The following is a 228,245-nucleotide window of genomic DNA, read 5'->3' on the forward strand; positions in this document are numbered from 1 at the left end:
TATTTCAGCTGCCATCATCCATTCTGCCGTGGTTTGAGATGAAACGTCCGAGCTGTCATCTGCTCATTGAGGTTTCATTTTTGTATTTGTTGTTTTTCCCACCTGTTCCCATTTTCTCAATGTGTATATTGATAATAATTTTACAGTGAAGGATGTTATTTCCAAAAGCATCACTCTGCATCACTGTAACGTTTTGTGGTTATGTTGCTGATTGAAAGTGGCATCCAAAATTACTTAGGCCTGGCTGAGGTCATTATGTATGCCGCCATCATTTAGGGGCATGGCTGCACAGTGAAATCTAACTCGCACAGAAAGTATTATTTTTGTTTCGGCATGGGATAATTAGTAAATCCTGCAACAAAACCCAGTTCTGCGATTTCAACGTGAGAGGGCTCGAAATGCCAGTGCATTTTATTCTGTTCAATTAAAAAATGTTAAAGAGTTTAGTTTTATACAAGTGTTAAGTAAATGACAGCATGAAACAACTATTCTAGCTGAACAGGAAGTCAGTGTACGGATCATTTCATGCTAGTGCAGTGAGAATGTCAAAGAAAACATAACTTTTATGAAGATTTAAAGACTTATGCTTTAAAACAAGACACTGAAAATACATTTTGATAACTTGTTTAAAAATTTTGCCTATGCAAAATGCAAAATGTATTTTTTTTTACCGTTTTAAGGCCTTCATGAGTACAATAAGGTGAATTTGAAAACCAGATGTGTGCATATTTCATATGGAAATCATTAACGCAAGTGATAAAAGTTCACACTTTATGTACTTTTATTGTTGAATAAAAGGCTAGTTGATACATAACAGGCCTGTGAGCTTTTTTAAATTAACATTAGGTTAAAATTTGTATGAATACAACAAAATTTATGTTTTAATATTTTATATATATTTGTATATAATTACATTTTAGGTTCTGTAAGTGTTTTAAAAAAAATCCTTTCAGTTCACTTTAATGACTTGTGGTTTGACAAATGGGGTTTTAAATGTGTAAATACTCTAGTCTCTACTCCTCAAATTTGTCCAATTCTTACAAAAAATTGGTTTAGATGATCTTCAGACCGAGCCACAGAGAAATGTCTAAATTTTGATATTTATCTTTGTTCAGAAGTTATGGTGTAGCGAACTCAATGTTGACCATAAATTGTTTCAGAGGCTGTATTTCGGGCAAACTTTGATCAACTGAAATGAAACTTCGTACACTTCATCAGCACCATGATCTGAGGGTCCATGCCAAAGTTGGGAACAGTGCCACCTACAGGTTATGAGATACCAGAAATTGACTTTTTTGCTAATAACTTTTCAAAAGCTAGTCAGAAAATCATGATTGTTGGATTCCTTGGGCCATTCTGAATCCAAGGATACCAATTTTGCCAGGATCAGATGAACTGCCTGTCTGCCATTTTGAAATTTGTCATAAATTGCAATATCTTTTGAACAATTTGAAAGGAAAAATTGGTAGGGATCATTGACATCATGTACTGAAGGTAATTAAGAAGTTTGAAGACAGCGCCACCTAGTGTTCCGGAGAACACTAGGTGCCACTAAAAATGCTTATAACATCTGATATGTCTAATTTTTAATTTTCCAACATTTTGTTTTTCCGCCAAGTAAAACTTCTTTTTTTTTTCACTACTCTTCCTACAAATTATGTCACATTTTGTTCAAAATCTAATCAGATTATTTTTGGACTGAGCCTCATAGAAATTACTGAACAGATTTTTGATATTTCCTACAGCTCCCGAGAAATACCTCTCCAAAGTTGACCATGACTGTGTTTGTTGACTTATGCTAGTTAGCTTAGTGTTGTAATTTGTTAACATGCTAATCATTTGCCATTCTGTGTAATGTGAGTCTTGAGCAATCAGACTAACTGTATAATATGTTAGGATGATATCATAGCTCAGCATGCTAATTTGGTCAAGATGCTAATAATGCTTTTATGTGATCATTCTTAAACTGATTTCTTTCCTCTGCAGCATCATGAGTGTGCACTGATTGAGAGGTGCACTCTGCTGAGCTGCAGACCCCGAACCATCCAGGGGTGTGTTTCCCAAAAGCATAGTTACTAACCTGTTAGCAGCTTAGTTGGTTGGCAATGGGAAATTGTATTGTAACCAACAAAGTTGCTAACTTAGTTAACAACTATGCTTTTGGGAAATGCACGCCTGGTCGTGGGTTTGAATCCAATGTGGCACATAACATGCTGAACTTATATACAAAATCTTAAGAGTGTTCTGTGCTTTTGAGATGCACATTGTGGAGCTTATGTTTGCTGTGATGTGCTTTGATGAGTTGGCCCCAAATTGCTGCTTGCAGCTATATTTAATGAATTGTATTTGTAATAAATCTGTAGTAATTAACAATATACTTTTTGAAATGGTTTAGTATGTCACACCAAGGTCAACTAAATAAAAGTAGAGATCCCAAATTATATTTTTGTGTGGCAGTAGATTAGATGTTTTAAAAATACAGCTTTTTAAATGACTTAAAGTGAGCTGAGGCAATAATCAAATCATTTAATTTTACATAGTGCAGAAAGTCTAGTAAGGGTGACCATACTGTACGTGCACTTTTTCCAGGACATGTCCTGGCCAGGATTTCTATATTGCCTAAAATATCCAGGTTTTGGCTTTGTTTTCCTGTTTTCATACTTGCTGAAGGTAATGATCGAAAAGTAGTTTGACCAATAGCATGCAGGCATTGTACATAATCGACCAATTGTGGCGTGTGAGAAGGCAGGATCTACAGAGAATGGTCAAAGCGTTGCAAATACGCATACATATTAGGTGTGTTCGACTTGAAGCGAGGCTGCGCATTACTGAACAGTGTATGACATCAAAGTACTCTGATGCCATACAACGCTTGGTCTGCGCAGCTCAAACGAAGCGAAAACATGGATATTTTTGGCAATATAGAAATCCTGCAACCTGTCCTCCAACCAATACGCTCGTATAGGTCGTTTGTCCAATTCCCTGAAATACGACCCATCAGAGCGTATACTACAATTGTGCCCCTATCGGCAAAAGGTCGTTTTCATATTAATGTTTTGTACTCTTTTATTTGCCCTCTGGTTTGTATTTCGTGTAGTTCAGTTGGTAGATTATTGCGTTATACCTTGATATGTAATCATGCTATCATGGGTTCGATCCCAGGGAATGGATGTGCACGAAAATGTATATGCTCAATAAATCATAATTTAGCATGATTTCTGTGAGGGTTAGGTTTAGGGGTGGGGTTAGGTGTGGTCATTCGAACGAATAAGCCACCTAGTAAAATATGTAGGAAATAATGTGAGATCGGTGTAAAAAGCCCACGCATTTCATTTAAATAAACGTGCGTTTTGATTGGTAATGACGTTATACGTCATTTTATGACGACAGACGCAACGCGATACTGTCATTATTTTTACGCCCGCTAGAGGGCGCTTAACTTTAAAACGTAAATATAGGTCGTAATAAGGTGCTTGCACAAACGACCTATATGGTCGTTTTTTGTTGGAGGACAGGCTCAAATCCTGGCCATGACGTGCATTAAGTGTACATTTGTTCTCTCAAATTTAATGTTCTGTCTCCCTAATTGGTCAGTTGATTCATACACTGAAATAAACCCCTCATTGATACTTATTGAAGAAAAACACAGCTCTGATTATATAAGGCAATATATTACAAGATATTGCCCACCGCTAGTAAGCGTATGTTAGTAGTTTGTAGTGTAGTGCCTTTTCCAAAAGTTGACTCTCGTGAAACATCTAACTTGGCAAGATCAGTTTTCAAAGTAGCTTTCCAACACTCAAATACTGATGCCATTGAGAATAAACTGTGGTTAAAAGAAATGACTTTTACACCTAATTGAATTTGGACAAACAATCTTAATTATTTTAGACTAACTGTTTATCACAATTTGTGTACAGGTGGTTTTCAGGAGACATATTGGGATCCGCTGTCTCCTCTGTCATTTCTGTCTCACCCGGCTTTACCGTGCTCAAGTAGAGAAGACAGGAGTGCTTGTTCTCTGCTAGTGTTGCGTTAAACTTTTCATGCGCTGCTTCTGTTGCTTGAGAGAACTTATAAGCTCTCAGGGATTCGCAGAGACCAAAGGTGATTCAAACTAGTTAAAATAACATCGCCAACCTTAATAAGGACTTTTTGTGCTAATATTTTAACTCAGGCGGGAAAAAAGGCTCAGTCAGAGTGATGATATGTTTTGGTCTCTGTTCAATAATTTATCATTTTTCATTGCACATTTAAATTTTCCATCTCCAAACGGCACGGATCCCTGCTGGCGATCAGATGGTCATTTATGGCATTGCTAATTTGATTTAAAAATATTTTAGCACACTCTGAAAATAAAAAGCGGGTGCAAATTGACACTAATTTATGGGGAACATTTTATGGTAACACACACATACATATATTCAGTAAGTCTGATCCACTGCACTGTAAAACAGATAAAATCACAAACCTATTGGATATATATCAAACTAAATTTTAACATGCGGATGGAATTTTCTGTGTTTTGTTAGTTTCAAACTACAAGGTTTGTTTTTCCACCTAATAAAAACCAAATCGTTTAAATCACGAGTCCTGTTCCGATTCTGCTTGAATTAATGCAGCAATCATATGGAAGCAATCCCAGTAAGACAACAAACAGGAGTTAAATGAGGACCATCTTCTCTCTCAAGACCTCTCATTTGTTTGTATTGCTTATTAACTGAAACGCCTCATTTATCAATGTCAGCGTTTGCACAAAATGATAGCTGTCCTCATGTAAATGAGTTAATCTGACGAATGGTTCAGAATTAAGTGGCTGCGTTCTCATGAAATGTGCACTCTGTCGGTGGACTGACCCCTGTAAACCACCCACAACCAGGGTTTTTTTTTTCTCTGCATTTGAGGTGGAAAACTGTCTGAGAATGATGTGAAAGGGACAGATTTGGCACAGGACGGGCCCCGTTCCACACTGTGTAATGCAGCACAGAGTGGAGGTGGTTAGAACGGACTCTTAAGTGAAAGCCATTGGTTTGTGTTGCTATGTAGTTTAATTATTGTCGGCCAGGACCATCTTTGTGCTAAACGTATTAACAGAACAGCACTGAGAGAGCCAAACCATGGCTCTCCACAGAAGAGTTCAGAGTCAGTGATGTAATGAGATGACCTGACTGTTAAGATAAAGCCCAAAGTATGCAGTCATTAAATCATGCTGGATAAGTCAGTGAAGTGCCCAAACAAACTTCCCAATAGCTTCATATGAAAGACGGGGGATGTTCTGTGTGTCCATGAACTAATGTCAGTTGACTTTCATAATATATTTCTTTTGAGTTCCACAGATAAAAAGAAAGTCATTCATATGATTTTTATTATTGCGTGAATTAAAGTAATGACACTGCTAACATTGCAGTTATTCAGCATAACTGTATGTCAGCCTTTATCAACATAATAATAATAATAATAATAATAAAATAAAATAAATGTTGTGAGCTACTTTTTCCTTCTGCTTTTCCTGGAGTGTATCATCATAGAATGTTACTTGTATTTGAAAACATGCTTTTAAAACATCCCCTCTCATTAGGAAATCTCATAAATTTTAAAATGTTTGCTCATTTTAATTAACTTGTATAGTAATTATAAAAAATAATTTAATAAAACATAATATTTAGTTACATAATGTTGCCCACCCCCCAATTTAAATAGGAAGCAGGAAGTCTGATTTATTTATTTGAGTATTTTGTTCAGATGCTTAATTTTGTTACTGTATCAAGAATTAATCACTCATTTGTTCAATGTACTGCAGGATTTTTTTTAGGTTTAACATAAATATTATGATATCCTGCTTCTAAAAAAATATTTTTTTACATTTATTAATATTAATTGTACTACCAACCCCAATTGAAATATGAAGCATTAGTAAATCGGTTTCATTTTAACAAATTGCTAGTTCAGATGTTTAACTTCAATGAGTCAGTTAAAAATAATGATGCACTAATCTGTTGTAGCATTTTATTAAAATAATTTTTCAAACTATCATATTTAGTGTTGATATTGTGTTCTGCCGCCCACCTAGAATTGAAATACTGTTAATGTACTTTTACTTTACTTCTCATTAGTAGGTTTCCAATTCATTTTTCAAAGTTGTCAAAGACTGTTAATTAATAAATTGTATATTACAAAACATTGTTTCTTAGTCTAATTGTAAATCAACAGGAAAAACCGGGATCAGAGTTAAGTTACTTGGAGGCAATTTTAAAATTTTAACATGATATTTTTGAAGTGGGAACACCATTTAATGCTACATAATTCATTGGATAACAAGAATTTGCCAAAAAAGTTTGATGGATACTTAATTGTAATGATTCCAGGATCATGAACTTGAAACTCCTGCTTTTGATTTTGTACTGCATAAATGTAAATGTATGTTAACATTTTATTGAATATTTAGATTTTTTCTCATAATAAGAAATGCATGCCAGATATGAATGCTGTTATGTAGCTTATGTTGATATCTGTTTAGGCTGACAACCATCTGAAAAACACACCAAAATTGACCTCCTCATTTTTTTCTTTTTTTTTTCTTATTGTGAACAATAGCATGATTGTGGTCTCCTCCTCTGTTACAGAAAGTTAAGACTTTTTCTCCCTGTATTTGTTATTCCCACTAAAGCTAGCGAGCTGCATAAATGGCCTCAGACTCTGCGAACCGGCCCTACAGGGCCAGGAAAAACCAAACGGAGCCAGACAAATAAAAAGAAAAGAGCTCAGACGCCGCCGCTCGGCTCTGAATCTGGTTCCTGTCAGGGTACATCAAGGGAACACCCGGAACGCAATCTCCAAACTGCTGCCTCCCTGTAACCATACGTGTCTCGCTGACAAGACGACTGAACCATCGCCAGCTCTCCAAAGAGGATGGTTGCTTTTTTTTCTTCCACCCCTTTATTTATTCCTTTTCACCCTCCCTCTTTTCTTGGAACTGACTCACGTGGATGAAGATCAATTCGGGATGATCTGATAATTATGCTGTCAGTTCCAATTGATATGTGATGAAGTGAGAAATCGGACAGAGGGTAAATACTAATATGATTTCAAGCTTTCTGTACATGCGGGGGTCCCATATTCATGAGTGAAACTAAGAGCTAGCTATTACTTATTTAAGACCCTTTTCATAAGCTGATAAATCAGCATTTAACAGATGACATCTGATAGAACATCACATTTCTGTCTTTGATTTCTTAGCCATTTTCTATTCAGTGAATGACACATCATTAATAACTTTAAATTGCAGTTGTAGACTTATAATCTGAGATCCTGATATGTGATTTAGACAGCTAACCCATAATATGATTATTGGTTCAATCCAAGGAGGTCTGTGTTAGCTGGAAAGAGCTATCTGTTAGCGTTCCCATTCATCTCAATAGCAGTTCCTCTGCTGGTGCAGAACCTCCTAGAGTATGTGATTAGAAATCAGCAATCTGCTGCCAGCTTGTTTGAGCCATAAATAAGGTAATTGAGGTAAAACATTTGTATTTGATTTTTAATTTAGGCAAGTGGCAATTAAATCGATTGAAAAATATTACTATAACGGTAATAAGTGTCAAGAAATTGAAAATATGCAACACTTTTGTAGATAAACATGACATTTATATGAACTGCAAATATTTATTTTGACAAATTTTAGTTTTTAACATATTGTGACTTGTAACAAAGCTTTAAAATATAGAATGAAGATTTTATTTGTATTAAATTTATATAGAGAGAAAGAGTATGTGATTAGAAATCTGTGTTGTGCTGCAAGGTTGTTTGAGACATAAAAGAGTAATAGAGAATAAAAAACAGTAATTTAATTGAAGAAAGTAGAAATAAAATTAATTTAAATTGATTTGACAATTCACTTATTGCGGTCATATGAATTGCAATTCATCTTAATTTTGACCAACTTGAAATAAAACCAGAATTAGATTAGGGGAATGGCCAATCCGATCTCACAGCAATTCGTACATATTTTACGAGGTGACTAATTCGTAAAACCTCACTTGTACAAATTCATACGATTTGTTGCTAAATCATACGTATTTTACGAGTTGCACAATTCGTGTGATTCGTTTGTATGAATGACCTACACCTAACCCCATCCTAAACCTACCCGTAACTGGGTTCTAGACAAATCGTACAAAATCTTGCGAGTGAGGTCGTGCGAATTAGCCACCTTGTAAAATGCATATGAATTGATCGTGAGATAGTGTTGATAAGACAGGTAATGGCAACAGCGTGTTTAGCTTGGTCCATAAAAAATTTAGTTTTGTGAGAAGTATTAAAATTTGGGGCTTTTTGGGCAAAACATCAACACTATACACATTTAGCTAACGCTTTTATCCAAAGCGACTTACAATTGCTATATATGTCAGAGGTCACACACCTCTGGAGCAACTAGGGGTTAAGTGTCTTGCTCAGGGACACATTGGTGTCTCACAGTGGATTTGAACCTGGGTCTCTCACACCAGAGGCATGTGTCTTATCCACTGCGCCAACACCACCCCAACCTGAAAGCTGAATATGTCGATGTAATTTTACAATTTTTTCCTTTCTCTTTGGAGTGTTTCAAGCTCTTGGTGCATAAAGAAGATCTGTAAAGACTAAAGTCTCAAATCCAAAGAGATAATCTTTATCAAAGTTAAGACTCTGCCAGGCCCCCCTAAAATGGCAAATTCAAACAAGCCTCCACATGTCTACAGTACATCACTATGTGGAAACATTTGCATAATGCCATCCAAATGTTCACGCAAAGAAAGAAGTCGTGGTTTCAGTAACCGCAGTTAGTGTTGAAGCAGCCAAATTAAATCCAAATACACATAAAAGTTCATTTGTTTGAATTTATATGCTTAATTTAAGTTTTCCCAACTCAAACCTATCAAATATTTTGATCGTCAAAGTTTAAAGTGTAATATGATGAAACATTTGTTATTTATATCGTGCTTGCAGAAATGGTTATTTCACAAATATGCAGCTACTTGCAAAATTCTGGAGCCAATAAGAGTAACTGGACCATGCTAACTGTTCCAGATAGAGATCTCACATGCTGTTTATTTTTGTGTAAGCTCCTAATTTGCAGCTGCATATTTAAATTAGATTCTAAGACTGGTTGTGACTGGTTAGTGAATAAGAACAATTTTTGTTCTGAAACTTTGTTCATAAAACTGGCACAACTGTAAAGTGAACTTACTCCTTAGCCTCAGGGTTTAGAGACTGTCCTTGCAATTAATGTACTTTATGTTCTCTTGGAAGAATCTGCTAGTATGACAGTAACAAAACAAAAGCTGTGCTAGAACATGCTGTTCAGTCTGTTGCAGCTCTAGAAAAACAGGCAGAGTGGATTTACACAGTAGCCAGTGTGAGAGCACTGGTGTTGGACTGATCTATTGCCTGTGTACTGGCTGGATTTGTTTAACCCTGAATGTCAGCCGGTGCTGTCTGGATCATGTGTGCAGGTAATACGTACCAGATGACTTGAGTAGCAGCCCGGGCAGACTGAATACAAAGCGAGTGTGGAGAGTAGTTTCTTTCTTTCTTTTCTTTTTTATAAACCTGACAGAAGATCAAATCTCTATTCAGTGATCCTGAAGTAAACAGAAGATGTGAATTGCTGGGAGTTTTTAAAGAAGAAGAATTGTAAGAATTATAAAACAACTGATCATGTTTACAGTATAATAACTGGCTAGTTACACTAAGTGTCATTTTGGCATGTAACAAGGTAATCCCATCATATTTGTAAAAACGCTTTTGAAAATAATGTTAACACCACTGTATATAAATATAATCAAACAGCTCTAGGATATATACTGGCCTCAATAAAATATGCTTCTTTTCACTGCTAATATTAGCCAATTTATTGTGACCACTGTATATTAGAATAGCATAGACATATTGGATATCATCAATGTACCAAATTAAAAAAACATTAAACTTCACTGGCATATTTTTGTGCTCTCGCTCAGAAAGGGTGATTATACACTTGGATGGGTGAATAAATGTTTACCCACTAAACTGAGAGTAGGTGGGGTGTGCCAACGCACCTTGGTCATCTGTGTATGCCAGCCAGCGTCTCAGCAGACCAACCACAGTCTGGACGGATGAACGACCTGCTGTTAACAGGATGTGCTAAAGAGGATCGCACTTTCCATTTTGCATATTCATCCTGAATACAAATAAAATAAATCTCCAAATCAAAACATTCAGTGGGCATCTTTGGCAGCCTAGACGACCACCCAGACTTCCACAGGCTTGGGGTTTGAAACCCTCACAAACACGCAAACATATAACAAACAAGGCTAGCATAGATCGTCATGACGCTTTGAGCTAATGAAATGAAATAGAAATAGTAATGAGAGAAGTTTGTCTTGAATGGTCCCTGTTTTTGGTCGCCTCTCTGAAACTGCCCTCTGAAGTGTGGTGCTCTAATACTGGAAATTGATGCCGAAATCAAAATAACCCTACATTTAAAAAATCAGGTCAGTTTACTGTTTAGCTAATATCTGCATTCAATGGCATGCATTTTCTTAGTCTGAGAGTTTCTTGAGATTACTCCAAATGATACTCTTATTGCTTTACTCCTCCCATGTGAATTGCATTTCAATATTACGTCAATATATTTGCAGCCAACAAAAAATAATTAAACTCAGTAAAACGCCTATTGTTATTAGTTTGAAGAGATAGAATACAGCTCTTCCTAGCAGTCTATACAGCGCACCATCTCCTGTGAGTCAAATAAAACTCTGCGCCATCCTTTCCACTCAGTAAAACCATTTAAGTTTACAGGCAAATGTAGCATAAGAAAGAATGAAAAAAACAAATGGAAAATCTAAGAGGCAAAAAAAGTCACAGTCGAAAAGAGCAAAGTCTGCAGAGGCATTTTACAAGCCAACTACTTGTAATCAAAAAGACTCTTAGTGGTGTATGTTTTACGTGAACATTTAAATGGATTAATCATGTGCAAAGGCACGAGGGACCGCTCTCCATCACCCGCTGTAATTCACAGAGCCGGCCCCCCAAGAAGGAGGAGAAAAAGAAAACGCAAACTAGGCCCATGAGTTTGATAAAGATCTTAGATGATGAAAACTGACTTAAAACGATCACATACGAGAGAGAGAGAGTCTGACAAGCTTTTGCACCTGGCTCCAAAACAGCAGCTAAACAACCTTCTTTTCCTTTTTTTCCTGTTGTGACGTCTTTTTTCATACACGCTTTGGCCTCTAAATGGACAGGACAGCTGCTACAACTGCTCTCGACTACATTTGGTCAAACCACCATGACTCAATCAACAGAACTGCTATTTTTGCTGATCACCAAACTCTGCATAGTAATTTGACATGCACACCTCAGCGAACACAAAGGCCATGCACCATCTGTAAAAGCGCTACCAGTTTGCTTGATTTCATTTACGCTGTCATTTTTGTCTCGTAATGTAATTTGATAGAGACACTGCCTTCTCTGGTCCTTAAACGCGTATCAAGGGAATTTATTTTCCTGTAAAAACTATTTCCTCATTGTGTTGGTTCTAATGACTAAAAGACTTGTTAGAAGCACTTCCATAAAGCAAATTCGACTTCAGCATAATGAGCTGAATTTGTTTCCTCTGAGTTGCTCTGCTAAAACAGCAAAGTGTCATAATTAGTTTTTCTTATTATTTGTCATGTTGGTAAAGCTACTTTATATGGCAGGATACTTATACAATCTGTACATTATGGCTTAGTACATTATGGCTTAGTTTTTCATGTAGCTTTTCCTCTTCAAAGCTGTTTTATTGATTATATTAACATGATGCATTCACAAGTTCCTACGTATGATTTCGGAAATCCTAATTACAATTTATAATGCTCAAGTGATTTTTATCTGAAAAGAATTGACGTGTTAATACAATTTAGTTTTTTCATTTTCACTTACTGACAAGACAGGAAGCTTTTAAATGCTAACATCATAATGAAGATCAATAGATGTTAATATTACTTCTACTGCTTCTATGGATATTATCAAAATCTCACTTGAAATTGTGGCTTTATGGTGGTGTTAAAATACAATCAAACTCATAAATCTTTGTAAATCATAAATCAAACTCATAAATCAGTTTGCTGCTTATAAATAGTAAGTTAGGTTGTTGTTAAGTTTAGGTATGGGGTAGGATTATGGGATCTAAAATATGGTCATGCAGAATAAGGCATTAATATGTGTTTTATAAGTACTAATGAACAGCTACAATATGCATGTCAGTTAATAATGAAAATTGGTACCTATAGTGTTACAAATTATTTAATTTAAATTCTTGAAAAATGTCGTAATTCACACTATACTTTTGTAATGTTTCTTGTAGTCCTTAACATTAGCTTTCACATTAGCTGAGATATATTTTCGATTCATTTAAGATACTTTTTTTTTTGTTACAGTATCTTGTGATTATAGCTAATGTAGTGCATTTCACACTGGGTCTCAGATCTTCAATAGCAACACTAGTAATTGCAGTGTTAGTTCACATTAATCAAAATGTCAGCTGCAGAGAACCAAAGGCTTTGTTTTGAGAAGGGCCTCCACCTAGTTTCACCAGAGTGCATCTATTAAGGGGTTAAATAAACACTATTTGCTAATAAGGTTTTATTTCAGCTTGAGTGGAAGGAAACGCAGTTAATGAGTGTTTGCAATGCAGGTATGGAAGCAATCTCTTGAAAAAACGCAAACATTGTGGACTATCCGCAGTGTTTGTGTATGTGTGTGACTGTGAAAAAGATATAGAGGGAGAGTCGATCACTGAAAAGCTACTGCAGATGCTGCTGTGTACACTGTCAGGTTGAGGGCTGGGGATGATTGCCACATCTGGAGTGAATTTATCTTATAATTCGCCATATTACGGTTGCAGTCTCCATATAAGTAGCATGACCACGTTTACAGTCCAGTCAGTAAGCCTGCAAATGCCCTCTGCCCTGCGCTAATTTATACTTGTACTGGATGGAGAGCACAGAATTTATTATAGTCTCTACAGTACTTAGGTGCATTACACAGAAACATGCCATATTTCACCCTGAATAAAAATAAATCTTATTCTACATAAAAGAAAAGTGAGGTCCATTTCCTTCGAAGTTTTCATTATCGTATAGTGATGTTTTACGTTTGAGTGTTTATATATAAACACTATATATAGCCCCTCAGCTGTATATATACACTGTAAAAAGTTTAACTATTATTTACTCAATTTTATTGGTGAAACATTTTTACACTCAAAAAAAATTGAGTAAATTTTAAAGCTGTGAAATCAATGAAATATACTTCATGAATTGAGTAAATGCAAGTAAAAAAATTAAGTAAATCTGAGTAACTGCATCTGGTACATTAACAAATAAAATTGAGTAGAAATAATTGAACATTTAAACATTTAAAAACAATATTTATGAGTAATATTAACTGTTTTTATTAATGAGTAATATTAACTTTTTATTTTCTCTAAACCTTTGTAAAATAGTACTCCACACAACTACCAGTATACATGACATTGGCCTTTATTGTCAATGAGTACAGCAATACAGCACATTTTACACTGTATACAATATTGCCTACATTTAAACTCATTTAACAAACATTTTATAAGTAAAAATTTAATATTTAAAAATTCAGGTAGCCTAATTCAAGTGTAATCAAATCAACCCAATATCCACCGGATCAGCGCTGGTCCTCGTGCCGGAGACGGACTCGCCTCTGCGGGTGAACTTTGAACTTCATACCGCCGTCCTGCGTTTCACTCACAGCCGATAGATACTGCGAGTGACTGACATAACCTGCCAATAAACAAACAGTGACAGTTCTGAGGACATTTTATCATCCAAATGATAATAATTATATTTATTATCATTAGGAATGAAGTCATGTGTTTATGCAAAGCGTTTCAATCATGCAAAAAGACAGGCGCGACTCTCGTTTAGGTGTCGAATTACGCCTCTGTATGTTGTTTTGCATTAAATATGATTTAAAGCACAGTAAAGATTTTATAGATAAAATAAAACATACACAAACCTGAATTTCACAGAGGAAATGCACCAAATCTGCGACGCTGAGAAGAGAGCTGTTGTCTGGAGACTGGAGAGTTCAAACTGCCCACGCTCACTGACTCGTCGTCACGTCAGAGGGTGGGGGAGGGGTGCATTGTTTTAATTGAGTAAACTTACTCAAATTTTAAGAGTGTGTTAAATATATTAATAATATTGATTTGAATTAAGTAATATTTTTGTTTCTTGAAACAGATCAGTTTAATTCAACATTCTCAAATATTTTGATAGAAATTTCACAAATATATTAAGTATAGATACAGTCGGCATCTAGTCATAGCTGGGGGCGTGGCAAGGGCGGAGTCGCCGTGGGGGAAAACACAGCGAACATCGTGTGTATCTGAATGACAAAAATGCACAGATTGAGCACTCATTCCCAGAGACACGTAGAACAATTGTAGTCTCTTTTAACTTTAAATTTCATATACACTAGTCCATATCGATATTTGATTCATTTTACAGCCCTAATATAGATGTATTCATTCAAAAATAGCCAAATTCCGTGACGTTCTGCTTTATACAGCAAGTTCTATTTTTGACTGCATTCCGCGATTCAATCGTTTCACAAACACAGACGGGGTGAATTTATGAATGAAAGTGTAAAAGTTCTGACACAAGACTAAATTGTTACGTGTCCACACGCTTTTTTAAGTGGGTTTATTTTCGACACTAGGCTAACGTTACATAGTTTAGCTTCAGGTAGAATGATAAGGCTAATTATATATACATGCCACTTTCTGAAACAACCTTACACAGTTTTGATAGCGTTAATAATGAACACGATGTTAATATAGCCTGCCTGTGATGAATGCCGACTGCACACACACACATGCTTAGTCTTGGGATTCCACAACTTCCCTTGATCATCCTCACAACTTATTGCTTGTAGCCATTTTGTCATCCTTTCCGGTTCTGTATGTTTATTAGGAAGGATGTAGAACTTCAATTCATAATTTGTTAGTTTATTGGAGGTACAGAAAACGACACAGCAACTCTTCGGCGTGATTGTCCCGTGTATTTCAATTGGCGCCAAGGCAATGTTTTCCCCCACGGGCTAAATTCACATCACGTGACGGGGCGTTCCCGGGGGCGTTCCCAGACCAACCGTCTGTATCTATATTATAAAGAAATAATTGGTTAGTCAAATACTAAATAATTTTATTGAAAACAACTTAAATATATCTGTAAATTTTAGATAAAATGAACTGTTGGATTTTTACTCAATTATTTTGGTATGTTTAACTCAAACAATCAAGCACACGATATTCAGAGATTTTATTAAGTTAATAAAGTTAAAAATTTCTGTAATATTTACTAAGCCACAGAATTATTTTTTTACAGTGTATACATATATATATACAATTCCCTTTATTCTCAATATGGAAGCTTGTTTTTCCGACATGGGATTAAAATTAATAAATAAATAAATGTAAATATAAAAAAACTTTTTCAGACTTTTTTCTCACAATACAAGATAAAAAAAGTCAGAATTAAGTCAGAAAAATATTTTAACTTGAAATTGCCAATTTATTGCCAATTTAAAACTCGCAATTCTGAGAAAAAGTCTAAATCGTGAGATGTAAAATCAAAAATTAGCAATTACCCCTTTTATTTTTTATTCTGTGGCAGAAAAAAAACTGAAATGTGAGATTTAAACTCAGAATAACAAGAAAAATAGTCACAATTACCTCTTTAAATGTTTTTTATCTTGTGGCAAAAACAAGCTTACATATAATTTTAATTACTATATTACTATATATTACTTTATTAACTAATATAGTTTTTTTATTTAAATCGGCATCAATTAAAATAGCAGTACAACAAATGTTGTATAAATGTGTTTACTATTAATATATATTTGTACATTAAAACAATAATGAGATATAAAATAATAATGAGAGTGACATTTTTTCTCATTCAAGTGGTTAGAATTTGAGGGGACAGTTGTCACAGAAAAAATAATCTCACAATGTGAGGGGAAAAAAAATCTTAATAGTCCTAAAATAAGATTTATTTTTTGTTTTTTATTTTTGGATGAAATATGACCTGGACCCTCTATTGACACAAAAATTTAGATTAGACCAAGTCAGCTGGCAGATACTTTTGTCCAGTGTATACATGTAACAGTATCAGTAAGACCTTCATGTCCGTCTTTAATGATGGAATATTTCCTGAAACTGATTGAAATCAAAAACTTTGTATAACTTAATTGTTTTTGATACACATCCTTTTATCACATAGTGTGGTTACAGAGAGAAAAATGGATGATATCCAGGCCCTAACAGATTTGAAAGACTAGCATTCAGCTCTACATATCCAGCACTGTTTGTGCGTTTGTTTATGAGGCATTTTACCTAATTATTAATTTAGCTATGAATACAAGTGTATCACCCTCAGCTATATTTGACACATTTTAAAAGCATCATTCCTTTCTGCAGATTTTCCTTTTATAAAATGCAACCATTCCTCCAGATTCTGTCTGGGCCTGCTGATCTCCAAGTCTGGTTATACTGTTAACCAAAGACTGCTATCATCTGATCCATTTCATCCTCATAACAAACAAAAAAGAGGCCCGTCTAAGCCTGGAGTTCTTTGATGAGATGCTGTTGTGTCTGGATGATGAGGTAATAATGAGGGTCTTATGATGTTGATATATTAACACAAGCTCATTCCTGCACATGGCGGATTGATTCTACCAATATTGAAGCCGGATAGTGTTGTGTGTTCCCTGTGGAAAGGTGGTGGGGCCGATCTTCACTGTAGATTATGTGTTATACTCTCCTCCACTGTAACTGCAAAGCATATAAATGAAGTTTGCAGTCTATTATTATTATTATTATTATTATTATTTACTATGTCAACCAAACATGCTGCTAATGACCCCTTTTTTCATCTTCCAGCGTGTTGTTTGTATTAAAATGTAATATCAGGTGATGTTCTGATGCATCGACTCAGGAATGTTGACAAAGCCCATGGGCTAATTTGACAGACTAATTTACCACAGCAAAAACACATACTCAGACGAAAAAGGTTGGAAGAGCTTCATTCAGTGGATCAGGCAAAAGTCTCGGCATGCCCAGATGTGATTCTGTGAGAGGCAAGGAAAAACAGTTACCTTGCAAAAAAAAAAAAAAAAAAAAAAGTTTGTGATTTTAATTGATTGATAAAAAATATAGCTTGCACTAAAGGAGGATTAAAAACATCACACATTAACTTCATTCAGAGGTGGATAAAGTGCAAGCTTGTATTTTTCATTAGTCATTACGTTCTAAGCCCTTGAAATGCATTTGGCACTGATAATGTTCATATTTTTTTCATTTTTAAGGGAAAGAAAATTTTTTTTTATTGAAAATACAGAGAAAGTAACTGTTACTTAAATTAAAAACCTTTTAACTGGTTAAATTTTACTGCCATGTGTGCAGACAAATTACAGGAAAATACATATATTATGTATTAATTAATTAATACATTTTTTGATGGACTGTGCACTTTATATACATATCAGTAATTAGTATTTATTAGTAACTGGTCATGAAAAAGGCTAAAATTTATAATTTATAATGCGACCTATGTTGCCATCTGTTTTATTATGGTTAATCATCTTATTTTTGGTACATACTGTATCAGACTTTAGAAATTTGTTTGGTTTGGCAAGATTTATTTAATTTAGTTTGGTAGCATTAATTAAATTAAGGTTATGAACTATATAATGTCACGGTTGGTAAACCGTGATCTCTGGGTTTTGCTCTTTGTGGGTGAAGTCTGTGTGTTACGCGTCAGCACTGATTAGTTTCTGGGCGTCTCCGTTAATTGTCATCAGCAACAGCTGTCACTCATTACTCATCCCTATATATTGGCTTGTCTAGCGTCTTGTGTTCGTGAGAGCGTTGTTTCATGTTTGTAACCTATGCCTTGCTTTCTTGTGTGTTTCTGCGTCGTGTCTGCCCAGAACCCCGTCCACTCTACGCAACCCACCAACAAGCAACACCACTTACTTCGGCTCGCTTCCCCGCAGTTCCTGTGTCACCCTCTCCTGCTGCCAACTCACCTCCGCCTTCCGGATTCGTCACTCATCATCACCACCATCTTGGACTGTGCATTCCTCCCAGCGTTGTTTGTGTCTCAAGTACTGTCTGTATCATTGTCTTCATTAAGTATCATTAATCTCGCACTTGCTTCCTGCCACTCATTCACCCAGTCGTTACATATAAAAGGCACAAAATGTATTTCTTTATTAATTAATTTGTTTATTTTGCATGAATAGATCTAAGCTGGGGCCCGTTCTTCGTACGTCGCTAACTCAGTTAGCTGGATTTGAATGTTGACGATTTGGCGTGATCTTGGATCATTTGGTTCTTCGAAGCTCATCCCGGAGCTGCTGTCATAGCAACAGGTCCGTAAGCTTAAACCTGCTCGGGAGCAGGCTTATTTCAGGTAAACAGGATTAGATCGCTTCTTTTCAACCAGAACTGATACTCAAAATATGTCTGCTACCACCGCTACTTTATTACAAGAGTATCGTACTGATCCAGGGACAATAATTTAAAATAATCATTTTAAAAATTATTTAAAAATAATATAAAAATGCTGTGTAGTCCATAAAGGCCTATTATAGACACAGCCAGTTTTACTCACTGAATTATTTATTTGTCATAAAATTATTACTTCATAATTGTATTAGAGTCTTACACACATGCTATACAGATAATAGAGTCGTGCATTATTTTGAGTGATGACTGCTATTATAAGAGTGGCTTGATGGAGCGCAGGAGATGCAGATAACATGATATTGACCCATAAGAAACTTTCATTAATGCTGTCACGTAACAAATCTGTCCAAATATAAAATGAAATTAATAGATAATTTCTACATTGAAATAAAAATGTAAAGACTGTACAACTATTATAAATTGTGAATATAAATAATTGGGAATCATGAAAAAAATTCTAATAAAATAAAAACGTGCATCTATTCTGTTTCGTGTATCTATTATAAAATTTATGTAGTTTTGTTTGCTTGGCTGTTTCCTTATAAAAGTCCAGAAATTTGTCAAGTTTTTCGTCAGGTGTCGTTTTAAATTATATGACGTCATTACATTGCCGTCTTGCCACCAGCCAATCGCTGCACTGCTGATCATGGTTTCGAGTATCGATACATATCCCCTTTTAAGCCAACACATGAACGCGCAATTATCTCAGATAACTCAATCCAGCGATACTAATCATACACAACAGGTGTGTTCGAAGAACCCAATTAGCCGGATCATGATTAGCACGATGATATCATCTTTGATGTGTCATTTGATCTCGGATGTAATAAGTGACGTACGAAGAACGGGCCCCTGGTCTCATGGAAGTTAGACCACTGACACGGATGTGACTTGTGAAATGACTTAATTGTTCAGTTTAATTAGTTACATATAAAAGTGTTTCCAGACACATGGACATGGATTTGATTGTGAAAAAAAAAAGTTTTCCAGTGTTCCTTAAATAGAAAAATAGTCATTTAAAACACTGGTTGGCCAACCAGCTAGCAGGTGATGAATTGTTTCCTGACAAGCTGAAGATGCAGAAAACCACATTTAAAGACATTCATATAGGGTTTAATTAGAGACCTTCAAAATAAAGGCAAAAAAAACAAGATGTCATTAAAAGGCGGTTTCTTAGTGCGCAACATTTAACAACCATTCTTAAAAAGACAAAAGAAATTGAATGTGAATATAGGCACAAATCAGCCAGGATGTGAACCAGCCACCAAAGCACTTTAAAGTCTTTTTCTTGCTTTGCATGTTTTGTCGCCTGCATCTGACTAACTTTACTGTAAAAGTGCATTTGTTCTGTTTCTATTTCTCTCCATTGTAAACATAACACATGCAGCAAACTTGTTAAAGCCTTTTAACTTGCTCTAAATAAGAGAAAAAAGGAAGAGTTAATTGGGAATGTTTTTTGACCTATAAATACATGTCAAGATCTCCAAGACGTTCTTTACGGTGCACAAAATAAAATATGCATTGAGGAAAACAATTCCCATTTCTCAGGGAATAAAAAAGGACACAAGAAATATTAAATACAACTAGTTGAATCTATTCTAAGCTAAATTTGAAACTTGTGGAGGAATTCAAATTAAGAGTTATGAAATAAGGCAGACAGCCGGAAAGGCATGCAAGTTTTTCAGACATACATTTGTTATCCTTATGAGTAGGTTTTTTTTTTTTTTTTGGTTAGCTTCTTGGTTAAGGAAATACCCACACACAGGTGAGGAAATTAACCATGCACGCCACCCACACACTGCCCAGCAGTTGGATCCATGCATTGGTGTGTTATGGCAGCAGTATGGTCATGTTTATCCTCCGTGTCTGGCCTTTTCCAGTGACCTTTCCCTCTCCACTCAAAATGCTCTTAATCAAACACTAAACCATTTTACAGAGTCAAGCATTATGAGATTTGTCTTTCAGGATGCAGGAGAGACACAATATGAGCCAATTAGGATAAACAGAAGTGGTGACCGTGCAGAAACACAGAAATGGAAAACCATAGAAATGGTCTGACTCGCTTCTCTTCACTGTGAAGTGAAGCAATTCAGTAGAAATGAGCATCAAAATATACATTGCCGCCTTTAAAACCAATACTAGCCTGTTTTAGGGCTACATAACTCAGCTCATCCAGGGTGTGTGTGGAACAACTGAACATGCTGTAAATCTGAGTATGTGTTTCACAACTCCAAACACTGTCAGCAAAACCTGGATTCAGTTTACATTTATTTCCATATGAGTGAGAATGTTCTTGGAAATAATAGTTGTTCACTGGTTCTTTACAGCATCAGGACAGAACTTTATTGTTATCAACAATATTTTTTGCTCTTTTTAAGCTCCTCTTTGATTTAAGTTAGGCTCTAATGTACTTTTGATATAAAAAAGGTTTTTCAGAGCATCTTACTGGTTTCTGGGTTCTGTAAAGCACCATAACATTTTTTTTTTAAAATAACTATAGAATTAAACATTTATGTGGAACTTTAATAGGCTGTAAAACATTTTTTAATCTAATTGGAAGCTTTTTTTTGTGGAAGATGTAAAATTATGTTTTCTTCATGCACAGTCCAATTCACATTAGAGCAGTAGTCCTACACCTTTCGTCCTGCCGCCACTGTCTACAGAAACATTCAAGGCCTGACACTCTTATTTTCTGTGCAGTAAAGAAAATAATTAATAAATAAGAAAAAAATATCTGAAAATAAATTTAGGATTAAATGACCACAAATTTATACAGAGCTCTAAAGGGACATGTGGTGTATGTGGTGGGAGGAAAAAATATTTTAAAATCTTAGTAAAACTTTTTCGTTCTTTCGCAAAGATAATTGTGTTTGCTCGCAAAACTTTTGCATCCCCTAGGCAAACATTTCCTTTTAATTACAGCTTGCAGTGGTTCATACAGCTCTGTACAGTATGTTCACACTGGAGTGGTTCATAGAGTTTTAAGACAGTGTTATAAAAGGCTGAATATGGTATACAGTTTATTAATAAAATAAACTACATACAGGAAAGCAGATAAGCACAGAATATGAACAGAAAGTGCTAAATTGCATGTTAAGCGTTTTCTCCCATTGAAGCCGTTATAATTTCCATGACTTTCCAGGTCTAGAAATCACAGATGTTGTTTTTTTGTTGGTTTGTAGGTTTGTTTTTAAAGGATACCTCATACATCCAGATTTAAAAAGAAGAAGAAAAACAAAGTTGTGGAGTTTAATAAAAATTTGAAATATATAATTATTATTATTATTTTTTTGGCTCGTTCTTGGAGGTTTACTGAGGAGCCCTAATGGCCCTGGACCACTGGTTGAGAACCACTGCACTGACTAAATGTTTAAATGGACTATAGAAGTCATTTTTAACATTCTGACACAGTTTGAACTTTGCAGTAAGGCAATCTTAGATTTTGCATAGAACCCAAAAATAAAAATTCTGTCATTATCTACTCCGCTGCATGTCAAACAATAAGATATTTTCAAAACAAAAATTACAGAACGTTTAAAGAAAATAAAGAACATTTGGAATGACACAAGAAAGAGTAAATGATGACAGAATTTTCATTTTAGGGTGAACTATCCTTTTATGATGAGTAAATCAACATTTTGTTGCATGTCTATAAAGCTGAATATACAGAGGATCTCCATATGTTATGGTCTCTGGCCGTTCACACATCAAGTTGGGCGTTCGACATTGAGTACATATGGTGTTCTGAGACTGTTTCTTTTGATGCTGCACATACACAAATCCTCCCACTCTGGTTTATACAGTAGATCAATCTGTGAACGTTGGATGTGTCATGCCGCACTGCTCAGCAACAGAGATGTTTTGGACGTATTTGTTTGCTGAGGGATTTTATCAATAGATGCAGTTGTTCGTTTCAAATGCACACTATAATTTTAATCAAGGCATCAAGATCAATGTTGTATCTGGACCATAGTGGTCTGGAGGGCCGAGATGCCAGTGAAAAACACTTGTAAGCTATAATTTGTGTTCGTAAAGCATATTAATCATAGGCCAAGTCTGCTGTTGTGCCTTCAATACATGATTCTGCAGAAAGACTTTGTATCAATAAATGGTGTTGTTTGGCAGATTTTTGTAGTCGTTAGTGAGTGGTAAGCCTCACAGAGTTCTGGAGACGTTGCCAGTGTTTTGTCTATGGAGGAAAGCCCCGTAATTCATAAGTTTTGTGAATTTCTCCATTTGTTAGTCTGTGCGGCTTTTGATCTGGCACAACTATGCACAAACAGGCTCTGACTACAATCATTCGTTTGTCTTGCAGTGAAACACAAGAAGCCGAGAACAGCACAGAAAATGCAAAGGCCTGTTTATAGTCTGTACTGTATTTATGAGAGCAAGCTGATGACATTGATTTGATTTAAAAGGCAGACCACCTAAAGAATTATGGCTATTTTAAAAACAGGCTAACAAACAGATTATTATTTTATTTCATTATTTTATTGTATGTTTTGTATTTTTAGAAGCACCGTATATTGCATTATTATTGTGCGAATATTGTTTGAATGTCAATTGCACATGTGCCATGTGCTACATGGATTTAATGTCATATTTTAATTGTATTAGTGTATATTTTATACATATCTTACATTTGAATACGTTTATATATATATAAGGTTATATTATATTATATATTTTTTTTATTTTATTTAGATACTGTATTTGTTTTGTGACCTTATGAAATATATATATATATTATAAAGATTTTTTTATAATATAATGTCTTTTTTATATTTTATTCTTATATTTATATTTTATTCTTTTTATTCTTATATTTTATTCTTTTTTATATTTTATTCTTATATTTTTATTATTTACTTTTATTTCATTCTTCCATAGCTATATTTATGTATATTTTCTTCTGTGTTGTTTTCTTTAATAATTGCACTGTCCATGGAGCGGACCTGACTCACGTTTCACTGCTGGTTATATATGCTCTATATAATTGTGTATGTGACGAATAAAAATCTTGAATCTTAAAAAAAAATATATATATATATATATATTAGGGGTGTAACGATACGCGTATTCGTATTGAACCGTTCGGTACGAGGCTTTCGGTCTGGTACGCGGTACGCATTATGTACCGAACGGTTCGTTGGACTAATTAATTACATTTGGAAAATAAAAAAAGTGAGTGAAATATAATGTTATGCGTTCAACAAGGTAGCCCAATAACCCAAACGATGTAACGGGCAACGCCCCTGACACCCTCGAAGAAAAAAAAACACCAACTTATATGTTTATGTTAGGCTACTCAGTCAGGCACTCACTCACTCAGTACGCGCTGAAGGCTCGTTGCAAAATGGCTAATGTGTTTAACAGACCAGAAATAGAAGATCCTCCAATAACCAACAGGTCTGGTGTTTGGGTGCACTTTGGATTCCCTGTAAGCAATAATACTGATGGCAAGAGAGTGGTGGATAAAAAAACAACGGTATGTCGCATCTGCGACATGACAATAGGGTACACCAGCGGGAATACTTGAAACATGTCAACTCATTTACGCCGACATTACCCTATAGTGTGTCAGTATCTGGGACAAGACAAAAAAAAAGAGAAACATACACGCAACAAACTATCCCCGCAGCATTTAGACAGACATTTCCAACGGATTCAAACAGGGCAAAAGACATCACCGTGGCGATTGGTACATTTACGTTATAGCCGCGGATATGAGACCTTTTACTCTGTAGTGGAAAACGTAGGTTTTAAGAACATGCTTAAAGTAATTGAGCACCGTTACAATATTCCTTCACGAGCCATTTCAGCCAGACCGTAATTCCTGCTTTGTTCCAAAAAACATAATACCAAATAGAGAACCAATTGAGTAAAAACACACTCGATATAAAGAGTTATAGAGTTCCATATAAAAAGTTACATCTTTGTATTTGTTCATAACTACTACAACAATATAACATTTTCTTTTTTTTTATAAGGAGCTATTTTTGTTTTATACAGTATGCTGCTGAGAAAACCCCATAGAAGATGGGTAAAGAATAGCTCCATCATTGTTCAATGTAAAAAAAAAAAAAACATACTTTGTTAGTTTTAATAAATAAAACATTTTTAAAAAATGTATCTGCCAATTTTTTCTTTTTGCTGTATCTAAAACTTACAGAACCGTACCGTACCGTACCGTGACACCAGTGTATCGTATCGAACCGAACCGTGAATTTTGTGAAACGTTACACCCCTAATATATATATATATATATATATATATATATATATATATAGCTCACCTAAGTAATTAAGCTAATTTATCTATTTTTACATTGCTTTTGATTATACTGACCTGGAATATATATATATAAATTAATTTGACATTTGTTTTAAGACCCGTTCATCCATTGATAATACATGCGATGACAGCAGCATCGGACATTTTGTTGAGTAGAAAATCACTTATTGCTCTGCTATGGTTATTGTAAAGTGTTCCTTTGCCATCATAATCAGACAAAAGCTTGCTGTCTCCAGGGATCTCTATCCAGTGCGCTCTGTAATTATTGTCTGGATTGCATGCAGTCTAAACTGTACCAACAGGAAAAAAATTGCATGTGAATCATCTGAAGTAGAGTATTGTATGCCTGCCCTATATTACTTACAAATCACTGGCTGCCTGCTGCATTGCTGTTCTACATCTTCTGGTAATTTATCGGTTCAAACGTCAGCTATCTATTGAAAACATATGCCTCATATTAAAGTCTTCCCCTCCACTTCAAATAAATCAAGCATGCTTGACACTCAAGTTTATTGAAGCCATATTCCTCAGAGCCAAGCAGAGATGGCTGCCTCTTAAACATTTACATATTTGGGATGACATAGTTTTTAGAAATACAAAATTATACACATTTAAATTAGTTCCATGAAGCCAGATAGATTCGGTTGCAATTAAAGTGACACTGATCAGGAGTGCAGCCACAGTACAAACAAGATGCCGAATTGTTGGCTGATGCCGTATTTCCAATGACTTGACAGAAACGAGCACAACAAACAAAGCGGAACTGCCAGACAGGACCCACAGTCTCTCCGCAATGACATTGGCTCTTTGAACCGCTGTGCTCTCACTTCGCATTATTATTAATGGACTAATATGATTATGGGGCTTTCAGCGTATGAACGCTTCACCTCATTAAAAAGCTTCCTGTGCAAATGTCTATGGTCCAAATCAAAGCATGTCATCACCTTATCTTCATTTGTTATTTTCACCCTTTTCCAGATTCAGACAGTTTCGAAGGCATGAATTCAGTAAGTTACATTCACTGCAGGCATTTTGGTATTGCTGCTTTTATTTTCATTTGTTGTTGGTTTTATAATGTTCAACCTGAGAGTTGATTTCTGTGAGTGTTTGGTTAAAGTTTACTTAAAACTTATTTTTTTAAATGTAAGATACAAGTCAATCATAAAGCTTAGCTTGTAAATAAGGCCCAGGATCCCAACTAACCAACACTAATCACCATAATGATGACTTCACATGAAAAAAAAACCAGTATTATTAGTATTTTTTTAATACATTTCTTAAATAGTATTAGTATTTTTTTTTATTTAGTATATTTTATTTTATTTTATTTTGTTTAAGTTTGTAGTGTAGTTTTATTTTATTTCATGTTCCTATTTAATTTTAATTCATTTATTTTATATTATATTTTAATGTATTCTGGGAGAAAATGCCAAAGCATTGCCACCACAACATGCTGTATTTTATTAATTTTCTCCTATAATTCTTTAGTTTGGAATATATATATATAAATACACAGTTTGATATGATTGATATAAGCTAACAGCCTGACAATACTTATCTAGGCTAGTATTTGTGACGATGGAGGCCTTTTGAAGTTTCTCCTGTTTGGTGCCTTTCCATTAAATATTTTAAAGGGTGTCAGTTAACGTTGAAATACCATAGATATGCTCTGTCCAGATAAATAAACACAGATAGCTCCTAGTGGTGGATGTGAACGGGTTATTTTGTTCGCTTCACCAGCCGGCTCCAGTTATATAGAAATACTGCTTATTTTGCTATGTTTCAGAGTATCAAACTCATGCCTGTTAATATTAAAAACAGACATCAGTGCTGCACGGTATGCTGTTTTTCTTTGGCACAGCCTGCGAATGTGGAGAAAAAAAGAGCAAAAGATGTATTTAAAATTCCTTTAGAAAATGTAAACGGCTTGATTTATATTTTACACTGGACTTGTTGAAGTTCAAGAGGCCTTGGATATGATCTGCAGATATAAGTAGTTGAAAACCCAACTCTTGAGTAAAGCCCACCCAAAAATAGAATAGTACATTCCAAACAAATATAACAGTGGCAATACACCATCACACAACCACAGTAAATGGTCAAATTATTGTGCGTCCATTCTAAGGCATGCCTAAAAATGCCCACTGTGTCCACACTCTCTACCGCAAGCATCAGATAGCACTTAAAAAAATCCCTCTTCCTAATGTATGACTAAACATGCATTGCCAGTTCCAGCAGGACAGCGCGTACCATATGAGTTTACGCTGTCACAACGCAGCAGAGCTGCCATCCCTTCAATAACAGGATATGGTCACGGTTTGCAATGCATAAAGTGCATATAAATGGCATTTTAATGTTTTTCTGCCCACTTCCAACGGCATTTTGGAATTTGAACTTCGTTTACTGTTTAGCCAAGCATGGTATGTCAGTCCATTCAGCAGAACTGAAATGTGATTAAAAAAGGACGAGGTTCTTATTTCAAGCGACAAGAAAACTCAATTAATACCACCATTAGATTACTTCCAAGCAAGAGGAAAAAGACCGACCTCATTAGGTCATGGTTTAATGCTGTTAATCGTCTGCTCTATAGCAGCGGCCTTGATCTGCATACTTCTGGTGAGGTTCTTGGGAGTGTCCAACCCACAGCAAAACCAGAAATATATCTGCACCACAGTCGGTCTTCAAACCACCCACTTAAAACTTCCTCTAAGGACAAAGAGAACCCAAACGACATTCACACACCAAGCAGAAATGCACATGCATTTTGTGCTAGTGTTTTGATTTCACTGTAAAAAAAAAAAAAAAAAAAAAAAAAGATAATTAAAAATATTGTTTAGATTTAATTAAAATAAAACTGTTATTCAGTGTTTTGCCAATTGAATTGAGGAACTGATTAAACAAAAAAATTATAATAATAAAGAAGGAAAGAAGGCTACCTTTATGTTTTAAGAGAATTAGCTTAATTTTGCAGTTTTATTTTAGAGGTGATTGTTAGTTCTCAGCATGCTTTGTTTTTAGTGAAGGGAAACTTCTATTAATGTTTAATGTTCAGTTATGTTTGGCATTTGAAAGATTTTCTGTTACATTAAATTTTCCATTCCACAGTGCAATCATTACCATTGTGCAGAAGAGTAGAGCTTATGGTTATGGATACTACTCTAAGCCATTAAGCCTTAAACAACATGCAGTAGCTTTGCTAGTGCTAGTGCAGTATTTTCCAGTATTTATAAAGTATTTTCTTACTTGAGCTGCCTGGCTGTAAACAGTCTTTTAAAAAAAACAAAAATAAATCACAGATTTTTAAGAATCAACTTAAAATAAATTAGCACATTTGACTGATTATATTAAATTCATTATGTCATAGATTAATTAATTTAGGAGATTTCACATGATTCCATAAAAAAAAAAAAATCAAGCCTGGAAAAACCACTCAAAAATATGATGTGTAATATTGTTACCATAATTTTGGTAAATTATAAATAGTAAGTAAATAGCTCTTTCCATTTTTTACAGTGTTATTTTTGTTTGTCTTTTATTTAGCATTGGATAATTATCTCACAATTATTATTATTATTTAAACTGGGGCAATAATGATTGTGGGAGTTATTTTTAACTGTTATTCTTTATTTTCTGAGTTATTTTTCTTTCTTTCTTTCTTTTCTTCTGCTGTCCAGTATTGGGTAGTGTCTGCTTTTGTATAATAAAAAAAACTAAATGTAAAATATTTAATATATGTGTAAGCTTTAGTGTTCTTCATGGATAAATGAATGGATAAAATCATTTTTCAGGGAATATTCCTTTTCACTCAAGAAAGTTAAATGTTGGTGAATGCTGTTTTATGTTGTTTTTGAAACCTAATTTAAACAACTTTCAAAGTCTTTTAACCTGGTTTACGCTTTTGGCATCGAGAGGGCACTGCCTTTACAGCTGCCAGTGTGGCCAACACTCACAAAACAAACAAGAACTCCAGACTTGTTACCATTACCCCTGATCTGGCTGACATAGTAGAATCTTTTATATTAGTTACAGTATTGAATTTCTGTTCAAACTCATTTGTAAACATAAATGTATACAACTGTTCAAAAGTTTAGCATCTGAAGATTAAAAACTTTTTTTTTTTTGCAAGAATTCACCAAGCATATTTTATACATTTATTAATATTGTGAAATATTATAACGTATTTTGTATTAGGAATATTGTGAAATGTTACAATTTAAAATCACTATTCTTTATTTTAATATGCAATGTGTTCCTGTGATGCAAAGCTGAATTTTCAGCATCATTCCTCCAGTCTTCAGTGTCACATGATCCTTCAGAAATCATTCTAATATGTTGATTTGCTGCTTAAGAAACATTTCTTATTATTATCAATGATGAAAACAGTTGTGCTGCTTAATGTTTCTGTGGAAACATTTTTCAGTTTTCTTTGATGAATAGGAAGTTTGAAATTTTTTTTAAAAACCTTTACTGTCACTTTTGATCAATTTAATGTACAGTTTCCTTGCTGAATAAAAGTAATTTCTTAAAAAATATATATATATATATATATATATATATGAACAGAATTCTAAAGGCAACAATCATGAAAGGAAATTATTACTCTTAAAAAATGGTGTAGAAACAATTTTAACTTAATTGTGAAAATTTCACAGTTAATTTAAGTGGCAAGAAATAGCATGTGACACTGAATTGAACATGACATTTTGAAGTAGAAAGACTGAAATAGTATTTTCTTGTCAAACATACTCAATCTCTAACATCAAAATATTTTTTTTTACACTGTAAGAATTAGGTCTTGCAATCAGAAAATGTGCAGATCAGTTACACACACAAAAAAAATCTGTATTTCTTCCTTGTCTCCACAAAAGTGTTAGTTTGTGGAGGATGCAGCAGATATACAACATTCTGGTGTATGTTTTTTAAGACTGCCATCTCTTTAAAAAATGCCAAAAGTCCTCTCAACTCTGCCGCACAAATGGTACATAACTTATATGAAAATAACTTTTTGTATAATTCTCTTGAATCACAAAACAAGTCTTACAGCATGCTTTTTGCAACTAGATCTGCACTCCATAAGCAAAATAATTCTCTTCATGTTAAATTTGTGGATGGTACACCTCTAAAGAATGTTGAGGAGTTTAAATATCTAGGCCTTTGGCTCGACTCCCGACTTGCCTTTAGAACTCATATAGATTCTATTGTAAAAAACATAAATTGTAGTTTAAGAATATTATATCGCTCAATTAATTGTTTTACAAAACAGATTAGATTAAAAATGATTACTCAACTGTTATTGCCCATAATTGATTATGCGGATGTTGTTTATCAGAACACAGCTGATATCAATCTTAAACCTTTGAATGTGATTTATAATAGTATCTGCAGATTTGTTTTGAGGTGCCCATTTAGAACACATCACTGCCAAATGTATCAGTCATTAGATCTTCTTTCACTAAATTCTAGACGGCAGTTTCACTGGTTGCAGTTTGTTTATAAATGCATTTTTTCTAACTATCCATCTTATCTGAAACAATATTTGATTCCATATCAAACATCTAATAGCCTAAGAGACACGGACCATCTTTTCTTTTCTGTACCAAAGATATCCAAGGAAAGTGGGAGGAGAGCATTTAAATTTAAAGCCCCTTCTGATTGGAATGCTTTACCTAGGTCTTTTAGATCAATTTCCTCCTCCTACCAGTTTAATATGTCTCTTCTTAATCATTTGCATACCAGTTGCAACTGTTTTTCTTATGTTTGACATGAATATATTTGTCTATATGAATGACTCCAATTGTTTGTCTAATTTCTAATGGTTGAATTGGAGACGAAATGGGTGGTTTTGATGTCTTTTGTCTTTATTTTGTTAGTATGTAGGTTATGTATGTATGTGAAGTATGTTTTGTTTTTGTTTTGTTTTTTGAGGTCCCCTCGAAAACGAGATGTTACAGCTCAAGGAGTTTTCCTCTTCACAATAAATTTACAAATTTGACATCTCTTTCTCTAGCAGAAGTAGAACTCTACTGAGCATGTGTACAGGACTTGTCATCAGCCCAGCTAAGTAGACAGTAGATTTATTTCAAAGACTTGATTAACTGCTCAGGAAAACTGTTACTAAATGTTGAAATGATCATTTTCGAGACTCTGAAGTGAAGAATTGGGCTGTAGAGCATTATCGTCACTTTATTTCATAATACAAGCGTGTTCCATTCAGCGATTCTTTATTAGGCTCACGCCAACATTAATTACACTGTCTGTATTTAACTTGAGTAATATATTTTTAGTCTGTGCCCTTAAAAACACATCTATACATCAAAAAATTTGTCAGCTGGTGTGACGATCTTTAAAATACGGTCTGAAGCCATGTAGAAGGAGGACCAGGAGTCACTCCCTGCGTCGCTTGCTCCTAATTATTCAGATTTGCCAATGACTTTGTGGGTTTTCTGAGATACCAGCGTCTTTCGTCAGCTCTCAGTTCCCTTCTGACTACAGAATTCAAAACATATGTGAGGTGAAGCTGTAGACAGGGTGACACTGACTGAGGAGCAATTGAGCTGAGAATAGGTACCTATTCTATTCTATTCTATTTTAAAACACACACACGCACAAAAACATTAAGCTACGTGTACTGCGCTAGACTAACTGAGACTTGTCATGGCACTTGTATACTGTTGTTGTTCTGTCGTTGGTCTGATTGCTTCTATTGTTCTCATTTGTAAGTCGCTTTGACTAAAAGTGTCTGCTAAATGGTTAAATGTTAATTGTAAATGTCTCAGGGTCAGACAGTATAATGCCAAGCTTAGTCAGATTGCCTGTCAATCGAACTCATGGCAAAGGGTCAATTGGTGTTCATACTCAAAGGCCTCTGTAAGTATTTGTAGGATGATTACTGGAATAATCTAGTGTTTTTTTTGTTTTTGTTTTTTTTTTACCTTCAAGTAGAATTTGTCCCAGTGAGATTTTAATGTTTTGTTGTTGTTGTTGTTTAAATATCAGAACAGTCAGCTGTTTCTATCAGAAATCCATGTTTCTGATACTGACATGGATGTTTAAAGCATTGGTTAGGAAACACTAGTTAAGTTCTGCTAGACCATTATTATCTCATTACTGGTTAGATACCGGTCAAAAGTCTTGGGTGCAATTTTTCTAATATTTTTGAAAGATGTCTCTTGATTACCAAGATTGCATTTATTTGAACACAAAAACAGTGAACGTGAAAGTCGTGACATTTGCCAAGTATGGTAACCCATACTCAGAATTTGTGCTCTGCATTTAACCCATCCAAGTGCACACACACAGCAGTGAGAAGTGAACACACCATGAACAGTGGGCAGCTATATATCCAGCACCTGAGGACCAACTGGAGGTGCCTTGCTCAAGGGCACTTCAGCCGTGGGTATTGAGGGTGGAAGAAAGGGCTGTTTATTTCACTCTCCCCCACCTACAACACCAAGCCTCAAACCGGCAACCTTCGGGTAACTAGTCCAAGTCTTTAACTATTAGGCCACAGCAGTAAACATATTATTACAATCTGTTTTCTATTTTGAATATATATTGAAATGTAATTCATTTCTGTGATGCAAATGTGAATTTTCAGCATCATTACTCCAGTTTTCAGAGTCACATAATCTTTCAGAACTCATTCTAATAAGCTGATTTGCTGCTCAAAGACTATTTCTTCATATTATTATTAATTATGAAGAGAGTTGTGATGCTTGATGTGTTTGTGGAAACTGATAAATTTTTTCAGGATTCTTTTATGAATAGAAAGTTCGAAACAACGTTTATTTGAAATGAAAAAAAAAAAACTTTTTAACAGTATAAATGTTTTACTGTTTCTTTTGAGTAATTTATATATATATATATATATATTTTTTTTTTTTATTTTTTTTTATTTTTTATGTACTCAATGATTATTTTCACACAAACAAACAAGAGCCGATGAGATATAGAAGAATATATATATATATATATATATATATATATATATGTTAATTTTACTGACCTCAGACTTCACCTTGGCAGAATTATATAAGAGTTATAACAAACAAGAGGTGATGAGAGATAGAAGTACAGTTTGTTACATATCTGAAATTTGTTTGTATATCTGGGTGTTGATTTTTACACATTCTTTTGACAAAAGATGCATTTTAAATGTTCAGTCAGTTTGATTCTCTGTTATCTATTGTACAGCATAATAAATGGACTGTACTTCCATCACATACTTCATGCATGTCAAATGAATTGCACTGTCTTTCCTGACTAAAGTGTAGTCTGCTCTGCTTGTTTGTTTGTATGAAGGATATCAGGTTGTGTAAGCCTTTTGAGTTGAGTAACTGGACAGCAACTAGAGGAAAGACAGCTTCATATATATCGATCAGAGAAGGAAACAAGCTTCCTCCTTCCAGTTCCCTTTCAATCTCTCCATCTCTCTAATTCAGTCTTAGTGACCACATTACCCAGAGTGTTTACTGATCAATTCAAGATTTGAATTACCACAAAACCAACAAATCTGTAGATTCCCATTAATGTTATCAGTACCACTCAAGTTTGCAGTGAGAATCTCATTTGCTTGATTAGATTTGACAATGAGCTAGCTGCGCTAGTCCATTAGCACTGCGTAAACAAAACAAGTGCTTCATAGTGTGAGTGCAGCTCTTTTCCAGAAAAATAAGACTGAGTAACAAAATACTTTTTGTAGTCTTTATTTGGTTATGTGGATATGGGGGGGGGGGATTTTGAAACTTTGGTCACTTGGGGTTGAATTTATGCAGGTTTTTTTTGTTTGTTTGTTTTTTTATGATATGAAGGTCACATTAAGTCTATAGATTTTAATTATTTGCATAGATTTTATTGTTTTTACACCTTACAAAAATATTAATATTCATCATAAAACTAATTATAATGTTAAAAAAACTATGAGTTATAAAACTATTTAGAAACCATTACCATGTTTATTATATGAAACTATATATTTGATAAGATTTTATATTGTATGAAATCATTCATTTTTAACATGCATTTTATCCCATAATTGTGGCCTTATTTCCCCTACAACCCAAAATCTGACCTATAATAAAAACTTTTATTACATTTTTCCAAAATATTATTATTATTTTTTATAATGTTTTGTCAAATTATGAAAATAGTTACATACATACAGATACATACAGCTTTAGCTATTACATTAGACTTGGCAAGAGAAATCAAGTAGACATTTTATTCCATAAATGTTTAATATGTAATTTCCACCAGAATGCTAGTAAACAATGCACATAATTTGAGATGTGGTGAAAATACTTCAAATAAAAATGACTTGGCATTATATGCGTATAGAGACATTGTTGACTAATTTAACTAGTGCAAATTACACAAATTGCAAATATCGATATATTTCATTTACATTATATAAAAATAGCAGTATTTTCTTTGCAATAAGTTAGATGCTATTTAAACTACTTAGTGCAAGTGACAGATATTTGCACCTCATTATTGTGGTACATAATAAAAACAAAATGCAATAATAGACTAGAGTCTAAATGATCATTTTTATTAAAATTATTAAATGAATGTCACTTTATTGGGCAACATTTTTTTATACAAAAAGCCCTCCCTACAACTCACCCTAACCCTAAATGAAGCGCTTTATTTGACACTTTTCAATTATTTCCTTAATTTTATTGAAAACAAATGTCTTTCCGATCTGATATGTGATGTGAAAAGGGAAAAGTTCGGCAAAAGGCGGATTCGAACTTGGGTCGATTGTGTCAAAAAGTCACTGTCACTCATTTTACCACCTGCACCACTGGAACTGTTGTTTAGGTGGTGTCTTTTGTAATACTGACTAATCTAACCACACATTTGTGAGCTCAAGAAACACCCAAATAATTCCAGTGTTAAACAGATTACGTTAACAAATAAGGTTTACAAATCCACAATCCAATAAAGTGTATAAAGTATTTATAGAAGAACAGTAGAAGTGTTACTGCTCCCTTACCTTTACTACAAACATTACTGTTGAGGATGACCAAATTACTGAGACATATAATACAATCATGGGAGGAAATTAGTCTTCTCCACACTACTGAAAGAGAAATTAAAGCAAAAAGGAAAACCTGAAGTAATACATTTTCATGCAAACAGATTATTTTAAAAGTCAAATGGTCCTCATTATGACCACCCAAGAACTAGGTGTAATTTCGTCTTATTACAGGCCTTACTGAAGATTTTCACAGAAGCATATTCTGCCTTATTGACCACACATGTAAGAGTAATCGTAAAACAGAGAAAATATTAAAAGGAATAAAATAACACATTTCCTTGGAAGGTTAGCAATAATGGAAGTTCTTTTCAAATGAACACTGCATCTGGAGTCTGCAGGCCTCCAAGGTTTGCCCTCACACTTCCAAAGTAAACAATTCGAGAATATCAGATCCATACTCAAATCTTTCCCATCAAAGAAAGAAAGACATTACACAAACTGTAGTGAGAGAAGAAAAGGTGCTCAGGTTCAGGAGCGCTGTCATAGTATTTTGTTTGTCAGGTCCAGTTGAGCTGTATCGTAAATATGAAGTGAAGAGGTTGTGATAACGTTTATTCTATGTGCGTAATAAACATATGTCTATACTTTGAGGTTGTAGTCTATAACAAAACATTTATTATACCTTAAAAATCAATAACAAATATCATAAAAATGAATGAGGATGGTTACTTCCCAGTTGGTTACTACATTTACTTCCAACATTTCTCACATGTATTGGCCACATTATTTATACTTATTTATTATTTATATATATATATATATATATATATATATATATATATATATATATATATATATATATATATATATATATATATATATTTTTTTTTTTTTATTTTTTTTTAGATAAAAATGTCTGCCAAGTACATAAATGTGTGTGTGTGTGTGTGTGTGTGTGTATATATATATATATATATATATATATATATATATATATATATATTGTTTTATGGTTTTTACATTTTCTAATTTGTAGACTGTACCTGTTTGAAACCAAAATACAATGTTGTAAAATGGTGTGAAGACCATTGAAGAGCTTGAAACTATGAGATATGTGAAGAAAACGAAGAAAAATCTAAACAAATATCAAATTTTTTACATAATAGCATAAATGTAAATGTATTATTTTAATTTTACAGTGTGGTTTGCAGACAACTTTTTAAAACATTGTGCAGTGACGGGACCAAAATGCAATGTTGTGAAAGCATTTTGTGCTTGCTGAGTAACGTCTGTCTAAATTTAGAAAATGTCCTTCAGCCATTGTTTCCCTACAAGTGAAGCCTAGTAATGCTAACATCAAATGTGTAAATTATGCATGAAACTGTGAACTCGAGAAAAGCTGGGTTTTATTACAGGAACTATATTATTTTGTGAGACATGAGCTGGTCAGATTCAACATCTTGCTTGAGGCAAAGGCAGAAGTTAACCAAACCAAGAAATTCCCCTAAGCTTATTTTTAGTGGAGATTTGCATGCCTAAATAAAAACACAGGCTTTTCTTTTTTTTCCTCTTCATGCTTTTCTAAATGTCAAGATGAGGAAAAATACTTTTATTTGTAGTCCAAATTAAGTCCAGGTTGAACGACGACATTTGAGGGAAAGGAGAAAACTTCCAAGGTGTTTAAACTGTCTTGCATATGGTCATTTGCACAGGGTCAGTTATTTGAGGAATAGTCAGCAAACAGTCGAGTAAATATATATGTTGGATCCAACCTTTAAGCTTTCACTTCTGACCCAAATGAGCATCTTATTAAATCAGTGACAGGTTCATAACAAAATAGCCCAAATGCTTAATCCATTTTCTTAAAATTACACATCAATATAATGCACCATACTGACATCCAAACTAATTACGGTGTTAATTAATTTCAGTACTGAAATCCCAAATTCAGTCATCTGCGATTATCATCAGGTTTTACTCCACAGGCTGCATTCCTTTTACCCACAATCCAACACTAGCTGAAGGTGTGTCCGTGTTGCTGTTGAATCATGATGTCTCAGGGCGATAAAACCATCCGTTACTATCTGAACTCTGAGGATTGAACAGACCACCAGAATGGAGGATTGTTGGCACCGAGGCAGACTCTTTGGTGAGCCCATCTTTGCCTGGTTCCATCTCAATATAGCAGCAGAGTAAATATTTGAGTAATACTTACTGAAGGTACAGCCCTGGGTTCGGGCCAAAATCACCACTAAGGGCAAAATGACTGAATAGGGAGCATTCAGTATAGCCACCGATCATCACAAAATCCAGCATGTCTGTGTCCCTGGAGTAAACCGAAATAAAATGACACTGCTTTTGGACCTGAAGGTAACAAACTAATCAGGCAAAGGCCGTCGGCTATTCTTTGAAGAATGGGTAGAAAGGTGAAGATGTGTGGTGTTCCTCTCATGCTAGATCTATAGCATGAATGCTTTCATTTCACAAATAGGTGAATAAATATTATTTAAAACTCTTGATGAAAAGTGGGAAAATGTATCCATCCTTATTTTGTACAGCGGAACTATTTTCTGTGACTTCTGATTCATTAGCCACTGAAGGTAAATAACTAGAAGAAAAAACAATGTGCAGTAAATGGTAGTGTTTCTGATTATCATAATAAATTAAATTAAGAATAATTTGCAATATCAAGCAGCATGGCTGTTTTTACACAGCTAAAATAACTGGAAGTCAATGACTCTGGATAATCTTTCACACATTCAAGTTACAAATGGCTGTGTTAAGAATAAGGTGGATACATTTTCCCACTTTTCATCAAGAGTTTTAAATAAGTGCTATGCTGTTTTTGGTCTTATATGTGCATAACCCATTATTGAAATATTTGTGCAAGGGTGGTTCAGCAGACTATTTACTCTTGTACACAAGAATGTTGAATAAGCATGTTTTGACCCAGACCACTTTAAACTATTCATCTCATCAACATGTTTCATGACAGATGTGCCAAAACTCCAACCTCTAATCACAATGTCTGCTATTTTTAGTTGCAGAATGTTCATAGCTTTGCAGATCTGGCATGCATTACAACGCAGTGCATTTCTATTATAACTAGAATTTTTATACATTTATATATCAATGATTTTGTACTTGATTTGAGACTATGCTTTATTTACTTTTTATTTTACTTTTTAAATTATTTGAATAATCCCTGTTGTCAGAATTAAAAAAAAATGTCTTGATTTCAGTTCAGGATTTAGAATTTAAATGCGCCAAGAGTAAAAGCAGTTAAATATATGCAACCAAACACAAAGATCAACAAAACATTATTCAGAAATGTGACTAGACCCAGCAACTCTGACTCACTTATGGTAGAACTCCAACTCTAAACTTTAAAGTTGAGGATGGGGAGCTTCTGTCACATTGTGGGACTCATTGTTTTACTGCAATCATAAATGCAATCCTCATGTGAAGAGACCAGAGCTCTGTTATCTAGTTTCAACCAAAATACTCTTTGAGCACACAGAGATGTTTTTGTTCACATTATTGTTCACTGCATAGTGTAGATCACAGTGACATATGGCTGGTTTCTCTGTCAAAGTGAGCACTTTCAATAAAATGATCTATTTTTTTATCTTAAATATCTTAAAATCTAAAAAAAAAAAAACATGACAGATACGCATTGTCTGGCAACTTAGAGATAGGTTGCTGTTGACTGTATAGGCAAAAAAAAAAAAAGTTCATAATATGGAAATACACAATATAATGAATTGAAAAAGTCAATAGAAGTATCTTAAATTTTTAATTTAGAGGGTTTTTAGGCAATATATGTAGTTAATTCTGATTAATTAGTTTAATGAATCCTCATATACCACCATTTAAAAGTTTGAGTTCAATAGATTTTATTTTATTTTTTTTATTTTTTATTTTTTATAACCTAAAACCTTTATTCTGGAAGTACACATTAAATTGATAGTCAAATCAATTAGTCAAATCAATCAAATAATCAATAATCAAAAGTGACAGTAAAGACATTTATGTTACTATATATATATATATATATATATATATATATATATATATATATATATATATATATATATATATATATAAGATATCCGCACAACTGTTTTCAACATTAATAATAAGAAATGTTTCTTATGCAACAAATCATCATGTTAGAATGATTTCTGAAGGATCATGTGACACTGAAGACTGAAGAATTATGATACTGAAAATTCAACTTTGATTTACAGGAATAAATTACATTTTAATATATTAAAATAAAACTTTAAAAACAATAAAAATAACAATAAAAAAGTTATTTGAAATTGTAATAATATTTCATGATATTACTGTTTTTAATATATTTTTGATCAAATAAATGCGGCCTTTCTGAGCATATGTTACAAAAATCTTATCCAGTCCAAATGGCAGTGTATGTAAATTTAAAGAAAATGATGTTTCTTTACTTGACAACTGCAGAACAACCTGTTGTGTGTAAATTCTACTACAACAAATCATTTTAAATTGTTTGAAAAAATAATTATTAATTTCAAACCGGTTTGCCCAAGCTTTCTGTGTTGTCTGTTTAAGCCTCTTCGTATTTATTAATACATAATTATCAGAGAGCTCTGTAGAAGTCTGTGTACCTTCAGTGGACATGTAAGCTATTCATAAATCACGAAGAAGGAAAATCAATAAATGTATATGTACATAAAGAGCTCAAAATGCCCTCCAACAATTTTTGACCTGTGAAGGAAGTTCCCCAGAGACTCTGGCATTTTGAACTGCTGTGTAGGTAGACTCATGTTTATCCTGGATGGGATTCATGATTAAAATGGCAGAGAGTAAGAAATTGTCTAAGTTTGCAGTGGTTAGGCCACCGAACTAAAATACCTTCTTTAGCAAAATAATGTTGTTTCGCTGTTTCTTGACTTTTTTTCTTTCTTTCTTTTTTTTTTTTGTTACTCTTTTGTTCAACAATTTTGATTTACTTTCAGCTACAGGAGTTATTTTTAATGCATGTTGTACTTGTAAGGGTGCCATTCGATATTAAACATCCCCTCTGCCCACCCAAACCCCCCATTCAACACTGAGGGCGATTTTTATTTTCCTTCCAAGCTTCAACTCCAAAAACAGTTGAGCAGACACCACAAGAAATGCCCTCTAGGTCACTTAAAGATGTAAACTCACCATTGGACGGCAAAAGAAAAATATCTATTTCATTCAAATTATACCTTACAGACCATACCAAACAATCCACATCAAATATAAACATCCTTTTGGAAATATTACTTCACATATTGAGTTTCTTTCTTTTTGGATGTGCCATGGTCTTTATAGAGCAGAGCTATTCGTTTAGTTTCATTTGAGTTTGAGTTTGGGGGCCAAGGCAGTGGTGGGCCTATAAAATAAGAAATTAAATTTAAATGTATATTCAGCAGTAAAATGAACTAATATTACCAACACTAATATCTATAAAAGTTTAATATTAGTGCTGTCTGTCAGTCGATAAAAAAAAAAACAAATTAATTGCACATTTTTCTGTAATCGTGATTAATTGCATATTTATATATTGTCATAATTTCACACTGAACCTCCAAATCAATGTAGAAACAACATAAAGGTGATATATTTTAAATATGGCTTTACTAAGTAGCCTGTTATTAACAAAGGTCAGTATTTTTGATATCAATACTGATACCGATGTCTCTATTAAAAATATTTTAACCTTAATTTTAGCAATTAATTATTGCCATTCAGTAGTATAGTTTAGTAATTGAAAGATGTAATTTTTTTTATAATTTAATAGGCTCTGAAAAAATATAAAAACTTTTAATTTAAGTGAACTTAAAACAATTTTCAAATAAACTGTTAATTGCATATGCATAAACTATATAGATTAACCTTTTATTCAAGCTACAATAGTCCAGAGATTTCTCTTTTTCTTTTGTTTCTTGTCTTTTGACACACTTCATCAGATTTCACTTGAAAAGCAGCGCTGCCTCTTTAAAACCTGACGCACATGATGTGGATCTGACACACATCCAATCTTCTCTCAACTCTTTCTGGTCATTTAGGACTTTCTAACTCATTTAAAAAAAAAGTGAAAAAAGTGACGTGATATAAAGCCAAGTATGTTGACCCATACTCAGAATTTGTGCTCTGCATTTAACCCATCCAAAGTGCACACACACAGAGCAGTGAACACACACACTGTGAGCACACACCCGGAGCAGTGGGCAGCCATTTATGCTGCGGCGCCCGGGGAGCAGTTGGGGGTTCGGTGCCTTGCTCAAGGGCACCTCAGTCGTGGTATTGAAGGAGGAGAGAGTGCTGTACATTCCCTCCCCCCACCTACAATTCCTGCCAGCCAAAGACTCGAACCCACAACCTTTGGATTACAAGTCCAAATCTCTAACCATTAGGCCACGGTTTCCCCAAAAATACTGTGACTTTGTTTGTGAGGTCATTTTGACATTTGTGTGTTTTAGTACGTTGAAGCACGACTGGCGTGCTGTCTGAAGCAGCTCAGCGCATGTGTACAGCAGAACGTTCAGCCTTTCATACTATAATTCTTTTGATAATCATCTTCGTCCAGTGTCTGCACTATTTCTTGTCAGAATTTATGACCGATAACACTGGCTTTAAACTAGAGTTGTGGATATCTCATTACCCCCTCACACAAGGCCTTGTCAACACTGAAGTCATTTGATGTTGCGGTATCCAGAATACTTTTGTTGTTGTGTCTCTTCCTTCTCTTTTTCAGCTGTGAAACCATGCCCGGTACCAGTTTTGCCACCTTGTGGACAAATTAATTAGTGCAAAAAAAAACAATTCAAGGGCTGTGACCCTACTTGTACAATGAATTCCAATGAATTTGCCACCTCGTAAAATACATATGAAAAAATGGATAAATTGCCGTGAGATCAGGTTGGGCAACATGCGCATACTCTTGAAGATGATTGGCCAGCCACCAACTGAATGGTCCTGTTCTGAAGGCTAAACAGTATATCATGAGTCCCTCTCTTCTGTAATATGGTGGATCGTCTTAATATAGTACATCCCCACCTTCAACGATGCTCAATATTTGTATTTGTAGCTCCTGCCAACAGGAACTGCTTGCAAGTGGTGTTTGTTTCCTATAAAAGCATGTTAATTCAGAGGCGGCCACAGTGTAAACTAGCCTGGCGTTTTACAGATGTAGCCTGTTAAACTAAATCACTGTACCTGCCTGTTCGTTTCATGTGGCTACGGGCAGGATATCGAGCCAAGTCTTAACGTGTGTCTGTATATATATGATCTGTTATTGCAAATGTATTTTTAACATTTTGAAAACATTCTGCCTTCCAAATTGGTCTTTCATTATGTGGTGTTCATTTGCAGATTTTAAATATTATGTTTAAAATTAACTACCTTGGAAACAGTTTTATTATTATTATTATTATTAGTAAAATCACTAATTAAATAGTGGTATTCACACAAATTAGTTATTTTATTAAATAAGATTCAGTATATTTTCACTTTTGAATGGTACGTGTATGTCTGAAATGTATTTTTTCATGACTATTTAATGACATCAAGTGACAATAATAAGGGTGGTTGTATTACCATCAAGTAGCACATTGTCATATTTAGATAAGAGACAATGCTAATATTTAAGTAAGTGTAATGCATTTGTGATGTGGGTGTGAAGAGAGAGAAAAAATATTTACACAAGAATTGGTAATGAGCTTTGAGCCGCTGGGTGTGCCTTGATATTGTTTAATGTCTTTCATAATTAACATAGCAAAAAAAAAAAAAAAACTTAAATTAAAAGTGTTATTCAAATTGTAGAATGTGTTTCACTTTCTGAAGCATTTAAATATTCAGTTGAAAGTCCTTTAAGGTATATTGTGGTGCTATAGATGTTTTCCCCCAACAAGTCCATGTGTCACATAATTTTGTGCAAGCAATACAATAGCATTGTTTATAAGCTTAGCTTACCTGTTTATCATGTAACTGTGAAACTGTACCGGTACATAGCTAAGCTTCAAGCTACTGATGATTTAATATATTTAAACTGCAGTTAATAGTTTTTTTAGGTAGTTTGCTACACTGCAAGGGAATAACAGTTTACTCTGAAGGCGTTTAAAAGGGCAAAAACGTTTTGAATGAATACTGCATTAAACTTGAACCAGAAATTACCTTATTATTTTATTTCAATATGCAATGCTGCACGGGGTCTGTGAATAATTATTTATTTTTTTTAAACTGCTTCACTGAGCACCAGGTCACTCGTCTCTAAAGTTGCATGCACAGAACAACATGACGTATAAATCAACAATGTCTCGTTTTGTCACATATCACCACTACTTGATGGGAATTTTTTTTTTTTTTAAGGAATGTTTAGATATTTTTAATGGAAAACATAAAAAAAAAGGTCTGAAGTCTTAAGTCTGAAGGAGAAAATAATTTTTTGCAATCAGGTTGACTTTGCACTGAAATTAAATATCTGATACATTCCATACATTCCAGACTTTTTATACATTCTAACGACATCGTTCTTGATCTGTTTAAACAAATACCTACAAGCAGGATCACAGAGCCACCCAGAGACACTGCCAGGCATACATCTGCGTGCCGTGTGAAACCGGTGAGTCACAGAGCGTGATAGTGGTTTGTCACATGCTCTTCTTCACACACCCGGCTGTCAGGTACCAAATAATGCATTGTCTCTTACAGGAATCCCTCATTTCGAGAACAGAAAGGGTGACTTCACACACGCACACTCATACTAAGATAGATGCACAGTGCCAGGCATATGTTATGTGCCTATGAGTAAGAAACTGAAAGAAGAGATGCACACCTCCACATTATAAGCAGCTATCCTCACATCACCTTAGGGTCAGTGGGGACAGGCTGCAGCATGTCAACCGACTAAGAAGGATGGAGAGGTAGAAAAAGAGCAGGAGGGAAAGAAGTGTGAACACATGCAGAGAGGGAGACGCTCTCATGACTCACAAGTGGTGAGCAGCAGCATCACACCCACCCCTTCCCTCTTCGGTGCCAGTAAGAGCCGGCGAACCACGCGTCTCCAGAAGAAGGAAAACAGAGGACGGCAGCGGAGGAAAAAAGTTGGCCCACACCACTGCAGTGATGTCACAAGCATGTGACCCTGCTTCTCCAGTGACAGTGTTCTGAGGGACAGAAAAAAGATTTTTTAAAGGCTTGTGCCTCTTTGGGTTTGTGTGAAGGCTCTGCTCACCTCCCGAGCAACCACAGAACCACAGAAAAGTTCAGTTTAGGATTTTTGCACTGCGGCACGTAAATGGTTAACTGTCGCCGGTCAACTTCAGGTTTGAGGACCGCACCAACCAGTAAGTACGCTATCCTCTGCAGCTTGCTTGGCGCTGTGTTGTCCAAAAAGGCGATAGATTTTTTTATTTTTTCCTAAACCAGAACTGGTCATTACTTGTGGTCATGAAAATAGTTGATGCAAAAACGCATTTTTTGTGGATGTTTTTGTGGTTTTTTCCTTTTTTGCATCTTCCCCTGGCACACCACGCACTCTCAAACTAAGAGGCATCAAGGGTCACCGAAAACCACAGAGAAACAAAATTTGGGCGACCATGGCATCCAACAGCCTCTTTAGTTCTGTGACCCCATGTCAGCAGAACTTCTTCTGGGGTAAGTGGTTTTCACCCTGGTTTTGACCATGCTGTAGAGTGTATTATAAGGATTTGTGTTTTGAGAGGCAACAATCATGTGTTGATGTTTACAAATATTCTGCTAGGCCAGCCTTCGGAAAGCCTGGCTGCATGCAGGAACCCATGTAGGAAAGATCGGGTGCTGGAGTGTCATTTTCAGCATAATGCATGTCTTTTGGGATGTGCATCATAAAGGCAAGGGTGTGAAATCTAATATAAAAGAAACTAAGTGAATGTTTGACTGTTAGGTTAGTGGGTGTGTGTACAAGCTGAAAGCACAGAAGCGTTAGAGTTGAGAAAGGCACCTTAAAGTCTTAAAAAGTTGAGAAATATACTGAAAAAAATTTATTTGATTAAAAATATAGTGAACATCTTAACTAGGCATCTTTCTAAGTCTGCTTGCCTGAATTTATATATATATATATATGTGTGTATATATATATATATATGTGTGTATATATATGAAAATGTATTATTATTATTATTGCTGTGCCATTGAGGGCTCCAGAATTATATTTATTTTTAAATCATGCTCACTTTGCAGAAAATCATATTCTCTTTATAATTTATTATGTTTGTTGACACCATGCAGAGAAAAAAAATACTATATTATGTACTATATATATACTGTATAACAGTATATAAGACTGTCTGAAATTTAAAAAAACTAACTAACTAACCGGCAAGCACAAATCTATATTGTGCATAAAGAAATATGACTTTCTCATGTCATGGAGGGAAAGTAAGAGAACCCATTCATTCTGATGTATGGCTTTTGCAGAATCCTCCAAGAGAAATGTTGTAAAGCTGTTTTCAGGTCTGAAGGTCTGCTTTGCAAACACAGCTGTGCGAGGTCTGTTCCCTCAGCACTCGTGCTGTTCTCTGCCGAGAGCCACTTGCAGCAATCAGTGCCTTCTATTAGCATGTTAACCTCTGATCCTCGGCATGCTCCCAGGGGTAAGACTAGACTAGGATGAGAACAGGATGGGGACAGCTTAGCACTTGCTGATGGGGAGCATTTCTTAAAAAGCCCACCTGATACCCTACCTTTGTTCAATTTCTGTGTGGTTTTATTACAAGAGGTACTGCAGATGCTAGGTTTAAATTCTCAGTGATATGCAATATTTTAAAATATTTTGATTTAAAGCAACATTTTAGATTTGGTGGATAATTGCATTCTAATACCAGATCTGTTTAACCCTCATGGTCTGTTTGTGATATTAGAGACAACCAGTCCAGTCTAATAGCTCAAAATTACTTCAACTTGCATGCTTTATATGTCATTCATGAAAGAAATTACTACTGTGCGGGTTCTTAAACACTCCAGATATAAAACATGAGTACTGTAATAGTTATTTTATAGTATATTTCTTCAGTGTTTTTAAGTTTTGTTGACTTAATTTTGTGACTTTGTGATTCAGATTTAAACCTCTTTTTAGTATTATCTGGTTTATAGATTTTGTTCAGATCAGAAGAACATATCAGAAAAATATGGTGATGAAAATAAAAGGCTATTTTTTGAAGTTACTAATATTATTTTAAACATACAGCACTGAGGTCTCTGTAAAGTTTAAAGTGTGTGTGACACATGTTGATCAGTTTAACTTAATGCATTTTACATATTTGCAAATGTATTTAATAAACACATTTATATATTTGAACTCATTTAAAATTATATCGTTTTAAAATTTTCACATTAGTGGGAGCTGATATATATCACGACCGATGAAGAAGGAGACAGCAGAAAAGAATCCAGACCCAAACAGACACATTATATTTCATTCAGGCTCCACTATTGAGAGATTTGGATTTAATTAAGTAGAAAATATTCTCTGTAACGCTGCCTAATGGCAGATGGGTGTGGAGTAATTGTCTACATGTGTGGCATGAGACAAACTCTCTAGGTTTCTCAAGGGCATATTTTGTTGCTAATTATCAAAACCGAGCCGTACGTACAGTATTGACTATTATCCCATGGTAGCTATTATCATTTAGCAATAATATAAGAGAGAATTATAAAAAAATAAAATAATAATAAACTAAGAGTGAGGAAAGAAACGAAGTCTGTTTAGTGACTCTAAGGACTCAAAGTCCATAAGCATTCCAGAGAATCCAAGAATTCCAAATAATTTGTGAGTAACATCAGACAAAGTATTAAAAGGCAGCTTCTGTTGCCTGTGTCGTCTGCTCAGATCCCACAACCCGCCATCATTCCTGAGACATCTTAAAAGCAAACCAGACTTACTTTTTCCAAAACAGTGCCAGAGCAGAGAAGCCCTCTCATCAATAGGTAATTGAAGCGAGGGGAAAATCTCTGACCCTGAGCTGCAGCTTCTGTGAAGGAGAGGACCAACTAAAAAATATCATCAAAGCCATATTCATTTAGTGCTATTTAATTGTAGCTGGCAAGCAAACATGTAATTTCGACAGCAATTTTAGATATTCAATGGTCCTTGGGGTGTATTCATTCGCTAATATATCTATCTATCTATCTATCTATCTATCTATCTATCTATCTATCTATCTATCTATCTATCTATCTATCTATCTATCGTGTAAATGAAAATTTGAGTTCTCTTTTTAAAAATGTTGAGTTTTTGCTGTAACTCGGTTTCAATTAAAAGAATGTTAACGTGAAAGTTCATCCCAAATTGTAAATGTCATCATATACTCTGTCGTTCCAAATCTGTATGATGTTCTTTCTTCTGTGGAACATAAAAGAGGATATTTACAAATATTTGTATCCATACAATCACGTCAATGGGGTCCAGTGTTGTGTGGACACCAGCGTCATTCATGTAACATGTTTTCTTTTGTGTTACAAGTTTGAAAAGACTTGAGGTTGAGTAAATGATGACAGAGTTGTGACCAAAATATTATCATATCGAATGCTTGATCATAGTGTAAGATAAATGGTGTCTATGAAAACATCAGATACAAATGTAACATTCATTTTCATTTCAGAAGTCCCCAACATGATTTAAAATCATGGATATTATGATATGCGCTATATAAATAAATGTGTGTAGCACTTTAATTATATGACTTTATTTTACAGCACCACTGAAATTGATGTGAGCTGAAATTATATGTGATGACTGTACGTGTCCAAAACCTAAGATTAACATGAGAGGTAAATAAATAATGAATTAGCTAGATAAATAATAAATAATGTCTGTTAAATTTTGATTAACATGGGTGGGATATATTATTGTGTGCCACACCAGTCTTTGATCCTCCAGATGAAACTGGTAGGAACTGATGAATGCGAAAAGAAAGAAGTAATTTGATTAATGCACTTAGTCATACAGCTGAAGAGCATGAAACTGATCTCTTTTGTCATGGTGGCAGCATATGCACAGACTGAGTGCCGGAAATGACAAAGGCTGGACATATAGCGTCATGATGCAACAGGTACCATCTCTTAATTTGGTTCAATTACCATCCCACACAGCCCCTTAAGGGCAGAGGTGTTAAATGGATCAATTGCACACCTGAAGAGCAGTTTGTTGGCACTGTGACACCAGCCCTGGCTGTGGACGCCCACACAAGCCTAATGCTGTAATCTGAGTGGCTCAGTGACACGAACAGGAAGAAGTAAAAAGGCAGGGATCACCTTGCGCCTCAGAACTGGAGCAGTAGTATGTCACAAGAGACAAACGGCCAGATCAGACACCACCCATCTGCTTCGGTGGAGGCCTTTGTGTCTTCTTCATCGCCCTCGTCTTGTTTCCTCCCACACATTTTAAACGCGATAGCTCAATCACACTCGGCACAAAAGGCCCTAATGTGTTGTAAAACCCCCCTCGAATCACTGACATGCCACCTGTGCTGTGTCCTGCACTGGACACAAAGGTTTCTGGGAGGCGTTTCAGCCTACAGTGCCCCACACACACTTTCACAAAGGCCGGAATGAAATATGCATGCAGCACAAAGGCCAGAGAGAGAGACGAAAAGCGCACACCTTGGCACTGCGTTTGGTAATTGCCTTTGATGTCACACTAATAGTGTCCTGGGAAATCCATGCAAGGGGCTGGATATTCTTTTTAGCTCTTAATTCAATTTACTCAACACGTATTCAGGCAGGCTACAGAGAGAAAGCCCTTTAAAGTTTTCAAAACAGGTCTTTGAACTTTAGTCAAACAGGACAGGTCTTTTACACTTCAATGTGTCCTCCTGAGTTTGATTTTAGATGCTCTTTAATGTTCTTTGAATAGTAAGGGTAAATATGCACGGGAAGCAAATACTAGGCACTTCAAAGTGGTAACATATAATTACAGCACATTAGTTGATTTGCTGGTGGCATGTCTCTGTGTTGTTTTGATGTGTATGTGGGAAATGGAATGTCTGTTCTTTTAGGCGAGAGAATGGCAAAAACACAGATTTAACAAAAAACTTGAGGATTTAAAGCATATTGCGATTTTTTTTTTTTTCTTCACATCTGCTCTGTTCCAAAGTAGTGAGCTAATTCACTGCCAACTACTGGCTACTCAGAGGGCATCCTAACTATCAAACTTCACAAGTGGCTTATTTGTAATGTTCTATGATAGAAACTTGGCATCAGTTAGATTTTTTTATATGTTTTCAAAAGAAGTCTCTTGTTCTCACCAAGACTGCATTTATTTGATCGAAAATATAATAAAACTGTATTACTGTGAAATATTACCGTTTAAAATAACTGTTTTCTATTTGAATATATCCTGTTTGTATCCTGTGATACAAAGCTGAATTTTCAGCATCATTAATTCAGTCTTCAGTGTCACATGATCCTTCAGAAATCATTCTAATATGCTGATTTGATGCACAAGAAATATTTCTTATTAATATCAATATAAAGTTTTTTTGCTGTTTAATATTTTTCTTGAAATTTATTTTATGGGATTGATCTCACATATCACCAAATGAAAAATCATAATATTGCAAAAACTATTTGTGAACAGAGAAGTGAATTTTTTTTTGTTTTTTGTTTTTTTGGTAAAATGTTTCCTTCATCATTTGTCTTTAAGAGTTTTTTTTTTCAAGATTTTTATGCAGTATCCTGAAATTTGCATAAAAATATGTGGATGGAAACCCAGCTATTGTTTCAAACTCTTAGTGACAACAGAAACACTCTGTGAGAAAATGCACTTCAAAGAATGAATGACAGCATTTACATGACAGCAGTATTTTTAGGCCAGTCTTTTTATTCTTAATGTCTTTTTTTTTTCTTTAGAAGAAAGGCACTATTGTCTGGAAAGATTATACTTGACATACATGAATGTGCTTTCTTTAGTCATATTTTGGTCTCTCATTCTTCATTCAACAAACTTCAAATTAATCACAACTTAAAAAGCAACAAACTGTGGGAACAGTGTATTTAAAGTGGTAATTGTTGTAAGTACAAAATACAAAATAAATTAAAATGATGACTGCCGAAGAGTGTGAAGACATAATCTCTGGCATCATGTTGCTTTGCAATTTCAAAAGCTTCTTTTAATCAAAAATTAACTGAGAAATAAGCATCTGGAAGACCCTCTGTGGATACAAAGGAGCTCGTTGTCATCCAAATTCAAATAGTCCTTAAAACAATCCCACATATATGTGAACTCACTCCAGCCACATGTTCATACCAACCTACAGTTGACCACCGGTATACACACTCAGCCCAAGCGTGGCGCTGCCCATGACCTTGCCCTTCAGGGACAGTGGAATTTATCTCTCTGGTAAACAGCAACCAAATTGCCACTGGTACACTCCTCAGGGCTTCAGAATTACAGTACGGTTAACCCAAGTCTAACAGAGCCAGCTTTTTACTGCTATTTGCCTTCGGCATGACCCTGTGGTGATGTGTCGTCATGCTAAGTGCTAAGTGTATGCATTTATTTTTGTGTTTGGGTCTACATGCTATGAAATCTCGTTTCTGCTGTAGAATAAAAAAAATCTAACAAAACGTCAACTGTGAATTTTCATCTCACAAATCATACCTTTTTCAGAATTGTTAGATTTAAACTCTAAATATATAATCTCTAAATTGTAAGATATGAATTGCATGAAAAAGTGTTATGAGATAAAGTTGTATTTGCTGTAAACTCTCAATTTGCATATTTATAACAACCAGCTTGCAAGTTTATAACTTGCAAATTCAACATATTAACTCGTAGTTCTGAGAAGAAAAATAGAAGAAAGTATTTTGAAATAGAAGAAAGTCTTTTTCTTTTTTAGCAGAAACAAAAAAAAAAAAACACATAATTGTGACATGTAAACTGAGATTTCTAAGAAGAATGGTATCACAATAATTGTGAGATGCTAGACCAACCGCTAGACAAAAATGTAAAATTCTGACTTTATATGTATACATAAATAAATAAAAAATAACAAAATAAACCGAATAGGAATATGTCATGTCATTGCATGTCATGTGCATTTAGTGTTTTATTTCCGCTGTTGTCTCCAGACCAATCAGAACAGACCTGCACATGTTGGGTTGAGAAGCACTGATTTATAGTTCCTTGAGGGTTAAGTTCATAGGAGGCAACTGTTTTTAAAGTACAAAACGTTTTCACAGTTTTCTGTTTTGTTGTGTGATTTATTTCCATTTGATTGGTGAAATTGGTGTTTTATTAAGATCAAACAGTCTGGCCCTGGGGCCATTTACACAATAACATATATAATTAGTGTAATTGGATGGCCTCCAGGGCTTTTTACCAGCAAAGGAACTTATGTTGATTTAATTAGACTTAAATGTGCTGCACATTTAGATCAAGATCTTGATGTCTAGTGGAGATCTTCACGAGGGTAATATTATTTTTCTAGTCACGGCATCTTTAGTTTTAGTAGAAAACACTATGTCAGTCACTCAACTTAAAAAAGAAAATCATATTTAATTCAATGTAATACTTGCAGCAGTTTATGAGTGAATTTTTTTTAACACATTACATTTATTTTTATCCTTTCATATTAATAATGTTAATAAAATATCATAATGTGTGGAGAATATTGCGTTTCAAAAAGTCACAATTGCTGTAAGGCTTAGTACATTTTTTATAATTTAGACATTTTATTGTTGTTTGACCCTCTTTTTAGGAGTTAAATAAACTGAGCAATGCAGTGAATTTGAGACATCTGAGCTCCCTGCAGTTAGATGCCAAAGAGTTATTTTGTTCAATTCTGAAAATGTCCAGATTGTACTGGTGTGTCGCAGGCAAACCACAGGCGTATCTCTCCTAAAGTGCTGCGATTACAAATAATATAAATTCTCCCAATGGGATTCGGGAAGTCAGTCAAATGTTCTGAGTTTGGTTCAATAGCCTAAATTAGATATCAGTTGGATTTCAAAATGTGGCACACATTTTGGCTGCTGTGGAAAAATTGCTTTTGCGTTTACTGAAGTTTCAGTGTAGCTGCACAAAAAAGAGCTGCGAAAGTCATTAATCATTTCAATCTATTGGAACACATTCACTTGTATATCATCTTCAGGGGTGCCTCAAGAATATCTATTATTATAGAACATTTATCTTGCTATGGATTTAAAAAGAGATGTCTGCATGTTGAGAACCGATTATTTTTTAGGCCATTTAAACACATTCAATCAACTTCCAGTGCTGTAACAGGGTGAGAGAGTTCAAAGAGGTTGAATATAATCTTTGCAGGCTGGAGTTGGTTAAACCCTAAAGTCATTGTGGCAGTATCATTACCCTATTGCAGTAGCATTTTCTCTCAATTACCTCCCTGCTATCACATTTAGCCTGTTGCAGTAACCTTCACGAGAGTCGGAGACTGAGAAGACTAAACTTTTTTTTTCTTAGGTTTTTGGGTTGTGTTACCGTTTTCCCTTAAGCACCGGGAACGACCAACTATAGTTGAAATGTCTTGAAAGAATAGAAAGCTGGACAGGTTTGCTCCCCCATGAGAATGACAAAATTCCAAGCAAACAATGGCAGCCTTATTTTTATGCAAAATAAATATCAGAATAGTAGCCAAGCAAATCACCTGGTCCCACAGATTTTGACATGCTGGAATAATTCATTTTATCCACTGCTGTGCACATATAGCCAGGTTATATCTTACCGCTTTCCTAAGGTTTACATTCAAGAGAAAGCAACTCTTGGCAGCTCCTTTTTTCTTTCATCCAGACTTTTTCTATTTTAAACACCTGAGCATGAACCCTCCTGTATCCAAACAGTGAAATAAAGCCGGAGCTGTACAGCAGCGAGGTGATGGGATAGTTCCCTTGCGAGTTGCTTTCTGGATACCTGCCTGTTTAGGTTGTCCTCCAGTTACTCAATCCATCAGTAGTTCGTATTATACAGCCAATAAATCATCTTCAATCTACTGCGGGACGAGGTGAAATCCCCCCACATAAATCTGCCATTAGTTTTACCTTGCACACTAACTGACTGTGGATACATGAGAACGGCATAATAACTGTTAATATTTTTCAACTAACCAGGCCGTTTCAGAGAGGAAGTATAGAACCGTGCAATCCACAGCGGAAGGGAAAAGTGTGAGGTGGAATTCTCAAGGTTAATCTGGTCCAAAATAAGCTTGCTCTTGTACAGAAGTGATACCCGACCCTCGTCCAGGAGTGCTTGGTGTGAGGGTCTGCTTTAGACTGATCCCTTGATTATTCCTCAGACTCTGCTGAATAAATCACCAATCCACACTCGCTCAGTTACACCGCAGATGTCAGTTGGATATGCAAACCCTAACCTATGCATCTCAATAGAAGTAAATGTTTTATTTTAGGTTTTGTGAGGTTTCGGCTGATAAAACAACAGAAACAGTGCCCAAAAAGACAGTATTTTACCACTTAAGCAATAATACTTTGAATTGGATAAAAAAAAGTAAATATTGAGTAACTTGCATTAAACAAAATGTACTTTTTTTTTTAAAATCCCTGCTGAATTAACCGTTGTGCCTCCACTTGTTTTCCACTATGTAACTGGCAGAAAGAGTCACCACAAATACACACCGCTGGCATATCTTAAATTCTTTTGTAATATTAATCTTAAAAAAAATGTATTTTGTGATTATTGAATGTATAAATGATTGTAGTTTCGTTCTTATGTAATGTAAAAATCCAATCCAATCCAAAGAGAATGGTTTTCATTGAAACTCATAGAAAATGGTTACCTCATTATGCAAAAACGTAAATGCAGCAAGTAAAAATAGACACAAACTCAATATTTCATTATTATATCTTTAATATTTATAAACAATGTATTTCTACCTGTTGACAAATTCCAGTTATAGGCTTCATTGGAATATCAGTGTGAAACGTTTCTCAACACACACAATTCACATGGGGGAACTGGACCGATACAAAACTAGTCACACACTTACACAGTTCTTGAAGTCAGGGAAGATGATAAATCTCCAAACCGTCACATTAGCAATTGCCCTCTGTCTCCTATACTTGACTTCAATGTTAAGAGTATTTTAATGGGAGCCTTTGTCGCATATTAACAGCAATTATATTCCCCCTTTCCCCTTCACAAGCCGCAAAAGTTCCTTTTCTGTTCCTATTTTTATGTGCAAGTGATCTCAATTAAGGACCTCCATGAAGGCTAGAGGCGGCAGACAGTCATGCCAATGAGAGCAAAAGGGAAATTGTCTTTGTAGCCTGCCGCTACCACCACCCCCCCCCAAAACCAGCCCCCACTTCTCCATCACCACCACCACCACAGGCCGCCCACTCCACTTTCCATAACGAACACAGTGCACTTTCAAAAAACCATCATGTTCCTGAAATTTGCAACCATAACACGGGCCCAGTTTGCTGTCTGGCAACCCAAAGTCCTGAAGGTCTTGTCTGCAGTGCTGATGTCACTAACCAGTCAATGACAAAATGGCAATTATGGGCTCAGATTAAATCTGGGGGTTAAAAGGATATTGAGAAGGTCTTCCTGGTGAGGTAAGGCTATGAATTTTGCATATGAATCATCACCATCCCGCTAGTGCACATATGTTCTCCTGAAGCGTGCCAAGGATGGAAAGTAACTATTTAAGATTGGAAGCCTCCATAGCCCCATCAAATTGCTCCCCACATAAAGCCATAATTAAGTGTCTCAAAAAATGCACCACTGTGAAATGGAGCCCTGATCCAGGGACTTAAGTGGCTGTACTTTTCCTCTCAACCGTCGAAAGAATGCGGGATGAGAAAGAAGCAGAGAAAAAACTCATGTAGCACGTTACATAATCCCAGGGCTGTATGAATCTGAATTGGAGTCATTTGGATGTCATTAAAACTCTCGAGCTCAGTGTCTCTTCATGTTTACATTACCAGTCAACAATGGTTTCTTTGTCCCGTGTCATCACTTATAAATCACCATGGTGGTGGGGGGGGGTGTAGTTGCTGGATAATTTTTTTATTTTTGCATGACTACTTGTCTGGTTGTGTTGAAACAGTCCTTTTCCAATTCACTGGCAGTTTTTGATTAGCTACCCGCGCTGGATTACGCTGTCAACCCCGTTAAGAGCTCGGCATATCATGCCATCAGCAGATAAGGGTTCGGTTGCATTCGGTTTATCACATCATCAGCGTTTGAGCTGGTTCGAATCCAACATGAGTGTCTGGTGACAAACCGCTCAGAACAGTGAGTGGTAATCCCGGGTTCTTGCTCGGTGGATGGCTTCTAACCCCTCATCTTTGTAGCACATCATAGCCAGCTGTGTGGGCTCCTCTGGGCTCATTAGGAGATCAAACAAGATGCCCGAAAAGTAGTGGGCAGAGCTCTCAAGGCACAGTGAGCCACTCGGATCACGTGTGTTTGCTGCTCCACGCTGATATTACTGGCAGATGGCGGCCATACTGTACTGACAAAGTGGATTCAGATGTGACAAATGCTCTTTGATATCTAGTTGTGTATATGATTTAACACGCCTCTGTGTTTGGACATGTCGACAGTTGCTTTATTTCTCTTATTAAGTTTTATTTGCATCATCGATAGCCACAAATTTCGCGTGCATCTGATTGACAGCATGCATCTGTGAGGAATTAACATAAATCATCTCTTTTTTGCATTAGGTATATTTTATTGTCCAAACACATCAGTGATTGAGCAAAAATCTGGAAAAACTGTTGGAATAGCACACATGGTGTTTTTAATACCATTGTAACTCGGATTTATCTTTTTATGAATTGTAAATTGATCTTTAATAACCTCCAATCTTAAACACATTTTCAGTGCTCGGGGCAAATGGAGATTGAGTGTAATTCAGTCGCAACTTGTATAACTCAAACTATTTTTCACAATGTGCCAGATGCATGTCAGTGCTTCCTGAAGCTGTTTCTATCCCTCCCACGTACAAGATACTCCAAAAGTACCCATGAGACCACCGCCACCCCCACTCATGCCACCCTGCAAGACTTTCATACAATATATGTGAGTGGTACTAAGCTACTTTACCGTTTTCCAGCTCAAGTTGCTTTTGTAAAATTTTGATTGACTGTTGTCACTGATTAAACAAGTTTGATTTCTCTTGCATGCTTCTGCCAAGAAAAATGAGATGCTTTCTTTGTGTGCTATTTGGTTTATTGGCTGTGTCTGTGTTCCCATCAAAGTTATGGACCTATTATTCTGCTATTGTTTTTAAATGTGTGAAACATATTGCAACACTTATGACTTGGGTCAATTACTATCCGTGAGCCTGTTGACTCGGAGGGAGAGATTGCCATCTACAGTATCACTGAGAGATGGAAAGTTAGCATTATTATTTGACACGTGCTTAAGTTGCACTGCCAGAATATTGAAGGCTGTGTATGGATACATTGTTCATGGACTCATAAGAAACTTTGCTCAATAGGTGTTAAAGTGGCAGCCTGTTTAGTCTGTGCTTCATGAGGTAGAGGTGTGTGTAGCAAATGTATATTGTGATTTTGAATATATACTGACATTATGGCTCATTCAAATTATCACAGCACTCTATGAGTCTCCCATTCTCAGAGATATGAGCAGTTTTTAGTTAAACACTGAAGTTTCTATGAAAGCCTTTCTTTTTGGATAGGAGGGTATTTTAAATGTTAAACATCTAATAATTATAGTATTTGTTGGACACAACAAATACTTTATTATTGTTATTATTATTAAGGGTTAGGTATTATTGGTATTATTGTATTTTTATTATTATTTTTGCTATTATATGAATTGTTTCACTGTTCAATTATTGTTGAAAAATCTTGTATTATTAATGGTGCAATTTTACCCCTTATATTTTGACAACATATAACCAGCTCTTGGGGCATGTTGTTACAAAAGGGCAACATGTTTTTCTTGGGCTATAATAGTGGAAATGTTCAATAGCTTTATTTTCTGTTTTGTAATCAAAACGTTAAGGTAAGTGCCTGTACAGAAATTGATTAAAAAAATATTTACTAAATTAAAACTATATAAATAAATATTATTTAGTACTTTCCGAATCCAAAATATAATCTGCATTTTAAAAAAAATCAAAAAATTGTTTTTCTTCTTTGGCCAGTATATGAAAACACACACACAATGTGTGAAGTTCATGTTGTAATCACCATGTATGATTTAATTTCTTCGCATGCCATTTCTCCATTGTCATTGTGCATAGAAAAAGGTCCCTAATTTAATACTGTCCTTTCTGTGACTGATTTTAAGCAAACCATTTTTTCTTAATGCAGTAATTTAATCTATTTAGAACCACAAGAGGCAATTTATCCTGTTTTCATTCAGTTATTATAAGTGATAACAGCCGTGCAGTTTTAAACTTTCACAGGGAAAGTGACTGAAGATATAAATGCTCACTGATCTGTAGCTGCAGAAAGACTTTATTTTCAATTGTATGATGTGATCAGGACATAACGTGTTCGAGTAGCATCAGTGTAATAATTGCATGATGCTGGAACTATATGAACCACAAAAAAGAGAAATCCCTGTCTTCAAAGACCAACCACATTGGAAGCAACAAACATTATTCATCGCCTCCTGAGATCTTTGCATCCTTTAAAGCCTAATTTGATCCTGCATGCGCTCTCCAGGGAGCGCGATTACGCAAAACTTCACTGATCCTACACACCAAAGAAAAAATATCAGCTAATATTTATTATTATCGATGCTAATGTAACTGTTATTGTTTATAACTGTTATTGTTTATATACAACGAAATCCGACCGACTGTAAGTCTTTATCCGGACTGGAAACGATTGCGTGCCAGTGAGCTCTAGTTACGTTGGAAACACCTATGTCTTCTGAATAATTTTAAACGGTTTGTCTAATCTGTTATGAAAAGATCTATAAAGTCTTAAAATCCTTTCTGAGAGCTGACCAAACCGTGCGAATTCTCCTTGTGGCTGTGAATTAAGCGCCTTTTAATACAGGAAACGTAGTTAATGACGACTGCGCGCAAAGCGCCAATTGAAGTCTGCTTGAGTGTGTGTAACCCGCAGCACTTCCCAAACTCATCAGACTGCAGCGCTGAGCGCGCGGAGAGGGACTGACGCCGCTCAGTTTACACAAACGGAGGACATACGTTCGGCTTTGGCTAATTTCGACTGTTGTGATGCGCATTCCCGTAGATCCCAGCGCCGGCCGGAGGTTCAGTCCGCCGGTGTCGGTGAAGATGAATGATGTGAACCCGAGCGCAGGACAGCAGCAGCAGCAGGACAGCGCGGTGGTGCCAAGACTCCGCGCGCAAGAGAACCGCTCCATGGCCGAGATCATCGCCGACCACCCCGCAGAACTGGTGCGGACCGACAGTCCGAACTTTCTCTGCTCGGTTTTGCCTTCTCATTGGAGGTGTAATAAAACGCTACCTGTTGCGTTTAAGGTAAGAGCTTGTTTTTCAATCGGCTTTAAATTTAGTCTTTATGAATGCAGTCATTTATTAAAGTAATGTGTAAGTGGAAATTGTTTTGGACGATTGTTGTGTGTTAGTTTTTATGTCAACATAACTTTATCAAGTGAAAAATATGAAGCTTGTGGAGGTCAAACTTGTATGCCGTTTTAGCACACTGTTGACTGCAGCAATGACAAATACGAATAGAATTACAGTATTCTAATATTCTAAACATATTTAAACAGCATTAATGATAATATATAGCCTAACCTGGCAAAATATGAAAAGTGTTGCTTAAATTTTGTGAAGTGTGGTATATGCTAGGGATTGAGATTGTATATTTAGATTGTAATTATTATTATTTATAGTAACATTTCTATCAGCTTCAATTTACAAAAAGTACCTCTTATAATTTTATGAATTTCAGTCAGTTCTGATGTGTTTGTCTTGTACAATTTTTCCATTTGTCACGGATAGTTAGTGTGTCAGTGGACTGAATCGTGCCATTGTACTATTTATACTCTATTTATAAGAGTGTGTGAACAGCTTGTGTATTCGTAATAGCACTAGACTTAACTGGAAAAGGTTTAACTTAATAAGACAGAATGAAATTGCTCTGGCATTATTCATTGTTTGATGTGTAATTCTGGCCTAGGGCAGAATCTTTGCTCTTGGCTTGTGTTTTTGGTCAGGCCTGTGCAGGTGTGGGTAGCTGTTAGGGTAATTTGCCAGATAAGTAGCTAGATTAGTAATGATGAAATAGAGTTGCAAAATGATATGCAAATATATTGCCTTGGGTGCAATTTGTATGTGACTAATATATCAACTGTAGTAATAAATCTGTACCCTAATTTTTTTAAATGTTTAATAGCTATAATGATAGATAGACACACACACAGCATAGGCATACAAGAAAAATCTAAATATAGATTTATTAAATAAATGAATTCATAATTTTCTAGGCCCTCTCACCAGAACCTTTTTTGATCCCTTCAACCGTCACTTTTGCATTAAAAATAATGTATCTGTTATATTTTTGTTTTAAATAATGATACTATATACTATTATTAGTTGTAATATTAATATATAATATTAATTAATATCGTTAATAATTATAATTGCTCATTTTCTTTCCAAAGTCTGCATAAATATGCATTTATATGCAATTATGTGCATGAAATATTGCTATTAAATAACTTACAGGAACTGTCTGAAGTAGCTGCTGATCCGAATGTCTTGCATATGCACACATGCACAGTGTAAAACCTTGCATTATTGTTCTCTCCACAGGTGGTGGCCCTGGGAGAGGTTCCTGATGGGACGGTGGTCACAGTAATGGCCGGAAATGATGAGAATTATTCAGCTGAGCTCAGGAATGCTTCAGGTGTTATGAAGAACCAGGTGGCCCGATTCAACGATTTGCGCTTTGTGGGCCGAAGCGGAAGAGGTCAGTCCACCTTTTGAGAAATATTTAGATAGATTCTGATTGTTGAACCTTTTAAATTCTTTATCATGCAGGTTACATTGGGAAATGTATTCATGTGCAGGAAATCAAAAATGAGCTTAACTTTCAGTCATTGCATGTTCCCACGTGATTGTCAAAACCAGTTAAAAAGTTTGGCCACACCTTTTTAATTGTTGATGCTTTCATTTTAGAATACTAGCAGCTATCAAACCATTGAAATAACCAAAAATGGAAGTATGGAAAAAAATGTATGTTAAACAAATCATCCTGGGATGCTTTTTAACCAATATTGAAGGAGTTCCCATGGATGCTAGGCACTAGTTGATGCTTTTCTATCATTATCTATCTATTCAAAAAAATATGCATATATTAAAATGCAGAATTAGGCTACTAGCATACAGGTGATATGTAGGAACAATTCATATTTACCTACAACATTATCTTATAATATTTTAGCATGAAAGTATTTTAAAATCATATAAAACAATTTCAAGCAAGCCCGAACGTTTAACTGCTAGTGCAACTAACGATACACTTCATAACAGTTTATGTGTATTTACACAGGCTTACCCTATTACAGATTATATTATCACACCATGCGTCTTTCTATTAAGCTTAATCGTTTTGTGTTTATCTACACTTGCACAATGTCATGTGGAGAAATTCTCCAGGGAGATTTGGTAACAGAGGCACGCGGTCACACAGGGACACATGACATTCTTAGAATAATTGTAGTCAGTCTGTGTGCTGAGCTATCAGTTACGAGCCAACACCATTGTGAAACCACATCACCACATTGCCGGTAAGAATGCGCTCATTAAATTACAGGACTGTGTGCGTTCTGTGCTAAGGTTTCTCATACCATCGAAGGTAACTTATCTGTCTGCATAAGAGTCTTTTGCGTGTTATATAATTTTTTGCTTATATAATGCTTTTAGAATCAGTGCACAAAATTGTAAAAGTAATGATGCTTCCCGAACCCTCTCCTTGTCTGCAATTGGTCAGTCAAACAGATGGCCACACCTCCAAACTCACAACTATGGTTGAGCCAAATTGAGAGACACAGGCTGCATTCAAAAATGTGTACTGTACTTCCTTACTGTATATATATATATATATATATATATATATATATGCGAACCAGGGGCATTCATGAGTAGGAACCATTGGAGCGTCATGTTAATCCCTTGTTCCCCTGTTTTAAACCAACAGAGAGCACAAATTGTCTGGAAACAGTGTTTAGGGAAGTGAGCTGTCTAGATTGTAGCAGTGCACAATTTCCCAGCAGCCCACTGATCTCTGTTCTGAGAACATTAAAATAAAACAAAACACTAGCTCAAAAAGTATTCTGAAATCAATATAGCTAATATTAAAATCTTTAAATGTCCCCTGAATTACAAGCATGCTCAGTCTTGCTTTGACAGTGAGTAAAGCCCTTAAATGTATCTGTGTTTGCACAGGGAAGAGCTTCACCCTGACGATTACAGTATTCACAAACCCACCGCAAGTGGCCACTTACCACAGAGCCATAAAGGTCACGGTGGATGGACCGCGGGAGCCCAGGAGTGAGTACACCTTACATTACTGCTGTGACTAACCACATCCATGAGGCCTGTCATCACGTTCACCTCTCTGTTGGGCCGCAATCGTACCTCATTAAAGGCTTGCGGTCATTCGGTGCATGCGCTGATTTATTTATTTTTTGATTTCTGCCTCAATCTAAAGTCATGAAATCATTGCCCGAAGTAATTCTCTCTAGGTAGGCAGACTGATGACTTTCATTTTGCTTTGAACAGAGTTGAGGTTTCGGGATTGCTGTTACTGTATAGAAGTAAAAGTAGGCTAAATCAATAATTTTCAGTGACTATGCTGAATTCTAATCATGTATATATATATCAATAAAATATAATTTCTGAGTGAAATGGGATATTCAGTGAAATATGGAAAGTTGTGAACTGACGAGAGGAGAAAAACTTCATGTAATGTACAGAGGTTCTCAATCCCAGTCTTCGCGCCCCCCATCTCTGCGTATTTTGCATGTCTCTCTTTGTTAACACACCTGATTCAGATAATCAGCTCGTTAAAAGTGAGCTTCGTGCATGAACAGTGTTCCCATTGACATGGTCCCTACACAGTGTTCATTGCTCCCTACTCCCTGAGAAGGGGAAATCTGTTGAGGTTTACTTCACTTCGGAACATTCAATCGCAGTTGAACCATTTGCTGAATGATTCCTATTCAAACACTGGAGTCATTGGACCGAATCATTCAGACAACTCACTTCCTCACTGAACCGTCAGTCTGACTCGCTCACTGAAATGCAGGTTAAAATTTCCTATGTAAAATGAGTCAAGAGCCATTAAAATGTGATGCGAGCTTTATAAGGCAATAATAAAAGTTATCAATTTGTAAGGTTTGTGAAACCGTAATCAATCTATTCTGACTTTGTTCAAGTGACATCTGTTATGTAGTTAGAGATACATAAACACACCAGTGGTTTGTTATAAACAGATTTTTTAATTCTTTATGAATCAAAACAGACCATATTTTATTAAAACTTTTTATATTCTTATTAATATTTAAATTAGATATGTAATTAATATGTCAGTTATTATTATTACTATTAGTAGTAGTAGTAGTAGTAGTAGTACCAGTATTAGTATTTAAATTGTAAAAAAAAAATAGATTTTTAAAACGTTTTTATATTAAGTATTTAATTATTATTTATTTTATTATTATTGTGTGCACTGGAAGAGTTCATTTTGACTTCAAGTTGACTATAGAGAATTGACACATTTCCAGGATGTTTCTGGAAGCCAGCTGGTCTGTCAGTGTTATCTTAACAAGCTGTCTGTCTGAGAGCTAGGTTAGAGGTTCTACCACAGTAACATTGTGCTTGCATCAGCTTGTTTTAATGGGACTTATAAAAGAGCAAAAAAAAATCTACTACATCTTGCAGTGCCAACTGGTCTGGCAAGCAGCTGTTTTACTTTATTATGAAAAAATATATACTTTAATCTTGGCGTAGAAATGAAGCCTATCACATCCCTAACAACATTTCTGCCTCTCTTTTTCTCTCTGGATTTCAGACTATTCTCAATGAACACATATGGTACTAGTATTTAGAGGCACTTAGACACAACGGCTGTATATGGTCTTGATTCTTCATTGTATTACAATGGCCTCTAGCAACTACAGGCCTTGTCTTTGATGTTGAAGACTTCCTCTATTCCTGCCTTATCTATAAGTGAAGTTTTGAAAGGCTTGCAGGTGTTATTGTGCGTATGAACAGATGAAAGGCTCAGAGTACCGAGGTCTTTTGTGGGGGGCTTTTTTTTACTGCTGATTTGATATTGTAAAGCTCCTGTCTCGGCTCTGTCTGAAATATTCTTCTACTTTTACAATATCCTGTCAGATCGCAATTAAGAACACCACGTCCATGATACACCAAAAGAGAGTGCATTGCATTGTGGGATTCAGTATATGGTTGCATACTGAAATTGCATACTAATATACATACTGTTGTTACTATTGTTGAAGTATATATGTACACTATTACTACTATAGTTAATATTTAGATTTTTTCTATTTATTATTTCTAGTTATTTTGTTGTTGTTGTTTGTAATTTATATTATGTTACGTATGTCTATATATTTCCTATTAATTTGTACTTTATTTAATGTAGAACTTGAATTGATGCCTTGGCAGCTAGTGTAAATAAAATACGTTTTAATTTTAGTTTTATTTAGCCATGTACTGTGCATAATATGCCCATTTTCTTTATGCACGCCAGAGAATAACCGCATTAATACCTACTATATTTACCATAATGCAAAGGCACTAAACTTAACCTTCCCTTTCTAGCCACAATTGTTAAAATAACAACATGCAACATGATGAGGTCATATGACCAGCATGGTAACATCACATGAGAACTATGTTGCTGTGACATCTTGTACTATCTTGTACACCAAATATAGTAGGTACTATGACTGTATGGACACAATTCAAATGTCAACGTCTTGAGGCAACAACAGGATCTTTGCAGGTGTTTGGAAACTTAAAACTTAAAAAGAGCCTCAAAGCATGGCTTCATTTAAGCAGGGACAAGGAAGAAATAAATGAAACCAGAAATAAATGAACAGAGTCCTGGTTAAACATCACCTGCACGCTGAGCACGTGCACACGTCCATGTGTTCACTGACACTGACCGTTACGGGACTAATTACACATGCCCTCTTAATAATTTCACATTTTTTCACCCTGATTTTATCGAAGAACGCCTCATTTATAATTCTGCCTCATTAAACCTCAGATTGGTGTTAATGAGCAGGTAATTAAGGAAGAGGCCCGTCTCGCATGTTCAGACAATGCCTACAGTGTGCTGTCAGCCAAACACCTGATGGAACATGTTTATATATTTTGACAATCATAGAAATAACTGTAACATGTTTTTGGACATAAAATTATTAGTATTTCAGTCAAAATATCCTCATTAGGTCCAGTAGGGGTGCCTGTAATGTTCACTTGGGTCGTGTTTTTCTTTGTCCACAACACACAGGCCTCATTCTGAGGGTGACATCCAGTACAGGAAGTGTATTAATGTGTTTGTGTATCTAATAGATTTTGATGGGTGCCATATGAACTGTGAATCAATAGGGCCAGGAAAGAGTTAGACAACGGGAGCGTTGAGTATTTGACTGTGACAGACGTCTCTCAGTGAGTTTCTTCTTGATTGGCTCACACGTGAGGTGTTCTGGTAGCCAGAACTGCACGCCTGTCTGCCGCTTTAAATTGTTGTGCTCATTATAGCAGGATTGATTCTGATTGGTTGTCAATGTTTTCAGCGTTCATCAGCTGAAAAAAAATGTTCTGAAAGTGATTCCAAACGATGTCATTTCTCTGTGTCTTTATTGTTATAGCTGTGAGGTGGACTTGGCTATTCTTTAATATTAAGGACGATTTTTAGAACTATATCTTTATCGTTATTTTTATAATTGTCGTCCTTGGTGTGAACAGACCTTAACAGTGCAACCCTGCTCTCTTAACATTTGAATTGAGTTATGGAGAGTTTTTTTGTTATTTTAAAGGTTATTGCTAGAAAGCCGTAGCTACTTGTTGCCAAATGGCTGCTATTCTGTAAGCTGACAAACATCTGAATGAAGTTAACAATACTGTATAACACATAGCCTACACAAAGTACTGTACTGTTTCTAAGATGCAAGGTGGATGTTTCAACCTATTCTTTTATTAATTTACTAGACACCTTTGTCTTTAATTTCTTCTCTTTTTTCCATTAAGGTAAAGTAAAGGTAAGATTTTTATATTTTTGAAAAAAGTCTCGAAAATACAATAAAAAAGTAATACTGTGAGATATTATAACAATTTAAAATAAATGTTATTTTAATTAAAAAATGTAGTCCTGTGATGGCAAAGCTAAATTTTTAGCAGCCATTATACATTTAACAGTTTTTCTTATTATCAGTGTTTTCAAGATTAGAAAAGATGCATAGAAAATTATTTAAAAAAAATCTTATAGACTAAACTGTTAAATGGTAATATACCGTTTAACAGTGTAGGGTAAGTACAATTTTTTTGAAGAACTATTTATACTATATTTGAATAACTATATATATATATATATATATATATATATATATATATATATATATACATAAATTCATATATGTTTATATTTTATTTTATCCACAATAAAAAATATAGGCAAATGGTAATTTGGTGTTTTAAAGAAACAATATATAACACAAATATATAAACTCATAAACAATGTAAATTCAAAAATTTCAGGAGCATGTCTTCCTCATACAGATGACCTAAAAAAGGGTCTCAGATGTTATGTGACTTAAAAACAGCATTTTATTGGTTACTTTGAACTGTTCCTTATTAATTTCAACAGTGCACTGTCAGTGGTATAGAAAGTGAAATAAATTGCCTGTTGCTAAATAATATGCATGACATGTTGCTAGTACCAGTTTTTTTTTTTTGAGAAAATCAAAACAATATACTAACAAAAGATGTCTGCTTGTGGTTTGCTGCAGCCTTCATGTGTTTGTCTAAGTCTTTGTATACACACTAACTCCTAAGAGCACTCATTAAGCGTCATTTGATCTAATAGCCGGGGTGGGGTTGGTTAAACTAACATACCTACACGGGGGGCCCTGTGTAATTTTGGATTTAGTGTTAGACTGTCACTCTGCGTAGCACCTTTCGGAAGCGCTCTATGCATCTTTGCCTCTCCGCAGCTCAATCACAGCAGTCAAATTGCACGACTGTTAGAAGTCACAGAGACCACAAGTAAATCTGCTTAAAATCTCTTTCCAAGCGGATTTGCTTGAAGCTAAAATCACAAAATTCTGACACGAGTCTCATTGTTTTGACAATCTCGCACATCAACAAGTTGAAAGGGGATAATAATTTAGCCTTAGCAATAACAGCAGCTGATATTACGGTAAAAAAAAAGCAGCTTTGGTGCGTTGTGCGACACTACTTTTAAAACAGACCAGACAGGACTGAGGCAATGCTGAAGCTCACAATGAATGAAGTAAAAAAGAAGTGGGTTTTGCTTAGCAGAGGTGTCACTTTAGGCCGAGTTAAGTTTACAATGGGAACTGCTCACATAAAACCAACCAAAACAAGAGAGTAGAACGAGAGAAAACTAGAACCGCAGACTCGATCCATTCAGGCTGCGTGTGAAGGTGCCAACAGCCGGGGTCACAGGCTCCGGCTGTGTGTGTTTGCGTCTGGTTTGGACAGTCGCTGCGTACATCGGTGCTGCATCGTTAGAAGTCGAGAAATACAGATGGCGCCCGGTTTCGAGTAACCCTGCTTTCATATCTGCATGGAGGTGATGAAGAAGTGTGCCTGCGGTTTGAAAAGGGCCGAGGGCCTTTTGCGTTGGTGTGTGTGTGTCTTTGTACCCCTTCTCTGCTTGGCTTGCCTCCTAAATTTTGAAATGTAAAGACCACACAGACACCTGGCATTACTCCACAACAGCCTGGCTTTTTCCTCCCACTTTCCTTTTTCTCCTCCCCACCTCTCTTTCTCTGACTTTCTTTTCCAGTTTATTCCGTTCTTCCGCTGACTTTCTCAGAAACCCTGGTGATGACGGCCAGTAATGAATTTCCATAATTTCCGGGCTGCTGTATGTGCATTGACTATTCGATGGGAAAGATCTGTAAGATGTCTCTAAACTATTCCCTGACGGATGTTAGAATGACATTCAGTAGATGTTTTTGTGACATTTACAGTGGCCTCACCCACAGGTAGTCATGTCATATACAGTACCAATGTTTGTTTGAGGTGAAACAGTACCACTGACCGAGACGGATAAGAAAGATATTTTGGGTTATTTTAGCCTTCTCTCAAATACTTATTCTCTTAAAATATTACAGTTGACATGAAAACACTTGTTAATGAGAGAAAAGCAATTCAACAGCAAAGGGTTTATAATGAAAATCTGTTCTAAAATACAAAATTAGATTCAAAGCTTTGATTACTTTATTCCTATGATACTGCTTTTTATTTAATTTATTTTTATTTGTTTTAATCATATACCGTTCAAAGATTTGGAATAATTAAGATTTCTTTATGTTTTTGAAAAGTATTTTATGTTTACCAAGGCTGCATTCATTTGACCAAAAACACAGTAAAGATAATAATATTGTGAAATGTTATAACAGGTAAAAATAACGGTTTTCTATTTTAATATATTTCAAATGATTTCTAAAGGATCATGTGACACTGAATATGGCTGCTGAAAATAAATTACAAAAATATATTTTAAAATGTATTAAAATAGAAAACAGTTGTTTGAAATTACAAATTCTAAATGCAAACTAATTAAATTAATTTATTAAATTAAATATAATTATATATATTATTTTAATAAATTAAGAATAAATTATATTTATATTAAATAATACATTTATATAACCTAAATAAAAAGTGTATATATGTGTGTGTGTGTGTGTGTGTGTGTGTGTGTGTGTGTGTGTGTGTGTATGTATATATATATATATATATATATATGTATATATATATATATATATATATATATATATATATATATATACAGTCATGGCCAAAAATATCAGCACCCTTAGTAAATATGATCAAGGAAGGCTGTGTAAAATTCATCTGCATTTAAATAATACATTTATATAACCTAAATAAAAAGTGTATATGTGTGCGTGTGCGTGTGCGTGTGCGTGTGCGTGTGCGTGTGCGTGTGCGTGTGCGTGTGTGTATGTATATATATATATATATATATATATATATATATATATATATATATATATAGTCATGGCCAAAAATATCAGCACCCTTAGTAAATATGATCAAGGAAGGCTGTGTAAAATTCATCTGCATATAAATAAATATATATATATATATATATATATAATTTTGGGGCTAAGGAAATTGCATATAAAATAAAGCCAAAGTTGAACTGACATTGACGATGACTTCAATTCATCAGTTCCTGTGTCTATTGCTCATTACCATCAGAATTTGTTATCGGATCATTAGTGTTTGTATAGATTTACTTGCGCAAACAGCTTCTCATGCTGTTCATCTAATGTTCCAAGAAACCTCAGATCATATATTTCACACTCAAATTTTCCCCCCCATTGTTCGTGGATCAGTTGGTGTGATCATATACCGACTAACCTGTCAAAAAAGGAAGCTTGAAAACAGTCATTTCTCCATTATAATTCTCTTGCTCTGTGATTCTCGACCTGAGATAAGATCTGTGTCAGCTAGAGACTGGGCCACATCCCACAGGGCTATTTAAACATCTGGAATGAATGTGTTAGCCCTTCCACTCCGTGATTGGACATGGAAGTGCTAGCTATCGAAAATTGCACTCCACTGGCTGGGGGATGACAGGAATTTTTGGGACTTTCCCTCCAGCAGTGATATCATCTGGTTTCCTGGCTCTCTTAAATACCTTTCCTCATACAGATGATGTCCCTGTGCTCATTCCTTTACTGTATGTCACTAAGATATTTTAGGACCCTTAAAGTCATGAAGCCTGCATTTCAGCAGGGGTAAGTTCTCAATTAAAAAAAAAAATACAAAAAAAAAGGACATTTTTTGCATGGACATCTGTGGTTAACTTAAGGTAAAACAACAATAAAATCACAAAATGAACAAAATCATTTACTATCTGTATATCTGTCTGTCTGTCTCTGTCTGATTGCCGTAGCTTTCCAATGCGCATAATTAGTTATGTCTCAAACATGTTTGTGTTTAATTTTTTAATTTGTTTTATTTTAGCCTTTTTCTGTTAGTGTTTTTCCCAGTTTTGACTGACAAATAGAGAGTAGACAGGAATCGTGGAGAAGAAGTGGAAGAAACAAAAGCAAGTAATGTTGCCAATCAGACACAAAACCACTGACCACAACTCCAGCCAACACTTTTTTTTTTCTTTTCTCAGAAGCATAAAACAAGATATATGTATATATCATTATTGTCACAGCTTTTCACATGCATGTGTGGGAGAGACCATTATTTAGTTTTTAGCTATATTTCATCAGAGGTTCTTCAGAGGTCCAGTGACAGCTGCCCTGAGGCAACCTGTCGAGCTCAACAGAACAGCACAAAGGTGCTTGTGATCTTTCTAACACTAGTTCCTGGTTTTGTATTTTATCCACACCGTTGGGATTAAACCTTAAAACCTTAGCAGCCCAGATTGTTAACCACTTGGCTGCCCCCTCCCACAAGAGATACTTTGTGGGTGAGTAAATATAACCGGATACATTATCCAAACCAAGGTGGCTACATATTCCTCACAGACAGAATCAAAAACAGGCCACTTCACATTCCAGAACTCTTGCTGAAAATTCCCATTGTTTTGCAAATGTATCTCTGGTGTTCCTATTACCTGTATGTGGTCTTATTGTAACTTCTGCTCAAGCACATGTTTGTCTGTTTGATTTCCCCAACAGGATTTATGTTAGTATCGCTGTATGGATTCAGTTTGTCACAAAAAAATATAGTTTGGCTTTTTATTTGGCTTTGTGTGAAAAGGTATAGTTTTCTCAAGTGCTGCACTTCTTGGGAGGTTGAGTTATGCTGGTTTTTAGCTTTTACATATGTGTCAAATTGCCTGCAAGTTCAGAGGCGGAGTGCACTGCAACAATGTCCCAAAATTACACTCAGAATGTTTTTTCCATTAGCTGTAATGTTTTCGTTGTGATGAAATACTTTATTATTTAAATTTCTCAAGCTTCTACAAAAGACATGCATGATATTAAGGATGAAGTGGAAATAATGAATGAATGTTTTTAAACACCTTTTCTGACATGGGTTGGTAAAATACACTACAATATATATATATATATATATATATATATATATATATATATATATATATATATATATATACAACCCGAATTCCGGAAAAGTTGGGACGTTTTTTAAATTTTAATAAAATGAAAACTAAAGGAATTTCAAATCACATGAGCCAATATTTTATTCACAATAGAACATAGATAACATAGCAAATGTTTAAACTGAGAAATTTTACACTTTTATCCACTTAATTAGCTCATTTAAAATTTAATGCCTGCTACAGGTCTCAAAAAAGTTGGCACGGGGGCAACAAATGGCTAAAAAAGCAAGCAGTTTTGAAAAGATTCAGCTTGGAGAACATCTAGTGATTAATTAAGTTAATTGATATCAGGTCTGTAACATGATTAGCTATAAAAGCTTTGTCTTAGAGAAGCAGAGTCTCTCAGAAGTAAAGATGGGCAGAGGCTCTCCAATCTGTGAAAGACTGCGTAAAAAAATTGTGGAAAACTTTAAAAACAATGTTCCTCAACGTCAAATTGCAAAGGCTTTGCAAATCTCATCATCTACAGTGCATAACATCATCAAAAGATTCAGAGAAACTGGAGAAATCTCTGTGCGTAAGGGACAAGGCCGGAGACCTTTATTGGATGCCCGTGGTCTTCGGGCTCTCAGACGACACTGCATCACTCATCGGCATGATTGTGTCAATGACATTACTAAATGGGCCCAGAAATACTTTCAGAAACCACTGTCGGTAAACACAATCCGCCGTGCCATCAGCAGATGCCAACTAAAGCTCTATCATGCAAAAAGGAAGCCATATGTGAACATGGTCCAGAAGCGCCGTCGTGTCCTGTGGGCCAAGGCTCATTTAAAATGGACTATTTCAAAGTGGAATAGTGTTTTATGGTCAGACGAGTCCAAATTTGACATTCTTGTTGGAAATCACCGACGCCGTGTCCTCCGGGCTAAAGAGGAGGGAGACCTTCCAGCATGTTATCAGCGTTCAGTTCAAAAGCCAGCATCTCTGATGGTATGGGGGTGCATAAGTGCATACGGTATGGGCAGCTTGCATGTTTTGGAAGGCTCTGTGAATGCTGAAAGGTATATAAAGGTTTTAGAGCAACATATGCTTCCCTCCAAACAACGTCTATTTCAGGGAAGGCCTTGTTTATTTCAGCAGGACAATGCAAAACCACATACTGCAGCTATAACAACAGCATGGCTTCGTCGTAGAAGAGTCCGGGTGCTAACCTAACCTGCCTGCAGTCCAGATCTTTCACCTATAGAGAACATTTGGCGCATCATTAAACGAAAAATACGTCAAAGACGACCACGAACTCTTCAGCAGCTGGAAATCTATATAAGGCAAGAATGGGACCAAATTCCAACAGCAAAACTCCAGCAACTCATAGCCTCAATGCCCAGACGTCTTCAAACTGTTTTGAAAAGAAAAGGAGATGCTACACCATGGTAAACATGCCCCGTCCCAACTATTTTGAGACCTGTAGCAGAAATCAAAATAGAAATGAGCTCATTTTGTGCATAAAATTGTAAACTTTCTCAGTTTAAACATTTGCTATGTTATCTATGTTCTATTGTGAATAAAATGTTGGCTCATGTGATTTTGAAAGTCTTTTAGTTTTCATTTTATTAAAATTTAAAAAACGTCCCAACTTTTCCGGAATTCGGGTTGTATATAGTATTTTTGTCTTGTTTTCCAGCACAAATATCTAAATATTCTTACATTTATAAATATGTACTTGAAAACCAAAGTGACTTGTTGACCAAAAAAAAAAAAATGTAGATGAGTCTGTTTTTCATCAGAACAGATCTGGAGACATTTATCATTATATCACTTGCTCACCAGTGGTATCAGTGACAGTTAACCTCAGATTTTTATTTGTTATTTTTTTTGGAGGGGGCAGGGGGTGCTGAGATGAAAGATTGCTCCTCTAAATACTGTCTATCAGCATCTATGAATTAATTATAGCTGTCTTTACATATTAAGAAAATTAAAAATGACACTTCACCCTTCATACAGTAGTTTATATTCTAGACATTCTAAAGTACTTTAGCGATATGATTATGAAACTTTTCTGAGTGTTTGCAGCTTCTCTTTGTTCTTCTGGCCGGTTAGTCAAAATATAGAGGTAACTTGTTCTGTCGGGGCCAACTGGAGCACTGCCAACTCCAGCAGGAGTTTTTCTCTTTCTCCTGTTTGATATTTACTTTACGGCCTTCTCCAAAAAAACTGCTGCAGTCTGAGGGAACCACTGGGTCGTTTTAATGTGGAAAAGGGCCTAGTTGTGTATTGGGCCGCATGCGCTGCTGTCTTATCCGTCTCTATATTGCAGAGAATAGACTTGAGGCTTTGGACTCTTAAACGCTCTTCTTCTAGCATTCCAGAAAGTTGCTGGCCAGTGTCATCAAGCATTGTGCTCAGAGGAGGCATATGCAGTCTTGTATTATATGAGTTTCATCTTGTTTGGGAAGGTTGAGTGTGTTATTATATGCCAAGCATAGCACTTCATTCTCAAAGCCAAATCCCCGCCCTGATGGGACAGATTAATAGATATTTTAAGGATATGGAATATGGAATATTTGAAACTCTTTTAAAATGAAATTAGATTTAGTTTAGAGTCACGGTAGATTGTGGCTTGAAAGATTTAAATGCCTTGGGCCATAATGAAAACTCTTATAAAGAGGGGAAATGGAACACCTGTCTCATAGTCAAACCTATGACATACAATACATACACATCATAGACTGGCTAACATTTTCATGCTAGGAGATACATTCTATTTCAAGACCCAATAAAAATGTTTAGAGTAAATTATATGGGGCGGAATTATATTATTATATTAAAATATTATATATATATATATATATCTTTATATATATATATATATATATATCTTTATATATATGCGTGTGTGTGTGTGTGTGTTTGTGTGTGTGTGTATGTTTGTGGTAAGGATGCTAGATGGTATGTAATTGCTTACTGTATAGTGAATTAGAAAACAAATTAGATTTCATTGCATTTCTATTACTTGATAAACTGTTGATTAATAATAATATCTGAACGTCACATCATTCTTTTTAATAACTGAAAAATTTGGACATTTAATGCTTACATAATTACATTAAAATCATTATCGTGAATACATTTAGAGTGCAAATGCATTTATTAATTTCTCAAATGACCTCAGTCCAGTATTTGCTGAGTTTGTGAGTCTTTTTGAATGATTCAAAAGAACTGGCTCATAAGAATCATTTGTTCGTGAATCAGACTGCATGTTGGTTGTATTTATTTGCAGCCCGTGAGAAGCAGAAGTTCAAGTCACATTGCTCTGATAAGTGACATATTTATGGTGTGTCATGTTGGAAAAATGTAAATATAAATTATGCCCAACAACAAACTTGTACATTCTTTAATTTTAGATTATAATTTTTTTATTAAAGGCAATATGTTGTTTGCAGGACACAGGCCGAAGCTGGATGACTCGCCGAAGGCCGGACTCTTCTCTGACCGCCTCAGTGAACTGGAGCGTATCCGGCAGACCACCATGCGGGTTACCATGCCAACACAAACGCCACGGCCCTCGCTTAGCAACCCCAACTCCTTCACACCTCAGGGGCAGACGCAGATAACAGGTATGAGATTTCTAATCTATTCTATTCTATTCTGAGAGGTGCATCCTTATGATACTTAAAGTCGCTGCTAACCTGTCAGAATTATTGTTTCTTTTAGTCAAGTCCTCACTTACAGTGATTATATTTACTCATCCTCCCAAGCAGTTCAGCATATCTGGTGTCTGTCACTGTTACAGTAATGTCTGTTCGTCTAAGCACAAAGTAGTTTATCTAAGCTGAAATCGCACACTGCAACATGATGGACAAGTGGAAACCGAGTGCGGAAAGCCTAAGGCAGTACGTTGTGTCACTGTGAGAGAACAGGATATCACCTGTCCTTAATTACTGCTCTGAGAGCGCATGTCCTGTACTCGGGGTCCTGTTACTGTACCGGGTTCAAGCCAAGTGACTGAATCTGAGAATAAATGCACCGTATTTTGTTGACTCTGGCGATTATTTGCCTGCTTTTAAATTGATACTTGGCATGACAGAAAGCTTGAATTATAAGGAATGGAATATGTTATATTAGACAAACATTTGAGAATGCCTTCACTTAAATGCTTTGCCCAAGGGATCACTTTGTATTTTCTAACCACACAAAGGCTCTAGATGAGACAGGTAAATATAAATAGAACAGTTTAATTGTCCGTTTTAATTAAATTAATGACAAGATATACTGATTAATTAACACATATTAAAGTGTATATACTGTGTGTGTGTGTGTGTGTGTGTGTGTGTGTGTGTGTGGGGGCATGTTTTTGTGACATATCAGGACACAACTCTGTATAATGACATGGGTATGACACAGGTATTACAAGGAGAGGGTGACTTAGGACATAACCCATGTCCCTATTTTTCAAAACGCTCATAAACCATACAGAATGAGTTTTTTTTTTTTTCTGTTTCCTGTGAGGGTTTAGTTGTATGGTTGATGTAGGGCGATAGAATATACAGTTTGTAAAGTATAAAAACCATTACGCCTATGGGATGTTCCCACTTTTCACAAAAACAAACATGCGTTTATGTGTGTGTGTGTGTGTGTGTGTGTGTATATATATATATATATATATATATATATATATATATGTGTGTGTATATATTTATACCCAGCGAGCAAGAAGTAGTCTAGTAGACGTCTAAAAGACGTCATTCTTAGACATCCAGAAAACGTCCTCACAGGAGCCAGAATGAAAGTTTTTTTGACGTCTTTTCTGGATATTGTATAGACGTCAATTAAAGACGTGATAATGACGTCATTTTTAGATATCCACTAGACGTCTTTTCTGGACATTGTATAGACGTCAATTAAAGACGTGCTAACGACGTCATTCTTAGACATCCATAAGACGTCCTCACAGGAGCCAGAATGAAAGGTTTTTTGACGTCTTTTCTGGACGTTGTTTAGACGTAAATTAAAGACGTTGTACAGACGTAGTTGTTAGACATCCAGAAGACGTCCTTACATGAGCCAGAATGAAAGTTTTTTTGACGTCTTTTCTGGACGTTGTTTAGACGTAAATTAAAGACGTTCTATGGACGTAGTTGTTAGACATCCAGAAGACGTCCTCACAAGAGCCAGAAAGATAGTTTTTTTGATGTCTTTTTAGGACATTATTTAGATGTCAAAAACGTGCTAAATATGTAATCTTTAGACAGCCAGAATAAAAGCTGTATTAGATGCGTTTTCTGTAGAAATGTCAAAGATGACTGTTAAAGACTCGTATTAACATGGAAATCCTATCTGGACATATTTGCAAGGATCAAAATTCAAAAAAATGTTTGCTTCAAACAGTGGCATTGAGTGAGTTAGTTCTCACTGAGAAAAACCCAGTTACTCATTGTTAATGGTTGTCGTGTCATGAAACTGCAGACAGACCATAGACCTAAATTATTTGAAAGAATATGGATTAAATTGAATATTCAATTGAATAATTGTTTAGTTTATATACTAGTCTTGCATTTTTGTATCTTATCAATATAATTGTAATAAACTGCTTACCATTTTCCTGTAAACCAAACTGATCACTCCAAGAAATCATCTAAATTTCAAAATATATTTTTATTACTAATATTTAGTAAAACTTAAAACCAGAACAGCAGTATAAATTAAAACAATAACACACTAATACTTAAAACGAGAACAGAAAGTATAAATTAACACAATAACATAATAAAACTTAAAAGTCAGAACAGTAAAGTAATAAATAAAAGTGCTATAAAATTTTGTACTATTAGCACAGTGTATTTATTTATTTATAAGCACCACCCCGACTCTCCCAGGGGCATGTTTAAGGTGGTCCGATGCAGCCGACTTTATCTGGGCCTCTGTGGCAGCTGCATCCCATTTCATGACAGCATCTACAATCAAAGCAAAGAAATCCTGTGTAAAATAAATCAATTCAAACGCCACTGTTGTGGTTTAGCTTGCAGCAGAGATACATATTATGCTTAGATGAAAATTTGAGTAACAAATCAATTAAATGAAATAGATAACAAATTAAGTAAAATTACATCAAGCCTGATATTAAGCATTCCACACAAATTTTTTTAAAATTACCATAATATAAATTCTTACCTTTTATTGCTGAAAACAATTTCTTGTCTTCGAGACCAATTTTCTCTTTTTTGCCCTTCCCCTTCAAATTAAATAGTGTCATTAGGTGGTTGGTGAAGAGCCTAATCCAATCCAAGACAAAAATAATATGCAATTATTCCACCACACGCAGAATTGTCTTCAAATTAAAAAACAAAAAAAAACAGTGATTTTGATAGAGCATTGGCATTATACACAGCCACACTATTTTTACCTTCATCAAATCGCCTGAAAAGACACTATACAATATAACCATACAGATCTCTACATACATTAGACCTCTTAGCTGAGAAGCACATAGGGATTCATAAATTAGCCAGTGTCAGCCTTAGGCTGGCTACACAAATTGGCTACGTCGCATGAGCCTGGCGTTTCTGTTGTGTGGCGGCTGCGTTGCATTTTCTATGTCTTTGCACACCAGAAACATGTCTGACGCTGCGCTGCTAGCCTTGTCTGTACACACGCATGTTTCCAATTGATTTACTGCAGTAGCACACTTCATGTTAAACATAAAAATATACTGATTTGATTTGAAGACAACTTTGGAAGTACTGACTTTTATTCAAGTATTTAATAAAAGTATTGCATTTTTATGTCAAAACCTAGACACTTTCAAACAACATGTAATCGCGTGAAAAATAAGCGTTGGTTCTATTTCTAGTATGCATGCGTTTTCGGTGCGGCATTCTGGGATTGGAGCCAGGCAAAGCCACGGTGCCACTGCAAATTAGCCTTAGGAAGAAATTTCTTTTGGTGTAACATACATGTTCAAAAGTTGTTTTAGTCGTACAACAGAAAACTCAGATTGGACAGATAGTCTAGCTAGCTGTATGGATTTACCCTGCAGAGATCTGAGGAGCAATTTACATAAATCGACAGAGCTTAAATTTATTTTAAAGGGGCATTCCACCCATTTGAACATTGTTTTTTATTTAAAGTGGGTCATATATGTAGTCGAAATGTAAAATAAATTTTTAATTTGGTGCCTTCGTGATCGAGGAAAGACAAAAAATAACTTCAGGACGCATTTGTATGAAAGACAACAACTCCCACAATGCACCACATTGCACAGCTCCGCAAGCCACTCCCACTAATCCAGAAAGCGCATATCTGCCTATAAGAGAAATCACTCTTCCGTCTACAAGGCTAGCTACCACCAGAGCTTGAAATTAGGGGAGAAATCCGTTATTTACCTCTTACACTTCCTCCTACAATGACGCAAAATGACGATTTTTGCGTCATTTTTAGGAGGAAGTGTAAGAGGTAAATAACGGATTTCTCCCGTTTCAGGGGAAAAAGAAAGAGTGTTGCACGACCATTCAATAGTATGACTGGGTTTCTAACAATGCAAAGCTTAATGCAAATGGGTGGAGTGTCCCTTTAAAGAAAGATAACAGACATCTGGCCGAAAAGAGTGAAATCTGGTGGAATTTCCTCTCATGCCCTCTTTTGTCCGTGAGCCCCTGTCTGTCTCTCCTTCTCCCTCTCTTAATCCTCCTGTTATTGTTGTTGGAAACCAGAAATAATGCTTTTTTATTCAACGTAGGGAATAAAACAGGGAAGTAAACCACTGCATTTTATTTTAATGACCATCCGTTTAAATAAAAGTGCATATGTCATCTCTAAGGTGGATTTGACTTACAAATTTAGCCATTTTCATAAAATATATGATATACAGTTTATCTTTTAGCACCATTTAGCCAAAAAACACCAAGATATAAAACTATCCATATTGCCAAGCCCTAGTGCACAGTCCTGCTCTTTACTTAAACCAACAACTAAACCAAACTACCAAATGAAAACAGATTGGGGATCTGTGTCTGTTAAGTTAATATGTAAATAAATACCTGTCCATCACTTTGTGCGTGCAGTCCTTCACATCTTTCCCACCCACTCTTGCCAGCTGACAAACCTATAATTAAAAAAACACATGAAAATATATTAATGGTAAAAAATTGAGAACAGGGTCCAGTTGTTTGCTGCCCTAAAAAACATCACATGTAAACCATACAAAAATCATATGTATAATCATGAAATAATTGAAAGATTTTAACTCAAATATAAAAAAAATCCCAAAACATTTTATCAGCAGGTAAATACAAAAAGCTGAAAGAATTTGCTGGATCGATATTGAAATGTATCAATATATAAGATCTCTGCTGTATTACTCTGTTGCATATATTTTCTGGCATAAAATGCGACTCAGGGTGTGTCTCCTTACAACAAAATTAGCACGCATAATCTTTCGGAAGCATATCACCCTGACTGACTTGCAGCTTGGCAAAACAAAAACTTCCAACATTTTAATTAAAAGAAATACACTACAGTTTATACAAATTTTATTATAATAAGCAAAACTTCAGTTACCTAAGACATCACCTACCACTGCAGATGTGTTCTGTACTGAAGTGAAAAGTGGAAATAAGACCTGTTTTCCGGTTAGAACGTTCGGTGTTCCGCATAGCCCCCTATTGGCATTAGTCAAGTCCTAATTAGTCAAGTTAGTGCTGGGCGGTTTGACCAAAAATTTATATCACGTTTTTTTTTTATTTTTTTTTTTATGATGACGGTTTTCCGGTTTATGACGTTTTTTTATTTTATTTTCATGCATAGTCAGGTCTTCAATGCATTTTCTACTCATTGAGAGAGGAATTACTGCAGTAAATTGATTTAGGATGGTCTATTTTACTGTCATTAGTGAATATTGTAGAATATTTCCACACTAGTAAAACAGGTTTGCATGGCCCCAGAAAATTATGCTGTTGCTTACAAATAAGAGCCAGTCATGCTTCTAATGAAGTGAGGAATCAGAATGCAAAGACAATTGTAGTCAAAATTCAGAACTTTAACTTTTCAAATTTCACTTCTTTTTTATTTTTTATAAAAAACCAATACAAAAAAATAGAACAACTTGCAATACAGGTACATTACACAGTATTCAAGTAAATCTAAAAAGGAAATATAAAACAAGTGACTTAGTGAAGTTACAATTTGCATTAATATTACATACACTATCACACATACAATCTCGCTCTTTTAATAAGTGTTTATGTTGAGAGGAATGGATTCCGAATGGCTACTGTTCTCTGTCATTTTACATTGTTTCTGTGTTTAGCGTGAAAGCTCACGTGATTGCCACCAACTCGGGATAAAATTTGTGCAGGACAGTCGTGCCGTGTACCGGCTGCATTGATGCGAATGTGTGCAATATCTCACGACCTCCCAAGTGTCCGAACTTGCAGCGTGTACATCCGTAACACCAGAACACTGCCGTTTGTTTACCCTCACCACTGCTTGCAATCGCTGAAGTGCAACATTTTAAAGGGTCCGTCTGAAACAGTGTCGTGTGGCGCAGTGCAACGTTCCGACTTCCGAACGTTGTGTACTTGAATACATCAGTTTGGCGGTTTATTAAAAATTAACATCGTAACGAAAATATACAGCGGCTTTCGGTATGAACTGGTTTACCGCCCAGCACTAAGTCAAGTCAAGTCAGGTTTATTTATATAGCGCTTTTCACAATACGTATTGCCCCAAAGCAGCTTCACAGTACCAAATTAAAGGTAATAATGTAACAAGGTTTATTTCTAGTGGAAAAACACAATGTGATAATGTCTATGTTTATTAAGGATAATCAATAGGATTGTAAGCTCATTAGAGGTTGAAAACTTCTTACCAAGGTTTCAAATTTGTTTTTATCCAGAAGAGAAGCCTCCTCCCTCTCGAACTCTTCCAAGGTGTTAATCTTTCTGATCTCAATGCTAGATTTAGGCATGCTCCTCTGGAGTTTTTTGACCTCATCAGTGAGAGTCACCAGCTTTGTCAGCACTATTTTTTGGAATTCTGGCAATAATGAGAAATTAAGAAAAATAATAATAATTACTCACTATAATCATGGTTCTCTGGTAACAGCAAGGCATTTCAGTAAAAGTGTGCTCTCTAGCAATCCTAGAAAAATGAATAACTATTCAATTTGTTACATAACACTATTTAACAGGTAAACTTTAACCCTGTATTTGACAAATCAGTTGTATTAAATAACAATTTTATTAAGAGATGGTTCTAGACTAAATGTCATAAATGCCAAAGCAATAAGATGAAAACCTGAAGTCTGATTCACCAGTTACAAAGAGAATGTAATGTTAATACATAAGTAATTAGTCTGGGTGTTACATGAAAATATTCTTGTACTTACTCGCTTCTGACAGGGGGAATGTGGTTGGCACATCCCTATTATAACTGGACTTTTCATGTGAAAGACCTAAGCAGGAAAGAAAAAAGTGTGTGAAGCGATCAATATATTTAGAACACTTGTACAATGTGCCTCATTAAGTGATACAACCAATGACATTCACCATCTATGGACCTACTTTCCACAGCCTGGGACCTGGGTACACCTGAGAATCCCAAACCACCAACATTAGTTATTCAGTATGAATAGTATTATTCATGCTAATTTGATATTCAATAAGACAAGCCAAATGTAACTGGCAATACTCACGACTGCTTGAATTGTCCCGGCCCACAGACCTGGATGAACCTGTGCAACCCAAATGTAGCCATTATCAATAGTGCAAATTACCCATGCTAATTTAATATTCAATAAAACACAACTGTGCCTGGCTATACTTACAACTAATTGAACTGTCCCGGCCCACAGACCTGGACCTGGATCTGGACGAATCTGTGGAACCCAAAACTGAAACATCATTTTGTCATGACCAATTAGTAACCTGCATGCTGATTTGAAAATTTAAAAATGAAAAGTTTAACTCACCACTAGTTGACCTGTCGAAGTCCAAAGACCTGGGTGTGCCTAAGCAATGCAGAGCAGAAACATCAGTGATTCATTATCATTAGTCCTAGTGACCAGCCTGCAATATTCAGCAATGAAAGGCTATACTCACGACTAGTTGACCTGTCACGGCCCACAGACCTGGGTGAACCTAAGCAATGCAGAACAGAAACATCAGTCAGTCATGATCAACATTGTTAGTTACCTGCATGCTGCTTCGATAATTTAAAAATGAAAAGTTATACTCACGACTAGTTGACCTGTCACGGCCTGTAGACCTGGCTGTACCTAAGCAATGCAGAGCAGAAACAAACATTAGTGATTCTTTATCAACAGTCCAAGTGACCAGCCTGCAATATTCAGCAATGAAAGGCTATACTCACGACTAGTTGTCCTGTCACGGCCCGCAGACCTGGCTGTACCTAAGCAATGCAGAACAGAAACATCAGTCAGTCATGATCAACATTGTTAGTAACCTGCATGCTGATTTGAAAATTTAAAAATGAAAAGTTTAACTCACCACTAGTTGACCTGTCGCAGTCCAAAGACCTGGGTGTGCCTAAGCAATGCAGAGCAGAAACATCAGTGATTCATTATCATTAGTCCTAGTGACCAGCCTGCAATATTCAGCAATGAAAGGCTATACTCACGACTAGTTGTCCTGTCACGGCCCACAGACCTGGGTGAACCTAAGCAATGCAGAACAGAAACATCAGTCAGTCAATATCAAGTGTTAGTAACCTGCATGCTGATTCGATAATTTAAAAATGAAAAGTTATACTCACGACTAGTTGACCTGTCACGGCCTGTAGACCTGGCTGTACCTAAGCAATGCAGAGCAGAAACAAACATCAGTGATTCTTTATCAACAGTCCAAGTGACCAGCCTGCAATATTCAGCAATGAAAGGCTATACTCACGACTAGTTGTCCTGTCACGGCCCACAGACCTGGGTGAACCTAAGCAATGCAGAACAGAAACATCAGTCAGTCATGATCAACATTATTAGTAACCTGCATGCTGATTTGAAAATTTAAAAATGAAAAGTTTAACTCACCACTAGTTGACCTGTCGCAGTCCAAAGACCTGGGTGTGCCTAAGCAATGCAGAGCAGAAACATCAGTGATTCATTATCATTAGTCCTAGTGACCAGCCTGCAATATTCAGCAATGAAAGGCTATACTCACGACTAGTTGTCCTGTCACGGCCCACAGACCTGGGTGAACCTAAGCAATGCAGAACAGAAACATCAGTCAGTCATGATCAACATTGTTAGTTACCTGCATGCTGCTTCGATAATTTAAAAATGAAAAGTTATACTCACGACTAGTTGACCTGTCACGGCCTGTAGACCTGGCTGTACCTAAGCAATGCAGAGCAGAAACAAACATTAGTGATTCTTTATCAACAGTCCAAGTGACCAGCCTGCAATATTCAGCAATGAAAGGCTATACTCACGACTAGTTGTCCTGTCACGGCCCGCAGACCTGGCTGTACCTAAGCAATGCAGAACAGAAACATCAGTCAGTCATGATCAACATTGTTAGTAACCTGCATGCTGATTTGAAAATTTAAAAATGAAAAGTTTAACTCACCACTAGTTGACCTGTCGCAGTCCAAAGACCTGGGTGTGCCTAAGCAATGCAGAGCAGAAACATCAGTGATTCATTATCATTAGTCCTAGTGACCAGCCTGCAATATTCAGCAATGAAAGGCTATACTCACGACTAGTTGTCCTGTCACGGCCCACAGACCTGGGTGAACCTAAGCAATGCAGAACAGAAACATCAGTCAGTCATGATCAACATTGTTAGTTACCTGCATGCTGCTTCGATAATTTAAAAATGAAAAGTTATACTCACGACTAGTTGACCTGTCACGGCCTGTAGACCTGGCTGTACCTAAGCAATGCAGAGCAGAAACAAACATTAGTGATTCTTTATCAACAGTCCAAGTGACCAGCCTGCAATATTCAGCAATGAAAGGCTATACTCACGACTAGTTGTCCTGTCACGGCCCGCAGACCTGGCTGTACCTAAGCAATGCAGAACAGAAACATCAGTCAGTCATGATCAACATTGTTAGTAACCTGCATGCTGATTTGAAAATTTAAAAATGAAAAGTTTAACTCACCACTAGTTGACCTGTCGCAGTCCAAAGACCTGGGTGTGCCTAAGCAATGCAGAGCAGAAACATCAGTGATTCATTATCATTAGTCCTAGTGACCAGCCTGCAATATTCAGCAATGAAAGGCTATACTCACGACTAGTTGACCTGTCACGGCCCACAGACCTGGGTGAACCTAAGCAATGCAGAACAGAAACATCAGTCAGTCAATATCAAGTGTTAGTAACCTGCATGCTGATTCGATAATTTAAAAATGAAAAGTTATACTCACGACTAGTTGACCTGTCACGGCCTGTAGACCTGGCTGTACCTAAGCAATGCAGAGCAGAAACAAACATCAGTGATTCTTTATCAACAGTCCAAGTGACCAGCCTGCAATATTCAGCAATGAAAGGCTATACTCACGACTAGTTGTCCTGTCACGGCCCACAGACCTGGGTGAACCTAAGCAATGCAGAACAGAAACATCAGTCAGTCATGATCAACATTATTAGTAACCTGCATGCTGATTTGAAAATTTAAAAATGAAAAGTTTAACTCACCACTAGTTGACCTGTCGCAGTCCAAAGACCTGGGTGTGCCTAAGCAATGCAGAGCATTGTCATTGTTCTCTGTATTGACAGCACTCCAAATGTACAAAAAAATGAGCTCAATGTTAGAATTGACCGGAGTTCTCCTTTAACTTAGTTGACATGTAGCTGCTAGTTGAAAAGTTACTAGTTAGTAGACTGTCTAAAGTGGACTATCATAATAAAGTGTAACCAAAAAAACTTTATGATATTTTGAAAAACACTCACTATTGGTATTACCCTATTATAACAATGTTATACTTACAAAGTCCTTGATGGGACGTCGACTCAAGTGCAACACCGTCAAACAGCGACACGAGGAGCCTTCCTTGGCAACTAAGCTAGCTTAAGTAGCTAGCACGTCCTTTTAGAGGGAAAAAAACATTTGAATTACTTAGCTGAACCAACTTGGACTAACGAAAAAAACTTTATGATATCATTTCTGGAATCACTCACTATTAGTATAACCAATATTTTAACATACTTACAAAGTCCTTGATGGGGACGTAGACTCAAGTGCAACACTGTGAGACAGCGACACGAGGAGCTAGCTTAAGTAGCTAGCGCGTCCATTTATAGGGAAAACAAATTGAATTACTTAACGTTAGCTGAACCGGGACTAACGAAAAAAAACTTTGATAACATTTCGAAAAACACTCACTATTAGTATTACCATATTATAACATAATGTTACTTACAAATTCCTTGATGGGGACGTCGACTCAAGTGCAACACAGTGAGACAGCGACACGGAGACTAACGTTAAGCGATCTTAAACGTTCGTCCATTTAGAGGGGAAAAAAAACACTTGAATTACTTAGCTGAACCAACTGGGACTAACGAAATAAAAACATTATGATAACATTTCGGGAATCGCTCATTATTAGTATTATCAATAGTATAACATACTTACAAAGTTCTTGATGGGGACGTCAAGTGTAACACGATACAGCTAAAAGCCTTGGTGCAGAATGCGGCGGAGCATGCTGCGCGGACTGCAGTCACATATATCCGTCCGCCACAGAACTGATAAACTTGTATTCCGAGCATGTTTGATCATTATATAAATCATGTTATAAAAGTAAAAAAAAAAAATCAAAGTAATTGACACAGTTTGTATTTTTTATTATCACTATAAAGGTAGAACTATTTTTCACATGGGATCTAGGGAATCTTCTTGAAACCGGAAGGTGTACCCAATAAAACCGCCTTTTCCACCACACTTTTAAGAACAAAAACGAAAGGAAAAAAAAAAACACTCTTATCCGAAAAACATCTATGCTTATCACTTTTAAAAATATATAATTTTACTAATTAGCATACACGTCATAAAAAAACACCAAAACAATAAACTATAAAATAAATTGACATTTGTAGGAGTATGGGTGAAATTTATTTTATATTTGGGCTTGCCCATGTTGCTGAAGGGGTCAAGGTGGTCAGAACAGCGCTCTTTTGGAACCCCAGGCCTTTAAAAATAACTTAAGGCCAAATATGTGGAAATTTACCCATCACCCTCAAACAAAGACAATGACAAATGGAAAAAATACAATAAATAAATAACTTTTTCTAGAATAAATAATTTAAAAACTTTAGAATAATAGTCGGACTGGAAGTATTTGTGTCAACGTCTACCATTCCCACTTCCCAAAAATCATGTGGTTATAACTCACATTATCAGTTATTGTTTGGTTTATTCCTCGCCTTGAATTTGAGGGACCAGATCTGTCAATTTGTGCCAACCTGCCTGTATCCTATAGGCCTACCTCTCAGAGATGATCAGATCATAAAAAATCATTAGTCATCCTGCCACTGCTTTCCCCATTGTGACTGACCTGCCTAAGTTTAAAAGAGCAAGGTGACCAAAATAATAAAATTATGTAGAGGGTTGAATGCAATACAATTGTGATATTGACAAGGAACTAGCGTCAACTATGGCGTCGCTCCTACAGTGTTGTGACCGTTTCGGAGTGATATATGATAAGTCTGATTTTGAAGATCTAATTTCAAAATGTTACTGCATATTGTAGTGTTTTTTTGCAAATTCAGTGACTACTCCACACAGCTGATCAACACAGGACCAGTTGACCATGTTCTTGGCCTCCGTCACCTTGACACGAATTAGGGTTACTCATTTTTGGAGGTGCACACCAAAGGAGAAGCTTGTTTATTTTGGAACTGTCTTTCACGTGGATATTTTGGTGGTACATTTTGTAAATTTTTATAAAATATTATGTGAATCCTAACTTTGAATTTAAATGTTTTCATGAATGTAAAAAGAAAATTGATAATTTTTAAATCTGAAAAAATTCTGTTAGCTAAATGTATTCACAAATGTAAATTTTATGCAGCCCTTTTTTTAAAGATTTAAACATGAAATGAAAATATATTTTGAGTATTGAGTTCTATAAGAAAAACTTAAAAGCCATACAGGCTGCGCAGTGTTTAAGGACCTTAATCTGGAATGAAAGACTTTAGGAAATTGGACTGAGGGACTCTGGAAATGTTATAACAATGATGATGGTTGTTTTTTTTAACAGCCTTTTGATTATAGTGGGCAGGCCACAGTGGCCGGCCTTTAACATATTTTCAATCATTAAATCTGGATGTTTACGAATGTTTAGATTGTGGCAAAATTGGACATCTTTATTCACATAATTTGTCGAATAATTCTGGATGTCAACGTACAGATTATAACCATATGAACGTATTTCCTCAACTAGTTCTGGCTGTCAGTGGAAGTTTAGATTATGGCCAGATTGAACATCTTTATTCACATTTATGGACCGTTTCTGGATTTTGTTGTAGTTTCAGTCTTTCAATCAATCTTTCAGGCAAAATGACTTCAGAGATCTTTGATGCCAGAAACAATTAGACTTTATTTGAACAAACAAAGCCGAGCGCCTCCTGCAGAAAGGACACTCCAGTTCTGTGGGGTTTCACAGATAATATACCCACATCCCTTCCAAATATGGTCACCTCCTTTAGATTATTTTTGGGTGAGACTTTGTACCAGGTGTCTTTACTGAAATAACATTCTCAGGCCTTGGTTTTCAGGCCTTTGCTACCAAAGTCAACCAAAGTCATACACACAAAGGGAATAAATAATAGTGTACAAATGTAGGCCTATAAGTAAATTGCTTATTTTCTAAATAATGAATTCTTCAACATTGTCAACGGACGTCCAGATTATAGCCTATGAACGTCTGTTCAGTGGACGTTTAGATTATGGCCAGATTGGACATCTTTATTTGCGTCATTTATGGACTGTTTCTGGATGTCAACGGACGTCCAGATTATAGTCAGTATGAACGTCTTTTCTGAACTAGTTCTGGCTGTCTGTGGACGTTTAGATTATGGCCGGATTGAACATCTTTATTTGCGTCATTTATGGACTGTTTCTGGATGTCAACGGACGTCCAGATTATAGTCAGAATGAACGTCTTTTCTGAACTAGTTCTGGCTGTCAGTGGACGTTTAGATTATGGCCGGATTGGACATCTTTATTTGCGTCATTTATGGACTGTTTCTGGATGTCAACGGACGTCCAGATTATAGTCAGTATGAACGTCTTTTCTGAACTAGTTCTGGCTGTCTGTGGACGTTTAGATTATGGCCGGATTGGACATCTTTATTTGCGTCATTTATGGACTGTTTCTGGATGTCAACGGACGTCCAGATTATAGTCAGAATGAACGTCTTTTCTGAACTAGTTCTGGCTGTCAGTGGACGTTTAGATTATGGCCGGATTGGACATCTTTATTCATGTCATTTATGGACTGTTTCTGGATGTCAACGGACGTCCAGATTATAGTCAGTATGAACGTCTTTTCTGAACTACTTCTGGCTGTCAGTGGACGTTTAAATTATGGCCAGATTGGACATAAATTCACAGTGTCATGAATCGACTAATTCTGGCTGTCAATGGACGTTCAAATCATGGCCTGGACGGACGGACGTGATATCAACCTGTTTTGTACGTCCACAGACGTCGCTTGCTCAGTGGGTATATATATATATATACACACACACACACACACACACACACACACACACACACACACTGAAACCTATAAATAAATAAATAACATGTTGATTCTATTGCATTTTTGTCCAAACAATGGAAGTTAATGAGAACCGAAACTTGTTTAGTTGACAACATTCTTGAAATTTCAAATTTTGTGTTCCACAGAAGAAAGAAAATCTTACAGGTTTGAACCAATATGTAAGTAAATGATGACAGGCGTTTCATTTTTGGGTGGACTATCCGTGTAACTCATTTTCTTTGACCTTCTCTCTGTACCTTTAGATCCACGCCAGGCTCAATCTTCCCCACCTTGGTCATATGACCAGACGTACCCATCCTACCTGAGTCCCATGGCCTCCCCGTCCGTGCACTCCACCACCCCGCTCTCTTCCAGCCGGGCCACAGGGCTGCCGTCCATCAGCGATGTGCCCAGACGCCTCCCAGGTAACCTCCAGCCTCAGCCCTACAGCAGGTGCGCCCCCTACCCCTCGCGTCTGACACTGCAGTGGGCAGCAGGGTGGGCACGTGTTTTATGGTGATTTGCACATTTAGAAGGATGGGGATTTGTGTGAATGATGCAACTGTGTTTATACAGCTTTTGAAAGATATTTGAAAACTAAAGTGAATTTACAAGTTTAAATGTTTTAGGAGATTAAAGCCTTTTTTTTAATTAAACCTTAAATCTCTTTTTTGTTTTAAATGTCTCCTAAATTTACCACATTTAAACAGAAAAATGGCACTGAATTTGTATGTGCCACGACGGGGAAGTCGTGGCCTAATGGTTACAGAGTCGGACTCCCAATCAAAAGGTTGTGAGTTCAAGCCTCGGGCCGGCAGGAATTGTGGGTGGGGGGAGTGCATGTACAGTTCTCTCTCCACCTTCAATACCACGACTTAGGTGCCCTTGAGCAAGGCACTGAACCCCCAACTGTTCCCCGGGCGCCGCAGCATAAATGGCTGCCCACTGCTCCGGGTGTGTGTTCACAGTGTGTGTGTTATCACTGCTCTGTGTGTGTGTGCACTTTGGATGGGTTAAAAGCAGAGCACGAATTCTGAGTATGGGTCACCATACTTGGCCGAATGTCACGTCACTTCACTTCACTTCACTTAAAAGAATCACAATAACTTAAGGCAAGGCAAGTTTATTTATATAGCACATTTCGTACACAATGGTAATTCAAAGTGCTTTACATAAAAGAAAGTAAAATAATAATGAAGAAAAATAATAACAAGAATAAAACAAGCAATTTTAAAACTTTTAAAATTATTTAAAAATTTACTTATTTAAAATGAATTTAAAACAGTTAGAAAATGATTTTACATAAAATAAAATAAAAAAACAGTGAAAATATAGTGCAATCAGTTCGGACACTGCACAGTGCTCATTCAATAAATGCACTGCTAAACAGATGAGTTTTAAGTCTAGATTTAAATGTGACTAGTGTTTTAGCACATCTGATCTCTTCTGGAAGCTGATTCCAACTGCGGGCGGCATAGTAACTAAAGGTGGACTCCCCTTGTTTTGTGTGAACCCTTGGTATTTCTAACTGACTCGATCCTAGTGATCTGAGTGGTCTGTTAGGCTTATATTCAAATAATTCAAATAACTTAATTTAAATAATCCTGGTGCAGCAATATTTCATGTATGTGCCACCAAGCAGAACTCCAAAAATAATAACTGTTTTCAGACAGGTTTCCGGGAAAATTCCATTAATTTTACAGCAAAAAATATACACTTTGACTAACTTTTTTTTAACTGCTGCTCTGCTATAACAGAAGACCTGAAAGAGAAAACTAACAATAAATGTTAACAGATTATGCAAATTTCTACTATAGCAGCAAACACTTGCATTCAGTGTTATTTTTTTTTATATATATATTTATATGCTATTATGGTTTTAACATTTAATTGTTTTTTAATTAGCTTTGAAATGTGCACAAAAGTGTTGTAAATTTTGTGAATTTACTCTTAAATGTGTTAGATGACAGTTTAATCAGATTCATGAAAATCAGTAACGATGAAGAAAAAGTGTGGGGCTTCATTTTGGGAGGGCTATTTTCTGAAATTATAATTTTTCTGTAATGTTCTGTCAGTCATATTAAACAAATCATAGCATTACATTTCAGTGTCATAATTCGTTATAAACACAATCTCAGATTTGCTTGATTTTTATTAGCTAATGGTGCTGTAGATATGTAAATGGAGACGGTTTTTAAAATTGGACTGCTCCATGAGCGTATTTTTAAAACTTGTGGGGAAAGAAAAAATGGTTTCCTTTGCTCCTCTTTCCATGGCTTTGATCCTGCGTGGTATATAGTTAATAACAGACCAAGACATAATAACAGGCCGGTGGCTGGCAAATAAAGCCTCTTTATAGCGTTACGCTTCCCAGAGAACCTTTGGGGAATGGAAGGCCACTTGGTGTCCGACTTGCACCCCATAAGCTAATTTGTCCTTGTGTGCCCTGCAACACACCCAGAAACGTACCCTTTAAAGAATAAATGTAGACAGACGAGTTTCCATTTCCAAACACCTGTTTGACTCAGTGCCAGGTGAGTGTGTTCATGCCATACTACACCCTTATTCATTCCTGAGAACCTGGAGAGCCTTAAAGTGATTAAACAAGAATCTCCCTCGCCTGAGCGCTGGCTGCCAGCTTCTAGACGCCTGCCACCCGCCTGTCGTTTTTAATTAATTTAGGCATATCATCCTTTCATTTGATCTCGGCACATGAGATTTTGTTGATAATAGGTTTGATGTGAGATAAGGACATGGCTCTTTGATGTGTCCTGCAACTTAACTGTAAGAGGAACAGTACAAATATGCATTATTGTTGTCCATTGCAGATATAAAAACTTTTCAGGACAATTCATCTTTGCACTATGTACAGTGTTTTGTGTTGCAATGGTGGTGATATACTTCCGAACTCAAGGGGGCAATAGTTATGTTTTTGCTTGGGTTGTTATTCTTTAGATCTTTGGCTACAATTTTATAAGTGAAGAATGTAATATATGTATATATATATATTACATTGTTTACTTTTAAAATTGTAGCTTTTATTTATTTATTTAGCCACCAAGCAGAATTTCAGATTTCTGAAAAACTGCCGTTTATCTTAATGGAAATCTGTCTACCAATGTCTTATTGTTTCCACATATTAAATTGGGATGCATGAATTTTAGCATAAAAAAAATACTATGCCCTTCACCTTTAACAGACCTCTTTTTTTTCAAACTGCTGCCCTGCCATGACAGTAGTAGAACTGAAAGAGACAACTATCTGTAAAAATCTAACAGATAATGCTAAATTCTCTATAGTAGCACTTATAACACATTTGTGTTATTTTAGTACTATTTATATGCTGACATAGGTTTTTTTTCATATTTTGAATTAGCTTTTATTTTTATATTTTCATTATTTTATATTTTCATTATTTATTAGGTTTTTCTATATTTCTAAATAGTTTTCATTTGTTTTCATTTTATGAACTTATTATAAGTTAGTTGTCAAGGCAGAATTTATGATTTTCATATATTTCAAGGTTTTTTTTAGATTAAGCAACACTGGTTGCAATATGACTTATAGGTCTGATTCATTTCTAAAAAAAAAAAATAATTTGTGAAATGGAGCTTGAAATGTATGTTTTTAAATAGTAGTCAGATTTAGAAAGTTAGAGGCTTATCTTTAGCACTGTAGCAAACAAAGAGTAAAAACTACTGCACTGTTGTATGGTGACATTATTCCTCATGTAGATATGGCTTAAACTTGTAAATAACCTATAATTGTTCAGTTCAGATGAGAAAAATTGTTCTTACCATATAAATTAAAAGTTCTACAGGCATAGCATCTGTTCTCAAGACCAGCACCATCTCATTTATGGATTTTAGTTGACTAGCAGAGAATATTTTTGCTTTTATCATTTGGCCTATTATTCAGAGCACAGGCTCTCTTTAATACCCTAGGGCGAGAAAACCATTATCGGCAGCCGCTTGAACCAAAGATTTTGAATATAAAAGAAAAAGGGGATGGGCATTGAGGTGAAAAGGAGACATGACTAGCCTTAGTGACAAGCCATGCCTCTGCAAATCGCCCACGTTTAACCATGCCACCCAGTTGGCCCACAGGCGCAGACATGGTGACAAGAAAGACGCCGTGTGATTTATGAAAACCATACTGCTCCAGGGAGCCAAGGCTGTTTCTTTTTGTTCCTTCCTTGGCACTAGCACTAGCTAAAGACCATTAGCGGTTTCTGATTTTTGGAGGGAAATAAAGAATATGTTAAGGACAGAAGGGCAGAAGGACTGTTTTTGCCTGGGTTTATAATGCTGAAGATACCAGGAGCCCACAACAGTGCAGACGTCTGTCTCTCTTGCTGTGATGCTGCCTCGCACCCCTCTAAACGTTTCCAAATGTGTGACCGATTATGCATCCTAGTTGTGTTTTATGTGCGGCAGCCAATGCAGATGCACACACACACACACACACACACACTTCACAGGCATATACATACCCCAGAGACAAATGAACTGAGACATATAACCGCACACATGAATACACATACACATGAACTTGTCTGTGACAAAGAGAAATAACCACAATGAAGTGAAGCCAGCTAATCGATTAACTGTTCTCCTCTGCATGTCTCTAATTAAAAGTTAATGGTTGTTTTTTAATAGCTACATTCTGTCATTTAAATTTGGTTTCTAGATTAACCTTTTTTTTAGTTAAACTAGTTTAAAATGCACAGGATTATTATATTTTATGTATTTTGTAATATATTTTAAAAGATATTAATAAATGTATTCAGCAAGGATGCATTAAATAATTAACATTTATGTTACAAAATATTTGTGTTTCAAGTAAGTGTTATTTTTAACTTTTAATTTATCATAGAATCCTGAAAAAAGGTATCGTGGTTGCCACACAAATTATAAAACATCTGTTTTTCACATTTAACAATGTATTGAAAAAAACTTTCTTAAGCAGAAAATCAGCAAAAAAAAAAAATAATTCACATAAAATAACCTTAAAAGGTTAATATGATTTTTTTGTTTCTTCAAAACTGGTCAAAACTCTTAAAAGTCAGTTACAAAAAGGTAGATTGGTCTAACTTAAATCTAAAAACTAAGACTGATTACCCCTTGGATAATTAGTAGCTGGTCAAACTAGTTTTAACATAGTGGCTGCTTATGCAACTGGCTCTTGGTTAAACAGGGTTGTAGTTAAATCAAGTGGGAAAAAATGCAATATAACTCAACTGTGTTGTCATGATTGTTCATCACTGTAATTTCTGTCTTCAGTGGTATTTAAATCCTTCCATACTTCTATAAAAAGTAACCTCAACATTTGTTTCTGTAGGTTCGACAGATCTGAGTCCTTTTCCTGGCCAGTTTGAGCGTCAGTTCCCTGCTTTCTCCTCACTTACCGAGAGCCGGTTTTCCAGTCCCAGAATGCACTACCCGACCACCTTCACGTACACGCCCACCCCGGTCACCACCGGAATGTCCCTCGGCAGCGCTCACTACCACACCTACCTTCCTCCGCCGTACCCCGGCTCCACCCAGAACCAAAGCGGACCCTTCCAGAGCAGCAGCACACCTTATCTCTACTACGGTGCCTCTTCAGGCTCCTACCAGTTCTCTATGGTTCCGGGAGGAGACCGATCACCCACCCGGATGATGCCACCTTGTACTAGCGCGTCCACAGGAACCAGCCTGGTCAACCCAAACCTCCCGGTCCAGGCTGATGGAAGTGGGGGGGTGGAGGGAGACGGTAGTCACAGCAACTCCCCCACTCTGCTTCATCCTGCTGGTAGAATGGACGAAGGCGTGTGGAGGCCATATTGATCATTGATCAGTTATGTGAGCATAGAACCTCCAAACTAACGGCATGGTTTTAAAGCACAAACCTTACTAGGATGTTCATCCTGTCTCGCTGAGCTACTTTCCCTCATTAACATGAGTATTTATGAGCCTGTTAAAAGGGAAGTATTTTTTACATTGGACTTTGTTGTTGTTGTTGTACATTATTCTGGACCTTTTAACCTCTGGGAATCATAGGCGGGATTATTTGGAACTGAAGGAACAGAGATGGATGGAGTATTTTATTAGCATTGTTATTAGCATGTTATTATTTACTTGTCTTGGCATGTTTTTAATATATCGTTTAAAGCACTGAAGAACACCTGTATGACTGTTTGTGATCAAATATCTCTTTTTGTGCTTTTTTTTTTTTTTTAAGTTAAGCATTTAAGTTATACGTATTTGATAAAAGGATTTAAAGTAACTTATAAAAGCCATAGAGTCATTAATGTATTTGGAACTTGAGTCATAGAGGGAATATTTTTGTAAAGCATCTATGTTCAAGTTAATGCAACTAATTTACGATAATTTAAATTTCTGTGCCTTAATTGATCACACAGAGCTGTATGTTAAAGTCTCTGTGTCTAAGTACACTACATTTGTATGCAGTTAATATTGATTGATACTAAATGCTTTTTCACTATTTTAAAGCTTTAAACCAAAGAAACAGCCACGGATGCTCAAAAGTGTTTGCCAATGTGCTAGATCAAGCTTTCTTTGATGTGCATGTGCTGGGATAATTTATTATGTTGCTTAATCAAATGTGGCTGGGAAAGGTTTCCAGTGGGGGAATATTGAAGGTTCTGGATGTGTCGTACACGGATATTCTTTTCCGCATAACTGGAGCAATACAGTACATATCCTCCAAAAAGTGGTAATAAACTCAGTTATGGCACTATAATACCAGTTGCAACCATGCAGCTATAAATTATTTTAGTTTTCAACATATGAAATTGTTTTCAATATTTCAACTCCGTTTTCAGATTTCAATGTTTATAATAATAATAATAATACATGGTTTTTGAGCAGCAAATTAGCATATTATAATTATTTTTAAATAATAATAGTTTTCAGTTTTGCATCACAGGAATAAATTACACTTTAAAATAATATTCAAATTTAATTGAAATAATATTTCACAGCATTATTGTTTTTACTCTATTTTGAGCAAATAAATGTTCATAAAACAGAGACTTCTTACAAAAACATAAAAGAAAATCATGCCCAAACTTTTGACCAATTGTGTGGCTACATTTTATTCCACTGATATGGTCAGTTTTGCTAATGAAAATCTTCATTACCAGCACAGAAATGTGCAAATTAGCTTCATCATTTCAGAAAACTAGTTTTCCCCTTGTTCACCAGTCATCAACAGACTGATTTACCCAACTACAGTTGTCTAACAGACTTATACTCATCAAGTGCCTTACCGCTGGAACTATACAGACCTCACCAAACAACTGAGAGCTTTTCTCAAAGCAGTGCTCATTATTTGGCTTGTAAAGCCCATATTTAAGCAATTAAATTACAATAAACCAAAGCTCTTAGCATGAGTTGGATGTGTTTCTGACCTTCTTTAACTTAACAATTTTCCAGTATTGCATCTCTGGTAGGACTAGTCATGGTTCATTTTGCTTGAATTCATCACAGGATCCGGGTCTGCATTCCCAGTTATCCCATCCTGACAGCCTCCCGGCTTCAAATCAGGGCATCTTACTTATTAGTTGAAATAGCTGTGAGTGTACGAAATGTTTACAACATTCAGAGACCATGTTGTATATTAAAGGAGGTAAATACACCACCCTAGTTTTGTTAAATTATCTAATTTTTTCTTTTGTAAATTAGTATTTATCTGACAGGTTAACTGAGGGCAATTTGTAGCAAATTTGTCCCTGGTTCTTGCATTCTTTGTTTCCTTTGCACATCTGTGTTTAAATGATCTCGCCTTTCTTCCCTGTGAAGCCTGTTCTCTTTTATCAACGGATAGAAAAAGCGGTTAAGGCAAATTATCATGACAACAGTGAAAGAAATTGGCTTTTTGGATTGTTGTATGTTGTTATAATAGTTTTCTTTGTAAGAGAAAATTAAAATAATTTTTTGCAATGGTCTCGTCCGTCTCGAAAGTAGTGTTCTATCATAATTTCCTGGCATTACTTTGTTCCTCTTTAAATATATCATCTCCATCATTAAACTTTCTCCTCTGTCTCTTTTTCCCTGTTTGACGTTGATTAAAAGTCACACTGGGGCTTTAGGGAAGACTAATGGCCAGAAGTCCATGCGTTGGGTTGTTCCATTTACATACAGTTTCATTGCCTTATCAATGAACCTTGAAGGTACCTGGCTGGAGATGAAAGCTGGGAAGCAGCTCAGGGATTGCGCACTACTGTCGAACGCACTGACTTGGACTGAAGTCTGGATCAACATTTGCTTTGGATGGTCCTGGAAGTGCACTGCTGGCCTCAGTGCTGCGTTTGTCTCTCTGGTTCTGATGTCTGTTAAATTGGAACTGTTATTACACATTACTTGTAGACATAACGGGCATAATCAGAGAGTGATCCATTTCCATTCAAACCAGGAGAGTTCCTGGGATTTCCATGAATATGAACTGAGTGGGAAAAGCAAGTTTCATGTTCACACTTTAGTTGTTCCGATCTAGCAATTAATGAGCCAGGGACAACAAGGTCCTTAAAGGAGTAGTTCACCAAAACTGAAAAATAGCAGAAAATATACTCAGCCTCTGGCCATCCAAGATGTAGATGAATTTGTTTCTTAGTTTGGAGAAATTGAGCATTGCATCACTTGCTCACTGATGGATCCTCTGCAGTGAATGGGTGCCATCATAATGAGAGTCCAAACAGCTGATAAAAACATCACAATAATCCACAAGACTCCAATCCATCAATTATTATATTGTAAAGTTAAAAATGGGAAATTTGTAATAAATAAATACATTATTAAGACTTCAACTTCAAAACATTGCTTCTGGCAGAACACCCCTCTATCGATAAAATTGCTTTCTTTTTCCAGTGAAAAAGTAGTCTGATCTGAATCAGGAAATAAATTATGCACAGATCAAGCACTATTTACAAGCATTAGTACTGATTTGTTTCTTTACAAACACAGCTTTTCACTACACATTTATCAATGGACTGGAGTGATGTGGATTACTTGTGGATTATTGTGATATTTTTACTGCAGAGGATCCATTGGCGAGCAAGTGATGTAATGCTAAATTTAAAAAAAATCTGTTCTGATGAAGAAACAAACTCATCTACAGAATGGCCTGAGGGTTATTCAATTCTCAGCACATTTTCATTTTTGGGTAAACTATTCTTTTAATCTGGCTTGATAACAAAGAAATTGTTCAGAATGTTTCTTAGTTTTAAATGTATCAAAAATCTGTTCTGTATATTTCCAGATTTAAATTAGATTTTAAATCCAATGTTTTTACTGTGCTCTCTGACTTTTGGACCCCACTGTACACTATTAAATACAGTGAAATCTGAAGTAATACTGGGTGTGTTGAATATTTGATAGGGTGCTGTATCTGGTACCATATTGTTCTTGGTCAAGAAAAGCTCCCCCGTATTTTCCCTTTAACATCAATCTTTCATTTACTGTCTTACCAAGTGAGAAACCAGGAGAGAGACCCACCCACAAAGCAGTCAGCACCTCTGTGTCAAACAACCCAAGACAAACTTCACTCTGTCTGCAAACAGTCTGCGTTAGGGCACTAAAGAAAAGGCTAAATCTAAACAGCTTTTAAACAAGGCTATATACTGTACCTGAAAAACAAATATACCTGAAAAGCAAAGTTGTACATCTTAATTTAGGTTGTTAATAAAAAAATCAAATGAAATATTAATTCAAAGGAATAGTCCACCAAAAATGAAGATTTGATCATTTACACAACCTTATGTTGTTCCAAAATGAAATAAAAATCAACAATTATACAGTGACTTCAATTTCAGCTGATAGTGAGCATAGAACAACTTTAATCTATTATCAAACAACTTCTACCCATCAATAAAGCAACTTTAAAGAAGACAATAGTGTCGATATTCAAATCAAGTTTTGAATATCATGTTGATTCAGTTTCATTCAATAACTGTCAATGATGTTAAAGCTCTTCAAAATTAACACGACCTCAAAAGAAGCTTTACCGAATACAATAGTGTGATCCAGTTTAATTCATTTATAATCAAGTAGTGTCAGTAGACCCGGAAGAGAAGACGATGCTGAATAAAGTCATAGTTTTTGCTATATTTGGATCAAAATTTATTTTCGATGCTTCAGAATATTCTAACTAATCCTCTGATGTCACATGGACTACTTTGATGATGTTTTTCTTACCTTTCTGGACATGGACAGTATACCGTACACACAGCTTCAATGGAGGGACTGAGAGCTCTCGGACTAAATCTAAAATATCTTAAACTGTGTTCCAAAGATAAACGGAGGTCTTACGGGTTTGGAACGACATGAGGGTGAGTTATTAATGACATAATTTAGATTTTTGGGTGAATTATCCCTTTAATTTTGTCTTTTGGAGAGAGCTCAATATGACCTCTGTGCGATTCTTGAAAATACTAATTTATTTTAAAATAAAAAGAGAGTGTCCAAATCCAATAAGATCCAAATAAGAATCATGATCATTGCATAAAAAAGATCAAATTTATATATTTATTGACCACAACATTTATAAAGTTGTCCCCAGGCTGTTCCAAAGTCAAAGTGGTGCTATGTGACCCATTTCAGGCAAAACACTCCTGGTGAATATGGTAAAATAAACAAATAAATGCATTTGTGTTTTCTGAAATGTTTAAAAATGCTAATAAATATGCACTAATCTGCATAAATTTCAAGAATAGAAATCTAAATATTGGATAAGGCAGGTTCAAAATTCTTGTTTCACAGAGGTTTGACTCTAGTAGGTCGAACCCTTAGTCTATTGTGATATACAGTAGGATAAAACAAATACTCTATCCATCTTCAGATCAGGCTGCAAAGCAACAAAGTTATTATTTGAAGTGTGTGTGTGTGTGTGTGTGTGTGTGTGTGTGTGTGTGTGTGTGTGTGTGTGTGTGTGTGTGTGTGTGTGTGTGTGTGTGCGCGTGCGTGCGTGCGTGCGTGCGTGTGTTTATTCTTTTATATATCCACTGGAAATGATAAAAAAACAGACTCCTTTGTAAAAACCTGAAGAATATAGATAAAACTGAAAAGTTTAGTAAGAGCTACTGAAGAATTTCTGGCTCAGTGTATGAAAAAATAACTCATTTCGAGAAAATGGCCTGTGAAGATATGTATTATATTAGAAATCTACAAATAAAAAATTGATAAAGTGCAATAAAATAAACACTTGCAAGTTTTCTTTACACTAATCTGAAACAACACACAATATAAAGCCCAAAATTGACCAGTGCATAAAAAAACAACAGGTTTGCCTGTACTGTCTTGTTAAGAAACTTCGGAGCAGTTTTGGTCAAATTACACTCAAACACATTAAATGATAATCAAGGTAGTTGTGGACCAAACAGCTCTGATATCAGTACCATGGACAGCTACCAGATGAACAATAGATCTCATTGTTAAATCTATAGGTTAGTGCCAGGAGACTCGAGTTATCTTCCATCTAACCTGTCAAAAGCAGCTCAATATAAGTGAGCATCTCAGCAAAGATCGGCTTGCATATGATGGACAGAGTTCAGCAGCATGCCAAATATTCATGCAAAACAGCCTTTTTCCATAGGATTGAGCCAAACAATAAAATGTGAAATATTTGGATAGAAACTCCATCTTGAGCCTCAGACAGTCACAGAGGAGTAAAGAAATGTTTCTCATCAAAGGAACTGCCCTATAAACCTTTTGAGGTGACTGAGTGTTAATTGAGAACTAATGAACTGGTAATGCAAACCAGTCAAATCATGTTTCCAGAGAGCTCCCATGATGAGTAACATATAGTCCTGGTGACATTATACCTATTATTTCTGATCACTTATTTTGGAAAATGATGGCGCAATCCTGCCCAATGTTGCAAGCCAGACCGTTTTATCGATGCCCAGGTCTGGTACTCATTTAGCCCTGTCTCCAAATATCCCAATGCATGTTATTATATTAATGACAGATTTTATGGTTTATGACTGGAAAGTCAAACTTTCTCGATTTCCTGTGGAGCTTGCAATGATTTATATGGCTGAATGATAAAATGAGTTTTCTTGACAGCCGAGGACTTGCGAGAGCTTCTGTGGGTAAAGCCGGGCTCAGGAACAGCAGATTGTGCTCTTATGTGGAGAGATATATCGTATGATGGAGCACCGAGAAGGAGCTCAGCTGTCCCGGTTTCGTACAGAGGCACCAAGTCATGTCTTAAATGAATTAGGGTCCTCTCAGGCGAAACTGTCTCCACATGCAGCCACATCCTGCCACTACAGGAAGAGCAACATTTCCATACTTAAATGAAAAACTGAAATGACAATCTGTTTTTGCTGAGGCTGTAATCACCCTTTCTGCTCACCATATGATTCCATGTTAAAAGCTAATGAAGAAAATCTCTTTTACAGGTCTGGCTTTGATCAATCGCTTTTGAGGAAAATAATAATATAGCGGGCACAATTATTCAAAATGAAATATAGCTGAGTAATAAATGTCTCATCTTAAAACACACACACATACAAAAACTGCATTCTCTACACTGACAAATAAGGTCATTCAGTGTTTTTTTATCAGTTTGATAAAGTAATAAATAAAGATTCTATTGTCCTCATTTGTAAGTCACTTTGATGTGTGTGTGTGTGTGTGTGTGTGTGTGTGTGTGTGTGTGTGTGTGTGTGTGTGTGTGTGTGTGTGTGTGTGTGTGTGCGTGTTTGTTTTTTGTTTGCTCTTACAAAAAAATTAATAGCAAAACAGTAGCTATTTAATGATTGTTTTTAAATATACTTACTATGACAATCTTACTATAACAAATAATATAAGTGAAAAACATAAAATGTCATATACAATCTTTTGTTTTTGCTTTTACAAAAACAAAATGACATGGTAGAAGTTGGCATTAACTATTCAGTGACTTCTTTTTTTACATATATGTACATAAGGAATACAAATGACACCAAAAGAATCTGATTTCCCTGTGTTTGTGGATCTGGATCAGATCTGTATGACATGGTTCATACTAAACCCTACTGCTCCACTTTGATGTCCAGTTCGTCTGCCAGACTGGAGCTCTGCAGAGCCAGAAATCCCTCTGGTTAGGTCTTCATGCTTCTACTGAAGCCACAGGCGTGTGCCTGTCAGATTAACAATCTCCATCAAATCCCACTGCATGTCAGTCACATGGCAACTTCATTACGATTGTGAGGAAAAACCTGATATTTTGCTTCTCCAAGAAAAACTCTGATTTATGTTTCTTCCACTTTGCTCTAATAAAATTGATATAATGCATTTGTGTCAGAATTCTGGAGACCAGTTCATTCTGCTAGACCACAAATCAACAGTAAACTTTCATGTGATCCTAAAAACTAAATATTACTGAAATCCGGAGAGGAACTGCAAACATGCAACCAAAATGAGGCTAAATAGGGTGACTTGCAAGAGTCGTAGAAGTTCAGCAATAATATACGGGTTTGTATACTCAATAAATCTGACGATATCCTTTTCTTTCTTTTTTTTCTATTTTTTTACTGTTCTGAGCTTTATAACTGACTGTTGTTTATATGGTCAAGTCACTAAGACACTAACAGACACTAATTCAAACACTGATTCATTCTCAGCTGTCACTGATTGTGGTAATTTGATACTTTGTTCATCTAGTTCACAGTCCAACATTTCTTTGGACACAGTTATGTACAATTTAAGATATGTGTCTGGCTGTGCCACAGATACATTGTTCAAAATGTGATTAGAATATCATGTTGCTGTAATAGCCTACCTCCATCTGCTGGATATGTTCTGAAACTGCAGATAATGTGTTCTTTTTTTTAATTAAACCGCATAAACACCTTACATTACACCAAATACACAACATAATGTTATTTTTAGCAACGTAATTTGACCCTTTTGAATAAATAATCACAAAAATGTTCCAGCGTCCATTTGTCAATTATTATTATTATTATTTATTTTTTATTTTTATTTTTTTTTACTGTCAGCTGTAATAGCAAAAGAAGGGGGGTTAACTGCAGTTAGGAAAATTCAGGTTTTTAAGTAAAATTCATAATGTTAAGAAAATAGAAGTGTTGAAAGCAGAAATGTGTATATAAAATAAAATTAAAATTTGTTAAAAATAGCCAATTTGCGAATTTAATTAAATTTAACTTCAATGGTACTTTTGCATTTAGCTGAAATAAAAATGTGTAAATAATTTATATTTTACGTTGGATTTAAATTGGTTTAATTCTTAGCAAACTTTAAAAATAAATTACCTCAGTGCTCTCAAATCTCAAAGATGCGCAATTAGGATCACGTGATTATGACGTACACCTCTAAAGGCAGAGCCGTTGCCTGTGGTGGGTTTCTTTTACTGTCTTTGGGTTTCAGTCATGTGACTTTTTTGTTGCGGCCGCCATCTTTAGGACCTGGCTTAGCCTCTCCTCAGTAATTGGAAACCAAAATAACACTTCACCAACAACAGAAAACAATAATATTTAAAAACAAAATACTTTAGGATTAGATCCTTATAACAAAATCTCAGGAAGCCCCGCCTTCTGAATGTAAGAGCCAATCGCTTATCGGTCAAGTCAGCGCGTCACTGCAGCTACCCTTATAAGCATTCATTTATTACACAGTTGTTGTCAGATTTCTACAGAGCCCCGCACATGGCATGCAGGAAAAAATAGTAGGCTAAATCGTGTGCATTCTCTCTGTGTACTAAAACGTGCACACGATTACTATTGCGTTCCCTCGATTTACTATTTTGTTCATTCTATTTATAAATTGTGTGCACGATTTACTAATTCATTCCCTCGATTTGCTAAATGGTTCTCACAAATAAGCAAATTGAGGGAACACAATAGTAAATCGAGGGAACACAATAGTAATCGTGTGCACGTTTTAGTACATTGAGGGAACGAATTAGTAAATCTTTTTTTTTTCTTTCATGTCATGTGCAGGGCTCCGTAGATTTCATTGGTTATTTCTAATATTAAATTTAATCGTAAACTTAGTGAACATGCAAATCCCCATAAACTGATGCAAGTGGTTCTTGACTCGAGAACGAGTCAATCTTTTGTTCGTTATCTGGCTCGGCTCGGTGTTCATCTTCAGTTCTCTCTTCACAGCAGTTCAGTCAGTGTACTGTTTGAGTACATGAATTACTCCGGGATATTGGTTTGTTTTAACTCAGAGGGAGTGTCAGCCACATTAAAAAAGTTAACAGCTTAAGACATTTGTGGATTAATGCTTATTGGAGACGCGAACCGTTTCAAACGATTCAGTTCGATTTGGTGAACTGGTTCAAGAAGAACCGGTTAAATCGAGTGATTTGTTCACGAACCAGACATCACTAAACTGCAGTGTTGTGAACGCACTTAGAACAGACCCGGAAGAGAAGACAATGCTGATTAAAGTCATAGTTTTTAGTATTTTTGGACCAAAATGTATTTTCGATGCTTCAACAAATTCTAACTGACCCTCTGATGTCACATGGACTACTTTGATGATGTTTTTCTTACCTTTCTGGACATGGACAGTATACCGTACACACAGCTTCAATGGAGGGACTGAGAGCTCTCGGACTAAATCTAAAATATCTTAAAATGTGTTCCGAAGATGAACGGAGGTCTTACGGGTTTGGAACGACATGAGGGTGAGTTATTAATGACATAATTTTCATTTTTGGGTGAACTTACACTTGTCGCATTGTATATTATCAGAAACGCTGAATGTGGATGCAGAGATCGAAGGCAGAAAATGTTAGAATTACAAACCAGTGAGGCACATGACCTATAGCATATTTTCTTACTTGTGTGGAAAAATATAGCAGGCTCCATTTATTTTTTTGCACTGTTATTTCTGGACGGCTTCTACTTCTGGTAAATAGTCCCATTCCCTATTGTAAATCTGACGGGCACAGGTCTTCAGAGACTTTTGAGGCTTTTTTAAGGAAAAATAGAGACAGGCTAGGATGAATTTTTCCCCATAATGAAAGAATGGAACCAAAAGTAGAGCTTTGATCCATGTCCTGAAAGCTCATGTTTAAATCTGTTAGCAGACATCACTCATTTTTGCCTATGGATGAAACGACCAGATCAAAGTTTGTTTCTTTGCGTTTAATGAACAATGAAACCCAGTTTAGATGTCTGTGACATACCATCTGATAATATAATATAATAGCCTTTCCACCTCGTTAAGAAAACATATATATAACTTTTAAATATATACATGGATATTTCTTCAGTAATTTAGACATCTAGACACAGACAGACAGATAGTCATATAGATCTAGAGCAATGAAATTCATAAATTTTCTGAGTGGCTTAAGTGTCCAAATACAATCTAGAACTGTAACTGCAGTTAGCACTCATCTTTCAATTACAATAAATATAAATTTCCTTACAAACGGCTCCACATAACTGTTACAATTAGCAAAAAAATATGTGCGCAGGGAAAAATAAATAACGCAAGTCAAACTGTGAAAATATTATTTTATTCATAAAGCTTTACTTGGAATAGGCCTCTCTGGCGCCACATTCTCATTTCATATCAAACGCTTGTCCAAACCACACAAGAGCAGGAGCTCCACAAGGAGCTATCATGGGCCCAATGATATTCCAGCAGTGCTAAGTGGAGAGGAGGAGACATGGATGAACGCCCGATCAGATTTCCTTATTCCCCATTTCGGTGGACCGCCGTGTGTTTTGAATCTCCTTTCCATCTCAGCTTGTTAATTTCCCATGAACAGGGTTGTGAATAAATATTTAAGTGTGATATACCCAGGGCTGATTGATGTTAAACACTTTCAGATAAGCCCAAACAAAATTTTAAAACAAAATTATATGAGTTGTGAGGAATAACAGAGGAAAGTCTGAACAACTTGTCCTTTACAAGGAAATTACATGATGAGGCAATGAGGAATTTTCTATAAACCTTTTTGGTAAACTCTGCTAGTGGCTTTAAAAGAGCAGGATAGTTATGTAGTAATCATTAACAGCATTAATAAGCTGTATTTGCCACACTGCATTTCTTTTAATGAAGGCAAATATTAAATTATCACCTCATTAAATCATTGCACCTAAAAAAAAATAAAAAATAAATTAATCAAATAAAATAGCATGAAACGTACAAATCCATAAATGATATATGATTGGTTTTGAAGCTGCCCAGGATGTACCTTTTTGCTTTAAGTTTATCCTACTGTTCACATCAGATTTTTTCATCTGTTATACACAAATAATAATGAAAACATAATGGAAAGCAATATTGACAGACATTGTTAAACCATGGGAGACGTGTGTGAATAATTCTTACAGATTTGAAATACCTGAACAAGCTCTTTTTTCAGCTCATATTTGACTAATAGAAAACAATCATAGAGGTTATGTTATGCACCAGTTCTTGAGTACTGGGACAAAATAGCTTAAACAAACAAAAATAAAAGTTAAAAGTTTATGCTACTTTTCTGAAGTTTGGGGTTTGTCAGTTTTTTTTTTTTTTTTACATATTGTATAAAAGAAATCTCAATATTACTGTTTTTACTGTATTTTTGATTAAAAACTTTGGTCAGCATGAGACTTATTTAAAAAAAAACATTAACACATTTACCAGCCTCACAATTTAAATTAATTTGAAATTTTTGTAACGCATGGTTCAAAATATAATTTGAATTACATATTTATTTTTCAGATTTTTTTTTTTTAAGTTAAATATATATTTAAATCTTTGATTTGATGAAGAATTAGCCTAAGTTTCAGGCTGAGGGAAGGTGGTTTCAGAGGTTGTGAATGATAATGTCTTACTGCATGAACAGTATAATTTAATTTTAATCGTGAAAAAAAAAATGATAATGTGTTCTAGTAAATGTTCTAGTGACACAAATCTTTAATTCACTCTTATGCAGTGAATTATTAAGTTGTGTGACATTTTATTCCATGTCTCAAGAAACGGTGCATAAGATGATAAATAGTATAAAACAGGAATAACTATAGAAAACAGTAATCTCTGTGAAATCTCTTTAAATAGAGATACAATAATAAAGTCGCTTGGGACAGTGTTTATATGAGCAACAGATGAGTGAGGATTGGCTAAAGTTTAGGATTCACATTTGAGTCACGGTACTTGCAGACAGACAAATTTGGTGTTTCATAACAGAGCACCAGTCTTTAGTGAATTTATGATTGATTATCAGGACCCAGGATGAATGAAACTACTATCTTGTAGTTTGAGATCAACAGCTTTAAATTACATGCATAATCTCTTCCCCAAGAAAAGATCTACCCAAAGTCTTTTTTTTTTTTGTCAAATTAGTTTACTTAGTTAGCCTCTTAGCCACATCCTTATATGCTAATTCGATCTCATTGTCGGCGGCACAGGTGTTGGTGAACTCTTCTTGCTCATAAGCATTGTTCAGGTAACGCCACACGCCTGTCAAATCGTTGGGAATGTCATAGTTCCTATATTTCTTGCCAACAACCTGCAAAAAAAAAGCGCATAAAAAATGTATTAATGAAAATAACTACAATTAAAAACAAATGTAGCCCTTGTAGTTTAACCTCTATTTTGCACTGCTGTATCTGTACTGAGGGGACTCAAATCTGCATTGCATTACAACTCATGTCTGCTCATGTTTGCTTAATACTAGACCACTGCTCTTTAAACTTTTAAAACATATACACTAGCGTTCAAATGTTTAATGTCAGTAAGATATCTTTTTGAAAAGAAATGATTGCTTTTATTTAGAAAGGATCCAATAAACAATCAAAAGTGACAGTAAAGACATTTATGTTACAAAATACTCCTATTTCAAATAATAGGGTATCACAAATATTAAGCATCAACTGTTTTCAACATTTATAACAAAAAGAAAATTGAACAGCAGTAAGCATATGTAAATGAATTCTGAAGGATCATGTGACAATAAAGACTGGAGTAATGATGCTGAAAATTCAGCTTTGCATCAGGAATAAATTGCATTTTAACATATATTCATATAGAAAACTTTTATTTGATTTGTCATAATATTTCACAATAATACTATATTAAATAAATGCAGCTTTGGTGAGCATAATAGTCTTCTTTTGAACACATTTAAAAATCTTACAAAACTATAATTACAGCCAAGCTTTCTATGCCATACCAAAACTGTCATTGAGATCAATTGGTGTGCATGTTATTATTTAAAGGATATTGATTGTTGTAAACATATATACTGTGACACAAGAAACATTTCAGACTTGTCTGACAATAAAGTGCTATTTCATCATCTTCATCTAACGGATATCTCTGACCAGGTATTACAGGCCTCCTTGGTTACCCCCCAAACACTGCAGGTCGATTCTAGAGACAAGTCCCCCTTAGCACTTCAACTGACCTTCACTATGTGGAGCTTTGGCAGCAGGTTGCAGTCTGCCAGAGTCAGCTCATTCCCGTCCAGGAACTTGCGGTTGGAGGCCTTCTCCTCCTCCATGCTGTCGGCATCTACCTCATCAGGCAAGGGACTGTTCAGGTAATCGTCCAGCTTCTTGAGGGCCTTTGTTAAACCCTTCTGAAGAGCTAACAAAACATCACACATTTCTTAATAATCAGTGTTTATTACTGTGCACAGTATTTTATGGTGAATGCCAAAACATTTTGAAACATTTATAATATGCATGTTGGTGACCATATGGTCAATATTATTATATATATATGTTTTTTTAAATAATTGTGTTAATCTGATTAGGTTGCCATTAGACAGTTGTTGTTGTTTTTCTCATCAATGTTATAATATTAATTTAATAAAATATATTTAAAAAATACACTTTAGTTTGGGTAAAAAAATAATACTGTGAAACATTATTACAATTTAAAATAACTATTCTATTTTAATATCTTTTCAAATGTAATCTATTGATTTCTTCTTATCAGTGTTGAAAACTTGTGTGAATGTTTTGTGGAAAAAATATATAATTTTTTTAGAATATATATATATTTTATTATTATTATTATTATTATTATTAAATCCCCGCCAAGCAGCACAACTGTTTTTTTGTTTTTGTTTGTTTTTTTCAGGAATCTGATGAATGGAAAGTTCAAAAGAATAGCACATATTTGAAATTTAAATCTTTTTGTAATATTATAAATGTCTTTACTGTCACTTTTAATCAACTGAATGCATCTTGCTGAATAACAGCATTATTTTCAGTAAAAAAAAAACATTTAAACTTTTATTTTTAAATATGAAATATTCCTATGTGTGTATTTATTACTATTATTTAAAAAAAAAACATTTTCTTTGTCTGTTCCAGGTTCCATGTGTACATTATTTAAAATTTGACAAAACTGCAAATAAATATCAGTCATCATAGTGTCACAGTGTCTGGGTTGTGTTCCCTGGGTTTCCACTAGGTGTCCTCCTTTCTCACGGTGTCTGTCTCCTTATCACTTCCTGTTCCCTTATTTGGTCACCTTCCTCCTGTTGAGTAATTGATTGTTCCCCACCTGTCTCCTGCTCCCTCATTATCCTTCTGTGTATTTATACCCGGTCTGTCTAAGTCTGTATTACGGAGTCCTTGTTTAATGTTGAGGTTATTCATGTCCGTCATCTTGCCTTGCCTTGCCTCGCCTTGCCTTGCCTTGCCTCGCCTTGCCTTGCCTTGCCTTGCCTCGCCTTGCCTTGCCTTGCCTTGCCTCGCCTCGCCTTGCCTTGCCTTGCCTTGCCTTGCCTCGCCTTGCCTCGCCTTGCCTTGCCTTGCCTTGCCCTGCCTTGCCTTGCCTTCGTGTCTTGTTTATGTTGGATTTGGATATTCTGGTTTTGACCCTGCCTGGACTGTTTACCCCTTTGGATTACCCCATAATAAATATCATACCCGCACTTGGATCTCTCCGTGCTTCTTTGTATCACCGGACGTGACAGAAGGACTCCGTCAAAGCGAAGATCCAACGGTATGTCTGCTTATGTCTCCTCCCCAGCCACAGAGCGGGAGAGGAATGGATTTGAGGGAACTCACCTGGTGGTTTTCCGGGGGACCAGGGGAGGTCGCCGAGGAGGGAGTGGTCGAGAGGAGATTCAGCACCGCTCTCAACCATGGCCTCCCTTCGACCCGGGGCTCGTGTGGGATGGATCAGAGCCACCGTCTCACCATGGCGGACGGAGAGTGGAGAGGAAGCGCACGTCTGCCACGGTGGCGCCACTGCCCATGATTGCCGCTATTTCAGTGCCACGAGGCAGGATGGACGCCAACACAGCACCACAACACAAGGTGATCACCAGTCCAGCGCCACGGTGCAAAATGGCCGCCAGCTCAGCGCCAATGCCCAAGTTGGCCACCGGTCCAGAACCACGGTCCAAGATGGCCGCCCATCCCGAGTCATTGCCCAGAATGGCCGTCAATCAAGCGCCACAGCACAAGATGGCCGCTAACCCAGCGCCAATGCCCAAATTGGCCACCGGTCCAGCGCCACAGCCCAAGATGGCCGCCAGCCCAGCGCCAATGCCCAAATTGGCCACCGGTTCAGCTCCACAGCCCAAGATGGCCGTAAGCCTAGCGCCACAGCACCAGATGGCCGTCAGTCCAGCGCCACAGCACAAGATGGCCGTCAGTCCAGCGCCACAGCACAAGATGGCCGCTAACCCAGCGCCAATGCCCAAATTGGCCACCGGTCCAGCGCCACAGTACAAGATGGCCGCCAGTCCAGCGCCACAACCCCAGGTGGCCGCCAGCCCAGCACCACAGTACAAGATGGCCGCCTGTCCAGAGTCATGGCCCAAGATGGCTGCTTGCCCAGCGCCGCTGCACTGGATGAGAGTCTCAGCTGACCCTCCGGAGTCGAGTCAGGTGCCAGTTGACCCTCCGGAGTCGAGTCAGGTTCCAGTTGACCCTCCGGAGTCGAGTCAGGTTCCAGTTGACCCTCCGGAGTCGAGTCAGGTGCCAGTGAACTCTCCGGAGTCGAGTCAGGTGCCAGTGAACTCTCCGGAGTCGAGTCAGGTGCCAGTGAACTCTCCAGAGTCGAGTCAGGTGCCAGTGAACTCTCCGGAGTCGAGTCAGGTGCCAGTGAACTCTCCAGAGTCGGGTCAGGTGCCAGTGAACTCTCCAGAGTCGAGTCAGGTGCCAGTGAACTCTCCAGAGTCGAGTCAGGTGCCAGTGAACTCTCCAGAGTCAGGGCTAGTCACCGCTGATCCTCCAGAGTCAGGGCTAGTCACCGCTGATCCTCCAGAGTCAGGGCTAGTCACCGCTGATCCTCCAGAGTCAGGGCTAGTCACCGCTGATCCTCCAGAGTCAGGGCTAGTCACCGCTGATCCTCCAGAGTCAGGGCTAGTCACCGGCAGTGTTGGGAAGGTTACTTTGGAAATGTAATAGGTTACAGATTACAAGTTACCCTGTTTAAAATGTAATAGTAGTGTAACTTTTTCAATTACTTTATTAAAGTAATGTAACTAATTACTTTTGAGTACTTTTTGATTACTTTTCTAAATTTGTGAAAATTAAAGAATAATAAATTAAAGCATATACATCAACTTAAATACAGTTATCTAATAAGCATGTGACGCATTCTGTGTAATAAACTCCTGAAACATTGGTGTTTTTTTAAACTGCTGTCTCTTTGTATATGATGATAGTTTTCTCAAAATAAGTAAAATGCACATGAAGTGACACAGGGCAGTTCTAGAAATTATGTTTATGTGCTCGTGTACTCCTATATTGAGGCGGCAGAGGTTGAAAACACTGCGAGCTTCAGTAGGCATGTGTAGTAAATGAAACCATGTCTTTGCCATTAATTTACAGGAGGGGCGGACTGGGAAAAAAATTCAGACTGGAAAATTCAAACTCATACAGACAAATTAATGGACAAAACTATTTTTTATCTATTTTAAATCTTTAATTTGGGGACATGCAAAATAATTAAAAGTTCTCTCCTGAACTGCACCTTCACTTCCATTTTTCTCTTCAGTCTCTTTATTTTGCACTGTTATCCATCTCTCTCATGACTTTAATACTCAAGATTGAACAAAACTATACTTTACAATACAATACTCTACAATACTACAATATCTTTATAGAAAAATCCTAATACTGTACATGAGTCATGTTTTTCCCTTACAAAAGATTACCATGCTTTTGTTAGTCTATATAAAAGTAAAATAACCTTGTTTAATATTTTTTTTTTTTTTTTTTTTTTTTTTGCAAATGGATTTGTATTTATTTTTAAATAAATACATTTGTAAAATAATTTTACATTTTTGGTTATCACAGTTAAACAATAGTAACCATTTTCTCTGGATTTATAGTTAAATATTAAAATGTTAATTTTCGTAAGGGTTGTGTTGTTGTCTGTCGTAGCTCCCCCTAAACCTATAAAATAAATATGAAATTTTTTTCAGCTAAATTACTACTGTAACATTACAACAGATAATAATGATGTCCTTTATATAGTATTTTGAGTGATGACTGATGAGCAACGTGCTGCTGCTTGATTAAAAAAACAAAGACAAAAAAGCATCTTTACAGATGAAACTGATCTGAAACCCTGAACAGGAGTTCTGCTTCTCTCTCTCTCTCTCTCTCTCTCTCTCTCTCTCTCTCTCTCTCTCTCTCTCTCTCTCTCTCTCTCATTGATTACTCTGAGTCTGATCCAAACCGTTTGGCGGAGGGGCGGAGAGCGCGCGAGTCATGACTACAATTCATGACTTATTAGAGATTTAATTATCAAATGGCGGATTCGCAAATGATCGCTTTAGTACATTCGGCAGGCAATTATACAATAATGATATTAAATAGTGGGGCAAAATCGGCTGCCAGGCCACCGGGAATTGTCCTGGTTCTCCCGGTGTCCAGTCCGCGCCTGATTTCCACAGACACGCAGAATGTGCAAGTCATATATTGCATTTTGGGGGCTTTATATTCACAGACACTAGTCCATGTCATGTTTTGATTCAAGTGTACTGACCTACTTTTGATTTAGTCATCCAAAATATAGCATATTCCGTCCGCGTTAGGCATTCCGTTTTTATGACTGGATTCTACGAACCAGACTGTATTTCCGCATCCTGGAAATTATAAGGGCGGTATGTCTCAGTCAGTGCAATTTGGTAAAGAAATCAGTTAAATCTGTATGTGGATGTGTGTAAATATTCAAATGTAATCCCCTTTGTAATCGTTAAAAATTTCATAAGTAACTGTAATTTAATTACTAATTTTTTCATAGTAACTGTAACTAATTACAGTTAAAATAATTTTGTAATTAAATTACGTAACGCCGTTACATGCAATCAGTTACTCCCCAACACTGGTCACCGGTGATCTTCATGAACAAAGGCAAGTCACCTCTGATCTTCATGAACAAAGGCAAGTCACCTCTGATCTTCATGAACAAAGGCAAGTCACCTCTGATCTTCATGAGCAAAGGCAAGTCACCATTGATCTTCATGAGCAAATGCAAGTCACCAATGATCTTCATAAGCAGGGTCAGGCCAGCACCAATCTTCTGGAGTCCAGTAAGGACACCAGGGAATTACCAGAGTTTCGTCGTCCCGTTGGTCCAGCCGCATGGAGGTCTGCTTCGCCTTGGGGGGCTCTGGTCCTGACCACATGGCTGTGGTGGTCTTCTGCTCCGCCCTGGGGGCCTTCCGCCCTGACCACACGGTTGTGGGGGTCTTCCGCTCCGCCCTGGAGGACTCTGGCTTCGTCCACAAGAATGTGGTGGTCTTCTGCTCCGCCCTGGGGGGCTTCCGTCCTGACCACACAGTTGTGGTGGTCTTCTGCTCCGCCCTGGGGGGCTTCTGTCCTGACCACACGGTTGTGGTGGTCTTCTGCTCCGCCCTGGGGGGCTTTCGCCTTGAACACATGGCTGTGGTGGTCTTCTGCTCCGCCCTGGGGGGGCGCCACATGATGTCCTTCATGGACTTCTGTTTTGTGTTTCTTGGTTTCTGTTATGTTTCTGTCTGTTCCCTTCAGTGAGTCTGGCCCTCCGTCCCTCCCCCTGAGCCTCCACCTGTCCGCCTCCCTCCTGGTCTGTGTCGTGTCTTGTCGTGGAGCATCTGGGAGCCGCTCCGTAGAGGGGGGGTCCTGTCACAGTGTCTGGGTTGTGTTCCCTGGGTTTCCACTAGGTGTCCTCCTTTCTCACGGTGTCTGTCTCCTTATCACTTCCTGTTCCCTTATTTGGTCACCTTCCTCCTGTTGAGTAATTGATTGTTCCCCACCTGTCTCCTGTTCCCTCATTATCCTTCTGTGTATTTATACCCGGTCTGTCTGAGTCTGTGTTACGGAGTCCTTGTTTAATGTTGAGGTTATTCATGTCCGTCATCTTGCCTTGCCTTGCCTTGCCTTGCCTTCGTGTCTTGTTTATGTTGGATTTGGATATTCTGGTTTTGACCCTGCCTGGACTGTTTACCACTTTGGATTACCCCATAATAAATATCATCAGAGGTGGAAAGTAACGAATTACATTTACTCACGTTACTGTAATTGAGTAGCTTTTTTGTGTACTAATACTTTTTAATGTAATTTTTTAAATCTGTAATTTTACTTTTACTTAAGTATATTTTGTTTGAAGTATTGTACTTCGCTACATTTTAAAACACATTAATTACTGAGTAAAAAAAATAAAAATACAAAAAATAAATCGCTCCCTGGAAACTACGGCAGTAAATAATGGGCAGGAGGGCAAACTGGCGCTAAAATCACAAGAAAGATGCAGACGGACAAAACAGGCGTTAGTGGTGCAGACACCGCTGAAAACAAAACCCCGTCATATTCTGAAGTTTGAACTCGAAGGAAATGAAGTGAACCCCCTGGCCATATGTATGCTCTATTATGCAGTGTAAGCTGTACTTGCCTAGGAAGACCAAACTAGCAGCTTATAAAATCTCGATAAGACATCAACCCTTCGCAAGAATGTAGAGGTAAGCTAAATAATTGCATCGTTGCATTGGTGATTAAAATGAAGCTTTGACATTTTAGCAAGAGGTTTTGCACAAATTAGCCAAAAAGACAGTGGTGATGAGTGTGCTATTTTTGTTTTAATGATGTGTGCGCGCATTTATAGTGCGTTCTTTCACTGTGTGATTCAGTCTCCTAAAATGCATTTAGAATGATCACAAAATTGAAGATATAGGGGCAGAAGATTAACATATTTATATAATTTCATATATTAAATCAAAATCACACAAAGAATGCCATCTTTTCCTCCAAAAATCATCATGAATATATACATACATATATATAACAGTTCAGTAAACAAGTTAATTAAGGGACTTGCGTTTTAGACACCATATTGCCTTTTTTAGCTCTATTTCTACAACAGAAAATAATTCCAAACACAGCCACCAAAGCACAGTTTTGCATCTCTGAGCAACGTGACAGTGTTTCGTTCCTGAATGAATAAACCGTTTAAATGATTCGGTTCAATCGCAATGACTCACTTAATAACAGTGACTTGCTGACACATACTGGCCATTTTAATTTCACATTTAAAGTATCTTTAGATTTTTTTTAAATAATTAATTTCTTATCATTTCAAATGAGTATTCAACATTTTATGTCTTGTATATCAAAACATTATTCATGCATTTGTAACTGCAGGTTAAATGCATTCTTGTCCTGCACTAAACAGTGTAATACATCTAAATGCCACTTCCAATGAATCTTCTGCATTTCCTCTGCATTAAAAGATGAGTTTGTTGATACTGATTTGCCTGGTAACAGCCCAAATGTTTTATTATTCTAAATAACTGATTCCTTTAATTAAAAACAACTAGTTGGAGATTAATAGACCTATCCCAGGGGTGTCAAACTCAGTTCCTGGAGGGCCGTAGCCCTGCAGAGTTTAGTTCTAACCCTGCTCCAGCACACATATCATGTAGTTTTCAAATAAACCTTAATGATTAGATTAGCTGGATCAGGTGTGTTTAATTAGGGTTAAATCTAAACTGTGCAGGACTGTGGCCATCCAGGAACTGAGTTTGACACCCTTGGCCTGTCCCATTTTTGACTCCCTCCCACTGTCAAAATGTAACTAAGTAATTTTTACTCTGAGTAAATTTTAAGTGAGCTACTTTTTACTTTTACTTGAGTAGATTTTTAGACTGGTACTTTTACTTGTACTTACGTAAAATTTCATTAATGTAATGGTACTTTTACTTGAGTAGAATATTTTTGTACTCTTTCCACCTCTGAATATCATACCCGCACTTGGATCTCTCCGTGCTTCCTTGTATCACCGGACGTGACACATAGGTTATCAACCACAACAAAAAAAATTATATTTGAAATTGTAATTGCATCAGCCAGAATGTCTGTATCAGCAAATCCCTACTGAAAATGTAACCAATCTTAAAAAAAGGACAATTCTAATGCCTTCAATGCTAAAACTATGTATGATGTTTATATTACTGTGGATTCTATATAGAGTTAACTGAATTTAACTTTGTCCAGTTTCAGAGTACTGACAAAATACAATAAATCTATTCATTCATTCAATCGGTTTGATCCAGTTTGACATGCATACCTTCATTCGCAGCTGGCTTCGTGTTTTTTATGAAAGCTGAGAACTTTGCAAATACGTCATTCCCAGCTGTGTTTGACTCCCTGTGCCTGGCTGCAAGTTTAGGGTACCTTGGACACAAGGAAAGGTACATAGACAAACATTTTTCAGTTTTCTTTACAGTTCTAGTTAACATGTGATGTTTAATAGCCTACAATATACACTGCATACAAAGTCTAGGGTTGCTGTTCTTAACTGGTGGGTTTTGACCCAAAAATGGGCTGTAGGCCTGTTCTCAAAGGCCATAGAAAATAAAAATGCTAAATGCAAATAAAGATATAAAAAATAAACGCTTAATAAATAATTTTGATAACCTCTCCAATTAATTTGCACAGGCTGTGATGCTAGATATTCCATTATTAGTAATATTAATAGATTTGAAATGTTTACTGGCTAAATCGTTTTGGTGATGTATTTGACCATGATTGATGTCCAATGGAAAATCTGGGTCCCGAAGCAAAACCAGTTTAGAACAGCAGATTTTCTATATGGTCACGATTCGTCTCACTTGTATTTGTGAAAATTAGCTTACTTTGGTGGTGCCAAAACCTCCTCCAGAAACTCCTCAATCTTATTAATGTCTGTCTTCACCTCACCGTTGAAGGTCAGGAAAGGAGGGTGAGTTCCTGGAGCCAAATTGTGCAAATCAGCCGGCTTCCTGAATTAAAATAAAATAACATTTTATGACCTTCTTAATTTTATTACTCAACCAGCACAGCATTGCACTGCATAAAGAAAAAGATTTTAGATTTATTTTAGATTCGATTCTTTTTCATTTTCATATTTGCAGAGACAAAATATGAACTAGATTTTCCTGCGTTGAGCTTTGAAAGGTAAATTAATCCTATTTTAACAATATCACTCTTCAATAACCTAGAACTGACAGCATGTAACTTTTTTTTTTAGGTTTTTCCATTTTAATATCCAATGAAAATGTAATTTAATAACATGAAGAGGTGGCATTTGTTATTGATATACTTATTCAAGTTTCACGTCATTTGATCTCAGATCAGTGAAGTTCTCACCTCTTCAGGTCAACAGTGGTGACGTTAAAGACCACACCTTTGAGCCAGAGGATCATGAAGAGGCGTTGGGAGAAAGGACAGTTGCCGATGCTTTCGCCATCACAACCAGCCTACAAATACAACACATCTTTACATATACATCACCTCCAAGGATCAGTTAGTCTGAATTTAAGCTCAATGCCAATAACATAAGCCAAAGATTTGGTGGAGACCAGTTCTCATGTTCTAGAACGAAGAAACCAGAATGGATTGAGAATGATAAAGTGTCATGACGCCCCCTGCTGCTGCAATGTTTCAATGGACATTGAGAAAAGAGTTTACCTGAAGTCTAACTACAACGAAATTTTCAAGCGAAATAAGAATCGGTTTAATTTGATTTTAGCTACAGGCATTTTATATTACATGAAAATCAAATATACCAGAGGTTTTACAAAAAGTGGGCATAATGTATTGCATGTAAGCTGTGTTCCTAAAAATAGTAAAAATTATTATTATTATCATTATTTCTTGTGTTTCGCATAATCATTAACAATTACATTTACATTTATGCATTTGGCAGACATTTGTGACCCTGGACCACAAAACCAGTCTTAAGTGTCAATTTTTTGAAAATGTATATTTATACATTATCTGAAAGCTGAATAAATAAGCTTTTTATTGATGTATGGTTCATTAGGCAGACAATATTTGACTGAGATACAACTATTTGAAAATCTGGAATCTGAGGGTGCAAAAAAAATCTAAATACTGAGAAAATCACCTTTAAATTTGTCCAAATGAATTCTTAACAATGCATATTACTAATCAAAAATTACGTTTTGATATATTAACAGCAGGAAATTAAAAAAATATCTTCATGGAACATGATCTTTACTTAATATTCTAATGGTTTTTGACAAAATAAAAATCAATCATTTTGACCCATACAATTTTTTTTGGGCTATTGCTAAAAATATACCCCAGCGACTTCAGACTGGTTTTGTGGCCCAGGGTCACATTTATCCGAAGCAAATTACAGTGTATTTAAGGAATACATTTACATTTTATCCATTCTTGCTTTCCTTGAGAATCAAACCCGTGACCTTGGTTTTGCTAGCACCACCTTACTCTGTTTGAGATATTATATGAACTATTATTCTCAAAACATATTTTATATATATATTTTTTTAAGTACTATTTCACCTAAACCTTTAATCAGTTCACCTTAAACTGAAAATACGGTCATCATTTACTCACCCGCAAATTGTCCCAAATTTATATCAGTTTCTCTTCTTCTATTGAGCACAAAATAATACATTTTGAAGAATGTGGGTAACCAAAACAGTGGACGGTAGCCATAGACTTCCAAAGAAAAAAAAATAGTATGGGAGTTGACTGTATGAAAGAAATTCATACAGGTTGGAATGACATGAGGGTGAGTAAATTATTCACTTTTATTTTTGGGTGAACTATCCCTTTTAAACTTTCGGTTACTTTTTATGTCAGGAGAATTAAACATAATTTCTTTACAATGAAACTGTCAGCCACACTTTAGCTTGACAAAAGTTGTTCATGTTGTATTTTTGTTTAACACACTTTTTTTCACACACACACACACAAAAAGTTTTTAATTCATATTCATATTCTGATCAATAATTGTCAGACAACTGCAGTTCCCTCATTGACCACCTCGAGGCCATGTCTCTTTTAAAGTAGCCTGGACATCACTGAATTGCAGCATGAAGCAAGAACAAATGTGCTTATGCTCATTTTTAAATTTTAAAACTCACAAATGAGTATTACAGATTACACAGTTACTCTTATTCAACTCATTTAGTGATAATCACCAAAGTTCCTCATTATGGAGAGTACAAATGACCTCGGTTATCAGTCAGTGACAGTGCTTATCACATTCACACTGCTACTGTACGCTTCAGCAGGAGGAGATCAGGTGACCCATCACAGCAGCACCACTATCACGAGACCAGCTATAGCTTACACTGTGACATAATACCCAGCATAATATGAATTATGCACAGTGCATTCATTAACTGGAGACCTGGTTGTGAGAAGAACACGAGGAGCATTCTGTCAAATATATGATAGGTATACAGTGTCCACTAGTGAAAATACTTTTGTTTTGCATCTTATCTACTTTAACACAGTTTGTTTTCATTACACGGTTCAAAAAGAATCATAAGAGAAAATACATTGCATAACACAGTCAGATAAAAGAGGCAGATGGAATGTGAAAGGTTAGGGGACTTCCATTTCCACTCATCTGTCCATTCTGGCAAATTCAAAACAGAAAGAGAACTAGATGCAGAACAATGAGTCTCTACAATCTAGAAAGCGCAGGACAATAGGCCGTTTGCTATAGGACCGGTTGCTCTGTTGGACGGCAGATCAGGGCTGTAAACAGACCGGGGTGTGACTGAATGAAAATGCATTGTGTACTTGATTTATAGTGTTTAATAAAAAGATTAGTGCCTGGAAGAGGATTTGTTTGTTTCTAACATTTCTTTTTTTAATTAAGTTGATTCAGCGTTGCTGCTATTGGAACACAATGAAAACACTCATTCACTTTAATCATATAATCATAACTGAAGCATGTAGTTGTGCTTTTTCAGTGTACTGTATGTTTATGTTTGCTTTATAATACTTTTCATATGTTGCTGCTATTTTCCCATAATATTCAGATCCAATAAGTTTTATGCATTGTTTGCAATGATAGATATTACTTTTAAAAACTGAATTTATTATTGCATTTGTGTGTGTGGTGACAGAAAATGTAATATATATTCACTTAAATTATAGTGAATGCACATTTCCTTCTTAAATCATTAAAAACATTAAAAATTAAATTTTATAACACTGTTAAATAAAATCTCACTATGATTATCCATTTTTCATACTGTACATTATAGTACTGTACACTTTTACCATTTAAAATGACTGAATTTAGTTTTCGGTGTTTTATTATAATTGGTATAAAATAGCAACAACAACAAAAAAAAAGTTTTGTTTATCAGTTACTGACCATATTGTGAAAATAATTGTTAGCTTGTTGGTATTTCGTGATTGATTTATATCAATGCATTTCTAACAAAAGTATCAGAATAATAAATACTGAGGGTATATTATTTTAACACCACCTTTATATGCAACTGATAATCTATAAACCAATGCGCGAGAACTACTGGTATTTACTCTACTTTCAACCTGGTCATGACCTTAGTCAAATATGCTCACGTTACTCTAGAACAGCTACTGAGTTACACTGACTTTATAAGAGCCTTTTAACTCCATAAAGCTCATTCTAATGCTAGATTTCTCTCCTTACCTTGACAAACAACTCAATATCGCCTTCTTGAATGTCTCCCATTGTAGACACTTTCTTTGATTTAGGTATCTCTCCTGATCTGTCACCTACATCCTCCCAGCAGTATTTTGCAGATATTTTGGGTTAAATGTCAAGGTTTTGCCACGCTTTCTTAGATTCTCTTTCTCCTGTTCTTGACGGCCAGCCAATGGCACCATTGATGTCAGCTAAAGCCCAGATGAAAGGTGAATCTAGCTCTCTCCCAAGCACGAGTGATGTAAAAGAGAGGGAATAGGTGAGAGGCTTTAGTTGGGGGTGGGACTTTACTATGCCCTGCCCCTGCCACAAGCTCTGATGAACTTGAGTGAAAATTGAGAATAAACCAGAACTGTTACTGTGATGTTGAGAGATGAACTTGAAACCATCTATGGAGGTTCATGTTTTGAAATGGGCATCTGACTTAATATATACCGCATATGCATATATTGCATATACATTTTTTAGCAGAAAATATATAAGCTTTAGAGTCTCTGCCACTTAACTTATACACCATCCTGTCCCTGTGTAACTATGTGACATGTTCATGGCCCAGATACTCTGAGTAGAGGAATGAGTCGCATGCATTTTTAATGGCAGCATGCTGGCAGGCAACGGCAGGTTATATTTGATCATCTTGTGGAGCCCAGGAGAATAAGATTCCCTGTTAAATTTTTTATGAGCTGGCTTTGGTTTATAGCGTGAATTTGCATTCAAAATTTTCGGATGTGACTGATATGAACGTGAAATGAAGATTACTCATTTGGTTTCCCAAAATAGAGCTGACTATCCTAGATATGAGTGAAAATTATATGTGAATACTAAACAAGTAAATCACTATTACTGTGCGTGGTCTGTTTCTTTAGCTTCAGACTGCTTTTAACTTTTAAATGTGCAGTGCACTACAATGCAGTTTATCTCCAATATAACCACCTGTGGGATATAACAAAATAAAATAATATTTCATATACATATATATATATATATATATATATATATATATATATATATATGTATATGAAAACTACAAAAAAAAATAACAAGAGAATTTAATTTTAAAATTAAAAATGACAGAAAAAAATAAAATTAAAAACTGATTCAAAATATTAATAAAAACTAAAATGGTATGTAAATTATCTTAAAATAACACTGAAAACAACATGCTTCCAATACTGTGTCTGTTAAAATAATGACCAAATTAGAGTGTATCATTTATTAAAACAATTCTAAAAAGGTATGTCTTAAATCTCATTATATTATTGTTTTACATCTTATTAAGGGCCCTAGTATAAAAAAAATAATTTGGACATTAGTAACATCATTATACTGTAGGAAATGTATTTTTGTGCTACAAGTGGATGCAGTAGAATTTATCATAGTAGGCTGAACAGCTTCCTCTTCTGGTAGAATAACAATATTCATGCTGCACTAGGAAGAGGAGGCAAGAGGCATATTATTTTTAACAGGCTATCTAAAACTGTTTAAACTTTGCTTGAATTATAATGGCAACTAATAATGCTTCATAATAATGTTACTGATGCAGGCAAAACTACACAGGCTTTCCATACAATAGATTTCAAGGGAAATATATGAATCAATTTTAATCATTTTCAAGTAGGAAAGGAATTTTCCTCAGTTATTCAAATGGCCTGTGACCACAGGTTACACCACTGATTATGCGTCTTAAGTGCAACAGTAGATCATCTCTCACCTTAAATGAGTTGGAATATGAGTTAAATAATGCCACTGCATGAAGAGCTTCAGAGTGAAGTCCAACTAAACATTCTCAGAAACAGATAAGTCTCAAACATTTTTTTTTTCATGGCTCAGTTCCCAACAGGTTAAATGTGATCACTGCAGTGAATAATTAACTTCTGCATATTCGCTGGGGTGTTTTGGCTGAGCCAAAGTTCTAAAATTGTTTTCAAATAGCTATGTGTTTTAAACATTCAAGGAATTTTTTACAGTCTGATTTTGTTATAATCAAAGTAGCAGTTGTCTGGGGGGATCTGAATATCTTCATCTGATTATCACATTGCTGATGCTGCTTGACATTTAAATGCCAGAAATGGACACTGTCATTTAATCAGAAACTTTTGTCTCTAAATAAATAGATTTTCATTAAAAAAAAAAAAAAAAAAAAAAAAAAAATATATATATATATATATATATATATATATATATATACTATTTTTTTATTTTTAATAACAAGATTTAAAACTATTGCATATTGTTAATGTACATTTTAAAATGTTAATATTGAATCTAATTAGTAACATCTGTAACATTTAGTAAAGGTGGCTATGTAAACTTTAATCAAATCCGTCTGCTTATTCTGCTGTTCATTTGCCCATTAAGTGCAGCCAATAAGATTAAATTATTAACCAAGGTCAACACTTACTTGACCAGTGCTGTTATGGTTTTTAGTTTTTAGTCATTTACGTAAGTTCTCTTGGAGGATTTGTAATAAAACAGCCTTGCACTGTGCCACTCAACAACAACTATATTCCTACTTTTTTATGACTATATGTGGCCATAAAGTTATGTAATGTTTGAATTGTTCTGAGGGTTTCTTAAGCACAAAATGTGTATCACACCCTGGTGCATCTGTGATTGCCATTTTCAATTATAAACTGATAAAAATACACTTATTCTTAGTTCCATTGATAGTGTGACACGTTTGTCACAGAATGTGATGTAAACATGAGTATGAAAAGGTCTCAATCACAGTGGCTCAGTCGGCTGAGTGACCGCATCATGTACAGAGACTAATGTGTTCTTCGATCAAACGCAAAGCGAGGCCATGAGTTAATTTACTCAGGTCAGTACTTCAAGTTAATGATTATTCATATTGCCTGTCACGCAGTGAACCTTCCAAAGGAAATGCAATCAGTTCAGGATGTCTAATTCTCATAGACTGTGAGCAAGTAGAGGAACATTTGAAAACCTTATTCTTGTTAATGATCAAGAGGAAAATCTTACCTAAATGAATCAAACCAATTGTGCTTAACATTGATTTGTATCTACCTGCTACATTAACCTATCTAGGATATTTACATCCCATTTCTTCATTTAAACTTATTTCAACCGCATTCCAATCAGCCTGATCTTCATGCATTCTTGAATGTCAAATAAATTTTTCATTTACATAAGACAAAATTAATTCATAATGCCAAAAATAACTAGCCACTGCTTTGGACTGAGATTGAGCGGGGTTTGCCAAATGAGGCTTGAGGGATTGTGATTGAAATTCTGAAAATGATTCAGCGTGATTTATAATTTTACTCATTTGGTATTGAGTTATTATGATAATTATATTTTAGCATAATTTATGTATTGTCAAGAGGAAAATTAGAATATATATATATATATATACAGTATTATAAAACATTGGAGTATTATATTTTAATTAAAATAGGGCTCCAGGTTTTTTTTTTTTTTAAAGAGCTAGGCGTGAAAGGTTTGAGAAATTAATTTACAGGTTGTCTTCACATTGTCTTTAAGGGCCAAAGGTAAGCAGAAATATAAGTGCTATCACAAACCACACCCAACTGACCTTCAGACTCATTTAACGCCAACTTTAATGCCTTCTTTCTTTAATAAAATAAAATCAAATATAAAGTTTAGGTTCTCTTGTGCAGTTGTTAAACCAGCAGCCCTTACCTTGACAAAGAGCGCAATATTAGGCTGATTCGGGTCGGGAACTGCAGCTAGCTCTTCCACGGTGCTGTTCTCCACGTCCTTCAGGCTGTAGTCAACCACCTCCTCCGGTTCTGGAGATCCGTCTTCTGGGAGACTGTAAGCCATGAGCAGGTCATCGTGGACCAGTGAGGGTTGGTCATCATAAGGGTCTCCAGTTTCCTCAAAAGATGAAGATCCATAAACATCTCCATTCGGCAGAGAGGCCACCATGATCTCGCTTTCGAGCTGCTCTACTGGTTCACTGGAGGGTGACGGCTGTTCTTCTTCCTCTTGAGATGTTCCTCTCGTATTCATGTAGTCTGGAGACGGTTGATTGACCGTGCTGTACAGCGGTTCCTCTGGAATTTCCTTACTCGTGCCTTGATTCTCATATTTAGGCTCTGGGTTGCTGTTCACGTTCTCATACGGTCTCTCATATATGTTTTCGTTCGTCTCTTCGATTTGTTCATATATGTTTTCTTGGACGTTTGTGGCCATGATTAAAGCTCTTCCAGGACTGTGGAGAAGTGTTAGGACGTCTGGAGAAGTTGGAAAGTCGAGCCTCAGCCCTCAGCTGTTGCAGCGGACGATGACAGATCACTTATAAATGAACTTTACTCGATGATTATGTCATAAAATAAGTGACTCGATCCTGCTAAGTCTTCATATCCACTTGAGAGCCAGCGAAAACTTGAATGAAAAAAGTTGGCTTTTTCCTGTTATGTTATTTATTTATACTGCAAAATATCTATTATTAATAATGTTAATAATACAAATTCAACCTTGTTAACCAAATTATTGTAAGAAAAAATATCGAAAAAAATAAATTTATGGTAATAGGCTAGCCTATACGTTTTCATTAACTAAACCTACATTTGGTCCCAAACTAGTTTAATTTGTTTAGGTTTATTTAAAATAATATAAAAAATTCGTTCGATCTCCTGAGGTTAACATTCAAAATTTAAGAAGGTTAAGCTCCTCCTGAGCCATTTGTTGAGACAAAAATTATTATTATTATTATATATATATATATATATTTTTAAGTTAGGCTACACAACCACACAACAATAATAATATAAAATATATGTTTACTATAAATAAGCGAAGTAATAAAGTATTAAAAGAGCTCTAAGACCAAAAACAATTCCTGGATCTTGTGTTGGCACTGGCAGCACAGTTTGCGCTTTTCAAGATTTTAAATATTCAGCTTCACCACAGATATGCCAGTATGATATCACACAAGTGATTCGGATGTTATGAGTAATTTCTGAGCGAAGCTCGGGCAGTAGGCCTAAGCTTACGTTTAAACACAAAAGTGTTCTTCCATGGTGTGTTTTTGTTACACACGATAAAGCCAGTCTTACCTGTGTGTTTTCATCCGCTTATTTGCTAAACAACAAAATCATCAGCCCTCAAAACTTTCCTGGAACTTATGGAAATCAAATAATTTTCAGGATTTATATTCACACGAGCCTATACATATATCAGTTTAGACCTAGATTTGAGTAGCCTATTATTTGTTTTATAAAGTATTATCAATTACCTATTATCTGAGGACATTTATTCTTGCGGGCATTTGACGACTATAAAATTTGATTTTATTAATTAAAATATAAAATAATAAAATTCCCTCCACCTGCTCATCTCATCTCTTTAACCCTTTATTGCTACTTTTTGTTGGATTTATTCCTCCGTCTTTGCTCTTTTGCCATCACAACCTCAATAAGAAATGCTCAGTTAAACTTCTGGTTTCGTCTGGTCAGAGGAGAACTGGCCCCCCAACTGAGCCTGGTTTCTCCCAAGGTTTTTTTCTCCATTCTGTCACCGATGGAGTTTCGGTTCCTTGCCGCTGTCGCCTCTGGCTTGCTTAGTTGGGGACACTTCATCTACAGCGATATCTGACTTATGACCACTAGAGGACAGTGAGTGATCAGGTATATTGAAGACAGTAATCCAGCACTACACCAGTATCAGTCCATCAACTCTTGGCATTGGAAAGATGCTGGAAAATATCCACGTTACGTTCTAACATTTACTTTAATAAATGCATACTTCATTTAAATCTTTTTAAAATTAGATCATTACATTGATGTTTGGGACATTGAAAAATGGTCATGTTGTGAGTTCGGACATTGTTTATCATCGTCTTAAATCAGGGAATTTCTGACAAAAGTTATGGACCCATTGTGATTTATTACCCTACTTATGTCTTTTTTTTTACATATGTCCTCCAACCATTAAATTTGAATGTCATCATATAAGTCATGCCTCACACTTTGGTTATTGTATTAGTTGTGAGTGCTGGAGACTTGCAAATTCTGTTCATATGTAGACCTTTTTTTTTTGTGATCATGTATAAAAGTTCCCTTGACTTTTGTTTAAAGAAATTCAGCTCATACTATATATATACTATATATATATATATATATATATATATATATATATATATATATATATATATATATATATATATATATATATATATATATATATATATATATAAATATATATATATATATACATACATATATATATATAGACACACACACACATACAGTATGGTTTAGTCTCTTTCTTCATTAGTGTTGTGTCCACAGAGAATGTGCACAACGAAAGGTGCAGCTCATCAAAAACCCCAGCAAAATAGCCTTTGTGGGTAATAGCAAATAAATTAATTGCTGTAAATGAATATAATTGGGTAATGTGTAAACATTACAAGTAAGTACTAGCATCGTGATTTTTATTTATTTATTTATTATACCACTCTATTTAATTTGTACTCCAATGTAGGCTACTGTGGAACATGGTAAATCATTTACTGACTTTTTCTAAATGGTTTCCACAGTCCAACATTCTCATGGTCACGGGCATCACTGGGATGGGCGATCCAACCATAGAGCACTGAGTAATTTTGCCGGGTTTTTGCGCGACAGACAGGTACATTTTTCTCCTTAGTAATCACCCCAGCAACAACAAACAGCGCCGCGCCGGCCAATGAGCTTGTGCAGCCGCCTTTGTCCTCACTTCCTCCGGCTGCGCTGCCGCTGCACTGGGTTTGGCTTGGCACCATCAGCCAGCACGCAGCCATCTTGGACTGAGCTCTGTCTGGACTGGTGTACCCTAGACTTCTTGATAGGAGGACTTTAATCAACCTGGAGTGGTTTAGAGCAGATTCTCTAGAACCAAGGAACGAAACTGCACATTCGGAAAGCTTACATCAAGATCCAGAACCGGTTTGAAGCGGACGCCCCCTCCCCTTTTCCTTGTCTGAACGCTGTGTGCAGTTTCTGAGGGGCCTGGGAACTGTTTGTGCTTGAGTTTACAATAGGCACTTTTGGCAAAGTTTTTTTTTTTTTTAAAGTAACCCAGCGCATCATATTGGTTATGACCTGCTGGTTGCCAGATCTTTGTGGAGAGTTGCTCCTTTGTGTCACCGGTGACCTGTTGTGCCGTTATGCATCTGGATAAATTATTGCATTAATCTGGATCTTTTATTTGTGCTGGAATTTGATGTTGATCGAATCCATGATCTTCATCAGCTGGAGCCCGGCGGCTGTCCACCCTGCGAACTGAAGCTTGCTGTGATCAGACACACTTGGACTGCAGGAAGCACTTTGGAGATAAAAGACACATTAAAATGTCAACTAGAACACCACTTCCTACTGTCAATGAGAGAGATACAGAAAACGTAAGTATGAATTCCATTGTGGTTCACTGGAATTTCTTTGTATTTTACAGTCTTCATTTGGCTGTAAAATTCATGTCCACTTTTAAACTTTAGGGCGGGCGGGCTCGCGCAACATATGTCGATGATGACACTATTTGCAGGGTTGTGAAGGTGTTTCCTACAGGTGTGACAGTCTCCAAAGTTAGACAGACTCATGTTTTTTCAGCACTTTATTAATTACTCTTTATAATACTCTTTAAAGTATTCTTGTAATATTGATTATACCTCCCCCTAGCATTTAAATGTTGTATTGTATTTATATTGTTTGGGTTTTGATATTTTCTTCAAAAAAAAAAAAAAAAAAAAACTTGGTTACTCTTACGCGCAGCTTCACTTCGCAAAAGAACTGTCAAGTCACCCTCGTGCGGTTTCCTGTAACAATATTTCCGATACAGAGTAACAAAGTGATGCAGTGTAGTGTATTTCCGCTGATATCATATTATTTAAGCTACAGTGATAAGTTTTTACGATATTTCTGCTACAGAGGTAGATTGTAACAAATGTTTCCTATATTGTGAAACATTGTTTTTGTTTCAATGTAACAATTTTTTAGTACAGTGATGCAGTGTAACAATGTTTCGTATTTACATACATTTTTTTCAGAGTAACAATATTTTCAGTATAATGATATTTAACTCTTTCCAATACAGCAACAGTGTTTTTTTACTATACTGATACAATGTATCATTTTCTGCTACATAATGATTCAGTTTAGCAGTGGTTCTGCTGGAGTGTTTACACTGTATTTCCACTACACTGATCCTTTGTAACATTATGAATGCACAGAGGTACAGTGTAACTTATAGTGTGAAGCATTGTTTCTGCTCAAATCTAATCTTTTTTCACTACAATGATTCAGTGTGTTTCAGTATGTTCATTCCAATTTTAGTGACAATATTTCAAATATAATGATATTTAACAATATTTCCAGTACAGCATAACAGTATTTCCACTAAACTGAATCAGTGTAACATTTGTTCTGTTACAGATCACATAATGATACAGTGTAGCAGTATTTCTCCTAGTGATAATGTTACACTGTATTTCCACTACAATGTTACTTTGTCACAACATTTTTGCTACATAGATACAGTGTAACAATGTTTCCTATAGTGTGTAAAACATTGTTTCCGCTCAAATGTGGTCTTTTTTACTACAGTGATATGCAACAATATTTAAGTAACAGTATTTCCACTAAAGTTTTAGTGAGTAGCAGTATTTCCATTATGAAAATATTTAACAATATTTCCAATATAGGCTAGCTTATGAGTGTTTCCACTGAATTTACACAAGTTAACATTATTCTGCTACAGATTACTCAATAATACAATGTATCAGTATTTATGTTATTGATAATGTTACTCTGTATTTTCATTACAATGATACTTTGTGCAATATTTTCACTACAGAGGTACAGTGTAACAATGTCTCTTACAGTGTGATGCATTGTTTCTTTCCGTTCAAGTGTAATCTTTGTTTTTTTACTACAAATAAAAAAATGACAATATTTCAGCTACATTGTAACAGTATTTCCATTCCCATTTTACAGTATTTGACCATTTCAAATATAATGATATTTAATAATATTTCCAGTACAGCATAACAGTAATTCCACTAAACTGAATCAATATAACATTTTTGTCTCTTACAGGTTACATATATATACATATTTCTGCTAGTGATAATGTTGCACTGTATTTTCACTACAATGATACTTTTGTAGCAATGTTTTCACTACAGAGGTACAGTGTAACAATGTTTCCTATAGTGTGACATAATGTTCCACTCTGCATGCCACATATAGTGGAAACTGTTTTTTGTTTTAGCTGCAACTTTATTTGCAGTTCACATAGACAGTGCTGTAATCATTTAAAAGTATTAATATTCCATGTGAGCAATCAATTATTAGGTGGTCATACAAACTGCATGCATGACAATAATACAAGTATTTAGAAAAAATGCATTTTGAATTACAGTATCTATAAAAAGCGCTGTATAAACGGAGTTTTTTGTGCTGGAGCTCTTGTGCTTCATTGGTTAGAAAAGCCACAAACAGATAAGTGAGGAGACCTTACCTGCCTGATTATGCAGTCTCACCACTGGTTAGTCCTTGAGTGATGACTATTCCCTTCTCTGCTACCCAGAGAGAGTTAGAGAGAGAGAGAGCTCTAATTCTCTGCACCCGTCGGACATCTAACGACAAGTGTCGCAAATGTTTTCATGCTCCTCTGGGCATCGGTTTGTGCCAGGCAATCAATGAGCTGTCAGCATCACAAAAACAGACCGCCTGTCAGTTTCGACGCCATTCGGATCGCCAATGCTAGAATGAAAGGCTCCCACTCTGTCAAGAGGCATCGCATAACTATAGTAAGTGCTAATTACTCATTATAATTAGGCTGATTAAATTTAGAATAGAGGGAAAAGGCCATTTGTAATGAGCCTGTTGTAATGTGCAAAGCCATTAAGTGTCAGAAAGGAAGAAGATTTGTTGACACAGGAAGGTTTTAATGTATAATGCCATTGAAACCGGTCCAGGCTGTGAGATTTTCGAGCATATTTGGCAAATGTTTAATCAGAATTACAGTGACTGTTGTGATAAGCCCCTTAAATGGTGTAGAACCGTGATTTTGTTGTAACACTGGCTGCATCAGATATTGACTTAAGTTGTATTGAGACATTTAAAATGAAACTATGTTGAGATCTTATCAGCAAGAACAATGTTATTATAGGCGGTTTTCATTTTTTATAGGCGGAGAAATATTAGCCTACTCTGTGCTCTAGAATGTCCTAGATGAGAGCGCTTGTCCTAGAGGGAGAATTTAGGACACAGTCTTTTTAAGGATCTTTCATGGTCCTAAATAATGATTTTAAATGCTCTGCATACTCCAGTTAACATACTTCCAGACTTTTCACTACATGTTTTTTTAATGCAGTCATTCATGCATTTAAGATTTAAGTGTTCAGTCTCTTATTAGTCAAAAAATAGCAATGACTCAATGACTTTTCTACAAATCACAGCTAGTTGTGTATCTGTGTAATGTTTTGTATCTGAAAAGCTTGCCTTCCTCAGATTGGCCTTTGAAAATTGTTTGCTAATCTAGTCTAATATAGGGAACCATTTTGTATCTAAACATTAATTAATATTACACTTACATTTTTTGTATTTAATTGTTTGGTTTGAATATAGGGTTAGACTTTTTAAATCCCCCTGTTTAGATGGTAAATGTATCCTTATGTTATGTAATCATGTTAACCAGTTCCTATTTACTGTGATATTATTCATCGAGTGAGTCTGACATTTGTTGTTACAAACGCTATCTGCCATATTACTCATTTAAGGGTTCAGCATTAGCCTGGGAACAAAGCTCAGATGAATCTCATAAATTAAAGGGGTGGCAGAATGCTCTCGCAATACCATTACAAATGTGCTTTTCAGCATGTTAGTGCATGGTTTTCTATCATACTGGTTGGTTTAAAATATCTCTGTGCGATGTATCTTTTTCTGTTACTTTTACTGATTCTGAATGTGAATTGCCATTTGCAGCCCATTTCACTTGTTATGATACATATTTTTGAGTGAAAAATATATAGGACAGAACTTGATTGAATCCATTGGGAGTAGATTAGACTCACATGTGTTTGATCATGAAGACAAGCTGCTTTTTCTTAATAGTTCACAATTAGACCAGAAGCACATATCATTGTGATTGGCTCTGTTTAGTAGTTTATTGGAATAAAGTTAATGGTTGTGACTTGAGGATCAGTAATGGAAATTAATATTTTGTTCCCCATATTGGGAACTGGTTTGTGAGTACTTCCTATAATTGTTCTTGATTTCATTCTTTTATTCCTTTTTATTAACTTAATAACTAACAACTTAATGACTCTCATAGGATCGCCTAGATCCTTCATAGATGAACGCTGCTGTGATATAGGTTAAAAATGTATAAATAGTCAGTACATATCAAACAATATCAAGCAATAGTGACCACGTAATAAAAACAGGTACTCACACTTGTGTGTTGCGACATTACTGTCAAATCTGGTGTAGTTGGTAGGCTACAGGATAGCCTTTTAGTTTACTAGTACTAGTTTTCTACTAGCCAATTTTGTAAGGCTTAAGGTCTTTCATGACTTGAATGGCATTACTCGCAGTGATGCAGGCAACATCTCATTGATCTGTCTCCTCTCAGGTATTGTTTCAGTCTCCATCCACGTCATACCTCATTTCCTGGATCCCTTATTGAGAGATCTTGTTCATTTTTCTTTATCCCGGCAGCACGCATGCTGTGGTCTGTTCATCTACATTGGATCTTATTTTTAAGATGTCTATTGGAGTTCTTTTGAGGACTAATTTAAGTCCCTCTGTTCCAGATGGACCGGCATGCTGCTTGAAAATGTATCATAGATGAGTTATCGCTGTGCGAAGCGATGGTGTCATCTCTGCCTTTTGTTTGCTCAGTGATGCTGACATGATTTACTACAACCATGGCCACTAATTATCATCGCTCATCCATTACAGTTATTGATTCAGTGAGGTAGCTTTTGTCTTTTGAGTAATGCTGTTTGTTATGTTAACATCATCATTAGTGACGCTGAACTCAGTTTTTTTTTACTTTCTTATAACTTCACATTCACTGTCAAAATTAAAACTTTAAACAAATGGTTTTTACCCAAAAATTTTAATCTGCTGAAAATTTAGATCAAGATGTAGATGAGTTTGTTTCTTCATTGGAGCAGATTTGGAGAAATTGAGCAGAATGGTGCCGTCAGAATGAGAGTCCAAACAGCTGATAAAAACATCACGGTAATTCACAAGTAATCCACACAACATCATCTTGTGAAGTGAAAAGCTGCGTGTTTGTAAGAATCAAATCCATCAAGACATTTTCAATTTCAAACCATCACTTTCACGTGAAATATAAGCCCCGTTTCCATAATGCTGCTTTCTTCAGTCTGAATCAGGAGAGAAATATGCACAGATTAAGCACTGTTTACAAAAAAGTCTAACAAGTATATGTCTGTGGATTCTGATGTGAGAGAACAACAGGATATTTAGCCTACTTTTTCACTTTAGGAAATATACTGGTCAATTGGCCAGAAGTTAAAAGCATCTTAATAGCGGATTTGTCTCTTATACACAGCTTCTCACTTCACAAAATGTAAATTGATGGATTGGAGTGGTGTGGATTACTTGTGGATTATTTGATGTTTTTATCAGCTGTTTGGACACTCATTCTGACGGCACCCATTCACTGCAGATGATCTATTGGTGAGCAAGTGATGGAATGCTAAATTGCTCCAAATCTGCTTCCATGAACTACAAACTCATCTACAACTTTAATGGCCTGAGGGTGAGTAAAATTTCAGCAAATTTTCATTTTGGGTGAACTATTCCTTTAAATTTACTGTCACTTTAAATTCTTATAACTTAATATTCACATAAAATCACTGATGTCCATTTTTATAAATGACCAAATATTACTTATACTTGACTGGCAGGAAGAAACTTTGTCTTTAAAAAAAAAACAGAAAATAGAAAAATAAAAGTATCTATTTGTAAAAGGATGCAGCTCCAGTATTTTACAGCGAAAAAGGAAGACAAAGCAGAAATCCAGGAAACCATCTAACATTTTGTCCAGATTACTTTATTTACATGTCTCCCTTATGAGAGGAAACTCTAGAGGCATCATACTGTAGCACAAACAGATGTCAACTGTAAATCTTTGACTGGCTTGGTTCACAGATATATATCCTTGATGGGAGGAAATGAAGATATTTCCTGCAGTGAAGCTCCTCTTTGAGGTTGTCGGGTTCAAATATTTTCATGCAAACAGCTTTTGACATTCCTTATATTTTCATTTACCTGGCGTTTAACAGCTGTCAGACTACCAAAACAAATGCAGTATACGGAGATCTCTAAAATGAGTAGAATATTAATTCAAACTTTTTAATGCCATGTTCTGACAGTTTTATCTAATTGAAAGGCTGTTGCAGTCACACAAAATTGTATGGAAGTTTAGGATTGAGAAAGCTCTCGAAAGTCTCTTATGCTCACCAAGGCTGCATTTATCTGATAAAAAAATACAGCAAACACTGTAATATTGTGAAATATTTTTACAATTTATAATGTTTTGTTTTCTTGTGTAAAATGTAATTTATTCCTCTTATGCAAATTTGAATTTTCAGCATCATGACTCCATTTTGCAGTGTCACATGATCCTTCAGAAATAATTCTAATATGCTGATTTGCTGCTCATGATTATTATTATTATTTGTATGATCAATGTTGAAAACAGTTGTTCTGCTGTTTTCGTGGAGCTGGTAATACATTTTTTTTTTTCAGATTTTTTAATAAATAGAATGCTCAGAAGACCAACTTTAATTTGAAACCAAAATCTTTTGTAAAATTATAAATGTCTACACTTTCAATTCTGATTATTGTAATGTGTCCTTGAGCACAAAAATTACTTCCTTAAAAAAAAAAAAAAAATTCTTACAGACTCCAAACTTTTGGCCAGTGGCACATTTGTCTTTACTAATCTTTATATATATTTTTTTCATCTGTCTCCAGCACACATCACACACAGATGGGCGAAATGAAGTGGTGTCCCGTCCTGGGCGTTCAGGGGCCCGCTGTCGGAACTCCATCGCCTCCTGTGCCGATGAAACGCCACATATCGGCAACTACCGGCTCCTCAAAACTATCGGCAAGGGCAACTTTGCCAAGGTCAAATTGGCACGACACATTCTCACAGGACGAGAGGTGAGCTTCCTGAAGATCTCAATGGAGAACTTTTGGATTTTGCACAATTTTGCTATATATATATATATATATATATATATATATATATATATATATATATATATAAACAGTATATATATACACCGTATATATATATATTTATAAACACACACACACAGCACAGTTTGGCTTTTTCTTTTTTTTACAGTTACAGTTAAACACATTAAACATATAGTAATGAATGTCCTGTCCTGACAGAATTTTTTTTTTATGTAATTTTTTTTACATACAAATAATGTCATTATGCAGTAAATAAATAAATAAAAATCTCTAAATAGCAATATTATAAGTACCGTAAATTACTATAAATAAATAGTGTTTTTTTTTTTTGTTGTTGTTGTTGTTTTAAATAATACAACAACATTAATTTAAATAATGTTGTTGGTTAAAATATGACACAGGGTTATTCCCAAATGATTGTTGAGTTGAGCTGCGGAGATAAAATCGTAATATTGATGCTCTTTTACTGGCTACTCGTCAGACTTCATTGAACAAGGCAGTGAAATTAATTTTTTCCTCTTCTCTTTTTTTCCTGCAGGTGGCCATAAAAATAATTGATAAGACACAGCTTAATCCTACCAGCCTTCAAAAGGTAAACATTTCAGGATTACTATTGAGCTATAAAAATCCAGTCCTTCTCGTTCTCAGTCTTCCCTAGCCTTCTCTCTTTTAACCTGTTTAAGGATAAGAGTGTGCGAGAATGGAATACCAGACGAATTAAACATTCACCACATACAGTATGTTGATAGCATGACTGTATTTCTTTGCGAGGGACAGTTGCTTTTGGAGCACTTTCTTTTTAATGCCTATTTTTAAAATCCCTGTTATCTTTTTGATTTGACATTAGTTGACACATTGGTTTTCATCAGCACAACATGCAGACCAAAAATCAAAGGGACTTCTGTTTGGAGTGGTGCATGATGGGAGAGCGGTAGCTGATGGAGGAACCCTCTGTGGACTTGGATTTCAGAGGCCGCTAATAATAGCCTGAGTAGAGAAATCAGAATGAGAGTCTCGTATAATAACTACACATATGCTGAGTGGAAAGCAGAGTGTTTAGATGGAACCCTTGCTTAGCTTGGGTCTCCTGGAGTTAGTCATATTTCATGCCAAAAAATGTGACCAGAGTGTGTTTCTTACCTCCGGATGGACTGTATAGATCACATTGTCACATTGAGGCCAATGTGAGGTGTTGATGTTCTCTTCCACTGGCTGCCTTTTCCCTATAATTAGCTGGCACTTGTTTTTCCAGGCCATTGATTTAGGCCGTTTTCCATTTGTGAGTCGAATGACAGCCCATGGCTTAGGTTGTGTCTCTGGAGCAGAGATGGTGATCCGTTTGGGACATAAGGGGCAAAGACTGGGTGTGATCGAGCCCCACTTCAGCCCACTGCTACCCCTAGTATGTATTTCCAGTGAAGATGTCATGTCCTCATTAACCTGAGGTTGATTATTGAAGGCCTGTTGGTTAGTATTGAAAAGTATCTGTCATTGTTTGGTTTGCTTAACATGGCATTCTTGATCAAAGGCATGAAAGGAGTAACTCATTTGCAAAGTTTCCTTTAAAGTGATTGTGGTTGGCAAATGAATAGCTAGATGTTGTTTTTAAAGTGGCTGAAAAGTCAAAAACACTCACACACACACACACACACACACAAAAATCAAATCAACACAAAAGGTGTGAACATCTGTTAATTTTTCAAGTGTACACAATATCAGATAATGCCTTTTCCAGGCTTAATTGATGGCCTACTATTCGTTTTAAATATGGCTAGATAATTAAAGATATTTAATATATTTAAGTTATAAAATATTTCCTTTTTAAATAAATGCTGTTCTTTTGAAATCTATTCGTAAAACAATACTAAAAAGTAATCAGTTTTCATAAAAAGATGAGACAGCACTATACACTGTAATGTTACACTGTAATGTTTCTTGATGATCAAATCTTCCTATTAGACTGATTTATGAAGATTCATGTGACACTGAAGACTGGAGTAATGTTGCTGAACTAAACGGGCGGTGAGCGGGTTTCACAAACCAAAACAGACACTGACATTCTGGCCCAGAACGCACATTTTCAAAGGAGAATAACTGACTATAGCATTGTTTTTCAAATAAACAAGTATGTTAACTTAGCATGTTTCTTAAATATCTGCAAACATATTATGGTATTTTTATGCTTTAGTAGAGTCAAAATCTTACATACAGCATCTATAAATTTTGCAATAGCTGCAATTAAAGAACTGACTCCTTAGAGACTTTCCTTGCAAGTCGTTTTGGATAAAAATAAATAAATAAAAAAACTCCGCTTAATTACAAGTAACAAGGTAGCTGTACTCATCCTTACTTACTTTCTATATGGACTGAGGTTTCTCAAGCAAAACTGGGTCACGGATTGTTTTATCTTCCAATTGACTGGAAGAACTTGTATTCAGTTCTGGTTTCAGCTTTATCTTTCTATCTTATCCTATTTTTCACTTAAGCATTAGATTCAGTATCGGGTGCGAAAACAATCTTTTATAATGGCAGTTTATCTTGTGCGGGGATCTTTGGCGAAGGTCTTGAGTGTTGCTTGTTGTGTAAGTCGCTTGTTGTTTTCTTCTCTGGACTTTCTAATGAGACCCACATGTGGAAGTGAATTGGAAGCGGTGACCCCGTTTGGTTAAATAATAAAATCGTCAGTCGTGGACAGACAGTGGTTTGGATGGCAGTGCTAGAGCTAGATCTGAAAGTGTGACCCATATTGTCGTCGTTTATATCACTCCCTGCATAAATAAAGAACTATAAATTATGCTATTAAAGGCATACTTCACCAGTCATTTACTTGCCATCATAAACCTGTATGACTTTATTTCTGAGGAATGCAAAAGAAGATTTATTAGAAAAAATGCCTGTCCATACAATGTAAGTCAATGGGTCCAATGTTGTTTTGGTTTTCAGCGTTCCGCGAATTGTTTTCTTTTGTGTTCCACAGAAGACAGACAGTCATACAGGTTTGGAACAACATGAGGGTATGAACGTGATGACAGGACTCTGTTTTGAATGAACTGTACATTTAATTATGTTTCTGGTTGGTTTCAGGAGTTTTTAGTTGTTAATATGAGACCGTATCAAATCACATTTATAGTTTTCTGGCTTTTAGTTTATATTTGTTTGCATTCAGCTCATCTCTTTGCTTGTGTGTACTCCTAAATAATAACAAAATGACCTTTTATGTGCAGTAAAAATGTATAGTTTTTCTTTTCTGGGAAAACTGACCAAAAATATTGATGCTGCACCCTTGGGGGTGTATTCATATTTTTTTTTTTGAATTTATCTAATGTCAAATTCCACATCATTAATAGAAGTATTAGTAATAATATAAATATTTATTTATTTATTTATTTGGCGGGGGATGAATACACTTTTTTTAGCATTTATTTAGCAAGTTATACCATACCATTATTTGTTTTTTTGTTGTTATTGTAAAATAATATTTATTTATGATTTAGGTGGTGTGTAAACGTTTTCTAGCACCTAATACCACACAATTTTTATTATTATTCATTTCGGTTACATTTGATTTGTATAGAGTCTTTCGCAATACAAATTTCTATATCGCACACACACACACACACACACACACATATATATATAAAATATAACATTGAAAATAAAAAATGAAGTGCCATGCACTTTTGTGTTCATGTTTCCCACTTCATGTTTGCTGTTAGCAGCTCTTTGTGGTTTATCACTCAGCATAAGAAACTCTTGAGGTCTTATTGACACTAACAGTGCAAGCTGAAGACACATGCAGTGATACTAGACATAGAGAAAATCACTATGCTTGATACTGAGTCAGTTTTTACACGTCTTGGAGCCGCCGTTTCATTTGGCATGCAGCGCTTTGCCGTTAACCTTAATATTCAAATACAGCATCCACCCACACACCTCAGGCCCTCTCACAGACAATGACCACTTCACTGCTTCCCAGAGCTTTTTCCTCTTTGTCTCTCACCGATGCCTTTTTTTTTTTTTTGCGTTGGTGCGACCTCTTACGCAACCGCCGAGAGTGGGAAGACAAGACCGTCTCTGGTGGAAGTTCCATCTCCTTGTTATAATTAACCTCTTTTTATGTATAAATATCAGCGATTGACAAACCTGCGATGGAGTTGAGGTTGAGAGCGCGGAAGCACACCAAGTGTTCAGTAGCTGAAAGAAGCACGTGAACATCATGGCTGCATGTTTTTAGATCATGTGTGTGTGGGTGTTGAAGTAAGAGAGCAGTGCTGTTCAATGATCCCGGATGATTTTTTTCTGCACTGGTATCCTAGAAACTCTCATACAACATTACCTTTCTTGCAGCTAGTGAATGAGGAACATCTGAGATCAGGGATATGAATAAAAATGGGATGAGTCACCATTTCTCCTCTGAGAAAGCCTTAAATCCTAAGTTTATTCTTGATCATATTGCTTTTTTTTCGGCCTAAGGCAACATCACCCAACACCTGTTTAGATATGCTTATTTCTAGGGCGATGCACAGATGGTTCGGTCTCTCCTTTGTGTGTGTTCATGAGGAAAGGACAAGTACTTAGGGGTATTTTATCATTTATAGGTCACACTCTTAAAAATAAAGGTGTTTCACGGTAAGAAAGAGATGGTTCTTTAAAAAAAAACTGAATGGTTCTTTGTGGAACCAAAAATGGTTCTTCTATGGCATCGCTGTGAAGAAACTTTTAAGCACCTTTATTTTTAATAGTGTAGAGCCCTATAAATGAGTTTTATTTTTTCCAAAATTCCATTGTATTTTTTCCGATTATTATTATTTTTTTTTTTAATTGGCAGTCCAAAAAATCTAAGTAATTGAAATCATGAAACTTAACAAAAAATTGCAGAAGTCTGTGATCAGGAAGAGTTTTTAAAGTTTTTTATTTTGCAAGTACATGTAAAATGTATCAACATTTCTAATGTTACAGAAGATTTCTATTTCAAATAAATGCTGTACTTTGAAACTTTCTGTTCCTCAGACAATCTTGAAAAATTGTGTGATGTTTAAACAAAATATTAAGCAGCACAACAGATTTCAACATGATAATGATAATAAATGTTCCTTGATTACTTTAAGTTAACAGTTGCATATTTAGGGCCCTATGAAATCTGTTTTATTTTTTCCTAAATTCTGTTTTCTGTTTTATTTTCTGGACTCTGTTTTAATGGTTTAATTAATGGTTTACTGATTTAATGAAATATTTAATAATCAAAAAGCCTGTCTAATCAAATTAATTGATACTATTTGAAAACATTTATTTTTTCACTTATTTTTGTTTATTTTATTTTTTTACAGTAATAGGGATCTGAAAAATGTTTTATGTTTTATTTATATTTTATTTATTGATTGATTTGTGATGCAAATTTATTAGTGGTGATAATCAAATGAAGGCATAAAACATTAACAATTTAGTCTTTAAAAAAATGTAGCAATTCTTTTTATTTTTGGCAAACAAAGTGAAAAGTGGCAAACAAATTGAGGTTCACTGCTTAAATTAAAACATGGAAGTATTAAAATAAAGTTTTATTATTACATTGAGAAGGACTGTGTGTATATGATATGATGATAGTTTTATCAAATGAAATGCTGAGAACACCACAAGCATTACGTACCATGCTTGAATATGTGTAATACTAGCGTGGTTTGATTTGTAGTATGGCCCTACTTTTGATATATTCGTTCAAAATTTGCCAATTTCTCTGACATTCTTTATTAGACTGGATTCCAACATTTCGTCTGTGTTTTCCACATCAAGGAAATCATAGGAGCATAATAGGTGTTCTCCTGGATGATTATACAACTACATAAAGGAAAATGATAGAGATTTAGAAAAGGGAATGGGAATGTTTACAAACCTCTGCAATCTGGCAACATTTTGCGGGCTTGTCGTCCCACTGGCATTGACCTCATTTGTGCTTCTATCTAGAAAGCAATGCATCTGTGCAGGTCCATTTGTTACTTGTTTGCCTTATTATGTCTGGATTCCACCTGATATTTTGTAACATCTGGATTGGTTGTTCCTTTTCTTCTTAGGTTACCATCTAAAATAATCAAAAATACTGTCTATAAAGAAACATGATTATGTGAATTACTTTTATAAGGATCTTAAATGCACAAATGTGGCACCTTTCGTTCGCTCCCAGTGGCTACTTTGTTCTTATTTTTTTTCTCCAGCTGCTGATATCATGGATTTCCCATTTCCTGTTTTTGTCCTGTCAACCAGATTAGATATTTTTAAACATGAATCTTTGGTATTAGCACACTGCCTTCCTCTAATACTGGCATTTAGAAAAGTTATAATTATTGAAGCAATTCACACTGCAGTTTTTATAAACAAACATCATATCAAAAGGATTCAAGCACACATAAAAGCTCAGGAAGTGTTTTTTTATTTGGTAAATGGTATGATGATTTATATTTTGAAATATAGGAGACTCTTTCACTCTTTCTAGTCCTCAAAAACACACAAATACATTTAAAGCAATATTTGCCTCATGCATTTAATCACCAGGTCTTCCCCGGTTTGAAACGAAAGGTGTGTTAAGGATGGAATATTTTCTTAATTTTGTCTGGAAATTGTTATTAGATGGCAGACAGACCTTACAGGACGCAGGTCTTGTTTCATAGATTGTAACTCTAGCTGCTTAGACACATTTAAGAAAATTTCTGTGATGCTTATTATTTGGTTGAGATTAATTTTCTGTGGCCCATTTGAATTAAAATGAGCAAAATAAAGTATGCATGTGTATGGATGGGCGAGAAATCTAGTTATATTTAGCATAGGAGTGTATAGTCTGGATGTGATAATATCATGTGCATTGTATTTGATTAATTGTGTAATTATGTACACTACCATTCAAAAGTTTGGGGTCCGTAAGAAAAAAACAAAAAAAAAAGAAAGAAAGAAATTAAAACTAAAAATGTTATTCAGCAAGGATGCATTAAATTAATCAAAAAGTGAAAGTAATGAGATTAAATTAACTAATTAATGGTGTTCTTTTGAGCTTTTAGTTTATATATAAAAAAAATGGTTTCCACAAAAAAAAAAGCAGCAAATGTTTTCAATAATGATAATAATGAGAAATGTTTCTTGATCAGCATATTCGAATGATTTCTGAAGGATCATGTGACACTGAAGATTGAATTAAGCTGAATTATGGTGAAACTTCAGCGTTGTCATTACAGGATTTAATTTCACTTTAAAATACGAAATATAAAAATATTTCGTATTTTTGATCAAATAAATTCAGCCTTGGTGAGCCGAAGATATTAAGGACATCAAAAGAAATAAATGCATCCTTGTTGAGCAGAAGACATCAAAAACATATTTTTAACAAATCTTTGAATAGTAGTGTAAAAGAGATTTATGAAAGTATGCAAAGAATTATTTACTTGTTCCTTGTAGTTCAACTGGCTCTACTAGAAGCACGAACTTTGTTTTGAAATGCCAAGAATGTCTAAATTCATAATAAAGGTGCACCATGCAGCAAAACACTATTTAGGTTTGATATATTTAGCTTTAAGCTTTAGTTACAGTATTCAAGAAAGGCAAGGAGCAGCGTTATGAAAATAATAATATACCACAATCACAAACATTCCTATTTACTTGGGATTCAATTTCCCGAGTTAATTGAAAAACACTAGGTCATCTGTGCTGTAATTTTGCCACGGTTGTCTTGTTTTATTCAGATAGGATCACAGAGAATGTATGTGAAATTCAGATTTACCTTATTTCTTCATGGCAAATGAGTCCTGTCCGAGTTAGGCTAAAGCTATAAGACAAAGCAGGCTCGATATGTCCCGTTGTGCACTAAAATTGTAGCTTTTTCTGCACTTGATTGATATATTTTAACTCTTTCGAGGTCAGTGCGTACTGTACATTGTTATGAAACTATGCTTGAGCCTACAGTATTTCTTTGAATTTTGACTTTCATTTCAGCTTAGTTGTTAAATCTCTTTGATCCTGCTTGAAGTTCAGGATGTTGTTGCGTCTAGTATTTAGTCTACCTTTTGGTTATTTTGGTCCTGTCTTGTGTATGCGTCTGGCAGAATGAATGGTTTGTGAACGGTTGGTAGTGATCAAAGCCTGAATCACCAGCATCGCTTCACAACGTTAAAACAAACAACTCAACATCTAAACCTAGATGCTCCATATTTTTGAACAAAGAAACATCTAAATATTTCGATCTTGACGTTTCTATTTTAAGTTCTTAAAGTTTTTTTTAGCATGTTTGCATTTGCCGTCATAAGAGCTGGCTAATGTAATTAGGCATCCTTCTCCGTTCAATCCTTTAATATGGTGACATGCTCTTTGTTAGTAAAAAAAAAAAAAAAAAAAAGTGTTAAAAAAGGGAGTGGGAGAGTGACGGAACTATAGTAACTTTGTGTTTTCTCAGGGAACAAATTTAGACTTGTGTTTATATAGTGGTGCTTGCAGAAGTCGGGAAACATTGTTACTGTTTATCCATAGAGTTAAGGATTGCAACAAACCCCTAAAACTAAATATTAAAGGGATAGTTCAGCATAAATGTGTAGTTAGTTATTTTTCATCCTCTTGTTGTTTCAAAACATTATTACTTGAATACAGAAATGTTTTGAAGGATTATTCTGGACAATTGGAATGAATGCACTGAATGGATACTGAGGCATTCAAGCTTCAAATAGTGTATCATTAAGAAGTCATTCAATAGTTTTGTGTGAAAAACTACCAAATTTAAGTTGTTTTTCACTGATAATCTTCTCCTCCAAATCTCCTCCAAATCAGCTTTTAACAGTTGCAGCCGAGTCGAGACCAGAGCTTGAGGAAGGAGTCATGAATTGTCTGATTTGTGAACAAATCATTAAGAGAATTTTTTTAAAACTAAATGTTTCGTTGAATCTCTTTCTGTTTTACATGCTTACATGGTGCTCCTATTTAGTTTCTTTTAAGCTTGAAAGCCTCAGTCTCATTTAGTGCTCAGAAAAGAGCAACCAGTTCAATTCATAAATTCTTGTATTGTGTAAAAAAGCATCACAGTTTCCACAAAAATATTAAGCAACGCAACTGTTTTCAATATTGACAATAATAAGAAATGTGTGAGCAGCAAATCAGCATATTAAAATGATTTCAGAAGGATGTGACACTGAAGACCGGAGTAATGATGCTGAAAACTCGGCTTTGCATGACAGGAATAAATTACATTTTAAAATATATTAAAATACAAAAATGTTACAATATTAATGTTTTTACGGTGATTTTAATCAAACCAGTGCAGCTTTGGTGATCCTAAGAGACTTCTTTCTTTTTTTGTTTTGTTTTCTTTCTTTCTCTTTTTTTTTTATTATACAGACCCCAAATTTTGAACTTGCAGTGTACTGATAAACACTCTGAACACTTTATCAACCGCCAAGCAATGTCCTGGCAACCAGTGATGCGCAGGTTGATCCAAAATGAGCGGGTGCCTGTGGTCACCCGCGGTTACGAGTCATCCAAAAATATTTTTAATGATATTCGGGTCGCGGTCGGTCGGGTCGTTTGAAATAAAGATGCCAATTAAACCTTTGTAATTTATATAGTACTAGACACAATTTTGAAATACATAGGCCTTCACTTTATTGGCTGAATAACTGGCGCAATTATAGAGTGACCACCTGTCCCGCTTTACGGTGTACTGTACAGCAATTTTACCCTTTGTCCCGCCTCACGCAAATTGAGCATCTGTCCCGCTTTTTCGACCCTGCCTAATAAATACACGGATACGTCCATAGGCGTACTGTTAACTTATGTTAATTTTATGCAAAAGCAGTTTTTCTGTGGGACATGGTGGAGAATACGAGCTGAAGCGACATGGTGCATGTGAGTACCACAGAAAAAAAAGCACATCGCCAAGAAACATGCAAATCACTGCAATTTTTTCAATAAACCAAATGACCCACAGGCTGACAAAGTTTCGGCAGCAGAAGTGACGAGCATTTATCATGCCGTACATCACACACATTCATATCGCTCTACCGACTGCAGTAACAAGTTAGCCCCAATTAACCTAAGTTAGCCCCAGATTCTGAAATAGCTAAGAAAAAAGCTGTAGAAACTTTGGGTGATATTTTGGGTCAGGTGGTGTCTTAATCGGTGGGTTTAAAAAGAAATATAGGCAATATATTACAGAAAGCTTGAAATGTCCGCATCGTCAACTTCATCTTAGCAGTGACACAGAAAACACCAGTTTATTACTAAACAATTAAATGTCTCCTTGCTAATTTAGACATATTCATAATCATTACTGGTTCTTTGTGGCAAGCCTTATGTGTGCAGTAATAACGCTTATTATCCTGTAGGCTATAGCCTATTTAAGTAATTAAATGAATATAAAGGGGTGACGCATTTACTACTTTTAAAAAATGCGGGTCAGGAAGCGGGTCGGGTACAATATTTTCTTTTTCTTTCAATATTTTCTTTTTCTTTTTTTGCGGTCCGAGTTGCGGGCGGGTTAGTTGAAAACATCGGTCAGGTGCGGGTTGTTTATACTGTACATTGACCCGCGCATCACTGCTGGCAACCATTCAGAACAACCACCTCCTAAACACATTTTCTTAAGAAAAATATGCAAGGTAGTTATTGCCTCAATTTCTTGTATGGCCTTTTCTAAAAGATCCTTAAACAAGCACATAATGAAGCACTAATGACAACCTAGCAGGATCTCTTTTCATGAGTAATTTGAGAGTCTTTGATGTTCTCAGAAGTGAAGCAGTGTAAGGAACGGTAACTGCTGTTTGCATGCACCTTAAACGGGGAAATGAGCCGTGGAGGAAGTTAAAAAAGGGAAAGTGGGCTTTCGTCCAATTAGGCCAACCGAGAGATTCCTCTGAGCAAATCTCATAATGTTCTGTAATTATATTGTTCAGTAATTGTGATGAGGGTCTGCGTTCACTCACCCTTAAGTGTGTCCAACTTGTACAGTATGTCCTGCCCAAACGTGTTTTATATTACTTTTAACATATCCTCTTTCTACTGTTATAGTTCCCATAAGCTGTATGATTATCAGTTTTATATATATATATATATATATATATATATATATATATATTAAGGAGAAAAAGATTACATTAAATCTTTTAGGAAGTAAATATCACCTCAAGGATTCATTGAGCTGCCTCATACCCTTCATCTCTGGATTATTTCATCTAAATATGTCTGTGTCCCACTTTCACTTTATCCCCTAATTAATGTCCGAAAGTCGTCCAAATCAGGTGGACAATGTTTCACCTTTAGCTCCAGAAGGAACTGAATATGTGATCTGAGTGCCAGATGTTTACTAAAATAGGAAATATAGTTTGAGTCGCATGTTTGTGTGTTATATAGCACGTGTTTGTGCATTAAGTTTGACTTCCTGTTGTGGTTAGTGGTTTAGGCCCATTCTGTTTGACAGATCATCAATTTAAAGTTCTCAAAGAGAGATGCTTGCTCTTCTAAAGTAAACACAGTTGGGTTTTATGTTAAGTTTATTTGAAAGGGCATGTTTTGTTTCAAAAGAGCAAAAAAAAAAAAAAAAGGTAATGAAATGGACCTTATGTGTGTTTGTTCTTGTGTATGCTTGCATGAATTTTTGTGCCTTATTTGTCCTTTAAGAGATTTTAGCACTATACATACTTTTAAATCTCTACTTCTCTGTCATGTAGACAGTGTGTGGACACTATTGTTGGTAGTTTTGACCAATGTGAGTCATTACATGCCCTCAAAATGGGTTGCAGGTTTGTTCTGATTTCAGACAACAGGGGACAATGGGACAATGCGAATGCAAATAATGAAATGCAAATAACCATGTAATGCACTGTAGATTTTTTAATACTGAGTATTAAATATTGGATATTTATTCACCTATTACCCTATTTAGATTCAATTAGCCATCATCTAATGATCACTTAGTTAATCTTTAGAAACACTAATAATTTAATAACACCATTAAATGTAATCTTTAGAATAAAAAAATTCATACTGTATATTACTGTATATATGTTTTCAAAGAGTAAAAATTTCCCAACACAAATTGTGCTAACCACTATTTGTGAATATAATTGGCTGCTGAATGCTTGAAACTATTGCAATTTGAGACTTATTCAGTCAAATTATTTTGCATTATTGTTGTGTGTATGCAGTTCATAACTGAACATGTGAACCGCTGGTCTGTTTTACCGCAGCAGCTCATGTGCTACAGATGTGCAGTTGTAGAGGTAAGAACTGTGTGTGCTGTGTGGACGTCAGAACAAAGGACTGGGTGACTTCCTGTTTATGAGCTGTGCTGAGAAAGGAGGGGAGTGTGCAGTGATTGTTGAGGGACTGCAGAATGGTTTCCTGTTTCTCCACTGCCAGTTGCCTACTGGTATCCAGAGTGACCAGCTCGTGATTGGTGTTTGTACGTGGAGGGTGGGGCTATTTTACTAACCTCAGGAAATTAGCTGGCATTTTTACTTTTCCTTCACATCAACACAGGACCCTTTATGACTTTATAGTCATAAAAGAATGTAAAATAATAATAAAGAAAAATAAATCATTGAAGGATCCTGAAATAAATCGACAAAACTATAAGCACAACCATTTTCAACCTTAATAATAGAAATAAAAATGTTTCTTAAGCAGCAAATAAACATAGAATGATTTCTGAAGGATCATGTGACACTGAAGACTTTAGTAATGATGCTGAAAATTCAGCTTTGTATCACAGGAATAAATTACATTTTAAAATGTGTTCAAATAAAATCAGTCAAGTTAAGTTTTTTTTTTTTTTGTACTAGGGCAAAAATTACATTGCATTTAAATTTTTTAGAGTTCAAATCATGAACTGGAATATAAATTTCCCCTCTGCTGTGCTGTCTTTGATGTCACTGCTCAATATGGTTATTTGTGAGGAATTTGCACGTTCTTTTGGTGCCATCAGCCAATCAAACTTTGTCATGTCATTTTCTGCATCTCCAGAGTGATTAGTCAAATGGCATTTACGGTTCAGGTGATTAATTCAAGTACTTCAGTGGCTCTGATGCTAATTCCTTAGGAATGTTATTTTATAATTACTTGCGCTAATGTTTTAAATTGACAGGCCTACATTTAATGCTCTGTTTGGCTTTTAGTTAGTGAATAGGAAAGCACAGACAAAACCTCTTCCTGTCACTTCAAGAGCTCTGAGTAGACACGTAGCTGTTTTCTGTGGTTTCTCCAACTAGTCTATTTGTGCTCATCTTTGGCCCTCACTTAATTGTACTTTTCATTTTATTTAAAACTAAAATTGATCAGAGTATCGGTATGTTTGAAAAAATACTATTTAAAATATTTTAAAGTATTGTAATTCTACTACAGAATTTCATGTTTAATTCAGTGTGTTACTTGCTTATTTGTTAAATCTACTAGCATTTTGTGAAAATTGTTTCAACATAAATCCTACAACATTTTTTTTTTCTGTGTACCTCCAAGTGAAATGGAATATTCAAATTAGATTGTAAATAGTGGGCCAGACCTGAATAAGTTCAGTTCTTTGGTTATGGTTAAATTGATTTTGCTTACATCTGAGATTCCTTAGTGGCATCAACCAATAATCAAATACTCATTTTCCCTTAAAATACTACAAACCTCGTGTCTGATGAATTGACAACATGCAACTCCATCTTGGTGTGCTTTTCCCATGTGTAGAACTAAAGGCAAAGAAGTATCATCACTTTGTGAAACTCTGGTGAATTGGTGTGTTTTCCAATAGAACATTGATTGTGTTCCTTATTGAGTGTATTCCTTGTGAAACACAGGAAGTAGCTTCCACCTCAGCCCATGAGAAAAACAAATTTTTTTAGATGTGCACATAAAAGTGCATACTGCAATTGTTTTAATGCAGTAATGTTGAATGGGCACTGTAACCCACATGCATGTGAGCACTTAACATAAATTCTGCGCTAATTGCTTGTAGGTATATTAGAGACAAAATTGCATCCATTTACAAAAATGCATGCATGTGTTGTAGAGAGCTTTTCTCTGCAGTGCAGCTATACTCCTACACACAACATCGGGCACTTGATGCTGACGAGTATGGCATCTACACAGTGTGTTATTCAAAGCCAACCATTCAGTCCACCTAGAATTTGATCAAGTAGATGGGTTCATTGTCACCTGGATAGTTGGTCAATCAGATCACACCTCACTCTTCATGAGCTTTGTAAAAAAAAAAAAAAAACGATGCGCTTCAGAAAGGTGGTAAATAGTGTGTAGAAACAATAATGTACATTAAACCTTAAATCGCATAAACGCATTTCATTATACCAAAATCTTTTTAGCAGCATCATATGACCCCTTTAATTGATGTGTGCACACACGCACACACATACCACTCATCTCCCACAGAGATCTGAGATTGCACTGTGCAAAAAGTAACATTCAAAAGCTCATAAACAGTGCTTCCACACGACTTTTATTAGTCAATACTGAATTGCTGCACCATATTTCTCAGTAACAAGGGGGGTAAAATCGCTGTTTTTTTAAGTAACTAAACTCAGCTTCATTGTTTGTAGGGAGTGAAACAGACGCAGACAATTTACACACCTCTCTCTCTCTCTTTCTCTCTCTCTCAAAATGGCCATATTCCAGTAGTTTCCATCATTGGCTGTAGCTGTCGGTCATTTAACATTTCTATCGTAAAACGTATTGTTAAAAATTTGATTATTATTAAATGGTTTGCATCTTCATCTTACCTCGCTCTGTTAAACTGACGCTTCGAGCTGACGATTCTTGAAATACGTAAATCTGAATTCTTAATTGTCTTTTTACATTTATTTTTATTGTGAGACTTCAGTTTGAGCAAATTTTCATAGCATTATCCGTATATGGTGCTTTGCAGGAGCACTTTTTAGAATGTTTTAATATAGCCTAAATCATTATAACTTTTTATTCATCAGTTAACTTTAATTCTTATTCCTCATTGCATCCTTTTTTTCTCTTATGAGTGATGCGGATGGGTCAGTGATGAGTAATTGTTTTACACTCTCAGCAGTGTGCTGTGTTGACATCTAAACAGTAAGCTGTGGTGGTCCATCCACATCTCTGATACCACTAATGACTCCTCTTTCATGATTCACAGAAGATGTTAAACAGCTGATGTTCCACCTCAGAGCAGCTCTGCTCTAGACACCATGCCCATCTGTGTCTGGATGGCTTCCGCTCATTAGCGGAGACCTCGCTCTCTTTAATTAGCGTTCTTTAATTGGTGGCTGTGGGCTAAAACTACTGCTGTGCAGTCTTTTCTAGAACATGTGCTCCCAGCATCCATCTTTCTGCAATAAAAACAAGGAAAAACCCCAGACCATGATGTCGCCAAACTGTTTTGCCAGTTTAAACGCCATCATCCTGTTATCAGGCCCCGATTATCATGGGACCACATGGCACTGTTTTGTAGTTTTATATATCAGCGTGTTGTGTATGTTTTGGTAAGATCAGTGTTTCCTGCATAATTCTGCATATAAATATATAATACCGTTTATATATTATTAAAGCCTTATTTTAGTGTAGTTTTTTTATTTTAATGTCATTTTAATATTTATTTATTTCAATATTGTCATATGGACAACCAGTCTGCAATAATACAAATTTATGATTCACACAAAAGCGTTCACTGTATTTGACTGTTCATTCATTTCATTCAGTAAAGGGTTTATCAGACTGATTCAAACAGAAAATGATGAGTTTGTGAATCTTATTGTATGATTCTTTACTGTTCTAACAGATTCAGGCACTTCATTCAGTAAAGGATTTGATGGACTGATTCAAACAGAAATGAATGAGTTTTTAAGTCTTTTTGGCTGATTCATTACCACTCTGTTCATTTAGTGAAGGAGTCATCATACTGATTCAGATAGAAAACTCATGAGTTCTGGAGTCTTTTTTGATGATTTATTACCATTCTAACAAATAAGGCGAGGTAATTCAGTAAAGGAATAATTATACTGATTCAAAATAATAACTCGTGTCTGTGAGTCTTTTGGATAATTCATTACTGTTAATGAGTTAGGGAGTTCATTCAGGAATGGATTCGTTTGTGAGGCTTTTTGACCATTCTGATTAGGGCTGGGCGATATTGCCAAAAATATTATTGCGTTATATATTTTTTCCATATCATGCAATATTGATATTCATCACAATATTAAAAATGTGAAAATAAATGCTTTCCATATGTTTGTTTTAGACCTTGAGAATGAATGTAAAGATAATTTGTTTGCTCGCAATTAATCTCCACGGAGCTAATTTTCAGTCCCACGATTTATTTTCCCCTAAATTCTGTTTTCCATTTTATTTTAGTGTGGATTGTGTTAAATTACGATTCAATAAAAGTTGATCATAAAAATGGTGCCTAGTTAAATGAATTAATAATACTTTAACAGTTTAATCAGTCTTTTAAAATGTCATGAAATAAAAATGATTAATTTACAAAAACAATTTTAATTTACAATCAAATGAGATGCTGCACAACAGCAATGCATAACTGTATAAATTAATGAAAAATACCTTGGTTGTATGATCTTTTCTTACAATTATTATTATTATCCTTGTTGGTTAATTTGCTTACAAGAATGAAGACATTGTAATAGAAATATGTGTTATGTTGGCACTGTTTACTTTTTTCTCATCACATTTATTAAAATCTACCTATTTGATAACAAAAAAAGATTTATTTTGCTGTGGCACTGTAGATTCAATCCTAACTCTGTGGAAAATAAACTGCACAATGGCTTTATGAACAGATTGTGTTGGCACTTTTCATGCACAAAGTCACAAGCTGTGTTTACAGCTAATTTAGTCTTTTACACTCTCTGACCTGTTGAAATAAGTGAAAAGTGAAGTGACATTCAGCCAAGTATGGTGACCCATACTCAGAATTTGTGCTCTGCATTTAACCCATCCAAAGTGCACACACACAGAGCAGTGAGCACACACTCACACACTGTGAGCACACACCCGGAGCAGTGGGCAGCCATTTATGCTGCGGCGCCCGGGGAGCAGTTGGGGGTTCAGTGCCTTGCTCAAGGGCACCTCAGTCGTGGTATTGAAGGTGGAGAGAGAACTGTACATGCACTCTCCCCACCCACAATTCCTGCCGGCCCGGGACTCGAACTCACAACCTTTCGATTGGGAGTCCGACTCTCTAACCATTAGGCCACGACTTCCCATAAGAATGCCATCATTTGGATCTGCCCTACTCTGGGCATCTACTGTACTACTGTTCAATGGCCACAAGCATCCACTTTGATGTCAGCTCAGGTTATTCTGCATCTCCATAGTGCCTAACCGTGTCCACTTGTTCAGATATAAGAGAAAGCATGTGAATAGTGTTTGTACTAGTGCTTTAGTATAGATTGCTGGTTTAGAACATTGCTGGCTAACTAAGAGCCTAATTGGCCCTGCACTCAGAGGGTTGTATTGATTTTTGGTAGTTTCTTTTCATCCAAAGACTACTGACTATTGAACTCTTTTTGTACCTTTTGTACCTTTTACTGTTTCTCACGTTTTCAGTGTCTTTTGGAGTGCGACTGCAAGCGTCAGAGTGACGTACATACTAGACTCTTGAAAATAATAGGTTTGTGTTTGAAGGTGAAGAGTCTGGCTGAAATGCTGAAGTGTTTTTGAAAGGCTTGAGAGAGTTAAAGGAACACTCTACTATTTTTGAAAATAGGCTCATTTTCCAACTCCCCTAGAGTTCAACAGTTGAGTTTTACCATTTTCAAATCCATTCAGCCGGTCTCCGGGTCTGGCGATAGCACTTTTAGCTTAGCATATCATTGAATCTGATTAGACCGTTAGCATCTCGCTCAAAAATGAGCAAAGAGTTTCTTAGTTTCTAAGCATGTACTAAGACCGACGGAAAATTAAAAGCTGTGATTTTCTAGGCCAATATGGCTAGGAACTATTCTCTCATTCCAGCATAAAAATTAAGGGATTTTGCTGCCAAACCTTGGGTGAAGCACACGCCATGATTTCATGCAGCGCCTTAAAATTGTCCCCAGCAAATATTTTCAGGCGCTGTCAATATTGTTATAAGATTGGCTGAATGGATTCAAAAACTCAACTGTTTAACTCTAGGGGAGTTTGAAAATGAGCCTATTTTCGAAAAAAGTAGAGTGTTCCTTTAATGCATTGATATATGGACATAACATAAAGAGAAAATGATGTGACAGGAAATACAAGGCATTTTTAATTAAATTTTGGTCCACAAGCCTTGTAGCTGTATGGGAAATTGAACAGGAATTGTAAAAGTGAGCTTCTTTTTTTTTTCATGGACTCGGACAGCCAGTTTTCTATAATTTTCTAAATAATCCTGCATGTATTTTTGCTTGGTGGACAATAAAACTAATTTCCCATAAATGCATGTTAAAGGAGGAAACTTCCTTCCAAACTTAGAGTCCGTTCAAAAGTTTGGGTTTGGTAATATTTGTAAAAAGAAAATGTTTTAAAAAGAAGTTTATTATGCTTATGCAAAGCTTCATTGTAAAAACAGTAATATTATGAAATATTTTTACAATTACAAATATTTTTGTATTAATATATTTGAAAATACAAAATATTTCTATGATGGGGTGTTAATTAAGTATCATTAAAATACTAGTTTAGTTTTTGTTAATATTTTGAACTACAGTAGGTTAATTTTGTATTTTCCATTATAGCAGTTTTTTGTGTTTTTGACATTTTTATTACTTTTGTTGTTTCTACAGTAAGTATGTCTACAGGTTTTTTGTTTTTTTAATGTTTTTTTTTATTACTAGTTGAAATGAAATATGATTTTTATATTTTATTTCAGTCTTCAGTGTCAAATAATCCTTCAGTAATTCTTATATGCTGATTTGCTGCTCAAAAACATTTATTATTATCAGTGTTGAAAACAGTTCATGTTTTTGTGAAAAACTATTTAAAATGTTTGTTTGTTTTCAGGATTCTTTGGATAATTGAAATTTCAAAAGAACAGTAATAATTACTTTCAAGAAAAAAAAGAAAAAAAGACTGACCTCAAACTTTTGAAAAGTAGACTTTATAAACATTTCTTTATTTTATTTTTTATTTTTTTTTGTAAAAATCTAGCTCATCTTCTGGTTTTGCTTTTTCTGTCTTCTCTTTCAGCTCTTAAGGGAAGTAAGAATAATGAAGATTCTAAATCATCCAAATATTGGTAAGTTGTCCTTCAGTCTCTGTCTCTTTCTCTCTGTGTCTGTGGAGATGTTTGGGAATGTGGTGGACTGTAGTGGAGGCCTCTCTAATCCCCAGTGCAGGAACTCCCTCTGCTTTTCCCAGAGCCGCCACACCGCTCCTATTCAGACGGCCGAGCGGCTCCTCCCGGCAGCACAAAAGCACTCCTGTATGCCTCTGTGTGTTCCATTGTTGAGCATCCATCATCTGATGGCCTGAACATGCTGTCTGATGATGTCATCTCTGTGTGGCCCCTGACCCTCACTCACCCCACTACCTTAATAAGCCCTCAGCTGACCCCCATCCACCATTCCCGGACATGAGCAAGTGTTTGTGTTCATGAGAGACCCTTTTTTCTATTATAAAATATGTAGTTCTAGTTCTGGATGCTGATAGGTCAGTGATGAAACTATGAAATGGTTACAAGGGTTTTCAAACTTTGTAATGACAAATACTTTTAAATATGATGATGCCCTTATGAGGAACTCCCTTCTTAAAATATAAAGACAGCTGATGTTCAAATGTTTAAGGTCAGCAAGATTGCTTTAAGAATTGAATGCTTTTATTAAGCAAGGATGCATTAAAATGATCAAAATGACAGTAAAGCTTTTACATAGTTACAGAAAACGTACTCGGTTCTCTCTAGAAGAGCGAACGAGTACTGCGTCTTAGCTAAGACGCTACGGGAAAAGTCTCTTTTCACGAAATACTGAAGCAAAAAATTATCCTTAATTTTGTATTTTTGTAAAGCGCATTTGCAGCAGTACACAGCCATAGGCGAGACGGCTCGTTCGCTCATTGGCTTGTTCTGCGGCAACTGCACAGCCTATCGAGCGCGGGCTGATGCAACATCCCGCCGAAACGGGTGTGGCCCAACCTATAAAAGGAGCTCGAAAAGGCTGACTCACCTGATTTATTTCATCGCCGAAGCGAACCAGAGTGAATCGTGCGCACGGCAGAGAACGCAGTACTCGTTCGCTCTTCTAGAGAGAACCGAGGTTACGTTTAGTAACCGAGTACGTTCTCTTACGAGAGCTCTCTCGTACTGCGTCTTAGCTAAGACGCTACGGGAACCCAATGTAAAACGCCGTGCGCGCAGGGATCACACACCAATAAACCTGAAGCAACGCCCAGAATTTACAGTGCACAGTCACCTGAGGGACTCACAGAGAGTCCAGGACAGAAAAGGGAAAAAGCCCTCCGTCCCATATCTAGCAGCATCCGTAGATGCGGCAATATGACGTCACACAGCCGAGGCAAGGCCTGACCAATGTGGCAATGCGGGTCTTACGCAATACTGCCCATATAACAGTCGGCTCAGAATTCCCCTCAGGGCCCTGATTCGCCTATACCGACAGCAGCCTTGCTTGCAAGGCGGGAACCTCCAGGTTATAGAACCTGATAAATGTAGACGGCGAGGCCCAACCTGCCGCCATACATATATCCTGCAAGGAGATCCCAGTAGACCACGCCCACGACGAGGCGATGCCTCTTGTGGAGTGTGCTCTGACGCCCAACGGGCACTGAAGGCCCCTGGAAGCGTAAGCTAACGCTATGGCGTCAACTATCCATCTGGATAGAGTCTGTCTCGAAACAGCCATTCCCTTGGAACGCCCACCGAACGAGACAAATAGCTGCTCCGTCTGCCGAAAGGCAGCAGAGCGAGACAAATAAAGCTCTTAAAACCCTGACAGGGCAAAGAAGACTCGAGTCTCCATCCTCCCCTGACACCGGCAGGGCAGACAGGGCAATAACCTGAGCCCGAAATGGTGTGTTGAGGGATTTCGGCACATAACCGTGCCTAGGTTTGAGTATGACTCTTGAGTCATTGGGCCCAAACTCCAAGCACGACTGGCTCACCGAGAGCGCGTGCAAAAAGGGGGACCTTTCAAGGCCTCCAAAACCGCCGCGAGGTCCCACATAGGGACTGACGGAGGTCTGGGAGGATTCAGCCTCCTAGCTCCTCTGAGGAACCGGATGACTAAATCATTCCTTCCTATTGACTGACCGGACGCCGTTTCAGAAAACGCCGCGAAGGCAGCCACATAAACTTTGAGCGTGGATGGGGCTCTGCCCTTATCCAACAGCTCCTGAAGGAAGGAGAGGACCTCCGTCACCTCACAACTAAGGGGTGAATAACTTCGAGCTGTGCACCAGCTGGAGAACACCGACCACTTCGAGGCATACAGACGTCGTGTCGACGGAGCTCTAGCCTGAGTGATGGTATTTAGCACTCCCACTGCGAGATCAGCGGGTAACCATTGAGTGCCCATACATAGAGGGACCACAACGCCGGTTGAGGGTGCCAAATCGAGCCCCTGGCCTGCGAGAGGAGGTCTCTCCTCAACGGTACCGGCCACGGGGCGACATCTGCTAACTGCATCAAATCTGGGAACCATGGTTGGTTCTTCCAAAGAGGTGCTACAAGCAGTATTGAACATCTCATTTCTCTCACCCGTTCTATCACCTGCGGAAGGAGGGAGACGGGAGGGAACGCATAAAGCGGGCAGCACGGCCATCTCCGTGACAGCGCGCTTTCGTTCTTGGAAAAGAACGCTGGGCAGTGAGCGTTTTCGTGGGACGCAAAGAGGTCCACCTCCGCCATGCCAAATCTCTCCCACAACAGCCGGACTGTTTGCGGGTGTAGAGACCATTCGCCCGTAGGAACATTGCCTCTGGACAGCCTGTCTGGACCCAGATTCTGCAGTCCAGGCACATGCACTGCTCTCAGCGAGCGCACGTTGCGCTGAGCCCAAATCAGGAGGCGTTCCGTCAGCCTGCACAGGTTTCGGGACCCGAGACCGACCTGGCGATTTATGTAGGACACCACGGACATGTTGTCCGAACGGACTATGACGTGGTGATCCTTGATATGGGGACAAAAGCGCGTCAGCGCGTTCTCCACTGCCAGCATTTCCAGGCAGTTGATATGATGGAGCTTTTCCCGTTCTGACCATAGGCCAAAGGACGGTCTGCCTTCGAGCAGCGCTCCCCATCCCGAAGTGGAGGCGTCCGTCGACACCATTTTCACACTCGGGGAAGTCCCCAGGCTTACACCTGATCGGTACCAGCCGTTCGCTGTCCAAGGTGCTAGAGCCGCAACACAGCTCTGATCGACCTTGAAATGCAGCCGGCCAGACGCCCACGCTCTGCACGGCACCCGAGCCTTCAGCCCGAACTGCAGGGGGCGCATGCGGAGCAGGCCCAGCCGCAGAACCGGATATGCTGAGGCCATGAAACCCAGCATCTTTTGACAGTGTTTGAGCGACACAGTCGCGCCACAGCGGAAAGAACTCGCTGCACGCTGAATGCCCATCGCGCGTTGTGGTGACAGCCGCGCCGTCATGGAACACGAGTTCAGAACTATACCCAGAAACAGGATCGTCTGACTGGGGTTCAGCGAACTCTTCACCCAATTGACACTGAGGCCGAGCTTCTCGAGGTGATCGAGTAAAACGGCTCTGTGGTCCATGAGCTCCGCTCATGATCGGGCCAGAACCAGCCAGTCGTCCAAATAATTCAGCACTCGTATGCCTCTGAGTCTAAGAGGAGCGAGCGCTGCATCCATGCACCTCGTAAACGTACGAGGAGCTACGGACAAGCCGAATGGCAGGACTGCAAACTGGTATGCCTGGCCCTCGAAGGCGAATCTCAAATATCGCCTGTGGTTTGACGCTATCTGTATTTGAAAATACGCGTCCTTCAGATCTATTGACATGAACCAGTCCCCTCTGCGAATCTGCGCGAGGAGCTTCCTGGTCGTGAGCAATTTGAAACTGCGTTTCATCAATGCCTGTTCAGCTGTCTTAGATCCAGTATGGGCCGGAGACCCCCGTCTCTCTTGGGCACCAGAAAGTATCTGCTGTACAGCCCCCCCTCGCTTTGAGACACAGGCTCTACAGCCCCTTTGCTCAACAGTTTTGATATTTCGGCCCGAAGTATGTGTGCTACTTCTGTTTTGACCGTAGTTTCGACGCGCGCTGAAAAGCACGGTGGGCGTCGAGAAAACTGTAGCGAGTAGCCTCTCTTTATAATGCCTAGCACCCAATCCGAAACCCCTGGAAGCACTGACCATGCATCTGCATGAATGGCTAAGGGCTGGATGCGAAACGCGCTCTGTTGACTGGGCAACGGCGGCGCTCGAGTGTGCTGCGCATCTGAGGCGGGGAGCGCGCTGATCACAGCGGGCAGATCGCTCTTCCTCGACCCCGTTCCGGCGCTTAACCGACTGGAGGGAGGCTGAGCAGGTCCCGTGGGACTCGATATATCTGCGAGTAACCGTGGGCTGCATGTGTGCACTTTTACCACTTTCAACTCGCTGTCTGCCTGTGCAGAATGTACGTGCACGGGCCTTGTTTTTACAGAAGCCCCGCGCCGTATGTGACATAGTGTATGTGGGCACTGGGAAGTGGGCACGTTTACTATGCGGCGCGCTCGACCGATCTGTGTCGATCTTATGTGCGCTAGCCCTGTGTGCAGGGCTGTGCTTACATGTGGAGATGGGCACTGGGTAGTGGGCATTGTCACTGCATTTATAGCACCATCGGCCGTGGCCGGACGAGCATGCACGGGTTTCGTTTTTACAGAAACCACATGACGCGTGTGACATAGTAATTGTGGGCACTGAGGGGTGGGCACGTTTACTATGCAGTGTGCGCGACCGACTTGAGTCGATATTATGGGCGCAGGCCCTGTGTGCAGGGCTGTGCTTACATGTGGAGATGGGCACTGAGGAGTGGGCATCGTCACTACATTTATAGCACCATCGGCCGTGGCCGGACGAATGTGCACGGGTTTCGTTTTTACAGAAACCACATGACGCGTGTGACATAGTGATTGTGGGCACTGAGGAGTGGGCACGTCTACTATGTAGTGCGCGTGATCGACTTGAGTCGCTTTTATAGGCGCGAGCCCTGTGTGAAGGGCTGTGCTTATATGCGGAGATGGGCACTGAGCAGTGGGCATCGTCACTACATTTATAGCACCATCGGCCGTGGCCGGGACACCAGAAATTACACCTTTTTCGGGAAATATCTGGGTAGCCGTGATAACGGTTTTCGTGTGCAGGCAAGCGGGCAGCCGTACAGGCTTGCGCATTGCAAACAACGCTGAAACAGTCACAATCTCTGGAAACTGAAACAGCGGCGCGCTTAGGTGAGAGCCCGGCCGCAGCGGAACTCGTACACCGGCGCTTCGATGAAGCAGCCATCGTGTGTAGTGCCGACGCAGCGTCATGCAGCATGCGTAGATGGCTTTCCCAGGATGGCTTCGGGGCTCCCGGCCTCACCGTAATCCTCTGCCGCGGTCCCCGCGGCGCGGGGCGACGGCCAGTAGAGCGAGAACGGGGGTCTCGAGCTGCGTTGTTGAAGCTGTTGTGATAACGGCTTTTGTGTGCAGGCAAGCGGGCAACTGTGCAGGCTTGCGCATTGCAGAAAACGCTGAGACAGTCACAATTCCTGGAACTGAAACAGCGGCGCGCTTGGGTGAGAGCTCGGCCGCAGCGGAACTCGTACACCTGCGCTTCGATGAAGCAGCCATCGTTAGTAGTGCCGACGCAGCGTCACACAGGAGGCTTTAGATGGCAACACCGCTTTTGCCGCCGTCCAGCAGAGGGTGCTTCAGGTTTATTGGTGTGTGATCCCTGCGCGCACGGCGTTTTACATTGGGTTCCCGTAGCGTCTTAGCTAAGACGCAGTATGAGAGAGCTCTCGTAAGAGAACGTACTCGGTTACTAAACGTAACCTCGGTTCTCTCTAGAAGAGCGAACAAGTACTGCGTTCTCTGCCGTGCGCACGATTCACTCTGGTTCGCTTCGGCGATGAAATAAATCAGGTGAGTCAGCCTTTTTGAGCTCCTTTTATAGGTTGGGCCACACCCGTTTCGGCGGGAAGTGGCAAGAAGGGCGCGAAGCGCCCTTATTGGTCTGATGTTGCATCAGCCCGCGCTCGATAGGCTGTGCAGTTGCCGCAGAACAAGCCAATGAGCGAACGAGCCGTCTCGCCTATGGCTGTGTACTGCTGCAAATGCGCTTTACAAAAATACAAAATTAAGGATAATTTTTTGCTTCAGTATTTCGTGAAAAGAGACTTTTCCCGTAGCGTCTTAGCTAAGACGCAGTACGAGAGAGCTCTCGTAAGAGAAACAATTATTCAAAATAAACGTGGTGTCCACAAAACATAAGCAGCACAACTGGTCTCCAACATATTTAATAAATGCTTCTTGTCCAGCAAATCAGCATATTTAGGATGTTTTTGCGCATAAAAAAATAGCTTAATTATATAATGTTTATTGAAAACATATATCTTTACAATGTAGTCACTGTTTCTGCAAGGCTTCAAGCATTCATAATGCCAGAATGCCTAGATAGATGACTTTAAAGTGTTAGGGTTTATTGAATTTGGTCTGTGACCTTTAAATTGTCTGTCGGTCAGATGTCTTTGCAATTTAATTAAATATATTTTTTGCTCCCAAAAAAAATGCAATGAGGACTTCTGAGAACACTTATGAATAAAAACTTAAACAATACAGTACAAATGATTTCTTTCAGTCATTTCACTGAAACGCAGCGTCCAAATGAACCGAATTGCTCAAATGAATCAGACTTCACAACACTACAGTTTGTTTTCAGTTTGTCTGTACTGTGTAAGTTTGTGTTGTGTTATACATGTCTGTTCCAACAACACTTTATGCATGTTTCACATATGGATGACTGAACCAGTGGAAGTGTTTAATGCATACGTCATGAAGATAACGTGTTAACAGTGAGTAGGAGGAACAGTAATTGCTAACTACGGCCCACACACTTCCTAACCTTTCTCTTTCATTCAGAATTTAGCTCCGTCAGCCTCCTCACTTAACCTCTTAAAGCAAGCCTTTCTCCTCGCTCGCCCCTCATTCGATTGTCTTTCATCTGCACTCATCATTTCACAGAATGTAGAGCGTCTTTCCAGGAAACAGAAATCCAGTGTGTTGTCATGACAACGCTTCCTTCCAATTCTACAATGTTATGCCCTCTGCAATTATCTGTGTAAAACACACGCTATCGTCTACTCCTTAAGTGTCCAGTGTCTGGTCACATGCTGTTACTGCCCTAAAGATGACCTACTTTTTGTCCTTTTTTTCGCAAATGAGGGAAAAATCTGGAGTGGATTTCTAGAGGAGGATGTGGGTGGGGGTGATGTGGGTAGGGATGTGTCAAACTCTGAGCCTGGCACATTCAGGGCAGCGCTAAAAGAAAGTTTTAGCATTATGTACTCGCCCTCATGTTGTTTCAAACCTGTATGCTGTTATTTTTGGTTTGTTGAAAGATTTCTGTAGAAATAATTGAAAAACCATTATGGAGCTCTTGTAATGTATCAAGCATGTCTGAGAAGCTCAAAACAAACAAACAAACAAACAAAGCTCCCACTTTTTCCACTATATTCCAAGGCTTTTTAATGTGAGAAAGCCTGAAATTAAAAGCCTTTATTTTCAAGTATTCTTAAAGCCTTAAAGTATTTAAGCTATAAACCAATACCAAGCTGCTACAAGGTAAATCACAATAATACAAACTGATATGATGCAAAAAAGTATTTAAAAATCAGACAAAAATAACTATAGTCCCATGATGCTTTGTGAATAACATATTCAAGGAGAAATCTAAAACATTATATATAATGTAATATGATAAAGTATAATATTGAATATTTATATATATATATATATATATATATATATATATATATATATATATATATATATATATCTGTGTCTGTGTCTGTGTCTGTGTGTGTGTGTGTGTGTGTGTGTGTGTGTGTGTGTGTGTGTGACCCTGGAGCACAAAACCAGTCTTAAGTCGCTGGGGTATATTTGTAGCAATAGTCAAAAAAACATTGTATGGGTCAAAATTATTGATTTTTCTTTTATGCCAAAAATCAGTTGGATATTAAGATCATGTTTCATGAAGATATTTTGTAAATTGCCTACTGTAAATGTATTGCTAAGAACTCCACTTGGACAACTTCAAAGGCAATTTTCTAAATGTTTACTTTTTTTTTTTTACACCCTGATAGTCCAGATTTTCAAAAAGTTACATCTCTGCCAAAAATTGTCCGATCGTAACTAGGGTTGTGACAGTGAGGACATTTTTATAATATATAACCAAATAAATAAGAAACGTAGAATGTTTATTAGCAAAACGAATAAGTAAGCTTGGAGGCACGGCATACACCTTGATGTAGAATAAAATAAATAAATGACACAAAGTTTAAATAAAGTAAAAATCAGCAAACAATGTGGAACCAATTAAATAAGAAACAAATGTTTTAAAAAAACTTCCAAAATCCATATATATATATATATATATATATATATATATATATATATACACATACATACATCTTAAATATTTATCTAGTTGAAATAATGCAGACTGCTGCCTCCACCAAAGTAAATCACTAAAAATGTGATTCTTACTTTGTTCCACTCTATTAAAAACGGTGAGTTGTGTATTAATAACAACTTAAATATCAGTCTGTTTCTCAAACAAAGTGATCATAGGACTTTAGAAGATATAGCTTGACAGATGTGATCAGAGATAATCATTATAATCTGTCATTAACTTGCAAGAGTTGTATAATAATTATTCAGAAAATTTAACTTGGAACAACATGTGAGTGAGTAAATAATGACACAATTTAGATTTTTAATGATGGCAGAAGCATATTAGCCTGAAAGATGAAGTTTTGTTAAGAGATCACAAAAGCTTTAAGTGTGTGTTTGTGAGCCTCTGAACTCAAACATCGCTGTCACAGAAGAAGAGCACTGCCTTCACTGGCATTTACAGCATTACTAAATTTAGCGTGCATGTTGGGAGTACATGTTTGATGTTGTGTTGTTGGGTAGTGTTACTTAAACCTGGCCCATCACTCACGTCTCAAACAGCATTCACATACATTCATGTTTTCCTGGAGCCACGGCGCATGTCTGTCCAGTTACAGGTCAACAGGGAAGAGCTCTTCAGGCACAATCTGAACTGAATTACATTTTAGCTCATTTAGATACTTTGAGTACAGCTGTAGAAACAGTCATCAAGATGCTGAATCAAAGGGTTTTAGGAAATACTTGACTTTACTTATGAAGAAATGTCCAGGTTGTATCATCACATTCCAAAATCAAAAGAATAAAGCTAACATCATTTAGTGAATTCATTAGGAATTATGAACTAACAATGTACAATAGTTTAACTGCATTTATTAATCTGGGTCAATGTTAATTTCTACTTTTTAGCATTGCAAACTGTATAAATAACAACACGAATTTAAATAACAACATGAATTTAACAGTGAACACTATTTTCACACTATATTTATACTATATTTTACATTATTATACTATATTTTACACCATATTTAAAATGAACACAACCATTAAAAAGTTTACACTGATCAAAAGTGTAATTAAAGACATTTTTAACATGTAATTCCCTCTTTAAAATAAATGCAGATCTTTTGAAATTTCTATTCGTCATTGTTTCCATCAAAATATTTAAAGGCACAACGGTTTCATATTGATAATAATAAAAATGTGACAATGAAGACTAGAATAAGGGCTGCTGAAAATTCAGCTCTACCATCACCGGAATAAAATAAAATAAAATAAATAGTAAAATATAATGAAAAGGGAAACCAGATGCTTTAAATTGTTTCACAAGTTTACTCTTTACAGTATTTTTGATCAAATAAAAGGTTTTTTTAATAATATATATTTATATACATAATTTTTTATATGACAAAAATGCAAAAAAAAAATGTATTATTAGATCAGAATGCCTGTTGCATAATGTTAAAGAAATGTGACTGTATTGAAAAGTGTAACTAGAATAAAAAAATAAATTATATTGTTTTTTTGTTTTTTTTATTCTAACATTATTTTATTGTAACATTGTTACATTATAATTATCAAAAAAAAAAATACGACAGTGAGATATTTAGTCAATAAGACTTGACGCCATTAACCACAAACTTATAATAACACGATAACAGACAACTGTCATATGGGCCTGCAATACAAGCAAAAATGCATTTGTCTGAATAATTAAAAAAAAGCTAAATAATGATCACTGATTTTCATGTGTGACTTTCTCGGTCTCTTTCTACAGTAAAGCTGTTTGAGGTCATAGAAACAGAGAAGACACTTTATCTGGTGATGGAGTACGCCAGTGGTGGTGAGTTTGATAATGCTTATATGACACTGACTGGTTATAAGCTCCATATTATGTTATGCAATCTTGTGCAACCAGCCCTGAAATTCTGCATAATGAAGCATATGAAACTGAGAACGCATGAGCGCTATATAATTGGCCATGTGCATCTCCTCTCTCCACAGGGGAGGTGTTTGACTACCTCGTAGCACATGGGCGAATGAAGGAGAAGGAGGCCAGAGCTAAATTTAGACAGGTACAGTACTGCAGTGTACTCTATACAGCTCTGTCCCACCCTGCACATTAATGCATCTCCTGGTTGCCATGGAAACACCAAGCTCTGAACTGCAATTGGGTGACGCTTGTGTGAGTGGTGGCTAATGGATCCTGTGGCAGCTGCGTGAAGGGTTTCCCAGTGGGCCGAATGTGGCCCATATACATGACTTTTGGTTTGGGGTCATAAACTAAATACAGTTTGAACAGTTTAAGAATGTTTTTGGAAAACCACAAGTCCTCGTCAAAGTTAATTTGCTGACATCGCAGCAGCCGTGCGTTGTAATAATAGAATAATGCCATTTTTACAATACGTTTACTGTGCGTATTATGCAATTTCCTCTATGCATAGAATACAAGGACACTAAATTTCTGCAAAGTGCTCAGTATTCAGAAGATCAAAGCTATTAGACAACAATGCATTGCACTTCTAGAGTGACCAAACTAATGTAACTATATTAATGTCTAAATTAATCTCTTTCTCGATTTTTTGATCAGACTTCCAAAAGTTAAACCATTTTTACACAAGATTCACTTAAATAGAATTTTATTTTATTCAAATAAATATCCATTTTTTTTATCATAATATCAATAACCTACATTTATTCTAAATTTAAGGTAAACACTCGATATAATGTGACGATAATATAGCAAACAACTGCTTTAAACATTTATTATTGCATATTATCTACTGTTTCACATACTTTTCATACTTTTGTTGCAGTAAGCGGTTTGTTCGTATCCCATTGTTATTTAAGTGTCACTGAGATACTATTATAATTTTTGTTTTTGTTTGTAAGTTTTTGTTCTTATTATTATTATTATTATTATTGGTATTATTTATCTTTTGATTAAGTTTTATATAGTTTTAATTGAGTTTTAGTTTATTTAGTTATTTTGGAACTAAACGAAAATGAGACATTTTGCTATTTGCCTTGGCGAATAGCAGAAACAAAATATTTTTTTATTTAATTTTAATTTTATTTCAAGTAATGAAATATCGATTTTTTTTCATGGTTGTAGTTTTAGCTAATGATAAAAATAGTAATTTTGTGTCAACAAAAATCTTCAAAATCGATAAATAAAATAATTTTAAAAAATGTAATGGCACTGTTGACATGTTTTTAAATAATATTATGAATATTAAATAATATTAAGAGTAAGTATATATTCAATTATTTTATTATCGTAGATTATTTACAAACAAGTTATTTTGTTCTACATAAAGGTGAGCAGCCCGATGCTTCTTCATTAATCTTAATAATCCCTCTATTATCATAAACTACTTGTAATAAATGAATCATGGGTGACAAATACATGCAGTGATGGCAACAATAAGCTTTTACTGTTGCTTGATGCTGCATTTAGGCCAAATTGTGCCATCAACAAAAAACCTCCAGGTGTTGAGTGCAGTGAGAGAGCTCTAATGAGACAGCCCCCCCACTGACAGAATCATTTGCTCCTTTTAATTTCCCGAAGATCCCTTTCAACCTCCCTGCTTCCCACTGTGACCCATCGGTCTAATGGACAAGTACGGTGGGTTTGCCCACAGCTGATGCAGACATCTGTAGTCATAGCGATGGGGTCTCCCTCCCATCCTCCTCTCCTCTGCTGAGGAGACAGCTTATCTGGGTCAGGCATGAAGCACTGCTGAGATTTCTGAGCAGAGCAGTAAAAACCACCAGATTCTTCCACCAGCCGGAGAAAGAAATGGAAATCTGTCTCCGTTTCTGATGTCTGGGACATGAAGAGTACTGCATAAACAGTATCAGGAATCTTGTGCATTTGAGAACTAGATAAGGAAATCCACAATGTTTTATTGAAGTAATGCTTTGGGAAATCTTTCATTTGTGCGTGTTGGTTTATTGAATGTTTTAGCTAATATAATGGGCTCCGCTGCAGATTTCCCTTCAGAATCTACATTGGGAAGCGAATCTTGTTCAATTTCGAATGTCATTATAGAAATACTGTAATTGTGGTCGTATTTGTCACCTATGATAACTTTTACTGCCCGCAGTGTTTAATGTGATAATAAAGATAATGTGAGGAGCTGGTCCTCTCTTTGTAGCAGCCAAACTTACACAAACGTTCAAGAGTTTGGAGAAGTCTGTCATTATCACAGGAAGATCCAGTTATGATGTTTTTATGAAAAATATACGAGGTCAAAAAAGGAAACTTATATGTGGAGAAATTGTTCACAATACCATCTATAACATGCATTTAGAAAAAAGATGGGGTGAAATAAACTTTTTGTGAAATAATTCTCGAGGCTGCATTTATTTGACCAAAAAACAGTAATATTGTATCTTTTTTCGTGAATTTTAAAATTGAGTTTTTTGCCTGTGATGCAATGCTGAATTTTTCAGCATCATTACTCCAGTCTTCAGTGTCACGTGCTCCTTCAAAAAATAAAATATAATATGTTACTTTTTAAATGATACTCTATTTAAAAAGAAATAAGGTCCCTCAGTCTCACACCCAGATTCTGATGCTTTCGAGCTCCAAGCGTCGGCTGTGCTTCAGCACGCCTCTCTCTCCCCCCTCATTCATCATCCCAGAACATGTGTCAGAACCACAGCACACATGTTCACCCGTCAAATCAATGGCATTCTGGGAAAAAGCGATGATGCCAGATAATGTGGCATATTGGCTGTTACACCACACCAGTCAGTTCTGTCTCTCTCTCTCCACGCTCTAAAACACCTTTGTCTCCTTTTCTTCTTCAGATTGTATCAGCGGTTCAGTATTGCCATCAAAAACACATTGTCCACAGAGATCTCAAGGTAAGATCATCTTTCTGTCCCAAAAAACAAAAAGTATCCTCCAAATACTGCTATTCTCTCAAAAGCCCTGCATTTAGATGCGTCTTTTGTACCAAAATTATGCTTAAACCATTTCTTTGGTACGGACCGTTTGATTAAATCAATTAGTGGTCATGTCTCTGAGCAGGATAGAGCCCCTGAAGATCCTGCTTCCTCTCTCCAGTCTCTCTTGCGTCTGCTTTTCCCCGCCAAGTCTCCATGCTCCATTACACACTTTGTTTCCAGACTGATGTTCTGTAAATGATGCATGAGGCCAGTGTCAGAGTGAAGCTGTCTAAAAAGCTGTCAGGTGGAACTATGGGTCTTTTTTGTTGTGTTATGTGCTGTCGCTTTCACTCTTTTTTGCTGTCTGTGTCTGGTTAAATGTATGTTAGTAAGGAGTTACTCTAAGGAGTATCTTAGAGAAATGACATTTACAATATGCATACAGTGAGGTCCAAAATATGGGATTCATAATTGAATGTTAACCTACAAATAATCACTGGATTGTGGATTTTTTTTTTTTTTTTTATAACTAAGAAACGTTAAGATAAATTTAGATTTATTGATCTCTGATCATTATTTGTTCTTGGGTAAAAAAAGAAAGAAAAAAAAAGCAGATTCTCACAAAAGTCTTTGTCTCATTTCATGGCAAAAAAGAAATAAAACACAGATTTATTTTCATGGTCCTTTATTCTTTTAAAATTTGTATCATTCAAATTATTAATTCTTTTTAGTGTTTTATTTTTATATTCACATCACTGATTATTAGTAACATTTTATTTATTAGTATTTTTATTTAATTATTTAATTATTAATCAGTATATCTTAGTATACTATATATATTTTAATTTGTATAAATTGAAGACTATACAAAAAAGGTATAAATACACTAATTTAATAATGTAATTATTATTAAAATAATATTCAATTAAATTATTAAATTAAATATTATTTATTATAGTTTCATTATTATTATAACTGTTTTATTGTGCTAAGATTATATAATTAAATTCATATTTATTTAAAAATATGTAATAAATACAATTCTTATATTTATATTGATATTCATAAAATTAAATCCATTTCAAATTAGTTGAATTATAAATGACTATTTCTTCATTTTGGTTTTGCTGTGAAGTATTGCAAAGACAAGTCCTTCACAGTTTTCATGTGATGAGAGTATAATTTCGCTTTGCATTTCATTAATCATCAACAAACTCATTCTTCATGAAAAAGGACTTTTTGTCTCACCTTCTTTTGTTCTGTCATGCAGGCAGAAAACCTACTGCTGGATGCAGATATGAACATTAAGATCGCAGACTTCGGTTTCAGTAATGAATTCACTATTGGGAACAAACTAGACACATTTTGCGGCAGCCCTCCGTATGCGGCCCCTGAGCTTTTCCAGGGCAAAAAGTATGACGGGCCGGAGGTGGATGTGTGGAGTCTGGGGGTCATCCTCTACACACTGGTCAGTGGATCACTGCCCTTTGATGGACAGAATCTAAAGGTTAGTGTGCTCAACCCTGAAGGTCACATTTGCCCTCCTAAACCTTCACAAAGATTCATACAACTGAGAAGCCTGTGGATTTGTGTAGTGACTCATGAAAGATGCTGCATGAAATCAGTGATTTATTAAAGCAATAAGCCCTATGAAGTTATACATTATACTATAATGCAGAGGAGAATGGTAAAATCATTGCACTTTTATTTTACTTTTATAAAATAGTGATAACAGTCAATAAAGACACTAAATAATTAAATAATGATTCTTAATCTCAGTAAAGTGGGCATATACTGGATATGATTTTCAAATCATATCCAATCAGATATTTTACAACCAAAATGATCTTTTTACCTGCAGGAACTTCGTGAGCGGGTGTTGAGGGGCAAATATCGGATTCCCTTCTACATGTCGACTGACTGTGAGAACCTCCTGAAACGCTTCCTGGTGCTGAACCCTGTCAAACGGGGAACACTTGAGGTGAGAAACTGTAAAGAAAAATAAGGCCTGTAACTGAAGAATGTATTGATCAATGAAAAAAGGGTGCTTTATTTTCAGAAAATGCTTGTCAAGCTCAGAAGGTCTGTGTTTTTTTTTTTTTTTTTTTGGGCCAATTTATTATTAAGATGATATACAAAACAATAAAAACTATTCTGTATATATATATTATTATTATTAGAATTTATCAAATTAAAAAAATAAGTGCTAATGTTTTCATTTAAATGTGGGTTAGTAGTTATATTTCCCAACAATACGAGGAAATAATTGTTTGAACACTTCTTCTAAAATATTTTAAAATCATTTTTGTTTTTTCTAGCAATAAAAATCTAAATTAAATATTCAAAATACATGAAATTAAAAAAAGATAGTTATTTATTATGAGAATAATTATCACTTTTTCTTATATAATCTTGTTTTTATTTACAGGAATTTGGGTAACCGGGTTAAATCGATGGATTCACAGAAATAAATATCTGATATGTTTAAAAACACGCTATTTTTATTTTATGGTTAATCAAACATTTTCAGTAGATCTTAAAACAAAAAGAAAGATTTGAGTTTATGCATCTAATTTTTTCTCTCATCTTTACAAATCATCTCATCTCTTTCCTTCTATTCTCCCTCCATTATATCCTTTAGCCTGAGTGCACACTTTCATCACAGCATGCTTTCACTTCCCAATTAATTTCACATGAAACTCATGACCAGATACACCCTGCTTTAAACTTACATGTGATCTCTGAGTTCTAGTGAAACAGCGCCTCCAGTGTTTGGGGCTTTAGGTGCAGGTTACTGTTACTGGTCACTTCAAGGCCCATAATGCACCTGCTGAATTATAGTAATGTTGCAGGAAACTCAGAATGAAATGACATCCGCTGATGAATAAATGAGGATTTGAGAAACACTGTGCACTGTTATACCACTCCTTAATATCCATCCATCCATCCATTAACATTAACATTTTTAGATTTTAATTTCAAGTCATAGTAACTTTGTACAGCAGTTGTTGCACAAATCTGTTCCACCTTTAAGGAACAGATTGTATTTTGTGTCAAGATTCTTCCAGTTGACCCACTTTAAAACATGTTTTTTGCTTCCTGCATAATCATGCATATTCATGATCTAGCAGAACCTCTCACACAGCCCTTGTTTTATGTCTGTTTCAGCAAATCATGAAGGATCGATGGATCAATGCAGGCTGTGATGAGGACGAGCTCAAGCCGTTTGTGGAGCCGGAGCTCGACATCTCGGATCAGAAGAGAATCGGTATGAAATCAGCACTCTTACATGCATGTGTAGAAACTAAGCCTAAGTCTAATGTGACTTTTACATGCAAAAAATTAAAGGATCTTTATTTGTAAATGTTTGTTTTGTTTTCACATTCATACAGATTGTGGATGATGGCATGTTCCTTACTGCTGTTTCCACAAAGTTGTTTTGAATAAAAAAAGCAGAACTCTTGGTTTAAATGTGAAACTTCCTAGTTAGACCAGATTTTTTCACAAATGAGGGGAAGGGTCATTAGTTTTAGGTACAAAACATTTTCAATGCAAGTATGTGAATGCAAACCCTTCTAGCTATGCAAATTTGATTTTGTGCATCATTGAAATCTATCAGAACACAATTCGTAACACATTGCTGTGTATATCGCATTTTCACTGATGCTACTGTATATCATGCATTAGTGTCAGTTGGTTTTCTTTTCAGTCAGTTTTCTCTGTCAGGTCAACTTCTGTCATGGTGGAGCAACAGTTTGGAAAGAATCTTGCTGAGAAAGTTAGTGAGACTTGTTTATCATTAGCTACATTGCCATTCAAAACTATGGGGTCTGTAAGATTTTTTTTATGTTTTTTGAAAGATGTCTCATGCTCACTGATGCTCCATTTATTTGATCATAGATACAGTAAAACATATACAATAAAACAAGAACTGTTTTCTATTTTAATATGTTTAAAACATAATTCCTGTGATGCAAAGCTGAATTTTCAGCATCATTACTCCATTCTTCAGTGTCACATGATCCTTCAGAAATCATTCTAATATGCAGATATGCTACTCAGAAAACGTTTATTATTATCAGTGCTAAAAACAATTATGCTGCTTAATTGTTTTAATAGAAGGTTTAAAAGGACATTTGTTTGAAATAGAAATCTTTTGTAAAAGATTATAAATGTTTACTGTCACTTTTATCATTTTAATGCATATACTTATTTATCAAATAAAAGTATTAATAAAATCTTTCTGACCACAAAAATTTGAATGATAATGTACCTGAATAATAAAGTGCAGTTTAACTGCATATTTTAAGGCAACCCGAGAACTGAAATTTGTTACCACCGCAGCAATGCATGTAAGCATTCACGTTTTTAGCTGGGTAGACAAAACAGAATCCAGCTTTACAGAAGTAATAAGAGCTTTCCTGCCTGCTCATCATTTTATTGTTGTTAGTGAGTTTTCGTGGAAGTGAGCCAGAGTGCCATTAAGGGAGATCCAAATATTGGGATCCGCAGAAACTGTTAGTCTGGCATGCTTTCTTCAACGTGATGTTGATAGTGGTTGTTGTGCCTGTGGGTTTCAGTGGCGTGCAGGGGTCGATGGTAGCTGATGTCAGACAGGCCCCGTTCTTTCCACTGCTGCTGCAAGCCCGTCTCAATTGATCTGTGCCCCAGTTCTGTGTCCCGAACAGCATTCACAGCTAGTGCAGGAACAGTTCAATTGAGCCGAGGCTATCACATGAAACTAGCATGTGAAACTGTAACGTCATTGAATCACTTTTTTCACACTAAAGCTAAAATGATACCAGGAATTATACTAGATCACTCTTTTTTACTTATCAGGGCTGTTGAGATAAAAAGTAGCCAGACGTTGTCCATGAAGAATTTGGAATAAACCTTAAAACGTGTTTTCGATGTTCTAGGATGGCATGTAAATTCATGTATCTCAGTTTTCAGAATATTTTGTGCACAAATATGCACAGGTCAAGATGCACAGGTTTTTATCAGTTGTTTTTAAAAGGTGCAACGCTGTTTATTCTTGTGCCATTACTGAGCTTGTTTTGGATTTTGAAAAACTAAACCAATTTTGATTCTCAACTAACTGGTAACTGTATCTTTCATTGACTGTGTTGGCATATGGTTTGTTGCAGATATTATGGTAGGAATGGGTTACTCAAGGGAGGAAATCCACGAATCTCTAACCAGGATGAAGTACGATGAAATCACGGCTACTTACCTGCTTTTAGGAAGGAAGTCCACTGAGGTGAGTTAGTTCACATGCCTGTTTTAAGGCAGTTTGATTGCAATGCACAGTTGGAGGTTAAAGATCTAGCTAAATTAGAGCATACAGTACTGTTCAGGAGTGTGGGATTTGGTAAGATTTTTAAAAAAAATATTTTAAGTCTTTTATGTTCAGCAAGTCTGCATTGTATGAAAAAAATTACATTTAAAACTTTATATACTATATATAGATATATATATTCTTTGATTGGTAGAAGGTTCAGAAGAACAGCATTTTTTTTATGTGGCATTTGATTAATTGAATTCAATCTTGCTAACTAAATCTAACTTTTGAACTGCAGTGTGTCTGAGTAAGATATGTTCGTGTGATTTGACACTTAGTCTCAGCCTCAAGGCCAGCAAGTAATACATATATACTATTGCAACTATACATTTGCTTTGGTTGCAGATTTATAGTCTCTTTGGAAATGTAAGCACAAAATAAAATAAAAATTTCACTCATTTATTTGACGTCATCTTTACAAAATGTCATGGAAATTGCTGTACCTTTATTTCAATGAGTTACCACTTAGTTGCACTCTGCTCTATTATTGTGGTGTCATCGATTTACCCACCCATAAAGGTCATGTCGGATAGACAATACTTTCCTGCTGCAGCAGACAGGAAACAGAATGAGCTGCAGTGTGGGCTAGTCTTTATAGCCGTAGTCAAACATCTGGCTACATCTAACATCTGTTTATAAATGTTTTAGACTTGTAGCATGTCAGTTGTTATTCTAAACCCATATCACTGGTTATCTTATTAAACTGGATTAGCCAGTTACATTCCCTAATTTCTCACTGTGCATTAATCCTCCATTTTCATCCAGACCAAAAAAGGGGGGTTTTGTCTCATGCAGTTTTTATGTTTTGTTTTGTTTTGTGTGATCACAGTTAGATGTGAGTGATTCCAGCTCCAGCAGTAACCTCTCTTTGGCAAAGGCCAGACCCAATAGTGAGCACAATAATGGCCAGTCACCATCTCACCTCAAAGTCCAAAAGAACATCTCCTCCAACCAGAAACAGCGTCGTTACAGTGACCAGGGTAAGCATGTTTTTTTGGGCTTTACATGGGTCTTACTGTGAGATCTTTGTCTTGCTAATCTCCGTTCCTCACCTCTACAGCTGGTCCAACCATTCCCTCTGTGGGTTACCCCAAGAGAAGTCAGACCACTTCTGCAGAAAGTGACCATAAAGAGGAGGGCAGTGCACAGGCACGGAAGAGCAGCTCGTCTGGAAGCCGTGGCATGACTCCACCGAGCCCCATGCTGGGCAACGCCAACAATCCAAACAAGGCCGACATTCCTGACAGCAAAAAGAGCACCGGTGCCCCTGGGGTAAGTTGTTAACACCCAAGATCTTTTGTGATGTCATTGTTTGTATGACAAAATTGATTTTATGAGAATCTAACAATTTGGAACCAGGGTTATTATAGCAACCTTTTTTTTTTTTACGTTACTTGAAATAATATCAACCTTAACTGAAATGGAATAAAATGCAAAAAAAAATACAAATAAATTCAACCAGTTGCCAAGACAAAATTTCTCATTTGAACTTGAAGTACTTAAAATTTAACTATATAGATATATAAAAAAATAATAATAATTCTTAAAATGACAAAAACACACAAAAAATGTACTAAAGCTTTATAAAACTGGTTGGAACAACGTGTTGCTTATATACATACATTTGTTTAGTTATTTTATGAATCGAAACAATTTTGTCATCAGAAAATGTTTTTTGGGGATTTGGCCAAATTAGTTTTGGAGGGCTAAAATTATTGATGGAATGAGTACTTTTTAATCAGGTAAATGTCAGGTACACATGTCAGCTGTAATAAATATTGATTTCTTGTTTTTAGTCTATCTTTTAGTTAAACCAAGATATTTAAGTCTATGCTGTTTTAGTTGATGCATGAACAAAACTTATTTAAACATTAGTGCTTTGCTACTTTAAAAAAAAGAGTCTTTTAAATTCTGTCAAGTTTATAACAAATTTCAAATAATAAATGTGATTTTGATGCTACTTAATGCTCATAATTCTTTTTTCCATTTTAACAACTAATTGGTGTAGAAACAATTATGTGATTTATTAAATAAGATTTATTTTAGTCTTTAGGTTTTCGGCTAAATAAAAATTTTCATTTCGGTGTTTCATTTAAAACAGTTAAGACTCACACTATAATATTTATTTCTGCAGAGCAATTCTGTGTCTAGCGGTATGACCAGGAGAAACACATACGTGTGTAGTGAGAGGAACGCCGCAGATCGTCACTCCGTCATCCAGAACGGCAAAGAGAACAGGTGAGTCCCTGAGACCTCTCAATTTTAGGTCAAAAGTTGTGAATCTCCCTTTTGCCTTTCAACATTAACACCGGTTTACAGGAAACACCTCCATGTTGATCAAAACAGTGACTGACAACAAGGAACTACTTGCGTCTTTTATCCTCACTCAACCAAATATTTTCACAAAAACTGTTGCTCTTATCAACATGTTCATAGATGTTTGTGGAGAGTCATCTGTTTGCCCCACCCCCACCCAATGCAGTATTTGAAGATGGAGCTTTGGTTTAAACGGGTCATATGATGCTGCTAAAAAGAACATTATTTTGTGTATTTGGTGTAATGAAATGTGTTTATGCGGTTTAAGGTTCAAAAACATTCTTTTCCACATAATGTACATTGTTTCCCCTCTATGCCTCGTCTTCTGAAACGCGTACATTTTTAGTAATTAAAGGCTCGTCGCTTTGAAAAGTGAGGTGTGCTCTGATTGGCCAGCTATCCAGTGCTTTGTGATTGGCCAATGTTTCAAGTGTCTGACTGAAATGTTAGGCCCTGAATAACATAACAGGACAGTTGTTGCATCCAGTGGGAACATAATTACTTATTATAATGACTTTTACTGTCTTTTTACGTGTTCCGTTGCATATCGCATCACGTAAACATAAAACCATGTCTGCATTTGTGATCGAAGAAATGACAAACAACAAGCGCTACTCAAAACTCACGTTTGAATCATCAGTTGCAAATCCTTTACATATGAAAACAAATTTACATACCGTGAGTAAGAAGCACCAGACTGTCCTTGCAAAGAAAGAGCAATGGCCAGTGGCTTAAGTGAGTGGCAGCCGGTGGCTATAACAAGGAACGGCTGGTGGATTCGATGAAGGAGCGCCTGGGGGTTGCGGCAACCACATGTGACGACCCCGGGCTGGACTCCACCTCGTCCACAGTGAAAGCCGATCCGGCGATCCACAGCATTAATTTGATGTATTTCCTCAGCGACCAGCACGGATCAGCTCTAGGCGTGATGAAGCAGATATCGTGCTCTTTTAGAAGGCCAAACAAAGTAGTTTCACTTTCACAATGAAACGCACAGCTTCTCCACGAAATGGAGGGAATAAAAGGTACGCTTTCTTTTTGGCGTGAACATTTGGACAGCATTTTGCAAGTCTCCCCACATTGTGACGTGGGGGCGTGTTTGAATGAGCCGTTTTAGGGGGCGTGGCAGGCAGAGTCTTAAATTTGATAAAGATTATCTCTCTGGATTTGAGACTTTAGTCTTTGCAACTTTACAGATCTTCTTTATGCACCAAGAGCTTGTAACACTCCAAAGAGGAAGGAAAACTTGAAATCGCATCATATGACCCCTTTAATATTTTACATTACATTACTTTATCACGTACAACTTAAACTAAATAGCTGAATGTTACTGCTGAAACATCTAAGGCTGTAAAATATATTATATTTTGATTCATTTTCTGGGGGAAGATCTGTGGAAACACAGATGGAGAATATGACACATATGGGCAAACCACGACATGCTTCTTCCAGATTCATATGGGATGTTTGTATTGAAACAACACAGCCAACCTTGCTGTGCCAGTCTGCCATGCCGAACCGCTTCGCTTTACCATGCAGTCCACAGAGAGAGACAAACCATGTGCTGAATCCCATATTAAGGATATGCAAATTTCAAAGCAACTGTGGACTAATCTTAAAGGAATAGTTCAATCAAAAGTGAACAATTGATCATCCTTTACTTATCCTAATGTCATTTTAAAATCACTACATTTTTGAAGATTTTTTTTGTTCTTTTTTTATTTGGCGTAAACTATCCTGTTAAGCCAACCCTTTATATGGGGAGATTAAATCAGAGTCACATTTGTGTTGACTTGTCAGTTTTGAACAACTTGTCGATCATCGTTATCCATCCGTATCCTATATTACTCTCTCTTTGTATTCTTCTCTGCTCACAGTTTTTATCTCATATGCTTTGCTTTCTTTGTAAATACTATGTTTGATCCATCCCACTGCTGATTTTTTTGCCTGCCTGCCATTGGCCAGCCTGAGTAAAATGTCGGGATGTGTCAGCACGAGTCCGACGGCGTACCACGTTGCTCTCGCCAGCTCATCAGCCTCAGTCCGTCTGCGACACCAAAAGGCCACATCACTCTCGGCCTCTGGACACACCTGCCGCGCAACCTTGCCGCCCACCGACGGCACCTCTGATCTCTTCAGGCCCAAGTAAAGTCGAGTTTAGCGTCTGTCTCTAATCTTAGTGTGTCTCTCTCCATCGCACTCCTCTAACGCCCTCTGACCCTCGTCTCATCCCTAAAGTGCCAGGAGGACTCGTCGTGGAGCTTCTGTTGCGTTTTAACGTTTGAGGATTTCCTGCATATTCCCATTTAAACCATTTACTAACTTCCTTGTGTCTAAACCCACTAATATAGGATATAAACTACATTAACCTACTTAATGACTAGTGAAAGGACTGTTGAGATATATTATGATTATTTTGATCATTCTAGTGTTCAAGAAATACATATGCAAAATAAAGATTTTTTGAGCACGTATTGTTAGAGGTAAATTATGGTTAAGTCACTATTATAGATGTTCGTTATTTTGAAGACCTATAATAGAGACTTAACCAGACTAAAATATGTAGAATATGTTCATAATTAATGTGAGGAACTAAACCTGTGGTTACTCTGCTTGGAAACCTGTGTGAATTTGAGGAGAACTGACTTCATATATCCACAAAAAATCAAGAAAACACTGATTTATTAAATGCAATCACATTAATTATTTCTGAGAAAAAGTCTAACATAGTTTGTTTGCAGATCTATTGTTTTGGTTTGCTATTTTGTTACATTCTGGTGTAATATTCCATGATGTTTAAAGGGATAGTTGCTTAAAGAAATTACATTTCATTTTTATTTTCTAAAATGCTAATTCAGGCATAATCTCTGTCATTTTATTATTATTTGTATACTTTTATAGTATTTATGAATATTTTGAATTGACTTTTATTTTTTATATCTTCAGTTTTTATTTACTTTTACTTTGCTTTTGTAATTTTTTATTTAGTTTTCATTTATTTGTATTTAAGTTTTAGTAACTGTAGTGCTTTAATCTTATTTTATTTCAGTTAGTTGCCAAGGCAACATCTTAGTTTAAGTATTTTTCATCAAATAGTTATATTTTATTTCTGCTTTATTTCAGTAACAAAAATTATTTGTAATACTTTGTTAATAATATCAACACCACATCATTTACTCAGCCGCATGTTATTTCAAACCTGCAGAACACAAAATAAAATATTTTAATGTATTTTAAAATATTGACTTCGAAATCTAAAATATTGCACCATTGACTTCTATTGTAAAAACAACAAAGACATTTTTCAAAATATCTTTTGTGGTCTTCCAAAGATAAAAGAGAGTCATACAAGTTTGGAATGATATGAAGATGTGTTAGTGATAACAGAATTAAACATTTTTGAGTGCAATGTTCTCTTTAAGTGTCCAAAGACCACCTGGTTGTACATGTAACCAGAGTTGTTTGCTGATTTTCCTATTTCATCATACTGTGACCCTGATTCTACTCTCTTCAGTACGAGCGTGGCTCAGACGAGTCAGCGGAACCCCGGTGCCTCCACCCACAGCATTAGTAGCGCGACTCCCCCGGACCGCCTGCGTTTCCCACGAGGCACGCTAAGCCGCAGCACTTTCCACGGAGGCCAGCTGAGGGAGCGACGCACGGCCACCTATAATGGACCCCCAGCCTCTCCAACCTTATCTCACGATGCCACGCCACTCTCACAGTCCCGGAGCCGCGGATCAACAAACCTCTTCACAAAGCTCACATCCAAGCTCACGCGCAGGTAAACAAACACTTGAATCCACCTATAACAAGCCATTATTCCCTATGGAACTCGGTTTCCAGTGGAATAAGAATGAAAATGTTGGAGTTTGGGAATTTGAAACATATGAGCATTAGAATGCAACCGTTTATGGAAACGTTTCTGCCAAAGAATAAAAAAACTTTTTATCTCACTATTCTCATTTTTCTCACAATTTGGAATTTGGTTTCTACATTTCTGAGAAAAGAAGACAAAATTGTGAGATATAAATAGAATTGCGAAATACATAATTTTATATGTCGCAATTCCAACTTTTTTTTTTTTCATTCTGTGGTGGAAGCAGGCTACCATAATAGTTTGATTAGTGCTTCGTTTAGAAGTGGTTTGTTAATTCAAAAGATTTACTACTGAAAAATATAGTTCAGTTAGTAGCTTTGACTTCCCAACACTGGATGTTATGCTGTAGTTTTGGCATATTAGAACTATTTGTGACAACACCAGATCAGTGGCAGTGGCATCAGACTCCCCTAAATTTCCTCAAGAGACGACACATCTACTCTAGATGATCACTGTCTCTGTTTTCTGTTTCTTTTGTAGAAATATGTCATTCAGGTTTACCAAAAGGTAGGACCCTCGGTGGGCTGTGTGCAGTTTACTAGGAATATGAAGTTAAACTCTAACACTAGTGTGAAGATGTTTTCGATTAATCGTTTGTCACTCACCTTTTTGACTCACTATCTCTTAATCGGAGTGCGACTGAGCATGGCTGAGACTTCTGCTGTTTTCTGATGAGCAGCACATGGCAGACATTACTAATCACCCATGCATGCCTGTTCACAGGTTACAACTGAGCACAATAGATTCATTAGTCTCCTTACAGTTTTATACATTAGAGCCTCATCTTCCATTCACGCCTTATTTCAAGGAAGGCTGTGTGTTTTGCACATTTAGATAGTATCCTCCAGCATTCGATAGTGGGAACATTACTACGATGATATCTCTATAAAATCAATGAATTCTCTTTAATTTAACTTAAAATAAAAACGGAATAAAACATACCTGGGTTACATTTTACCCTAAACTCAAAAGATATTGGAAATTATTTATTTTATTTCATTTCATTATTTAAATCTGATATTTATGACACTTAAGCACGTGTGTCTAGAGTCTTGTAATACACACACACACACACACACACACACATATATATATATATATATATTTAAATTTGTCTTCATTTGTGTTGATTCTCTGATTTTATTTAAATTTTAAAAATGTATTTTAATTTTAATTTATTATCCTTTTAATTATAATATTGTGATATAGTAATACAACGATTTTTATTTAAATCCGCTTAAATTTAATGCAATACAACAAATACTACCATGATATAAATACTTGACCATTTAAACAATATTAAATCATTTTATAACTTTTTAATAGTAATTCAATTATTTTAGCTTTACAGTAATGAGAACTTTTTTCTGTATTACAGTAATGATTATTTAGCAGTAAAATATTTAATTTATATGAAAATATTGTGCAAAAATCCATTATGGTCCTAAAATAGGTTTTATTTTTATGCAAGTTATTATTAAATTAATATAAAAAATTGAAGACGGGTTTCGTGATGTTTATATAGGTCATCATTAGCACATGCATTTCCTGCGATATGGTAACAGACTTGCTCTTGGTTGTGTAATTCAGGCCACCCTACTGGGCTCTTAATTTAGCAGCTGACAGATGTGGCGATTGAGGGGTTCTTTACAAGATTTCTGGAGTTAAGGTACCAAGACTGCCTTTTGCGACAACCACCCTTTCCCAGTTTCACCCATCATGCGCCAGACCTCTAGAAGTAGCATTTGTCCAGGATTATCTGATTCCACCTCTTCCTTCTTGACCTACCCTGTCATACTGTTCGTCCAGGTGGTCTCGCAATCCCAGCGCTTTCATTCCCAACAGTGCTGTTATGACTTTTTTGGATGGAGAACTTCTGATTTCTGTAATCCAGAAGTTGGTCAGATAATACTTATAAAGAGTAAAGACATTGCAGGCTCTTGTTCTATATAAATGAGAAAACTTGGCTTATTTTGTTTGGATTCTGCTATTGAAGGGAAGCTGGTCATTTTAAAAGAATATATCAGGATATAAACAAATGAAACTCTAGTGACAGCATCTGTGCCCTGATTACAGAAGAAAGTAAATCTCACTCGTTCCTCAGTTTAGATACAGAAACATGCTCGGTATTGGCAGTGATATTAACCAGTAATGTTCCTTTCAGAAGTTACAGGATGCAGAAAGGAAGCTGCCCAGTGGATGTTCATGTCAAAGGCAGCATAAGAGCACTTACCCGCCAGCGTCCTCTCCTCTGACTGCTGCTCTCTGCCCGTGACCTCTCCCACTTTTTTACATATTTTATTTTGTACAATGGATGATTAATGTCTTACAAATGAATATATCTCTATTTAGTGTGTTTTGTATTGTGTAGCATTAATGTCATAAAAAGGGAGATTTCAGATCAGTGGCTTCTAGAGAACTATGCACTGCTTATCACATTTAACATGCATTCAGAAAAAGCCCATCATATACCGCTCTCTAAAACTTAAAATAAGCATTTTTATGCTAGAATTTTTTTTATTTATATCGAAAATATATTTATTTAATATATATTTCCCCCAGATATACATCATAGACTATTATTAAAAATGCAGATTTTTGTATGTTTTTGTGTTTTAAATATACTTTTGCTCCAGAAGGGTGCATTTATATTCAAATTCATTTTAAAAAAGTAAAATTGTGAAATATTATTTTAAGTTTTATTAGTGTCGTGTGATGCTTCAGAACTCATTCTCATCTTATTTCAAAATTCTTTGATAAATCGAAAGCTAAACATTTTTTTTAATTGAAATAGAAATGTTATGTAACAATATAATCGCCTTTACCATCCCTTTTGATGCATCCTTTCCGAATAAAAGTTTGTAATTACATAAAATCTTAGTGTAAATTGCCATTATTAATTGAAGCAACTTTCCCAAAAAGGAAAAGTGTGTCATGTGGTTTGGGGTAAGTTGTGTCAACAATAGCTTTCAGCTTTATATCTTATTTCATTTAATAGCAGACATCCAGAAATAGTAATATGTCAAAAATAAAGAACAAATATTTATTATTATCAATATTAATTTTAAAGTTTTATCATTTATCCCTGCCTAGAAGACAGCTTGAGTAAAAAGTGGCACAGCTTACCCCACGTTATGTTTTTTTTTTTTTCATTATAAGAGCCCTTCCTTTTAAATCGTGTTTTTTCTTTCTTATCAGACAAAATGAGCTCAGTTGTGTCCACTGCATGGAATCTATTTAGAACAGGAAGTTGAATCATAGGGGTACAGGGGGGTATCTGTAATACCCTCTGTCTTCTCCTCTCCCATTTTATCTCTCCACACAGGTCAATTTTTAAGTGCATGTCCGATATTCTTCTCCTCTTACACAGGAAATTGTATCTGTTGTTGGCATTCTCTCTAACTTTGATGCTCTAGGTCAGGGATCAGCAACTCTGGTCCTTGAGGGCCACTATCCTGCAGAGTTTAGCTTCAGCCCTCATAAAAACTCACCTGCCTGTATCTATCTAGTAATCCCCAAAACACTGATTGCCTTGTTCAGGTGTGTTTAATTAGGGTTGGATCTAAACTCTGCAGGACAGTGGCCCTCCAGGACCGAAGTTGCATATCCCTGCTCTAGGATGTCTGAAATATGGAAGCATATGGGTAGCAATAATCAATTTGGAATGTAATATGCAAAATGACAATGCAATATGTAAAATGGCAATGCATTTAAGTATTTACTTTTACATTTTCCAATACATTTGTGCAACGTTTGATGCAAAATGAAAATGAAAATTGAATTACATAATTTTAATTTGCCATTTCACACACTAGTTTTAATATGTAAAATGAATACTAATTTTAACGCTTTATAAGTTGCAAAATGAAAATGAAAATTACAGAAATTATTAGATATGTGTAACATGTTCAAGCAAAAACTATTATTATTATAATTATTATTCAAATGCTATTTTTTAATTGCATTAACACTCAGTCAAGACACTTATGATTGCATTTTCATTCAATGTCCCGCAATGAATGTAGCAAAATTCAATGTGCACATTGAAAATGCATTCCGAGCCGATCACGTGTCCGCCCCCTCCCACCACGTCAATCAATGCGTGAACAAGGCGGGGCATGCAGAAGGTCAAGAGACTCAAGAGCATTCAAGTAAGAGAACATGGACAAGACAGTCGGTCCGTCTACGTTTTGATCATTTCGGTTTATGGCTTCAATATTTCTTTCGCACTTGTGGGCGGAGCTGAAATGCTGCTTTCATCTGATTGGTCAAATCGCTCCACCTTCAGCTCGGTCTTTTTATTCTTTCAGACAGAATAAGAGTCTGAGTAATGTCTGAAACAACCGCTCACTGTTAATTAGCATAATATTTGAATCAGATAATGCTGGCCACATAATTCGTGCTGCTGCGACTTGCAAGAGACCCCGTTAAATTATTTCTAGGATATAGCATTGTTTAAATATTGTCCCACTGATAAAAACAGTGCAAATAGTTCTGTCTCCTTGGATAACAGTGAAGTGGAAATAATTATAGTTAAATTTATTAAATAAAATTAAATAGGATTTTTTGGGAAGGTAAGTCTGGCCAGTTATACAGCAACGCGCGTCAGACGAGTCTGAAGATCTGAGCTGAATTTGGTGAAACATTAAAGTACTAGTCTGTGTCAATTACTCTCATAATAAATAATAATAATAATGTTACCCGTATTTTTCGTACTATAAGTCTCACCTAAGTATAAGTTGCAACAGTCCAAAAATACGTCATGACGAGGAAAAAAACATATATAAGTTGCAATTATTCAGAACCAAGAGAAAACATTACCGTCTACAGCCGCGAGAGGGCGCTCTATGTTTTCAGGTGTAGACTACAGATAAATTTTGATAAATAAGTCGCACCTGACTGTAAGTCGCAGGACCAGCTAAACTATGAAAAGAAGTGCGACTTATAGTCCAGAAAACACGGTAAATATATGTTGTCTTTCTCAAGCCCAACAAAGAAGACTAAAAAGAGAAACATTATTCAATTTAGTATGTAATAAAACTAATATTACTAATTTATTTAAGAAATGTAACTATATACATTTTCACAAATTTTTATTAATGTCACACACACATACCTAGTGCCTTATGACTTAAAAGATGAGCTAGAGTGGTAAATGTTACAGACATGGAACTGTTCAGTCTATTATTGATTTTTATTTCCACTTCACTTTTATCCAAAGAGACAGAACTATTTATACTGTATTTATCAGTGGGACAATATTCATACAATACTACAACCTAGAAATAATTTGCAAGTCGCAGCAGCACGAATTATGTGCCCTGCTACATCTTTTTTTTTTTTTTTTTTTTTTTTTTTTTTTTTGATTGGGAGAGTGCATTTTAATGAACATAACATGGAGTACATGCATGTAAAAATGCCGGATTATAGCCAAAGGCTAATTTCCATCCGTAGTCCCACGTGCTAGGATCACACAGCTCACAAAAACATTGTAAAATAAAATTTACATCTACAGTCAGTTCATAAATTAGCTAAGTCCTATATACAATATTCAAACAAGACTACATTCAACTTCACAAACACTCATCCATATACACATTACAACATAAAACAATTTAAAAGAGAACAAAGCATACATACTAATGTGTACAGCTTTGATTTGCCCATAGCCATTTTTTCAGCTGGACTTTAAACGAGCTATACGTAGTACATTCTCTTAGTGTTAGAGGAAGACTATTCCACAGGTTCCCACCCCGGACAGACAGGACCGTCTGACCGAAGGTGGTACGCCTGTGAGGTATTATCAAGTCTCCTCTAGTAGAGGCTCGTGTGGTCCTCAGAGAATTTTCTTTGGATTTAATAAAGATTAAAATAATCTGATTCAAATATTATGCTAATTAACAGTGAGCGGTTGTTTCAGACATTACAGTGCTTCACTCGCACTGACTCTTTTTCTGCCTGAAAGAATAAAAAGACAAAGCTGAAGGTGGAGCGATTCGACCAATCAGATGAAAGCAGTGTTTCAGCTCCGCCCACAAATCCGAATGAAATATTGAAGCCATAAACCGAAATGATCAAAACGTAGACGGACCAACTGCCTTGTCCATGTTCTCTCACTTGAATCCTCTAGAGTATTGAGTCTCTTGACCTTCTGCAAGCCCCGCCTTGTTCACGCAGTGATTGACATGGAGGGAGGGGGCGGACACGTGATCGGCTCGGAATGCATTTTCAATGTGCACATTGAATTTTGCTACATTCATTGTGGGACATGGAATGAAAATGCAATCGTAAGTGTCTTGACTGAGTGTTAACGCAATTAAAAAAAATAGCATTTGAAGAATAATTTTGCCACAGTTTTTGTTTGAACATGTTACACATATCTAATAATTTCTGTAATACATTTTCATTTTAATTTTGCAACTTATAAAGCGTTAAAATTAGTATTCATTTTACATATTAAAACTAGTGTGTGAAATGGCAAATGAAAATTATGTAATGGAATTTTCATTTTCATTTTGCACCAAACGATGCACAAATGTATTGGTAAATGTAAATACAGAAATGCATTGCCATTTTACATATGGCATTGTCATTTTGCATATTACATTCCAAATTGAATATTGCTACCCATATGCTTCCATACTGAAAAACTATTGTTGTCTTATCTTTCTTTCTTTGATCAGCTGAGTCTCCGATTTTCTTGCCTCTAAACTATTTTTCTCTTTTTCATCCTGGTTTTTAAAGAGTGCCAGCAGAATGCGATAGAAATGGGAGGTATGAGGATTCAAGGTGAGACAGGACATCTGGTCATACAGTTCTGATTTTATACCAACTTTGCTTTTTGGACATTTATAGTCCTGACATTACTCCACAGACTTAACCTCACTGTTTTGAATAAATCTACAAACATACATAAACTGGCATTTTACATAATTTCCCAAAGATCAAGTGCATTGAGTTTAACCACTGAAGTTTATGTGAACTTCTGATAATCTGTTTTGTTAATATTAATTTATTGTGATCTTTCACAACAAAAATAAGCTTTTGTTTGCATTGGCATCTAGCTCTATTGTTCTGCCCTCTTGTGGCAAGAAGAAGAAAGTGAAACATGATTATTTAGTGCTGTTCTTTAAGGCAAGAGTAAAGGTCAAAGCAATGCTGCTCATATTTAGGTATAAGGGTTTGTTAAAATAATAACACTGAAATCACTCCCAATACCAGCCACAACACTGTGTAACATCATACAGTGGTTCATTGCACTGTTTCTGTATCTCTGCATGGGGATTTTTGTGTTCACTGCATGTCGAATGCGCTCAGGTGCTTCAGTGCATGTGTTGTCACTGAAAACAGTGAAAAGTTGTGTAAGGACGTTTTTTTTTTTGCTCATTTACCCACACCAGCATCTTCACTACGAAGGTCTGAAACAAACGAGTATGTGAACACAAACACTTCCAGCTCTGCAAACTCTAGTTTAATGATGTTTATGCTTTGAAAAATATAATTCATTCCTGTGATGCAGACTTTTTTTCAGGATTCTTTGATGAATAAAAAGTTAAAAACAGCATTTATTTTCAAATAGAAATCTTTCTAATCTTTTTGTAACATCATAAATGTCTCTATTGTCGCTTTTGAAAAATGTAATGCGTTCTTGCAAAATAAAAACAGTTATTTCATTCAGTTAAAAAAGAAAAGGAAAAAACATCGGCCCAAATTTTTGTTTGGTAGTGTATGTGTTGATGAATTATTAAATGAAGCCAAAAAGTAAAGTCTGTCAGTTTGGATCTATTTAATGCGTCCTTATGGAGTTAAAATATTGTCTTTATTGAAAACAAACAACAACTACACACAAATAGGTTCAATTTAATTTTATGGACAAACAACATAAAAGCTATTTGGAATCTAAAATTAATAATCGAAATACAATAAAAATAAAAACTAGAGTGGCACCCTATTAAAATGCAATAGGATTGATGCATTAGCCAAGTGTTTGTGTATTCATGTTGCGTACTTTTGTACATTTCTGGCATTATTGTTCTCATGTTCCCACTTCCAGGTCTAAACATTTCTCTGACGGTTCTCTCTTCTCTCATGCAGTCGTAATGTGTCTGGGGATCAGAAAGAGGAACATAAAGATGCCAAACCCCGCTCGCTACGCTTCACCTGGAGCATGAAGACCACCTCCTCCATGGAGCCCACAGAGATGATGCGTGAGATTCGCAAAGTCCTGGACGCCAACAACTGTGATTACGAGCAGCGCGAGCGCTTCCTGCTTCTATGCGTCCACGGCGACGGCCACGCCGAGAGCTTGGTCCAATGGGAGATGGAGGTTTGCAAACTGCCCCGCCTCTCGCTAAACGGCGTGCGCTTCAAGCGGATATCAGGAACATCCATCGCTTTCAAGAACATTGCCTCGAAAATTGCCAATGAACTGAAGCTGTAAGGGGGAAAAAAGTTAAAATGTGAAAAAAGCTGCAAAAAGGACTAAGGCACAAAACTAGATTAATCAAGCTGTACATTCTTTTTGAACAAGTAGCAGATACAAAGATTGTTTTCCTTAAACACTTACAAAGTATGTACTGAAAATATTGTATAGAATCATGCCTTAGGCAATAATTTACTGCATTTTTTAAGCATTATTAATATTATTATTGTCGTTATTATTGTGGGATGGTTTCAAACTGTAGGAAAACAATGACGGTTTCTTTTTTTAATTTTTGGTTAATGCACTACTGCAGTAGGTGCCCTGTTGGGAAAAATTAACACCATTCACTGAAAATGTGTATTTTAACCAGACAGACAGAAGAAGGATGGTTAATCACTCCATTATTTTTTTTCTTTATTGTTCCAGCCCTTGAATGCCAAAACAAAATGGCCAGCATTGATTTAGTTAGGAAAATGATTTGCACATTTCCCCACATAGCACCATTCATCTCCAGTGCATCCATTCCCCCCACTTTCCATCAACCCGTCCCTCTTCAGGATATTCCCACCTGTTGATTTTTAGTGAAAGATTCTGGTGCCAAGGAGGTGACCCACGGCCTCAGGAGCAAGTGCACTTCAGGAAACCTCCCGGATTCATACGGGCCACTGCAATGGAATGTTAAGAATGAGATCGGGAACGTTTTCCTTCCCGGTCTGTTGAAGTATTTGGTTTATTTCTTACAATGTGTTTTTCAAACGTCTGAAGAGATGATGAAATGCCCTCAGATGTTCTTGAAATGTCTTTGCTTTGGCTCCGGCCCCCGGGGCGCACCATAGGGTCATTCTGGGACACAGTTCACTTCAGAACTTTAACTTGCAATTTCTAGGCTTCAGTATTCACTCCCATCCCTAAGAACCATTGGCACTGTTATTATTATTATTATTATATAGTTTTGATGTTTCTCTCTCTTTTTTTTTTTGGAATGTAAATAATGTACCTTAGTTTTGCAGCAACAGCACATTGATATACTTTTCTTTTCTAAGTCTGGCTGTGAGTCAGAAACTATGGAAATTAATGTAACTCATCACAGAATAAGGTTAATCAGTGTCTCCATTAAAACGACTGAAAATCTAATCTGTGATTTGCGGAGTGGATTTTGTTGGACTGGTTTTACGAGACACAATGCAGACATATTAACGCTTATTTTCTATGAACTAACAGGTGGAACATTGCATTTGTTTTAACAGCTGATAAACTTAAAATAACGTTGGGAGTTTTAGAAGATCTTCAGTACCAGATATAACCTCATACTCAGCACTGTCAAAGGCTTGTCTTTATGTCGTAATGTTATGTCATGATGTTGTGATCTTATTATTCTTGGTCTCCAAGCATTAAGTCTTGGTCTGGATCTGGGTCTCGGTTTAAGGTCTATTTCTGCACCAAAGATTATAATTTCCTCAACCACTGGTCAGCATCCTTTGAGAGAATTAGCAAAAATCCATACTTTAATATTTTCAATGTAGACAACAGGTGTATAAAACTGTCTAGTAAATAATAATAATAATAATATATTGGTCTTTTGGAAGATCAGACTGCATTATACCCTAAAATTGTACTGTTAGCAGTAACACATATTTATCTTTGCAAGCTGCCACTGTCTATCTCTGGTCTATCACCTGATTTCTTACATAATTTACAGCATCTTATCTATTATATAACAGCTCTCATAAAAGCTTTTCCGAGAAAAGCATCCAGCACTGGGTGAGTTCATGCACATCGTCGTCCTCCTGTGCGATTTCTCCTTAAGGACCCACCAATGCAGTAATAAATGTAAGCGCAGCCACGCGGGATTAAACTCTGTCAAAATCCCATTAATTTCCACTCGTGATCCGTCTAGCCACGCCCCGTTTCCTACGCATGATTCAGTAGTGATGTGTTAGTGATTCCTTTGCGTGAATCGGTTCTAAACGACAGTTAGCTTAAAGAACATATTCTAACTGAAACATACATAAGATTAATTTCGTTTCTATATTTATTTAAATATGAATAAATCTATATGAACATATATTTGTAACGCAATCAGTCAAATCCTCGGTTTATCCTCGGATGACGGTTCTCGGTTCAGTCAGCTAGTTAGCGATGCTCACTCATAGACTGTATAAAAACAGTGCTCACTCGAGAATCACTCGGTTCAGCCTGATCCATAAAAAGCGTTTAGTTCGACTCACGAACGATTTATTCAGTATGATTCCTGCTCAGTCTGATTCAGACCTGAACACTTCAATCTTGTGAACTGGTTCTAACCATAGACATCATGGTTCTAACCATAGACGGTATAAAAACAACGAAAAAGATCCGACTCAAATGATTGATTCATTCACGAGTCAGGCATCGCTATGATTTGTCTTTGACCACGCCCCCGTTGTTTCTCATCCATCAGGAGGAGTTTTGCTCGAAGGATCGAGCGCTGCTGTTGTTTTTGACACGGGAGACTCATTTCGTCTCTTTTTCTCGATGTTTCTTCAAAGCACCGAGAACGACATGCGTTTCAAACCGTCTCGAGACCGACTGTACAGCGCGCGCTGCTGCGGCTGCTGTCACGTGCGGACTGGAACCATCATCCTGGGTACATGGTACATGGTACGAGGCTCAAAACATACATTAAACATAGTTTTATATTTTCAAACACAAATGAAATACATTAGTAGACTTTCCTCACGTAGTTTAGAAGTGTGTCTATGTTTTAAAGTGTGTTTGTGTGGATGTTTTTCTGGCTCTGTAGCGTTAGCTCGATGTTAACGACTGCTAGGCTAACTCAATGTTTTGAATTTGAACTATCATCAAATAAGGCACATAAACGTGATTAAACCAGTTATACGTTTATTAAACAAATTTTAAGAACCTTGTCTGTTTATTGAAGTAGAATAATTTGATTGGCAATTATTTGTAGGTGTTTATTATTTATCATCTATTTGTAGACCGCTAACCGCTAGCTGAGGCCTCAGGTTGAATTGACTAAACTGTCATCAGTGTTGGCAAGGTTACTTTGGAAATGTAACAGGATTACAAGTTACCCCAGTTAAAATTTAATAAGTAGTGTAACTATTTCAGTTATTTTAAAGTAATGTAACTGATTACTTTTTGACTACTTTTAGTACTTTGAATTTCTAATGAATGTTTCCATCTGTTAATCATTTTCAAACATTTAAACCTTACAGTAGAATTCTGACTACTGTCAGACTTTCAAAATCTTCAAAAATCCACTTGAATTATTATAAAAAAATTTTTTAAAGCACAACCACCACAAAATCAGACTTAAGTATCTCTTTTTACTTGGAAATCATAAGATATAGTTTAATAGCTATGATACTGTTTTTGAAATTAAATCTTTGCATAGCAAATGTCAGGAAAACCTCTGGTATCTAACAATGCCTTGGGGGAAAAAAAACAGTTTATCTTAAAAAAAAAAAAAAATTAAGCTATCGAATAAGCGTGTAACCTGTTCTGTGTCCTAAATTTTTAAAGATTGGTGTCTCATATTTTAGAACAGTCAGTGCATTTGGGGAAAGAAATCAATTAAATGTGTGTGTGTGTGTGTGTGTGTGTGTACTGGTTTAACTATAATTGTGAGGACCAAATGTCCTCACTTAAATAGTGGAAGATCATGATAACTCACTAGTGAGGACATTTTATATACTAGGGACATAGTGAGGACATTTATAAATGCTTGGAAAAAGAGAAATGCATACTAAACACTAGATTTAAGTAAAAACTACATGCTCGCTTTATCTTAGTCCACGGGTAATGGTAGAGAAGTAACAAGTTTTCATAAGTAACTGTAATTTAATCACACATTTTTGAAGCAGATTACAGTTGAATTTATTTTACATAACTCTGTTACATTTAACTATTTACTCCCCAACACTGACTGTCATGGGATTGACATTCATTTTGTTGCTCATTTGCACAAAATAAGTTTGAATAAAGTAAATTATCTAGAAATATATAGCTATTAGTATATATTAGAGGGTAGCTTTATTTTAAATAACATTATATAGTAGTAATTAGGGTGTCAACTAGATTTTAAACAAACTGTTGCCTGGCAAGGTTTATGAATACATTTGAATAAAATGATAAATAATTGTATGTCAGAGTCTGGACCTTGGTGTTTCCAGAAAACCAGACCACATGTTTCCATTTAAGATTGACTGGTTTTAAATTAGGCAGATTATTTATTTATTATTTTATTATTATTATTATATATTCAATTTCTTAGTAAAGATTGGCAAGCAAATTTTTAAGACCTTGACCTATTTTCAGTCCTTTTGAACTGCACTAACAAACTGTTCAGAAAGTCACATGACACTGTGAAAATTTGGTTTTATTCATTAGGCTGGTTAAATAGTATGTCCTACTATCCCATCTGTACTTTCTTTACTAATCTAATGTCACTCTGAAGGTGGTGAACCTGTTGATGGGTATTCTGTTGACTGTGGCAGTAACTCACCCTGAGAACGTCCCAACTGTTGACCTGCAGTATGAAGTTATTGAGCATTACTTTGCCTCAGACAGGATGTCAGGTACGTTTATTAATGTTTTTGATAATTGAATGCTGTAAATCTATATTTAATACTAATATAGTGCAATGTAGTTCTACTTTTTTGTAGTTTTTATATATTTTTTAATTTAATTTATATTTATAATTTCTAGAATGACACACTTTCTCTTTTACCTCACAGAGAATGCTTGTGTGGGCTTTGCCATCTCTCTCCTTATGCTCACCATAAGTGCCATGATGGTGTATGGAGCTATTACTGTAAGTTTCTATAAATTACCACACCTTTGCTAATTATTTTACTTTGAATAATATTAAAAAAAAAACATTTTGGCATTTTTAAGCCTTGTGCTGTGCTGAAAATTCTTTACCTGATGTTTTTTTTTCTGTGTCAAAAATGACCAGCCTTGTTGATTCTTCATTATTATGATATATTGTCACCAGATCTTAAATCTTGGCAATACTATAGCATAACAAGAAATATATTAGTAACTTTTAGTAGGCTGGTAGTGTCCACAAGATGGTGGACAAAAAAGTACAAAATAAATAAAAAATGGTTTGCAAAAATGACCGTAGCACAGCATGAGTGTTAAAAGGGTTGTCATAGTGCTTATAATGAGCATTGAACATTGTAAACATTCTTTGACATTTAAAGGCAATACAATAAAATGCATCAATTTTTCCCCAAACGTTTGATGGGGTGATGTATTCTAGAATAGAATGTGTTTCACCAATGTGTTCATCTGTACTTCACAGTCTTGCTTGTAGTCATCTTTAAAAAACAGGTTGGATCAGTCAACTTTTGTTGTATATTAGTTTCTGCTGACAATGCATATTTGCCATACCTGAGCTTTTTACCTCGGGTGGACATTGATCTTAAATGTGTTTTAACCCTGAATATCCTCTGACCACAAGTTTTAGGCCTCAAAGGCAGTGAAATGCTATTCCAGTAGAGTCATGGCCTTGCTAATAGCTCCCTTTCCATGTTGAGTATTCTCTGAATTTAGTTATTCACCACAGCTTCTCGTTTAAGCTTAATAACTGGATGATTCATGATTCCCTGGAGTTTTACAGGTTTGCATCAGCATTAAAATGGTGAGAAACAGTCTAAAAATGAAAGGGCAATATGAAAAAGCCCACCTCATGACATGGCTGTTATTTTTTCCTCTCGCATAGAATCGTGATGGCTGGCTCATCCCGTTCTTTTGTTACCAGCTGTTTGACTTTGCTCTGAGCTGCCTGGTGGCCATCAGCTCCCTCACGTACCTGCCCAGAATCAAGGACTACCTGGACCAGCTGGTCAGTCTGCCGTCTGCTGCCACTGCTGACCGCATGTCTCTTGAGCCTCTGACGCTAGAGGTTAATGGAAGAATTCTTAAATTAAAATAAAAAATATCTCTGTCTCTCCTAGCCGGACTTCCCATACAAAGACAACCTGCTCTCTCTGGACTCCAGCTGTCTCCTGCTGTTTGTGCTCATCTTCTTTGCCGTTCTCATTGTCCTTAAGGTAGATATATGAACCTCACCTGATTTTTCAGACACTGAACCGGTTATATGTCTTATTTTAAGACACCGATTGTTTTTTGATTGGGGTTTTCTGGGGGGTTTTTCAGGCCTACTTGATCAACTGTGTTTGGAACTGCTATAAGTACATAAACAACAGGAACACTCCAGAGATTGCTGTCTATCCTGCTTTTGATACCCCACCTCAGGTAAATCCATTTTAACAGGCTTCCCAGCCTGATTGTAGGTTACACCTGAGAAGATGATGTTAGACTACAATTTTGTAATTAGATTAAATCTAAAAATAATATTTATCATTAAAGTAATTAGGTATTATACATGACAGTCAACAACATTGTACCAATCCAAGGACTAAATCAATAACACGCTTTATACTTCTATACAGTCAGACTGTATAAATTAAAAATCTATTATTGACGTAGTTGTTCCCTGTTTCCCTAATTTCTTTAAAATATGTTGTTGATCTTTTTGAGTAAAGTTAAACAAAGTGTTTGTCTTTGAGCACAGGCGTGTTATCTGTACAAATGTTGTTTTAGTGTTAGTATTATTTATATACTGTGTTACAGTATAGCATTATTTTAATATTTTGAATAAAATTTTTATACATATTCATTTTAGTGTAAGTTTTAGTAATTTTGTTATTTATATTAGTTTTTTTTTTTGTATGTAGCTATATTTATTAATTTTACATTTTAGTCATTTTTAGTACTTAAACCTTATTTTAGTTAGTTGCCAAGTGAGCTTTTCTAATTTTGCCTTTTGCTTTTTATTTTAGCTGTATTTAAATTACTGAAAATGTTTTTAATAGTTTTAGTTAACAGTAACAACACTGATTGTGTTAGTGGATGATAGGAACAAATACAATTATTACATTTTTTGGTGGTCTTTTGTTCTGAAAAGGAGAGCATCTTAACCTCTCTCGGAAGTAAAAAAGTAGCCCCTTCAGATACACCATTCACTCTGCTACAGCAGAGGGCACTCTTTGACTCCAAAAGAGGTTTTGAGCAATTATTTTTTTTCTGACACTCCTCAGGAGAACACCATCTGTATCGTTTTTGTTTGCTATGACAGGAAAGTGTGTTGTGTAGCTTCAGATTGGTTTAATTTTAATGGGATCTTTTTTCTTTATCATAGTACATCCTTCCCACCTATGAAATGGCCATGACAATGCCAGCGAAGGAACCTCCTCCTCCTTACATGCCAGCTTGAATTCCCCTGACTGGTTTCTTCAGTAAAAGCCAGTGCAGACACCCATCTTTGCCTTTCGATCCTGCCTTCCATTTCAACCCATGGAGGGCGTTTAGACTCCCAGCGTCCACTCATCACATCAGCAGCTTACATATTTGTATAGACTTATCCGTGACTATTTCTTTCGCATGACTCTAGTAACAGCTCATCACTGCAGATCTATTTTTGTAAAACTATACGAAAAATGGATGAAGCGGTACAGTGTTGGCTAATAGATCGGTTAAGGCAAGATTTATTTTAATTACTTAATGTTGTATCTGAGATATGATATGCTATTTTCTTTTGTGAACATCATGACTCGGGCTCTGCAATAAATTGTGCTTATGACTGAATTATATAGTTCATAGTCAATCACTAATGAAATGAATCTTGAGATGGGGCAGGTAATCTGCCGTTTGACATTTTTACCAATGAAAGCTTTCACTTTACTTGCCACCTTGAGATCTTTATTCTTCCATGCTTTTCAGTGCTGTGTTTTTTCCTGATTGTCATAATAGAAGAACTATTGTGAAAATCAACTTAGCCATGACAGGGCACTTGCATTTAGAATCACCTTGGCTAATAAATCTGTTTTGTTGTATTAAAAATCTGTTTAGATAATCCAGTGGGATTGTTCAAATATATATTTTTTTCCATTGTGTACTTTATTAGTGGACGTAAGACTTTCATCCTTAAAAAAGTGAAAGAACTCAAAGCGCTTTTTATTTTGTTTATATAATGAGTGTGTGTTTGTGTTTTCCATCCATTGAACCATTGTGCACCATCTTGTTAGCAGCCATCATGCTGATCTGTTGTCATGGTACCTGCTGGGTAACACGCAAGAAGAATCCTCACACGACAATGATATAGAGTTAAAAAAAGGAAACTGCTAGTGCTGTATAAATCAATGGATGCATGTTAATAGTTTGTGGTCCGTTTATTTTCTTGTACATGTTCTGTAATCTAATTACTTTAATAAATATTTCAAAACAAAACTCTGCCTTCAGAATTTTTTCCCCCCCACAATGTACATTGGTTCATTAGTATTAATCAATGTGCATTTTCTGTAACTCAAAAAAATTCAGATTCCTTGTAATTTGAGGTGGGACTCCCCCTTCTGTATTTGGATTGGACAAAAATCTGACATTTTTCTCCACAGCCCTTCAAATGTGCAGTCTAGGATGCTGGCACAGTCGTACTGGTGTCAGTTAGTCAAGAGGACCGCTCACAAACTTGAATACTGGAGAAAAGCAGAGTAACAATGAAGTCCTTCATTGGGAGTCTGGTATATTGCCTCTCTTTTCTGCTGGCTGATCTCTGTGAATCCTATGACCTTAAAAATCCATCCCAGATTTTAGCACAGACTTACGCACAAAGAAGAAATCATGCATTTACACAAGGGACACTGAGCCCAGCAGGTAAGTTTCTGATCTTAAAACTTTTTCTTAGTTATAATGTTCTCAGTTCAATGTTTACATTGTATCTTGAGCTGCATCACCGCAATGGAACATTTATGGTTTCATTATTTTCTTTGATGCACTACAAAAATTATTTGTTGAATTTGTGCATGCTGTAACAAGAATATGAATGTAATTCAATTTCTAGCGAAATGCACAAAGTTAGAAATATGTTTAGTGCATTTATAATATCAAATGTGAAATAAAATACATCCACATTTAAGCACGTGGAGTAGAGGTAGTTCACCCAAAAATAAAAATGATCTTGATTTGCTCAACCTGTATGATTTTCATCTGTGGAACACAAGATACATATTTTGAAAAGCCTTTTTTGCCCAAACAATTGAAGTCAGTGAGTTCCAATGTCAATGGACCCCAATGCTCTTCAAAAATCTTATTTTGTGTTCTGCAGAAGATACAAATACATACAGGTTTGGAATAACATAAGGGTGAGTAAATATAAAGAGCAAGTTATTTTTGTGTGAACTATCCCTTTAAGTGCATAAATCCTACAAAACAATTTGTGTAATATCTGAGTGGGATGTATTGTAAAATGTTACAATAAAGAAGAAGTAAGGCATGTATTGCAAACAATGCCAGTTGTATTTGTTTGTCTGACTTTCTGTTTGGCTCATTTCTTGTTCCGCTTCAACCTTCTGATGGTCCATAGTATACAGGAGTAAATACTGGTTAGATGGACCTGGTCACCCTAACAAACAGAGGAGGAAGATTTTGCCCCATCTTATCCCAGTAGCTTTTCCAGGACCCACAGCTCCTTCTCCACCCAAAGTTTATGACTTGCTCAAAGACACACCAAACACAAAGGTGCATAATACAAATAATAATGACCCTTCTCCACCTGAGGCACGCATGCACCTGAGAGGTAAATGGGCACCAATAGTTTGCCGAAAAGTTCAAGATCCAGAACAAATAGTTGTAGTTACAGGAGAATCAGGGGAAAGTACAGGCGTGTCAACCATGGTGTCAAATCTACCACTTCTTGTTCCACAAGAACTGTATTTAGGTCCAGAAAAATCTGTGGTTCCTCTGGAGCAATCAACAAATAACCAGCCAACCATTCCAACAGTTGCTTCTGAGACAAGTTTTCACCAATCAAAGCCATCAATGACAGCCTCACAATCTTTGAATCTCTCCCTGCCTCAAAAACCTACGCCACAATCCTTGTCAACATTGTCGCAAGAACCAAATGCACAAGGTACTTTACCCCAATCCCTGCCAACATCCACCCTTACACCAGAGATGTACTCCCAGAGCACTTTATCCCAACCCTTGCCAAAGTTCACCTATACTAGAGGCCCATATCCTCAAGGAATCCCACACCAATCTGTGTTAGAGCCATATGACCAAAATGCCTTCCTAGAATCCCTGCCAATATCCACAATGATCCCAGAAACATATTCCCAAAGCACTTCACCCCAGCCTGTCCCAGTGTCCACTCATAGATCAGGGCCATTTTCCCAAAAGATCTCACCCCAATCTCTGTCAACATCCAGTTTGACACAAGAGGCACATCTTCAGACCACCCCACCACAGTTTCCACCAATGTCTACTGTGCCACAAGAATCATTACCAGAGGCACCAGGCAGGATAATTACCCACAACAGGGTAGCCATCACAGAGAGGACAGGTATAGTTCATGTATACTGTACTGCTTTATTTAACCCACCATCTGTTCATGCTGGGGTATCCAATCCTGCTCCTGGAGGGACATTGTCCTGCAAAATTTAGCCCCAACACACCTGCCTTGAAGTTTTTACTGATCCTGACGACCTTGCTTAGCTGGTTCAGGTGTGTTTAATCAGGATTAGACCTAAACTCTGCAGGACAGTGGCTTTCCAGGAGCAGGACTGGACACACGTCACACAAAAGCAGTAGGGATCTTAAGGATTTAGTTTCAAAGGTGGACAAAGCAAAATGACATTAAGGCCCCAATTATCCTTAGTCGTGGTTTTTCCTGTTCCGTTTGTACCTTGCAGATCAGAAAATGATATTTCATATTCCAGAACCATTATAATATTCCAGTGTGTCAAAGTATGCCATTTTGCTGAGATCCGATGGTATTTGTTTTAAAAGTCATTTTAAAAGTGACCACACTCATTTTTTTGTTAAATGACTAATCTAATCTGACTAATCCTTTTGTTTGCATGCAAAGAATATGCTTTACTCACATTTACCATTCCATTGGGTCAAACCATATACCGTCAACGTTCTAAATCTGGTTGTTTTAGTAATCCTTTAATGAACTAATACTCCAGTCTTCATTATATCATATTGACAATGAGTAACAGCTTCTAAAGTGCTTAACAATCTCTGCTCAACTCTCAGCCACAGATCCCCATTGTAGGAGCCGCCCACTGGACCTGGTTTTCATCATTGACAGCTCACGTAGCGTGCGTCCAGGTGAGTTTGAGAAGGTCAAGATCTTCCTGGCTGACATGGTGGACACTCTTGACGTTGGCCCAGATGCCACACGTGTTGCAGTGGTGAACTATGCCAGCACGGTCAAAATTGAGTTCCTGCTGAAAAACCATCTCACGAAGGAATCTATAAAGCAAGCCATCAACCGCATCGAACCCTTGGCTGCAGGAACCATGACTGGTATGGCCATCAAGAAAGCCATGGATGAAGCCTTCACAGAGAAGTCTGGAGCACGGCCTAAATCGAAGAACATCTCAAAGGTTGCCATCATTGTCACCGATGGACGTCCTCAAGACCAAGTAGAGGAGGTGTCGGCTGCAGCCCGAGCTTCAGGGATTGAGATTTACGCAGTCGGAGTGGACAGGGCTGACATGCAGTCTCTGAAGCTGATGGCCAGCAATCCACTTGAGGACCATGTGTTCTACGTGGAGACCTACGGTGTCATTGAGAAGCTCACATCGAAGTTCCGGGAGACATTGTGCGGTAGGGTTAATGCAAAAAAGGGGGGATGGGGCTCTATGTCTTTCCTGTTTACAAAATATATCTCAATTCTTGGAAGTGGGTGATGATTCATTCTCTGGAAAACAGTTGGGTCAGACATGAGTATAATTCAACATGCATAAATTCTATCTTTCAAGATAATCTTGTTTTCCAGAAGTTTGAATCATTGGATCGCTACACATTCTGAAGGAAATCTTTCTTCAGTATGTGAGTGCTAAAAAATGATGTCCACCGATCATTCAAAGAAGCATTCTTTTATGTTTGGCTCTTTTGAATGCTTTGAATCTGCTAATATTTGTGCTTTGCATCTTATTTTTATGGAATTAAGGTCTTGGAATGGAATGCTGTTGGTATTTAACATTGTCAGTGTCTTTTCACAATTATTGTGAGACTAGTGTACTTCAAGTATGTTTTTAATAGAAGCCTCTGATAAATGAAAGCCTTGACTATTTGATTGTTGGTGGATAATTAAAATTGTTTGTCTTTTTCAGGGCAAGAGTCGATCTTTTGGACATAAAAAATTCTCAAACAAGTGCTGCGCTAGAAAAGTGCTTGCTAGTTACGCCTTCAAAGTGTACAAATAATTTGCTTAGCGCAGCTGCCAGCTAGTACCATAACACTGATATGATGCTACATGCTATGCAACTTAGGGCATATCATTTGAGTAATTTTATCACATAAGACCCAAAAGAAGTCCCATAAAGTTTCTAGTGTGACTTTAAGGGACTTTACTGACATTTAGTACAAGCTCTTTTTTCTTTTCTTTTTTTTAAGCTGAAGCAAACTTTTTAAGAAATCCAGACAGTTGCTTGCCCATGAACTTACTCTTGCTAGAGTGGCCTCCTCACTCCAGCTGAGTAATGAAAGCTTGTTCCAGGTCTGGACGCCTGTGCAATGGGACATGACTGTGAGCACATATGTGTCAGCAGTGGCTCCTCCTTTTACTGCAAGTGCCGGAAGGGCTATATTTTGAACGAAGACCAGAAAACATGTTCCCTAAAACGTAAGAGCCAGCAGATTATGCTTACTGCTTTACTTTAGATTTTGAAGACATACTTAGTACAAACATATTTGATTTTCTCTAACAGTAACTAACTTAAGCTTAATAATAGAGAATGCTTACATTGCAACAATGCTTGCCATCCTATTTAACTAACCTGTTTAGCTAGCAATAGTTCTGATTGTATTACATGATATCATGAGATATCATTAATTTGATTGTATGTGCTAAGTTACAGCTTACATGAACATGTAAACTTTGTTCCAAAACCTAGTGAGCTGCCATGCTGTCTGCTGCCTACATAGGCAGCATTCTAACAGTCATGCAAGTGATGGATTTGGGACACTTTCACATAGATAGTTGCTCTTCACATAAAGCATACAGGAGACTTGACACAAAGGAGTCCAATGTTAGCATGCTCAACTTCATGAGAATAATATATATATATAGCTGTATTTATAAATGCGCTGCTGCCCTAGATTTTGTTTTGTAACAGCCCTTGCGCTTTCAGATATTTTCTTTCGAGGCAGCTCACTAGGGTTTGGGACAAGCTGTTATTTAGCTAAATGTGTGCAATGTAATTATTTTTGTTCTACAGTCTAGCTCACTAGCAGCTGAATTCTGAAATTCTGACCACTGACTCAACCCATTCAAAATCACTGTTGAATTACTGTGGACTTTCTTGTTCTTTATTCTTTCGTACAGTACAGTGTCAGTTTTGCTGTACATCTCAGACAGATGACAAACCATAGCTACATTTTTAGAGGAAGATTGTTTTTCATATGAGGCAAATGGAGCCGATGGCACAAAGGTGTACTAGTTATGTGTTGGCTTGAAAATGCTGGGAAAATTAGTTTATCATGTACAAATTCTTAAAACAAGATCAGTTTACTTAAAAAGTAATATTGCACCAAATATTAATATTTGTTTACATAGATTGAATATAGAATGTAAGTGTATTTTATAATTCTGCACTGGGAGATTTTTATTAAAAATGTATGAAAAGTCTTAATATTTTATACAGTCTTGCATGTAAAGTAAATCTATCTTGTTCAGTCATTTTTATATATATTTATCTAGAAAGCTTGGAGGGAGGGGGGAATCATTGGGAACAAGATTATTATTTGCAGTGAAGCGTTCAAAGCTTTTACTTTTCCAATTATTTCCAAAAATCTCATTGGTAAGTCAGTGTTAGTATCTAATTGTTGTCTATAGCTTGGCTATAATCACATTTCCCACTTTGACACAACATTTATTGTATCCCCAAAGCCTAAGAAGCCAAAAGAAAATCCCAGGTGTTTTACTTATTTGTTTTTAAGGAAATCTCCTGGCACAATACTGGCCAGTGTTACTGTAAATGTCCTATGGCTTGTTCTAGATATGGATGCCTGTGAAATTGGACACAGCTGTCAACACATTTGTGTGAGCAGTGGCAACTCGTATCACTGCAAATGCCGCTCAGGCTTTGTCTTGAACGACGACATGCAGACATGCTCCATTAGAGGCGCTGGCGCTTACGGACATGGTGACAGTGTACACAAGGGGGACCGAAACAAAAAGAATGATGGCAACCAAAATGGTGAAGGTAGTGCTAGTAAGTTACGATCAGAAATGACTATGACTTCATTCATACCATTTTGTGATCTAAAAACATCAAATGAAATCCCATCAAATCATTAGACCTGTGATCAGATTGCTGTAAATATTATTTAAGAGAAATTTTAAAATGTCCCAGTGGGTATTCTGAAATCCCCCACCTTTTGGTCGACACTATGACTTTTTTCAGATGTGGATGCCTGTATGTTGGGCCATGACTGCCAACACACATGCGTCTCCAGCGGTTCTTCATATTACTGCACGTGTCCTCCTGGTTTTGTATTGATGCAGGACAAGAAATCATGTTTCAAAGCCAGTGACGCTGATGGTGATGGTAGTGCCAGTGAGTTTTCTGCTTTAGACCGTCATAAATGGTATTGATATCATACCATTTTATGATAGGTTTCTGTAGCTAGCTGAAAAATCTTTGTCGCGAGTTTAATATTCTGTTAAGGAGAAATAGGGAATATTTAGAGCTATAATATAATTTAGTTGTATTTTCTGTGATACTCTGCTGAGCTTTGTTAGCTTCATGGCTCTAGAGATTTAACTTATTGCAGGTCTGGACTACTGTGCGCTGGGTCATGAATGTGAACACATTTGCGTCAATGATGATGCTTCCTATCACTGTGAGTGCCATGGGGGTTTTGTGTTGCAAGAAGACAAGAAATCCTGTTCCAAAAAACGTAAGAGCTCAGAGAGGAACTATTTCTTCTATCACCATTCACTTCACATGCTGTAGGTGCAAATAATACCTAAAAAAAAAAGTTTGCCAATAGACATCAATATTGGAAATATTGAATCCAACAGCCATCCAAAATTGGGGAAAAAAATCAAACAAGCACTACTGAAACATTAATATTCTTCACATGATAGTACATTATATGGTGAGCAATATATAACTTTCAAGAACCAAAAAGTTTTTAACGTATATGATGTTTGAATGATTTTCGTCATGTTTGATGGAAGTCTTTTAAGCTCACCGAGGCTGCAATTATTTGCTAAAAAAGAAAAATAAATAGTAATACTGTGAAATATTATTATAATTTTAAAGACATGTTTCTATTTATTCATGTGATGGCAACGCTGAATTATTTCAGTCATGATGTTTCAGAAATCATTCAATAAATTGGATTCACTAGGAAAAGCTTCATCTGTCAGTGTCTTGTAATTTTTGACATGTTGAGTCAGTTGAACACTGATTCAACATCGATACAAACTTGTCTCATATTATGTAACACTCTCACAATGTTGTGAGAAATTCAGAAAAGTACAACATTGCATGAACTTTGTTGCAAAGTGTTACATATTTACTAAGAAACTTTCACTTTGTGCTTGTGGGGTAGATAATTTGATCTATAATTACCCCTAATTTTGCGAGGTATTCCTGTGATGTTTGTTGTTTGTGATGTGAAGAGGTGAAGGTGGAGATCGTTCAGGACCCCTGCATGTGTGAGGCCCGACTGGCTTTCCAGAGGCAGACACAAACCTCCCTACAGGACCTCAACGGCAAACATATCCTTCCTAAGTCCTGAAACAAACTTTGGTTTTTCCTGATTTTGTTCGAAGTAACGTCACACATCAATAACGTTCTTTAATTACGCTTAAGTACATTGGGGAATTAAGTGGAGCAACATTTCCCATGATGAATGTAATGCAAGTCATCTCTCTTTAAACAAACAAAAAAAAAAACAATTCACACAGTTGTCATCTTCATTCTTTATAAAAAGTTTTATGACTTTATGATTTGTTTCTGAAAACGGTGTAATTCAAACCCTTCAACCTTAACAGTCATTATACTTGCTGCTGTCATAAGAAAGGTTGAGCAAATGGAAAACATGCTGGGACGCATGTAACGGAACAGTTCTTGGTAAGCATTGAATCTGTGACTTGATTTCTAATGATTAAACAATTAAAAATTGACATCTGTTCTGTTCATCAGGGTCAACATTTTCTTTGTACTTTCAGTGATTGCTGTAGTGGATATGGAGCACTAGACAACTAGACGGCTTCTGCTTCATCTCTGAAGCTTCATCAAAGGCCACACTGATCGCATGAACCTCTTTATGGCTTCAAAAATGGATCACAGATTATGTTTCTTAAACCTCATGTTCACAAATGTTTACAGATCCAAAAAAAAAAGAAGAAGAAGAATATTAATAATATTCAAATATGAATTAATATTGATAAGAGCTTAAATCATGCGTGAAGGGCTGGAATGTATGTATAATGATGTTCTTTTGCTCCCCAGAAATGGTCAAAAGTTATCTTTTCATTTAAATAGACTACAATATATTGTAACCAATTTTACTATGGGTCATTATTTTTTTTGTTGCTTATGTTCATGTCAAAGAAAGAATGTTCAAATTATTATTGTTTAATCTTATTTAGACTCTCATGTAGTTAAAATCTGATATAGACATTATAGTCTACAATATTTATAATCAAGCAGTAATATTCATTATATTAAAACTTGAAATACTTTTAATCAACAGTCTCAATGTGTCTGTCCAGTTTATAATATTTGTTTTGATTTCATGAGCTCACGGTGTATTGAAATGGCACAGCCGTCCCTGTAGGACTCATCTTCACATCGTTCAGCTAGACGGACTATAGGTTTAACAGTAAGATGTGAAGAACTTGTATGTCTGCAGCCACTGTGAGATGTGCCTAAACCAATATCTCAACCATTTTTTTTGGAGAGGAGAGATCAGGACTGTTCAAGGCTTTGCTCACATTAGACTTCATTGTAACATGTTAATTCTCACAGCAAACATCCATATTTGAGTCATAAGGGTAAGCAAAGACCCTTCAGATCATTTGAAAAATGCATCTGCCAGAATATGAGGTCTTGAAGTTCACTGAAATCTGGGTGAAGGTGCACCAGGCACCACTGGTACATTTCAAACCATTCACCTCTTAAAAACCTAGTCGAGCTTCTATGATTGAAATGTGAGACTTTCACAATTCTTTTGAAGTATTAAATATGTCTGCTGTCTCGTCCTTGAGCTGGCGCACTTTGGTGGACATAAATGATTATCTTCAAAGCATTCCTTCTGTGTTACACGTATATCTTTCACCTGTCTCTGCCACCATCAATTGCGTCATAGACTGGGCAAAAAAAAAAACAGGTCTGGTAAATATTTTCACATCCTAACTCCACAGGTAAGCATGGAGATGAGAAATTCCCCAGCTAATCACCACAGTTAAAAAGGTTATGCATGTCCATCTTAAAAAAATGTTATGCTGAAAGGCAGTGTGTATCGACAAACCCAGAGGTGAATTTCTGTGCAAAGTTTGTTTTTGTGATTGCAGTATAGGATACTTTGTGAATTTTCTGTATGTTATTTTGATATGGTAATCAGTGCATATGCTACAGTACATTAGCCTACCAAGCTATTAACATCTGCTACACAGAAGACTGCTGTTTTCTATGAGGTATACCTGAGTGCGATGCAAACAACTGCTTATTTCACGTTTACACTGTAATAAATACATAAAGTGAAAATGTATTTTGATATATAATCATCAACTAAATATTATACAAATTCAAATAGGCTAAGAGTAGCCTAACCGAAATGTTTGGGGGGATTTTATATGTTTAGCTGTGGGGCATTTACCTTGACAGCATACAATCATTTCAATCACTTTGAAAGTGTACTCGGTGGCTTTACAGTGGCAGGGAGTGGATTGGGGAATTGGCGTGGAGTGAGCGGAGAAACGGAAGCACTTTCCCCTCCAGCAACCATCAGCCCCGCCCCCCTGGGCAGGGCTCACAGACTCGCGTGGTGCCCTTGGTCAGACCCGCCCTGCCCCCGGGGCGGGACACGAGGAGGGCTGGGTGGACGGGACCTAGGGAGAGGGATAGGTCGAGAGAGACATGGAGAGGGGAGAGAGGGAGAGAGAGAGATTGATGGAAGGGGTTCACCGACCCCTGGGCACGCCACCATGTGGTCCTCTGCGAGATGGATAGCCGAGTCCAGCGACGTGGGATGGTGGCACTGGACCAACTCGGCTGTTTTCCTGGGAAGCCGGGCGATGAACTGCTGTCAGGAGTCCCGAAGCTGCTGGGCCATCACAAAGGGCCGACCGGATTCCCCCAGGTCCAGGGAGCGGAACCACTGACGATATTGCTCTGGGGACCGGCCGACCCGCTGAAGGATGGCCCTCTTCAGGTCGTCGAAGACCAGGAGGTTCACTACCGGTAGCTGTTGTGTGGCCACCTGGGACTCGCCTGAGAGAAGGGGAATCAGCCTAACTGGCCATTGGTCGCGGGGCCAGACGCACGCTTCAGCTGATTTTTCGAAGAGTTCCAGGAAAGCTTCAGGGTCATCCTGTGGACCAAATTTGTGGCAGGTGAGCGGGAACTGCAGCCGGTCCCGTGGCCTCGGTACAAACCTCCCGGTCGATCCAGCTCCGGAACCTCTCGCGGTCCTCTTACATTTCTCATCCAAATTAAGTTGATTGAACTGTTGATTCAACTATATTGTCATGGAGATGATTGTGCAGTCATGTGTTAAAATAATATTCAAACGTTTAATGTTTCTATATTTAGACTGATTTTTTTATTTTTCCTTTTTTTTTAACAGCTAATAGACCTTAATTGGTCAGTAAACTGCAATTCTGTTGCTCAGTGAGCAAGATATGAATGCATAAAATGTGAATGCATAAAATGCCTGAATGTAAATTTCAGAATACTTTGATTAGATTTTTCTAGTCTATCACAAGTGGTGCAATAAATATGTACGTGTTGTTTGTTTGTTTTTTGTTTTTTAATAAAGGCATTGTTTGTAATGTGCATTTTGCCTATATTTGTGCACTTTGTAAACTTTAAAAATATATTTTGTTGAATTTCACAAGCCCTGTCAACAATATGCCAGGGACATATTTGACTGCAAAAACAAACATAAAATCATAAATCATTTGTACTTTTTAGTAGATTTATATCTAATTGTATTACATTATAGTTTATACCTCCCGTTTAAAAATACCTCAAAGGAAAAACACTTTATAACATTCCTGGAAATACGAAAAAAAAATGATTTACATTTTTTTTGCAATGATCTTTGGTAGAGCCAAGCTTTCGCTCAGAAATGTGTTTGAATTTCCTCTCTCTAAATACTGCAGGATAATAGTTAATTCATGACACCTGCTCTTTACTTGATGACTAGCGTCACCTGAGCACAAGAGGTAGATGATTTAAACATTTCCCCTCAGAAAGCACATTATTTTGAGATTTTGTGTTAGAAAGATTTAAATTGTGGTGGTTTCTATAGAGCTATACTCCCCCAAAAACAGGTTTGTTTCTGAGCAAATATGACATGGTTTCTCTGTATTTGGTAAGTTATGTTTCTGTGTTAAAAAGTGTTTTTTTTTCTAATTTCTTTCCATGTTTTTTTTTTTTTTTACATTTGTTTTAATTCTCTTTCAGTACTTTTTGGCTGTTGATGGTCATGGTTTTGGCACAGAAGAATTTCAATGTTTTGTCAACACAGAAGAGTTTCAATGTGGTGCCAGCACAGAATTTTAACCAGCGTATGTTTTTGTGTATGCGTGTGTACTCGTTTAGGTGTAGGCCACATTTGGCAGTAATTTTTGGTTTCCTCCATTTTGTTTAAATTCTGTCTCTTTCAGGAACGGGCCTGGAGACTTCTTGTCTGGGAAGTTACATGAGGCTAACTGTAGATAAATCTCTAGCTTTTGGCAATCAAGTTGAATTTGATGCTGTCAGTAAGTTCCCTGCAACTAGTTATGTTGGTAAGAAAGATGATCATAACTTACATTTGTGTCATAACCTTAGCATTTTCCCTTTTCAGATGGCTCCCAAATTGAACCTTTAACTCCAAGCCTAGCTGCTAAATGTGGCTTTTGTATAGACTCTGATCCCTGGGGTAACTACAAAGTCTTTGCATCTCTCCTCAACTGTTTTGCCGAGAATGAGGTAACCGGCTCTCCGAGTTTAAACCGTTGTCGTATCCTGCTGTTTTTCAACCCCGTAGTTCTTTCTGTGTTCAGGATGATGCTGTGTTTGATATTGACATGCGTGTCCGGATGCGTGGTGACAAAGCAGCACAAGATGTCTTTGAGGTGGAGAAGACCTGTAACTATGACCAATGGTCCCCCCGTGAAGTTCTTTGCACTCGGAATTACATGGAGGTAAAACCTAGGCTCACTTAAGTCACAGAAACATCAAGGAACCGTGTTTTTAGGTGTCCTAACAATGGTTTCCCCTAGGTTTCTGTTAACCGATTGCCAGAGGAAATTACAGCTTTGCGTAAGCAGGTTATGCTGCCCCGATCAAAAAATTTTGGTGACCAGTGGGCCGAAACTGTTACGGAGGTACCTTTTTTATTTTTTTTGAGTCCGCTCTGCACATACAGCTTGATCAAATGAGCTCTGTCCATGCCTTCCAGGCCATTACCTCTAGGTACAACATCTGGAGAATGGTGTTTTTCACTCCCAAACAAAAAGCTATGGTGTTGGAGGATGCCCTGAGAACAGGATATAGCATAACAACAACAAGGTCTCGATTGGTGCTTCGAAGTGGTTATGACATGCCAGAGACTTATGTTGAAAATGTGAGTATAGAAAATCTGGTGCCTTTCTTTGGAGTTTTTTTTTTTTTTTTTGAACCAATGTTGTATCTGGTTTAACAGGTGAATGGCGTGCCAATGAACGTCATCAAGGTGACCACCTACTTCAAGAAAGAGTGGTCCGTAACCATGTTAGATACTGTTGCTGCATGTCCGACTGGTACGTGACAACACTCCAATAGCATGTGACCATATTTCCAGCGTTTGGGTTCTCAAATCACAGTTAGGTGTCTCACTAAACTGCAGGTAAGTGGGTCTCGGTGACCATGATGGAAGAACCCTGATCTTTTGCTTCACTTACAGGTGGGCTTTCTTTTACGGATGAGATGATCACCTGGAACTTCCCCCGATTTAATCCACTAATGAGTTCTAGAGCAGCCAATCTCCTTGAGGTGTTTATGGGGATAGATGGAAAGCAGATAGATTCTTTGCAAATGGAAGCTAGAGGCTATTATTTGACCATAGTGGATTACCTAATCGTAATGAAAATTCCAATCGGTGGACCAGATGGCTACTACAAGGTTTGGTTTCTCACTTTAATTTAACATTAAGTCTTGTGCTAAACCTAATGGTTATTCTGTTGTAGAGTCATGCTGTAAATAACCAGTACCACATCACGTATAACATTGAGCCAATGCTGGAGTTACTGTGGAGTGACGAAGCAATGGATACTACTAGATACAAAGTCCTATTCCCCATCCAGACCCCTTTTATGCCTAGACCACCCCACTTTGATGACCGTGAGTGTTGATTGTTCTTTGGCTTTTTTTTTTTAAATGGCTTGCAACTTGATGACTTCTATTCCCTTGTAGTCACTGATGTGGACCAAAAGATGTTTGATGTACTCTTGGGTCCTTTCCTTAATGACATTGAGTTGGTGAACATCACTTTTTCCACTGAAGTCCTTACTGTGGCAGAGGCCAATGCAAGGGGCATCAATATACAGGAACAGCGCTTTCAAAATGGCTCTAAGGCGTTTAGACTTCAAGTCCCCTTCTCTGACAGTTTTGTTGTGATAACTGTGAGTGTCTAATGTCATTTTAGTGAAACCTTTTTTTTATTGCTGCTTCTGATCTGCATTTTTCATTGCAGCAAGTTGATGTGGTTGTTAGAGTTTATACTCTTGGCATCATCTACGGTTTTATGGTCCTGCCTGAATACACCCCATTCTCCTACAGTTCCTCGGTTGACGTAACCCTTCAAGATGTCAGTAAGTGCTGACACTGCTAACTAGGATGTCAGACCCCTCCACCATCATTTCCCAAGGTTTTAATGTCACTGTCAATGGATCATTTCCCCATCCAGTTCTCCCAACTGTGAGAGGATCCTGTGATGATGAGAAGTTCCACATCATGATTTCATTTGGAAACCTGGGCAAAAACTTTAATATTATGATTGGTACACATGATGTGACTCCAGACCGGAAAGCAGAGTATGGTGTAAAGGAGAATGACACCCATACAAGCTTGGCAGTGCCTTTCCTTGCATCTGATGTTGTGTATGAGGTATGACTTCCTGTTTATTTTTGTTTTTGTGTGTAGACATTGTAGTAATTGTCCCTTTTAATTTTCAGCTTATGTATGCATCATCCTTAAGGGCTCGGATTGATGTGCTACTCTGGGATCCCACGAAAAAATGGACACTAAGTGACTTCTCCTTGGCTTGCAATTTTCCCATGACCATGACTGGTATGTTCTGTCAAGCTGAAGTTATTAATGCTTTTAGCAGGCCCTGGCGGAAGGCCTCCAATCCAGTCCTTGTGTATCACCACTCTGCACATTTTGTTTGCATCTCTTATCACTTCAGACGTCTGTTCTATTTGACGAAGTACCCTAAGAAGTGAACTTCACAGGACATGATTCCAGTTCGAAGGGAATGTGTACATTCCATTCAAAGGGCATTCAAGCATATGAGATATGAGCTTTTAAGGGGACCATATGATCCAATTTTCCTTTATCTTTGGAGTGTTATGAGCTTTTGGCGCATAGAGATCTGTAAAGTTGCAAAGACCAAAATCTCAAATCCAAAGGAATTCTTTATAAAAGTTAAGTTGACCACAACCTCCAAAAATGCCTCATTCTAACACTCATTAACATAATGCCGGCCAAATGTTCACGCAAAGATGGGTGTGAAATTTATTTATTTTTTTTCCTCAATTGCCATGTTGTGGAGAAGCTGTGTTTTGAGAAATTAGACAATTAGAAATCAGTAGCTAAGTTGTATTTACAGCACCGTTCCAGAACTGTTCAAACAACATATTCAGATGTGTGCAGCATGTTTTACAGAGGACGAGGGCCGTTTCCTGGCAGAGTAACCTACAATTTGGTGTGCTTCTATAAAGTGGGGCAATTCCAACTTTAAGGACCGTCTGGTGCTTCTGACTCAGTTTGTAAATACGTTTTTCATAATTTAAGAACTTGCCACCGATTCAAACGTGAGTTGAGCAGTGTAGAGTAGCGCTTGTTTGTAGTTTCTCTGATCACAAATACAGACATAGTTTTGTTTACGTGGCATGATATGCAACCCGTAAAGACTGTACAAGTCATTATAAATCGTTATCGTCCCCACTGGATGCAACAAATGCCTTGTTTGTTTTCTTTTTTTTTTTTTTTTTTTTTTTTTTTTCATGCCAGAACAAAAATCATAGTATGGTAAGGGATAACATTTGTCACACGGAGGGGGAAAAAAAAAACTCTTTACAGGGGCATATTGTCACACTTCTCCAGTAAGTTTCATCTGTGTGAGAATGTTGCAGGCCATGGTGTGGGGCAAATCTGTGAATGTTCTAAAGTAAAGAACACAGGACTTCCTGTGTTCAGGGAGTAGGGAGCAAAGAACACTGTAGGCTTGACCATGTCAATTGGAACACAGTTCATGCATGGAGCTCGCTTCTAACAAGGTGGTTATCTGAATCTGGTGTTTAAGAGACATGCACAAAATGCAGAGCGGAGGTATGGGAGGACTGGAATTGAGAACCACTAGCCTAGAGAAGTAATGGGTTTTGTCTTGACCTTTTCAAGAGTGTTTCAGCAATGGCACAATGTCAGCCCTGGCAGTGAAGGTAGAATCCGTACCCCAGCTTGTCCCTCGTCAGCTTACCCTGAGGGATCCCTCATGTAGACCCAAATTCAGCAATGATCACTTTGCCTACTTCTCTTTTGAAGCCAACAGTTGTGGAACCACTAGAACGGTATGGCGGTGATGTTTTAGTTGTACTTGTATTAAACGCTCACCATCTCAGGCTCTTGTTCCTCCCTCAGTTCTATGATGGCGTTGTGACGTATCAAAATGAAATCACTTTGGGTAACGGGCTGCCAGTTTACCAGCTGAGTAAAGGAGTACCTACTGCTTCTCCAGATCCAGAGTATCGGTGAGATGGAATTTGTTGGAATTGGTGTACATCATGCCTGCTAATGGATGTCTTTTAAAGTGCATTCTTTCTCGTTAGTGTTACCATGTCCTGCTCTTACACATTAAATGATACCCAGACGATTGCATTCTTCACAAAGCCACGGGAAAATGAACCCTTGCCAGAGACTGGTTTTGGAGAGCTGCAAGTTGTACTGAGACTTGCTTTGGGTATGCTAGAATGCTGTATTTTAGGAGATATTCCACAATGCTACTTGACCGGTGATTTGATTCTGTTGGCGCAGTTTATACTTTGCTTATTTGTGATCCGTTGTGAAGTCAACCATGATATATTGGTATTTAAAAATGGCAGGAAAACTTCACATAAGTGCTCTTTGTGAATCGTGTTGTTTTTCTTCTCCCTCCACCCAGATGGCTCTTTTAATCAGTTCTACGTAGAGGAGGATTACCCAGTTGTAAAGTACTTAGGAAGTCCTCTGTTCTTTGAGGTGGTGCTGCTTCAGTCCACTGATCCTCAGATAGAGCTAGTCTTGGAGAATTGTTGGGCCACTCTGAAAGAAGACCGGAACTCTACTCCACGATGGGACTTGATAGTGGATGGGTAATAGATTTTAAACGCTGTGTATCAATACAATACATGCATACAGTTGTGGCCAAAAGTTTACATGGACTTTGCAGTATCTGCACTTCACATAAAAGGTGTTTCAATTTGGTCCACAAGACAAAATGGTTAAATTTATAAAAATGACCCAGTTCAAAAGTTTACATTCTTGATTTAAGACTGTCCACAGCTTTTTTTTGTGCGTGTGTGGGTTTTTTTTTTTTTTTTAGTTCATCAGTCCCTTGTTTGTCCTGAACAGCTGAATTGCCTGCTGTTATTCAGAAAAATCTTTCAGGTCAGTTCTTTAGTTTCCCAGCATCTTTTGCGTATTCAAACCCTTTCCGAAAATGATCGTGAGATCTTTTCACACGGAGGTCAACTGAAGGACATGTACACAACCATTACAAAAGACAATGCTCATTGATGCTCCAGAAGGAAAAATGAGGCAAGAACCTTTAGGTGCAGACTTTGAATTTGAAGATCAGGGTAAACTCAAACTTTTTTTTTTTTTTTTTTTGGGAAACGAGCACAGTTTCTGAAAGGCAGCACTAAATGGGGTCATTTTTATAATTTCAACACTTTTGTTGACTGTAAATGTCTTGTGGAAAAATATTGTTCTTGTTTTTTTTTTTTTTTTTAAACACTGCAGATACTGCAGAGTGTATGTAAACTTGACCAAGCCTCGTCTATTAAACATTACTGACCACCCCTATCTTAGAAACTGCCCCTTTATTTTTTAAATCCAATTTGTCTGATCCCAACAGCTGTGTGAATCTGGCTGATGGTTACGAGACCGTTTTCCACCCAGTTGACCCTAACAGCATTCCGTTCCCATCGCATGTGAAGCACTTTGAAGTCAAGATGTTTACTTTTGTGGAGAATGATGTTGTACTTCAAGATCAGGTAATTTTATTTCATCTGAGACCTTATTTGTGTATTTGGGGCATATCACGGACTACTACTCTCCTCAGATTTTTGTACACTGTGAAGCTGTGCTTTGTGATGAGAGTGATGGAATCTGCAAGAGACGCTGTCCATCTTCCTTGCCTTTAAAAACTGGAAAGAAAGGTATGCCCACTCTATGTATTGATTTAATATAAGCTTGCACGTATTATAGTTACCAGCTGGTCTGTTAATTTGTTAACTTGTGGGGTTTGTGTGTGTTCTTTGACAAGTACGAAGAGAGACGACTAATGTCCAGTCCCAGAGAGTACAGCTGTCATCAAGAAAAATTATGTTCTCAAGCTCTTAGTCTTAATAAAGTCTCATTCAAATGGCTTTTATCTTGGCATGTCCGGTGTAAATTACTTTTCATGAGCTTGAGTAAGGTGAGCAACCTCTGCTTAAGGTCACAGTGATTTTAGTTTGCGCTACAACAGCAGAATTTTTTTTTTTTTTTTTTTTTTGTGCGTGGCATGACATTCAGCCAAGAATGGTGACCCATACTCAGAATTTGTGCTCTGCATTTAACCCATCCAAAGTGTGTGGGCACACAGCAGTGAACACCCACCCGGAGCCGTGGGCAGCCATTTATGCTGCGCCGCCCGGGGAGCAGTTGGGGGTTCGGTGCCTTGCTCAGGGGCACCTCATTCATGGTATTGCCTGCCCAAGATTTGAACCCACAACCCAAGGGTTAGGAGTCAAACTCTGTAACCACTAGGCCACGACTTCCCACCAAATAGAGAAACCCTAGCTATTTGAGAACCACATCAATGACTAAATACGGAAATGCACTGCAAATATTGTCAAATTTATTTGGACCCTATTTGCAATGCACTTATTTGGTCGTACTTTCAGCACGAGTTATCAAACTTTTTTTATATATATTTGCCTGCAGTTTTTCTAGACATTTACATCACCGTCTGTGGGCCCCACTGAAAATACAGAAAATCATAAACCAAAAACCCCTTTTTATTATCTGATATTTTGTCTTAAATTGTACTTTTTGAGTGGTTTTTGAAAGTCAAAACAAATGAACATGTCCGTGCCATATATCAACTGCAATTCGTAACAGTTTGGTCCACTTTGAGCTCTTGGACTGAAGGCACAGCGGTTTCAGAAGAATTTTACCAAAAGATGCAAAAAGACAAGGGAAATCTCAAAGTTGCATTTGTGGACCGTTTGTGGTTGGCGTGGAGCATATAGAATAGTAGCACTGTCAAACAAAGGGTGGCTTGGAAAAGCAGCAGTGATTTTGGCAGGTGGAGTAGCAATTGTGTAAGGAGTGATTTAAAAAGCATTAACAACAAAGTGGGAAACCAAGCTGTGTGCTGAATTTTTAAAGAAATTAATACTTTCAGCAAGGATGCTGAATTGATCAAAAATAAGTGTTTACACTGAACTTTACATCGAAGAATCCTGAAAAAGTGTTTTGAAGAAAATATTAAGCACCACAAATGTTTTGAACATTGACAAGAAATGTTTCTCTGCATATTCAAAAGCAAAGCATCATTATTAGAAATGGCATTAAATCACCATCATTCGAATGATATTTGAAGGCTCATGTGATGCTGAAGTGGAGTAATGAAGCCGAAAATTCATTAACATCTACCCAAATAGAAAACCTTCATCCATCCATTTTCCAAAATGTTTGGCCTATATATGGCCATAGGCAAATTGAAGTAATTTAAATGGTAATGGTTTACAACACTCTTTTACAGTGTTTTTATTTTTATTAATCGGGCCTCTTTCAAACACTTTCAGATGAAACCGAACAAAAGCTAGTGTGGCAGTACCTTTATCACAGGGTTCTAATATGTACACTTTAGATACTATGATGTACTTAATGTATATGGAGACTTCAGGGGTAAATAAAGTGCAAATGTACACTTCAAAGGTACTGCCCCAGTGACCACATATATATATATATATATATATATATATATATATATATATATATATAAATATATATATATATATATATACACTTCAAATATGGTAAACCTGTGATTTTGGCTTTAAATGGTTCCTTCAAAGGTGAGCAGCTTATCTTGAATGTGTGTTGGGGGTGGAGAGCTTCACACTTCTACAGTTATCTTCGCTGTGGTCTGGGTGCCAGACTTATGACACTGACACTTCTACTTCCTATTGCACATTATGTCCCTTTTATTTTTGGGTGCGGTATATATCTTGTTTATTGTATAAAAAAATTTTGCTTACCATTTCCAATCATTCTTGAAACATTCTGATATTTACAAAATGCAGAAAAGACCATGATCAAAAGTAGTGATTGATATTTGACGTGAATGCCTTATTGGCCAATATCAGGCACTCGGCAACTGTAATTCTCTCACGAACTGCTAAATGTTTGTGGATCAGCTAATTTCTTGTGAAGTCTTAAATGTAATGATGCAGATTGGAATAAAAAACTTGTCTGTGGGGTGAAGGGACATTATGGGGGAATAAAAGCTTAGGAAGCGGAGTGAATACAAAAGGAAATCAGAGTTGAGCTGAATAAAACACCCTTTTCAGACACACCTCTGATAACATCAGCTGTAATCACTGCATGCTTGTGCATTCATATTGAAGGGTTTTCTTTACTCTTTAAAAGCCACTGGTTCTAAAAAGTGTGTGTGTGTGTGTATATAGATAGGTAGATATATATAGAGAGAAATGAATATATATTTCAAGTGAAATATTTGATCCCAAACTTTGTAGGCAACCAAAATGTGATTTTTGTAATGCTGGGATATTCATATTGTAAATGTGTTCCATGACCAAAAAAAAAAATGTTATGCTACATTTAAGAGTGTAAACAAGTGTTGCAATGTTTTTATACAATTGGAGGGTTTGGAGATATTGTTGTGCAGTGGCTGGAGTATATGAATATAAATGTAATGCCACATATTGTGCTTCGAAATCACTAATGTTGGATTTTACTGGCCAAGAACGGCTGCACTTGCATGCAATTTGTTTACAGACTGTTCCAAGATGAAAATATGGCATAAGAACATTACCCCATGAAGAGAAACCGAGAGAAATGTTTATTTGTGGGTTTGCATTATTGCATCACAGTAGTTTGAATATAAAAGAAAAAAAACTATAGATGTTCATTAACAAAAAAAAAAGTAATTTTATGGATACAACTTATTAAACAAACTTTTAAATGTCTTTCGATCTACTTGATTTTTTAATTATTACCATTCTTCCTGCTTTTTATGTTTGTATGTTTAGATGGTTTTTACATTTTCAAAAAAGTAAGAGCAAAGGTAAAAACTCTAGACAAATGTCTAGACAAATGATGTCAACAACTTTTTGGCATTAGGAGCAAACTGTCCCTGGCTAATCTCTCTGTCTATGGCAGTATTTTGGAGGTGAGAAAGCTCTGTCTATCAGAGATGGCATCTGATGTGTTAACGGCTGATCATTAGCTTCTACAGCTGGCTCCATCAAAAGACACGGCCACATGTTTAATGTTTCCGGATGGTGATATTTGTGAATAGGTGAGTTAATCATTGTGGGTTTTCATCTGATCAAAGTTAAAAATGTTCATCTAGTGGAGGCATTTAAAATTAGTCAAAAGAGGATTGAAGGAGTGCATTATTGCAAATCGACTGCAATATGATTTTTTTTTTCAGTTTAGTTTATAGTCATTCAGCCACACAGAAATGGTCATTGGAGTAAAATGTAAATTGCAAATTGCAGACGGGACAAAGAACACAGAAAGACTGGATTCTGAATATATTGTCTGTGTGAAGAAAACCTCTCTGAATCGTTGACAGGTTACGTCTATACATGAACCTTACAGGTTTTTCTCTTAAGGGCCAGATTTATCTATGACATATGCTTGTTGCATTCTATTCAAAACAATCAATCCATGCTAAAAAGAAACATTATAAACTGGTTCTAGAATAAGTTATTTTAAAATACCACAACTTTGACTATGGAGACATTTATGTAGGGGTTGTTCTTTACTAAAATAGATTTTAACTTTTTTTTTTTTTTTGGTCATATGAAAGACAAAAATTGTATTGTAAACATTTGACCATACCTTTGGCATTTATTTTTCTTTCCAAATGCCTTATTTATATATTTTCTCTTTCATCTTAAAATATGAATTTAAATATAAAAAATATACATTTAAAATTATTATTTTTTTGCTAATATACAAAGTATTTGTGTATATATTTTGTGAAAAATAATCAGATTTTATCTCCTTCTTTTTTACTCCAATTACATCAGTGCATATTTTCTATCACAAACATATTTTGTTGGAAATGTGATTATTTCGTTGCCTATGTATATAAAATATGAATGCAATTCTAAACTTTTACTAGATTTATAAAGTCTCTGCTAATATAAAAACATTTTCTGACGATACTGAATTTTATAATTTTGTAATGATTTTTTTTTTTACACAAACTACATTATACACTGGCTTAATTCATATTGCAATATTTTGTTGGAAATGCTCATATTTCATATGTGGCTATATAAAATATTAATTCACTTATCTGCATTTTCTACATTTTAAATATTCTGCTAATATAACATTTTTGTGAAAATGCCAATTTTTTACTATTGTCTGACCTTTTACACAAATGACAGGTTCATGATGTTTCATATACTGAGAGAAATGCATTCCTAAGATCTTTTAGCCTACGAATATTGAGCTCAGGTGAGCAGTCTGCAGGAAGTGCAAGGCTTCAAACTGATCAGGAACACATCTCAACCCAACAATACACGTACATGTTTTTTCAAGTCATGTGTATTCGGGTGGAGATCCCATTAAAGTCACACACGAACCTTTTACAGATGCAAATGTGCCACGAATGTCTCCGTCCTGCCGCCACTCAGCTCACTTTGATCACCTCTGACGGAAGGCTGGCTGGCTGGATATTTAATGCCATTCGAAGAGAAGTCCGATCATTTCAATCTGATCACCGGTAGAGTTAGGTCACAATGGCAATCGTGCATGGCAACCTTGGGAATGGACACTTAAAACAGTTCCAGCTGTTTCCAACTGCATATTTGGAAAGGAGGACTAACATGCACCCAACAGGTGGGTGTTTACTCAGGAATCTCTCTGGAAATGCATTTGAGAGGAACTAAGTAATCAATGCGTCTAACTTAAATTATTTTTTACTCATTTTCTCATCAGATTACGCAGCTCAAGACAGGATGAAATTCCTCCATGGCGTCTCCAGAGCGGACAGCGCGAGCTTGTTTACGCACCGCAGAAAACGCACCAACTTTACGCAGCAGCAGATCGACGTCCTGGAGAAAGTCTACTTGGACACCAAATACCCTGATATTTATTTAAGGGAGAAGCTTGAGGCACTGACCGGCTTGCCAGAGTCAAGAATTCAGGTGAGATTTATGTCTGTAATGTTCCGCAGAAAAAGACCTGCTTAATATTAAAGATGACTCCGAGGCTAGTCGTCACGTTTACCACTTTACAACAGAAAGTTTATTTCTGTGTAGACATGCTATATATAGACGATGAATAAATAATTCAAACGTTTTTGACCAGGAAATTGTTTTGTTTATAATGTCTGAGGGGCATTTTTCAACGAGATTTTTTTTTTTTTTTTTTTTTTGAAAAATAGGTTTTGAAATATAAAATACTTTCAAAAGTAGTAAGAAAAATCTTCCATTTTGATATGTATTTTAGGATAAGCCTTATGAAGCCTGTCTTAAGTGTAAACTGTAGGAGCATGTAAACATGAAAAATGTAATATTTTGTATGAAATTATACTATATAACAACTTACTAGTGTGGTTTTATTGTTTACTTCTTCGCATAACACTGAATATGTAGTAAGCCAGTGCTAATCTTCTATTCAGGTGTGGTTCCAGAACCGAAGAGCCAAGTCACGGCGCCAAGTGGGAATTCCTGTTTCAAATAAGACCAGTGGAAATGTCCTGACCCCAAACAGTCTCCATATGAACCAGTTTACAACACATCAGAATCACACTGGCCTGGAGACACAAAGACTGCCAAACTTCACCACAATGGACAACTTCAGTCAACAGCTGATCAACTCTTCAGATGAGAAGATCTGCACCATGAAAGGTGACGTGTACAACCCAACCACGATTCCATGTATGTTCAGTAGAACTGAGGAGAACCAGATCAAGACCGATCACCTGAGTGTTGTGGTGCCACGCAATTACACACAGCCATATCCAAAGGGACATGGGCCTTTTATGAACACAAGCCATGCTAAATCTACAATGAAGCAGTTTTTGGTGGAATATGATAACTTCCCTCCAAACAAGACCATTGGGCCAGAGATGAAGGTTGTTATTCCACCTCTCCCGTCACAGAATAACTTCATGATGTCTTCATCATCCCCCAAACATGTCGCCTGTTCTGTCCAAAACATGCCAGTAAAGGTCCAGTCAGGAAGTTTTGGAACTTTCTCTCCCATTAGAGCTAGCGAAACCGTCGAGTTCTCAGATTCCGACTCGGATTGGGAAAGAGAAGCCATGTCTGGTTTTAATGGGTTTATTTAGCTTTTTCAATTTTAACACTCTCACAGAATTTATCTTAAGCTTTGAAGAACATCTTAGGTTTTAAAATGCGATATTTATTGTATATTTCAGATATTATTGTATATTGTTATGTGTGATTATCACACAATGTGGGTGTAAAGGGAGACATTCTACATTCTAATAAATCTTTTTTTATAAAACATCAAAATACAGACTCTGAGCCTTTATGAAGATAATAGAAATCGATTTATTTACAAATGTTTGTGTCATGCATACACTTACATGTTAAAAAAGAACCCCCACAGATAACAAACTCTTTTAAAACATACACCAGAGGGGCATTTGGGTGATCATTTCTTCTTCTAAGGACAAGACAAACTGTTGAATTCCATTCAGCTGTCTATTATAGGACTTGTATAAACAGATTGGTTGCTTTGCAAAAATACCTAAATCTGGCAAGTCAAAAAATGTCCACATTACCCTATATATGATCAATTTATTGATATAGTTTGAGTGAACTGTACAGTTATCTACAATGTACATATTTAAAACAGACAGAACAGTACCTCATCTCTCAGGGCACTCAAAGCTATGCACTTGGTGAAAGAGACAGAGGAAATAAAATTACACAAAACAGTTTCAGTCAAAACAAACTGCACCCAATAAAGAGTGTCACCCCAGTTGGAAACCACCAATAATAATAAAATAATGGGAAACTTAAATATCATATTGAGTGTGAGCAACATCTGAAATAATGTAAAACAGTTACATCTACGAAACAACTTCACACTCTACTTTTTTTTGCCAGCTAGTTGAAAATCTTCAGACAACTTTGCGTCTTCGGGCAGGGAATTTTGCACTGCTTGTGCAGGTAAAGTTACTGAACGCACATTCTGAAATTTCAAACAGAATGAACACAAAATAAAGTGGTGGACTGAAGAGGTGAGTTGCTGTCTGATATGAGATGGGATTCTCAGTAGGTGTGCAAGTTTATTTCAGTCACGTTGTGTTGGTGTTGTTGGCAGAGAAAGCATGGAGGTTACCCAGCTGGCTCAAACCGCTCTGTATATGTGCTACATGGATCTCCACATTATCCTGAAAACAACTGCAGAAGAGACATCATTGTAGATGATTAATTCCTTCCACAGCACAACTAGTACTTTTAAAACGGGAAAAATAAAAACAATAGAATATGAATGCAGGAAAAACAAAGAGAAATACAAGCAAATATATATTACCTGAGGTTGGAGTCATCTATTGAGCTCTTTATGTCATTCAGAGAGTCTGTGAGCGATTTGAATTCAAACGAATTCAGGTCTCCCCCTTCGGCCAAACACTGCATTAAATAAGGAGAGAAATGTGAGGTACATGTGCATGTGAACCTGTGGCATTTGAAAGTGCTTGACAGAGCTGGATGAACAACTTAGCTAAACTGTTAAATAATTAGTATTGACCAAGCTTCATCATGGTAGTTCTAGGTCACAAGATCCTAGTCCGTGCTTTATGTACATGATTTTTAGTATGAATGCTTATTTCAGACAGAGAATAAAAAAAAATATCTTTGGACATTTGTCTCAAAATTAGAAGGAAAAAAAAAAAAAGAGTCAGAATTGTGAGACATTGGTGAGGAAAAAAGACAAGACTTGTGAGATAAAAGGTCACAATTACTTTTTCTATTTTGTGGCAAAGAAAAGTCAGAATTACGAGACAAACTCAGAATTCAGAGAAAAAAGAATACATTGTGAGATGTAAATTGGGGGGGGGGGGCGCAATTAATTATTTAAATTCCATGGTCAAAATAAACTTTAATAATGATAAGGCATGTTTCCTTCAGAAAATGTAAAAACGTTCTATGTTTTTCTAAACTGTTTAGTCTGGTACCCTGATCTGCAGGAGGAGTGCCGTGAGACGAGAGACGAGTTGGGTGAGGCTGGGGTTCTGGACACGCTGTTCTCCGTCAGGCAATGCATTACTCTGACGCACAACTTCCTGCGACTCTTCTTCACAGCGCCGTCGCAACTCACTGGGCTGATCTGCAGGCTGCATGCCTTGATCTGGAGCCAGCTGAACAGGGAAGATCATGGAAAGTGAATGGGAAATGGGTGAAAGTGAATTTAAATGCATGCTTTATGTCCAGGATTTTTTGAAGAAAACCAGAACTGAAGGTCTAGAAAAAACTGTGGTCATGTCGGAGGGCGAATAAAAGAAACATAAGTACCTCATAGCAAAACTGCTGTACTTCATGAAGGACTTTGTTGAGGTCTTTATTAAGCTGTTCCAGGTCCAGGACTGTTGTGGCATATCTCTTCTGCAAGTCCAACCCAATCGGCATGGAATAAGACTTCTGCAGACGAAACAATGGAAACAGTTACATAGTGTACTACTGAATGAACATGCACAAAAACAACACCACATCAGGTGACTGGCACTTAAATCTTACCAGCTTCTCAGCTTCTGTGTTCATCTCCTTCAAATGCTTTATATGTTCCTTTTTAATCATGAGGATTTTGGACAGGCGTGTCTAGCAGACAATTAAAACAAAATGTTGATTTTTTTCAAAATTCTGTGTAAAGTGAATGCCAAGTAAACAGACAACATTAGCAATGGGAATTCTCACCACTTGCACAAGAAATTTGACAGGAAAGCCACCCAGTGTTTCTCCATCAGTTCCTGTTAGTTTACTTCTCCAGGGGGACTGACTGAACAGAGGGTCATTATCCTGGGAACAGAGCAAGAAGAAGCTATGATTATTTTCCTGAAAACTTTAGTGCAATTATTACTTAACATTTATCATTCATGTCAGTAATTCTCAACTAGTTCTGCTTTAGGACCCAGATTTTACATTGAATATGAAGTGTGACCCAGCCTGCATAGTTCCAAAATTGTCATAATAGCAAAAACAACAATATCCTTAAATAAAACACTAAAATGTATTAATGGCCCAACAATATCCATAATTATTAATATGACACAGACTTGTCTTTAAAAAATGGGTTTTTGGTTTCTGAATGACTCTTAAAATGGTTGCATACTCAGTTATTTACCAAAGAAAACACTGTGGCTGGAACAAACCACAGGTTGCTGCACTTTATTATTTGCATTTAGCATGGTTTTTGCCTATGTTTCCTGCAATCTTAGCAGAATGGATCTCACAAGACATTTCAGGATAATGACATGCAAGTTAACCACCCCATTCAAAAAACATTTTACCATTAAGATGGACTGGGTTGAGCCGGGATAAGAACCGCGGGGTGGGGTTAGAAAGTTCTGGAAACGAGGTGGCCGCTGTTTCTGAGCAAAAGCTGATATGGGCATCGTCTCATGAGGTTCATTACTCTGGAGAGAAAGCATTGGGCAGTTTTAGCCATTCAAGTCAAATGACACTTTACTGTTTTTATGAACAGAAACCAAATTTTCTTACAAGCACTTCGTAGTCAGGAACAGTGTGTGTGCCAAGCCCATTTCTGTCAAAGGTCACGCGATACGTTGCTGCACTGGTATCTACTGCATCAATTTGACCAGTAAACAGGCCATCATGGACACCTCTAAGACGAGCTACATTTTAAAGAATAAAAAAAAATAAAAAAAAAGGTTGCATTTTCATTCAAAACATTTCATTAAATGAAAATTTTTGAACTCAATTTACTCAACTCAAAATCTGAAAACAAAGTCTATTTTGAATTGCTCTTTACATATCTGCCTGTTGTGTCAGATATTAAACGTGTATAATCAGATCCTCACCTGTGACTTTGGTGCCAATGACCAAGGGCAAGGGGATCTCATCTGGCAGGTCTTTGCATAGAGACATATCTGTGATTTTCCTCTGCTGCAGGAGACGCATCTTCTGCCTCTTCTGTTTCAGAGCCATTCGCTCTTCAGCGAAGAATGCTGAGGAACATCTGAAAAACATATGACACATAAGTCCAAACATCTGAATCCAAGATATCGGCATTCTAACCCATCTATTATGTGCCACGCATACATATTATAACTGTTAATAATGAGGATGTTATGGACATTTATTACTGTGTAAGGTTAAACGTGATCAGTCAGTTAACCTTCGAGGTTTGCCCATAAGTCTTCTGATTGTTCCCCATTCAACTCTGGTTAACTTTCTGGTCTTTAGATTGGGAAAAGACTCCTTCAGACACAAGCAAAAGTCATTGTCTCCTTCAAATAAAGGCCTAGAGAACATGAAAAAGATAAATATATATATATATATAAATATGTATATATATAAATATTAGCGGTCAAGTAATATGCCAATACAATGCTGATACATACTTAATGTAATTTAAAGTTAGCAAATGACACATACATAATACTATTTACAAAATCTTTATCTAGAATTTAATAAATTTGAACGCAGACTTTTTTTATTATAAAATGACAAGACTATCAGAAGATTTTGGAACTGATACAAGTACAGGGGGCAATAAATATTTTAATCAAAAAAATAATCAGCCAAGCAGACTATTTAGGCCCATTTACTGGATCTATTTATACTAATAATCTATTAATAATGGAAATGCAATGTCATATTTATGGAAGGCAGACACTACTCTCGTTTTCCAATACTCAAAATTATTCAAATATAATAATAAGAATATTAACAACATAAAAACTGCACAAAGTGATTGAAAATATAAGGTCTACAGAACATACCTGTCAATATTTGAGTAGAACCATTCATAGATGCACCATTTGTGTGCTTTAGGAAGTTTGAGCAAGTTTCTTAGTCTCAGTCCAATTTTCTGTGAAGCCTTTTTGTCTGGTGTTGTAACATTTGTAAGTTTCTGCAAATGGCAAACATTCAACTATTGCAAAACCAATGATCTTTATGTCAAAAGATTAATCTATCCTTCGGAAAGTGCATCCTGGACAACTCCTTCACCTGAGGCACAGTGGTGACCCTCTGGCTTCTCCTGGGAGATCTGGAGGTGAGCGGCCGCTCCTCATCCTCACATGACAGTCGACTCCTCTTTGAGCTCCTTGTTGGCTGAAGGGCAAAGCAGACAGGAGACATTTAGGAACTATAAACATTCAGATACAAAACTACTAGCATAAGGGCCTTTTGCACCGCAGGAACCTTTTCATACTTTTCACTTTTGGGCGTTTTCGCATAACAGGAACTGGGTGCGATTTTAGTACCGGACTGCCTTTTTCGAGAACCAAATTAGCTCCTACTCCGGAGCAGGGTCTAACCAGCACAACTGGTACTAACGGAGACATAAGTAGACACTGATTGGCCGGATGCGTTTGAAAAGGCCCTCACCTGCCATGATTTAAAACTAGGGGTGCACGATAAATATCGGCCGATAATTATTGCGCATCTCGTCAATAAAGCTGGTTCTCTAATCAGCAGTAAATTCTATCAGGTGTGTGATTTCACATAGAGCAGCTGTTACTATACAGAGCCATTGTTAACTGACAAGCTGCACAAATCCACATTCATTATCAGCATAGATTTGTGCAGCTTGTCAGTGCTTGTCTTGTCTGTTTAAATGCTTTACGTATACTTCAACATTCAATTCTTGTGAAACCTGCGAGAAACAACAAAAACACAGCTCCGATCACAGCGTCCTCCATTCTCCTGTTGGTAACGTTATTCTTCTTTGTTAATGTTGTTGAACATAGGGATGGGTATCGTTAAGGTTTTAACGTTATTACTACTCTTACCGATACTGCTTAACGGTCCGGTACTTTAACGGTATTCGTATCGGTACTTTGTGTTGTGTTACTTTGTGTTGTGTTAGGCAGTCAAAAACTTTGCATTTCTCTGTCTGCACATAATGCACTTTTGAAAGATGCTTTGACAGATTGCTTGTGTTTCCGCCCTTACATGCAAAAATATTTTCGCACTTATGACAACCAGCGTTGTCTGATCAACTCTAGTGAAGTATAACCACACTTTGGAACGTTTTACTGTCTCCGCCATCGTCACTCTTTGTATTAAGCGGGAGTTTTCGTACTGTAAGGGGCCGTTCACATATCGCGTCTAAAAACGCATGGAAAACACTAGGCACGCCGCTTTCTGATTTTTTTTCCCAAAAGCCTTCGAGCACTTGCGCTCCTGAGGAATCTACCGTTGCTAAGCAACCATGACCTGCTCTCTCCATGAAGACGCGGAAATTTCAGCAATGGATAAATGGATTTGCAGCACTAAAAACTGCTTGCCGTAGCTCTGCTACTAAATTAATTTACAAATCCACATACAGCTATCAGCTGTTCCTTCATATTGGCGGAGCTTTCAATGTTGTTACGGAAAAGGTGAGGAAGTTACATGACCTGCGGTGCGCTTGCGGCATTCTGAAAATTTGATATGTTTTTAACTTGATGCGGTGCGGACGCGCCTGGAAAAAATGAGCTCGTCCCACCGCGTGTGCGTCGCAACCGCGTCGCTTCCATTATGAGCGCGCATACCGCGCGGCTACATTTGAAATAACGAACTTGAGCGTGCAAAAGACGCGATATGTAGATGGCCCCTTATGCGTGTGTGTGCGCCGCGCTCGTTCTTGTTGTGGTGTGTGTGTGACTGACAGACAGCCTCCACGGCGCGCATGAGAGATCTCACATACAAACGTCTTAATATGATCGCACATTAGAAATGTTTGGTAAGATAAAATGTGCACGATAACATTATTAAGCAAAAATACATAGTACATTATTTTTTTCCCCTCCAGTACCGAAAGCAGAACCGATAGCGTCAGATCTTACTGATACTACGGTCTTTCATAATTTAGCCCCGGGGCCAGTTTAATACCGGGTTTTGGTACCCATCCCTAGTTGAATGCCGCGCACAAATGACATTGCTGTCGAAAGTCTCATGGTTGGTGCGAATGCAACCCTTTAAATGGTACTGGGAAATAGTTTGCACGAAATCGTACCAGTATTTTAGTACTGTACATTTAGTTCTGGAACTAAAGCGGTGTGAAAGGCCCTTATAGACCTTTGTCAGGTTAAGCACCATATTGAATTTAAGGCATTTGAAAAGGAAGCTGTGATGGTAAAACCATCTTTAAAATGACAAATGCTGTTTAAGGGTCCTAGATCACAAAATTTTCACAACCAACATACAGTTTATGGAGTTTTTTTTTTTTATCATTTAATCACTTGAACAATCGCTATGTTTTTAAACAACAGTACAATCCAATGTAATGCATTGTACTCACTGTACTGTACCCTCACAGCTTTGTTTTTATCCCCATCAAAAATTAAACATGGTGGTACAGTCTATTGCAAGCCAACCTGGAATTGCAGCAAACAGTACAAGTATGAAGCATTAATGACAATTTACCGTTTCCACAGAAACGTAACTGCTCCGTCCTCTGGTGGTCTGAGATTTTGGTAAATTGTTCTTTTCATTTAGAGTATGAGACAAACTTCCTTCTGTAGAAAACAACAGTGCAGTATGTAAAGCCTCAGCATTTTGTGACAATTTACAGTGCTTTAGTTGTGGGTGTCACAAACGTAGACTGACCTACCTCTTAAACTGACAAGGGCTTTAGCTGAAGAGCCTGAAGACAAAAGAACAATTGATGAACAATGGACTACTTTGAGATTATATATATATATATATATATATATATATCAAAACATGACATTTTCAAAAGTAAGGTATGATTAAGTGTCTAAATCTTAAAATTATGCAACACACCTAGGGCAAAGGCATAGGTCATAATTAAGTTTATATTAACCTTATTTCACAAAGATACTAAAAGTAATAACAAGCTTAATTGCATAATAATAATTCCATGTCAATAATGCTTCGGGCAGTTACTATAACAACTTTAAATTATATATGGATTATATATATATATATATATTATTATAATTTTTTTTTTTTTTTTTTTACTTTAACTAACCAGGGGTGCGTTTCCCAAAACCATAGTTGCTAACCTGTTAGCAACTTAGTTGGTTGGCGATGGGAAATTAACTTGATTAGCAACTATGGTTTTGGGAAATGCACCCCAGACTGATCCACTCAGAAACCACAAATAATCTCTTTGTAACATAAGCTGCTTATAGTACTGACTATATTATAATGTGTCTTTTATCACTGCTCTAGTTCAAAATGCAAACACTCCAGTAGTGCCATTGTTGCAAATATTAACAGTAGTAATTATGATGTAATAGTAATAAGAAACAATCGAACAGCACAGATGAGGAATTGCATCCTTTGCAATCCTAATGCAATAAAAACAAAGCATATCTGTGTCAGCGAAAAAAAATCTACTGAGATTTATTATGATGAACCAATTAAAATCTAGACACCAGCATTGCATCATATAGAGTGTATTTTTAACATAGGAAGAGTGCGGTGGACATATGGAACGTGTTTATTTATTATATGGAGAATATTTTACTATACTATCAGACTGACACTGACAAGAACAACAAAACCCAGCAGCTGTCATCGAGTTTCCACCATAAAAACGTCCGTGAAGTTAAACTCTGTCCGTATTATAACCACCACGCTACTGTTTTCAACCCTAAGATTAGTTTTAGTTATAAATAAGGCATTAGAAAAGGACTGTTAAGCGAAAACCTCTTCAGGTATGATATTTATTTATAGTAGTAGCTTCTGAAAGCTAACTGTTAGCACGTTAGCCCCAGCGCTAATAACTTTGCGTCTATTTTAACACCACTCACAACAATGAAAAACACTTTAAATTTATGTCAAACAAAAACTCTTATAAAGCGCCTTTAAACTCTACACAAGCTCGACAAGAGAGTTATAAAGGTCTAATGAGGAGTTAGTTTTATTACTCACTCTCGTCTAACAGCTGCTCGAGCTCCGCCATCTTGAATTAGCCGCGCCGGTTTTTCAAAGGCCGAGTGCCGCGATGCATTGTGGGACGGAGAGGGCAGTTCAAACACTCCAGTCTGCGCTCACAAACTATCAAAATATGAACCTAAAATACTTTGAAAGGCTTTGGAAAGTTTGCCATAGTTTTCTGATTCCCAACCAGGAGTTTGGGGCCCATTAGGGAACCTCAGGATGACTTTTTTCTTATTTTAAAATATTCTGACTAAAAACGTAAAATTAAGGCATAAAATGAGTTTTTATTTATTTATCTTTTAATATAAAAAATCATTTTCATTACAAAACATTATTCTGAACAATTGTTTTATTAAAGAATATACACATTGCTGGAATAACAACATAATTGTAGTTAATTGTGGAGTTATATTTAATACCTTTTAAGACCCTTTCCATACATTTTAAGATCAATGCTCCAAGTTTAATCGGTTTCATCGGTGACACTTTAACTTACATTTACTTTAAATTGATTGTAAGATAGCACAACTAAACAGCCTTACTTTGTGATGACTCCTTATCAATGCAACATAATTCAGAAGAGGGGAACGAAGCACAAGAGAAATTGAGACTAACCAATGCAACCCAAGAAACAAGAATTAGACCAATAAATAAAACAACTGACAAAACTTGAGGAGGGAAAATAAAGCTCTCCGGGCTAAGGGGCAATGAGTTCACACAGTATATTCAAGAGATGTATTTGTCACATCAACTCTTATAACTGTCTGCAAACCATAGCTGTTTTGTGGAACT

General features: G+C 36.5%; 8 protein-coding genes across 31 annotated transcripts; 6 read left to right on the plus strand and 2 right to left on the minus strand.

Moving 5' to 3' along the window:
• The first annotated feature begins 43,972 nt into the window (after window positions 1-43,972).
• On the plus strand, window positions 43,973-94,750 carry LOC132092170 (runt-related transcription factor 2-like). Of its 4 annotated transcripts, none has more exons than XM_059498279.1 (8): window positions 43,973-44,513; window positions 58,053-58,303; window positions 59,603-59,759; window positions 61,238-61,342; window positions 73,574-73,747; window positions 88,002-88,034; window positions 88,119-88,308; window positions 93,196-93,373. In XM_059498279.1, exons 1-8 carry the CDS (start codon window positions 44,456-44,458, stop codon window positions 93,230-93,232), a joined length of 1,005 nt encoding a protein of 334 aa, XP_059354262.1. In that variant the 5' UTR covers window positions 43,973-44,455; the 3' UTR covers window positions 93,233-93,373. The 4 variants fall into 4 exon arrangements, with proteins under 4 accessions (XP_059354262.1, XP_059354260.1, XP_059354263.1 ...); XM_059498277.1 differs by having other exon boundaries at window positions 43,977-44,513; window positions 88,119-88,280; window positions 93,196-94,750; XM_059498280.1 differs by lacking the exon at window positions 88,002-88,034 and having other exon boundaries at window positions 43,978-44,513; window positions 88,119-88,361; window positions 93,205-94,750.
• Window positions 94,751-104,318: 9,568 nt separating this feature from the next.
• Window positions 104,319-124,139, minus strand: LOC132092171 (chloride intracellular channel protein 5-like). Of its 2 annotated transcripts, none has more exons than XM_059498281.1 (6): window positions 123,393-124,139; window positions 116,393-116,502; window positions 115,900-116,025; window positions 115,332-115,438; window positions 107,218-107,399; window positions 104,319-106,320 (listed from the first exon to the last, which is right to left on the minus strand). In XM_059498281.1, the coding sequence occupies exons 1-6, from the start codon at window positions 123,906-123,908 to the stop codon at window positions 106,156-106,158; spliced, it is 1,206 nt and encodes a 401-aa protein (XP_059354264.1). In that variant the 5' UTR covers window positions 123,909-124,139; the 3' UTR covers window positions 104,319-106,155. The 2 variants fall into 2 exon arrangements, with proteins under 2 accessions (XP_059354264.1, XP_059354265.1); XM_059498282.1 differs by lacking the exon at window positions 123,393-124,139 and adding an exon at window positions 119,715-119,970.
• A 2,251-nt stretch (window positions 124,140-126,390) lies between these two features.
• Window positions 126,391-187,507, plus strand: LOC132092172 (MAP/microtubule affinity-regulating kinase 3). 12 transcript variants are annotated; one of them, XM_059498286.1, is made up of 19 exons: window positions 126,391-127,098; window positions 133,712-133,903; window positions 134,481-134,534; window positions 153,089-153,137; window positions 163,293-163,358; window positions 163,520-163,590; window positions 166,334-166,390; window positions 167,685-167,921; window positions 168,276-168,395; window positions 169,583-169,682; window positions 171,562-171,674; window positions 172,585-172,735; window positions 172,816-173,027; window positions 173,890-173,993; window positions 176,037-176,216; window positions 177,586-177,855; window positions 178,432-178,458; window positions 184,696-184,740; window positions 186,046-187,507. In XM_059498286.1, exons 1-19 carry the CDS (start codon window positions 127,048-127,050, stop codon window positions 186,389-186,391), a joined length of 2,445 nt encoding a protein of 814 aa, XP_059354269.1. In that variant the 5' UTR covers window positions 126,391-127,047; the 3' UTR covers window positions 186,392-187,507. The 12 variants fall into 12 exon arrangements, with proteins under 12 accessions (XP_059354269.1, XP_059354274.1, XP_059354275.1 ...); XM_059498283.1 differs by lacking the exon at window positions 126,391-127,098 and adding an exon at window positions 129,351-129,504; XM_059498291.1 differs by lacking the exon at window positions 178,432-178,458 and having other exon boundaries at window positions 126,394-127,098.
• A 1,242-nt stretch (window positions 187,508-188,749) lies between these two features.
• On the plus strand, window positions 188,750-194,674 carry LOC132092175 (lysosomal-associated transmembrane protein 4A-like). Its single transcript, XM_059498295.1, has 7 exons — window positions 188,750-189,013; window positions 190,833-190,953; window positions 191,113-191,189; window positions 192,105-192,227; window positions 192,340-192,435; window positions 192,542-192,640; window positions 193,587-194,674. The coding sequence occupies exons 1-7, from the start codon at window positions 188,888-188,890 to the stop codon at window positions 193,659-193,661; spliced, it is 717 nt and encodes a 238-aa protein (XP_059354278.1). The 5' UTR covers window positions 188,750-188,887; the 3' UTR covers window positions 193,662-194,674.
• Window positions 194,675-194,873: 199 nt separating this feature from the next.
• Window positions 194,874-203,178, plus strand: LOC132092176 (matrilin-3-like). Of its 9 annotated transcripts, none has more exons than XM_059498298.1 (7): window positions 194,874-195,097; window positions 195,807-196,784; window positions 197,483-198,058; window positions 198,954-199,079; window positions 202,089-202,185; window positions 202,471-202,542; window positions 202,641-203,178. In XM_059498298.1, the coding sequence occupies exons 1-6, from the start codon at window positions 194,941-194,943 to the stop codon at window positions 202,526-202,528; spliced, it is 1,992 nt and encodes a 663-aa protein (XP_059354281.1). In that variant the 5' UTR covers window positions 194,874-194,940; the 3' UTR covers window positions 202,529-202,542; window positions 202,641-203,178. The 9 variants fall into 9 exon arrangements, with proteins under 9 accessions (XP_059354281.1, XP_059354282.1, XP_059354283.1 ...); XM_059498299.1 differs by lacking the exon at window positions 198,954-199,079 and adding an exon at window positions 201,233-201,358; XM_059498300.1 differs by lacking the exon at window positions 198,954-199,079.
• A 2,674-nt stretch (window positions 203,179-205,852) lies between these two features.
• LOC132092178 (uncharacterized) lies at window positions 205,853-212,518 on the plus strand. Its single transcript, XM_059498305.1, has 21 exons — window positions 205,853-206,011; window positions 206,104-206,207; window positions 206,307-206,402; window positions 206,489-206,613; window positions 206,688-206,828; window positions 206,907-207,011; window positions 207,086-207,250; window positions 207,329-207,425; window positions 207,569-207,786; window positions 207,852-208,005; window positions 208,078-208,286; window positions 208,358-208,475; window positions 208,571-208,770; window positions 208,839-208,953; window positions 210,286-210,455; window positions 210,526-210,635; window positions 210,714-210,844; window positions 211,046-211,235; window positions 212,000-212,138; window positions 212,207-212,303; window positions 212,411-212,518. Exons 1-21 carry the CDS (start codon window positions 205,989-205,991, stop codon window positions 212,485-212,487), a joined length of 2,784 nt encoding a protein of 927 aa, XP_059354288.1. The 5' UTR covers window positions 205,853-205,988; the 3' UTR covers window positions 212,488-212,518.
• A 4,384-nt stretch (window positions 212,519-216,902) lies between these two features.
• On the plus strand, window positions 216,903-218,879 carry LOC132092180 (homeobox protein OTX2-A-like). Its single transcript, XM_059498307.1, has 3 exons — window positions 216,903-217,236; window positions 217,336-217,544; window positions 218,021-218,879. Exons 1-3 carry the CDS (start codon window positions 217,137-217,139, stop codon window positions 218,690-218,692), a joined length of 981 nt encoding a protein of 326 aa, XP_059354290.1. The 5' UTR covers window positions 216,903-217,136; the 3' UTR covers window positions 218,693-218,879.
• A 19-nt stretch (window positions 218,880-218,898) lies between these two features.
• LOC132092179 (protein lin-9 homolog) lies at window positions 218,899-227,568 on the minus strand. Its single transcript, XM_059498306.1, has 15 exons — window positions 227,445-227,568; window positions 226,156-226,188; window positions 225,969-226,060; window positions 223,566-223,670; window positions 223,337-223,467; window positions 222,730-222,855; window positions 222,413-222,570; window positions 222,093-222,226; window positions 221,882-222,007; window positions 221,289-221,390; window positions 221,112-221,192; window positions 220,890-221,015; window positions 220,553-220,735; window positions 219,910-220,007; window positions 218,899-219,776 (listed from the first exon to the last, which is right to left on the minus strand). The coding sequence occupies exons 1-15, from the start codon at window positions 227,473-227,475 to the stop codon at window positions 219,671-219,673; spliced, it is 1,632 nt and encodes a 543-aa protein (XP_059354289.1). The 5' UTR covers window positions 227,476-227,568; the 3' UTR covers window positions 218,899-219,670.
• Between the last annotated feature and the right edge of the window lie 677 nt (window positions 227,569-228,245).

Source organism: Carassius carassius, chromosome 18 (assembly GCF_963082965.1).
Source record: "Carassius carassius chromosome 18, fCarCar2.1, whole genome shotgun sequence".
Classification (NCBI taxonomy): domain Eukaryota; kingdom Metazoa; phylum Chordata; class Actinopteri; order Cypriniformes; family Cyprinidae; genus Carassius; species Carassius carassius.

Excerpts from the sequence above, each read along its gene's own strand:
- LOC132092172 (XM_059498283.1), top strand. The coding sequence starts at position 129,358 with ATGCTCCTCTGGGCATCGGTTTGTGCCAGGCAATCAATGAGCTGTCAG. Across the intron at positions 133,904-134,480 it reads ACATTCTCACAGGACGAGAG|GTGGCCATAAAAATAATTGA; the intron begins GTGAGCTTCCTG and ends TTTTTCCTGCAG. Across the intron at positions 171,675-172,584 it reads TAGGAAGGAAGTCCACTGAG|TTAGATGTGAGTGATTCCAG; the intron begins GTGAGTTAGTTC and ends GTGTGATCACAG.
- LOC132092178 (XM_059498305.1), top strand. The coding sequence starts at position 205,989 with ATGACATGGTTTCTCTGTATTTG. Across the intron at positions 206,403-206,488 it reads AGTTGAATTTGATGCTGTCA|ATGGCTCCCAAATTGAACCT; the intron begins GTAAGTTCCCTG and ends TTCCCTTTTCAG. Across the intron at positions 208,771-208,838 it reads CATCTGATGTTGTGTATGAG|CTTATGTATGCATCATCCTT; the intron begins GTATGACTTCCT and ends TTTAATTTTCAG.
- LOC132092171 (XM_059498281.1), bottom strand. The coding sequence starts at position 123,908 with ATGGCCACAAACGTCCAAGAAAACATATATGAACAAATCGAAGAGACG. Across the intron at positions 116,026-116,392 it reads ACCACTGTTGACCTGAAGAG|GAAGCCGGCTGATTTGCACA; the intron begins GTGAGAACTTCA and ends ATTTTAATTCAG. Across the intron at positions 107,400-115,331 it reads GAAGCCAGCTGCGAATGAAG|CTCTTCAGAAGGGTTTAACA; the intron begins GTATGCATGTCA and ends ATGTTTTGTTAG.
- LOC132092175 (XM_059498295.1), top strand. The coding sequence starts at position 188,888 with ATGTTTCTTCAAAGCACCGAGAACGACATGCGTTTCAAACCGTCTCGA. Across the intron at positions 192,436-192,541 it reads CCGTTCTCATTGTCCTTAAG|GCCTACTTGATCAACTGTGT; the intron begins GTAGATATATGA and ends GGGGTTTTTCAG. Across the intron at positions 192,641-193,586 it reads CTTTTGATACCCCACCTCAG|TACATCCTTCCCACCTATGA; the intron begins GTAAATCCATTT and ends TCTTTATCATAG.
- LOC132092180 (XM_059498307.1), top strand. The coding sequence starts at position 217,137 with ATGGCAATCGTGCATGGCAACCTTGGGAATGGACACTTAAAACAGTTC. Across the intron at positions 217,237-217,335 it reads GACTAACATGCACCCAACAG|ATTACGCAGCTCAAGACAGG; the intron begins GTGGGTGTTTAC and ends TTTTCTCATCAG. Across the intron at positions 217,545-218,020 it reads TGCCAGAGTCAAGAATTCAG|GTGTGGTTCCAGAACCGAAG; the intron begins GTGAGATTTATG and ends TCTTCTATTCAG.
- LOC132092170 (XM_059498280.1), top strand. The coding sequence starts at position 44,456 with ATGGCATCCAACAGCCTCTTTAGTTCTGTGACCCCATGTCAGCAGAAC. Across the intron at positions 61,343-73,573 it reads TGGACCGCGGGAGCCCAGGA|GACACAGGCCGAAGCTGGAT; the intron begins GTGAGTACACCT and ends TGTTGTTTGCAG. Across the intron at positions 88,362-93,204 it reads GTGGGCAGCAGGGTGGGCAC|ATCTGAGTCCTTTTCCTGGC; the intron begins GTGTTTTATGGT and ends TAGGTTCGACAG.
- LOC132092176 (XM_059498296.1), top strand. The coding sequence starts at position 194,941 with ATGAAGTCCTTCATTGGGAGTCTGGTATATTGCCTCTCTTTTCTGCTG. Across the intron at positions 196,785-197,482 it reads AGCCATCACAGAGAGGACAG|CCACAGATCCCCATTGTAGG; the intron begins GTATAGTTCATG and ends CTCAACTCTCAG. Across the intron at positions 198,059-198,953 it reads GTTCCGGGAGACATTGTGCG|GTCTGGACGCCTGTGCAATG; the intron begins GTAGGGTTAATG and ends AGCTTGTTCCAG.
- LOC132092179 (XM_059498306.1), bottom strand. The coding sequence starts at position 227,475 with ATGGCGGAGCTCGAGCAGCTGTTAGACGAGA. Across the intron at positions 222,856-223,336 it reads TTCTACTCAAATATTGACAG|GCCTTTATTTGAAGGAGACA; the intron begins GTATGTTCTGTA and ends CATGTTCTCTAG. Across the intron at positions 221,391-221,881 it reads CAACCCAGTCCATCTTAATG|GATAATGACCCTCTGTTCAG; the intron begins GTAAAATGTTTT and ends CTCTGTTCCCAG.